General features: G+C 36.1%; 1 protein-coding gene across 1 annotated transcript; it reads left to right on the top strand.

The window, feature by feature from the left end:
• Positions 1-107,916: 107,916 nt before the first annotated feature.
• LOC143694149 (uncharacterized) lies at positions 107,917-233,671 on the top strand. The gene is made up of 10 exons (XM_077178939.1): positions 107,917-108,333; positions 108,917-109,119; positions 110,155-110,359; positions 164,053-164,178; positions 166,994-167,119; positions 187,035-187,159; positions 188,124-188,200; positions 189,720-189,806; positions 228,393-228,460; positions 229,801-233,671. Exons 6-10 carry the CDS (start codon positions 187,079-187,081, stop codon positions 229,806-229,808), a joined length of 321 nt encoding a protein of 106 aa, XP_077035054.1. The 5' UTR covers positions 107,917-108,333; positions 108,917-109,119; positions 110,155-110,359; positions 164,053-164,178; positions 166,994-167,119; positions 187,035-187,078; the 3' UTR covers positions 229,809-233,671.
• The last annotated feature ends 54,687 nt before the right edge of the window (positions 233,672-288,358 follow it).

The raw sequence follows: 288,358 nt of genomic DNA, 5'->3' as shown, positions 1-288,358 counted from the left end.
AACTGATATAACTAGAATAATTGAGAGCCTCCCTCAGGCAAAAGCTGCCTTGAAAGTGTGAAAGCAGATACTACATGGATGTTCCTATATAGTTGTAGTGTCTGTCCTATTATCTCTTGACTGTTGAGATATGAAAAAAATAATTTAAAATGCATTAAAATTCTTGTAATTTTCACACAAATTTTACAAAGGAAATGTATCCCTTCATGTTTGGTTTTGGTGGACACACTTTCTGATGTCTCAGAAGTATATTTTTGTTATTAGAGCTTCTGCAGTTTCAAAACACTGTGCCAGACAAACACTACAACTTCAGAACTCCATAAGGAGCAGGTGGGCCAACTGGAATAAGAACCATTCTGTCTGATAAATGCTTTCAAAATAAAGATAACTCTACACAGATGCAACATATATTTATAGGCATATGGGCACATGGCAGCACAGATTTTCTTTTTTTAATAGGTCTAAAAAGTGTACTGCCTTATGTTAGTTGCATGTGAGGGTCTCTCTCCTCTCTCAAAGAATTTAATCTGTTCTGTATTCCTGAATATGAGTGGGTTTGTTTGCTGTAGGTGAATCCTCTGTTCACTAAACATTAAGCACTGAGATTAAGCAATAAGTTTCACAGCATATATATCATGTGTTACCATTTCTTCATGCCAGGCTCTGGGTATGGAAGTCACAAGTCAGCATGAAATATGTGATTATCCAGAACAAATGAAGTAGTCCAGAGGGTATTTGCATCCATCCTTATGCTGAAAAAGCAATCATTGATCTAGCAGGAAATTTGACAAAACTTCAGAAACTAAAGAAGTTTTCACTTCCCGCGTACCTTATCTGTGTCTTGGAATTTGAACGATCCCACACAGATTTCTGTCCTCAGCAGTGTGGTCTTTGTAGTCACACAAGCATAGCTGGTTTCAGACTGTGCTAGCAGATTTAGGTCTAGTGTTGAATCAGACATAATACAAGTGAGGCACTCAAAAGCTGCCAAAACACCCCATGAAGTTGAACTTGAGTACACACAATAGGCAACACACTGAGTTTTCAAATAAAAATGTAGACCTATTGGAGTCTGAGTCATCTGAATAAATATGTATGCATACTAAGTAGACTTCTCATGGTCAGTGGGTGGGTGCTTCTATGGTATAATCACATCCTAATATTAATGGCTAAAATAGAACTGAAATGTACCTTTGAATTTGTGGTCGTTCATCATAATGAGCTTTGAATGACCAGCTCAGGCATAAATGTTTGCTTGAACTGTAGGTTCAAGATATGTGAGAGGAAATTCTCATGGACTCTGTAGATATCTAGGTGTCTAGGTGATTAATCCCATATGGCTACTGAACATTTAAATTGTTGTTAAGATAAACAATATTCTTACAGATTGTTATTTTGTATGTAATTACTAAATTTTGCTTAAAACGTAGTGTAGATACTGAAATTTTTTTTATAGCTTGGTTTAATATAGGGAGCTTTGTAGAGGACTAGAGAGAAATTATATTGTAATTTCTCCTAAGAAATTGTAGACTAAAAATAGAGACCTAGGACTCTGTATCCATGTTCTGATTTAAATTTCACTATCCTCATTATACTGAGAGAAGGAATTGAAATATATTCTGTTGGAGATAAAGAAAAATATATGTTACAAATCTCACTGAAAATTAAGCCTAGTTCGTAAAGTGTCTGTTTATCACGTTGCTCATATTCTTCAAAATAGGTTAAACATGAAATACGAGTACCTGCTTGAAGGTGGTGTTCCTGGTAAAATATAGCATTTTAAAAATTTGAATTTTGCCTATATTCAAGAGAAGTTTTAGGTAGCTAGATCTGATTATAAGAGATGGTTCTGCCCAAAATAAGGTGCAAACAAGAGCATATGTCAAAGTCAATAGCACAGATTTTATTTAACAGCAAATGGGAGGTAGAGAGAAAGAAGCCGGAAGGGCAGAGTTAGTGGGGGGTGGAGGGAGGAAAGAGAGAGTATGAGAGAGAGAGGAATTTAGCAAAAGATATTATCACCACATGAGCCCCTGAGGCATCCCACTGGTCCTTCTTCACCCTGGTTTTCAGTGCTGGGGGTCCCAGAGTCATTCTCCTGGAGGAACTACTTTTATAAAGTCCAGGTCATGGCTATCCACGGGGCATAGATGCTGTTGCCACAGCTTGGACTGGCATCTGTATCCTTTCACACAGTTTTGCCATTGTGCTACTTTTTGTGTTCAAATAAGTGTTATCCTTAATTCGCAGTCTGCACAGCAGAATTTTGTTTGTTGTTCTAATTCCAAATCATCACCCTCATTAGGCCTGGGATTTCTGGTTTGTCATGTGTGCTTATTCCTGTTGTGGTGACTTATTTTATAGGAACTTGTTTCTCTGATCCATGTTTTGAGACATGCAACAGCATTTTCTAAGTCCTCACAGGTGGCAAAAGATTTTTTTAATATTTCTAGAAGTCAAGTGACACCTTTATATCTATATCTTTCTCTGTCTAAAGCACTTCACTCCATTTAAGTGCTGAACTTGCCACTTTTTCTTTATGGTTTTAATCTGCCTTATTGATCTAGCGCCTTCTTCCCGTCCTTGATTTAACAATTCCAAAAGGCAACCTAAGACTACAGAACTTCCTCATTAGTATTACTTTGTTGACAGTCAGATGCACCATTGCCAAAGAAATAAGAGGAAGGTATAACACAGAAAGGAGCATACCAACCTTCTGGAGCTGTGCATTCTCTGCTCTGGTTTGCTTTCTAGTGTAAGGCTCTGTCTCCAGCTCATCATTCCATCCCAGCACAGGGGGCTGGTTGCAGTGTCTGCACACAAGATTAGTGTGACTCAGAAAAGACTACCTGAAGACTATATATAATTCATACCCATTTCATTGCATTTATGTAGGTGCCAAAAATTTAAATGATTTTTTTTTTTTCATCAAGTGACTCTGGATAACACATACAACCTTGCACTGGACCAGAATCTGAACTAATTTAGTGATGCATATGTTGGAAACTGAAGAGACAGCAGAGTTTGCTGTAAAGGAAAAGAGAGCAAGAAGTTAATTCTTATTTTTTTGTAATTCTCCAGTCATTAGAACATTCTGTGCATGATCATTTCCCAGAGTAAGTTGCTGATTTTGTTACTGTCATTATCTATATTAGCATCAGTCCTGCTCATGGGTTAGTAAGACACTGTATTAGAAAGTAATAGCAACAATAAGAAAATGTCTCTTCTGCAGACAAGCAATATTCTAAACATCAGGGATGAAACATCAGATAGACACAAGCACTGCAAAAAGACCAGACACATCAATATGACAAGTAGTAGCACTGTTACTATACCTGTTGCTTGATTTTTTCATTTTTTTCCCCTAGGAAATTTAATAAAAAAGGAGTTTACTTGAAAAGGATAAAGACCAACACAATTGTGTACAAGTAGCTCCTCTCAAGTGGCAAAGAGGAGTGTTAAGCATGCAGGTATTTGGTTGAAAATTTTTCCAAGTGGAAAGATTTTTTTTTTTCAGATGGAAAGAGAATCTTTCCAAGGTGACAGAGAATATAATTTTGGTCCTGTGAAGGAATAATTACTGCCAAGACTGGATACAAACTGGATACAGAGAAGGGAACTATATTTAACAGAGTACAGAAGGGGCAGGCAGAGGGAGAAGAGAGGATGAGATGGATAATGGCTAAAATTTGATGGTGTAGAAACAAAATCTTTGTAGCAGCATCTCTATGGTTATTACTTAGGAGGAATGTCTTCTCTAATCTGAAATTAAAAAAAAAAAATCCTTTCAGCTGTTGGGATGCAAGGTAGTGAAAGTTTTATCTGTGTGAATTGACAGGATAGGCTGTCTCTTAGATCTGCCACTCAGGCTACATGTCTTAAGAAAATCCTTTATATGGAATGAGGGAATGTTTTTAGCCAAAGATTAAATACAGGGTGAAGATGAAATACACAGTGAAGATGAAATACAGGGTGAAGATGCTGACCTGCACTTCTTGATAAAAGAGCAAGCAAGAAATGTTTTTCAATAGCAATGAAATAAGGCAATTTATCTATAATGCTTAGACATTCCTAAAATAAATTTGGAGAAATCACTAATATTTTGGATTGGATGAAAAAGCAACAGTGGAAAAATGAATAATGCCCTTAATAATGCACACCCCAAAATTCTACCTTATGGAATCACTCTTCAGACACATTCCAGAAGATGATGTCAGTATAGATGAATGTTTAAGGATTTTTATGCTGACTTTTAGCAATTAAACCACCCCTATGTTTTATATAAAAATTTTGGGTTTGTGTTGTCATACCACATTTAGAATGGAATCTTTAAGTGATCACATTGCAAAAGAATACCAAAACTCTGCACCAAGAATCCTGACAAATAAAATCTGAATAAAGAAACAAGATTTTATGCACTAATCCCTGAAGTCCTTAACAGCCATTTCCATAAATATTGGTTGATAATAAAAATTGAATTATGTCTGAAGAAAAATTTATTGAGAGACAGTACTCGTGTTCATTGTAATTTTTTGTTGAAGTTCTCACTCATACGTATTTTTCAGGAAAAAATGGATCCTGCTAGTAGAAATGTATTTTGTTCTTTGTTTAGGAAACATAGAATTTTCAAAAGAAAATCAATTAAGCTCCACTAAGATGAGTTGCTAAGTATCAGCTGCCTGTATACAGTGACCTAGAGCTTGCCATTATATGAATAATAGAGGCTGAAGTGGAAGAAATTACTGAAGTGGAAGAAAAGAGCAAATTACATTACAATTTATCTGTCCTTTGAGTAGATATGCTTGAAGAATTTTTGAGCTTAGGATAAAATGAAAATTCATTCACTTATCTGCTTTGTTCTACTTCTCTGCATGGTAGCAATCAGATGTATTGAGACTGGTTAAAACTGACAAAAAATGTATTTGACAGAGACAAATCATCTGTGCTATGTAATAACCTGCAAATAATTATGTTGTCTGAAAAAAAAAGACTTTTAAAATCCAGGTTAATTACTTAAGATGTCTGGTATTATAATAGTCAAATTAATATTTGGGTTTACTAAACACTGCAGTTTTAAATTGTGTAGCAGCATAAACAGATTTTATTTTCCAAGCTGTACTGCGTAGGACTTATGGAAAATGGAGACACTGACCTGAAAGATTAACTTTGCCTTATGTTGTTAATTTATCATAAAACAGCAAGGACTAGTAGTAGGACAGGGACAGGATTTACACAGTTAAGCCTTGATTGGGAAAATCTGTGAAAACGTGACAGATAACTGACCAAAATAAACCGATGGAAATATATTTTCACAAGAACTGTGGAGAAAAATTACTGCATCAAGTGAAATATGACAGTACCAAGGTACACAGGTACTTGTGCAAGACAGGGAACCACAGGGAGCAATATTCTGGGTATAAATGTGTGTGCTGTGCTCTTGAAGGAAGTACGTGTTAGAGCCCTGGAACCAGGGGAAACACAGGGCTTGTACCAAACTGCTGTGAAACACCCACACATAGATGAGGCTGACAGCACTGGAGTGCAGGGAGCTGGCCAAGAGGTCAGAGTGGAGATGGGAAAGAGATAAATCTACAAGCAGATGCAGGCATGGCCTGACTGCTTCTCCCCATCACTTGGCATGCACAGGTGGAGGGGGTTCTGTGACTGATTTACAGCAGCACCCCCTGAGCAGTACTAAGGCACTGCAAGACAAAAGCAAGTGAGAGAGGTATGAAGGAAGCAGAGCTGGTACAACAGACACTTGCCTATTACATCTAAGATGCTCATAAAAAGATGAGTGTTCAGAAGTATTTTTAAAATTGATGTACACGTGGCCTTTATGGTCCAGAAAAAAATTCTGAAGTTGCCATTGGAGCATAACTTGGGAAATGTTCATGGTGTGGGTGTGCGCGCACGTGCATCTCAAGACAGGTTGGTAAAAATGGCTCTGATGGGATAAACATCTCATTTTGTGCCTTTTACAGGAAACTAAATTGGTTAGATCACAAGTGTGAACTAACAAACAGCATTCAGTTCTGTGCCATAGTTAAAGTAAGAGGAATGGAATAAAAGAAATGTATTTTATTTTTAAAAGTACTGTGGAGGCTGATGTGTTGTGATGTGTTGACAGTTTTATTAATTTCAAGATGTAATTTAACAGACAACTTGAGTATGGTTTTATTTTTGTTTTGAAACAAGAAGCAGACTGTCCAAATGAGGCCATAACATGCAAGGACTGTGCCTGAGATCTCACATCCAGGTCCCAAATAAAGAATGGATGAAGAGTTGCTTGTAGAATGTTGGCCATGCACAGTCCTGGTGAGGGCAGTGCCCAGTACCCAGCACTTGAATAAATGAAATCCCACTCTGTTGCATGGACACACACACACACACACACACACACACTCACACACTCACACACTCACACACTCACACACTGCTGTAAACTGATTTCTCTGGGAGCTGGATGGATCCTCAACACTTTATCAGGACAGGGACAAGCCCTGGTGAGGACACCTTAACAAACTGTACTGCTTAAGCTTTTAGGAAAGTAAGATTTCTGTCCCTTGTATTCTGTCAATGAAAGGCTAAATTTAATAAATGCTTTTTAAATAACACTAAATTTAATAAATGCTCTGAAGCAATGAAATCCACATTAAAAGACTCTTCCAACATCTTAACATGCTACAGGGCATAAGAAGGATCTTCTATGAAGTGTTACTTTTGTAAATTAATTCCCAACAGTAAAAAAACTTGGATACACAGCTAATGAAAAAATATTGTACTTAGGCTATAAACCTCAAGGCTGTTATTTACTGAAGTCTAAAAAATAACACATTAAGGAATATATTTTCAGCAGTTATTAGAGTTGTATAGCTAAATGTCCATAAGAACCTCTGTGAAAATATAAATGCAAGACCATACACAAACAAGCATTTAATAACTTTTTAAATAAGATTAATTTAACTATAATTAATTTAACAGTCTTTTCATTTAAGTTCCAGGTTTATTTTACTGGAATCAAACTTATTTTTCTTCCCAAGAGGTCACCTGCCAATAGAAAAATGGGGCTTTTTTAAGGCAAAAAATATCTGTGTGCCTTATGAAACACTGACTATTTGGAATTTAGAAACTATCTGAATGACTCAGAGTTAACAGTTAATAAATAACATCAGACAACCACTGTGCTTGTGACCGTGATTCTACAAAATAGACTTACAAATTTTAATGATCAAAATGATCTGACAATATCATTAAACATAATATTATTCCTACATAATTACTGAAACTAGTGGAAGTATTGCCACAAGAAAACTTGTCATTTCACCATGATAAGACTATTTCTTTATGATTTCACCAGTTTTCATTTATGCTATGAATCATTTTAGTTTGCTCTGAATAATGTCTTGCATCAACCTCATGTGCTGTAAAATAATAGAAGATCTATCTACACATATATATACAATTTTTCATAGTTTAATGATTTCACATTGTTAACAAGAAACTTGTGCTGAAATTCTGACATTTCCAAGAAATACTTCCCTAGAACTGTATCATAGAAAATGTTGACATTTGGATTTTTCATTTTAATCATAATAAGAGCAGATTCCAAAATGTCAGATTTTCCTACAGAATAGTAATTCTCTTTTTGACCACCCCTAATATGTCTACCAAAAATCTGGTAGTGGTTCAGTGGGTAATGTCCTGTATTTTGACTTATTTTGCTGAGCTGCCATGCCAAATTGGTACCTTTTGCTTGTTCTCCTATATTGTACTATTTTAAACCCTCTCTTTCTCCTTGTATTGCATTATTACCATTATTACAGAAAGCTCACCAGATTTTTTTTTTAGTATAATCTTTTTTAAACATAGCCTTCCACAGTGGAGCCTTCATCTGCTGCTGTGTCTGAGTCAATTAATGGTGACGAGAGTTATGTCTTCTTTGGACACCAAATTCCCTTTTTGGCACAAGATGTCACTGCTGGTCAATGACCTCTGTTTGAAGCCATGGACATCATCTTCCCCAGACAGGGGCACCCAGTCACAATCTATTGTTGAATGTACCCTGCAGACTTCTGGCACGACCATTGTGGTACAAGTGGTAATTATTGACAGGTTTATCTCTAGAAGAACACGTGGGTGGTGAATAAAATGTCCAACAAATGACGTAAAGGGCAATATAAAAGGTAGACACAAATTTATAATGTATTTTCCTATGATCTTGTTCACCAGGAACAATATTAAAATTAAAAGTCCCTTTCAAGAACTAAGGAACAAAATCTGATATCCAAAGACATGCACTAGCAGACCCTTTGATAGTCCCCAGCTCCATAGTGCCAGTGCATGTCTGTGATGTGCAGAAGATTCCATATGATCAGGAATTTCCATGAGCAGTCCCCTTGCTGTTTTCTTCTCACTCTAATGTAGAACTGCTGAACATTTTCGGTGACTCAGAACTTACCTTGATCTTGTACAACATGAGTTAATAACACCTGAAGAGAATAAGAGCAGGAACTTAAAAAGAGGTCATAAAAGAAAAGACCTTTGAATTACCCACAGCAGTTTTAGATCTCTATTACAAAAAGATAAGCCATCCTTAATATGCAGAGCACTTCTTTACAGTATTATCTTGATAAAATCTGGATAGTTGGATACTTGCAGAAATGTTAGTCTTCAATCACTGCTCAATTTGACCTACTTCTGTGAAATATGTAATTTGGAAGGATATTGAATATCTGTAGAAAATGTTCTCTGTGATCACAGAGCTATAATGAGTCATCATATAATAATGACATTTTCTGCCCGTGATGGTAGGGTGAATGTACATGGGACCAGAATAAATCATTGGGCCTCTCTGAAGTACTTAGTACAATAGTTCATCATTTCAGGCAACAGTACCATTTGATCTCATTTTCACATTCAGTAACTTGTGTCTTTTTTCAAAGCAAAATGGTAAATTAACTAAAGCAGATTTAAAACACATATCAAAGAAAAATATCCCAGGTAATTGAACAATGAAATTATATGGTGTTGGCCATGAAGACGTGATGGTGATGGTAAACAAAATTTTATTTATATCTGATAAAATATCCCCTGGTGCAACTGGTTATATATTTTACACTGGTTGGTTGAAAGGATACATGTCTCCTGGAATGCTACCTCATACCTTTTAAAATCAGGCAAAACAACTGGTTAAATTATTATTATGCCTATAGAAATCATAGGTATAGATGCAGTACTGAAAACAATTACTAGAAAGAGAAGTGATAACAGCCTATTTTATAGCAGAAACTGTTGTAAAACAAGTAATTCCAAGACAATGTGACCAAGACCAGCAGTATGAGGTTCAACAAAGCTGTGTTGAGTCTTGCCCTTGGGTTGTTACAACCCCATTCAGCAGTACAGTCTGGGGGAGGAGTGGCTAGAAAGCTGCCCATGAAAAAAGGACCTAGGGATGCTGGTTGGCATCTGGGCTGAGCCCAGCTGGCCAAAAAGACCAATGGTATCTTCACTTGTATCAGAAATAGTGTTGCCAGCAGAACCAGGGAGTTTTTTGATTTTTTCCTCTGTACCTGGCACTGGTGAGGCCACACCTTGAGTTCTGCCAAGTTCTGGATCCCTCAATTCAGAAAGTACATTGAGGTGCTGCATGTCCAGAAAAAGGCAGTGAAGCTAGTGAAGGATCTGGAGAGTGAGTCATAAGGAGTGGCTGAGGGAGCTGGAGTTGTTCAGTCCGAAGAAAAGGAGGATCAGGGGAGATTTTATTACTCTCTGCAACTACCCGAAAGGAGGTTGTGGCCAGGCAGGGAGTTGGCCTCTTTTGCCAGGCAACTAATGACAGGGTGAGAGGATTTAACCTCAAGCTGCACCTGGCTCCACACTGGACTGCTTGGAGCTCACTGGGGCTAATTGGCATCAGTGTTGATACCAGCCCTGCCAGAGCCAGGCTTGAGGTGTCACCGTGCCCTGCAGGTTTCTCCAGTGGCTAAATTATTGCAGCAGTTTGTCTCCTTTCACCATGAAATCAGTCATTCCTAGCCCTGCACCCTCAGCTACTTGTGAAGCTAGTGCTGTAAGCTGGCCCATAGAAAAGAGAGAAACAAACAGAAATTGCTAATAACCTCAAAAGGGCATTATTAGTTTTTAATACTGATGGTTTCATTAGTCTGGCTCACAGCATGAATGCACATGCAGAGTTGAATCAGCTTAACTGAGTAGGTAGTAAAATGTGTTATAGAGGAAGTTTCAAATAGTCAGAAAAAAGGTAAGTCAGGGACCTCAATTAACCAGCTTTGCTATTGCACACAGGAAAACGAATATCTTCTCTAAGCAAGTCATCTCAGATACAAAATTTGACCTGACTCATCAGAGCTCTTCACAGAGCAGGATTACCTTTGACTTTATGAGAGCTGAGTACTTTGAAGCTGATTTTCAAGTCAAACTTCTTGAAAAGGAGACTCAGTAGTTACTATATAGCTGATAAAAGTTTAGCAAGAACTATTCAGTTGCCCTAATCATGGAGAGATCTTTCCTATTGCTACAGTACAGGTTCTTGCACAGTTATCACTTTATATACTATTTATACTGCATATAAATATCTCAAAGGTGGGTGCCAAGAGCATGGTGCCAGACTCTGTCCAGAGGTGCCCATGACAGGATGACGAGCAGTGTCCATGCACCGACCGACAAGAAGTTCCCTCTCAACACGAGGAAGAACTTTACAGTGGCAGAGCACTGGCACAGGCTGCCCAGGGAGATCGTGGATTCTCCTTTCTGGGGACATTCAAACGCACCTGGAAACGTTCCTGTGCTACCTATTCCAGGTGACCCTGCCTTGGCAGGGGGTTGGACTGGAGGATCACCAGAGGTCCTTTCCAAACCAAAGTGTTCTGTGATCCTGTGATAAACAGGATTCATCTGCAGAGATTTTTTGTTATTATTTCAGAAAAACAAGACATGCAAGTAACTGACCATAGTATTCTAAATATCTTTACATATGAGTATTTGCCTTTGTAATCTTAATAACATTATTTCAGTACCTTTCTCTGTGTAACTGTGGGGGTAGAGGGTGGGGCAATAGGTATCATATTATTGTCATCAAGATGGGGCCCAACACCTCCTTAGTTTCTGTGACCTTTTGCCATGCTATGCAAGGAACTGTTTTCTTCTTCTGTGTTATATATATATGCATATTCATTTAAAAGTCTAAAATCTAAAATCTCATAGATACATATTTTTCAGTATTTATGCTCAGTACATTCTTGTGTTGTGGGGGCAAATTACTAATGCCACTATAATAATTTCAAAAATGAATTTAAATCAATTTTTTCCTCCTGTCACAATACAGTGTATTAATAAAGACAATGAGAGGAATTATGTTGTATTAAGTAAGTAGTATAAAATGACATTACATTCTGTCTAATTAGTTGTACATTTATAAATTCGGCAAACAAAGACTTGGGGATAAAAAAATTACAATTACAAAACCCAAACCTTTTCTAGTGTTATTTCTCTATGGCATTTTTTTTGAAATTATTTATTATATGCAAAAAAGTCTTACAATTTTTCCTCCTATTCTTTACTAAGTATCCTCATTTCAGGATCACTTTACCGACTGTGTAAGTTTGGAAACATGACATAATTATATTATGCACAGGCTGGAACAACAATAGTATTTGATTCCACCCCCAAAAGAGTTGGTTCATGGGAGAAAAAAAATTCTATCAATGTCTTTTCATATAAACATACACAGCAACAAATGTACAAGCTTGGACTCAGGAAGTCCCTAAGATTTAAATTGTTGAAAATGAGGACTGTGCACTGGAACTGTCATTTGTTTACGCTCTTTTCATACTTATTTTGCAAAAGCAGCCATCATTTGTCTGTTAGTAAAAATTTGAGTTGACCAGATGAGTCTGTCCCAGGATGGCTGTTGAGTTATTTTGGTAAGTGCATTGTATTGCCATATAATGTCATCTTCTTTTTCAAGGCAAGGCAGTAAACAAAGAATTATTTGATTATTTCAAGAATAGTTTTATTCTTTTCTTTCAGTGAAATCTGTTTCTCTGAAACATGTTTTCTTAAAAGTGACTGCTATGTTAGAACATTATCTTGTTTTCTTTATCATGATATGAATGCAATTGTGTACCATACTAACAGTAGCACCAGTGGACAAATACATATTTCAGTACAAATAAAAAACTCTCAGTAGCCCCTATATTCTAATTTATCCTGAATTTTCTTTCAGCTGATGCAATAAAAGCAATAAAACATAAAACAGGATTACAAACAAGTTTACTGATGACACAAAGCTGAGAGGAGTGGATGATACCCAAATGCTGTGAGCCCTTCAGAAGGACCCAGACAGGTTGGAGAGATGAGCAGAGAAGAAATCTGAAATTCAACAAAGGCAATGCAGGGTCCTGCATCTGGGGAAGAATAACCCGCAGCAGAGGAATAACTGCACCAGCAAAAGCTGGAGGGTGACCTGCTGGAAAGCAGCTCTGTGGAGAAGAACCTGGGGCATCCTGGTGGGTAAAGGCTGTCCCTGGGCCAGCAGTGCCCTGGGGGCCAAGAGGTCAATGGTGTCCTGGGGAATGTTAGGAAGGGCATTGGCAGCAGGACAGGGGTGGGGATCCTTCCCTCTACTCAGCTCCATGAGGCCACATCTAGAACTCTGTGTCCACTTCTGGGCTCCTGGAGAAGGTTCTGGAGGGCAACAAAGAGGAGCAGGGGGCTGGAGCATCTCTCATAAGGAACGGCTGAGGGGACTGGGCATGTTCAGCCTTCAGCAGTGACAGCTGAGGGGGAATCTCATCAATCAATATCAGTATCTGAAGGGAGGTGTCAAAAGGATGGAGCCAGGCTTTTCTTGGCGGTGCCAGGCAGTGGGACAAAAGGCAACAGGCAGAAATTGATGCACAGAAAGTTCCACCTGAATATGAGGAAGATCATTACTGTGCAGGTGACTGAGCACTGGAACAGATTGTCCAGAGAGGATCCTCCCTGACTGGAGATATTCAAGAACCATCTAGGCACAATCCTTTGCCATGTGCTCAGGGATGACCCTGCTTGAGCAGGAAGGTTGGACCAGATGATCCACAGTGGGCCCTTCCAACTTTATCCATTCTGTGATTCTGTGGAGTTCAGTGCTCTACACAGTGGAGGAGTTTGAGATCCTCTGCAGACAGAAATGCATTGTGCAGTATGTGTATATATATATATATATATACAACACAACAGAGATTATATATTTTTACACGTAATTCTTTTAAATATCTGCAAATAAATGATTAGGCCACTAATTGGGCCTAATGGCTGAAATAACACAGTGGCATGGAGAAGATCACTGGAAAATATGTGAGAAACCACTGGCTGTGGCAGTGGCACAGCAAAGAACTGAAAAACATACAGGTAGTGTCATGAGGCTGTCTGTGTCAACAGGTGTTTAACCAAGTTTGCAGATAAGGGAGAGTCCAGTGGTATTTTGGGGATTAAGGTCCTCAAGGGTCAGCAATGCCTTCTGCAAAGGTACCAGTGCTAACACATAAGGCAGGGAGTGCCTGGGTAAAGGCATAGTGAAACTGGAACTGATGGTGGTAAAGTTTCAGCAGGCTGTTCCTTTGGGACTGAGGGTGGAAAAAGGGAAGTACATATGTGGTGAAAAAGAGGGTCAAAACCCAGAAAAGCAGAACACAAAATTTTCACATCACACAGTTGTTACTGCTGTCAGGGTCACATGAACATTGAACCTCTTTCTGCAGTCAGAAGGATGGGAATGGTGGCCCTGGCTTGTGAGGTTAAAACCTGGACTTGATGGATCATGGTATCTGATACCATTGCATCAGGGCTTGTTTGAGCCTGGTGGCATCAGTATCTCCCCAATAACCGCCTAATAAAAGCAAATGAAAAGTATTCTACCTCTTTGGAGCCAGTGGGAAGTGGAAAGTAGAGGCAACAATGTCTGCTTCCACTTGCTAAATAAATGACCTTGCTAGATTACCTTTTTATTTACCACTTGCTTAATGGTGCCTTCAGTTAATTTTTCTGGCATTGCTTTCCACAGAAATTCATTACAGTAAATAATGTTGTGAGTTTTTTCCAGGTTCTAAATTACAGCCCAGGTCACTTTCTAAAAGTCACATCTCATAAATTAAAGTCAGATAAAATAGTATGCTCATATACACAATTTTCATATGCACCCAGAAAACTATCATATTCAGTAGTTTTTGAAAAGGTTTTTAAAACTGGGATTTATAGTATATCTTGTGCTTACATATGGTGATGTGAATAAATATAGATTTGTCTATGTATACCAGGTTATAGCACCTTAAAATAATCTACAATCCAATCCCTGTTCTCAAAGTAAGAGACAAGCACCTGCATTTCTCCACCATTATCTGGACTCTCACTATTTTCCTGATTCATCATTCCCATGTACATGTTTGAAGTACAAAATCAGTACTTCAAACTTTCAGAGTTCAAAAGCTACATGGAAACCACCACTTGAAAGACTACTAAAACATAAGTATACCTCTACTCAATATTTGCTAGTTTATGTCAATTAACAAACAAAGATTACAGGTATTTCCCTAGGAAAATAGAGTAGGTTCACAGACGTGTGCTACTCAACAGTCAGAGTCTAAAATGCATCAGTACACGTGAATGCCTTTTCCCACAGGCTTTTGTTTGATTTAATTGAAAAGGCTTGGAGAAAGTTTGTTATGCATGTAAATTGTGATGGTAGTGGTACAATATCGGTGACATTTTTGCACTGAGCATGGCAATGATTTTTTTACTGACCAGCTGCATGGTATTTTTTTCCCCAGGCTCTGCAGAGCGCCTGTAAAGCACAGCTGATAGCCTTTTCAGCTCCATCTGGGGTCTGTTCTGATACTATGTTCTTTGTCACACTTTGGGAGCTTTTCACAGCAAAACTATGGCCCAAAATGATCTTACTGTTGTTCAATGCCTCCTAAAGTTCTGTTTCTTCTCTTCCTGCCTTCACTCTTTACCACAGAAATACTTGACATCCTTTCTGTACTTGCTCTTTTTATGCCAAGAGAGCAAATAGACTTGGCAGGTAGTTTGGCAATAATTGATCATATCCAAATGGTAATTGAATTTTGTTTGCTCTCATAATGGAAGAGCCAGCACCATGCTGTCCATTTTGTGATCTTGGGCACCAAATTGCTTTACTTATTTCTTTGCTCATGCTACAATCCACATATCTGGATACAAAACTGTACAAGTTACATAGGTTGGAAAGGGAGAGGAGAAGAAAAGACTGAAGACAGTGTGGCTTGGTGCAGTCACATTAAAGAGACTGGAGCTGTCATATCCTCTCCCAAGAAAATACATTGTGCTTTCATTTCAGATGAGGATTTTTGTTCATTTCACATTATCAACTACACAATTTTTCAAGGCAATAATTCCAGATTACTAGCTGGGGAAACTATCTGCAATATTTATTTATCAGTGGGCCAGATAATCCACTTTGGCAACTGTGTCAAACACCAGCTGGGGCTTGGGCTCAGTTTTTCTTAATTACAAACCCTGTAATTGGCTGTGTATGTAACACAAGAGATGCTTTTGTGTCTGTTACAATACAACACTTACCATCAAGATTTTGAGATTTTATTTACTGACACTTCTTTCAGATGTGAATAAGAATAAAGTAAGGAGACTGGCAGTCCTGTTCCCCCATCCCCAGTCCCTATAGTACACTAAATCTCTCCTTGTGTTTTGTAATTGCTAGTGTTCTGTTTTTGCAATTGTTTTAATAAATTAACAGGTATTATCAGAGACAAGCTAGAGGGAGGAGAACAGATTGAGGTCAGCACACACATTCATGTGCCATTAAGTGGATGTGAGCAGGCCCTATCAACATCCATGGGTGAGAACAGAGCAGCCTGAAGACAGGAGAAGTACATGGTGAGAGGAAAGGTGAAAATCTCCCAAATGATGACAGATCAAAAACTTGTCATCTTGTTGTATCTTCAAGAAATGAGACCCAGGGCCTGTGGCAGGTGTGTGCGGCCCCCAGGCCGTGTCAGTGCCAGCAGGGGCTGTGCAGCTCTGTCCCCATCCCAGTGCCCGTGGCAGCTGCGCACCCACAGGGACACCAGGACTGCCCCGGCTGCTGGGGGACCCCAGGGACCCTGTGACCCTGCCCAGGGCCACTGTCACACCAGAGAGGCTCCCTGGGAGCCAACAGCCGGGCTGGGGTGGCACACGGGTCACTGGGAGTGACGGCGTGGGTGACAGGGTGTGTGTGTGTGACAGGCTGTGTGTGTGTGACAGCATGTGCGTGTGACAGGGTGTGTGTGTGTGACAGGGTCTGTGTGTGACAGCGTGTGACAGGATGTGTGTGTGACAGGGTCTGTGTGTGTGTGACAGGGTGTGTGTGTGAGAGGGTCTGTGTGTGACAGCGTGTGACAGGATGTGTGTGTGACAGGGTCTGTGTGTGTGTGACAGGGTGTGTGTGTGTGTGACAGGGTCTGTGTGTGTGTGACAGGGTGTGTGTGTGACAGGGTGTGTGTGTGTGACAGGCTGTGTGTGTGTGACAGGCTGTGTGTGTGACAGGGTGTGTGTGTGACAGGGTGTGTGTGTGTGACAGGCTGTGTGTGTGACAGGGTCTGTGTGTGACAGGGTCTGTGTGTGACAGGCTGTGTGTGTGACAGGGTGTGTGTGTGTGACAGGGTGTGTGTGTGTGACAGGGTGTGTGTGTGACAGGCTGTGTGTGTGACAGGGTGTGTGTGTGTGTGACAGGGTCTGTGTGTGTGTGACAGGGTGTGTGTGTGTGACAGGGTGTGTGTGTGTGTGACAGGGTGTGTGTGACAGCGTGTGTGTGTGTGACAGGGTGTGTGTGTGTGACAGGCTGTGTGTGTGTGACAGGGTGTGTGTGTGTGACAGGGTGTGTGTGTGACAGGGTGTGTGTGACAGCGTGTGTGTGTGACAGCGTGTGTGTGTGACAGAGTCTGTGTGTGACAGGGTGTGTGTGTGTGTTTAATTGACTTCATCAAGATTCATTTAGGACAAGAATTGCTGGACAAGAGTACAATTGTTGGACAATTAGGACAGGAATAATGGATACCTTACCAGCTAGTTTCCATTTCCTTTATTGAAGAAGTTGTAAAAGAAATGCCATTTCAAAGTAGCCTTTTTGCATTTGGACAAAATCAAGAGGTCATCCTATGTTTTCTACTAACACATCAGCACTTGATCACTTCTGAAATCAATTGGCCTTTGTAACTGCCAGTAGTAGAACAAAAAGGGCAGTTCCTAGTGAATAAAGCAGTGGGCATGTTTTGGAAAGTACCATATGCCAAATCTCTCTCTTTTTTTTGGAAGAAAATGACTTAGTTATGTTTGAACATGAAACTGTGACTTCTCTGTGATAACACAGGATTAAAGAGTGCTGTTTTACTTGTTATTATTATCTTCAGTCTACAGGGTTCCTAAACTGTGAGTGAGAATGAAGTTGACTTGTGAGGCCAATCTATTATCTCTGTCAATTCAAGGAAACCTCTGAGAAAAACTTGAAAAATATTGGTAATCCTGATTCTCTTTGAGACACAGAAGAGACAAAGGCCTCAAAAGAACAGAAAATCCTTTTTGCTTTTTCAATCTGTAAGGGCAGTAAATTTACCAGAATCCTGGAGAAAATTGGTGCAAAATTAAAATCCATTAATTTAAGAGAACTTGCCAAAATGTTTCGGATAAATAGGATCCCCTTTTGACTTTAGAAATGTCTATATCATTTGTAAAGTTTTGTAAAATATGCAAAGCAGTTTACGAATTTATTTTGCCTTGCTTCTTTCTGTCTTTAAGTTTTCTCTTTTTTTTGGTTTTTTTTCTTAAGCCATCTGTATTTGATCTTATTCTGGAGAGAGAGTGTCAGAGGCACTCACCTATTCCCTTGAATTCTGCTGCACTGGCAGCTCCAAAGGAAAGGAAATATTCCAGAATTTTTCTGAAAAGGAAACATAAATGTCAGATGATGAAATCATCCCTAGAACTTGAAACTAACATACACAACAATTAAGAGTAAGTAGGAATACAGTACCACAAAAACCTGTAGCTCTAAGATGTTCTTACTTGAGGGTATTGGAAATTTATGGGGGAAAAACTGCAGTGGATCCTGATATTCTTTCCATTAAGATTAGTCCAGTACACAGATAGAGCTCTTATCTTCCTGTTGCCTGAGATGGGATTTTCTCTCATGGGAGTTTTTTCTCATCCTTCTCCTGAGTTCTTCCCATTTCTCTCCTCAGCAGTAGCTGCTGGCCTGACCTCCATGGTCCAGTTTTCTCTCCTGTGTCCCTGGTGCTGTGCAGCTACTCAGCTCCTGGGTAGCATTCCACCTTTGCTTGTTTTAGCTATTTTTTTTTTAATTAGGCAAAATTAGTTCATCTGATCGTGATTTCTGACACACTGCTACCAAAGTAGGGAAAATAATTTGTATTTCAACAAAACCACACCATTCTGCCTATTGGAAAATCTTGTTGTGTAAGAACTCATGGAAAAGCTGTGCTATGGCCTTGTGCATATCACTCTATCTCTCCTCTCCAGGTGTGGGAGAAGGTATTAGGAGCAGAAAACTGATACTGCAGAATGTATGAAAGCATGGCTATACTTGGACTTGGTAAATATGAATACTTTGCATAATTTAATTCAAACATATCAGTGAATCTAATCAGGAATGGAAAAATGGTACAGTGCAAAATAGCTAATATTTTCTAGTTCTCAATGCATTTCAGTTAGATAATTAAGGTGTTGCTTATTATTAAGTTGGTTTTCTGTTAAATGTGTCAAAAAAATACCTTGGACCTGGATCTACAAATGAAGCTCCATCTGATTTCAGAATGAATTATGTATCTCAGTACCTGTGAGGAGCTGGGCTTGAATGCTTGTTCAGATTAAATATAATAAAACAGAATAAAAATAAAATTAGTTATTTTTTCAACCTCTTAAAAAACATTCTAATTATGGTAGATGGAAAAGGGTTTAATTCTAATTCAGGAAAAGCAGATAGCCATTCCTTATTTACAAGTCTATCTCTACTTAGCTGTGCAATTTGTTTTGGTTTTTTTGTATTTTCATAAAATTTGGTTTTTCTTTCTTTATAAAATTATTCTCAAAGTTTCTGAGAGGTAGAGAGGCGCACTTATTTAAACATGAGGAACTGAGAAGTGTAGAAACAAAGAGGCAGATCTAAGTATTTTATCTGCAATGTTTTAACACCTGCCTTTATGATACACAGCTAGTTTTTCATCCTCAGCACTATATTCAGCACCTTTGTTGCCTGTCTGCAGTTTGCCTGGCACTGAAGAATAAATGCCTTTGACATTTGTATGTTGAATAGAAAAAACACTTTAACTGGCTAGCAGAAACACTAAAATTAGATTTTAATGCTCAGAACTCAGCTGGCTGTTGCTAAACATCCTATGGTAGTCACTGGAGGAAATGGGAACTTAAAAAGTATGTTTCACAGTAGAAGATGTCTTTTGTTTGTTTCTTGCCAGTCATTGTAAAGGGGCCTGAGAACGACCAGCTAAGATGTGGACAACTGCTTTGTAAATACCACGGTGAAGCCTGTCAAAGTGCACACCAGTTAAACTGGGATGCTCAGCTTACCAGAGTTTGAACTGATGGGTCTGCAGGGAAAGATAGACAGAGTTTGGGCACCTGTATAGTTTTATGCATTTACCCCATTGAAATGCCAAAAGCACACAGAGCATGGAGATGAGAAGGTTTTATGACTCGATTTCATCACTTTTTTGCTGAATGGCAAGTTTGAGGCAGCATATTTTCTACAGTGATTAAGGGAGACATGGTCAGTTAAGCAAAATGTAATCCATTGCAATGTTGGATTAGGTCCTCTGTGACTCCTTCGTCTCGGTTTCAGTCTCCTACAAGCAACAGGGTGGGATTTTCTTCCTTCCTCTTGGCTCTGGGCCTCTGTTCATTAAGGGTCAAAAGAAGGTTTCTTAAGTCTTTAGTGGGCTGAGTCACTGCCTCAGGAGATGCAGATCTCATCTCTGTTTTACTTGCTCATCAGCCATTACTTACTTTTCTGGGTGTCTGGAGAGATCAGCATGGTAGCTGTTCAAGCAGATCACAGCAGTCACTGACACACAACCTAAAGTAAATTTCTTGGCAGGACAAATAAAACCTGTGGCCAGTGATGCCTGCCCTGCAAACACAGACCTCACACAAATCACAGCTCAGCCCTGCTCATCCAGCCAGTTGAGATGACCCCTGGGAATGGAAAGCTCACTGTGCTCATTGCTCAGATCCTATATCCAGCAATTCCTCTCCCCAGCCTGCAGCTTCCATATGGTGTTGCAGATCAGAGCACAGTGATGTCATTATGGGGGGTGCTATTTATTGCTTTCTGAGTTAGGTGTTACCTTCTCATCCAGCTCCTAATAGATTTAGATAGCCAGGTCCAGCTGGGGACATGCAGTGAGGTCTCCTTTGTCCAGCTGGGTAGGTTTTTGGTTGCTGCTGCAGGGACTCACTCAGAGCTTGGGTGATGGTTGCAGCTTTTCAGATAAAAAAAAAAAAAAATCTGTAGGTGGGTCCATCATAAGTGAATTTTTTGAGTGTTTTACTTTAACAAAATTTAGTACAGTCTGTCCACTAGGTTTATATAGATAGAATAATTTAGAGTGATTGGCATAATAATAAAAGAGGAAGTTCTAGATTTCCTCTCTGTCTGTGCAGAATTACAAACTGCTTTTTCTAATAGAATCCTGAAAGTCTTCCCATGAATATTCCATCCAATATAAGGTATTTATTCAGGCCTTGAATAGAAAACATACATGGATCCAAAAAGAACTTCTGCAGCAAACTTCATAGCTAGAATACTAATGGAAAGCAGGGTGGAAAAGGATATGAAAGTATGTGGATTAATTTTAAAAATCAATTAATGTTAAGAGATAACATCTTGCAATACATAATGAAATTTATTCCTGACTTTGTAACAGTTCCTGTATTCCTTTTTTGCCATGCAAATTGACATAATATGGCATTATACTTATGTTTACAATAATTCTCCATATTTTGGTTTACAATTATTATTTCTCTGCTAGATACAGTGGATGGTTTGAAATATAAAAAGGCAAATTAATGAATCTCATGAAGCAGTAGGATGTCACTTTTATTGGAATTTAGGCAACCTTTTCTTGAATCCTGATTAAACTCCCCAATACCAATGTAGATCAAAAAAAAAAAAAAAAGGGATTGTATCAGATCTATATAAGTTGATACTCAGAAATAAAACTTACACAAGAGTGCAAATCTACTTCAACCAAACACATCTTTACCTCTTTTAAGCTTACAAATTAGCCTAAAGATTAGAAAAAAATTTCAGAGATCAGAAGTTGTGAACAGAAGTCCCTGCAAGGCCTGGCTTGTAATTTACCTTTGGAAACAATTACACTGTTGTGGCAAGGTCTGTACTGTAGCTGTCAGTCTGGGAGAAGTTTCTCTCTATTAAAGGAAAATGCATTTTAAGTGCAGATGGATAATAATGACATCATCTCTGTCTATGTGATAGGTATAGAGGCTGTTATCATTGTGTATGCTCCTATGCATGAGTGCACATGCTTATATATTTACATAAAAGCAATCATTAAATTGGTGGCTTGCTGGTTTTATTCCTCTCTTTTTCTTCTTACACAGAAGAGGTGATATCCTGCTTAGATGTTGACAGTATAAAAGATGCACAGAAGCATACTTCAGGAGGCGTAATTTTAATTTTTGACAGTTTGATTTAACTTCAGTTTTGCCTATCACAAATGAAGCAATATAACATTTATTTCTCGTGCCTCACTGCACACACTACATATTAACAGATTTATTTTTGTCCAGCTTCACTTCAGATAGCCTTTTTTTTAAATATAAGTTATTTCTATAGAATGGTTTAGAGTACTTTTTTAATGGAAGATTGGCTAAGTGTGAAAATTATGGTTTCTCATACAACATTGTAAAAATCTAAGTTTGGAACAGAAACTCCTGTCATATGGTATGATAAAGCCTAATTGCTCTTGTCGCGTTGAATAATACTTTTGTGTGAATTCTTGAGAGGAAACCAGTGTATATATAGATAATATATAGCATTAAAAATAGGGATGGAGCAGCCAGTAGCTCACATAGCAGCCATTCTTGTCAGTGTCTGGGGAAAGTGTAGCCATTATCTGGGTTCTCATTCTAAGCCAGTTCTTGTAGAAAAACAGCCATGCAAGTAAGGAAAAAGTGTCTGTGCCAAAGAAAAACTATGAGAAAAGCTGTGATGTGTGCTCTACCCAAGTTCTGCTTTAGGCATCTCAAGTTTCCTCTGCTTCCACCAGCAGAAGTAACCATCTTCAGCAGTGGTGACTGAGGAAACCCCAACCACACTTACAAGTATTTACGTGGAAATGCTGAAGACTGAAATACGTTAAGTCTTAAAAATACACAGAAGTACTGAAGTAAACTCAGACTAATTATTTAAAATAATTCATCAAACACCAGAAACATCTTTTTTGTCTTTTTGGAAGTCAAAAGAAAAATCTGCTCTCATTTTGAAAACAAAGCAGGGCTATGTGAAGCAAAGCTTTGTTTTCTAGATTCTTTGGAATGAAAAAACTTGAGAAGGAAAATTGTTTTCACTACCTAACATTTATAGACGGGTAGGATTTCAACCATGCCAATGCTCTCAGCACTGTGATGTGTTGATTTGGACTCCTGTATTCAAGATACAGGTCTTTTATAGCCCTGTTCTGAGATACAGTTGTTGCTCCACTGCAACACTGAGATCCTAAAATTTCAGGGCTGGCCTCTGAACATTAGAACATTGACATATATTTGGACACATATATATTTGAGATTTTCTGGACATAAACTGAATAAGTAGAAGAGAAGAATGGGACAGACTGAAAAGACATAGTTGAAGATTAACAAAGAGAATAAAGGTAAGGGAAAAGATAGAAACAAACAAATGAGGGCCCCTTTTCTTGAAAGATGAAGAAACAATCTGATGCATTCCTAATAGCTATGAAAACATGTAGGCTTGAAGGACTGAGCATGAAATTTCTCTTGTTCCCCATTACAAAATTTTTTTGTGTGTGTGTATGTGTTGTTGCTTTTTGTTTTTTGTTGGGTTGAGTTGGGTTGGGGTTCTTTTGGGTGGGCCAAGGTACACACAACCTGTGTTTGTGTTTGGTTAATTTGTCTTTCCCCTCATGACTATCTGTTCCATAAAATTTTGGCTACTGAGTAACTCCAGTATGTCTTAGAAGATTTTATGGGCTAAGACACTTGGCTGCTTTCTCCCTTTCCAGGTGAGCCTAGGCTGCATCAGCATTTCTGTCCCCTCATAATTTATGTTCAGACTGCAAGGAGAATGAAAATTGAAGGTGGGAACACCTCCACTTCATATTATCAATTTCCAATGTGCCAGGGGAAGTGGTGGCAGGAAAAGAGAGGGGAACATAAAAAAAGTAAGAAAATCTTTAAGAGAAGATGTGGTCTCTTGCCTAAAAGTAAGAATTTGGTTTCCCATAGGAGCAAAGTCTGGAATTTCAGACCTTGGGAGCTGTAAAATACAGGAAAGGGATTGGTACAGTCGCCAACACTGGCAAGATGTGGGTCCTGGCTGTGTTTTGTCTGTGTTTTGTAGATGTCTGGAAATCTGCTGCATTTCTGCTAATTGTGATGATCTGTTAAGTGGTGGAGCAGAAATATAAAGGAGTGATCCTTGCTGGAACAACTGGCAGTGCCCAAAGAATGGTCAGCATTTGGGACCCAAAAGGAGATGGAAATGCTGTACACAAAGTGTGAAAGGCTCACTTGAAATTTCCCTGATACTGACAAGTATCTATTTAGTCTGTAGTGTTTCTCCCCTGTGCAAGGTCATGGACTAACATCCTCTTCAAGCAGGGCACAGTCATGCACTGGCAGTGCAGGACAACAAATAAAACAGAGCCTCTTTCACTTGTAGAAGAAATTACTGACTCATTTTTTCTGCAGCAAAATTGCTGCAGATTTGTAGGTGTTCTTTTAGATGTTCTTTCTGTAAACTTCAGATAGGTTTTTCACCTTTAGAACAAAGTTTCAAGCTTCAGTAATTTTCTGGGTTTTTTTGAGATCTGAGACAGAGGCAAGAGACCTACATTCTTAAATAATGTGATTGGTAAAGCAGTTTTATAATTTTAGATTTCTGTTTTTTTTTCTTTAGCAAAGAAACTCAGTAATGTTCCTAATATATTTCTTGTAGTCTCACTGATGAATATCAACTTTCAGCTACTGCTGCATCTCTCAGGCAACACCTAGACTTCACATTATTTTGAGTGAAGGAGCAGGGAAAAATTGGAGTCCATAATAGCAAGGTCCAAAATTAAAGATATCACAGAATTTATGTGTACAATGTATTATATTCTTTAACAAACTAAAAACCATTTTGCTGATGTAAATATGTACAATATCCCCCATGTTGCAATTCAATTAAATACTTATTGGAAAATATTTCTTCAGTAGAAATACTTCTATTGAAATGCTTCAGCAAGTGGCAGATGGCGAGACCCAGTAAACTACAACCTGTAAAGTCTTGAAGAACTTAAATATGTTGTGTTATGAGGCAAATAGAAACTTTAAAAAGTTTTGTGTTTCATTTCTTTGTACACTATGTCATGGGCCACCCTCAATTCCCAATTGCCACTCTTATCCTAAGTGGTGTTCTCTGATTATTTCATGTCTGAATATGTTATTATATACAATTAGCTTGTTTCTTTTTTTCTACTCAAAAGAAAATAATTTACAAAAGGTTAAATTATTTACCAAACAAATTACTGTTTTCATAGTTCAGTAAAAGCACACTCTAGGGTAAATGGACCCATTAGGAGGAGAATGAAAAATACTTTTTTAGTATAATTCCACATGAATTCAACCAGAGAGAGTCAAAGATGTTTTATATCTCCCAGCTATAGGGCAAAGTCCAAAGCTGTGCAGTCCTTCCTAGCTCCTCATGCAAGATCGAGTTTAGCATTCTGTTATCCTTCTAAGAACTACAAATATTTTTTTCTGTTTTAGTTCATGCATTTTTTTGTATTTTCAGCTTCAATCTTTGCAAAAAAAAAAAAAGAATAAAGAAAAAAACCTCAAGAATGTGTTTGTATTCCACTGAATCTATTAGACTTTGGCACTGATTTGAATGATTGTAAAGAGAGGCCTCCAACTGGGAACATTTTATGCCTATTTAGAAGGCAGTTTCACACTGTTAGAACAGTGATCATTAAGGGACCTAAGCGAGACAGCACACAATGCTCCTAAGCTTGGCATGAAATAACAGGACAGCCAACATTTAATCCTAGCAAGTCCCTTACAGGCATTTACCCTTATGATCTTTGATTCCAATTGTATGATAATTATGATAAGTACTCCCTGCAGTGTAGGAACATTAAAAGCAGAAAAAGATAAGTTTCGAAACAGAATTATCAGTATAAAACAGAGAACAATAAAGGGGCAATGAGTTAAGCCTGGGAAATCTAGGCTTGTGTTGATTTAGAAGCTGGAATTGCCTCCTTCTGGAACTGAAAATCTATAACATCTGTATTCAAAAAAAAGAAAAAAGAGCATAAAAAAGATACTTTTGAATGCCTTAGATGCTTCAGTAATTTAATTTTGAAAAATTATCCATCATTTAAAAAATGTATTAATTGCATAACTTTTTATTCAATAATGCATTTAATTGACCCATATAGGGTGATACTGGTTCCCCTGTGTCTAAATGCCTAATGCTGAGAGTGATTAGTAATGGAAAATTATGGAGACAGCATAAGATATGATTTCTACAAAACAAACCTTTCCCTTGTGCTCTTCTGCTTAGCAATAACCAGAAATGTCTGTCTCCTACTTTACTGAAAATCTGGGTCTCATGTAAGCCTGATTATCCCTTAAGGCTCATCCCTCCTAGCCAGTAGAAATGTACATTTCCAGGGAGAATTTTAAAGAAAAGCAAAACCCCCCCAGTTTGCACGTGCTTCCACTTAAAAATTATTAATTGTCTGATTTGCTATATTTTCCTCTGTCTTTGTTAATTACTGTGTTAAGTCTTCTCATGAAATATATTTTTTAAGGATTTTTGCTTTTCCTTGCTATCAGAAAATGATTAATCTGCCACTGCCTGTACTAACAAGTTGTGATCGGTGATACATGGACAATAATAGACCATTAGCACTTTAAAGGTTTGTCTCTTAAAAAAAAATGTTTGTCTTCATTTGATGGAATTTTGAGTAACTGGAATTGCTTGTTGCTTCTTAAAAATGCCATAAAGCCTAAAATCTGCCAGGCAGAGATTTATTGGCTGAGCGGGGGCAGAGGTGGTGTACATGTCCATTATTACTGATTACATGCTCATCTTGCCTTACCTGATGGCTGAGCAGCTCCCCAGTGCCACCAGGACTATTTTATCCACAGCAGTGATGGTGCCAGGCAGGCTTTCTGTCTACACTGAGTGCAGCTGTTTGCATTGTGGCTTCTTCCCCTCTGCAAAACACATTTTCTTTTGGGAGAAGAGGATTAAATCAGGATTGGCAAAAGCAGTCTTCTAGTATTAGAAGCCTTTTAAAAACCTACTCATAATCTCCACCTTAAATAGGAGTAGTTTTTGGTTTTAGTTTTGGCTTGGGGTTTTTTTTTTGTTTGTTTGTTTTCTGGTTGTTTTTATTTGGTGGGGGTTGTTTGTTTGTTTTTTGTTGTTGTTTTGGTATGTGTTTTGATCCTGTTGCTCTTACCATTAGGTTGTATGAGAAGAAAATCTCTAATCTCTGAGGTCTAGACTTTTTTTGCATTGCATATGGTCATTCTGTTCCCAGCATTCTGCAGGGTTGTTTAATTTACATGGTGATTGCACTCTAATATGCATAACATACTTTATGTATTCCCATACTTGGCTAAGCTAAAAAAATCCAATGCTTTCCTTCCCTCAGGGGGAATGGGGGGCTGTTTGGCCCCTTGATCATCCTAATAACTATGCCTCTTACACTTTGGATTTCTCTTTCTAAAGAATTTTACGTACATTTCATTGAGACAGCTGATATACCTTAGCTGCTGCACAGGTGTAATCATTGGATTGCAGAACAGACATCAAAAAGGAATGCAAAAAGAGACTCCCTCCAAACACTACCTTTTCAAATCCTCTGGTAGTGCTAGAGGGAAAAAATGGACAACTATCTTCAAGATTTGATCTTTATGAATCTAACTAGCCAGTCTACTCCCTCCTCCCTACTTTAAGATCATTTGCATGTTCAAAGAAGCAAAATGGCAATATGGACTCTGTGCAATGTCCTTCCATGTAGATCAAGGAACCTATGTGGAAAAATTTTTCTGGAACACTCCTCCCTGTCATAGTGTTTGCAGTAGCAGGACCTGGTTTAAGTTCAACCCTGTAAAAAAAATAATACTACAAGCAAACGCCTCAATTTTAAACTTCATTGTGGAGTTTGATGCTGACCATCCATAAGCTTTGAAACAAAACCAAACCTTTTGTGGTTGAAACACTTCAGCCTTTCCACTCCTTTGAGAAGGACTGAAAGGAATAGCAGTAATTTCACTGTTTTCTGTTCTCTGATTACAGATTTTAGACACAGTTCAGTCCTTTTTGTTTCGAAGATTTTATTTGTTTCTTTCATTTAATATTACCATACTATTCACCAGTGTTTGCATACCAATAAATTTAACAAAAGAAGAGGTTCTAGCCTTTTATTCTTTAAAAGCTCAACATTTTCATCACATATTTGTGTTCAGCAAAAAGTGATAGAACATTTTATCTCTCTAAAATGCATCTGTAATTTAGATGCAAAATTTAAGATTCAAGGCACAAAGAACTTTAGGCCTAATCAAGAAATTACTATGATGGCATGTGAATGAAGATTGCTGGGAAGCAGTTAGTGCAAGAACTGAGAAGTTTGATCATCTTTTCCATTAAAATCATTGCATTATCTCAGTATTGTACAAACCCAACAAAGGAAGTTACTCAGCAATTCTAAGGAAGGAGAGTCATGATCCAGTGCTTTACTAAGTTGCTGCATAAAACTTGTCTGTAAAACTCTGTCAAATTGCCTACTTTTTTCTTTCACTCCTTTGGCAGAAGCGCATTAACTTAAAACCTAAGTAGGAATATTGCCAGCAAATCTTTTAAAGTGAAATGAGCTTGAGACTTAAAGCTAAAATTATTAAAGTGTGGAGCTTAATGCAAATTATACACATTAGTTTGAATGTCTGATGAACCACTAAATGTTTTACATAATAATTTTGTTACACCTGTACCATTTAATTACCACTTTCTTATCAATAGTCTGCTCAGGGTATATGTTTATCTGCTTGTCAGACAAGGTCCTTTTATACAGAAAGACTTTAAGACAAGGGTTTCCAGATGTGCCCAAGGGAACAAGACATCTGGCTTCAAATGAACATGAATCTTAAAGAACTAAAATGTTTCTGTAAAGGACTGCAGAATCCACTTTCATTTTTATTCTAGTAGTGCTTAGAAACCTCACTTTTGCTGGCTGTTAAGCACGTAAAAATGATACTAAAAAGCCTTAACTACAACTGCAATTAAATGCTTTTTTTTTTTTTAAATTAAGAAGTGTATGACAAGACTGTCCCTCTAGTTCAGATTTGGTTTAATCTCTTGAGTAAGAGTGGAGTATCTTATGAGTGCTTGGTGAACCACAACTAGCCATGCATTCAGTACAGAGCAAGACAAAGGCTATACTAAGGCAGGGAGAGACTAATGGAGGAGGTGAAGGAGAAAGTGGTAAGAAAGCAGTGAAAGGAAATTAATTTTCTCATTCAGTATCCAAGAGAAACTGCTGCTTTCATTTGTTGGTGGCAACTGTGGAGGGAGCATAGGATACTACATGAGACCTGAAGGCTCCTGCTGCTCCTGCTAGTTCCAGCTACTGTGGGAGAACTCTCCCAACCCCTAAATGCTGACTTCTCCCTCTCCATGCATGTTTCTGGGGAAATCTTAAGGGGGAATTTTTATCATTTTTTACCCTACTGTCTTCTGAAGAGGAAGCTTGTTTAACCCCTGGCAGTCAATTTACACCTGAAGAAATAACCATTTCATACAGGTCATATTAATTGTTTTAGTATAGTTTATGAATAATTAAATAAAGATCTTGCCATTTAGAAGACAGAAACCAGACACAGAAAGGATTAATGCATATTGTGAGTTCTACATCTTGGGGAAAATGCTGTCTTCTATAAATTCAATATGTATTTTCAATTAAGAAATAAATTTTAATTATTTCTGTTAAAAGTATTTGTAGTGTCAAATCTATTATGTAGAGTTAATTTTTTAGCAGTTAAAAAAGTGCCCATGAAAGACTAGTATTTTCAAACCAACTTAGATAAAATTGGGTGATGTAGAAGCAATTTACACTTCTTAATAAGTACATTGTTCTTGTAGAAAGAGATTGTCATATTCCCTGACAGCCAATTTTCTAGTGATGAATTGTCTAAAACCCATTCTTTCTGATATTTTTAGTAAGTAGATGAATAAGTAGTAAACCAATTTTTCTGCTTTTCTTTACAGATCAAAGCATTCTATTAATTATATTTCACACTAGTGTTACAGATAAGCATATGACTGCAAGAAACAATAGCCATGTTATACTGTTAGAGCAGTAAATCTGTCTCTTGTTGTTTAGAGTGATCACGCTCTATTTATTTAATTCTGTTATTTGTTCATCCAAGGCATGGACCAATGACCACAGAAATCCATGAGAAAATCCCTGCTAATTTCATAGATTTTGTAACAAAACATAATACCAAAAGTTTCTTCCCTACGTATATATACTTTGGGTTTTTTTTGTTAATTTTAAAATACTTTTTTGTTCCACTCTGCCTGAAGGATAAAGCCTTGTTACAGGGAAATGGTTTCTTTCAGGAGAAAATTTTAATCTATGGATGTCATCTCGCTGCTGATATATGCTGTTCATGCTAACTCCTTTTTCAGTCAAGTCCTGTTAAGTAAAGTACCAGCCAAATTTATACAGAAGGAGTAACAAGTATATATGAGACTGACTTCTGCCCTGAGACATTTAAATTGTTAAGGGAAAACTCATGTTGTTGTTTTTTTTTCCTATTTCTTTCTCCTGGAGGTACAACAATTACAAATGCAAGAAACCAAACACAATCCTTGCTTGTTGAAAGTATTGAATGGCCTTTCCTCAGCACCTGCATACTTGCAGATCTGCAGAGAGCTGAAGTACACACCTGCTCTATGACTCTGCTTGAAATACTTTGGTTAATTTTGCACCCATTGGTGACAGTCACCTGCTGAGGAGCACTCTATGTAATTTCTGCTGTTCTTTTTCTTCCAGGATCTTCTAGGCAACATGGAAAGCCCCTTTTTTCCTTCCTGCTTCAGGTGGTGTGATGAAAGTAACTTGTATTCCATGGGCAAAAAAGAGAGAATTGGGTGGCAAACCTGACTCCATTACCTGCTACTTTTGAAACATATTATCACTTTCTGGCAGTCTTGGACATTTCTGAACAATAGGGTCCTGGAAGGATGGAAAAAATAGCTGGTTTGGAAGGTGGAGCAGTAACTGGGAAGTGAATATGACACCTGTGTGTCCCCTCAGGATTTAATAAAACAGAATCTGGGGGCACACTGCAACTGGAAGGTTCTCATGCCCATAGCATGAATACAGTGACTTTTGTAGGAGTCCCATCTTTATTCCAAATTTTCCCTGTTGGCTCTGGCCAGTGTGACTTCAGACTGTGCAAAACATGACCATATGGGAAAAGAATAATAGAGATTCTGGCCCCCTTTTTTTTTCTCCTCTGTCAGTTAATTAAAGGACACCTGTGTTGAAAAATGAGGCAATCTACCTGATTAGAGTATGGACAGCTACATTTAGCATAGCATCATAATATAGAAAACTATAAGCATCTATTGAATGGTAACATTAGGATTTTGTTTATAGGAATTATAGAACAGCATTAAGTGCATTTCTCTAAACAGCAGACTGTCTACATGCCTAAATTTTTTTAAGGGACATGTTGAGAAAATTCAACCAACTTCATCTCACAATATGTAGATATTGTGATAACTATGTACAGGCTACTAGATCATACATTCTGATTTACAGCCAAGGCATAGACCTCAAATTTAGGTTTCATCCAAAAACTGACAACAACACATATTTTTGTCTCATTAAACCATGAAAATGCCCTCATTAAAAACATCTTATGTATCAGCATCATTCTGTGGGTAACAAGGAGCTATTTGTAGGGATTAAACATCAAAGTCTGTGTTTCACAAATAAATCTGCCCAGAATTAAATTTTATACCTGCATCAGAGCACCTCTGGGGTATTACAACCTTCTCCTGCACTGTGAAGTTTATTTATATTTCAAATATAGTGGGTTTTTTTAAGGATGCTTATTTAGAGCGATCCTGTTTATTTGGAACATTAAAATATTAATTGGCCAAAAGATCAGTATGTGGCTTTGAAACAGGTCTATCAAAAGCTTTTTTGTACAAAACACTGAATAGACAGAATTTGCTGTCTATTGAAATGCTACACTAGTAAACTACCACTATTCCAAGCAAAGAGTAATCAAGGGCACTTCCAAATTTTTCACCTATCTTAATTTTTTTACTTGAACTTATTATTCTTGACTATAGTTGAGGAGAAAAGTTGAACCTTCTTGTAATCAGCACCTACTCTTGTGCATGTTGAACATCACAGTATTTGCTCTACCAGTGCCTGGTAATTACATTTATTCTGCCTTTGACTACTGTGTGTCAGACTAAGCCAATGACTGTTGGAGTCAGCCACTCAGAAAATAATAAAGATCTCAGTCATGATGACAGATCTACATGTGAATGGAAACTGCATAACTATTTTGCCAAGTGGAGATAAAAAATATATATTTATGATCATTGCTGCCACCTAATTGCCCTGGTAAACATTGGTTTGAAGACTTCTGCATGGCTTTACATCCAGCCATCAGTCAATGTGATCCATCAGTGGAATAGTAATATATCACATTACCAGTACATTGTACACTACTGAGGAATGTAACACACCACAGTCATGTCAATTAATTAATTCCCCAAACTGCACTCTCAAGCACTATACCCTGGGAAATAACCATTATTCTCCTGGTTTAGGGTTAAATAAACTGAACAAAAGCAAACAGCATCTCATGCAAAGTCAGTGAGCTAGCTATGAACTGAAGCTTAGAATCTAGATTTTTAATCATACCTTACTAATCAAAACATAGTAATGCCAGTTATTGGTCTTAATTACCAGTGCGTTTAATTAGTTACTTACATATTCAGAAGCACAGAGTTAACAAACCATGTGTAGATGACTATCAAATACCTCTTAGAGCACAAACACTTTTCAGTTTTATTTGTTTTTACTGCTGCATAGTGTCTAGAGTACACTAGAACTTTGTTTCAATCTGTAATCACTGGGAATTTTCAGGCTTCTACTGTATTGCCCAGCATCTTGTATTTGTAGACCATATTTCAGCTAAGACCAACATAATTTAAACTATTTTAGAACATTCATGATTAGTATGAATTGATATGCAATAGTGTTTGGAGTTTATGACTGAGTCCTTAATGTGAGCAGTGATGCCATATAGTTCTTTAAATGAAAGAAATGATACACTGAAGACAATTTTTACATAGTCTCTGAAACAAAACCGAGGGAAGCAAAGTATTTAAAATTAAATAAAATCTAAAACTATAAATAAAATTAAAAATAAAATAAAATAAAATAAAAGCTACTGGAGTTATTGGCACATGTATAAACCTTTAGAGGTCTTTTATAAGTGAGAGACATTTTTATCTTTCATCATTAGATCCAAGTTTATGTTTCCTCCAACCATGTCTTACCTTATGGGCCTTATCCAAAGCCTACAGTGGTTAATGAGTGTGTAGAAGTTTGGACAATTGAAGTGAGGGATGGAAATTTGAGAAAATATCTGTTTCCTCTTTATGCAGTCCAGTTGATGTTATGAAAATGCTGAAGATGCTGAAGTCAACAGAACACCACAGTTCAGTTGACTTCAGACAGAAGTCTTGACTTCACAGACAATCTGATATAGGTAGGAAGAAGCAGGGAAAGCCATGTCCAAACCCCTCAGTTTTGTAAATACTAGGCTTTGTACTTGAGCAGTCAAAATCTGTGTTGATTGGGAAATAATCAGCTTTTTCACAGAACATTTCCTCCCTAAAGACAGGGAAAAAACATAGTCTAAGGACACTTCTTCATATTTAATACAGAGGCATAGCAAACCACCTGCTTTCATGATACATCATATCTAGACTCTTAAGTGGAGGAGATGAATTGATTAGTCTTTTCATTGTCTTCAATGGCTTTCAGATTCCAAAATAAAACCAAGTAAATGGTAAAAGAAGAATTTTTCTCTGTTTTGGTCCCAAGACTCAAACTCTGGATTCTCAAAATATTTGTATTGGTATAAAATAACATAAAACTAAATGCTTGCATGTTTCTATAAAAGAGTGTGTTATTTCTATCACACTCAGAAAACTGAAATAAGTGTTCTTTTACTGTGATTTAATCTCTGACTGAATACATGACTGTTAAAGAGATATTTAGAAATTTTCCCATTCACTTGAAGAGGATTTTGGCCGGTCATAGAAATAGGTCATGGAAACCAAAAGCTATGTTTTCATGAGCAGACAAAAAAACTTAAGACTGCCACCAAGAGGGAAGATTTTGCATCTCTTCCCTTCAAAAGGCATACCTTCCTGCACCCCAAAAAGTCCTATTCATGCTGTCCTGTCACCTTCCTGAAACTAACTTTGAGAAGTGTTACAAGCCTCAATGACATTCATCTCTCCTTCCCTTTTCCCTTTTTCAATAGATTTGCTCTAAGGGGAGACTAACAGGCACAAAATTCATAAAATAAGACCAGGACAGTGGAACAAGAAGAAGAAGAGAGAGGAGAAAAGAGAAAAATAAAATCTAGTTTAGGTAGTTGCAAACTCTTAAACCAGCTTGCTGTCCAAGTGCTGGTGCTGGTGCTGGTAACCATGGATTTCTACTTGTAGATGAAACAGCTCTGAATGTGAAAAGATAAGAGGAAGATGCTTACAGAGTACTGTGGAGACTTCTAATTTGAAAAATCAACTTTTTATATAATAAGATGAAGACAGAACTTTATTTTAAACACAATGTGAAGTATTTGTCATACTGAGTTGGGAAAAGCCCACACTTTACTTGTAAAAATGAATAAAGTTAGCAGAAGTGATATGAATTCCAGGCTAACACTTTAAAGGCACTTCTCTTTTCAGTATTATGACACTATTTGACCAGGGGCAATAACACTCAAACTGTTTTCAATCTCTGGTTGTACTTTAATATGACTGTTTCAGTCAGTGAACACTTCAAAGAGCTTTACAGGCATTAGAAGCCTAATTCTGCTCCTGTAATTGTGTTCTGTGATCACTTCCTTATGCTGGGGGTCAGGGCAGCAAAATCACTGCCTGGGTCCACTGCCATTGTTCACATTGAGCAGCCCCATTCTCCACCTTTTGACTTCTGCACTACCACTAGGAAGTGGGCACGAGGTGCAGTACAAGAGTTTTGATGTGCTTCCTTATACTGTTCTATTGTTGTGATGTTGAAGATGATTTAAAGGCACTTTCTCCACAAGAAATTATCAGAATTCAAAAATGGTTTTGATCTTTCTGGAGTGCAACTAACAAATAAGGGCAGGAGCTTTTAGCTGCTCACCTTATTGGGAGTGCGATTAAAGAAATTTATTCAATACTGTCTACAATTCAGAACAGTGTTTATAAAAAAAACCCAGTATAACCCCCCCAACAATTGTCTCTAAAGCTTATGATAGATTGCTAGATTTATACTTCAGTGCTATTTTAGCATCCAATTTATAATGTACAAAGTAAATTAAATTAAACTTATTGCTGTCACCACCTTATGCTTATAATCAGTATATTTTATTCCCAACCAAACATATGAGTCTCCCGTCTGAAGACAAACTTGTATTATCTAGCTGAGGGATTTACTCAAAAAGCAAGAGTTTGGGGGGATAGTGAGATAAGTGCATTATCTTTAGCAATCATATATTACCACCTTATAACTGAACAAAAGCATTTTTTTTGAGTTCACATATCTTTGTTCATATTTGTGAAAGGGGTTATTTATTTATTTTTAGAGGGTATTTATGTAGTCTGCTTCTGCAAATAGGATAAAGTTTGATTTCTTATCTATGATTACATTTTTGTGTGTTGAGTTAGCAAGCTGTAGGGTAATATCTGCTGCCTTATCACTACTATTTTATTTATGTTATTGAAATGAAGGTTATTATCAAATCTGTTAAAAATTTCATACACATGTAAATAGTTGGCAGAGGGAAAAGGATTCATTCAAAGGAAATATGTAACTGAAAAAGAGCATAAAAGGAAGAGAATTCCTAGTCTAATGCTATCCCATATATTTTGAATTTTAGAATGAGAAAAGAGAGACAGCAAATTCTGTGCATCAGTTTTCCTCTCTCTATTGTCTGATTTTAGAGAGAAAAAATGAAGGTATTTGTTTAAATATAGTGAGAGAAAAAGGACTTCACCATAGTAGTCTTATATGCTTATCATTAAAATTACCATGGAAAAATCTAAGTAGAAGGTAGATTTGCACAACTGACCAGAAGATTTTATGAATGCAGAACCATTAACTTGGAAAGGCAGAGGCACAAGAAAACTGTAATTTATTGTCTTGAGTGGTAGATAATACTGTAGTTATTTTTTAAAATTTTTTTTGGTAATGAAGAGGTTCTAGAAAGGATTCAAAACTTTTTATATGTGGTCTAGTCAATATTTATTTTGAAAATACCTGAGGCTTTCCCGCTAACTTAACTAAAATATGCAGACTATCACAATAATTACTACTTGCCATGAGCAGAAATTTGACTGTAAAATGCATTAGGGAGAAATAGAAAATAAATTTCTCGTTCCCATCCTCATTTTTCTCAAACCCTCAGGTATTTGAATTTCACAGGAAGAAAAGCCAGATCTCATTACATCTAGTTTTGATATTTTGTCATCCATTAGGGGAATAAACATGTACCCTGGATTAGGCAGGGGCCATCAATGTAGTGTGTAGGTGGAACTGTTAATTTCCCTGTGGCTTCCCTTACAGCAGTACCAAGCAGCGTCACATCACTTTGCTAAGCAGCTTTAGGAGGCTTGTGTACTCAGCAAAGCCAAGGCATATTACTTTGAATTGCTGAAGAAGTACTTTTAGTCAGTAAGTCTAAGTATCCCTTTGTCTTATAACTACAGCAGGAATGTGCCTTTCTTTGTAGGAGCTGACTGTTATTTCCTGATGCTCACTTGTAGCAGGTTTAGCACACAGCAGTTATACACCCATCTCTTTGAGCTCAGGGACAGCTCTGCACACAGTGGGAAAGGTTACCAGGAGCAGTTTACAATAGAGCTTTCTTGCTGTCTTTGCTGATACAAATATTGAAGATGTATTAGCACTACTTCTTCCCTAGGAAATCTAAACCCCTTCTTTTTTATTAGAGCCTCAACACCTTCAGTACTCTAGAACTATAGCAAGAAGGATATATTTTCCCCAGAATGTTAAAGATACAATTCTTGTTTTCTGTTGATGGCTCCCTGTACATTTCTCTGGGTTTCACATCAGCCTGAACATAATAGCAATACCTTTCTCCACACATTGTTCTCACTATTAGCTCTTAGGAAGAAGGGTGCAACCCCTGCTTAATCAGTTGAATAGCATACAGCTGATGCTCTGATAGAGCCCACTGCAAACAGCACTAAATTGCTAGCTTGGTACATGTTCAGTATTCAAAGGATCAAATTCTCACCTTCTCAGCAGATGCCAAAAGAAAAATAGGTCATATGGAGGTGTCTGATGAAGAGGTAAACTGTTTTGAAATACATCTAAACAACATAATTACACAAATGTACACACAGTGTTACTTGTACTATTAGTAAACAAAGAATCAGCAGAACCAAGAACTGATTATACTTTTTAATGCAGGAATGCTGAATTAAATGGCTTTATTTGGCTTGACAGTTTAAGCTTGAGGTAGGTCTGTAGTTCACACAAGTTGATTCATCAATATTTATGTTAAAAGGGGAAAGGGGTAAAATTAGAAAGTTACCTAGAGTATTTGAGAAAAATTGACTGCATCATTCAGTATGAAGCACATACATTACCTAGATGTATTATTAGAAAATGGGAAGAATTTATTTGTTGCCACAGAGACAGAAATAATCTGCTCGATATAAAAGCTCTCTTCAATCTCTTCTGAAGAGGTATCTCACTCCCATGCATCCGATTTATTAAACATATATAAATCATAGTACATCATAAGAAATTTGAGAATGAAATGAATGAGATGGGTTGACAGTTTTCTAACAGAAAGATTCAATAGAGAGGAAATCATGGAAGCAAAGATTAAAGCATTAAAGAAACCACATAAATCTCTGTTAAAGTAATCTCTATGCCTAGCTTATAGCACTAGTCAGAGAGTTTAAAAAAACACAGGGAAACAATGCATAGGGAAAAGTTATGACATAGCCTGACAAATGATTGTCTATTCTGACCAATTTTTAGAACATTTACCAGGAATTAGAATAGCAATTTTGGCATACCTTACTGCTAGAACATGATATAATTTTAGTAAGTGTGTTATACACAGCCTGCCATGTGAATACCATGCTCTACTTTGATCTGGTTCACCATCCAGCAGAAAACTAGCAGAAGACGGTTGTTTCATAACAGGTACTGAAATTGCTGGCTTCTTTGTAGGACCCCCTCAAAAATTTTAATATGCTACCTAGCATAGCTGTGCAAAGCTTGAGTCATTATCCTTCCCAGAAAGACAGTGTGCAAATTAATTTCTCAAATCTTCTGGGTCAGGGGATAGCTTTTACATCTTCAAGCGTCCCAGATGAAGCTGGAGTTTGTTTGCCTACCTATCATGTGGACTGCTGGGGTCTTTGGATTGTTTTGGGAGGGGGCTTGTTCTGATGGAAGCAAACACTGAAATAGATCACAAGTTTAAAGGTTTTTAATTCAGACACAGACTCTGTGGACAGTGAAAAATTGCTGGTGTTTTCTGGCTGAGTTTCCTAGGAAGTATTCCAAGAGTAGATGAAGCCTGCACCTACAGTTTCATCATAGCATTTAATCTTAATATATTGTGCTGGGGACAGTAACGCCCAATAAACTATAGTACAGTGAGATCATGCTAATTAAGTGGAAGTGGATTTCTTGTTTGATTAGACTGTATCTGGTTGATCTGTGATGGAGATGACAGCAACAGTAATCGAATCTCATCCACCAACCCATCTGGTATTTCTAATGTGTTTATTGTGCTGTTGTATATACATCATCAATCATGGATTTAAAATATGTAAATACTGCAAACATAAATAAGGGATGACATATTAATTGAGCAACATGCAAATTGCTACATTTACAGTGCTGGGAAGTGGGTGCTCTAGGGAACTTCTCATTACAGATCAGCTGCTGATATGCAGCTATTAACACCCAGCTGCTTGCTTCTGCCACGGAGAGCTTTGTGGTGATACCAACTGCTGCTTAGCACCACATAAGAAATGGCTTAGTACTGCACAGTGACTGCACTGAAAAAAATATTTGCTGGACACTTAAATGTGGCTCTGGAAAACAGTTTCAAGAAGAGGGATGAAACAGGGTCCAGCACTATTTCATACACATTAAGCTAATTTACTATCTTGAAACTTGCTTTTGCAGAGAACCCTCAGTTACAAAACTGGTCAATGCATCACTACCTTCTCTTGCTTTATTCTTTGTTACTGCCTGCTCTGGGGCATCTGCATACTCACTCAGTCTTTCTTTTCAGATAATTAGTCTTCCAAATAAGCGCTGTACTGTCCCTCAGGCTTTAACTATTAAAGTGTCCTTACTGCTCTTCAGTCTTATCACCATGTCTTATTTAGCTTTATGCACTTATCTCCCTGCTCCAGCCTTATCAGGCAATTCTTTTGTGACAAGAATTCAGGGACAGTTCTATTGTAGTTGCATTATTTTCAGCCTCTATATAATGTTATCAGCCTAATGAAATCAGATGTTTGCTAGAAAGGAAATCTGGATTCCTTTTTCAGGTGCTTAGCTATTTTGCATACAATCTCATTTCTTCAACTTCCTAATTAAAAGTATTTGTTTTATATCTTGCTTCAAATTACATCTTTATTTTCTGTGCATTTCACTCCCTGTCAAACACTCTGACATGACCAGAAGTTTTATTTTGTACTTCCTTTATATTTTAAAACTTAAACCAGCAGGTTAAAACTATCTGATGCATGAAAATGAGAATTGCTTTAATTTATGTTTGCTTTTTATGATTCAAGTATCTCAATAACATGAAAGAATATTTTTGACATTAAAAGATAGAATGCCCTTTAAATGAACAGAATTCTTAAAAAAATGTACATTCTAGAAGAAAAAAAAATCTCAATATGCAAAACATTATGTTTAATTGGATTATTTAAAAGCATAATATGTGTAAAAATAATTAAGAGATGTTCTGAAAGAAGTATTACTTATGTATTTTTAAAACATGTCACAAGCACATTTTACCTGCTCTGCACATCAGTAGAAACAGACTGTTTGCTTTGGTGATCTGGTAGTGATCAGGGAAAATTATTGTTCCATGGGGAGTTTGTATGAAATATTCATTCAATTAAGTTTTCAAAACCCTCTGAGCCATTCAGCTACTGATTCAAAATGAGAATATTATAGGAGCAGAGACATTTTTTTTACAATGATGCATGCAAACATATTTCTAAAACAAATGCACTTTTTGATTCAGAGATTAACCTAAAAACAATATGATGATATAGTCTTATTCCTCAGCCAGGAATTCCACAAATCTTTCTGTTGCATCTGCTGTGCTATAAATGCAATTTGCTTTTCCCTCAGTAAAGTTGTTAAGATGTTACATGGCCAGAGCTACTGCTCTGAATTAGGATGCTGTGGTTTGCTGGGTGCTCAAACTTGTGCTGGAATGCACAACCTCCCAATTTGGCGATTTCTCACTCTACTTAGCATACTTTTAATTTTTTTTTTTAAACTAAGTTTAGTACCATTGTGATGCTCTCTACTGAGGCTTTTATCTTCTTTATTTCCTTTTCTTGATTCCAATGAAGAATAGAGTTGTAGCTTTTCTTCTGGAGCAGGTTTCAAGGCTGTATTAAGACCTTTTCCCCATGTTGATATAATACAGCTCTCAGATTCAAAAACTACCATTAACCACCTAGTTAAAAGTCCACTTAGTCAGATTTTTCTGTATACAAGTAAGGACATTTACAAATACTTCAGACAAGAAAGGAAGAAATAGAGGACATAGAGATCACTTTTCTTTAATATCTCATTTTATCTCTTAATAATTTTATTATAAATGTGCATTTTATTGTAAAAGTTTATTATGTAGCCTTTTGCTTTTAGTTGCTTCTCAAAGAAATTTTGACATGCTTTAGTAATTCATTTGCACTAGTTTGCACATAAATTTTTGTTTTTCTCATTTGAATGGCAAAAGGTTTTTAAGTTGGTTTTGGATTTTCTTTTTAACCAGTAAAATCAGTTGCATATTTTACTCTATTTATTCTTGACCATGCTGGATTTTTTTTGGTGAACCTTTGTAAATCTTTGTGTAATTTAACATCTTTGTACCTGTCCTCCAACTTGAAATGTGTCCTTCCTCTTGAAATGTTTAAATAGTCCCTCTGTTGACATTTACAGTATGATTATTATAGTAGAGTATGATTACTCTATTATAGAGTGTCTATTCTGGAAGCATGAAATATGAACTACTGACAACTAAGTAGTTTGTTTTCTTTTTGGTAATCTCCACTTGCTCTGAGAATGAAAGAAAGTGAAAATATTAAAAGACAGAGAAACCAATATTAAATATTGAGACAAACACCTTAATGCTAAACTATTAATATATATCTCTATTTGAAAAATTAACAATAAATTCATTAGTACTTATACTTCACAACAGTGAAGCAAGAGGTCTCACAGTTGATTCAATGCATACATTTGATGCTAGTGATGCATCTGCCTTTGAAGAGAAAGAACTGGTGTTTGGTTTCTGTGCTCCTGTGTGATTCCAGGGCCATGGGTGTACATTGCACATTTGCCAGCAAGGAAGCTCAGCTCTCTGGCTGGCCCTAAGCGTTCACTCCCCGGTGCACTGGGGGTGACTGCAGACAGCCTGACCCAGGGGCTGTGCCTGGGGGGCACTGGGGGTGACTGCAGACAGCCTGACCCAGGGGCTGTGCCTGGGGCTGTCTCAGTCCCTCCTCAGTGTGTGATTCCCACCGTGGCCCTGCCAGGAGTTACCAATTTTTGAAAGCACCAGTGTTGGCTCTGTATGTGCACTGCTATCCCAATCTGCATGGATCAGGACAAGCCACACGCAACCTGCCAAATTCCAAAATGGCTTTAGCAAAGATAGCAGTCTTCTTTTCTTGTGCAACCATCTGTACTTCCTCCAGCAACTTCCCTCAGGTGCAAGGGTTCTTCAACGTTCATTCTGCCATTGCATTGTAACTTCTACATTTTTATAATACTTTATGCCTGACTAGTTCAATATTTTTTAATGTAAAACTATTTTTTTGAGCAAACTGTTTTACAAGGCTATTCAAGCTGTATACAGAATTTATTCTGAAGATGTTATTTTTGCCATAGTTTGACCCTTATTTAAACAAAATATCTGTTAAATGCAACAAAGGATAGTAATGAGAAATATAATGACATAAAATTCTTGTGTATCATCTAAACACTGACCATTTGACTATAAAAGTATTAACATCACTGGTACAGAAATCTTGTTTACATATGATCCTAGCTTTTTTTTTTTTTCTACTTTGACTAGGTTACAAGTTCAAAATAATACTTTAAAATGGCAAAAATTAGCAAAATACTTTGGACAGCTGAAATCACTATCTGTATTTGCTTATTATCTCTCTAAAATCTCTCTTCTTAGCCCTGGATTCATTCCACATAAGCTTACATAATCAACCATAATGACTGAATTAAGAACATATTCTCTCTAGTGTCCTTACACAGTCAACAAAATAGTCTTATCACCTTCAGCAGTGTACTGAAAGAACTTAACTTGGTAATTTCCTTAGAAGTTGGCCATTGGTAACTATTGATCACTGAGGACACTGTGACTTCCAGAGAAGGTCATACTGTAGTCAAGACAGCACAGGATAATGTCTGTTCCTAAATAGGGAGAATGGAACAATGAAGTCTAAAATAATATTGAAAGGTTTGTCACTAAACTTATTTATTTTAAATGGCTTTGAACAATTTACTTACATTTCTCCAATGCAGTATATTTCCACTCTGATTATTTCAGAGAACCAAAAGTGATTAAATCATGGTATTAGTCCCAATGTAGGGGTATTCAAACTCAAAATCCTTATAGGAGAGAACAGCCTTCACTATATCTTCAAACTGTAGAAAATGAAAATGACACAAAAATGAGGATGGTACTGAAAAGAAAACTGAAAGGGTTAGTTGAATTTCTAGCATATAAGCAGTGGAAACTGTTTAAAATAACAGTAATATTAGCAAACACAAATCGTCAAAGGAAAAAGTCACTGGAAGGGAAAAATAAACAGTCAAGATGATTAAATGCCTCAGTAGCAAAAGGTGAATAGAGGCAAAAAGATACCCTTCAACAAATGGAAATAGTGTTCAAACAAAGAAAACATGATAGACGAGGCATTCTGGAAAAGTAACCATAAAACTAGTTTAATAAAAAATATAATTACAAATATTTGCAGAAAATAATTTTAAAGGTTGAAAAAATTAAAGTATTTTATATATATCTGACTGCAGTAAATGCAGGGAGACAGGTGCCTCTGAAAAACAATCCAGAGAAGACAGATCTTCAGTGTTCTTTGAGAATGAGGGAGAAGACTAGTATCCTTCTCTGGGACTGACATGCCTGAACCATCTATTAGAAATCCTGTCTATGATGAAAAACAGCAAGGAGTCAATTGCCTTAGAGATGACAGCTGGTGCAGAGCGTTCCTCTGTCAGGAATGGAAGAAGGTTTTGCTTTTACTCTTTTCTGAGTAATCTCATGATTATTCCACCTGCTTAAAGCATGAAATTTGAACTTAAATGCTTTTCCATACCGCAGACTGAAATCCATAGAGGGTTTTCTCTCCTGGCTTGTAGTCAGGGCATTTCAATATCAGGGGGAAAAGAGTGGTTTCTGGCAACTCTCTTGGGTGTCTGCTGCCTCTCAACTTCTCCACTTGAAGAACTCCATTTGCCATCCTGGGACCCAGAGTCACCTACACCTCCCCTTGGGGCAGTGAGAAGGAAAGGAGAAGGGAAGAAGTGTGACATGGGGGAAGAACTGGAAGATCCTTTCAGAGATGAAGGCTTTCTGGTGATGCAGCTGTTAGGGTAAGATTGTAGGGGAAACAGAATTCCTTGCAGCTATATATGTCTGTGCACTGTCTGCACTAAGTGCCCAGTGGAGATCAGTTACTGCCTTTTCTTGGCTGTCAACCAAAATTTCACACATTAACAAATGTATAATTTTTTTTTATCACATATATATAGTAAATCTGAATTATTGAATTATTGAATTATTGAAGTATTTGAATTCTTGCTAGAATAGAGTTTGAAGTTTCTCAGTGACTGGATTATTCTGACAATATTTGTTCAGACTGGTATCAGTGATTCCTGTATTGAAGCTAAAAGTGGCTGCCTTAACAATGTTTCAAACACAGCTCAGCTAGCAGATTGTTGTTGCAATAGCTTTATAACTATTATAATGTAAATCTCCCAATTAATGTAATTTACATCCTTATTACAAATAGAATATTGTACTGCACCTATCTCAAAGCACTTAAATATCAAACATGGAGGTCCGTACTTCCACTGTAACGATTTGATTTTTCATTTTTTTTTCTCCTGACACTCAAATGTCTATTTTTACTTCCTTTTTTTCCCCTCACACTTGAAAGCATGACAGATTCTTCTTTGATGTTCGTGTTTCTATATTTAGGAATATTAATTTCTCAGAAGTTATTGGAAGTTACAGAAATTAATCTTTCTCATGGTATCACTGTCTCCTTGAGCCTACATCCATTCATCCATTCAAAGAAATAAGAAATAGCCTTTTTAATATAATGTGTCATTACATTTTTATTATCTCCCTTCTATTGAGCTTGAAATTTGCAGTATTTTTCTTTTTTTTGAAATTATGCTGAAAAAGCACCACTCAGCTACTACAGAAATTAAAGTCACTAGGTATACATGTGCAAGCTGACTAAAATTTACTACAGGTAATGGGTGTGCTAGTAATAAAAATAGGAGACATTCAGAAAAACAGGCTTATCACATCCATATACTCCAAGAATTAAAAGTTTACGATTTCTAGATCATATTTTTCTACTTTTGTCACTTAAGATAGTCCTAGGAAAGGCAAGGCTTTATCTGAAGAATCAATGTCTCTTCAGCTCTAAGTGTGACTCATGATATAATATCAGACTCTATCGAAACATTATTTAAATGACTTCTCTTCCCCATCCAAGCTTGATGACTGTTATCCACTGTTATGTCTGTTTGTTCCAGGATAACATTATGTATGTTAGAGATGTCATGACTTGTTGAAATGCAACAGTGCCAGAATTGCAGTGCTAGAGTTGATTTTAAGCATCCTCAAGGTGTAAAAAGATAATTTCTGTTCTCCTAGTAATTGTCACAGTTGTAAGAAAAATGTCCAGAACAATGACTGGGACAAGGCCTGAGATTAAGACAATTGACAAGGATGTGAAAAACTACTGGGGTGATTTAGAGGAGGTTATATGACAAGTAGGTGAACTTCATCGATGATTGGAAGGAAATGCTATATTTTTTTGAAAAGCTAAGTCTTGCAAATCCAACTCAGACTGGAGAACAGTATCAGTGATGTCATCTTGGGGAACGTCATTACTGGGAACAGAAATATCACAGTTTGGAACAGATGTATACCCAGGAACCAATGGTGAGGAGAAAGGAAGGGTGGAAAGCAGGGTCATATCAAAAACATGTGGCTGCTGCTCTTTGGACCATCTGCTTGACTGCCCTGAATCTGCTGATCACTGAAGTCTAAATGGGGGAAAACTGTCCAGTTGTTCTGACCATATCACATGAGATGAACTCACTTCTGTAGTCAAAAAGACAGGGGTGGTGGGATGCTGGCATTCTGGACAGACAGACTGAGCACCTGCTGTCACCAACTTGTAGGCGTGCTGGCATCAGCACTTTCTGATAGTAACCAAGTCTGACTTTGGGTTTCTCTGTAATCCTTTGTTTAATTTTATTTTCTTTTAATTTCACATTCCTACTAGCCATTTCCAATCTTTTTTTTTTCCCAATTTGTTCACATGAATCCTTTATTAATTATATGTTATCTGATTCATAGATGATAAGCTTTCTAGTATTTGCCTAATATTTCTTATTCAATCACATCTTGATTTAGATTCAGCTGTGCAACAAAGCCAGTCGATACAATCCCAGGTCAGACTGATTAATTCACATTTATTTTATGTAGGAAGGAATGAAATATTGCTATACTTGTTTTCTGATGTGTGAAACAAATTATATTTTACATATTTTGCTTTTTTTAAGGCTTTTAAGATCACTTTACTACTGTGAAGACGTATAAGAACTTTAATAATAACTATAAGTAAAGAACACTTCATTTTTTTAAGAAGAAGATAAATGGCAAATAATTAAAATAAATTTGAAATGTACAGCTATCAGCAGTTGACAACAATGCATAAATCGGTAAATCTATATTGAGATAACTGCACCTAATACTTTTAGAAAATGCTTATTATTTGTGAAATGTAAAATTGTATAAACACAAAAATTAAAACAGAATGTGTAATTTTGTTCTAATGTTTCTTTCTCCGTGAGAATTATATTAGTATCTGAATTTTTAATATATCTAGATACAATAATTTTACATTTTAAAAGAAATATATTTCAATTGAAATATTGCTGAAATTCTATATGGCCAAACAAATATCAGTATTTAATTTGCTTGTTCTCAGAGAAAAGTCTGAAGAGGTCAGCTGCTGGCCAGGTTTTCAGAATGTCTCAAACATTTTAGCTCTTTCATTTTGCAGAGTTATACAGAATCACACTGGATGAAGATGCAACAAAGTATCACATGGTTTAACTGTGCTAGTTCAGAGTGCAGAGCTCAAATTTCTACATTTCTTTAAAAGGGAAAAGTGTGAATTAGATGTACAATTACAATGAGATGAAATATCATTGCAGTGTGCCCCTGGCCGGGTAATGTGTTACATAGACTCCATGTATTACAGGAGGCTGATCAAAAATCTTTATTAAAAAACCCATTGCTCTTTTATAGACAGTTATGATACAGGTGGACTTGATTGGTCCTCCAGTCCAAACACCATCACCACTGGCTAATTAAGAAACCACACTTTGGTAAACAAATCTCCATAACACATTCAACATGTTCACAATATCAGGTGTAGCAAGTTAAGATAAGAATTGTTTCTCATTCTTTTCTCTGGTCTTCTCACAGCCTTTCCCCAGAATAATGCTTGGGAAAGTTGTGTTTCTCTCTGTGGGCAGAGAGCTGCTGCACTGGGAAATATAAATCTAATTGTAGGAAATAAGAAGATATTGAGGACAAACAGCAGTGGCAGATAGTACACATGAATGGTATGCATTGAATACTGTAAAGCATTTATCTGGCCAATTTCCATTAGGCTGCAAGCTAAAAATTTTTCATATAAAGATAGAACAGTTCTGTAGATCCACTGTACATTATGCTTCACACTGACACCGTCAGTTGTGCCTCTACACTGGCACCAAGTTAAAGGCAGAGCAAATTGTCATTTGTATTGGAAGTATGAAATTCAGCTCTTTTAAGGCAGGACTCCTGGAAGACAGATGTATCCTGTGAATAAGCAGCTATCTGATGATGAGTCTTGTGTAGCAGAATCTGAGCATTCTAGCCTAACATTTAGCCTTGTACAGGCTTTCTCTATAGTCAATGAGACAATGGCCAGGGAAATGGTCTCCCTGAGGAGGCAAACCATCTTCTCTGCAGAGATGGAGTTATCATGAGGGTCTCCCAGAGGGCACACTTTCTCTTCCTGTCTTTATGGCTACATATCCAGAAGCTGCTTGTCTATGCAACTACCTGTAGTTATGTAGTAGTAACACGTATACCTTATGTATAAGATAAGATACAGGATATATACAGCATAGCATTTGTGAATTTTTATTTGTATACCTTTTAAGACTTATAAAAACTGATAAATAATTACATTAAATTACAATCTATTTTCTTCCTCTTTCCTCCAGTTACAGCAGATGGAACTTTTTTGATTACTTAGATTAGATGCCCAGTTACGTGACTGAGGTTATGTAAAGGAACTCCAGCAAAATTTAGACCTATTATCTTGAACAGGACAAGAGTACATTAAAGAGAGGGGAAAATTCTCTTACATGTTCTATGTATTAATAATGAGCATACATATTTAGATTAAAATTATTTTCATAACCTTTATTACTAATACATAATTCAAAATAATATATTATCTCACTCTTTTCCAAATCACAAGATAAAGACATAACATATTCATGTGCTGAATAACTGCTACATAAAATCAGAGCATATAGCATACAGGAAAAGTGGTCATATGAAAGTTTATTCACAATGTGCATTTATTTACATATTTGGCTTATATCATTATTTAAATGGATGTATGGGACTCCAGAATGCACAGTGGTTGCTTTGGCAGATAAACATTGTAATAAAAAATGCGTCCTTTCCTTGTCCTTTCTCTGAACTTTTATGGGTGAGCAGGCCTCATATAGTATGGAGTAACCCTTTGGTGAGTTTAGATCAGCTGCCTTTGCTATGTCCTGCCAGGATCTTGCCCACCACCAGCCTACTGCTGTGTGTGTGGAGATGTGGAAGACAGAACATTCCCAGCTGCAAGTGCAGAACACAACACTGTGAGGGCTGCTATTGGTGAACTGAACTATCTCAGCCAGGCCCCATACATACCTTATATAGCAGAAAATTCTCTCCTATAGTTTGCCTATGAATTAAGGAAAAAAGACCATGTTTTAGTCATTAAAGCAGCATATATATCATTGAGGTGAAAAAAACACAGAGCATAATGCTGCCAAGAGCTGTCAGATTCATTAGGTCCAGTTTCCCTCTAATCACAAGCAATCAGGTTACGTAGTACCACTGGTATGTATATGAAGCTTTTCTCCATCTCCTGTATTGTACTGGGAAAAAGCTGCATTATCAATAAAAAGAAAATGTATAAACCCAGCATGTAGAAAAAATTTATTTAAACACTCAGAACACACAGAAAGTGAAAGGTAAGACAAATGGCTTGCTTGGGTACATGAATGAAAATAACCTGCTCTCTGATGCACAGTTTCATTCCAGACAAGACTAGTATGACAACTGGTGTGTGTATTGAAGTGATGAAACTGCAAGAAAACTTCTGCCATTCACTCAGTTTCAGGAAAACAGCATGTTGTCCCTTCTATTTATTGCTTATTTCATGGACAATCTCATAGCTGTTTTCTAATGGAACATAGTATCAGTAATTACTTCTCCACACAGTTTCAGGAGCAGAAAGGAAGTCTCAAGTTCCCTGCAGTTGACAGTTATGAACATAAAAGAGTGAAAAATAATATAACTCATTATACCTCTGTTAAGATGTAGTAGAACCTGATGAAATTCAGTTTCTTGAGGTAGATCTACCCGTGATTTCTTGAAATGATCACCCTAAAACCATGAAAAGCATGTTCAAACTCTAATTGTAAATTTTAGTATAACATAAAACTTGGAGCAGGGGTGGGGGAAGTGTTTTAAAGAGAAAAATTCAGATTTGGTAAGTAAGAGAGGTTAAAAGAAGAGATGTCTTTTTTTCCAATCCACAGAAAAAGAAGAGATATCTTTTTTTCCAATCCATGCTGGTCATTTTGCTTTTCTACACAGTAACTTTCAGTGACTCCTTGAGTTGTTATAGTCTCTGTAGATTAGCAATTTCACCAGACAATTTGGGCTGGAAATAGTCTCAGAAGGTCACAGATCCGACTTGCAGCTCAAAACAGGGGTAGTTACCATATCTGTCAAAGTATTATCCAGTCAGGTCTTAGCAATCTCCAAGGACATGTTCACACTCAACTGTGTGAACAGTTTAGGCAGCACACTCCATCACATAACAGTTCTCATGTGGAAACAGTTTCTCTTCCCTTTCAGTTAGAACCTCTTTAGTTTCAAAATATGTCCCTTGCCCCTCATCATCCTGCCATGCACCAATCCCCTGTCTTCTTATGGGGAAGTTGGAGAGAATTATTCTTGTCAACGTCCCCATAGGTTCTAGGAAGGCAGCTGCCAGGTCACCCTCCCAAAGTCACCCCTTTTCCAAGCCCAGCTCCCTCAGCATCTCTTCAACAGGCAGGTGTCCCACCTGCATTGGTGGCCCTCTACTGAACTCACTCCAAGTTATCAATGCATTGCATGTCCTAGAGAATAGAAAACTGCACATAGAACTCGATACATTTCAACAAGTCCAAAGTCAAAGAGTATCATCCTCTCCATCACCCCAGAAGCTGTACTCCCATTTGTGCATCCTCTCTGCTGGCTTTGCCTTCAGTTTGTTGCTCATCAGGATCCCCAGGGTCTTTTCATAAGAGCTGCTGTACAGTTATTCAGCCCATCCTTATTCTGTACTGCAGTGGGTGATTAGTCCATATTTGTTGCAGGACTTTGAAATTGTCTTTGTTGATTTTAAAATGGATCTCTTGGGTAATCCCTACAGTTTTGAATACCCGCCTTTGCCCTCAAGCATATTAATTGCACTCTGCAGTTGGTTGCCATCTCTACACCTGACGAGTGTACACACTCTTATCTCCCCCAGATCATTGACAAAGACATTAAATAGGGCAGGTTCCATATAGACTCTTGAAGTACCCTGCCTCTGGGTAGATTAGACTTCATTAATCAGTGACTTCTGAGCTCAAGCACTTACCCAGTTTTTCATCCCTGTACTCTTCTATCTACCTATACTGTAACCCTCCAACTCGAATGCAAGAATATAAGCGCATTGTGTCAAAAGCCTTGCTAAAATCAAAAGTGTCAAATATTCTCAACCTTTGTCAATCCTCAAATCCTATCAAGGCAATCAGGCTGGTTAGGTGTGATTTGCCCATTGTAAATTTGTGCTATGCCATTGCTCAGAGACTGGATGGACATCAGTCTGTTGGTGGGAGGTGTTAAGGGATTGCCTTTCAATCTCTTTGTTTTCTTTCTTTCTCTTTTACACATGAAACTGTCTTTTTCTCAACCCATGAGTTTTCTTGCTGTTGTCCTTCCAATTCTCCCCCCATCCCACAAGGGGAGAGTGAGCAAGTGATAAAGCAGAGGCTTAGCTACCAGCCAGGGTCAACCCATCACACTCCATCCATCCCACAAGACGCACAGGAAGCATTATGTTGCACTGATTACTTGTAATGGCCTGTATTGTCATCCTCATTCAGAGTGACTGAGTTTATAATCTATATGTTATTTAAATTTTGCTATTTCCTGGCAAACAACAAAATTTAAAGCACGCAACAATGTGTGCTTAGTTACTCTGCTTTAGGGATATTCATTAAAAGTGTGTATTTGAGTACATGCTGACTTTAATTTTTTAAGAGATGTCTCTCTGTGGTTTTGTGTTTAATACATTTACTGATGGATATGCAATAATGATCAAAATTTTTCCAGAATTTAATGATTTGAGAGATTATTTCAGAGTTTATGCCATTGACATTGAGAACATTTGCAGAGCAGTTGTGCATTGCTCCTTGCATCTCTGCTGTGCTAATCTGGGCATGGTATCTACTACTTAAGGTGGAGTAGGAGAGGGAGAGAATCTTAACATGCAGCAAAGTGCTGCCAGGCACTGCTGTTATTAGTAATTTCAGTGAGAGTACAGAGTTTAGCACAATTGATACCTTGTTAGAAATATGGGTCTCTAGGTGCTGAAGCAATACAGCCATAAAAGGATGTTTCTCTGTACAGATGTGCAGACAAAGAAGAAAAACAAATTGATTAAAGCATCCTGCTAAAGAACACAAAGGTGTCTCTGTGGTCTCTTCTGTCAGTCTTTGGAACTTTTGTCCCATTTTTTGTCGTATTAACATACCAAACAGACAAATATTCCCTGAATGCAACCTGTGTTTATAAATACTGTCAGCTTTATTGACATCTCACCACTTTCAACCTTTCATGAAATAATGAGTATATACACCAAATTCTATCCTAGGAACCTAATTAACAGTTTCCAGGCCACTCCAGAGCTGTACAGGCCATACATTCACCCAGAATGCCTAATCAAGGGCACAGGTGAGTTATGCAGACCTGTTGTTCAGCCTCTAGGGATCTGTTCAATAGCAGCCAGCAGCCAGTGATATTCTTAGATCACAGAGCTGTTTTCTCTAGCTGAGCCAATGCAGCAGAAGTTGGAACTCTTCTTTCTGACCACATCTCTGATTGAATTACAGGGAGGAAAAAAAAAAGGAATTGTATGCCAATAATTTCAAATAGAAGATAATTCAAAGCAAATTTTATTCAGTAGGGCAATGAATTGGAGCAAGCCTGAAGCAGCCAAACTGCAGGTACTGCATATGGCAGGCCCATCAGCAATTTTTAAACCACCAGCACAGCTGCCTGAGGAACCTGCCAAGAGGCCAGATGTCACTTTTGGAAAGCTACATAACACAGCTTGAAGTGTGAATCCTTTGATGGCAAACCATTTTCACCGTGTCACATTATGATCTCATTTACATTGTTTCAAAGCTGAGATTTCAAACAAAATAAAAGAGAACAGAATTTCTTAAATGAAAATATAAGTGGCAAATCAACTGAGTTTCTTATAAGAGAGTTAGTGAGAGAGAAAAAGTGTTTAAAATTAGATTCCAAGTTTGCACGAATACAGCTTTCCAATAAAAACAAACATCTATATGTTTAATTTAAATAATGAAAGCAATAAAAGTAATTAAAATTACTGCACATATTTTCCTAACAGGGTTTTAAAAATCTTATTGCAGATCCATGTAAATTACCTTTTATTACCATTTGATGCTAGCAAATAGGTGTGTTACTGAAAATCTAATGAGTATGAAGTGCTTAGCCCTGAATACTTCTTAAGGAATTTTTTTAATAGTCTGTTTAGGAAGAAGCTGTCAAGTTCCAACTAAAGGGGAAGTATAAAGGAATAGGCCTAGTAAAAACAAATTCAGACTCCTAGCAACAAAGTTTAACCCCAGTATGTAAGCCTAGTGATATCTCTCATATATGTGTAATAAACCATGAAGTAAATGTAAAAAATTAATGACACATCAGCATTATTACAACAAGACTCCACACTATGGAAGACTTATTGAGAGAAATCATGTTTGATTTCTAGGAAGGTAAAGTACCTGGAAAATTTTTAAAGATTATTTAAAAATTATTTTTTACAGAAATTAAGTTTCTTTTCCAGAAATAGTTCCTATTTCAAAATCTTATAGGGGAATATTTCTTTCATTTTTGTCTGGCTTTGTGTGGAAACATGAACAGCCCTGCAATGCTGCCTTAACCTCCCCGATGTGCTCTGTCATAACCAAAACACATTATCTTTGTCATTCTAAGTACCCCTTTGCCCACAGATACTGATAAGGCTTCAGAGCTTATATGAAGAGCATCACAGCCCAGCTTTGATTACACAGCACCAACAGGTTTTGCTTCTATGCCTCTCTCCACGTCTGCCAGCCAAAGGCCTCTAACAAGATGACATTATGTTTTCTGGAGTGACAAGATCCAGAGAGCATGGGAAAGAGTCTCTGGTGCTTATTAACATTATTTTCTTCAAGAGGAAAACCTGTTATGCATTGGGCTTCTTTAAGGTCAATGGGTCTATATTATTGCCAAATCTATGTTATGGGGGCTAGGACCAATTCTTTCCTGGAGAAATGAAAAATAAGAGGATTTTTGTTGCTTAGCCAGATACCTTAATATTTTAATTTTTTCTACACTTACTAAGACAAAAAAAATTGCAGTCATTACACTATTGCCAAAAGTCTGTGCAAAATTCATTAATATAATTCAATAAACATTATTTTAATGGCATATGTTAGAATTCATTATATGTATTGAGTGTAAAACCTGTAGTGTTGTATTAAAAAACATGAGGGAAGAAAAAGGGGGTCCAGTGTCATATATCCTGTTAAGTAATTAAAAATATGCAACCTCAGATAAATAACAATTGCTATTGCAAACACATACAGAGGAAATACAAGCTGAATTTGTTATTTTTCACATGTAAAATTGATAGATTGTTTCCATTCAGCTTTTGGTGGCAATTTAAAGGACTTTTAATTTGATAACAACCCTTTTTTTATTAAATAGAAGTTTATTTGAAATCCCATGGTTTTAAAGATAATTTTTAAAACAAAATATTGATGGAAAAACTAGAACAGAATCTAATTTCTGTCAAAAATACTTTTTGAAATTATTTTTGCCAACTGATTATAAATTCATATTTCAAGCAGGTTATTTTCTGTAGAACAGAAAACTAGATTATTGTCAAAAAAAATCTAATTTTCAGTTATATTTTATGGTTTTGTTTAAAATATAGGCTTTTGTGTGCCATTGACATGATTTTACTTCTCTTAACATCTTAGTTTTCTTAACCACATTCTGGTAAACAGGTTATTTATATTCTAGTTTAGACGTTGCAGTAAAGAAGACATGCCTGAAATTTGGACAATAGGAGGAATCATACAGGTCATGACTGTTTCACAATGCTTAAAAGGGTTTCAAAGCAGCTCATTCATCTACCCTAATCCTCTGCCCATGAGCAGTTCCACCCTAACTTGGGCCATTTGTCCAAAAAGACTTTTCATTTTCCAGCTAAAGATAAGAATGAGGGAAGATATTTGAGAGGCCTAAGAGTGGCAGCAGAACAGCAAATAGGAAAATGTACCTAATTTCCTTTTTCAGGAGAAGAAGCTATGGGCATTGAAAGGAGGTGCCAGACAGATGGCTTAAAACAGTCATTAGGACATGGTTCACATAAGCCTGTGAAAAGTGTTTGCACTGGACACTGTGCAAGATAAAAATGTTAAATGGGTTCACAAGAAAAATTCAGAGGAAAAAACCTGAGACTATTAAGCACAAGTAAAATGGTCCTGGTTTATTGTTCTCCCAGTCAAAAATTTCAGGAGGTTCAGTGTGTGTTATAGTGGAGGCACGTATATCCACTGCCACAAGCTAACTTACCCCCACCCCTCCAGGACTGCATGAAATATTGCCCTATTCACTGTGGAGTAACCCACTTCAGCTATTCTTACCTTCTTATATCACCTTAAAAGTCTGCTAAAACTCTCCAAGGAAGTAAATTTCCAAAATTTCCCCTGGATTGTCAATATCAGTTTTTGTCACAGTATTAGAATATTTATTTTTGTGACATCCAGAAATATCTTTTTACTGCTAATCAAATAGATTAGACTTTCGTCTTTGCTTTAGTAGACTTGCAAAACACTTGATTGCAACCTATAAAAATCCAAAAGGCAATTATCAGGTCCTCTTACACAGTCTCCTATTTAATATTTAAGAATCTGTACAAAACAAATCTTAGATCATAACTCCTAAATATCTTTTTCTGCTTTATACCTTGTCTGGTTTGTCTGCACCAGTGTCACTCCCAAAACTGGATATATTATTTCAGATGAAGCTTTCCCATTACTTAGAGCAATAATTTCTTGAGTTTTACACAGAATGCTTCTTGGAGAATCACTCTGAAATTGTATGATAGCCTTGAGTTCAATTAGCTTTATCCTGGAGAACCTTTGTGTCCATATGACAGCCTAAAGCCAGGTTGTCTCTATGCTGCATAGATGACAGATTTCTTCCTGGGAATGGTGTTTTGCTGTTTTCTTAATTGAATTGCCTCCTGCTGATTTTTTGCTATAGCTCCAATTTGCAAAGATTGTCCTGAAGTCTGGTTCTCTAGCCAAGGATATCTTTTTCCTCCTCTTTTGAGGTGCACATATTCTCTTATTTAAGTTAGTGTAAATATGGTATAAAATCACACTGAAACAGCCCCATATAAGATTCCTTTTAGATTAATCTGCTTTTAGATAAAGAATTGATAAAAGGCCCTTTTTTTATTCTCAGAAAAATAGTTTATTTTAATTTGAGGTGTATTTTCCTCACTTTCTTATAAGAATATTCTATATAACCTATTTGTAAGAAATGCAATAAATCATGAAGTATTTCCCATTGTCCACTAAAGCATCCATTCTCACAAATAAGGAAATTACATCATTATTGACATAAGGATGCTAACTGTTTTTTTCGGATCTTATTATGTCCTAAGAATTTACAAAATGTTTGCTTTAAAAAGAAAATTAGACCTTTTCTATGTACTGAAATCAGACTGATACCTATAACTTTCTGGTTCTTCTTTCACCTTCCTTTTAAGAATAAATACTGTGTTTGGCCTTCTTCAATACCCTGGGACTTTTCTCATGCTCAGTAGTTTGTCTAAGGGAATGACTAATGATTACAAGATTGTATTAGCTAGTTCCTTAAGTACCTTGGGGAGAATTTTATCTGAGCCTGTGGATTTGAATGCATCTGATCTATGTACACTTTTAAAGCTATTTTTTTACACATTCTGCCTGTGTCTGTCTCTATGTTAAAACTAATTTTCCTTAGAGTCTGGTCATAATTAATCTTGGTTTTTCTTTTTTGTTCTTTTTGGGAGGAATGAAGTGGGGCAGCATTGACTACTTCAGCTTTCCCTGCAACATCGATTATGTTTACTTTTCTCTCAAATAAATAATAGGACTAAACTGTCTTCTTAGTTCTAATGTGTATGTAGAACTAGATTTGTTGCTTTGTTTGATGTCATGGTAGTTTTAACATGTTTTCTTTCCTGGACTCTTTTCATACTGTCTTTTCAAACTGTACTCTTTTTTAATGCATTCATATTCTTTTCTAATGCATTTGCTACTTAGCTCACTTTTATACAACTACTTGTAGATTTAAAAGCCTTTCAAGACCAAGTAGGTCACCCAAAGGACACAGTTCTAGGTGGATTTCTTGGGTCTTTATATTACACATATTCACAGTGGGATATGTACATGTATTTATATTTTTTTGCCAAATATTTATTCTAAACATATTTAGCAGTTTCTACTAGATGTAGTGGAGACTTAGGTCACTGAAGAACTGTACATTGCAAATGCTTCATCCTTGATGTTCACTCATTGAACTGTGCAAGTGCTGGAGACCATTATGTAGGATAGAGACCAGCCCCTGCAGGGATATAAACAAATGTGACCCATTGTGTGGGTGGTAATGCCAGAAAGCAGAGGCAACAACCCAACATGCACAAATATGCCTTTGTGATAGGAGCTGATGCAATCCATTAAACTGATTTTCTTTGAATTCCTAATAAAAAGTTCTTTAAAGTTTCTTGGAATAAAAAATGATTTGCAGTCACCTACTGACTCACCCACTCAGCAAACCAAAATTACACTCAAACATAACTTTTGAAGGTGAAGAAGGTGAGGTGGCTAACATTTTGACTGTAGCAGTGAGAACATGCATCTGCTCTGAAGAAAAAACCTCTGAAAGAGGTACCTATAAAATGATCTTCCAGAAAGATGGTTAGAAAATGTCCTGATTTTGCTAAAAAATCACTGAGAAAAGAAGCTGAGGAAGATGACACTGCATTTGAAATGCACTTGAATGTGTATTTGGACAAGTGATTGGACTCAAAGTTTTCTTCGCCCACATTTTTGCTAAAAAAAACCATCTTAAATTCTTGAATTCAGCAGGTTTGGACAAAGGTTTCTGTCATGAAAACTCTTTCCTTCTTTTTTTTCTCTCATGAATATTAGCTGAAAGAAGGTGGTCTTACTACAGATAGATGTGTTTTACCATATTCTAATACTCATTGTTTATTTACTCAATGCATGTTAATTTATTAATTTGACAATTACCATGTAGAATTACCTGCTTGGATATGAATTAACAAATCTCTGTAAATCATATTAGCTGAAGATATTTTAATTCTGAGAAAACATTTTAAAAAGCTCCTAGAAATGCTATATATAATTGTTTTCTAGGTTTTTCTTTCCATTCTTTTTCTTAGTGACATGCACTTTATTTTCTTTTTGTCAAGTCATGCACATAATCAAATTGCAAACCACTGATGGGACCCTGTCTGTTACAGGCTTTCATGTATAATAAAACAATTGCATACTATATTGTAATAAATTGCTTAAAGGAGTGACAACTTAATTATCAAGACAGAGCAATGTGCTAGAATTGAAATACCTCATACCTATGGATAATGACACAGTTAATCTTATCAGAATAGTATCTGGAAGACAGCAGTCTGATTTTTGACACCCAAATTAATCAACCCAAAATATCTACCTGAAAATGCAAACAAATGTTGATATAGCACTAAGAATGCGGGTACATGGCCACAAGCAGGAGCAGCGATATGGCTGTAGCATAGCAGATACAGTGTAAAACTAAGAGCAAGGGAAATGATAAATGATATCTTAATATACACTTTGTGGACTCAGCTCCCTCTCTTTTTTTATCCAATGCCCTCCTACATCATATCTGAGATTCTTGGAAATAATTTTTCTATTGAATCCACTAAAATTTCCATAGAATAAAAACCATTAGGAGTGAGACATCATTGCATACATAATGCATATGAGAAAAAATAGTTGTCCTGTATCTACATTGACACATGGTTTTCCAGGGCAGTGACAGAAAAAATACTGTTAATCTCCCTATAACCAGTAATGAGGGTATCTTTGAGCTTCTCCTAACACCTGAAATTTGAACTTGAGATTTGAAATAACATTGTTTACTTGCGTGTTTTGCTTAAATGACTATGACATGTTCTGTACCTTCTCTCTTTTGTTCTTACTCTGCAGCAGCCATAAGAGATGTATTGCTCAGATCAAACCCAGACCATATAATGGATTTTATAGTGTAGGCCAATTGGTGTGAGATGATGTAAGGCAAAGACATTACTGATGCTATGAAAAATGAGTCAAAAGCATGGCAGATGGAAAATTTCTTGAGTAAGAAGTTAAAAAGCCAACAGCTACTGGGTTTATTCAGGCTACTGTTTGATAGGACATTTAAACACAGTCAATTTCATATAAAAGGTAGTCTACTCTGATTAGGTAACACCGTTGGTGGATTGAAAATGGAATACTTCACCATCTTCAAAGATTAATCTTCAGATTAACATATTTCAGGTTCAGAATTAAGTACTTTACTTTACTTTCCTAGTATATAACTGAATAAAATTTGTTCTTATGCTTTCTTGAATACCACAGGCCATATGCCCTAAAAATGCCAGGTTTTTTGTCTTTGGAGTCTCTTTGGAGGACTATTATCTAAAAGATATAAAACCATGATTTAAAAACTCAGAGAAGAGGAATACACTGAAAGTGTTAGCAGAAGTGTCAAGGTAATTGGAAATTCTGTGGGTAAGTCTACTTATCTGTAATTTAGTGATATCTGTTACACAAAGGCATCAGGAATTGTGGAAGAATGTTACTCCATTTATTTTTAGTTGTTGCTTTTTAGGCATTAACTAACTATTGGTATTAGGTGCTAAAAATTATTTTTCATGCAGATAGACAGTTTCCATAAAATGGTAAAATATTTATTGACTATATTATAGAATGACATTTTGAAAGACAAAAGCATGAGATAAAAGAACAACTTATATTTCTTAATCTAATGTTCTGCATACAATAACATAACTCTAAAGTCTTATTCTAATATATTGAAGCAGTTGCATATTATTTTCCATTAATGAAATTTCAGCCAGCCCATTTGAAAACTTTTGTTGCTAACACTACAATTAATTGCATTAAGAAATAGTCTTAGATTGTTGCAGAGTACATGTTAATATTTAATAATTATATCTTATTATTTAATTCTGACTGAACAAGTTGAAACAATCTTAGAATAGTTCCGCAATTTAGGGGAATATTTTAGGAGGATAAAATAACCTTAGAATGTTAAATTCCAATTTCACAGCATGAAAGAAAAATCCTAGATTTTTCAAGGAAAAAACAACTACAAAAGAAAATTTTTGTCACATTTTGGAAAGTCCAAAATAACATTTGACTTTTGCTGACTATGATTATTATGGAGCAAGTTGTTAAAACCTGTTTCTCAGTAGTAAGTTATAGTCACTATGTATCACATCACAAACTAAACAAAATATTATTGTGGCATAAATTTATGACAACTGCATTTCGTTAAAAAGCTCCCAGCTTATTAACAAGAGATCTGTTCTCACAGAAGTACAGTACCTGGTAGAGATGTCAACATTACAGGCTACTTGTGATTATACGCTACTACATCGATTAATTCATGTATCTCAGAGCAGAATCAGATCCAGACAATGGATTTTTCTTTTAGTTTAGCAATGAAGCCACATGTCATATGGAACTACCACTGAAGGAATATCAAAAGCTCATTTAAAATATCCCAAACCCTACGATTCCATTTCTCAGAGAAAAGCTTTTGAGTCTTGGCTAAAACTATGTAGTTCAGATATCCAGTAATTATTCTAGCTACCACAGTGATTTCTGCCAGCTGGGCAAATAATTTCCTGTGAATATTCACTGTTAAATGAATCCTTTCGCTTGTACTGACGGCTTTATGTTCGCCTTCTTGTGAATATTCTAGAAAATGGGTTGTTGGAAGGAAGATGTGACAATGAGAATAATTTTCTATAGCAATGACAGATTATTCAAATAAAATGAATAGTTAATTGAACAACTTAAATATTTATACTTTCAATTCTGGGCTTCTCAGGCCCTGGAAATTACTTGTGTTTCAGAGAATTCCTAGTGTGTCCCAATTGCTTCAGTTGTTTCGTCTTCTGCTCATTGATGCAAGATGAATTCTTTTTCCTATGAATTTGTACCCATAGAAATTAGAACAGAATTGTAATTTTATCTTTAAAATACATTCACAATCCTTATTTTGTGAACATGATATTCACCACTCACTAGAGAAAATAGTCTTTGAATAATTACTATATTTGAGAAATATGGTTGTGAATAATTCATAGAGAAGAAGGAAAATAAATTGGCCCAGGTCTAATACAAATAATTAATACCTGACTGAGTTTTCTGCCTGATTAAAAAAAAGATTGAAGACAGCGTGATAGTAACCGTTGGTCAACAAGAACCATTCAAGGAGATTCACAGCTGGTCTGAACTCTGTGGCTGTATTTGCATATGTAAATGTTAATGTTTTTATTATTATCTCAACTCTTCTAAATGAAATAATGCATTTTTTACCATTATCTTTAGGTTTTCTCCTTTTGATCATTTTTTGTTTAGAACTGAGTTTTTCTTTGTTTACAGGAACACTAATAAGAATAAACTAACAATTGTTAGGTTGAGTTTAGGGAAAATATTAATTGCTTATGAAGGTCACCTTTTTGAAAAATTTCTCGTGGTGATTAAAAGATTAAAGAAAGAAAATAAATATGAAGGGATATGTAAATTAAATTTACATTAGTTACATTTCTCTGCATGACAAGGACTAATGACATTATTTTAAAATGAGAGTTACTCTTGAACTACTGTTTCACAGCTGACTTTAATTATTGTGATAATTTCATAATGAAACTTAATAATGTTACATTCACAATATCAGCATGTCTTTCAAGTATAAGTGCAAAATAATTTCCTATTAGTCTCATGACTGTGTTACTTTTTTTATATACAGCAAACAAGAAAACAGAAAACAAAAAGCCCTTACTTTTCTCAGAAACCAGATATAAACAGAGGTTTTGTAGAAAAGAATGTTTAAAATGTTGTATCCTGTCTTTGTTAGAGTCTTGCAACTCTTCTCACTCACACTTGCAATAAGGATGCTATCACAAAACCCTACCTCAAAATAGTGCAAAATTATCTGATTTTTCCTTCATTTCTTCTGATGTGAGTAATGGCACAGCCAAAATTAGAAAAAAAAATTCACAGCACCGGACATATATAAAACCAATTTTAAAGAAATTTATCTATCAAATATAAAGTCTTCATTTAAATGCAACCTCCATTGATTGGGAGAATGTACAACTCTCCCAGCAGAAAGTCCAGTTTTGAAGCCTATGTACATAAGTGGTTTTTGTATCCCCTAAAAATGAAACAGCACTGTCTGAGCATAAGAAAGTGTATATGTTGGATGGCAAAGAAGTTCTGTGAAAAGTAAATCTTCTGCATTTTTCCCTCATTTAAACTGAGATGTTCACAGTTATTGAGCCAGCCATTAGTGACTGTACATGTAAGATTTTTTTACCTTAAATTTTAACACAAACTCTGGTATTTGCTGATTTTTGCAAGAAAAGGGTTTTTAGTTTTTGTGCTATTTACACACGAAAACACCGGTCAGCATTGGAAAACTAGTCCTTTAATTCAGGTGGGCAACTATGATGGTTCTTTAGAAAGTTAATCCTTACAATATTTGTGAAAAGAAAGGACCCATCGCAAAAGGTTAAAAAAGTTATCTATTCAAATAATTTCCCCCTTAATTAATTCATAAACATATATAAATTCAAACTGTTCAGGTAAGCCAAAGCTTCCTATAATTTTAAATGTAAAGTTGGTCTTTAAACTACTTACTTTTTTCTCTTAAACATTGTATTCTTAATTTTGCTGAATAGATGTAATTGATAGACATGCTAAATGTTGTCAAATTGATGCATTAAGGTTAAAGGCATCCACAACTCTCTCTGTTTTGATTAACCTGATCTTTAGAAATGTTCTAGAGAAAACCTCATAACATAAGATTTCATTATGATATAAATATAGGAGAATTTATCTTTTTTTTCTTTCTTTAATTTACATCTCCTACTTCTGCTTCCAGCCCTTAGGCTTAAGGAACATCTCTTTAAAAAGATGATGAAGTTATCATATTCATGTACCCTTTTCACAGAAATGTCTTGTTTAAACAAGCTGAGAACTTACTGAATAAAATGAATCTGTTCACAATAACAGATGAATTTAGACTGAACACTTGAGACTACCTTCTCTGCAAGAGACACTGCTGGCAGCAACACCCTTCTCACTTACAGCTGTGCATCCTCCTGTGATCATAGGAAATAAATAGGATTGCAAAACTAGATTAATTTTCAGAGCCAATTTAGGCAGAAAAAGATAAGCAAGCTTCAAGGATATCAAAGTTCCTCAGTCTAGTCATCTATGAAAGAATTCACTTGAAGCAAAACAAAAACATCTCTAAAATCCTTTAACATGACCAACCTACATACTCATCCAGTCACTGATGCAATTTACCACTTGTGTGGACAAAGAGAACACAAAAATTATCACTGTAGGCACACATGGGAATCAGTGTCTAGAGAGATATAATAAATCCTAAATTCTATTTCTGAGAAGGCCTTGCCCCTTAAAAACATTAGTTGATTATGGAAGATTCCTAGTTCTTCTATTTAATCCATTTTCACAGTTTTCAGGTTGATACAGATACCAAATGGCACGCAGCAGCAAGAAAAGTGTTGCTCTACCAGTGGGAACAAGCCACAAGGATGACCCCAGCCTAGTGGTAGCCTCATCAAAAAGCACAATTCCCCAGGGTCAGAACCTTGTGGCAATAAAGGAGTCCATTAAAATCCAAGGCCACTGTAATGGATGGAGTTCACTCTAGCACAGAGTTCCGATGGGGTCACAGCTTCCTTCAGGCATTCACCTGCTTGGCATGGAGGTCTCCAAGAGCTGCAGGTGGATCTCTTTTCCAGTGGGGATCTAGATGGGCTGCAGAGGGACTGCCAACTCATCACGGGCTTCAGGGGAAACTGCTCCAGCGCATGGAGCACCTCCTCTCTTTCCTTCTTCATTGACCTGGGTGTCTTTGATGTTCCTTTCACATATTCTCACTCCTCTCTGAGTTGCTATTGCTGTTGTGAAGCAAATTTTCCCCTTAAATCTGTTATGCCAGAGGCACTACTACTGTTACTGATGGGCTTGGCCTTGGCCAGTGGTGGGCCTGGCATGAAGTTGGTTGGCACTGGCTCTGTTGGACATGGGGGAACCTTTGGGCAAGCTTCTCACACAAATGACCCCTATACCTTCCCTGGACCAAAACTTTCATGTAAACTTGGCACAGAAGGCTGGGCTTCTGGTAATACTTTCTGACTTTCTTTTTGTTTTAATCTTTTGTATAACTGAAATATACTGTGTTACAGACTTAGAAATTTATTCTTTTATGTTCCTTCAGGAACTTATTTCAAAATTGTTTTCTAAACTCTTATGATACTTCATTTTTCTCAATACATTTCCTACATAGTGTACTAGGTTTATTCTGATTCCATGCATCTCTTGGGCCTGTTTCAATTTCCTCTTCTATCTGAGAGGTCTTTAGCCTTTCAAGGGTTTAATCGTGTCCAAGGAAGACATAAGACCTTTTCATTGCTTTTACGGACTAAGAAGTCAGCTTGAATTTGCTTTTGGCTGTAGCATACAAAATAAGCCTAGGCATCTCTCTACCTGCTATGTAAATATGTCTCTAGGACAAAAATTGGCAGCCATCAGCATAATATTTAAGAGCCTTAGAACTGGTAATGAGTTTACTATTAAATCCAAGTAGAAACAAAATTAAATGTGAGTTTTATAGGGAACTGCATTACTTACTCAGGGACTGTGGCCAAATTTGTATGAAGGTTCTAAAAATTGGAGTATATAAGTAAATGATTTTATAATATCCTGAAATCAAAATTGATGTAATCAAAAGATTACTAATTGAACTAAATACCATAATATATTCCCCCAAGACATCTCAGCTCAAAAAAAATGGAACTTTGATCTAGACAACAACCTCACAAAGCTCTAGAATCATCTGCAACCTCATAAGCCCAAATGCAAGTAAAAGAACACAGTTTGCAAGAGCAGAAAAAGTCTCAGGATCTATAAGGTTTTCTCTGAACTTTCTTAACTCACTTGGAGAATGACCAGATGGCCATTAGATATTTAGCTTAGCTGTAAATCATCACCTCACACCCAGTGGTGTGAGGTGATGCCTTCTGTTGCCATAGTGTTGATATATTTATGTAAGTAGTGGATTGTTGCAGTCTAACCCCAGCCAGCAGTTCAGCCTTGTGCAGCAACTTAGTTCTCTGGGGGACAGGAAAGACAACTAAAAGGGTAAAAGTGAGAAAACTCGTGGTTGAGATAAACACAGTTTAATAGGTAAAGGAAAAGCCATGCACACAAGCAAAGCAAGACAAGGGGGTTATTCACTATTTCCCATGGGCAGGCCACTGTTCAGCCATACCCAGGAAAGCAGTGCTTTATCACAGGTAAGGGTGACTTAGGAAAAAAAATGACATCACTCCCAAATGTCTTCCCCATCACTTCCTTCTTCTTCCCCTACTTTACATGCTGAGCATGACACCACATGGTCTGGGATAAACCTGTGGTCAGCTGGGGTCAGCTGTCCTGGCTGTGTCCCCTCCCAACACCTTTGTGCAGCCGCAGCCTCCTCACTGGTGGGGTGGGGTGAGAGGTGGAAAGGCCTTGACTCTGGGTGAGCTCTGCTCAGCAACAGCTAAAACACCCCTGTGTTATCAGCACTGTTTTTGTCACAAATCCTAAACACAGCTCCACACCAGCTACCGTGGAGAAAGTTAACTCTATTGCAGCCAAAACCAGAACATACCTAAAAGCAATTTGTAGCTATGGTGTGCATCAGAACAAGCCATCTATGACACTAGAAAAGGATTGTAATGTAGCTGAGTGGAGCCAGGGGTAACCACAGGGGCTTTCAAAGATCAGACCCAGATCCTCAAATGGTCAGCAGATAATAAAACCAGCTGTAGGGTATCAAAGACAATAAAGAAATATTCAACATATAATAAATAATGATTACATAATATAATTGAGGACATATCAAGAACAAGAAAGTAATCTGATGGTTTTGACAAGCATATAAAAATAGTCTCAGATAGATGCAAAAGCAAGTTGGCATCCAAACATACCTGTACCATCATACTCTTTTTGGATTTGTGATACTGATATATGGCTTTATCAACACACTGAAGGAGTGAGAATAAAATAAACTAGGATGATTAACTGTATTATTAGTGTGAATTAGCTGTAATTAATGTATAATTTGGCATATTAGTATTAGCATTAGAGTAACTGGACTAATAATAGTTTTGATTAAATTATCAATAATTTCTTCACTCTTCCTTGTAGAGTCTGTCAACTGCAAGTGGTATAGCGCAGTATAAAAAAGAAGTATCTTTAAAAAACAAAAACCCCAACCCTGTTGAAAAAGAAGGGAACATAAATTAAGTACTATACAAAAGGACTAAAAAGAAAACACAGAGGTATAGGAATAAATCTGCTTCCAAATTTATATTTGTGATATTCCGGCTCAGGATTATAGGAAGTGGATAAAATAGACTTAATAGAATTTAATAAATATAACTGCCATCAAAAGACATAAAAACTACTACATGTATAGATGAACATATGTGAAAGTTTCACACGAGAGAAATCTCAACTAAGTAACATAAAAATAATACGGTAAACCAAATTACAGCTTTGACTGAACACGGAATTAGAATTCTAGTATGATGATCCTTTATATTAAAAAAAAATAAAAAGAATGTGAATTTTAAAGAAAAAAGCATTATGGAAGTAATATTTTGGTAGATGACTTAAATATATAGATAACACTATGTTTATTAGCATTTAATAACTCCCCTAGACCTCAATGATAGTGTTTGTGCTTAAAATTTAGCTGATTGATTGGTATTTTCCCATGTCACTACACGATATTATATGTGATTTCATCAGAAAAATTCTAAGCATATAAATAAATAAAATTAATCCTGAAATAAGTGTATTGTAATCTTTGAGGAGAAAGAAGTGTCATTTAATTAGCACAATGAAAATTCTTGCTTAATGTACAAAAGAAGAAGGACAATACCTAGATTTAAAGAGAAACTAATAGAAAACAATGATGGCAATATTATATTGCCATTGTGGAACATAAAAGGCAGGTTTTGCTTTTTAATCTTCTCAGTCAGCATGTGTGCATATATCTTTTCTAGCCTTAATAAGTTTAAGAAGAGTAGATCACAATAATACTACAAGAAAAGAATATTATGTATTTTATTTGTGTGTTAGAATGGGCACTCCTTTTTAGCATCACCAGTTCTGGTATAACTGGTCTGAAAAATAAACTAAAACAATTTCTGTAATTTTTATTTCTGTAATTTCTCAAGCCTGTAACACAGCAAACCTAGTCTCCAGTCACCTATGGCATAAAAATGAAAGTGTACAGCTTTTTATATTTAAAAACTTTTAAGAAATGGTAAATGGTAGAATACATTTCCACCAAGCTGTTCACAGACTTCTGCAGTGTCTCTGCCTGTTATTGTTCTGCAGCAATATCTGAGTACAACAGGCCTGAGAAGCTGCAGCATTATCCACCTGTGTGTAATCCTGTCTACCTGGGCTGCCATATGCCAAAACCACTCTCCACGAAGAACAGAAGAAACAGGTTTCATCCTTCCTGTGAGCTGAGCCATATACTCTCATTTTCCTTAGTGAATTTCTCATTTTCATTGATGTCAGAGTAAAAGACTATTCCTTCTCAAAAGATTAATATCATATGAATTTTCCACTTGTCCAGGCTTAACACAATTTAACTTGAATTTATATAATTTGTTTAGAAAAAATCTCTTTATGTTTTTCAGTCTTTAACTTCAAGCAAGTTATTCTAAAGGATTTGATACTCCGTCCATGCTCAAGGTTGTTTCTGCCCTGCAGTTTTATTGGATTCAGATTCTACAGAGCTTGGGGTTTTTGTGCATGTTTTCTTAAGCACAGGAAAAGAAATTTCACAGCCTTGTAGCCAGAAAACATGAAAATTTTAGCTTGAAGTATTTTCTGGTATTTTAACACAAAAATGTTAATTTCCTTGATCAGATATGGCATTAGACACTATCAAGACTAGCAACAAACCTTCCCCCCAGTCAGTTCTATGAAAATGCTTTATATACTCAATTTATCTGCTTTTGCTTCCAAATATTCATAAAAATAAATCCAAGAGCCTTCCAGGACTTTTTAAGTGATACAGTAAAAGAAACTTTTAAGGTGAGACAAGCTGGTAGTTGGTGTAACTGATAAGAAAAGCATCAGCCAAATGAGGGTTGCTGTCTTATCATTCACAGTGACAGTGCATTTTACTAATAGCTCCCTTTTTATCTGTGGCAAAACAGTATTATCAGAAGAAAAATAACAGTTGTCAGAGCATGGAATAATGGAATAGCCTTTCAACCAAAAAGTTTAATTGAGGGAACTAGCTGATTTTTAAGTGGGTCTTGACAAAGAGATGCATGGACTATAAATGATATAACTTCATGTAAGGGCTGGCCAAGGAGATCTTGTCCAGTTCTTTGTTTCTTGTAGCATTTTTTGACAAGTGGAATATTGTTGCAGTCTGATGCCATTTCCTGTTTCACCTATCCCAACGCCCCAGGTGTGCCAGCCTCTCCTTTCCCCTCCCCCTTGCCCTCCTGCTGAGAGCTGTCCATCAATCTTAACATTCCAGCAGGGTCGTGGTGTGGTTGGCAGAAGTTCCAAAGATGCCCCTCAGGTCCGGGCTCATTGGCCTGTCCAAGTGTCTGTATCCCTTGAGCCTTCCCCTCCTCACACCTGGTTGGCCCTCACCTGTCCCTCCCCTCCCCCTGTCCCCAGGGCTTAAAAGGAGACGGGACCATGTGGTCTGGATTCTGTTGGGAGCTATTACAAGATTCAGAGGTCTGTCATCCTGGAATAAAACTCTATAGAGTTTTAGATATTATTTAGATAGAATCCTCTCCTTTTTCTCTTCACCGTCGCCTGAACCTTTTCCACCAGAGGTAAACTGAGTTCCTGCTATGGCTGGATTTGTTCTGAGCACCCAGCTGCAGCATCCAGCCGGCCGAAGGTATCTCTGGGGTGAAACACCACAGCTGCCGCCTTTGGTCCATCAGCAAGGGTCAGACGAAGCCAGGCACGTCCCACTCGGAAATATTGAGATTAATATTCCATAGAATATCATCAGTCATTTTAAAACATTAGGAAAACTTAATCTCATATAAGCAGTTTACTTATCAGTGTAAATGTGGTTGTATTAAGTTTTGGAGTATGAATCACAAGAATTTTTAGTGGTTTCTACATTCTTCCATCATTCAGGCATTTAGTGAAAGCCTCTACAAGGTTTCCAAGACACTTATACCTTGTCTATAAATTAACATTGATGGTCAGGCTGTAAATATCTGTCTCTTCTGCTCTGCAATGAACTGACATGGAGAACTATTTTTTCCTAAAGACTCCCTCAAACAAAACACAAGATCTTTCCCTTGCAGTGGGAACAACTGGACTGAAACATGCTCTTAGGAAAATTCAGGGTCAAGACCCTCTATAATGCATCAGTTAGGGCAGAAATTGAATTGAATTGTCTTTTGCCACAAAATCATGCAAGTCAAAGACTAATGTTCTGGGATGAGAATTACCAGAGTTGTTGAAATACTTTATTATTTGTTTACTAAATAAATATTGTGTGTGTGTGTGTGTCCCCTTGCTAAATAAACACTAAAAAAATGCTGCTATTAAGTAACTCAGAGTATTTTCATCTTTTTCAGGCTGAAAAGAGGAAAAGATAATTCTCTGATAACTAGGTAGCTATGGCAATCAGCTGATAAGTAGCATATTTTGAACTCCTTCTCTTCTCCACAATACATGAAATTATTTTAAAAAGAACAACTGTGATAGGAAAGCAAATCACCTCTGCAGACCCTGAAGCATAGGGAATTCTCTTGGGAAGTGAGATAATTGGTTATTCCCTAAGAAGATTAGATGGGAGGGAGAAGGAGGACAGGTTGGGGAAGAAAGAAAAAAGATAAATAGAAAAAGAAAAAAACAAAGTACTTACTATGGATATTTTTTTAGTTTAAGTATTTTCTGATTTTTTAAACATTTTTATGTTATTTTCCAAGAGTACAATTTCAGTGAATGCACTACTAAGTATAAATAAGGCTATTGAAGAAAAATTGCTACTTCTCATGATTACAACTTATGCATTTAAACCTGAGAGGAGCTGAGATCCACTGACGGGAACAACAAAATTACAAATTAAATATTATAAGTGAGTGTGAACTTTGCCTGAGCAGTTTTAAATTGGTTAGCATAAAGTTAAAAACATATAATAGTCATAAAACTTCTCAAATATGCACTCCTAAAACCGTAAAAAGAGTATTGTCTTGTAATAAAATATTTGTCCTATATTATTTTGATATTATTAAAAAATCAGGAATAGATTTCATTACCAGTTATGATAATCAATCCTAACTTAAGCATCAGCAGCATCAGAACAATGGACTGCATTCTGCTCTGGAGTTGCAATTCTGAACACAGCCAGTAATTTCTGGTTGTCAGAGTCTAATAACAGATACTATATTTTAATTAAGAGGCAGTATAAATTAAATATATCAATTTTCCAATACAGAAGGGAGTACACTTGAGATAGAAATGATATAAATATATTAGGAATAGCTTAATTTCCTATGACTATAATTTTTCCTCAATAGTAATCAATAATAAGAATATCACTGAAGACCATATTTTCCTCCTTTCCCCCCCTTTTTTTAATGTATAAACTCTATATCTTTCAAATCTATTAGCCTTTCCATGTATTATGTGGATATAGGATTGAGATCTTCCAGGGACTATGTATGGAATATGGCTTGGCATATGGCTATTGTCTGTATTTCCCCATTTTTTCTCTATAATATCTTAAAGAATTTTTGGAACAAAGTCTCTGATTTTTCTGTGAGCCAATGACTTGCCCCATAGGGATAAAGGTTACCTCTTCATTGCCGGCATTATCAAGAATATTTAGCATCATTTTTATACAACATATGCATCTTCTCTAATTTTAAAAATCTTTGTATCAAAGTCATTTACAAACAGTTCATCTATGTGTATTCTACAAAAGCTTCAAATTATCCTGCTTGAATTCTAAAGAGAATTAACTTTAGTCTTCTAATATATTGTTTCTCAACCGTCAGCTCTGCATCTGTGTCAATTGCTCATTTGACTTTATATGAATAACCAAGCAGTCAATTTGTACTGTAACTCAAAAGTAACTCCCTGAGAAGGCTGCAATTCTTTTTCCTGAGAGGAGGTTCTTGATAACACTGAAATCTATTGTGAGTTTATCAGCTAAGCTCTTACACAGTAAAATTAGCAAGCTTTGCAACCACCTAGATACTAGCTTACTTGTAAATATACACATACCTAAGATGGTATGGTGCTTCCTGTTACACTTCAGAACTCTGAATCATAAATCAGATGATTTATGATTCAGAAAAAACACAAACTTCAATCTTGGTTTTGGGTATTTTTGTGAAAGATTTCTGCTGGGTGAAGTTTTATGTGCAAATGCTCAAAGTACCATATTTCTTGGTACTGCCTCACACTCTGTTATGCCCTAGACTTTCAGAAAACTTGATTTACTGGTTAATAGCATATCAGATATTCTGATTTAGGGTACTTTGTTGTAAACAGGCATTAGGGTGGAATAACATGAATGAATAATTACTACAAACCTGGCCAAACTTGTATGTTTGCCATTTCAGCTGGTGTCCCTGGTTTCAGAATGGAGTACGTGATACTATATGACTATTGTAGGTCCTCTTCTTTTGCATCTATCTTTCCTTCTTCTTACGTGCTGCCATCCTAAGGTGCCTTATTCTGCTCAGTTATATACCTCATTAACCATATTTTCATATCTAATCATGATGTCAATTCTATCACTCTTGGCATATCTCATTTTCTAATATGTAGTATTACATTTGATTGTGGACATACAAGACCCTCTCTGTCAGCTGGCATCTGTTAAGCTAAGGAAAAAATAAAAGGGTGGAGGAGGTCTTGTCCTGCTACTGCAGAGCCCATATATTCAGTTGGTTATATTTATGCTCGGTAGCATTCCAAAATCCAAAGCTGTGCTTTCAGTTATACTTTATCCCTCATCACAACTATGTGGGCAGTGTGTTCTCTCCTTCCTCCTACTATATTATTCAGACTTCTGTGATTAATACATGAAAAAATAGTGTTCTATTCTCTATCGTCTTACCTTGTTTCAATGTTGAAATGACTGAGTGACTTTACTGGACTTTACAAGTGTGTAATACTGTTGCTCTATAGATACAATAAGATATAGATACAGAAATATGTAAATGTAGGACATCTAAACATGAGAATAACTATATTGAATGGATATAATTATCCGTTGCCACTTGAGAACTTTCAGGGCATCATATCTGGGCTCATATCACCCTCTATAGAAGAGAATAGACCATTTTTAGGTCATTTGTTCTATCTGACGGAAAAAAAAATATATTACATTTGAAGATGTTTTAGATAATGTAAATTACCTATATCTAGGTAACTTAACTGTGTTGTAGGTGTCAACATCTGAGTTAATGTTTAAATTTCCATAGTGATCAGTGGTTTTGTGAATATAGACCTCCAGAGATACCTGCATGAAGTTGGCAGATAGGAAACAGGACTAAAAGGTTTTCTGATGGTTTCTTGTGGTTTTCTGATGTAGCTGAAGACCAGGAAGAATCTATTATGTAATCCTAAACATCTATCTTAGGCAACTAAATTGTTTCCTTGGTCTATTCAATCAATTCAGCTAGGAAGGTTTGCCTCATCCTAAAGAAAAGATCTGGTGATCAATCAACTCAGCATTTGTCTGTGGTTCCCTAACAGAACTGACTGGTATGGGAGTCCATAGATTGTGATGTCATCTAACTTACCCCTACATACTAGAAAGGAAATGAGAGTTTACATGTCAGAGTCTGAAACAGAATCACAGCATGCATTACTGTCCTAGATACTGGAAACCAGGTTTTAAAACTATATATGCAATATTTTTATATTTGAGAATCTGTTGTGGATTTGAACATCTGTGAGTTTAATGCAGTGACAGGAAATGCACTTTATCTGTTTCAAGGCAGAATTAATATTGACTTCAGAAAGGATGACCTCTACAGGGACAGATGCAAAAAGGTACTGGACCTTTTATCATAACAATATCTAACTTGTGTTCCTTGTCATGCAGTGCATAAAACCAGAACAAAACAAAACACTTAACAAATATTCAGTTTTTTGCGACTAGAAATTTCACTTGGAACCAACTTAACACTGTTTATCCTGATACAAAGTTAATATTTTCACACTATATGAGCCTTATGCTACATTGTGCACTATAGGGCTACTAACTGCTTCAACATCTCCCTAAATTTATGCACATGAGTGATCTTAGCCTGACTCCAACTGACTGCACTTATATGCAAAATCAAGCATGTCAGTTTTAGGTTCATTTCACCTAATTTCCCCATTCCAATATCTGTAGCAGCTCCAGAAGGGCCCCAAATCAGTAAACCAGCATGACCACAACTTCTCTCAGCAGCTGGTGACATGTACTAGTTGTCTACATTTGATCTGCTTATGTTACTGAATGAGAAATATCTAATAAATAAAAAGCAACAACTTCAGTTTCTGTACTGAATAATTACATGCTCAATAATGCAACAATACTACTGCTGTTTGATAATATTCTAAAATAAAAGTCAGAATTTCTACATTAGTTAAAATATGTCATATCTCTGTAATAACTAAAATATTTCATGCCAGGATCTACACATCTAAGTGCTGGTTTCACATAAATAAACTTTAAACTGTTTTAATGTAATTCACCTTGACTTTTTTTCATAGGAGTGTTTGAACTGACAAACCTGCATTTAAGGAAAGCAAAGGAATACCTGGGTTACTTATTTCAGTGGAATGAAAACAGACTTTACCCAACACACTATTTGACTGGGAAAGTCAAATACAGAAAAAGCTTGCATATGGTGGGGGACCCAGAATAAGAATGTCACTACAGATTGTAAACTCCAAAAGAGTAAATCAGAACTAAAACAGAAGTAGCTGATTTTATCAAGCTCTTAATATAAAAAAAAAGTTGCTGTGTAACTTTTAAAAAAATTATTTTTTAAAAATTTTTATAAAATTATAAAAAACTTTTATATAATTTTATAAAAAACTTTTATAAAATTTATTATTTTATGTTTCATGTTACTATTAAGACATAGTCTGAAAGCAAAGGTGTGCTAATTTATTATGCTACAATGGATACATGCTACAATTTCATGTTCTCATGGAGGAACATGAAATGGTTTCTTAGGAAGCAGTAAGCATTCATGGAAAAGTACATAATAAAAAATAAGGACATTTGAGAATCATAGAAAATATGCTATCAATAAATAGGTATATATTAGTCTATTTCCACTATTCATATAATATATTTATGTGAAGAAACTAATACAATATACATGCCACTCCCCCCACAGACATTCTAATGACCTACACAGCATTGTAGCAGGCAGCATATTGCTGATCAAATAATTTCTGTAAATGAAAACAGCCAGTCACAATTGGTACTTGAGACCCTGCCTCTTAGAAAATAAATTCAGCAGCATCTGAATATAAGATAACAGAAAAATGATTGAATGAGACCTGTGGGGCATAAGTCTACTCAAGGTCCAATAGCATTATTGCTTCCTAGGTTGCTGTTGGATAAAGGTGCAGAATATCTCAAGGCATCTCATGATTTAGTTTTGGAGACACCAATTTATCCACATTGCTGGGCAATGAACCAGAAAATATCTTAGAGCATCCTTCTGATTCAAATTCCAGGGTATTTTGTGCTTGGAATTGACAACATTTCAACATAAAGGGCATTCTTAGAGCAACATAATATGGCATTTTAAACCAATTGATTATATTCTTTATCCTCCTCTGCTTTTCCCCAACAGACATAACAAAGTTTATGCTGGTACATTATTTCAAAGTGTGTGGCCAATTGTAACAGAAAAAAAAAAAAGCAGAAAAGAATATTTTTCTCACATTCTTCTATACATCATCTTGTTCCTACTGTATTAAATCTTGGTTTGGTTACAGACATCCATGAGAGACTTTCCAGAGATTTTGCTGAGTTTAGATAAGACTGGACATGATTAATGTCACTCTTCAGCTGGATATTCAGTGTAGGGGTATACTGTCTGCATCAGATTTTGAGCCCACACAAAGAATTCTCCTCCAGTCTTCTTTGCTGTCATCCAAGAAGATAAAGAACTACTTCTGTTAACTCCCTCCCTGATAGCTAACAAGATCTTTTGCTTGCCTAAGGAATTAAAAAATGCATCTCAAGGAGTGAAAACAGAAAACAAGACCTGAATATCTAAGTGTTTCCACTCGATCTGATCTGGGATGCATCTAACTCTGTGTTCTGACAAATTAGCAGACAAGCAATGAACCTTTTATACCTCAAGGGAAGGTATAAAAAAGCAGCCCTTTTATAGGTAAAAATTGACTAAAATTATAAGTGATTGACTAAAATTATAAGTGATATCCTGGTATCCAAAAATAGCATTGAATACTAAGGGAGTTTTGTTGGCTTTCTTTCATTATTTTAAGTTCTTTTTTTTTTAAAGATTTTATCTTGGTTACCACCTTCTGTGACCTCTGGCATATGGATCTCTGGTATTTAGTGCCATTTCTGGTATGCTGGAGACAAATATTTGCAGCAGGGATCTACAAAAGGGGGGACTCTTCCCTTTTTTTTTTAGAGTTCAGTGAATCTCCCCAGAAGTTTCTCAATTATTCATGGAAAATTTCATGTTATGTATATGCCACACAACTTTATATATTTCTTACATATAAAAGTGCCACGATTTATGTTAAAATATTGCCTCTATCTTTTTCTATCCTATTTCTTGATCACTCTACTTCACCTTCTGGCCACAGCTGTGTGGAGGATGTTTACACTGTTAACTACATAATGTTTACAATGTTAACTACATAAATGTTTCAAAGAATGTATTATTGCTATTGATCCTAGTAGTAAAAGTAAATGTTAAGATCACTACCTAAGACAAGTCCAGGTACCTGTTTCACATATTTTCCAGGAGTTCAAGTGACTGCGTTAATGAATATGTTAATTCTTTTTTCTAAGGTTATTATTTAATATTTTTAAACCATAAGACTCAATATGTTTTCTTTAATAATATTGCTGCTGGTTTTGAATGCTGCACAAAGCTCCAGAGAATAAGTAAGCATGTATGATAATATATATAATATATATATATATAATAATAATAATATATATATAATTCAAAGAAAAATAAGTACATAATTCCTTTAGTATGAGGTAAAATTATCACAGTGAAGTGTGACATTCTTTGCATGAAAATTGGTCATGCAAGTTGGTCAATGCACTAATAGCTTATTCAGTATATATTTCAAACGTAACCTGTTAGGTCAAAACGAGTATTAGATATGCAATGCAGCCTTTCGAGATTTTCAGCAATTTTTCCAGTATAATACAGAAACCTATGATACACATGATTCCAAAGTAAGTTGCATATCCCCCAAACACAATTGGAGAATCCAATGAAAATTTGCAATGACTTATGGCACTGAAAATATTTAATATACATTAATTTTTACTTCTGTTGAATACAATCACAGAAGGTGGAGATTTTAGCAAAGATGGACTTAGAACAACATAGTCAAAAAAAAAAAAAAAGATGCAGCTGTATGGTATTGTTATCACACTTGTGAGAAGGAGTTGTGGGAGGCACAGGCTCCCTACCTCTGCTCAGGAGCTGTCTCGAATCCTAGTCCTTCTATAAGGTATGACATAGCCATGTGTGTGCCTAGATGTGTACCTTTAGATCTGTGGATTCAACTTGCCAACATAACCCCAGACCTGCCAGGAAATCCCTGGGCTGGCTGTGCTCTGCTGCTCTGTGTGCTGTGTGGCTGCACCTGGCCACGCAGGCATTGCCTCTGCCGCACTTGCTCGCAGGGGAGGGCTGTAAGCAGCAGCCTTCCCTTGCTTCTCCCTGACACAATATCAACGAAACAGGATTTTTTAGTGATGATTATTTTTATTTGGGAGATGAAGAAAATTAAATTTTGAGGACACACTGACTTTTTCAAGGTGAAAGAAACCACCATAGCTAAAATAACCCTTTTAAGCATATGACTTTTAAAAGATTAAACTGATGTCTGCAAACCATGCATTTATTACTAGTATTGTTTGCTGAAGACTTCAGGTAAATTTTGTTACAAGAAAAATAAAGTTGGCTGAGAAATCTCAACGGTGAGGTTCAAAAAGTAGAATGCTAACAATGGATAACATGGATTGGAAAGAAAAGGTTTTGCTAAGTCTTTTGGGTTTGTCTTACTTGGTTATGAAGCAAGCAGAAAGGCAACACAGAATATGAGAGACAAAAATATGTTTGTTGTTTTATCTTTTTTCTTGGGGGGTTGTTTTGGTTTTGGTCTTTTTTCTTGGAACCTACACAGGAGAAAGGTAATTGTGCAATTAATTTTCATTTGTGTTATAAAGCTCTTTTGATTTTATAGACTGCAAATAAAAGGCCATAAAGATATTTATGCTCTTGGTATTTGCATGTGATGGGGCTGGCAATGACTATGTTCCTGGACAATATTTTAGCTCATAAAGTTTGCAGTATGTTGAGCTGACCAGCCACTGTATGTAATAATCAGCTAGGAGTGACCATGGCATTTGGATCTGGAATTTGAATAGCTATGCAGGTGTTCAGTCTTTCTTGATTAATTCCCTAATTAAACCTAGAGACTACTTTCCAGTTCTGAAAGTAGTTCAGGATTTCAATTTTGAATTATATGATTTCTCTTAAGGTTTGGGCTTACTTATTTTCTTATTTATACTTATCTCACCATTCACTGAGGAGTAATTCTGGTCTTCACCTATTTAAAACACAAGTTTTTGTGGTGGATCCAAAGAGCTCCTTCTGGGACATGAGGTGAACAGAGAAAACAACCATTTGGTATGCAGCAGAAGTTTGGCCTTCGTCGACTTTTCGTTTGTTTGCCTCTTACCAAGGTTATGGGGAGGGATGTAGAGAGAATACACTTGCAAGCTTCAAAAACTATGTTAATATTCAAGAGGGAAACCCTTTTGTCACTAATGCTCAGGCTAATCAACTGTGAGGTGAAGTACTGAAAGTACTAGTTGTGATATTTTTAATTTTTTTTTTCTTTACCTGTAAATTAGACTCAAGACTGAAAGAAAGAAGCCTTTTTTGCCTATCCATCTCACTTCCCTAATGGGCAAATTTCTGAATACATTGGATACAAAAGTTAAACTTCATGTACATATGTATTTGTTTCAAATCTCACAATAATCCTGATGAAAAATTCTTCCTTGTTATTCCTGATGCATGCTTCTAAAAAGACCTTTGTGGCAAAAAGAGATTAAGAGAAAGAATTTAAACAATTCTATGACTTGTATCTAGCTTGGTGCAAGGCTAAATGAGGATGATAAGTGCCTTTATGCTACTTTTTTTTCCTTTATTTAATTTGATAGAACAGTATCTGCAGCACCCTGCTACACCTTAAACAGCCTCAGAGCAAACCACAGAAAATAGACTGAATCCACTAAGCACCATATAGAAGTCTCCTGGCTAATCCACTTGCCATGAGGAAAACATTGCTTATTTCACCACATAATGTTATGTATATGGTCCCCAGGGCTCACTTATTTGGGCCAGTTCTGTTTACCTTTAACAATGATCTGCACAAGGTTACCAATGCACCCCTGGTGACTTTGCAGAAAACACCGAGTTGGGTGGGAGTGTTGATCTGCTGGAAAGTAGGAAGGCTATGCAGAAGAATTTGGACAGACCAATTGCATGAGGTTCAACAAGAAGTGCAGAGTCCTGCTTTTTGGTCGCAACCACATGCAGCATTACAGACTGAGGCAAAAGTGGCTGGAAAGATGTCTGACAGAAAAGGATCTGCTTGGCAGACAGCTGAACATGAGCCATCAGTGTGCCCCGGTGTACAAGAAGACCAATGACATCATGGTCTGTATCAGCAATAGTGTGGCCAGCAGGACCAGGGCAGTGATTGTTCCTCTGCACTTAAGGATGTACCTTGACTCCCATGTTTAGTTCTGGGCCCCTTACTACAAGCAAGACATTGAGGTGCTGGAGTGTGTCCATGGAAGGGTAACACAGCTGGGGAGGGGTCTGAAGCACAAGTGGAGGAGTGGCCAAGGGAGCTGGGGCTGTTTAGCCTGGAGAAAAGCAGGCTGAGGGGAAACCTTATTGCACTTACAAATACTCAAAAGGAGGTTGTGAAGTGGTGGAGGTTGGTCTCCTCCCTGGCATAGTTAAGACAAGAGAAAGCAGCCTCCAGATTTACTAGTGGAGGTCTAGATTGGATATTAGGAAAAATTTTCTCACCAAAACAGTTGTCAAATATTGGCACAGGCTGCCAGGGAAGTGGATGAGTCACCATCCCCAGAGGTGTTTAAAAGATGTGGCACTTGGGGACATAGTTTAGTGGTGGACTTAGCAGTGCTGGGTTAATGGCTGGACGTGATGAACTTCAGGGACTTTTCCAACCTATTCTATGATTCTACACTCAGGAATTTTATCCGGGAAGTCTTCCAAGGTCTTCTTGCCTAGGTAGCTTTGGCACTGCTAAAATTAGCCCTTATGATAAAATAGTTGCACTATCAGGAGGTGAAATTTTTTTAAAAGAGGTCTCCACAGTCCATTCTTAGTCTCATTGCTAATTCATGATATAACTCCTACAACTGTGCATCTTTCAGAAGTCCCCATTTCGATTGCATTTGGTATATGAACCAGAAATACAAATGCTAAACGCTTCTGGTATGTGCAAGTTAAATTTTAATGAGATCTCAATGCTTCCAATCTTTAAGGATAATCCTGAAATAATCAGTGAATTAGTGAATTCTTGAGGCAGGACCTACCTGTGGGGTGGGCAAGGAAGGTCCTCCTTGGCCAAACCTGGCAGATGGTAGAAAAGAGCGGATCTGCCCTGTTCACCCCTCAGCCTGGGACTGATGGCCTCAGACTGGGCTGAAATGGGGTGTTGGGCCATGGACAAGTGAGGAGGGAGGCTCCAGCAGAGCTAGGAGACAAATCTTTCAAAAATCCTGTAAATTCTAAAATAACATTAGATTTGCTCATACTTGTGACTTGTTTGTTTAGTGTTGCAGGTCACGTTGAAGAAGTGTCTTCAAGTTTTTTTAACTTCTGTATGTAATTTAATTAAGGCAATAAATGCTTTGTTCCTTTATCTTAATGGGTGATTTCTTTGTTTGGTTTGATTTTTTTTCTTTTTTTTTAACATGAGTTGCACTGCAGTGAGATGAAAACTAACATCATAAATGTCACCATAGAAATGAAGTATGGATTACAATTCTAGGATATATTAGAAAATTGGATTATCCAGATTCTTTCTTGTAAGAGACAGACAATATTTATATTTTCAGACTTAACTTAGCAGAAAAAAAGAAATTATACTGTAGCTTAAATGAACACTGGATTTGGGTCTGTTAAAAATTTGGGGGAGAACATTAAAACTACAGGATTTTTTTTCCTAGCTAAACTGATATTAGAAAGACAAACCCACCAGATTTAAGATTTTTATCTTATTTTATGTAGAGAAAGAGACACAGGCAGAATAATTTGTCAAGCTAAAGTTCAGATGGCTGTATAAAGTTGAAATCATAAATATATTTTGCTGACAAAAAGCAACCGTAATTTTCTTTCCCCGCTTTGTTTCTTAGAAAGTAAAAATATGAACCTTCACACTGCACTCTAGACTGATGCTTGTCATTGCACTGCACTCTAGACTGATGCTGTCATTGCACACTGTGCTAAAAAACAATTGCAATAATAAATCATGAAATCTATCAACCCATGGTAGGGAAAAAAGCTAATGGATGCTGGACTGTTTCAGGAAATCTAAAAGAATATTGAATGAAACTTGGAAAGAAAACTTCTAAGAAAAGTAACCTGCCACATTTTATTCAATCTATTAGGACATTGTTTCACCTCAGAAGTACTAGATTTTTAAAATATTTGCTTTTTTGTGCCCAGCAAATTTTAAAAAAACATATTAACTAACATATATTATCTGTGATGGTTCTAATTTTCCTCTGATCTTAGTTCAAGGTCACATTAGGACAGAAAGCTTTCCTAAAGTATTGTTTCCATGGTATAGAGTAGCATAAGATGAATATTAGAATACATGCCAGACAGTGTACAGTAAAATATCCTGACACTTTACTTCCAAGAGGACATACAGTTCATATATACAATTTAATAATATATACATATATAATTTACAATGTTTTACAATTGCACAGGAACTCTGAAGGATGGTTGCTATACATGTTTACTGCTGTTTGCAAAAGTTAATTCACAGTGTGCTTAAATGAAAACATATGGACCAAGGTTTCTTCTGGATAAAATTAGAACAAAGTCTTTTATTCCGTTTGACATGCAGCATAGCTCATTCCTGTTGTTCAAGGACAGTTCTGAGGAAGTTGTTACACTTTAGAATAGAAAATGCTTGAAAGATTTTGCAGGGTACTTTATTTATCTTACTTTTACTTTATATTAAAACTTCACTTTATATTAAAATTGCTCAAAATATGAGACATCCATAACTGAAAATCAAATTCCTATATTAAGAAAAGATGTTTTTTCTTCATGACAGTTTGGATTTTTCTTGGAAATATGAACTGCTGCTTTGAATCTTCAGCCAGATGACTCATTAATTCCATAAAATTTAATACTATTTTATTTTTGGTATCCTATTTTTTGGCAGATTGAAAATTCAATTTGTAGGGGTTTGGAAGCCTATTTAAATGTATGATAAAACTTAAGAGAAAGGAGATCACATTTTCCCTCTTAAAGAAATAGTTTAGCAGCAGACACTTTTGAAAGAAAATCGAAAGACTAAGATCTCTCAGATCCAATTAGTAAAACAAATTTAAATAACCCACCAGTCATTATTCACTTGCCATCAAATTAGAGGGTCCCCAACAGGGAGTCTTACAAACTGTAGGATTCTGCCTGTGTGTGAGTCAGGTATTACTGCCTTCCACACAACCACTGCCACAGGTGGTAAGGGTTGAGGTGATGGAGCACAGAGAAAATGTGCGTGAGTAGTGTCGGGTTACAGAATAACAATCTTGATGATTCTTTAGGAAACATTAACAGATGAAAGAGTGCATTTAGATCACCATAAACTGGATTGGAGACAGACAATGCCAGAAACTTCACCCTGCACCACATTTAAAGAAAATATGCTTTGGATAAACTGGACATTTTAAATTATTGAAAGATATTGTATTATTATTATTTAAAATAAAGTGTTATTGCTTCATTGTCATTTATTATATCATTAGTATTCTTCCTGAATTTTCCTGAAGGAAGAATTAAAGCTAGAAAAGATGAAGAATTAATTCCTCATCTAGAAGAATTTTAGGGTATTGGAGAAGGGAAAATGAAAGAACTGTTCAAAAAATCCACAAGGTCATTACTAAAAAGGAGGGCTCTAATAATATAGCTAAGGAGATCAAGGACAAAAAGGTAACTAGGTGCTCCAGTTGCCAGATGTTCAGTAGTTAGGCTGGCTGGATGCAGCAGAATGAAAGAGCTGAACCATTCCACTGTCTGACAGAGCTACAAATAGGATGAAGTGTGTACAGTACCACATTTTTTCCTTTACTCTGGAAATGTCGGACACTGCTAAGGTATTGGCTTAACAAAAGCACACTATATGGAGAACGTGTAATTCACAGTGTTGTAATGGGGAAGAAGCAAGTGGAGGTGCATGAAGAAGGGCAAAGCACTTTTAGATGTTCCCTCAATCACCAGATCCAGACTCTCTTCATTGGCAAGTACTTGTGGGTCTTTTCAGTTACTTAGGAGATTCAGATTTGATAAACGTGCCTGTTGTGAAAAATGTTTGTAGAGTTGGACAGGGATCTTCACACACATATTCCAAGAATGAATATGTTAGAAGACCTACTGTTAAAAAGTGTGACTGGGTGGCTTGAGGATTTGCCTGTGGGGCTGTTGTTTCCCATCAGGCACAGAAGCTGGAGCTTTTCAGGCCTGAGTGTGTTGCTGCCCACTGGCAGAAGCCATGGGACACCAGCAAGAGTGAGCAGAGAAGAGCAGCGGCTTCGAGCTCAAGAGTGGAACAGCAAGGCAAGAGTGAGCCAGAAGAGCAGCAGCTTGGAGCTGAAGAGGGGGCATGAGAGGCCCTCTGGCAAAGTGTATTGCTGGCAGGGCACCTTCTCGGTGCCACGGCTGGCTTTGTGCTGGGCGACCGCTCTGTAAGTGGGGCTGGATCTTCGCTGTCCTTGGCCTTTTGCTGTTGTGCTCTTTGGCTACCTGGAGAGAAAGGGCAACCCTGTAAGGAGGGTGAGAGCCCCTGTCTCCACACTTGAGGGGGGGAAATGGAGCTCTCCTGGCCGCTAGCCCAGCCTGTAAGCAGGCCAGGGCTTTTTTCCAGCCCAGTGGCTTTCAGCCTGCTGCTGGCTGCTGGGCAGCGTGACCCCCAGTAGCTGGAGCCTTTGTCCCTGTGCCACCCCTGGAGAGCCTCAGTCTGTTGTAGCCCCTGTGTACTCCCTGCAGTGCAGGGGCAGGTCTGAGGCTTTCCTCTCACACTCAGTAGTAGGGATGGCTCCCCACCCAGCATGTTGGCCACTCCCTCTTCTGGGACTGTGTTCCCCTCCCCTCTGCTCCCCTTTGTTGGTGTGATTGTGCGAGTGATTTTATGCATTAGGCCTCCTTTAGAAATAGAGCAGTGAATCTTAGACATCCCAGGAGGGAAAGAGGAGCTCTGTGTAGCCACAGGGAAGACTCCAAAAATGCATGGGGGGAGAACCAGTCCAGCCTTGCCCCTGCTTTCTGAGCACGTGGCAAAGCCACTTAGTTGTAGTGTGGGCACCATGACCCATCTATAGCTGGAGCCTGGGTTTCTGCCTATGTTGTATGGCTGCCAGCACTGCTGGTGACCTGGCAGCATGCAGGCCCTGTACTCAGGGCAGGTGTCATGACTTTGTGGAGCCCTTTGTTCCCAGGAGCAGGCCCAAGTCTCTTTAAACCAGGCCAGGGAGGCTTCTTTAGCCAGGTGACAGGAATGAACACTCCCTGGTCCTTCCGAGTGTGCAGGTTGAAGAAGTGCTGTGCTGCAGGGCACAGTCCCATCTTTGGCGCTGCTTTGGGCTGGTGTGACCACGCTGGTGCCATTTCTGTGGAGGCTCCCTGGGCCCAGGCTCCTGCAGATGTATGTGTTGCTGTGCTGCACTGAGCCGGGGCCAGGCTCCAGCTGGCCCGTAAGTGGGGCCACAGCCTGTGTTCCATGGCGCTTGCTAGGAATGCCGGGCTGTGGGGGCAGCCCTGTAAGTGGGGTTGTATGCATCCCCTGCCCTCGGCGGGTGGTTGGAGGGAACCCCCGTAATCAGGCAGTATCCCTGGCCTTGGCCTTTCAGAGGTGTGGGGCCAGGAGTTCGGGGGGCTGGGTGTGTGCCCTCTCTGTCCTCGGGGCTGCCCCGGCCCCACAGCCTTAGACCGTGAGCTGGACAAAGGCCAAGCTCCGAGGCTCCCTGGGCCTGTAAGCTGCTTGTGACTCCCAGACCAGGCTGTGGGCCCGGGAGCCTTTGTGCTCCCTCTGCTGGCAGCCTACATGGGTTAGCTCCGTTAGTGGGGTGTGCCCTGGAACTGGAGAGAAGGAGCCTCTGTGGGCCACCCTGTAAGTCAGGGCCAGTGCATTGGAATACCAGGCACTTCGCAGTTTAGGGAAATCAATTTTTTTTTACACTATCTTATACATTTTATGGAAAAAGGTGCCTCCATAATTATTGGTTACAGATTAGATAACGATTTCTTAATTAATACTCAAACTCATATTTTCTAGTTTTCTCTCTCATCTAATGCTAATTAGTCTGCATGAGCAGTTCTTTCTTTTGTGTCTGGGGTTCCTTCTTAAGAGTTGGTGAATGAGTTGATGATCATTATCTCCCACTGCTGATACTACCTTTCCTGAATTTTTTCTCAGTTTTTCTGACTTCAGTCCTGGTGGCTATCATCCAAAGAACTTGTATTTCTTGGCATTGTCTTCCCTTTTCTTTGTAATAAAAGATTAAGCTAAGCATTCAATGTTCACTATGCAATTGTTTAGTCATAAGTGTGTAGCTGTAGCTACCCATTTAGAATGATAAAAAAATTTTAAAGTTTGATTCTTAGAACTTCAGGTGATCAGACCTTAAGGTGGTTGATATCACTCATATATGATCAGTAATAAACCTATTTTCCCACATTTGGTCTTTTTTGCTGGTGATACAATTAGTGAGTGATCTCTCCCTGTCTGTATCCTGACCCATGAGCCTTGTATTTTATCTCTTCTGTCCAGCAAGAGAGAGGCTTTGGTGGACACCTGAGTTCTGCCAGGGTCAGCCCAGGACATCCTCTGTTCAAAGAGTTGTAGTTTGTCATTCAGTTGTATAGCAATACTCTGTTAAATTGGGTTTTTAGTCTTTTTGCTATATAATCATTCTTTTTAAAAAATAGAGACTGAGAGAGAGAGAATTGGATAGTGAACTTCTGACAATTTTTTCCCATAATAAAGTATTGAGAAAATAGTTAATAAGATCTATATTATGAAAGAAGAAGTTAAACTGTATAATGAAGTTTTAACTCTAAACTGTAAATAGTTAAACTGTATAATGAAGCCCCTTGCTTTCTTCATAGAGGTCTACCCCAGAAAATTCCCAGGAACTCTGAAGCTACAGGTAAAGGAGGTTTTAATATATTGTGGATGCACCTAGCTACTCACATGGCCATGTGTCCAACAAATGGGTTGCTGCACAACATGCAACAGAAGCAACTTTTATACTCATTAGGAGAATGAAAAGAGTAACACATTGAATGATTCTACAAATATTTTAAAAGTTTAATGGCAAACATGAGTTGAAATCAGTGTTTTTTATTTCTCTTTGGCACAAACTCCATATTGCAGATGTCTTGTATATATGTGTAGTGACACTATTTGATGGTAAATGATTTTTTATAAATTTGAAAAATCGTCTTTGATGGAAATAAAGAGTATTTTTTTTTCTATCACCTTAAGTTTCATAGTGCTGCAAGTTCCAACATTATTATTTTTTCAGATGAGTTTATGTTCTTTTAATTACAGGTTGCAGACTTCTAATTGATTTGTACTGACCAGCACTGATTAGCAGCATGGCAAAATATAGCATCCAACTCATAAAATTACCTTTTTTCCTACAACCCTTGTAGATTAATTGAATGTCTAAAAGAAGAAAAGATGATGTAGTGTATGTCAACAAATCCAAGGGTTACTTCTCAAAATATTTTGATTTAGTGGCCCATTATTAGGTTAAGTATTTATTCTTTTGTATTAAATGATTATTAGAAAAGGCATTTTGTTGATTTCATTAGCTATTAACACACTGCTATATTCATTTGATGTTATCCCAGTACTCTATATTTTTCCTGGGCATTTGTGAAACTTCTCTGTCGTTTTTCAAAAACCGATCATATTTCACCATATAGCTTTAGGCAGAGCAGTAGAAGCATCCTCCTAGAGAACAGTCACTTTTACCTCAGTTTTGTTTCAGTATGGAGGTAATGAATTACAGACCACTAATATAAAAATCCTGTCTTTTTGTAAATATGCAAGTCTAAAATATAACTTTATGATTGAATTTACATTCAAATGAAATTTTTATTAATGGAAAAACAGCAGATAAAAAATTGCTTTTTAGGATTATTGGGGATTTTTTCTTCTAATAGAGGACTGCATCACCTATAAGAGAAAGCTGTGTGAAGTCAGGAGAGACAGGAGGAATTTTGCAATCATGTGATATAAAAGGCTTTAACATTTAGAAAGGAACTTAGCAAGTTTCCTTCTCCTTGCAAAAATTACTTTGGAGTGTAATGATTGGTCTCTACTTATCTACACGTTACATGTATATCAAAGCTCATCTCACACTTTTAAAAATAAAATGTTTTACTCTTTCTGAACAAAAAGATTTTACAAACCCTTACCTTTTCAACTCTAGACATGTAGAGCTTTTGATGATATTTTGAACTAACATTCTAATATCCATATGATTTAAATATTATAATTTCTTATGTAATCACACTTCACATTTTTTTAAAAAACTGCATGGTTTTATATTTCTAATTTCCTCTTCCTCTCCTTTGCAAGAGAGTATTCTGTGATGTAAGATGCCTGAGGATAGAAAGTATAATTACAGAGAATTTAAAACCTACTTTAAACCTACTTCAAGTTTTGAGCCAAATGCAAATGAGAGATTACAAGGAAACCTGTCTTCCAATTAACCTGGTGTTCAATTAAAAAGTGGGTTACCAAGATAAATGTGTGTTCTTGTGTATCTGTGTATATGTGTATCAGCACATATATGTATATTTTAGTATTTGAAAGCCAGTAACTGACAATTAATAGGCCTGCTTTACAGTTTTGTAATACTAACTGGAGTTCAAAGCCAGAAAATATTTTAGGAGTATCTAAGCCTTGTGAAGAAGCCAAATATTTTTCTGGTACTTTGGTTGCCCTAATGAACTGGAAGTTACTGAGGCTTATTTTAATCATTTGTGACCTGCAACTGCAGTTATTAACTAGAATAAAGTGTGCATAATGCGAGTTTCAAGGGATTGAGGCTGTCTGAAATGGAAAGGAAATTTTGTTACTTAAAACTTTGGCTCAGTGATGTTTAAAATGTATTTATCTCTGCACACAGATATTAAATGGCCCATGAATGAAGTTGGATTTTTATATGGAAGGTGGAGGAGGATCTTGCTGTGCTAGTCAGGCATTCCACACTATCTTGTATTGCCTGAGGAAATAGGTGTCAGTTGCATACACAGTCTTGAATATCCAGTCTTGAATATCTTGAATATCTTGAATTGCTTAAATGATCAGAAAGATAAGCCTCAACATTTAAATGTCTAATGGCTCAAGACAAGTTTTTAAAGCCAGTAAGTGTTTAAAATACTTTCACAAAGAGGCTGGCTCATTCTTTAACAAATCCTGAAAACAGCAGGTGGACTGGTAAATGGGAAAGCAGTTTCTATTTGCCAGGATGGTAACAAAACTCAGTTTTCTAAAGGAACTGTCAGGTGTGGTCATGTGGCAGCAGTTCAAAGGGAATAAGGAGCCCAACATAGTACATTTTAAAGAGCAACATCCTCCAATCCTTGCATCTCAATGCTCAGGAAAACAAGTGACCAAAGTTTGATGCAAAGTGGCAGCATACAAGAGCTGGAAGCAAGATCGGTTTGATGCTAATTACTTGACATTGTACTTGGCATTACATCTGGGATACTGTGTCCAGTTTTGGTCTCCACAATTGAAGAAAGACTGGCGCCATTTCAGTGGAGGGCCCCAAGTTGCTTGGAAGCTGAAGCACGCACCAGAGAGGCTGAGATTCTAGTCTTGTTCAGTATGAAAAGAGGCAGCTTTAGGGATACATAACAGCAGTCTGGTAGTACATAGTGGATGTTATTAAGAAGAGGGGACCAGAAACCACACACCTACTGAAGCAGGAAAACAAGACACTGGTCATAAATTACAACAACAAAGGTACTAATGGATATTAAAAAAAAAAAAAAAAAAAAAAAAAAAAAAAAAAGAAATCACTATCATGATAATTAAACCTTGTGACAGAGTGCTCTGGGAGGTTGTTCTTGGAGTTTCCAAAAACTGATTAGAGGAAGTCCTACACAGTCTGGTCTGAATTCAAGGTTGGTTCTGAAATGGAGGTTTTAGGAGTTTGCTTAAGTTAGCAATATTGATAGTGGAGCCTTAGAAAATGTTAAAGATAGAACTCTGAAAATGTTAGGCTTTGTGTTTTCTCAGATCACTGCACCTGCATAAGCAGTGTGATAAATGATATAATTGTTAGATGTGATGATTGTTTAGTAATTAAATATAATTATTATATAATCATAAGAAGAATCATGAGAAACTATGTTGGAAATTTAAGGGGGCTATGTTTAGCTGAAATCTGTGTATACAATAGAACAATATAAGTTTAATAATTAACATGAAAGTTATATAATGATAGAGTATAAAAACATGATCATCTCGGATGTATGGTCGGAATCAGATTTGGGAGGAAAACTACCCCGATTCCCAGAGCTCTTAATAAAGGCACTGCATATAATCGCTTATGTGATTATGTGTTTTTGAACGCTAACAATATGAATTAAGCATTTAAATTTTAGCTTATAGAATTGTGTGTTGAATTTTAACCCTTTACTTAAGCAACCTCTGCCATGGCATAGGAAAATGCAAATTTCTGAAGCTTCTTGCAATAAAGAACAATACCGGGAGAAGACCAAGGAATGCAAGAAACCTAGATAAAGGAGCTCCTCTGTGTCCAAGCTGATCAAAATCGACAGATGTACTCAGATAAGCACCAAGGGACCAAAGCGTATGCACAAAGGAGAAAAGTTCAAAAGTTCAATCATGAGGAAGACCACAGCCTTCAGCCTCAGAGACCATCAAAAGACCCCTGTGCCCCACCACCATGAACAACACATGCTCAGAAGGGCGTGGATCTAATTACCATGCAAAGCGAGGACAGGCAGGGCCAGGGATTGAATATGCATAGAAAAGTTGTGCAATGTAATGTATATGGAACACCTTTGTGAATAAAGATGTGGCTCAGACCAGGGCTCAGGGCACAAGTTTTCACAAGAGCTATCTCGCTTGCACTGGGCACTGACATACATACCCACTTCATAACTACATCAGCTTGTGGAGTCTATTTATTCCACATATTGCTTCAGTTCTGCTCTGATCAGGTGGATGTACTGGAGTACCCCCATGTTGCCTTCCAAAATAATGATTGTGATTTCATTATTGAAGATCTGTTTACACATAACCTAAAGGTGTAAGAAATGGGTGACCCAAGAAATGGGTGACCGATTTCAAATGTCATTTATAAAATCAGCAGATGAAGTTCCATGTAAATCATCACCTGTTAATCCATGCCCATACTTCTGCTAATGACATTCTGCACTGCTTTTGTCTGTGTTATTTTGGTTTGTGCTTTGAAAGAAAGAATCAAGATTAGCATCCTAATGCTAACAGGCATGCACTCCAAACAGATGTGTTCATTAAATGGAGAGCATTTGGCCATCTATAGCATCAAGTTAGTAGCAGGAAACATTTTAACACTGTTCATTTTTTTTATACACTATAGTCCATATGGTGTCATACCTCAGTTTTCCTGAATTAAGAAGGCAGAAGAGTTTGTCTTTGCTCGCTTCCTGAAATTTTCTTTCTTGAGGGAAAAATAAAAAAAAATAGGGTATAAAAAGAGCCATTTACTTTTTTTCTGCCCCTACAGAATATGAGGATCTCATTCCTTTATTTGTGCAGAGATGTGAGGGTGGAGAGAGAACTGAGACCTTACTTGACTGGGATAGTGATTTTGAGGACAGTGGGAATTAGCCAGTATTTTGCACAGACATAATGTTTCTCTGTCTAGATTTGAGGAACAAAATCTAGTATCCACCAGGGCGATTTACCCCTCACCCTAACCTAAAGATGCCGGCTAGACAGAGGACCTTGAATGTTGAACCAAGAAGCAAGGCATTTCCCGATGCTCTCATGAGGATGGAATCCACAGCTCTGCCCACGGACCTGTGGACAAAGCTGAATTCTTCCTCCACCTCCGAGTCACTCCTGGGAGCAGCGGCAGCGTGAGTGCAGATCCGTCAGTTCTCCCTACCTGAGCTGATCACTTTTAAATACAGGCATTAAAAAGGAGAAAGGTCTTCTGCCCATGTTTATTTCAGCATGCTTTATGAAAAATACAATTATAGAAACTTTGCCATGTTTCAGAGGATTACTTATGACTATGTGGTCAGATGCTGCTGACGTGTTAACCAAAACTATTAACTCCTCAAATCTAAGGAACTTATCTTTAAGTAGCATGATAGGCCAAACAAAACTTGATGAATAATAAGGTGAATTCTAACACTGACACAAGATCAGTGCTGTTATCCTGTGTGGTAAATTGTCAAAATTGTAAAGTGTTGCTTCAAGATGGTGAAAAATTGATGAAACTCGTTGAGAAAAACATGAGATGTGCCTCTTCCTTATCTTGCACCTGGCTGGATTAGGGCCTAACAACTGACTGTTGTCTGGAGTGAAGTGGAAGGCAGCCTGGTGCTGTTTCAGTGAGGCACAGAATAGCACCTGGCCCCTGCACCAGCTAATAGCCACATTTACTTTGCTGAGAAAAACAAGCCTTGTTATGAATCTGCTTTATCTTCATTAAGGAGATAAGGATGAACTCAAAGAACCTCTGATGAAGGCCTAACAGCCTTTACTGCCACCTCAGTAGTGGAGGGCCAAAGTGTTTATTCTACCTTTTCTGTCAACTATAAATTCTGACCCAAAGTAACCAATATCCTCATTAAGCTTCTTTAACATGTTCACTTGCACACTCTTCAGGATGCAAATGAAGGAGAACGTGGATGTGTAATGCATGTATGACCAAAGTCACCCAATTCTACTTATAACATGTAATTGTTCCCCTCCCTTGGGAGAGGCCGAAATTTATAGTATGAAAGAGGAGTTTCAAGGTGGAAAAGGTGGGTGCAGAAAAACCCCTCTGGAGGGAGAAAACATCTCTGCCTGCTCAGTATGTATCAATAGGCTGTGTCTTTCCTGAGGGAATACCTGTTGGTGAGCTTTGCACCTTCAAGGGCATTGGAACACATGCCAGAATTCATTTATATGCCTACGGAACTATTAGAATCTCTCTTGCTATACTTTCTGTTGCGACACACATTACCATTCTGTACTTAGTGTATTTATCACCAGCACTCCTGAACCTACTTTCCTGGTGTTTCAATAAGCTGTATTAGTCATGAATCTAGATCATGCAAAGTCCTTGTTGAACATGATCATATGTATAGTACAGGACTGCTAAATTGCATTGTTTGTGCATCTGTGCTCATGCAAGTTTTTCTTTTAAACTCAACCAGATTTACAGAGCTTAAATTGGCTATAACCAGAAATTAAGCTCAGCAGCACCCAGTTCCTTTGATCTCTGAGGATCAGCTGGAATGCAAGGGGGTTTATTTTCTGCTAAATTCTTATACCCATAATGAAACACCCTGAAACTTTTAATCTTCCTTATCAGAAGCTGTTGAACACATTATTTGATAGAATTTCCCAGCATTCTTAAAAATGACAAAAGCTTTTCCAACCTTTCAAATTTCATACATCTTTTATATATGATAGTCTAAGCAGTAACTGTTCTCATTTCATTCAGACACCAGATGTGAATGTCATACTTTAAAAAGTTTTGCCTTACCTAGGTTCTTATGTGACTACTTGTTGAGTTTTAGTTTATTATCTGTTGTTGCTCATGATATTCCAATGACCAGATTGTGTAATATGTGCATTCCCCAGTTTCTGTGTTTAGCTTGAGCCTTTATTTGAGTGTACTGGTATGAAATAATGCATTCTCTGTTCATTTTTTGTGAGAAACAACTGCTCACTTTGAAAATTTAACAAGGTTTATTAAACCTTAATAAAAATACTACAACAGGATTACATAAGGAAAAAGTTGCAGCGCTGAGAACAGCTCATGTGCATACCACATGGCTGGTTCATCTTTAAGATGGATGCTCAGTCTTTTATACCCCTGGGGGTTGCATCAGCCAGCCCTGGCCCCTCCCAAAGTCTGTCAGTCAGCTCTTCTTTGCCATTTATCTGTGGAGACTGCTTTCTTGTAACTTGATTGGAGATCAGGTGTTGCCATGCCACACCCCTTATGTGCCAAGCTTTTCTATTCCCAGCTGCCCTAGGTAACAGACACCTGTGCACCTTCTTTTTTACCTGTCCTAGACAACCCCAGCTGTCTGATGGTCCCAATATTGGGGGGAAGGGAACTATGGGGAGAACAGAGGACATCTAAACTACAATAACATAACTATACATCACTAAAGCTTTTATTAATATTCACACAATAGTTATCTTTTAATTGCGAGAGCCAATCATCTCATTATCTATCTATAATATTTTTCATGTAGTAAACCAAACCTTATTCTTATGATTTCTTTTTAAAAATGTTTCTATGCTTTGAAAACATATGCACACTGTGTATTTAAAACTTAAATTTTACGTTTGTATTTATTTTCATGTCCCTTTTTTTTAACATTTTGCCATTGAGTGAAAAAAAATTCTCCAGGAAGTCTCATTCTTTTCAAATTAATCACCAAGTGCTGTTTTCTGTCACAGTGCAGTGCAAACCAAAATAAACAGCAGGAGCACATAACTCTTTTTTTTATACTTCTGTGATGTTAGCAGTTGCTCTTTGAAGTGTTTTTCCTTGTTTGTAAAATCTGTGACACTAATAAAGCATTGCACTACATATGACTGTACTGTGAGCTATGAATTCCACTGAAACAGAGGGATAAAAGCCACAAGAGTATATTTAAACAAGAACATATCTGAATATTTATAGAAATTGCTTTAAGTGTATTTGAGATAGAAACATGGTGACTCAGTTTATTCTTTAAAATAAAGGCAGACTCCCAAGCATGTTCTGCTGTAAATTCTTGCCCAGAATTGTTGAAGCCAGACATGATACTTCTTTATTTTCTTTTCTCACATTCAGGATGAAGAGAGGAAAAAAAGTAGTAAAGTTAGGTACTAAATGCTTATCTTTGTGGTGATTTAATGGGAGGGGGAGCTTTCAGAAGAGAAAGAAGAGATGTGTATTTGTGGGTTGGCAAATAGCCAAAGTGTCACAAGGAGACACTAGGCAATCATGTACCATTGATCTGGAATTTCTTTTACAGTCTGACTCCAGGGTAATTTTGCTCCCTCTGTTACCCTTACAAAGTATAGCTATACACCAGTATCTATTCTAAAATTAATGTGGTATTTTCTTTCCAGTTAGTTCAAACATTTTCTTTCCTTAATAACATAAATTTGTAACTATATTTTGAGTTTCCAGCATACAACCTAAAGACCAATTTTACTAGCCAGGTTTGCCACTCTGTCAAATCTCATTTCCAAGCATAAATAGAGGGGTTTTTTTAAACTAGGTCCCAAGATTCTCTAGTTTTAATTCAGCCTATTATAAAAGGTATTTTTAATTATGTGCTATTATACTTGTCTCATAATATCCATAATTTATACCAGCATACCTAAACAGTAATAAAGCTGAAACTATAGTTAAAATTAGTTAGCTTATAAATAGTATTTGTTTAAAAATGTTAACCATTGCTGAGAGGATTGCATTTCCATAATGTCTCAGAGGTAACATTATGTGAACACTGTACTCATATCCCAAACAGACAAAATAATCTCCAAATGACAACACATGCTTTGATGTCCCATTGATGCTATTGTCCCACTTTGACCAGGAAACATTACATAAAATCAAACCAAAGAAACAGAAGACTACTCACAAGCGACAAAATAAATACCATATGTTATTAGCCAACTCATATATAAAATGTGTGCAGATGTGTTTCTGTTGAGGTGTGTTCACCTCAATAAGTTCTGCTGGAGAGGTGGGTTCTCTTTAGCTGCAAGTTCATTTTTCCTCCAGGAGTCACTATCAGATATAGCTCTGAGAAACTGCACATATAAGGAAATTCTAAAAAAAAAGGAATTTTTTTCTTGCACTAGTTTCATACAACATACAGATTTTATGACATTTCAAATAAAAGCTTATACTTTTTTTAAAAGTTGAAAATATTTTTGCAGTGGAAAATATGTCCAAAGTAATAAAAATTTTAAATCGTTGAAGAACTGCATTTTTCATTACCATGCAAATTATTGTAAAATTAAGACATCTTTTCATGAATTTTCATAAATTTTGCTGTTAATACTTAAATGGTAGTTTAGCAGTTTTTGCAGCTGATGCTCTGAAGTGCATAATATATCTCATAAGAGACAGAAGTGCCTTAGTGGTAATTGGGAGACACAAGATGTTTAAACTGATTTGTGTTTCTTTATTCATGGGGTGATTCCAGCAGGCACAGTGTCTGATTCACTGGTGTTTCTTACTTGCATGTCAGAAATCAGTTTTCAACAGAGCTGACTTCAAATTTTCACTTTTGCAAACCACATACATAGTGAAACCTCAGTTCACTGCCTAGACAATACCAGTTTTTTTCAGAAACTGTTGCTCTAAAAAGGTGTATTGAATTCAGAGGTATTTAAGAGGCATAGAACATTTATCCTTGATCAAACCAGTAGCTTAAATTTAATTACTGTCTTCCTGCAGTAGACAGGAAACGTGTAACCTAAAAGTTAAATACCCAATTCTCCTCTTTTCTTTTCTTGTTAAATGTTCTCAGTACTGTTGAACCCATCTTCTGCACGTTTGATCTATAAACAGATGAATATAAAATCGACTTAATAAATCACTAGTGACAGGTTCAAGAGAACCCTGCAGTTCTTATGAACTGAATGCTAAATTAATATGGCTAAACATATAAAAGGAATTTGTTAATGAGGTTGTATTATTGCTCTGAACTGCTTGTAACCTTTGCCATTCTTTTGTAAATTTTAATAAAAACATAGTACTGGCTGTGTCACATTAAAATCAAAACAAACTGTAGTCAGTTTACCATTTTGGTGGTGTTTACCTGGTTTGTACATGCTTCTTTTTTCCTTAACTCAAGTAAAGCCAAACTTCAAGACTTCCATGTTTCTTTTGAGACACAGCAACCTCTGCTACTGCAAACAGGCAGAATGGGATTAGCCTCAGTTTTAAGTACCCAAAGTTGGCATACCCTACAGGGTAAAATCCCCAAGTTCCCATTTCACTAAATGGAGATGTGGGCTCAGTCACACAGGTCCAGCCTCAATCTTTCCATAAAGGTGCGGGTCTTTTGTTCATCCTGTCTTTTTTTTTTTCCCCTCCAGTTCTGGGCAAATGTCTCAGATATCATGAGGGCATTTCACAAACCTTTAGATGATAGCATTTAGGCAAACATCTCAACCTAATGTAAAGAGAGTTTGAGCACTGGGCAAATGTGCAATCATCTTCACACAAACACCTTGATTTTATGTCATTCATATGAACTGATTCTCCCTTCTTGAGGTCAAAGCTGTTTTGCCTTGGATATCTGTTCTTAAAGCCTAGGATGTATTTTATCATGAGGTCTATCAACTGAGAACAACTTATAAAAATGATACAAAATATTTTTGGGCCAAAATTTCTGCTCAAAGAAAAAAACAGTGGCAGGTAAAGATCATCCTGCCCAAAGGTCAATTCCTTTTCAAGATTTGTAGATTTTTTCATATTTCAAATGTTGGAAAAAAGAATCTGCGTTTTTTTCGGGTATCATTTAAATCCTAATTTATCCTATTTTTCTTTTCCTGTTTTGAGTATAGGCAAGTAGGATAGGAGAGAGCAAGTAATTCCTTGATTAGAAAAATAACTCTACAATCAACACATTCATCAAACAGGGACCTGCACTTCCACCTTTACAGAGTGTTCCAATAATAGGGCATCAAGTGGGAAAGTAAAATTTATGGTGATTAATGTCCAGGAAATCTTCTTAAAGGCAGAGATATTCTCACTGAACTTTCTTATCAATGCATTAACTTCCTTTCAAACTTAATTCCTTCTGCTTATTAACACACTGTGCTCCTGGGTAGTTCCAAGGCGGATTCTTTGGCTAATGTCGAAAAATGTTTCAGCATTGGACAAAATCTCTGCAAGTTGAATTCACATTCTTCTGTATTAATCTGCCTCATATTTTTCTTTATCTGACTAGAATTTCACTTTAAACAAGTCTCATACAAACATTTTTTTACTGATATTAAGTCACAACCAGTTATTTAACAAGTTATTTCAGTTATAGGATTAAACCATGTTTCACATATCCAGAAAGATGCCTCTTTTGCTAAACACTGAAAGCTGACATAAAAGCTGCTCATATGTAACCTCCCTGTATTACAGGGGGAAAATAGGCTTTGAAAACTGAACAAGAAGTTTTTCAATAGAGGCAGTAATGAAGTATGTCTTTCTCTGACTATCCATTTCATATCTGAATTGTGATGTTACATTGTCCTCTGTCAAGTTTCTTATATTATTCTGTTACAGCATTTTAAGCTATCTTCTGTATTCCTTTCTGGGATTCTGCCAGGTTTGTATGCAGTAATTTGGCCAGTTAATAAGAAGTGCTGATTGCCTGTCTGTCCTCTGCTCTTGGCCTCTGTGTAAACTCCACAAAACACTTCACCTCACAGCAGCTGATAAGTCAAACCAAGGACTGTGACCCTGTACAGGCTCTGTGGAAATTCAATATTTTACAGACATTCTTCTCTGACCAGTCTTGTAAATGTTCAGTAGCTTTCCAAATTTTGAGGGGGAGAAAAGGAATGGAGCATATTGAATATGTTGAATATTTGAGAGCAGCAGAACACATTAATATAGACTGAAACATCTTAGCTTTACATCATACCACCTTCTTCAGAGTCATTTGTTGAGTTAGGAGGCAGGGACAGTGCCCTGAGACTCACATCACTAGCCACTCCATGTAAAACATTAACAGTAAATGGCTGAAGCAAACAGTTGGCAAGCACTTATATGCTAAAAGGCAGAAATGTTCAGCTGGGGTAGACTTTTGCAGTTAGAGTACTGCAAGCAAGCAATATGACAGAAAGGAACATTATGCCAATGGATGCAATGCTAATTAACTATCTTTTGGAAGAATTTCCAAACCAAAATGGTCATACTTTCAGCATTCATTAGGTGAGGTATCTGCTCTTGCACAGAAAACTCAGCTTTAATTTCTAGCTAACTGTTGGTGTTGGGTACAATTTGAATCAATAAAAATTAACAACAAGATTATTTAGATAATCCTCAGTTCCTGGAAAAGGCGAATTATTTTCACCAGCAAGAATTATTTTCACCAGCAATAATCACTAGCAATGTATCTACAAATTTACTTTTCTCACTAGTATCTGTTGCAGACATTTAACAGTTATTTGGGTTTCACATAATGAAATAGGGTAAGTAATTCTTTAATAATTATTCAATTTACTGGAGATGACACTGCTGAAATATTCAGTCAGCACAGTGTTAAAATGGGAGACAAATTTATTGTAAGCTCCAAATCTGTCATTTTGCTACGTGACTGAAGGACTCATAGATTGAAGACACAATAGTAATAAAGACTTTGATAAATGTGGTTTGGGGAAAGGGAAAATTATTCCCTTTAAGGGAAGTTTGTTTGCTCAGAGAATATGTCAGCTATTATGAACAAAGGTGGCAATTATATATCTTAGCCTTTTATAAAGTTTTGCATTACTCTCACATTTCAGAAATTAAGTAATTAAATCAGCAGCAAAGTCACTAAAAGTCTTTAGAGAGTTTCTAATACTCTTGGTCTGAGAAAGGAGCAGGAAAACCAAGATCTTCCAATCAATTCCTAGATTACTGTCACCTCATCTCTAAAAAAATGAAAATATTTTGTTCCAATTCTTTCTCCTATCATCCCTTTTACGGTGTCCTAAATTTCAAAAATAGCAAATTAAAACTTTTGCAAATTTCAGCAAAACTGAACAGAGGAACAGAAAAGAGCAGGTGTGACTGATAGAACAGTCAAAGGAAGATTTCATATCCTCTTCTGCACAACAATCCATACAGAGGGTAAATTTTTCAGCAATAGGCAAACCTAAGCTTGTATCTATCTTAGATACAAGCCTGTGCAAGTCAATCAGAAGCCACAGCACTATTGGAAATCAAGTCAGTTTCTGAAGTGCTGCATTTTCTGGTTTATGCCTCTTACAAAACAAACTCCCTTCCCTTTCCTGAATTAGTAATTAAGTGCCTGAAATTTGAAATCCAGAAAGGGAAAAACAGTTATGAGCCTGTTCTCTTTTTCAGTTTTTCTAGAAGCTGCTTGTATTTAAGAAGCTGCAACATTTAGACTGCCCTTCAAAAAGTCCATATGCTGGTGTGTCTGTGACATCTATTCTTATATAAATTACTCTTAGTGCTTTAAAATTAATTTCCCAAGCTTGAAACTTCATCCACGTTCATCTTTCAAGTGTTGGAGATTCTTATGTCTTTGTCTGCAATTCTGAGCACTCCCACTATCAGATCTCTTTTACTTGAATAAGGATATGCACTCTGGTTAAATCACCTTTTAACCTTCTCTGCAGATCTGCTAAATTGATTGAATTATTTAAACCTCAGATAATAAGACTTTTTCTGATTCCCAGATCCCTTTTATTTCCATTCTTTGAACTATCTTCAGTATTTTCATATTTGTCTGGATGTAGACACCGGCAGCAGACACATCCTGGCAGAAGTCTGTTTCTTGCATACTAAGTCAAAATTATTTCCTTATTTAACTTGACAGTCTTCTCTCACATGGATAATGTTAGGCCTTTTGCTCCAGTATGAGACTTAAATGTCACATTAAGGATGTTTTCTGATGATTTCAAGTAACTTTCTGAATAATTACTTTCTGAGGTAGTGTCCTCTTCTGTAGGTATAGATGTAGTTACTTGTTTCCTTTGTTACTACCCATAATGAAGTGTGTTAAAATACATTTTGGGAGGTTGTGACCATTTGGTTTCAATCACACCTAAGTATGTCTAGCATACAGTTCAAAAAAAGGTCTAATACAGACACTTCATAAACATTTCTGTGTGTGGAATCCCAGTCAAAACAGCTCCACTTACTGATCCCTATACACTTAGAAATACTAGGTTTAACCAGACTTTAAGGTGGTTTTAAGCTATTTATTATGTGCTATCTTTATTTTCTACAAGTTTTTAACCAAGATATGATAGGATTCAATGACAAAGACCACTTTATTAAGGTAGATATTTCTCAGACTGAGCTGCATTCCTTATAATAAATACATAATTAATATGGGCATTGCTATGAAGACTGAATCCAATGTAATTTTTTACATGTCTGATCTATTTTCAGTTACCAGTATGAATGCATACTTCGCATCATATTTCTCTGATATCTTTGTTGATAAAAGGATAATTTAATCCAGCTGAATTTAACAGGCAAAAAAGGTTACTAGTTTTTTTTGGAAAGAATTTCCCTGATGCCTTGTAAATTGATTTGTCCAGGTAGTCAAACTTGAAGTTATCGTGGATCTAGTGCAGTGCCATTGTCATACAGGCTTGGGAAGAAAAGGCCAATAGCAGCATAACTCGAGCTCTGAGGGACTGTAAGCATAAATGCCTCCTAGAGTTTTAGAGTTTTAGGTGCCAAACTATTTGTGACTAGATGCTAAAAAATAGCCCACATCATGTCAAAACAAGATCAGCCTACTCTTCATAAAGTAATCATACACATACAAACATGCAAATATCCAAACGCCCACCACCTGCTGGAGAGTTTCTGAACAAAACAATGCACATAAGTACATGTAGATACTGTGGTCATCCCACATTTTCTCATGGATTGAGCCTTGTTTACTGTCTGAGCTAGAGGCATACGGATCAAATATGTAGGTTCCAGTTACTTGTTCTCTGTCTATTCAGGATGTGACTTTCAAGTATTATATAGCAGATAATGAAAAGGCAGAAGGATTTAACTCACTTGAGTAATCCTATTTCCTAACATTCATTATCAGTAACTTCACAGCTGCTATATGGCTTACTTATTAAAATAAAAATTAGGAGGAGAAATCTGTTGGTGTCAGATTTATTCTGAGTGGCAAGACTTACCACCTGACATATCTAGGTAATTAAAGGGGGCCTTTAACAGAAGGTTAGAACTCAAATATTATACAGAGTTTATTGCTTGTCATGCTGAAATGAGTCTTGGCCAGTGCAAGGAATTTTCTCAGTGGTATTCTGCACCGATATTATGCAGAGATGTTTGAATAGTTTCTCTCTTTGGAGTCCTTTTCTCCAGATAATTATCTTCCTTTATTCTGTCTGTCCCTGAAATGCCAGTTCAGTGATTGATCCTTAACTAAGAATAAACACAAGAATGATTAGAGAGAACCACACTTTTTTTCAGGGGAAACATGTAGGTGAGCACAAATTTCTGAAAAGGGATTATATCAGACACATATATTTTACTGATTTGGAAGTCAAACACATATATTTTACTGATTTGGAAGTAGCATCTTCAGTTATGTATTTTTTTCTTCTTTCATTATTCTGTTGTTCCTTTTTCTGAGAAAAAAATGGCTTTAAAAAAAAATATACACTCTGTAGATCTATCTAGTTGTCCTTCTGGAAAGAAGAAGAAATCTGAATTGATTCAGCATAAGTTTCTTTGCTGTGTATTACTCACTCTTCTGAGAGTGAAGAAGAATATAGGTCTTCAAGGTCTTTCAAGCTTATACAGATATAGTACCAAAATATGTGTGGTATAAACAAAGTACTTCCAGGAAGAACAATCTCCAGTCATTCTAGAGGTGATATCTTGTCCAAACACAGTCCTATGCACGCTTTGTGGAAAGGCTATTTGGCCTCAAGTGTTTGTCACTGGTATTTGCATTAGCCCAGAAAACATTAAAGTGTGTATAACAAAGCCTGCTTCATCCCCCTCAGTGGTGCCAGATTTCCATTTCAATCATATCTGACAAGCATGTGCCATTCTATCTGTTTATATTCAACTATGTCACTTACTGATGTTCACAAAATAAAGTGTATAGATGACAAGAAGAACATCTTTTTTATTTAGGTAATCAAAAAACTGCATGATAATGCTTTCACGCTGATTTCCTTCCTCCAGGATAGCAGAACATTTGTCATCAGCAGGATTGAGACAGGTTTTTGTTTTTATAAAAAAATACAAAACTTACAACTTAATCGTCTTTCTTCAGTAAGCATCTAATTCCTACTGCAAAAGAGAAGAAAATTATAAACCAGGAAAATACTTTGTTGTTTTCCTGGAGGGAACAGTATAATAGAGTGGACTGGGTATGGTAATAGACTTTTCCCCAATATATAACTCCAGCATGTCCCCTGTGGTTCTATAAAAACATTCTAAAGAATGTTTCAGTAAACAAAATAAGAGAGTGATAATGAAAACTGAATTAGCAATCATTTGGACAGCCAGCTGTTTTGGGTTAATGTGCATGCCAGTTTTTGGAGATATTCCTTCTGGTTTATTTGAACATACTTAGTTTGCCATCCTGTCAGATGTTTGCAGTCTAGCATACAACAAAAGCCAGCAGAATTCTGTGAGTGTTTTTGGGCTTCAGTTCAGCATCCTCACAGCCGACCCACAGTGTGCAATATCTAATAATGACTGATTTGTCTTAAACTGTTCATTAAAAGGAAGGAATTTATCTCTTATTAGCCTCTTCATTGACACTGCTGTTTGGCAAAAGGAAATTTAGTATTTTGGATTAGCAAGGTTTGGGGTAGTGAACTGTTGGAAGTAATGTTTTTTTTGGTATTAATCTTCTGGTTGGGTTAATTCGGGCTTGTTTTCAAACAGCATAAATAAAAGTTACATGGAAATATTTCTTAAAATGACATTTTTTCTGATCCAAACAGAAATGTTTACCATCTGTCACAGCAGAGAAAAAAGCCTGATGTTGAAGAGGCCTTGTGGTTTTTTTAACTGTTCAGGACTTTTACAGGTTCATTTAGTACTTCCCATGTAGAAAAGTGCTTTTATCTCAGAAACAGTGATATAGTTCCTTACATGAAGTAAGAGATACAAAAAATAAAAATTTGAGTGATAGGCCAATTTCCACTCCACGCATTACGTCAGAAACTACACACAACCTCAAAAAATAGACATGCAAAAATAAATATGTTAATAAACTCATCTTTTATACATTTAGACTCGTAAACATTAAGGATCAGGTTGGTTGCAAAATCTTAAAGTTGGATAGCTTCAAGTTCAGTGGTATCCTTTATTATTAGTGGCAGAGGAGTTGAGTTTTCAGGTATAATGCAAGTATATTCCAGAGCTGAACTACATAACTGCCAATAAAGAAATAAGAACTTAAAAGATCTGTGCTGAAACTTGTTCTCTGTGTTGTCCTGGTAAAGATATCCAACTCCTAGATTTGCCAAACACTGTATGTATATTCATGTTCTCTCTACAAAGACAGAAATTGGATTCTTGCTTTTGTACTTAGTGATATTCATTAAAAGAGCTCCTTCTTACTTCATGATGAGCTGTGGTTTAGAGATAATATTTGCCCCTGCAAAAGAAACAGGATATTTTTCTATAGCAACAGAGAGAATATTACACAAAATGGTCCACTATGTACCAACACAGGAGAACATAGTATAAACTGCAATATGAGGAGTATCTCTACACCTTAATTAATCAATGCATCAAAAGAGATGATGGATGGGAAGTATCATCAATTCCACATCTCTCATGTCTTTCCAGTACATATATTTTTTTTTTAAATTTAAGTAAGGCATAAACACCCTACAGCATTAAACTTACACATTAGAGCAGAGATTTAACAATGACAAAGGAGCATAAAAGGTGAAAAAAAAGATATTGAAAACATCTTCCTAATTAGGAAGGATAGACTGACTTCAGGAAAAAGCAAAATCCAACACAAAATAACCCAAATAATTAATGAGTTATGTTCTGTGAGAAAGGGAAACTTGGAAATAATTCTTATCAGTAACATTTAAATTTATATTAAATTAAGCTTTAATATTTACTGTAAAATTTTAAGTACAACAATAAAATCCACAATGCAATATTAACTTCTGTAAGTTGTTGCATTATTTTCCAGAAGAAAAGGCAATGATTCCTTTTACAATTTTGACTGGAACAGTGAGAAGCTATTTGTGGGCTTGTCATTAATAGAGAAATGAAGTGTATAAAATTTACTCCCCTGAATTACCAAATACTGGTACATGCGCCAGCAAACAGACTGCACATCCGTACTGATCCAGTGATCTATGTTGAGCAATGAGCATATACTCATTGGTCATTGGAGAGAAATCACTGCAGAGCTGCCTTTCTGGGCCATGGCCATGAAATAGGGTGTGTTGACATTCTGAGGGATAGGTCTACCCTTCCTGTTAATCCATACCCACCTGTTAGCTCACTCACTATCTACAGCAAATGGAAGACACAGCTGACAATGCCACTTTGGAATCTTGTTTCTGACAAGGAGCACATTTCAGCAGGCTCTTTATTGGCCACTGAAATTCTTAGGATGATCCCTAGCATTGCTTTGAATCAGGCCAAATCACATGTTTTCTGAGCAGTTCCTCAGCACCAATCAGGAATTACCACTGATCAGGCTATTTTGCACATGACTGCTTTCTGCTGTAGCTTGTGAAATGTTAATGATATAAACACAGGCCATGTGCTGCTACTTGTTCCAGTGTCAAAGACTGTCAAAGGCTTCAGGGTTGTTTGGGATCATTAATATATTTCAAACCAAGGTGCATATGGCCTGATATCAAGTGAGAATTTAGTAATTTCTACGTGAATCTGATGCTGCTTTCTTATATACTGTTGTATGTGGCTTCAAGTAAAGTCAGTAGGGACTGACAAGCAAGCAGGCATCTGTCTAACCTGAGACAGGAATGTCTTTAGGCAAGAAAATGAAATAGAGGAAGAATTCTTCCATAACCCCATTTATTGGGCATCATGGAGGCCCAAAACTGGTGAATTCCCAAACTGTCAGACAGACACTGATATTTTATTGCCCAGTGGCTAGCCTCATTACACTCCATTTCTGTAGGGTATTATTTCATTCCACGTGGTTCCCTGGAACACACGCTCTCACTCATATGCTCTTGCAGAGTGAAAATGGTAGCCAGATGAAAGGGGAAGCTCCTGGGGCCCTTGCCACCTGCTACCCTATCCCAAATTTAGCCTCTTTTTTCAACTGTGATAATTAGCCAGCCAGGGACATTTTAGTGCCTTTTCATCACAAAGGTGTTTATATGTACCTTATGTCACTGAGTAATTCTATACTGAGAAGCAAATAAATAAAAATTTTCTGTGATATGTTATATTACTACCCAAGGGATTTGGTTCAGAACAGATTTCATAATACAGTAATGCTCATGTGGATTTTAAGTCTGAGTGTTTTGGAGACTACAGGGTGCTGAATCTTACTGTAGACTAAGGATATAAGCATCATATAATCCAAAATAGTCTGGCCACAAATCTTATAATTTTAAGGTGTTTTACTGAAGTCTTTCAGAGAAACAAGCAACAGAAATTAGTATTTCTGGATCCCAGAGTTAGGGCAAGAGTGCCCCTTGCAGGCAGGGTGAACTAGGATGTGGGTGTGGGTGTGATCTCCAGGGAAGGCTGATTAGGATCACTGGGGCCTCTTGTTCTTAGGATTCTGACATTTCATACCTCAATGTATATATGGAATGTATGTATATAGGGAATTTCTCTCACATATGTAAATCTAAAGAGGAGACTTTCACCTCTGGTATACTGGAGCAAGACTCAATTGTTTATAGCAACACTTACTGACAAACTTTCAGTGCTATTGACATCTAAGGAAAAATTGAAGTAAATTGAAAATAGGTCTCACAAAGCAATTAATTCACCCCCAGGGTTTAAAAACAAATTTCTGCTTTCTGTATTTTCTTATGTAAAAGAACACATCAGTTGTGGTACACATTACTAAATCTCTTTACTTCTGATAGATGTGTTATAGTTGCCTCTCCTCCATCCACTACAAGCTGTCTTGTGGGATGGTGGGATTCAATCAGTGTACATACAGCTACTTGAAAATAGGTTTCAAGTTCTGGGCAGCCCACTAGGCTCTCCTTATATGGGGACTGATCATAGAACCAAAAATTAGTTTGTGTTGGAAGGGACCTTTAAAAGTCATCTCATCCAACTCTCCCTGCAATAATACAGGAATATCTTCAGCTGGATCAGTTTGCTGAAAGTTCTGTCCAGCCTTGAAAGTTTCCATGGATGGAGCATGAATTTCCTTTAAAAAAGAGTGAGACTTTCCATGTAAGCTTATTCTAAGGGAGATGTTTAAAAGAAACACAAAAATGCAGTCTAATTCTGCCTTGCCTCACTTTTGCAGCCACTCAAGGAACACACAAACTAGCCTTTTAGATCACTAAAGTTATCTGCCAAAAGCCCTTTGTCAGTAAGGGGAATGTTCTCTCTGCTCAGTAAATGTTATTGCTTGTCAACAGTTTATTTCATGAGGGAGAATCTTTCCCCTCAAACATAGTATTATACTTTCAACATGTCTCAATCTTCATTAATGCTTTAAAAGAGTTATATTTTTCTTTTGCTTTGGACTAGTCACTTTTTAAATATTTTTCCACCATAAATTTCTACTGGAAAGAATAAAAAAAAAGTTTCTTATCATTTTACTAGTGAGGATCAATCTGTAATCATCAAAATACAAATTAGAAGCAGAATAGTGCAGATATCTATATCAAAAGTATTACATGATATGGTTGTATTTGATGGGAAATAGCTGGATTGACAATCCAGGAGGGCCCAGGTCACTTCTAATTTTATGAACACATAGTATTAGGAGAGGTATTTATACTGACTATATTCATTATACTGTACCACTAGGTAGAGCATGTCTTAGCCTAGGTTTATTGTCTTACAGAGGTAACAGAATAAAGTATCTCCCAGAAGAACTTAATTTATGACTTCAGAACACTCCTTTGCAACAAGATTCCCTTTTTTAATATAAATATAAGCAAGTCAGTCCATAGTTACTGTACAATGTAAAACCTTACAATTAGGTGGTGTGGAATCCTCACTAAAAAATAATGGTTCACTACTTTTCACAGCAGCTGATAGAAAAACAAGATGCTGATAGGAGCATCATGGTTCTTGTGAGATGATAGAGCAAACAAACTTTTAAATCGACTGAGATGTCCTGTGAGAATCAGGTTCATGATACGCTGGTCTGTAGGAAATTGTGGGAATCTATAAAATCGGAGAGTTTTAAGAAGGTGGTAAAAAGACAAGCTTCAGATACAGTGGAATTGTCAACAGTGCTAAAACAGTAGAAAAAATATCTAAGCTGTAGAGAAGACAGGAGAAATAGAACAATAGAGCTGTTTAGCTTTCTAAGTTGCAAAAAGTTTATCTAGTAGATACTAAGAAAGTCAAGTTTATGAATAGCACTCTATGGGTTGTCTCTTATAAACAAGCATTGTATTCGAGAATAAGCAACCATTGTTTTAACCAAAGCTACATGTGTTTAAGATGATTCAATAGAACTACTGTCAGTATGCTTTTGCTCTATGGAATTGGCTAAGACAGCTATACTGTATGTTGTAACATTAAGTTTTTTAGCCTGCTGCCTAAACTGCGAGCTGTTAGCATCCCTCCATTGCCATAACCATGTCCTGAGACTGATGCTGAAAAATAAATAGCTCAAGATGCTTGTCACAGTAGCCCTGTCCCATTCATGTCTGTATATAAATTACTGGCACACAAAAACTAACTTAATTACTTCATTGAAGTTTAAGGAGTTTTAACAACTTCTTTTTTTTCCTGATTTTCTCTCCTGGCCTTCTCCCAGTAAACAATTTTAATATGCTATTAGACTGATGATCAAGTCAGATTTACTCATAAGATTCTTAATCCTATTTAATCCCATGGAATTGTTTTCTTATAATAAAGAAAAGACAGTGTTTTTCCAAGCATGTCATGGTTTTAAATGCAGGTGTGATTTGCCCTGTAGTGAAGATATGATAAAGAAGTGACATTTTCTGCCATTGTATTTAAGAACCTACTATGTAGTTTGACTTTAGTATTCTGTTTTTATTATTTGGACTAATCTTTTGTTAGCTTGCTTACAAATTTTTGCTTGTACAGAGAGGCTAGTAGGGCTGCAGTGTCATTTCCTTAATTACAGCACTGGATTTTTTTCATTGGATAGTTTATGAAGTCATTATCAGGCCAATGAACTCATTGTTCAAAGCAAACAGGATTAAAGTTCCACTGTGCTTCAACAATAAGAGACTTTCTAACCTCCCTTCAGAACCCAGAGTTTTGCCTATCTTCACCGGGATTTTGCAAATTAAATCCTGATTCTGACCTTGCATAAGACCAACATTTCCTCTAGGAAAGTTTCAACAAATCCATCTCAACATTTCAGCTCTGACCTTCTCTCTCAGTGGAAGAAAGAACATTTCAAAAAATGTTAAGCAAATACCATGTGAAAATATGGGTGTTTTTTTACCTTCAAATCAGGCAGAAAGTTGGAGCTTTGACTTTATGGGATGACTTTCTGTAGGACAGATAATGAAACTCAGATAAGGCTCTCCAGCTGCTTGAAATACAAAGGTAAGAATTTAAAACTTTTTTTTTCTTTTTTTTGCTTGACAACATGCCTGTAAAACAGAAAAAAACCCACATTTGCTCTTTATCCATGCTCAAAGGCACTGTTGTGAGGATCTTATTACAGGTACTAAACCACATGATTGTAGTCAAGATGAGTGTAACTCTTCGAACAGAAAAGACCAATGGACATGATAGTGTTGGAAAAAATATTCTGCCAAAGGAATTAAAGAGAGGAATAAAAACCCTAAACATTTTGCTTTTGAAAATTGGCATGATGAATCTCAGTAAAACATGCTTTTATTTCTCATGATTTTGATTTGGGGATTTAAAATTTTTTAGACTTGAAGATTTAACAACTTACTTTACCAACTCATATGACTACTGTCACATTTAAATGCCACTGATTTTCAGCATACTGTCAGAGACTACTATATCTAGAGGATCAGAATCTGTTTTACCTGTGATATCAGTCCTCGTTCATGTAGGCATGAGCTAAGAGATTTTCTTGCTACTCAACAAACAGTCCATGTTCACTGTAATTGCAAAGAAGATGAGACTGTCTGTGTTTGGGAGGAGAGTTAAAACTATTGCAGCTTTTCATGCCAAAAAAAATCTCCCTCTGTGTGAATTCAGTGTTGCTGGCAAAACCCCAGTCTGAAATGGGTTTTCTTACTCACTTAACATATTCTTCTGCTGTGAAGGAATAATTTCCAACTAAACATCTTACAGAAAGCTGCTTGCTGATTTTGCTAAGCACACTTACTGAAAATTAGTTCTTTTAATTGCCAAAAATACTTCTTTTCCAAATGTTTCTTACCTCGATTCTAGCCAGCAGGCAAGACATACACTGATGGGTAGAGGAGGTATGAATCAAGTCATGAGGTGAGTTATAACCTTTTATATTGCTTCTGAAATGAATAGATCCTCACAGGTATCAAATTAAATTAAAAATATAATTCTGTATGAATAATCTGTTAATGAGATTTCTGTTTCTGTTAATTTCCATCAGAATGGAATGTAATGATGAGGTAAAAACTACTTACATTATATATGTAGTCTTGCACTTCTGATTGCACCTCAAATTATTGTTTTAGTAATGTACAGAATACATGCTTGAAAACTAGTTTTTCCAAAGCAGAACTTACCTGAACTATGTCATGCTTGAGTGCCAAAGCTTCTGAGAGTTATGGAAAAGTGTAATACCTCATAACTATATTCTATAGTCTTCTGTTGGAACTATTTTCATAAGTGCATGATATTTTTCTCAGATTTTATTAATATCTTTATAACTACTAGAAGGGAAAAAGTAGCTGAGATTACAGTGCCTCTGACAACTTAAGTTCTCCTCCCCAGAAAAGTTTTATACCTGTTAAAATCACATTACACTTAATGTAATGTGGTTACATTAAGTAACAGGGGAAAAAAAAGAAAAAGCCTTCTCTGTTTTTACTCTTCTATCTTTCAGTGTTGTGGATACCTGGTAACACTTCAGCAGGTGAAAGATCAGTGGAAACATACACTTTGACTGTGACAGGCTGAGGATCCAGCCCTATGTACATGACTGATTTTATTATCAAATTAATCTACTCCTCCTCTTTGAAAAGGATGACATCCCAGACATAGATTTGGTTTAAAGAAATAAAAATAATGATAAAATCTCAAAACTCAGTAAGTACAATAATTTGGTAATTTTATACTTTACATTAAGGAGATCAATTTTATAATGGATATCAAATGTTAGCTAAAGTCTATGAATATATATATATAAATATAAAAATAGCTGTGAAATAAATATATATATGTGTAGGCATGTATGAATACATATATATATATATATATATATATATATACACACAAAGATTTCATTTGGATTGAATTTCATTTTGTGATGCTTTGCCTACCATTGTTAAAAGTTTGCTTTTTAATCAGCACTGCCAATACTAAAATGACTATTTTAAGTAGCACAGAGATGAATGACAGATTTTCCATGGCCAGACTGTGTATTAGTTAGCATTTAGATAAAAGCTGATGGTTGCTGGACTTTTGATTTTGAGATGTAATTGTCATGTTTCAAGAAAATCAAAATTAAAGGAAAGGGATGATTAAAGATCTCGAGCTAAATTAAGCTTGTTAAGATGTTTAAACTAAAATGTATATACAGAAAAAATAAGAATGCAGCCCTAAAAGTTGTTGTGTAAAACCTGTTCCAGTGACTGCACTCAAATTATATGTCAGAATTACTGGATTAGAACTCTATAGGTGAAGAAATCTTCTCTTTGTTTGTATGTTTGCTTGGTTGTTGTTGAATGCAACAACAAAGCAAACTTTTTATGCAAACTTTAAATTTGCATAATTTTTTCAATCCAAAACATTTGGGTAAACTACCAAATATCTTTAATTTCCCGATTTTTTCTAAACATCTTTGTTGATCCCCTGACCAGCTACATTAATGAAGTTTGAATACGTGCCTGGTTACTCTTACCAGTCATTTTGATGAATAATATGGCTACAAGCAATTAAAATTTTCATATAAAAAGGAGCTGGCTTAGAATTTGAACTTTCAAATGACTACCAACCAAGTTAAGAAGAAAATATCTTCTTCAGTACAACAGTATGGTTATCCAGGTATGTGAAATTGTGTAAAAAGCACTTAAAACAGGGAGTTAGATGACAGTTTTTCCAATTATTATCTTTTCTCTTCAGAGGTGTCTGCTGGAAAGGGAAGGTGATGATGCTCACAGACAATACTGGCAGTGACCTAAGGAAGGAGAAAATGCAACAGAAATAAATTCTTGTAAAAAACCAGCCTGACTTTAAAGTCTTTATCCAGAGAGCACATACAGACTTGTATTTTTAGCATCATCTGGCAGAGGTTAGCAGAAGAAAGATTCAGGAAGTAAAGATGAAGGTATGCTGGTTTGGGCTGAGGTAAATTTTCTTCCCAGTGGCTCGTATGGGGCTGTGTTTTAGATTTGTGCTGAACACAGGATTGATAATAAAGAGATGTTTGGGTTTTTTTTATTGCTGAGAAGGGCTTACACAGAGCCAAGACCTTTTCTGCCACACTGTGGGAGAGACTGGGGGCTCACAGGAGGCTGAGAGGAGACACAGTCTGGACAGGTTACCCAAACTGACCTAAGGGATGTTCTGTATGACATGATGCCCAGTATTTAAAGTGGGGGGAAGAAGGAGGAAGGGAGGGGGACAGCCAGAGTGAAGGCATTTGTCTTCCCCAGTAACCATTATATGTGACAGGACTCTGCTCTCCTGGGGATGGCTGAACACCTGCCTGCCCATGGGAAGTGAATTAATTCCTTATTTTGTTTTGCTTGTGTGCATGGCTGTTGTTCTCCCTATTAAACTGCCTTTATCTCAACCCACAAGTTTTCTACCTTTTACCCTTATGATTCAGTTCTCTCCTTGATGCTGCTGGTTGTGTGAGTGGCTGCATGGTACTTGGCTTCTGTCTGGCATTAAACCATAACAGAAGGTAAAAAGGAGTGTGGAACACATTGACATTTAAAGATATCAAGGATACAAGGGTGCAGAATAATACCTAGAGCACAGACTTTTGGACTTTGATATTTCCCATGCATGCACGGCAGAGGCAGAGATAGTTGCAATTCTAACTCTAGTTGCTCTAGTTCAAGAGCAAATTTGCTGGACTGCAGTGATAGAACAAGAAGGAAAAAAAAAAAAAAGACAAAAAGGAAACAAACATAGATCAAATGGCAGAATCATTTGCAGGCAGAATGAGAGAGGGATGAGAGATAATCAAGCTCCACACAGCCAGAAAACAGCAGATATTTGTGACCATGAAAGAAGAAACTCAAAAGGCAAGTTGCCAAAACATATTCAGGAAATGGAAAGGTTTTGCTATCTGTCAGGTGGTATCTGAGAATAGTTCAGTCAAAACAAAATGTCTCACAGACAATTTTTCCTCTTACAAAACTTTGGTTCAACTGCTAAATATATAGTTTACATCACTATTAATGTCTCTGGTAGATTTCTGTTGAAATAGGTGAAAAGAATAAAGTTCATGTATTCAAATGGAAAAATACAGTAGAATGGAGTATGCATAGAGGCCTACACCATAGATTTTTAGCAAATTGTTGCAGTAAATGCCAGTGAAATTGATTCTGCAAACATAGAAAAAACTTGCAGAATTTCAGATATTCATGCACTGACTTTATGGATCTCTGGAAAAAAACTGCTGAAGTCACCAAGGATTAATAGCAATTCAAAAAGCAAAAGAACTAGTCTCACATGGAGGACTTTATGATAGGAATATTCTGTGGCATCCACAGAAAATGGACTTCTCAAAAGACAAATATCATATCACCCAGCTTCAGGATTATGTGGATTATGTGTTGTTCACAGATGAGAAGAATTCTAAACTAAGTAATTATGTAAAATTGTGTGAAGTAATGTAGAATCTGATGCTGATTCCCCAGGTGCTTTTGCTTTCCTCCTACTTCTCATTACCTTTAAGTTTTGCCTCCTGCTGGAGGTAAACAGGGTAAGAGCAATCAGCCACTAGTCAAATTCAGAATGGCAAACAGCCATATTCCTACTACAGAATTTTTTGCTAACAAAGGTAACAGATTTGTTCAAGTTGCCACATAAAATATAAGAGTAGATGAAATATTTTCTTCTTTTAAATGTTCACTACAAAAGGGATCACAACAAATGTTTGTAAGCTGAATGATCTACACCTCATCTTTCATTTTAAGATTTAACAACCTTGCACAGCTGAATCCATCCAACCGACAAAAAAAACAAGGCCTCTAACAAAATCTGTTTCTTTTAAAGTGTGCTTTCAAGTTTCCTATTATCACTTGGACACTGAAATAAAACCAACAATTTTAGTGCTAGTCATTTCCCCCCCACCTAGAAAAACCCACAGCACAACTCTTTTGTGGACTATATGGAATATTGAAATATTTCTGTATTCATAATCCTACAATATGTGCTAATTGAATAATACCACAATGAACACTACAATGATTTGTCTAAATTCTTTTTTTCCTTAGACAATATTGAAGACTTCTATGAATTTGAACAGAAATATACAGACAGCAGTTTGCAAGGCTTAAGCTTAGTGCACAGAATTTTGCTTCAACAAGCCTTCTAAAATTGACAAAATATTTAACATCACATTTCTTATAGCAGTTTACACAGAGGAAGATATCAAAAAGAACGTACTTCTGATGAAGGTGACAAGTAATCTAATGAGCTTCCTTAGAAAGAAAAGAAAGTCCTTCAAGGATGACTGAACCAGCCTAACTTAGATATTTTCTAAGCTCTTTCTGAAAGAGGCTTTGTGTCTGTGTTGAGTGTAAAGAAAACGCAGTGGGAGAAACAAACCAAGAAAACCAGCCTCTGTGACTAATCTGCTTTGAGTTAAAACATATTGATTCAAAACTTTGTGGTGCAGTGTTTGTTCACTGGTCAAAGCCTGAAATGAGTACCAGAGCAATTCAGCTACAGAATACACATGACTTTGATTAACCATCAAGCTAACAGAGAGAACAATCCCATCCCCTCTAGAGAAGAGGGAAAGAAAACAATTTCTAGAACCTTTCAAATCAGGCAGTAAGTCTCTTCTGTCCTCTAGCTAATAAGCTACTCTCTGCATGAATCCTCTTTTTGACTGGAAGCCTTTTAAATCTGCCAGCTGGAAAACAGGCTTCCATGTGGCTTCTCATCTCTGGCACCTATTTGTCTTGACAAACAGGGCCAGCTGCACTTCTGGGTCTTTAAAGAACTGTGTGGCCTCATATATTTGCCCCACGTATATCGCTGCAGTTAATGAAGATGCTTTAACATCCCAGCAGAGGATTCACCTAGTGCAGAAACTACCTTGTACTTGCACAGGCCTTTCTATAGCTCTCCTTCATGCAGAGTATAACAAGGAGATTTACCTTAAACTTTCAAACCTGTAGACATTCAGCTCATTTGAAAAGATAGTTACAACATACCATCTGTTCTCAGTCAAAGCAAAATCTAAACAGAATAAAAATAACTTTAAAATCATCTTTCTGCTCCTTCTGACATCTCTTGAGGTTGAGCACAGAATTAGACCTCCATGTTATTTATACAGCATTCTGAGGCAAGCTGGATGCTTTGTAGATCAAATGCAATGACATTTTCTCAGACTTTAGAAGATAGTTTAATTTTAAACTAACTGCAAGTTATAAAAACTGAATAAGTGAGGAGCGAAGGAGGAAAAATGTTACACTAATATAAAGAAAATTTAAACAGACCCATGCTTTGTAATTATCCTGTAATAATTCTGCTCACAATTTTTGTTGTAGTTTATTTTTAACATACTCTCTTCTAGGCTGAAGGTAAAAAAAATTGCCCTCTATATTATCTCTGTCCATGATTTTGTGGCATCCTGAATTGGCATTTCTCTCCCTTTTATTTAATTTGAACATAAGAGCTCACAAGATTTAACATCACGTTTGTGTTGATCTTTATACCACATCAGCTACTCCTATTCCTCTCTTGGCTGCTAATAAGGGTTCAATCCATCAGACATTTCAAACTGTGCAACAACTGAGCAAAACAGATTGGTTATGCTGGATTGGCTGCCAATAAGAAGGACATGACCACCATGAAGCTCTGGTAGATGTTTTATGCTGGTAGATATATACCCCAGTGCTTGCTGTTCACTCGGACGTAGTGACCATCATTGTCTGCTTGATCAAATTCCCATCACGGAAGAAAGTGTAGGACTGCAGCACAATTACATTAATGTGTGTGAAAGGATGTGTGAGTCATGAACCAGTGTCTTGAGTCTTACATTATGAACAACACCTGGCACGCCTGTAGTGTTACAGTGCACGTTTATAGCAAGTTATGGAAGACTGGATCCCCAAAAGACCAACCATGCATACATGATATACCAATCCACAATATAGCGATAATTTCTAACAACCTATATTTATTAATATCTTCTGCATAATTGGAGAGCAGTTGACCACATGACAATAAAAAAGTTGTGATACTTGTAAAATGGGAACTCCTTGAAAATGTCTTTTCTAAAGCAGTTTTACAGACTGTGATGAGAAAGTACCTCTTCAATATTGTTTTCTGCATAGCTTGGTTCAAAATCTCAGTTAATAGAGTATTCTTGAGCTTCTTCAAAAATTAAGTATGTCTGAGATGTTGTAAAGATTCTGTAATAAATATACCAGCAATCCTATGGCATAGACTCCTCTTTTTCTAAAATACCTTGATATATGCCAAACAAAGAACATTAAAAGGCAAAATACAGTCTTGTTTATGCATTTTCATGCACACTTAATGTGTAAGCCAGTTGGAAAATTTCACTTCCCACATTTTAATATCTTAAAAATGGCTTTTTTTCTTCCACATAGCCCTATCCCCTTCACTGTCCCACCACCCCCCACCCTGGCCCAGGGAAGGATTTCCAAGTCTTTTACAAAGAACTGAAAGCTAAAATACTTTGATCTAGAAATTCCACAGCTGTATTCTCTGGAACTTTTATTTTGAAGTACCCCATGTTTGAATTTCCATTTTAGACCCTTAGTCAGGCTACTGTCTGTAATGCTTTTATGTGTTTTCTCTTCATTGAGTGTAACATGTGACATGACTTTAACTATATCACAGGAAAGGAAATCTGGCAGAGGAGTAGAATTTATGTACAATCACTAATATTTAAAGGTTCCCTTCTCCTCCAGCATGGCTCTAAACAGTTTTCACGACTCAGCTGCAGAAGAAAGATAGAAAAGAGAGTGAGACATTTTGCCATAGTATAAAAAAATTGACACTAAAATAAAGAAAGGAAAACACTTCCTTTAACTATGAGGTTAAGCTATAAGAAGAGAATTTATTAATTTTTTCTTTTACCTCTCAATGCATTTCAGCTAACAGAAAAGTTGAATCTTTCCAGTCTTTTTTCTAACATAGACATAATTTTTATGAATCTTGAAGGTTACAGTGGCCTTTGACCATAGAACTATGATAAAATAAGTGACTAATCAGTATTCATTCAACTTTGTTATACTTACTAATTGTTATGATACTACTTGCTGTTTCAGTAGTGATATTCATGCAATGCAATTTACAAGTTATTTATTTCACACACAGTGTTTGCAGCATTACCCAGAACACAGTGACTTTAACTGAACTGTTTCCAAATGTCACCACTTACTAAGGACATGTCAAGAGATAAAGGTGAATCCATGATAGATGAGCAGATATAAAGGTGCTTAATTTCCTGTCAAGCTGCACTAAAAAGTCCATACAACAAAAGTCCATACCCACTCACCACTTCTGTCTCAATCTGCCTCTTCATTCAAAAAATGTATCCTCTTTCTTTTCAAATTTCCTTTTGTTTCTCTTTTTGATATTCACTTTTTAACAAAAAGACAGGTATCAACCTTTTGAGGAAAGATCTTGACACAAGTCAAAGATGTTTAAAAATGGAAAACATTCTTTGGGTGAGAAAGACACTAATTTATACCAGTTTTATTGCAGTGAGACAAGACAAATCTTGTGAAATTCATATTTGCTATGAACTTAGAAATCTGACATGTAACTTAAAGCACTTTTCTCAGAACAAAGACAAGACATATTTGAACTGTAGGCAACATCCTCTTAACAGTGGATAGTAATAGAATTTTCTAAGTATTGTAGTACCAAAAGAATCAGCTTGCTCTCAAATGGAAAAAAAATACCCCTAGGAAAAGGAAACATGTCCTTATTTTTCTGTAGGATTACAGTTGTTTTTTTTTGCTGGAGAAAAAGGTTTTACTAATTGCAGTGAAATATAGCAATCAAACTGACAATATATTGCTGTCTGTGATCTTCTCACAGATAATATTACTGTTTGAACACGTTTGATATTTGAAGTTATTCACCAATCCCAAATCCCAATTTATATCTTCATTGTCATAATTTGTATTTTAGTAATCCCATAATGGAGCAAACATATTTGCTTGGAAATACCTTTTTAAAAAAATAAAACTTCCACCATAAAAAATATGGTTTTTTAACTGAACACTCCATTAGAAACCACAATCCCCAAAGTGAGGAGCAGGAGTAATTTGCTCCATGTGTTGATCTGTGACATATCAGTTCAGTTCTTCAGGAGTGAGTCAAGTTCCCCAACCTATCAAGAAAAAATTATTTATGTAGGTTTCTATTTAATCACCCAATAATTGTTAAAAAAACCCCAAGAAAATGTGCTGTGTTTTTTATTTTCCTCATGATATTGCTACAGAGTGCAAGAAGCTACATAGGCAAACAGTGAAAGTCAGTTCAAGTCCTAAAGAGCTCTCAGTCAAACACTACTCTTCTGTGACAGCAAAAGAAGGTTCTGTCTGAAACCATTTAGTTCCTCAGCTTTAGTTAGATGAGAAAGTAACCATTAATCTATTTTCTGGTGTGGTAAATTTAGACAAGAAGGAGAAATGGAGTGACTTCATGAGGCTGAGGAAAGTTGATGAAATTAAGTGGGAGCATATAGTTAATTGGGCTTAACAAAGAGGTCAGTGCTGTAAACATAATTCTGTACACCCATTGTACATAACTGAGTTATGGGAGTATTTTGTATCCAAAGTTCAAACTGCTTTATTCAGACAATGAGCTTTTTTTTGAGAGGTTTCTCTTTCTGACTAAATGAACACAAATGACATTACAAGTAATTGCCATTAAGAATTTTGAAATCACCTTCTATGTGTTTTCTTTACATTTGCAGAAAATATTATTTTTCTTTCTGTCAACATTTATAGTAGTGTATTCAGCTGAAAGAGTATCCATTGACATGAACTAATGGAGGTGAGAACACAGCTTTCAAATTCAGTTTAATCTTGAGACTTTCCCTCTCTGAGTACTTGATTTGAATGAAACTTTGATTGTAATATTTCAGATTAAATGAAAATTTTTTGCTCTTGGAAAATATTAGTGGCACACAAGGACATACCATTTTATGGGTTACAGCTTCACATATATGAGCATTGCTACAATGTGTTTGATCTGTTCACATTATTTTAGGTAAATAGTGGAGTAACATTTAATTTATTTCCAAGTGCTAAAAACAGGAACACTGATCAAATATATGCAAAAGCATGTCCATTTCTGCATGAGAATAAGGCTTGCAAGTTGCTGCTCAAAATCTGTCTTTTGCCCATGTTGTAATTTGCATTCTTAATGCAGGTCATAGGTGTCCTGTAAATTTGTCAGTATTTTCATGGGTGCACATTGTAACAAGTGTGGCAACCGAATGGTTAAATACATGTCAGATACAAATTTTTAATTGAATACAAATGAGGGAAAGAATCCCTCCCTATGTCTAGCTCTTTGGTGTAACTAGGAACATGATTCAGTGGTAAATTAAGCTACAAGAGGAATAGAAAACTTTCAGGCTTTCCAAAATTAAGTTCCTATGAACACCCATTCTTCTGCACAAGTAAGGAAGATTAGAAGTCACAAGCAAACCAAATCCAGTGATTAGATAGAAAGAAAACAGCCATTAGTAATGCCTTTTGGGAAAAGGTGTATAGCATCTTGTACAGATATTATACTGTGGAATGACACCAGGGAAAGTAATGTTTATTTCTATTCAGTTCTGTGTTTAAAAGCTGTGGTTTGATGCTTGCCAGTAATCCATACATTTATGCCCATGGTATTGTATTAACGAATAGACCCTGGGAATTTAACTTCTTTTGTTCATGTAGTCATAAACTTTAAAACAGATACTAAAGATGTTTAATATTTAAAATATTACATATTTGCCCGAGATTGTAAGCAAGGGTCGTGTTTAAACAGGATAATTATCATACAATCATAGTTTGGAAGGGAGGGGACCTTAAAAAGATTGCCTTGTTCCAATCCCCCTCTCATGGGCAGAGACACCTTCCACTAGACAGGTTGCTCAGAGCCCCATCCAAACTGGTCTTGAGCACTTCCAGGGGTGGAGCATCCACAGCTTCTCTGGGAAACTTGTTTCAGTGCCTCACCACCTTCACAGTCAGGAATTTCTTCCCTAATGCCTAATCTAAACCTACTCTCTCTTGGTTTGAAGCCATGCCCTCTTATCCTATTACTGAATGCCCTTATAAAAAGCCCCTCTCCAGCTCTCTCAAAGGCCTCCTTCAGCTACTGGAAGGCTGCTCTAAGAGCCTTTTCTCCTCCAGATTGAATATCCCAACTCTCATTCTGATTTCAGAGGAGTTGTGGTCCAGCCCTCTGACCATCTTGGTGCCACTCCTCTGGACTCACTCCAGCAGGTTCTTGTCCTTCTCATGTTGGAGGCCCCAAAGCTGGATGCAGGTGAGATCTCTCCAGAGCAGAGCAGAGGTACAGAATCACATCCCTCAATTTGCTGGTCATGGTTCTTTTGATACAGCTGAGGACACATTTGGCTTTCTGGGCTGTGAGTGCACATTGCTGGGTCACATTGAGCATCTTGTCAACCAACATCCCCAAGTCTCTTTCCTCAGAGCTTCTTTCAATCCATTCTTAATTCCCATAATTATATGGGGAACAATTTAGCCTAATACCCTTCTAAGACTATTCATTATGGATTAATTGGAAATGCTATTCCAGAGAGTCTGCTTTGAGATTTGCCAAAAGTGAATTTTAATCCAAAATGTGTGGGTGTTACTTTTCTTTGATTGTTTAAATCCCCCATCACATGCCACTGCATAACATTATTACCGCTTCTTGCTTCCCAGCAGCAACTTGATGCCATCCAATTCTCCAAGAGAATTTTAAATATTTAGAATACTGTCCAAGTATGAACTCATCTGGAACACCAAGAACTACAATTAAACTAATTAAACTCTTGCAATCTGGCATTTCAAATTATTGCAAATAGGTAGAAACCTTTAGCTGAATGACAAAGTCTGTAACACAATGCATTCCCTTTTGTTAATTGCAGTTTATATTGTCAAGATTTTAATGAGCTGATGAACTTGTTCTCCAGCACTATTCAACAAATTATGTTGTGTTTATAAGTCCATAAATTAGTATATTGAGTAAGAAAAAAGCCATTAAATTCATTGCATACTTTTCTTCTACATGTATTGCATGCAAATAAGACCAGCTAGAGGAGATTCTGTTGAACAGTCATTTCTACTGGGGCAAAATTATAATTATTTTTCTCACTTCCATATCTCCTTTAAGTCATAAATATAGGAAAAGTATTGAGATGCTAGTTTGCTATTTAGGACTTGAATAAACAGGAGCTAATTTTCTAATGGTTAGAAAGTAAAAGAATGCAAAAAACAGACAAGTCAAAACCAAAGACAAGACCAGTCATATGTAGCACCAGTACAGGATCAGGCCCTTTGTCATTCAGCTTTATACTCTGTGTCAAAGTCATCCAATATTTATAATTTTTTCCTCTTTAAAATGGTCACCAATACTATCTCACTTGCACCCAATATATTCACATCTCATAGCTGAACAGGCTTATTGCTCTCAGTTTCTGACTACTTTGAAAGTGTGAACTGTTTAGCGAGACATAAGTGGTATGCCAAGAGCCTGAAGCATCAGCTCTGAAAGCACAGGCTGCTTCACTGATCGCCTGCAGAGTCCCAGATGCTGGGTCTATGTTACCGTGTAGAGCAGCCCTCAGGGTAGCCTCAAGGCCAGAAGAGCTTGCCATCTACCTTGATTGCTTGTTCAGTCATCCCAAAGGCGAGCTCTGGGGCAAACCTGCTGATACTCCTGGATGGCACTGGGAATTGGTGATGTACCCAGCCCATCAGCAACAATATTTGCACATATCCTTTAGATAGTCTATTTGCCATTTCATTGACATCAAGTAGGGGAATATAGAAAATAGTCTGGGGATTATTCCTTGAAGATGCCCTCAGGTTCTTCCCAAAAGGACTCAAAATGTTTGCTATCTTAAGGGCAACAGGGACTTTAGGAAACCTTAATTTCTACTGCATATAAAAGATAAAATGAATGCAAAATATGTACCTCTTATTTACAGGAAATCTGAAGTTTTCACTTTAACTACAGCATGGAGGTATCCACAGAACAGATGAGTCTGAAATAATGAAATTATTCTATATAATTCAAAAATATTATCTTTCTGAAGAGCATGATGCTGTGATTCAAAGGGAGTTATGCTCAACCCATTGATGATGCATGTATTCCTGGCCTGATAAAGCATAGTGCATAAGTTAATGTCAACCTTTAACTACTGATGAGGGTGACATGGTGAAGGTACTCTAAGCTTACACATTTTATTTCATAACTTATATAAGATAGGGACAGTCATGAATAACTACTGCAGCTCATACAGTTCACTTAAGCCTAGCAACATCCTTTTATTGCCTGCTCAGATGTGAATTTACCAGAGCAAGGAACCTGCAGCAGTTGGGCTTTGGTTTTGCCTCTCTGTGCCCTGAAGTTATACCTTTGTAGTTCCTTTTCTTGCTGTCTCCCCCTGTATCTTCTTTCAGAGAAAAAAACAATGGGATTAGAGCACATTTTTTCCTCTGGAATCAGACAAGATCAGAAGTGCATATGAGCTTGAAATAAAATAAAAAAAAATAAAAAAACCCACAAAAAAATACAAAAAAAAACCCCACACATAAAACAAACAAACAAAATAAAGGGAGCTGGAAGTGCAGTCTATGTAGGTATGCCACTAAAGGCAACAACTAATTCAAAAAGACAATTGATTAAGTTGATCACTGCACTGGTTCCATTGGCTCCATTCCTTCCTTTGTCCTACCTTGTGATAAGCATCATGCTAGAAGAGGGTTCTGGATTCAATAAAAGCACAACTCCAAGAGACAGCCCTCAGGCTGGACCTTTTGAGAAAATAAAAATCCAGACCTCAAATCCAATAATTTATAACCAGAATAAGAATAAAATATTTTTCAATGAAAGATTATTTTGGAACACCCATTACCACAATAAGAATATTCTATGGTTAGTTTGCATTATGAGACAATAACATGCTGCTTTCTTTTTCTTTTTTCACTTTTACTAAATGCTATTATTGTGGTGCATAATATTTTGGCATCTCTAAGGTATCTGACTTAACACAAAATGGCACTTGATTTAAACTCAGAATATTTGAAATTAGGAAGGCGTACATAATATATCTTAAAAATTACTTACTGGAGGATCCAATGCTTTAAGTGTTGCAAGGGAGCTCTTCATAAATACTTCTGGTTAAGTGTCCTCTGCTATATTCAATAAATCCTCTTTATAAATAACCTAGGCAATGCTACTGAAATCATTGTGCTTAAATATACGGACAACAGATTGCAGGTTCAGTGGATAGTGATGTTCACCACAGCTACAAAGGTGAATGAAGCTCTTGAAGACATGGTTACTTCATTTCTGTTAGAAAGTGTCCTGTTACATTGTATCTGGTAGCTTATTAAAGTGTCTATATTTACAAAACTGAATGTTTAGACTTTTAAAGGAGTGAGTTGAATTATTTGATGGTTATGTTAGATGATCTTCTCATGTATTCTTAATGTAATGCTTGGTGAAATTTACCCCTGAAAATCTTTCAAAAGTTGAATTATCTTGCTCCATGGTTACAGTAAGCAAGTCTTGTGGTGGAATACCATTTATTCTTATGATATCCACCGTTCAACAAATCATTAGCAAAAATTCAAATTAATTCTAAAATGATCCAGAAACTGTGAGAAAGACTTCGACTGTATATCTTCATAAACTAATACAGCAATCTATAAGAAAAGAGATTAAGAAATTAACTGGATCAAAGAATGTGAGTGCTTAATTATGGAGAAAATATTTAGATGGAAGGAGAAAAGCTTTCAACCTTACTAGAAAATGAATAAAAAGTTCAGTAGTTGGAAAGGAATTTTAGAAAATTCATCTCTAAAGTGAAAAATTCCTAATAGTAATACAGTTTATTACTGAAGATTGTATCTTCAGGATTGCTTGCACTCTCTAAAGCAAAACTTGTGACAACTTGAGGGCTGTAAATATGGGCATTTCTTCTCATTCTTGTTCTTCTGCTCAGTTTATATTCTGAGTGATTTATCCAAGTACATTTAATTGATGGTGTTTCATCACCATTTGTAAGGAAAATGGCTTTAATCAAATTTCTTGCTTTATGCCTGTTCTGGTTGTGTATTTTGGCTTCTGATTTTATGAGGGTTTTTATTTGGGTGAATTTTAATATCATAGAAGGTGTCCTGTTTGTAAATGACCAGACAAGCCTCTGTTTGGCTCATTTAATTGTCTCTTTGTTGGCCTCACTAATCAGATCTGACTACTTGTATAAGCATTGTCTGTGTCCAAGAAGAAACCAATGCTATTTCGTTTACTTGTACATAATTTTTTTTGTCATCCTCACATCAGGGAAATCATATCTGCACAGCTGGTCTTAGCTGGATCTGTTCTGGTCACTTTTCTGTCTTGTTTTTCTTTGAACCAGACACCAGTTGATGTCCTGAGAATCTCATGTCCCTTTCTCCAGAAAAAGGTGTTCTATTCCCATTGTTTTATACTGCCAGAATCTCTACACAGATATTCAGATTTAAAATCCTATTTGCTTTGAACTCAAGGACAACATTTTTATTTATTTCCTCAATTGGCCTCATGCAAGTAAAATTCAGAAATATTCTACTAAGGTGTATAGCTAAAAGACATGCATCACATAAGCATAAACACATTAGATGTTCAGACATTTTAACTAGACATGTTTGCAGCTGCACTTGCATTTGCATATTTTCTGACACTTTGCTTGTATTTACCACTCAAACATGGTTTTCCTCAAGGTTTGGAGACAACCAGGACTGACTTTCAAACAAAATTGTATGTGTACCCCTGATAGACATATAGCACTAATAAAGGGATTATTTTTGCTCTAAAATAAGTTTATACAGTAGGCAAAGTCCTTAAGCCAGTCCTTAGCTTACTGTGTCATTAATATATAATGTGACAGGACCAGTATCAAATATAAAATTAATTATGCATGCAGATGAACTTTTAATTTAGTTACCCTGGATTACAGCAAGGTTAACAGAATTACAGTGAAGCTATTACAACTGAAATGAAAATAAGATGCATTTTCATGTTGCTGGTTTAGAGACCTGGCTTTAGCAGTATTCAAATCCTGCTCCAACTTGATTCATTCACAGAAAATGAGCTCAAAGTAACACCATAAAATGTTTTTGCACTCTCTCTGGGCTTTATACAGCTGCTTTATGGTTTGTTTTAATAACAAACATTTTTACTGTTGTGGTGTGTAATAAGTATGACAGACCACATCCTGCAGCCTGCAAGGTATGAGGCTGAAGAGGTTCTGTATGAACTGAGGAGATGAGGTAGTCTGTGTAGGACTAGAACTCTGAGGCCCATTTGTCTTCATATATAGCTTGTTTCTGTGTGACAATCAATAGATAATTTGCTTTAGGGGCAAATATTCCTTTATGAACAATTGCCAAGCTTTTATCATAGGATTCATCTCACCTGATTAATTTCTTTTCCAGTGCTAACAGAATTCTATTACTTTGGTAAAATCAGATACATTTGTGACCTACATTATGTCAAAAGCTGAATTTTTCTTCCTACAAGGACATTAGAGGAAGATGTAGGTTAGGATAAATATATGAGCCATACTGTGAAAATTATTATTTTCTTAACTGGGGTGTTGAAGATCCTTAATATTAAGCAGACCTCCATTTCTATATAGGGATTTAAGCAAACAGAGCATACATATTGCCTTTGCATGACAAAGTCTTGGCAGCAGGGCAGATTGCAGAGTGGCGTTTGCGAGAAGATTCCAGAAGCTGTCCCTGTGTTGGAAGAAGACCCTTCCAATAGGGTCCAAGATGAGGAGGTAGAAGAGTTAAGAATTGAGTTGAGCCCAGGAAGAAAGGAGGGCTGAGGGAAAGATGTTTTTAGTTTAATTATTATTTTTTATCCTACTCTGTTTACCAATAATTGGCAATAAATTGAATTCATCTCCCCAAGCCAAATTTGTTTTGCCTGTGACACTAATGGATATGTCAACTCACTGGCTTATCAGCTTATCATTGCATTTTCTCCCTCTGTCTTGTTGATGGAAGAGGAGTGCACCTGATGTCCGTCAAGAACAATCTACCACAGAAAGAAGAGGTCTCTCACTCTCCTTTAGAAATCTCAACTCTTTGTTACTGGTTACATATACATCCAGAGAGTGAGGCAGATTTGGCTTTAATGCCCTTTGTACCATAAAGAAAGTTCAGTTCACATTTGTCTTCCTAGAAGAACGGGTCGTGTAAAAGCATACCAAAAAATTGTTTTCCAAATTTTCAATTTTATCCCTTTCCTCTGACATCAGGATCCCAGAACAGAATTTGGAATTCACTGAGTAAGAGAAAAAAAAAAAAAAAAAAGAACATGCTATAACCCAATACGTGAAGAACTTAACTGGCTTCTGTCTAGTCCATATCTTACTTAAAGACATTTGGAGATTAGACGTCAGAATCCTTTTTGCAAGGTGAAGGTTAAATTCCTTGAAATGTTTCATTAAACACTATGTTGAGATCCCTAAATATATTTTATCTTTTCTACAGATAATTTAGAGGTTTTAGGTTCTGTTCCAAAATACAAGACTGGCATTTAACAAACCAGTTAAGCAGAGCTTAAGAGCCTAGTTCAAGACTGATTTGAGAGAATACTAGCTAACCTACCATGTAGCCTGAGATACTTTGGATGCTTGAAATAAGATTTATTTGCCTGTATATTTGTATTTAGTGCAAATTTAGATATGCGAAAGTGTCCTATTTGGTTTATGTTTGCCTTTCTAAAACTCTCTTGAGCCTTTGTGGCTGATACCATGTATCAAATTTGCCAGCCCTAAGAGAACAACTTGTACAACTGGACAGCTGAAAGTGGGAGATGAATAAACTGAATCCAGCTTTTAGGACCAAGGAGAGAAATTTCTCTGAGTACATGTAGTTGTGTTTGTAGGATCCTAAAGGTAAGTGGTGGATCATTTGGTTTATAATTATCCAAGGATCTAAGCCCAAAGAAACAGACTTTCTTAAATCATGCCTACCTTACTAACGCTTAAAAACACTTAAATTGAGTGCAAATTTTCAGCAGGTTTCTGCTAAAGTGTTTCATGTATTAGAAAGTCTAGCTTTAATATTCACCTTCAGCCAGTTTACAGATGAAAATAAAATGTCAAAGAGAAGCTCAAACTGTAGGACTGCCATTCAGAGGAATCTTAACAAGCTGAGGAAAGGGGTGAAGATGAACCTCATGAACCTGATGAAAGAAAAATTTTAGGTCCTGTATCTGAAGAGGAATAAATCCACACACCAGTAAACAGTGGAGGCTGATTGTCTGCAAAGGAGCTTTGCTAAAAAGAGTCTAGTGTTCCTGGTGGACCATGAATTGACCATGAATCACAAGTGTCCCATGAGTGGAAAAAAAGGGCTACAGCATCCTAGGCAGGAAAAGCATTTCTAGCAGATAGAAAGAGGAGATCCTTCTCCTCTGCTCAGCACTATTGAGCGTGTCCAGCTGTGGGCTCTCTGGCAGAAGAGTCCTGTACATGCTGGGGACAGCCTAGTGCAGGACCACAAAGATGTTTATGGGACTGGAGCACCTTTCATGCAAGGGGAGCTGAGACATGTAGGAGAGTTCACTTTGCAGAAGAAGGTTTGGGGCAAGAGGCTGGTGCAGGTCTTGCCAATGTTTATAAATATTTGATGGGAGTGAATGAAGAAGTGGGAGCCAGATCCTTCTCAGTGGTGCCCACTGAGAGTACAAAAGGCAAGAGATAGAAACTGAAAAGCAGTAAAATTTCATATTATCATAAGAGTAAACAAGTCCAAAGCTGGAAGAGATTGTCCAGAGAGGCTGTGCAGTTTGCATCCCTCAAGATGTTCAAAACCTGAGAGGACAGAGACCTGGGCACCGTGCTTAGTTGATAGTACACTATGCAAGGGTGTGAGACTCCATGGTGTCCAAAGGCCCATTAGGACCTCAACGATTCTGTGATCCTACTAATCAGATACTTAGATCCCACTAATCAGTGGACTTTTTGAACTGAGCCAAATGAAGCCTTAATGGAGAATGTACATTCTCTTATCACCAGCTGAACTGCACTAGATTAGCGAATATGTCCTGCTGTTTGATCAGTCATCTGTGTTTTAAAACTGTTTCTGTGGGAATGAAAGCAATATTTCAAGAACTTTCACCATTTAAATAGCACAGAGAAAAAATACTGTAGAGAACAATGTTTCATTGGCAGATGTTTGACTTTGTGATTTATGGAATATTTTTTAAGCCAAATTTATTATTATATCAACAAAAGAAAAACACAAACAACAACTTGCTCTAGTAATTTGTTATACCATGGAGTGGGTCTCTTTAATATTGAAAAACTGTATAAGTAATGACATCTTCTATTAGTATTAGATCTGTATTTATAGTACAATTGCTGTTACTGCTGTTATGTTTTATACTATACTTGTCTATGAAAGTTGGGAGGTGTTAATCAACTGAACAATGCTGGTTTAGCAGGCATGAGATAATAAAAGTACAGGTTGATAACAATCATTACTTTAGAACTAATAAAATCTGTTGTGTGTAATTTACCTATAAAAGTTAAAGCTCACTGTAATTGGTCTGTCATTTTTTATTACTGCAAAATATGCTCCTGTTCTCACTATAAGAGTTGTTGTTGTAAGGCAGTTTGTAGGTGCCATAGCCTGGCTCAGTTTGACTTCTCAGAAAAATTATAGATGTCATCTCTAGGAGAAGAAAACCAGAATGGGCCATATATGCTCTTTGTGCAATAATTTCAGGAAGTACACATTATTAGTAGAGAGGATATCAGCCCAAAGTTTCTTAGCTGTGAAAAGGGTTTAGGCAATTTCATTGCATATCATGAAGTTGAAATGTTAATATATGAAAGTTTTAAAGCTAGTTCTTGAGGAACATATGACAGATGGTTAAGGTAAGATGAGGGTAATGATGTGAAGTACGTCCTTGGACAAGTCTTCCATTGTATTTCAAGGCTGAGAGATATTACCATTATGTCCTTGTCCTTTCCATTTTTCTCAATTCTGCCTGTGATTTTTGGAAACCACTTCCTTTCTTTTAGTGCTTTACTGTATAAAAGAAGTCAGAAGAAGCTTCCAGGAGGATGAGGTGAAGGCTAATTATGTGCTGAAAAGAGAGCCACCATAACTAACAAAATAATACAAGGTCTACTGTTAATAAAATGAGGTCAATTCAACTGAGGTCAAGACTCACAGTTGAATTGGATTACAACTTCATCACACTCTGGTCAGTTTAAGATGTAGTTGTGAAATAAGAAAATAATTGTTGCAGTCAAATGAAAATACAAGGAAGGAAGTAAAAAAAATGCCTTTGGATTCAGAGAAGTTATTAAAAAATAGCAAAACAAAACACTACTTTTGTAAGTGTTGCAAATATTTTTTTCCTATCTTGTGGTTGTTAAACTCCAGCACTGACTGCTTGTGACAGTTCAGTAATCATCTGACTGGTGACAAAAATGATAAAAAGATTAAAACATTCCTGTTTTCCTACAAAAAAAGTGGCTGATAGACCAAGAAAATAAGGGAATATAATTAGCTGCATGGATCTGATGCTACATCTCTTATTTTATGAAGCAGGACACTAAGCAATTATCTAGTGTTTGTGCTTTTAATCCAGTCAGTACAAGATAAGTAAGTTTTGAAAACAAAATGGGCATATTTCATATGACTGTTATTACTGTCACAAAGAATTGATTATAGAATCCTAGGATCATTTCAGTTGGAAAAGACATTTAAGATTATTGAGTCCAACTGCCACCCAATACTGCTGTGTCCACCACTAAACCATGTATTTAAGTACTGCATTTACACATCTTTTAAATACCTCCAGGACTGGGGACTCAACCAGTTCCCTGTGCAAAAGGTTTAAATTGCAGAAAAAAAATTGCTTTCTCACAACTCAGAATTTAACTTTGAAATTTCTTCACACAGAAAAAAAAAATAGCTGGAACAAATTCATAACATTAAAAACAATTGAGTCAAATTAGAATTATCAATGTATATTTGAAGGGGTTTTTGTCCAGGTATGGCCTCCAAGCAATTCCTACAGTGGTGGCTGACAAAACCTAGAAAGTAAAATTGACTTAGGCATGATCTTTCCCTCATGTTTCTACTCCTAGCATGCAAGTATATTTTGAAGAAAAATACCAGAGGAAGCATTTTGATGAAAAGTACCAGAGGAAGCAGAGGTCCTTTTTGGTCCAGCAAGGTCTTTGCTAATTGTATAATGGTCTGAGAATGTAGGAATTTTAATCTTACCTTCAGATTACAAACTATGTTATTCTATTTTTTACAATAGTTTTTGGATTAGATGTAAATTGCATTTTAACTTTGATTTTTATTTATAGAATGCTAAATATTTACTACTTACTTAATAGAATTTTTACTTCTTTATTATAAGTTTTGACTTTTCCATATAATCACAAGACTTAATATTAAATATGAAATTTTGTTACACTATTTTGCACATCACTTTTGTTCTTCCTAAATTTTAGTTCAATTTCGTGTTACACATTTCAGCTGTACTTCATGTATTGATACCTAATAGTCTTTTTCAGTTTCCATTCTTTTGAGGCTTTAATAGCAAGTATGTATCTTTCTGCTTGAAGCCAAAGTGGCATTACTCCATTATTGTTAATTGAACATGCTGTATTGAAAACAGCAAATATAATTTTCATTTCTGTGAACTCTATAAGTGAATGTGAAAGACCCAAGGGCCTAGTAAAATTCTTACATGAATCAATGACTTGAGATTACTTTGGAGAAAAAGGTCTTTTCCAACCTAAATAATTCTATCTTTCATTGATTTACAGTAACACCAAACAGTTTTTCAGCCTTCTTGGATGCTCTCAGAAATATTTTACCCATCTTAAATGACACCAAATACCATCAAATATTTCTACATCAGTTGCAGTGAAATGAAATTCTTTTATTATGAGTGTAGAGTTAGCACCAGTGCTCTTCTCCCATCCTTTCTACTCTCTGTAGGTACAGATTTTAATTTTTGGATTTGGTACCATTTCTGTAGGGTACCTTGATGGAAAACCTTATTAAGCCTCAGTAAATATATGCACTTCTAACAATTAGATCTTCATCATTCTCAAAGTTTAGGGATGTATTAATACCAACATATTTAACGTGCTTACAACTGTTCTCTGACACTTGACCTCAGAAAAGGGTTCTCTGACACTTGACCTCAGTTTTTGTTTCATATTCTCCAAATCACGTGGCTCCATGTTGAGAATGCTCTTTGGGGATTGTGCTAGTTTTTAAATTGTAAACAGGACAGTGATAGTTGGCATGAGTCATGAGCCTTCCGTAGAGTATTCTCAGAGTTTATTGGTAAATAAAGCAATAAACATTCCACTGCCTAGGAATGTTCCCAGAGTAGCCACTGACTTTTTTGGATATTGATTTTAGATGGAAAGTATGCTCCCTATAGAATCTCCATTGATTCTTTTCCCTTTTCCATCTCCCTCTCTGTCTCTCTCTATCTCCTCTCTCTCTCTCTTCTTTCTCCCCCACTGCCCCCGCCAGTCTTAGAGTTCCAGTCTTTACAGTTGGCCTGAAGTTAAATCAGATTTGTCAGTTCATTTTCCTGGTTCTCTCCTGGAGTCTTTTAAAATTGATGTCCTATTTGATCCTTTCCATCCTTCTGATTTTAACTGGAAGTTAGAAATTTCATATTTGATTACCTTTAGTGTTCCTGGCTGAATATCATCTCTTCATGTCAATGTCTGATTAATCTTTTATTGGTATCTTAATAGTCATTTACTGACAATTTAATTTGAGACAGTTCCTAAAGTGTTCTCTGATTAAAAAAATAGAAAACCACTATGGAGACACATTAGGAGAACAAATACACTACATTTTTTAGCTGTTCTGCTATACACATTTCTTCCTTGAGTATTTCTTTAGCACTTGTATCATCTTTTGAACCTCATTAAATCTTTGACAGTCTTCCTGTGCTTAAAAATCCTCTATTAAAAGTTTTAATGGTGTTAGTAAGTCCTTCCTAAACACTTCTTCAAAATGGCTCATTTTGAAGACATTTAGCTCAGAATCATATATTCTCTTTTCTCCTGCTTTCTTTATTTAGACTCAAACTTTATCTTTTGAATAATTGCTGGGGGTTTTTCATTGGTTGTTTGATTTTGTGTATTTTTCTTCCATTATCATTGGTTTTGGATATTATTTTTTTAATATTTCTAACAATCCCCAGTACAATACATTTAGCTGTTTACTAGCACCTTTTAGCTTTTTAAATCACTATTCATAGAGTTTGCCTTGTGTAAGGTTTTTATTTTTCTATACTGTCCCTCTGAGAGAATTTGGACCTTGACTCACTTCAGTTTCTTTCTGACTTTAATTGTAGCTATTTTTTTCCAGTTGTAGCTTTTTTTCTGAAGTGAGAAATTATAGAGGTAGCTTTTTTTCCCATTTTTATCATGCAAAGCTGTTTAATTCTTATATTTTTCAAAGGGGATCTATTTAGTTCTTTGCTGGACACTTTGCACTAGTAAGGCGCTGTAACACCCCAGTTTAAGGAGCACAGCAGGGATATTACACAGGAGTTTAGACTCACAATTCAATGCTTGACTTCTTTTACAACAGCTCAAGAACTAAGCATCTCACAAAATGAATGCTAAAACTCCCATGATTAAAAAAGGTAATTAAAAATTCCAAACAAATCAAACTAAAGAAAATGGCTTACTATGCTTGCCTGGCTTAACTTCCCATTTTCTCCTTGCCTGCAGGAGGAATGCGAAAAAGATCTATCAGCCTACTGAAGTTCCTCTACATTATGTCCTAAAACCAGGGAAACACTAATATTCTTGGATAGACTTTATTAAGCATTTTGGGCTTAAAATAGCAATAAAGGAAATGGTACAGACAGTAAAGGAAATTTAGTGTCTGTAAAGCAGTTTGGCATCCAAGCAGACTTTAGCTCTTGGCCTTCTTTATCCCGTGGGATTTCAAACATGTATGAAGTCAGTTGAATATCTTCATCATGAAGCTAACATGGTACATTCTACTCTTTGTCTCAGAGAGGAGCATGTAAAACACTATTAGAGCTAGACAACCAAGAAAAAGCATGTCTATCTGTAGAGGAGAGAGGCCACTGTGAGTGAGGAGTTCTGCTTCTTGATCTGTTTATACATTTAGGTGCTGCAAGTTAGACCCATATAAGGAGTTCTTTTTATAGCTAAAAATTCTCCCTGCTTCTGACCTACTGCAGGGATTTCTGATGTCTGAAATACAGAAACAGGTAACAACAGTAGCTCCCTTTGAAGCAGCAGCATTTAAAAAGGAGGTTCTTTGAAACAGACTGTTGACAGTAAAAGAGAAAAGATTTAAAGAAGACATAATGGTGAGCTGATTCCTCTTTTTTCTGTCCTCTGCACCCCCACTCCAAGCACTGTCTTTCTGGCCTACCAGCTGAGTGACTGTCCCAGTTCCTACTTTCATGTTCATCCCTCCAGAGGAGCCTGGTTCTTTGCACGGATTCATTACAAGGCAGTTTTCTGTTTCGCACCATCTTGTTCAAAGTGTACTATAAGCTAGTATACTAATTTCTTTATCTATCTTCTTAGCCCAACCTTCCAGAAGCCATTGTGAAACCAGTGTTTGTTTGTAAGTGTAATTAAAACATTTTTTAAAAGGCAAAATCTCTTCTATTTCAGGGAATTTGATTGTACTTGTCGTTTACTTGTCATTTACTTGAGAAAACTTGTAGTTTTCTCAAGAGGGAAACAATGTAAAATGGTTGCTCTTAAACATCAAGTTTATTATGGATTACGAGCTAATATGTAAATAAGGAAAGAAATAAGCATGACTTTCAATTTTGAAACACCTATTTACTTTGGTAGGTGTCAAATTTAGACATAGTCATCATCCCATTGTTTCAAGAAGTTTTGGGGTTATGTCATAAACTCCGTGCAAGTTTGTTACTAAATCATTTCAAGACACCCAGCTGTAGGATAAAACCAAACATTGAGACTGAGCAAAAAAAAATCTGATCTGCTTCAAATCTCTTCTTCCACTATAAAATTTATCAAAACAGAACTTACCATGCTACCATGAAACATGAATCAAAACTCTGTATTAGATGAAGGATAAGAGAAGTTTGGAGCTTTAGTATATTAGCTAGTGGAATAATCCAATGAGTTTTTTATATATGAAAAATTTATATGAGTCTTGAGAAACATAAAGTTTGTGCTTGAAGTACACCAAACAACTCTAAAAATAAAGAGCAAATATACAGCAATGGAGTGTTCAGTGTGTTAAGCAATAATTTCATGATGCCATTCTGAAGCACAATTTGGTTTATTTTTTGATGCTTCCAAATGCTATTAGGACAAATACTTTTTATTGATGTTTATGAATAGTAACTGACATTTCAAACTAAACCTTAACTCTGCACATTGTTAGATTTGTACATGACTGAAGGCACACAAAAATGTCGTGTAATGAAAGCATTTTACAGTGGTTGAATATCAATGTGGAGTATACAAAGTTCATTATAGTGCTGAGCATACTAGGAAATGTGTCAATTTGTAATGTTTATGGCTGATAATGTCATCAGAATAAGTTCTGATTTGTTGCCACATACACAGCAAGAAGCAGATGACACTTAAAATTAGTGTTTTCGTATTTCTTTTTACTGTTTTGCTACATAGCAGAAACAAACACTTATCATTAAGAAGGCTGAATTAAAATTTAGTGCAATAACCATGAAAATATTGTCATTCACAGCATACCTGTAATGTAATACATCATGTGCACTATGACTCTGGGGAATTCTCCTTATCTTCTTTTGTTCATTCACTTATATTTCAGACTGCACTCTATTCCAAGATCTTTATTTAGGACAATAGCGCAGCTACCAACTCCAGCTGTGCTTTGAGAATGACTCAGAGAATCTTAGAAGTTCAAAACAGATATCTCTATTGAGCAGCTACCCAGAAAAGCATTAAGCAATTTGACAACATGTTGGAGTGCAATAAGTTATTATAATTGATACATGGGAAAGGAGATGAGAAGCAACTCTAACAACAGGTGAAGATACTCAGCTGTTAAAAGAAAATGCCAAAATCACAGGTCAATGCTACTTTGCTTTGTGGCAGATTGACATAATTTATTTATTTTCCAAAGAAGAAAGGAATGCCTTTGTTACCATTTACTCAAATCAAACTTGTAGTAGATCCAAGGTACCTCTATGCATTTTTGATAACATAAAATAACCCAAAATTTTTAAAGTTTAAGAGTTTTCCCATTACTTTCATAACCAAGCTGCATTTTCAAAACTAGCTTCAGTAGTTTTGAAATATTTTCATTCTGTACCAAAGTAAAGTTTAAAAATATGGTCTATATGTTGGGATTATGTGTAAATAATCACCATCTTAAAGCTTGGATTCCTATCCTTTCCTCCCTTTTTGTTTTCAGGTAATAAAACACAAGAATGATTTTTTGAAACTAATTGGGATATGCTTCTGCATTATAAAAAACTTTATTGATGAAAATAGCAGGGTTTGACATAATGAAAACAGCATTATTTTTGAAGAATAATCTAAGGAGGACATCCTCAAGACCATACTGAAACTACCATCTTAGGTCTGAGTCCCATGTTAAGGTTTCTGATTGTCATTATCCATTTCAGCTTAGTTTATCCTTTCACAGAAGTTTTTAAAGCTTATGTTTATGTTCAGAGATGACCTAGCCAGAACAAGAGCTTAATTCTCAGCTCTCACAATTTAGAGTTAGGTTCAGATATATTTAATAAAAGGGTCTCCTCTGAGATGCTTGACATACAGAAGTTCCCAAATACAAGGTTAAGAATTGTTCAAACCTCCAGTGTTGTAGCTGTAGGTTAAAGAGGGTTTTGCTTCTTGGTCACCACAATGGGACAGAGCTGACTTCAGCTCTGTAAAGCTGGAGAAATCACCTCTCTGTCAGTGACACTTTTCCTGTGCATTACTTTTCCTGTAATACATTACATTAGAAAGACAAGTAGAAAGGATCAGGGTAAATGCTAAAAATTTTTACTGAAAACTTTTTTCCTTTTTTTTTTTTTTTTGGAAAGGAAGACATAGCTGCAAATAGCAGGAGATTCATATTTTAGTGATTAATAACAATTACTAATTAACATCAATTCATAAAATGAAGAAAAATCTAAGGCACTTCTTTGAAAAAAACAAGATTCAATCAACACATCATGTGATACAGATTCCTCCATCATTATGGTCCTAAAGTTGAAAGAATTGATGAGTTGTTGCTGCATGAGGAGATGGTTCCTGCAGATTTGAACACCTGCCCTAGGATATACTTTGTAAGATATTGCTCATCCTTAACCCTGTTAATAGTTATGATGGGGTCAAAATATTCTGTGTCCTTGCTCTACAAAGAGATGTAGATAATCTGTCTTGACTGAGGGGTATGTTGTACACCACTCTCTTCCTTAGAGTCTGGAAATAAAGGAACAAAGGATGTAAGTACTTTTGTCTCTCTCAAGGCTGAAAGATAAAGAAGCATCCTTGACACTGAAAACCCAACTAATTGGTGGACAGTATGTACTACATGTTTTATTTACACTCCTTATCAATTTCTTAAGAACCAAAAATTAATGAGAGCTAAAGCTGGCTGCTCTCAAATCTTCTGTGGCCAGAGAGCAAGTTCACTTTTCAGGCTGCAGCAGTGGTACAGGATTGTTCATGTAAGTAACAGCTGTCCAAGGGTAGAGAAAGGAGCCTGCACGAGGATTTCTGGTCTGCTAGCTCAGGTTGCTTGCCAGCACATCTGTGTCAGTTCTTGATTACTTCTGGCATACAGTGCTCGACGGAGAGCTGATCAGGGAAATCTCATGAAATCTAAAACAACCTTGATCAAAATAAGTAGGTTGTTTTGGACTGCTTACTTTAAATGTCTAAGAAACAGTTCAGGATATATCTACAACCTCCTTCCTTCTCTGAAATTTAATCTGACTCAGGTATTCTACATGATTCTTCCTCTCAGATATCCAGAAGAGATTTATTGTTGTGTGTGCCTGGGGCAGGAAGATGCCTCTGTTTTGCTTTGGGCACAGTGAGCTCCTGTGCATGCAGCAAATAACCCTCAGTGTGTTTTTTGGCAAGGGTTAGCACTACAGGACTATGACTGCTGTCCAGGATTTTGTTTTCCTAGATGAGAAATGTTGGAGCAAGGCAATGTGATTTAACCTATCTGCTCAGAGCAAAGGCAATTATTTCTTTTTCTCCCTCTCAATCCTTCACGGCTTTGGAAAATCTATTAAAGTATACTTTACCTTTGCTGTTGCCACCTGCCCTTCTCCCGCAGGAACCCTGTCTTCTTCTATTTCCATCTTCACTATCAGGGAATTCCAAAATATTTGGCCACTTGCACTGTTTTCAAGAACACAGAAAAAAAATATCAAAGGTCAAGTGAGAAAGAGGAAGGACTGGATCAGAAAAAGTCAAACCTACCCAGAAGACCAACTGTTCCCACTCTGTGGTATTTTTGGTAATATGTAGCAGGTGCAGGTTTGCAATGTTATTTCAGCAACAGCCACGGTTTTAAAGCATTACCAACCATGTCTGCAAAACACGTGCTCTGGCAAAATTCATCCATCACAGCATCTTCAGCTGTGAACCTTTCCTAGAGAACTGTCCTGTAAACCAAAGTTATTCCTCTGAATAGGAGAAATATTTGTTGACCTGAAGGCATCTGCTTAGAGAAAAACTGTGATGGCTATTTTGGGAAGTGTGTCTAACAAATGTTAAACTCAAAACTTTGACCTTTTAGACACCTGCAGTATATGGTGTAATTTCTTCAGGCTAAAACTATCTAGATATATAAAGCTAAAATGAAGCCAGTTAAAGCAAGTTAAACTCTAGTCACCTAACTATTGTCCAAATTTCTACTTCAACCAAGATTAGCTACATTAAGATCAGACAAGTCTAGAAATGGCCAAGCAAATGCTTAGGCCTTTATATACCTCTCATGAATGAGTGTTTTAAGGTTGTTTAAAGAATCACCATCAAAGGCATCAGCAAAACCACGTTTAACATCAAAGATGCAGCATGACAAAGTTTGCTGGCAAGATTCAGTCTACTTTTTACTTGATGGTTAAAGCACACCAAGAAAAAGGAAGGAAAAAAATCTCAAATCTATCAATTAAAACCCAAAACTATGTATGCGGAGACTTGAGGGGGGTGTTGGGGGTGGTAGGATGGGACAGGAAGAAAATCATAGGAAAGGGTAATGGAAAAAAAGTATGGAAGCCCCTTCTGTTGAGTCACAAGTTTCAGAGTAGATGCCTGTGCTAACTGAGCCAAGACTTGACTCATTATGCCCTAAGGCCCAACAACACTTAACAACATTTAAACTTAACCACAGCTGGTACAAGGCTGTGGTCCATTAATAACAATGGGATCAGCACAATACAGATCTACACCACCTTGAGCCTTCTTCTGCTAAGGGAGTACATGTCTCTCATAAAGGGTTGGACTTTACAAAAAACACTTGTTGATTCCAGGATTTAATGTCTTTACTAAAAACTGTGCTAAGCATCACACACCTTCACTGTCACAACTTATTTCGAAATAAATCATATTCAGTAAATCAACTGGTAAATCATAGCAGTTTTATATAAGATAAATAATTTTAAGCATTCTAGATCAATGAATGTGTTCATTTGTGTTTTTCATAAACAAAGTCAAATAACAGGATTGTGAGGCTTAGTTAGTAAATATTTTTTACAAAACAGAAGTGTTATTTTCATGCCACTAACAGGCTTAGCTAAAGACTGTACACCATTTATAAGAACTTAACCACAAAGCTTGTGTTTTCATGAACTGTGTTAATTTAAAATAAATCCTCTGCTGAGCTGATTAGGAAGGTGTATTAATCCCAAATAATTCCATGTTGAGCTCACTTCTTCTTAGATGAAGGGCCTAAATTCCCATTGTTCTGAATCTTTTGTGCTTGTTTATATGATAATGGTGGAAATACTACTAAAAAGATTACACCAAAAGTTGCTGTGATTACTTACACGTGTCACATTACAGAGCTAGATTCTTCCTCCAAATCCTCAATATGTGATAATGTGTATGTAGTAGATGCTGTGTACACAACCCTGATTCTATACCTCAAAAGAGAGGGGTCAGGGATAGTAATGCTCCCGAACAATACCCTGAGGAAAGCCAAGTCACAGGTTAGTTTGGAAATCTTAATTTATGAAATCTTAAATAAAAAAAACCCCTTTCTATTTACAAAGAACACTGAAGAAATTCTCTCTAGGATGAAAGAAAACCAGAGCACTTCAGTAATGTAAGCCTTATTATTACAATACATTTCTCTTATATTAAAACACCTCTGTAATGCCACTAAAAAACCAAGTTAATGTCAGTGTCAAGTGTGTGTGCTACTTAGCATGGTTGTTTTACTAACAAATACTGATATTTTCTCCCAGGGATGATTGAGAAATAAGGAAGGTGGAAACTTCCAATAAATGCATAATGCCTGAAAGTCCTGTCAGGTAATGTTTGTCTAAATGTGAAATGCTCAATTATTTTCTCATACCAAAGTTTCCCATACAGCCTAAAAGATAAAAAGCAGGACATAAATGCTAAGTCATGGTCTGAAAAAAACCTATTCCTCTCCCTGAAGAGGAAACCTGATTTTCATGTCAGATCATAAATGGTTTTCCAGCCTCATAAGGCTAAAAAACCATAATCCTAACTGAATCAAGCTTTACAAAGTCACTTTCCAATGTTGTTGACATGGCCTCATTCAAAGAGGCCATTTACTATGTAGAAAGACAACTCTCCTGAAGGCTCCCCAGCTGGCTCAGGGCCCTTCTGTTTGGCCTGGGAGTAGTCTATCACACATGGCTCTGAAAAAAACCAGAGACTTCAGTCTTCACTATTCCAGGCAATAAAGTCAAATTGTACATAGGGAAAGCTGGTTGAATATCCATTTACTGTAGTTCATTCACGTGAATTTATCATCAGTTCAGATGCCAATAGCTGGTCATGGCAGTCCCTCATTTCATAAGCAGTCTCATTCCAGACACCCTCACTGCCTGACCTTCCAAGAATTTTGACTACTCAGAATTCAACTCCTAATTTAGGATTAACAAAGTATCTTGACCTATCCAACCCCAGCTGAATATTCTGAGACTAATTTTCCCCTCAGACAAACAGCGTGAAGACAATATATACCAAAAATTTACTTACAAAGAAGGCATAACAAAAAGTGTTTATGACTATATGTGCAATCATATTAGTTTGCAAATAAGATCTATAAGATTTTAATCTTATAGTACTTCTTTGAAGTATGTAGAAAATTCTTTAGAATTTTTTTTTGCTTTCCATTGCTGACATACCACTGTAATGCGTAATTGCCAGTATAGAAAGGCACAGTGCTGCACTTAGGCCATACAGTACTGCCTTAGAGGAGTTCCAAAGAAGTGTATACACCATTTGACCCAACCTACAGTGCCTACAGAATCCCAGGGAATGATTTTCTAAGTACCACTTAGAGTTCCACTTCTACAATCAATTCATATGGGCAACTGTCACAATCAAGTCTTATTGTGTCTACAGATGTGCATCCACTGACAAGAACACCTGATATAATATCAGATCTTCAGCAGTCAGGCTGCCAGATCATATTTCAAGTTGAGTTTTCAAATATGCAAAAGCAATGCTAGCAGAACCAATATGGTAAATTAGTTAAAATCTTGCTTTAGCATTGTCTTATGCATCCCTTTTCTGCATCCACGCATCTTCCATGTCACTTTTTGGTTATGTATCAAAAGTTACCTTAGGAACAAAAGCAAGCTTTAGACAGCTGTTCCAAGACCAACTGTTTAAAACTACTGTATTCTGGGCATGCTATTCTAAATTTTGCTTACAGAGGTTGAACATATTTAGGGCAAGAAATGAGCATTCATCATCTATTAATCAAAATATTGTTAAGCCGTACAGTGTCTTTACCAGTAAGGGAGGAAAACACCTATAAATATCATTTGATGTTTAATCACTATAATGAGTTTTTGGCACATTTTTCAAAACACCTGCTAGCAGTACTGCAACATCCTTTCTAAGAAATTGGATTGCTACTAGATCAGTTCTGATTTTGTACATAATATTGGATTGTCAATAGGCTTGAACTCCTTAGGGTGCAATAGTTTTGCATTATCATGTCTAGACTACTTTATAATTTGTTAGGATGGGATAGCTTCTGAAGCAATATCATCATACAGGAAGTAAACATGAAGGGTCCTGATGTACAAGTGATCCATGGGATTGTCAAGGTCAGGCCACATATAGTAGTCTTCTTGTTTCGGCATTCAAATGCTGTAACAAATTGTCATTTCTACAACATAGTTACAGCCTGGAAGTTTAACTATGATCTGATGTCCTTAAGATCATTTTCTGCCATGAAATCTAAAAATTCTGTCTCTTTGCATGTCATTGCCTCCTAGCCAAAGAAACCTTTGTTAAAGTGCAAAGAACTCGTTCTCTTCCATATCTTTTCAGTAACTTTATTCTTTGTCAATTTTTCTCCAAGTGTTCCTAGAGAAAAAAAATTAAGTAAAACAAAAATGTAAATTGTCTGTCAGGAGTTATTAGGGGAGAAATGAAGTACAAAACATAGAAAATTACTGTGCCATGGAATAAATTTATGTTTCACCCGCTACTTAAATCCTGGTTCCCTATCCCAGGGATATAAGGACAGGTTGAAAGGTTAGGTTCAAGAAGGTCTCTATATTAATCACAAAAATGGGCCTTCTTGCATCCAAGAAACAAGTAAATAAACTAGGACTATCAAGCAATCAAGGGAGATATGATACAGGTCTACAAAGTCAAGGTGGTTATAAGAGAGTGATTCAAATATACTATGAGAAATAAAGTAATGATGATAACAATAGCAGTAAAGGTCACAATTCCTCCTACAATATCCACTTCAGAAAGATGAAAGTTTAAACTAGTTGTAGGGCAGAATAGCTGCATGTAACAAAAAGAAATCTAATGATACACATAAGTGAGGCATGGCTTAGAAAGCTTCCAAAATGGTTATGGATTGACAATGCACAAAATCTACCACACATGCTAAATTTACTTTCCTATCTTTGTAGTTTTTTAGCTGCTAATATAGGCAAAGTACTTAAATTTTTCACCTAAACCAGTAGAGCTGGTTTTACATGCTCTGTGACTTTTCCTGCCATTTCTTTCAGTGCCTCTGAAGCTTTTCAAACAGGCCTACAACCTCTTTATCTATTGTCACTATTCTGGTTTTGCTACAGCTTTTCAGAGCAGATGTGTGCAACTGGGAGCTGTCACAGGTAGAAGAAGTGGAAATCATTCACCAGTGGAGGAAAATTCACTGCATTACTATAAGGTTATCATTAAGCTAAAACTAGCTTGATTATTATTTTATGAAGTTGATGCTCTGCAAATGCTGACATTGAAAATCGTTCCATAGGTTGTCAGATATTTGGTTCAAGTAAAAGAATCTGTCAATGATGAAAAAGAAACAAGTTAGTAAAACATGCTGGTTTATACTGATCAGAACATGACCTGTATTTTCACTTCAGCGCAATGGGATTTTGGCCTCAGGGTCCTGCACAGCCCATTTCTTTGTAGAGGGCTATTTCACTAAGTTCTTTTTTTTCTTATGGGCAAGTGATTATTCCATCCAATACTAGTTAATTTCACAAATAATTTATATTAAAATCGAATGTAACCTTATCACTTTGTAAATTTGATATAATTTACAAAATACTCATCAAGATAATATCAAATATTTTTGAAAGGCATTCTAGCTTCAAGAGGTTACTTTCAAGATTCTGTGTTTTCCCTATACCTGCTTTTCCTTTTCCCTAGCTTTTAACTTTCCACTGTTCTAACTGGTGCTTTTTTGTTATTACTCAGGTTAATATACATGACTGGTCAACACTGTTGCCTTAAATACTTTTAAAGCATCTACTTTTAATTTAATACTATTGCCTGAAAATTTTTATTTTTTCAGATAATCACTGTATGTGTAAATACACCATGCATGTAAATAACTGGGGTTTCTGAGCCCTGAGCAAAATTTGAGAGTGTATATTGCTATCAAACATTGTCTGTTCCATTACTGGTTGAAATGTTTTATTAATATTTTTGTGTTTATATTAAATTTTTAATGAATATATGTGCAAGTCTTATGTATTTACTTTTAAATATGGAGTAGATGAAGTAAAACAAAAAAAAATGTTCTTTAATGTTTTCACAGAATGGGTCAGGTTAGAAGGGACCACAGAGGGGATCATCTGGTCAAAGCTCCATGCTTAGGGAAGGTCATCCCTGAGCTCATGGCGCAGAATTGTGTCCAGATGGTTCTTGGATTTCTCCAGTCAGGGAGACTCTCCTCAACATCTCTGTAGAATTTGATCCAGTGCTCAGTCATCCACACAATGAAGAAGTTCTTTCTTGTACTCAGGTGGAACTTGTCTGGTCCATTGCCTCTTGTCCTATTGCTTGGGACCACTGAGAAGAGCCTGGTCCATCCTTTTGATACACTGCCTTCAGATACCTACATAAATATCTATATAATTTTTCAATGGTGTTTGGCCTGCAAGACTTAATGCTGCTTTCCTTGCCAAAATAGATAGTGTGATCATTTGTGTTTAACTCAGAAGTTTTAGGCCTCAGTGGAAATATGTGTTTTCTAGAAAGCATAGGTAGATAACAATAAATTAATGTGAAGTAAATGACCATTTAGCCAATGTCAATAACTGATCTTGTAGCAGTAACAAATATAACAGTTCCATCCAAGAAAACAATTTTGTTGTAGTAACAGGCTGCCTAAAGGCATCTACACCAACAACCCCAAAGAAATAGGATCTTCAGTGCAGAATACTGCCTTAGCACTAAGGTACTTCCAAGAAGTTAGTCACCATACTGCAGATTGAGAGGTACTTTATGTGCCTTTTATTACTGCATATAAATACTGCTAAGGACTTGAGTTTCAGACTGCATACCCACTTCAAAACGTACATTCTTTAACCTTGTTCTTTGAGAGAAACAGTCTTTTCTCATTTGTTAAACTAGGTGATCTGCAAGCTGCTACATATTCAGAATGACTGGTAGGTAACACAACATCTTCTCTATTAGCAGTAAAGCATCCCTAAGATTGCTTTTTCCGGTAATTATATTTTTAGCTTTATCCTTTCCAGGTGACTCTTGGCAAGACTCTAGAAGCAGCTATTTGGAGATTAAATGTTTCAGCTCCTTGAGAAATTATTCCTGATTTGTCTTTCAATCACAGATTTTCTACAGAAACTGCAATTTTACAAGCATTTTGGTTTAGCGATCAAGGAGTAGAAAATTATTGGAAATAACCCTTTATTTTTTTTCCTTTTCCAGAGACAGTATTTCAGTAGTCCATGAAAATGCTCATGGAATTCCAGAAGTGTCATTACCCAAAAGCCAAAGTTGCAGGAACGTAGTGACATAAATGTGATGAAACTGATGTCATCCAATACCAGTGGAAATTAATTGGACCTGCACAGCCAATTCAGTCCCCAGTGACAATAGAACACAATGACATGAGACTTCTTAGGATGAGCAAAAAAAAAAAGGCTATAAATATTCCAAGAAAAATTTGTAGAGAAATAAATGTCACTGCAAAAACCATTATCTATTTTGTACAGAAGAAAAATAGCTGCTATTGAAGGAGTTACTATACAGAAGTTCTACTTACAATTCCTGGCCTTCAGAAAAAGTTTTCTTTGATTTATTTTTGTATCTGTTTCAACTTATAATCATACCAGTTTGTACTGAACAACTCAGCCTGCTGCTCACTTACTGGAAAGAGTATTTTTGGGTTTTGAGTAGTTGTTGAAATAAAGAGAAATAATATTTTGACTAATACATCCAGATCTTATGACATTGTCAGCTGAAGGTTACTAAATTGAATGAGTGTAATAGATTCTCTGGGCTGAAAAGGCTTGTAAAATTTAGAAGCACAAAAAGTTATCAACTCTGACCAGACCTTTCTAAATTGAACAATAATAGTCTTGTATTTAACTGATTAATCAACAGCAAGAATTTTGAAGTTTAGATTAGTTATTTCATAATGCCATTGATCTTATAATACAAGATTTAATCTATAGATAAGAGCTAATTATAAAGCTCAGAACAGAAAAAGCTTACATTTCAGGTTGTCCTAAAAGTGTTTTGCATAATGTATCTGAAAAAAACGTCCATGAATGTAGATTTGTGACTGAAATTTCATCTGGTAATGTCTGATATTATACCACACCACTTGTTTTCTTCTGTAAAGCTAGATTAAAAAGTAGAATATAGTAACTATTATAATAATCTCCAACTGGAAACACACATTTTTGTGACAAATAAATGCTTGGCTTTTATGAACATTATTAAATATTATTTGAAAGACTTGTTAAATACATCTATAGAGTTGGGTTTAAATAATAGCATCTCAACAACTTCAGACACAGGGTGGGAAGGACTTACCACGGCTCTCCAGAAGTATTTATTCTGACACAAGACCTATATGGATGAGTCTTCTCACAGACTTCAATTATCATGTGCAACAGGTGCACTTTATATTCCTATGTGTTTATGAAAAGTAGGTTTGGTAGCACTGAGTTTTGCACTGCAACCTGATGAGAGTGTCAAAAGATATCTGAAATTAATAAAACTATTTTTTCCCAAACTTATCAAATCATACAGAGAAACTTCTGCATGAAAATACGTTAGCCAAGCAAAGAACTGAGACTGACTGAAAGTGCAACCGAAAATCTGTGGTGTCCTTTCTTTAATTTCCAATTTTCATTTCTTGATCAAGTCCTGCACACTCATTTTCAATAATTTTTTCCTTAAAGACATATAACTTAGATGTATATCTCTAGAATTTTGCTTACAAAAATGGTTCGTGATCATTGAAATAAACATACAATTTTGAAATATATTTCAAGAAAGCTCATCCTGTAGAATTTGAGCTAAATTCAATTTTATGATCACTTCTTTATTGTTGAGAGATTATTTTAAAAGAGGCTCATGAGAGACTAAAAGCATCCAGCAACTATAGTCTTCCAAGACAATAAAGAAATGCTGGGGAGCAGGATCCTTGATCAGGATCATAAACAATATCATTTGTGTGATTTTAGTCAGTTGATTGCAGCCCACATAGAAACCATGCCCCTGATGGAGGCTGTGACAGCAATGCTGCTGAAGGTGGAGGAACTTCCTAGAATAAGTAGAGAAATTTTTTTGCATGGCTCAGTAACATGAGAAATAGGTATAATGAGGTGTTGTTTTTGATGTAGAGGTTTCTCAGCTAGTTGTAAGAGTCAGATGTAAACCAGCATGTGAATAGGTAGAACTATTAAAATAATCTAGCATAGCTTCTGAGAACAAAATTACTAAACAATATTTTTAAAAAACCATCAAAATACAAAAAAAGAGGCAAATTTGTGGTAATGAAAGGAAGCATAGCATACTGCAATGTCACCCATAGACATTCAAGTAGATCCCTTACCTGTGAACTTGTCTAAAATCTACCTATTGCTGAAATAATACATCTTGACATGACTAGACTATCCTGTATTGCCAACAATTTATTAGCCCTTAGTTGGAATGGTCATCTTTTTAGTCTAAGGCTTGATCAAAAGACTGTAATTTTCTCTGAAGTAATTCATGCCTTAAATACCTGGAAATATCAGAATATTTAAAAGTTTCTTAATCACCAGCCACTTGCAAGAGTAATAGTCCATTCTTTTCTTGATGACTTTCAGGCCAGTAATGAAGCATCACTGGAACTCTGTCAGAACATTGATAAAATCTTATTATTGGTAAACAATAACTCTACTGCTAAGTTTGGGAGACATAATTCTATCCAAAAATAATGGGAAATGAGACTAAATACATGTTCAGCTAACAATTCCATTCATATACTGCATAATATTGAAAAGTAAGCTTTAGGTGATCCATAATTTAATTATAGCAGATATATAATTTGTCAGATGTGAATACATGGAAGTTATCAGGCAAGGCCCTATATGATAACTACCTCAATATTCTCCAGTTGCAAGGTTTTAAAAATATTAAGCTGTAGAAGTTGTAGAAGTTACTCCTTTTTTTTTACTAATAACAATTGCATAGTTGCTGTTTTTTGTGAAAAGCATGATAAAATTAGAAAGGTTGGGGTCATCCTCTTTTTCACAAAAGGCAAAGAGTTTTTTATTGTATAGTCTTTATGGTTATCTGATTTTTTATGTTATTTGTGACATGGTGCATTAGTGTGTGTTAAAACATGAAGATAGACATTACTACAATTCTTTGTCATAAATTTGCACCATGGCAAACAGAGTAAGCCAAAAGGAATTTCATTTTGTGAAATGGATCACATTTAAAATGCCTGAATCTATATTTTGATGTACTATAACTGAAGCAACTAAACTTGCTTTTAGTTAAAGTTTGTTAAACTTGCTTTTGTTGGTTAAAAAAACTTTTTTTAACCAACATAACTTAGTTATGTTGGTTAAAAAAAAAGGGAAATGGCAACCATTTCTGAGAATAGATACAGAATAGTTAGAAATTTTAACTGAAACATGTAGACTCACACAGGTCAGAAGTTATGTATTAGGTCTAAAAATACATAGTGAAATGCTATTTTTCTTAATTTCTCAAAAAGCTGTAGAACTTTTAATGCTTGCTTCCATCTCAGAAGCAGCATCAATATTAGTCACTGTGAAGAAAATTAACTCTATCCTAACCAAACCAGCACACCTCCCAGCCCCCTGCAGAAACTGTTGTGATTTTCCCCTCAGGCAATTCTCCCTGTTAGTGAGTTGGGCTACTTGGGCTCTGCAGGTTAGATTTCTACATTTCAGCAGTAATCAATTTCCTGTAAATAAGTTAGTTTCAAATGAAGGTTGGAGAGGAAGACCTAATGAGTATTTTGTATATACTGAAACATCTGAATCAACATTAAAATGAGGTCACATCTTGGTTCTGGCATAAATAGTGTGTTTTGTCTCATTTGAATCTTTCTGGCTCTCCATTGCGTTCTGCCCTTTTATGAAATGTGTGTATTTTGTGACTGCATTTTTAAACAGAATCAAGTGTATAAATCTACTCAATACATAAAATTTTACCATTTCTGACTAACAGACAGAAGTCCCTGATTAAAATGTAGTCACTTTCTAATGTTAATGGGATTGAGAATCACACATATAATAGACTTTGTCTTTAAAAAGGCTTCATATTGTAGCAGATTTTGGACACTGCTTTTTTAATTCACTGTATAATTGAATCTATAAATTACTGTCTCAAAATGCACAACAATTCCAAAAGAGCATTTCTAAAATCTTATACTCAAAAACTGTGAGGATGAAACAGGTGCTTATCACATTTTTCTAAAACTTTTTTTGGTTAATTTCTCATTTTAGTCATGGAGGAATGAGATGGATTAAACAGAAAACATTTAGTTTGTATGTAATTTCATATTCTACCACTGTACACATTTATCTGAGCTTTCATTCACTTAAGATACACTCATCCTTGCCTATTTACAAAAAAAGTTCTGATAAACCACTTTTAATTAAAAAAAATAGGGATTGTGGGAATACTAAACCATGAACTACGACTATCAAAAATATGATACTATAGCTTAAATGTGTCAACAATCTGAGAGGAATTATTGAGGGGCCAAGGGAGCTCTAGAATTCAAATACTAACCTGTTGCTTCCTTTTTTAATGAAAGGAAATATTGTATCGTATCTTTGCAGCATAAAACATTTTTCTCAGGTTTAAGGTTTAGGGAATTTTCAATGCTGTAGATGAAAAATTAATATAGGATAATTTATTTGCTAGTTCTGAATGGAAAAATTGTCTACATGAAACTCATTATGCCTTCTTCCCTTTAAGATCATATCATTCTTAGCAGATGCAAAAGACTAAACTTTAGCTTGTGACCTAGCATAGTATTATTAAAGAATATTTTTATTAAATTCTGTCCTCGAATAACCTGGTACAGTGTAACTTTTTCTGTAATTAAACTTTCATTTTCCATTGATACTCATTAGATAAAAGGAATTAATTTCTTAAGGTGGCCATCTTGAACCCCTGGATAACTGACTTAAACGACAAAACCTGTAAAACCACAAATGTTGGGCCATAATCCTACTTCTTGATGTTTAACTGTGAAACAATGGGGATCTTAGGGAAAATTTATAATAAGTATACCTGAAAACTTAAATGAAATCTTGTGCATAGAGCAAACAATTCAGAACTACAACTAAAATAATTTTTCTTTAATTCTACTGCCCTTCATAGATTAACATTGATTTATACCATTTCAAATTTCAAATATGAAATTTGATTTAAATATTTGGTGAAAGGAGAATTTGAGATGTTTAAATTAGTAATGGATTTTTGTGTGTGTTGAAAATTGCATTGTCTTAAGAAACTGAGGGATTTACTCAAACTGTGATGGTTGGCAAAGTGAATGAAATATTCAACAATATGAAGAATATCTTTATGTCCCCAAAAGAAAGATTTGAAAATGTTTCACTACAAGTATAAATAAACTGTACACAGCCATCCATGAATCTCACCTTAATGGTACTGTGTCCTTAACCAAACCATAAAAATCAGCAGTTTAGAATATGAGGAAAAAGAAAACCCAACGAATTTTATTTTACTGTACAGAATAACTAATCATCATTATTATCAATTGCTAATAGACAATTTAAATCAGAGAAATGTGAATTATTTTTATTTTAACTTAACTGTAGATATTTAAAAATTGCAATTTGATGAAAAAATATCATGACATTTTTCTCACACACAATATTGTGCTTCACATCATATCAACATGTTAAATTGTATTTTTTTGAGATCGCAGAGAAACAGGGGAAAAAAGGAAAAAGAAAAAAGGCAATGTAACTACCATAGTAATTTGTTCAAAATTTTTTATGTAGAGCTTGTTATCTGAAAAAGCAAATCAATAAGAGAGCAAGTTAACTGAGAGCATTGCAAAATGAAATGGTTTTGGGGTGCTTATTGGATAAAAGGCACCTACAACTGATTATGAATCTGTGTGTGTAACCCCAAGCATAAATGTATAAAATAAAATTTAGGGCCTGTTTTTTAGAAGTCATCAAACTTTTTCTAGACATGTTGTACAAAGGTACTTTGGCATCATGGAAAACTTTTAACCATTTGAACAGAAGTTCAGGAAAGTTTCCATATGTCAACTTTTAGCTCACTTGAGAGACAAGCAGCCACAATTCAGAAATATTTTCTGAATAATTTTAATATATGTAAAGAATGGTCTGATGTGGAGAAACACTGCCCATGGAATAACCATAGATTTAAAAGTTCATTCAAATGGATTGTCAAATATTTATATTCTGAATTAAGAGGGGAAAAGCTTGTTCTTTGTTCTTTTGTATTCTAGAGGAATATCAGAACCATCGCCTTGTCAAATTTGATCAAATTCTAGCCTGAAAACTTATTAATATGGTTATTTATCTGTATATATAATTTTACATGTATATGTAAACATACTGTCACACAAATATCCATTTTGTTCAAAAATAAAAAAATGTTCCATGAATCCTGCCTTATTTTTCAACCAAAATTGACATTAAACCTGGAAAGATTTTCTGAGGAATATATAAATCCTTCCATCCTCCTTGTTTCTGGTCCTGGGCTCTTTGTTTCTTGAAAAATAACTATGGAGTACAAGTTTGCTTCCAGGCAGTTTACAATGATTGAAGGTAGAACAATGTCAAGCAACGTCTTCTACCAGTACTCTTGATACCTAAATTGTTAATGTGCAAAAAATACAATAATGAAAGTAGTCTGAAATAAGCAGCATAATTGCATATCATATGAAATTTGATTTAAATATTTGGTGAAAGGAGAATTTGAGATATTTAAATTAGTAATGGATTTTTGTGTGTGTTGAAAATTGCATCAAATATTAAGTTGAATGGAACACCTGGGGCTAAGTCTACAGAAAAACAGCAGTGTCATGGTACTGAGCAATGCAGCCAGTGTTTAAGCTAAATACAGTGCACTTTATAAAATGTTTGGGGACAGTTGCATAAAGAAGTAACAGCAAAGATAGTATTGAATGAATAGCCACTAACACAAGTTATAAAATATGCCAGGTGGAGGAATTTGGCTCAGCATCTTGTGGATGTGAATGACTCAGTGTACAGAACAGAGAGGGAACCATCATCTTGAAGAGACAGAGAAGTTCCCAGTAAAAAGGAGATTTAGCACTAGGATGGTAGGTCAATGCTCTAGACTTACTGCAGACATGCTGCTCAGTGGCACTGCCTGCTCAGAACAGTCTCACCACGGAATTCTGTCTTCAGATGCAGAAAAGAGTTTCTCTGCAAATAACTTTGGATGGATTGAGTAGAAACAATTTTGTGTAATCAAAATGCAAAAATCCAAACTTTCTTCTTTCTTTAGCCACGTGTGTTTCAATAGGTTCAGGCTAAGGAGGGAGGAAAGGAGAGACAGGGGATCTGATGATAACCGCCTCTTCTGTCTGCACAGATTTGAAATCACATCCCTTCTGTGAATATTTTATTATTGCACTCCAAGGTATTCTGAAGACCCTCCTGGAGGTAATATAGCATGAAGTAGTTCAACACTCACTGGTCCAGAGAATATGAGTATGACTTTAGACTACATTTAAGAAAACCACTTGGGAATCAGTCTGGTTCTGCATCTGGCCCTGGCTCCATTAAACATTTCAGATAAAAGTATAAGTCTTTAGAATCAGGAATGGAATTCAGACTTACCTGTCTTAGGCAAGTGCTCTATTGACTATGCAAAACAATGAATGTGGGGTTTTGGCCTGTTGAATCAATATGCATATATTAACATAGTTTAGATAAAAAGAGTAAATCAAATTGCTTCAAGGGGAATAATGAACAGGAAAAAAAAAGGCCCTATAGCTTAAATCAATGTTCTAGCCATTGAAGTGCTGGTTGGTTAAATTTCCTCCGCCCTAAAAATGATTACCCCTTCTCTGATTTAGAATAAAAAAAATTAATTGCTTGAACCTAACAAAAAGACAATGAAAGAGGTGTGAAAACACATGGGGTTTTTTAGTATCCCTTAGTTTCTAGCTTAAGGTACTGAGCTATACCATGGCATTTTTGGCTGCCATTCCTAAGCTCTCCGTGTGTTTTATAAAGAAGCTACTGCCTAATATGGCAGTTGTACAAGTCATGTGCTGCAGAACTTAGTGCTGTGATGTCTCCATTCCCTTTATGAACCTACAGGAAAAATGTATCTACTTGTAGACAAGGACAGTATCCTAATCCATCTGGACCTAAAGAGTGGCTGAACCAGATGGGAGACATTCACATTCTCCTGCTCCTCTCTAAGAGGAAATTAATTCCAGGCTGACACAACCTAGATGAAGGCTTATTTACTCAAGCTTTGGATCATAAGGGACTTCATTGCCTTTTGCTGTTGTGTTCTGTTGAAGATCTATTTAAGTGCTTATTTGAATCTCTGCATTCTTAAAAAAAAAAAAATCAACCCACAGTTTTTTACAGTCTTGAAGATTTAATTCTAAAGTGATGGAAAAGTGAAACAGACTAAATTGCACAACATAACAATTTGTTCAGCATGAATAAATTGCTATACTTGACACCAAATAGGTAAATGTGATATAATGGCCTACCAATTCAGTTAAATAAAGAGTACAAAATGCCATCAGAATAAGCTAAGAAATAACTGTGTCACACATTTTGCAGTGTGACATTTTTAAATTGTAAAGAATTGGGGGAAAGAAAACTGAGGGAATGAGGAAGTCAGAATCAAAAATGAATCTTTAGAGACTAAAAGAATGCTTTAAACTGGGTTAAAAGTTGACAGAAGTTAAAAGAGCCTGATTCTATAAAATACTGGAGCTTCTTGTATATTTCTTTATGGAGCTGATCTGGCAGAAGTGAGATCAATTATTTCAATAGGGTTTCAATCAAGGCATGGATAATTTTAAAATAAATTATTTGAATGAATTACTCCTGAAATATTTATTTATCATTTATTCCTTTCCTGGAGTGGATAAGGGAACTTAATATGTATGGTTTCTTTAACGTTTGGGGATAATATATTCGTGAATAATTTTTCCATTATTCACATTCTTCTACCAATACAACTTGAAATTTATCATACTGACTGCATAAAGCACTTCTGCACAATTTCTCTGACTGCAAAAGTTAGTAAATGAATGACTTAAATTTATTTGGAAAAAAATAATTCTGAACTACAATGGATTTCTACTACACTTCTGAAAGGAAAAAAAAAAGAATGGGTTTTTTCTTGAGTGGCAATGACAGCATTATGAGAGAACAACAATAAAGAGAATATCCTACAGAATGCTTTTTAAAAGGAAAATTATATAAAATTGCCTTTTACAGTTGCTGAATTTCACTATTCTACTATAATAAATTGTATATGTGGTACAAAAAGTAAGAACATGTGGGCTATGGGTCAAAGTTGGCTCTGTTCAAGAGAAACTGGCTATATCCCCAAGCTAAACTGAATGGAGGTTAGAACTACATCAAAAACTTTGAAAAATTTATTGTTTCAGTAAGCAAGAGTACAGAATGAGCATCTGTTGAAATATCCAAAATAATTCCGGCTTTCTTCTTTTTTTGTCTTTTCGAACTGGGGTGTTTGATATAGAAAAATTATTAGCAAGCACAGAGCACCCTGATAAGTAAGGGTTGTGAAGATCATTCAGTCACCATAAACCAAGATACTGAGAGACTCTAGCATTTCAAGTGTGGAGAAAAAAACGTTTTATTTATTGGACTGAAATAGTTTCTGGTAGTAGCTTCAAACAAGGATTTTTGATAGTAGCTTCAAACAAGGAACAAAACAAAAATTCCACAAAATAATAGCAATAGAGAAATGCAAAGATGACACAATTAATCTTGGTTTTTGTCTGCACAAGGGTCTGTCACTCTTGATATGATACAAATTTTCAGTCACTTTATCATATAATAAGTCCTGATGTAATCAGCACTTACCTATAGCAATAAGCCCCTAACGAAGTGCCAACAGCTTTTGGAGAAGCATTTATGCTGAAACTTTTCCCCCTCCCCTTCTTGAGTCCTGCGTGGTAAGTAGGAAAATCACACATTTGTCTGTTTTCTGCCTATTTTCTATCCTCTTTAGGCAGTCCTACTGTGTCTTTCGTACTTCAGGCTACTCCTTGGCATGAATCCTTATCTATGGAGGGGTTGCAATGCTGTCCAGTGGCATTGGGCATGTCACTGAAAATTCAACCTGAAACTCTAATTCAAAGAAAAACCTACACAGCATATTCTCTGCCAGAAGACTGTGTGCCACAGGACCTAGCATACTTCAGTACACACAGATCCTGTGATCCCTGTATGCAAACACTGCACTGGACTTTTCCCCCTTCATTTGGCCTCATTAGATTAATGATGTGTGCAATATCATGCACCTTTATTCTCATGTTTTTACTGATCTGTGCATAAATTACACTCTATTGTACTATGTTTGTACTCTTGAATGCTGTTTTAAATTAAAAATGGTATTACTTCTACTAATGCCTTACATTTAGGCTTGGACCTATAAATATTTTGGCCATATTTCTGCCTGTTTTCATAAGGTATGAATCTTGTACTTTTTCTTCTTTTCAGTTTCTGTTTTGAGGCATCATACATCACTTTCCTAGCCAGTCATTTTCCATTTATGCTTTATCTCCTCACACTAAGCCAATATGATGCACTGAGTTGTCATGTTGGTGTGTGTTATTATACAAATGTAACCAAATGTGACATAACACAATGCTAAAGGGCAGCTAGAATTACTCCCATTTCCAGACCAGGAAATTATTGTCACTGTGAATATCCATTCATGGAGGATGCTTGTGACCTGCAATGAATGCTCACTCTTGGGTTTATTCTGTCTTACATAAGGATAAAGAAGACAGACAAAAATGGAATGGCATAAGTATCATCCTCAGATTATAATTCACTTCCTCATCATTCCAGATCATATCACTCTTTCTCTAATTTATATTGATAAGAATATTCCAGTTTAGAAGGAAGTGAAGCAAAATAGTGTGACTACTGGTTTGCAAATTCCCAAGTGTAAAGAATTATTAAGAACATGAAGAACAAAGAATAGGGAACCAATCCAGGAGTATAGGCCCAAATTACTTTAGCAGTGACCCACTGAAGACATCCAATGGAACCTAAGCATGGTTAAATGGGAGGGACTTAATTTCATTTTATTCTGCCCATCAACACTACTGTTAAGGGAGTAATTGCAGTAATTAAAACATTTTTGTTTCATCAAATTTAGTAAGGGCATCTTTAATTGCATGGACCCAGAGAGTACTGTGATGGATGTGGGGACAAAAAAAAAAATAATGATGGAAGAGAGACATCATTGACATTCACTACTCAGAGACAAAAGAAAGAGCAATCTGCTCCTTGAGCATGAGCAGAGAACAATCTTTTTTGCTACAACCAAAATTCCTATGACATTTTTGCACGGGGTGCCAGTAACAAAGAATATGCTTCTTGGTGGCTCTCAGCACGTGCCCTTGAACAGCTCCTCCAAGTTGTTGGATGGTGCATGGGGAGCAACTGCCAATCTGGTGAGCGCTCATGATTCCACTATAGCTTGTAAGGATAAAACAATGCAGAGAATTGATTGAAGGCATTCCTGCAATTCTTGTTTTAAGCGTAATCATATGGACCAGGAAGCATGAATGTGTGTTTCCAAATAGACCTGGGAAGCCCACACTGCTATTATCTGTGTGCTACCTAAATTGAGGATAAATGATGGAAGAGACACTTTCACAGTGCATTTTACAGTGCTTACTTATGAAGTAAGTTCATTAAAAAAGTGTGTTGTCTCATTCACTAGCAGAAAGCCAGCATTATTTCATGGCTGTCTGATGAAAAAGCCTGCCATAAAATGGTATCTTTACCAGCTTGTCAGCACATTTATTTGAATGATGTTATCATTAGAGTGAAGTGTAATTTACTGTCTGAGATATGCTCAAATGCATAATGCAATAGCTTTTGTGTCTTAACAGAGTATGTGTATACATGCTGAAAGGAAAACATATTGAGATAGTTTGATAACATTATCTTCTACCTTTCCAAGACAAATCTTTATTAAAAATCATCTTGAAGGTGTTTCTCTTTTCCTCTAACACTGAAGTGAAAGTCACACATATTCCTGGGACTATGTCAGATTGCTCCAAAGTTCTACTTTGAAACCTCAAGGCAAATAAACCCTAGCTGAAATCTTGGCATTATTCAAAGAGACATTTAGGACATTCTAACTCACAACATTAAAGCATCTGTCAGGAAAGGTGCTGTCATTTGCCACCTGATCTAATTACTTCTGACAACAGATGTGAGTTAACTGCAAAAACTCAACATCTTTAATAAGCTGATCAAATTTCATTAACAAAGCGTGAATGCTAACAAGATTATAAAATATAGTGCAGTTTATGCTCAATGTATAAGTAAGAGTGCAATTACATTTAATAGGTGAAAGGGCAGGTTAATTGGAGGTAAAAGTTACCTTGTTGCTCATCCATGAATTAAGTTGAATTACCAGGAAATTAACTGTTTATTAACAATCCATAATTTTATAGCAGCTATGGTGTAGCTGGGTGTAGCTGCTAAAATTGTAAAATTCCCTCTATCTTCTAAGGAATATCCCAGCCTATTTGCTTTAATGCAGAGTTATTTTAGTTTGAATTTTGAACACAGGTTTTACTAAAGGTTTTATGGAATGTTTCCTCAGGACATAGAATCTCAGACTTACAAAACTGAGATATTCTGGTAAACTTTTCAGACTCTAATACCAGGGTTGGCTGAGGAAAAAGAACAAATGCCCAGAAATAAAAATGTTTATTCTTTACCTACTCATACCATGTTTAGCTGTATTTCGTTACATATTTTCATTCCTACCTTCATTTCTCCAAGCATTAAAAAGCACTACAACCCCTTCAGTTTAAAAAAAATAATTATCCCTTCATAAATCCTTAAAATTATTATATTGAAAAAATATTTTTGCAGTAGGCATTTTTGATATACAGCCACTGAACTGTATTTATTGCCATCACCATTGAGTGATAAAATTTATTATAAGTTTCTGGTTCTAGGCAAAATTCTATGAGAAATCTCAATTAAAATTAATTAATTATCTCAATTAAAATTAATAATGTCTTAGTTACTGTTATTCCAAGTGTTTGACTATAGTTTACATTCTTAATTATTAAATGCTTTTTAGGAGAGGTAACAGTATGTTTGACTCAGTCCTGAAAAGGTTATTACGGGATATAAAGTGGTTCACTCTATTTTTAAAATAGTTTAATGATATATGCTTCTATATTTCTGTACCTGTAAGCTTAATTGTTATGCACCATATACAAAATTAAAGCTTTCATTGTAAACTGCATCAACTATTACCACTGTAATAAACATTTTAGATTAATTGAGAATAAGAATTGTGTCACCTTTTGGGTTATTTTCAGTTATATCAACCAGTTATGCCACAAAACTGGTCTGTACTTGGTTAATATCATTAAATTAATGTCTCCACCACAATTTGGTCTACAAAAAGTAAGTCTGTTTAAGAAAGTTAGTGGGTTTTTGTGAGAATTGCATAAATAAGACATACATCAGGCCCAAACTTAAAAAATGTACTGTGTCATCTTACAAATTGCCTTAAGGGAACTGCATCCAGAAAATTCTGAGTATCAGCCACTGAGAATCTCTTAATTTTTTAAGAGAATTATCTTAAATCAGGAATATCTTAAATTTTTCTAATGGCAATCAATTAATTGAGCCTCCTCAATATTTTAAGAAGGGCTTCTATGGTCCCCTTTGCTTTGCGCTTCTGCTCCTCAAAGATTTTTTTAAAAAAGACTGAATATTTAAAAGTGGGTATGGACAAGGACAAATTCAAAATGAGATCAGTGTTTTTGAGTGTATATGTGGTGATGAAGGCATCTTATTTGTGCTGCATAAGTTGCAGCCATAAATTAAAACCAAGCAAATATCTCTACTTGGACATGAAAGCATAACTACAGATCTGATCCAAATTCTTCTAACAGAAGAGCTGATTTCTCACCACTTCCTAGTCAGTAAATTGAAAGAACAAACATTGACACAAACATAAAGAATGATGACAGCTGCAGAAGCCTGTTCTACATCAGGATTGCCTCTGGTAGAATTAAATATTAAATATTTTATAATTCTGTTTTCATAAAATTAATTTAGAGAAGGTTTTTTTTTTTCTTTTTAATTCTGTGTTAAACTCTCTGAAGAATATAGTGACAATTTTTTCACTAAAAAACATGAATTAAAACTGATAGTTTAAATCCTATGTATTATGTGAGATTGTAGAGCATGACTAATAGATTTTCTAAATAAAGCCATTAAGGACATGGTACAAAACAGTACAGTATAAGAATAAGCAAGTAATTTTGGGGATTTCAGCTACTGTTAATCTCTATCTGAACTCTCCTCAACTTCAGCTCTATTCTTGCCTTTGTCCTCTATGCTTCATCTTGTGTTCATAGCAGCCCCATGCCACCTAACCCTCTCCTCTTTGCTATAGGTAGGAATCAGGATCGTGTGGTGAGAAAAGTAGCTGTAAGAGAAGATGGAACTCGTATTCCAATTGCTAAATTCATAATGAGGGACAGGGATAAATGAATACTTTTCCTGCATTAATTCTACTATCTGCTTATTACTTTTAAGAACCAAAGTTGAGATACAAGAACACCTACCCCTTCAGCATACTCACCTGAATTATTTTACATTTCCTAAATTATTGGGTAACAATATATACTATCTTTGAAAATTATTCTAGTTAATAAGGATTAAAAGAGTTGCTGCACATTTCTGTAGATTTCCTAGAAGCTGTATCTTAAACAGCACCTTATTTTTCAATCATGAAAACAGCAGGTCCAGCAAAAGATGAGGGTGTTTACCAAGGTGTTTAAGCAATACCATTCTTTTTATACATAGATTTTGCCACTGGTCTTCATATATGCTTGGATTTCCATCATGGCTCTTTTTTCTGCCATTCTTTTTTCTAGTATTGTTTATGAATGTGATTTAATACTATCCCTGACATCTGTAGAAGTGTACTGTGTACCATGTGCCTAAAATTGCTCAGACCTTAAACATGTCTTCAATATCCTTCCTTCTTTTGCCTAAGTACACTCAATCTGTCAGCCTCTATTTCTGGGTGTGAAGTCCAGTGTCAGGTTTTCTGGTCAGACTGGGAAAGTGTTTCAGTTCTTTCAAAGGGCAGTCTACTATTAGCTACAGGTGACAGCAGGGGAATATTAGTGGATTTTATATGCACTGTAAAATCAGAAAGTTGAAGGAGCTTTTTAAGTTTTCTACATACACTTGGCTTTGGTATTGTTTCTCTGTTTCCTACTGAACTACTGAGGTACAAAGTTAATAGCATTTTCTTAAGAGGGAAGAGCTCAGTGACTTGTGTTTCTGTTAAATGCAGACCTTTCACTGTCACTGGTCTTCACTGACAGGTACAAAAGTTCATAGTTCATACTTCTCATACAAACTGCATGCAGATGCAATTTGAGAATTTCTTATCTCTATTTGTCAGAGAGAGCCTCAGTTGACTCTCCATACAGTTCAAGATCAGGTATGTAAAAAGACTTCCTAAGGCAGTGAGGCTGGGGCTATTTTTTCCTCAAAGGATAACTTATGCTATGTCACAAATGATTAAAAGCAGACAAGTAAATGCCATGATTGTTAAAACCAGTATCCTGGCTGAGAGTGAGGGCTCTCCTCCACACAATCACAGAGGTATTTATAAAATAAATTGCCTTGCAATTCCATGTTATTCCTGATTCTCATTATATCAGTATGAAAATGGAATCAGATAAAAAGTGATCTTGTGGTTTATGCACATTTTTCTAAAGTGTCTTTTTCATTTGTTTGTTTGTTTCAGGGATCAATAGTTGATATAATAAACTTGCCAATTAGTCATAGGAACTTTCACTTCTTTTTTCAGTACAAATATTCATGCACTGTTGGTCATGGATTTCATCTGAGAAAAGCAAAATGTTTCTATATCTTTGGGAGACCTGCAATAGCCTGGAAAATTATTATGTTTTCTGTGCACCCACTCTATTCTTCTGCTGTGCATATGCAGCAGTAAGTTTCCCTCATAAAATTCTCAGCACATAGGATATGTGAAGTATAACCAGTAAAATACAGTTGCACTTGAGGCTAGCAAGACTTTTGTTTTCTTGAAGGTGCTTTTGACCTCCCTCATTTTAAAGTTTTTGTCTATTGCATATGTTGAACAATATAAGCATGTTTTGTGACTCCTTATTTCTTGTGTGCTCAATTGGTGTTTCTGTAGATATTGATATTTAAGAGATGTCTTGAAATGACAGTCTTCGACTAAAAATTACCCAGGGTTTTCTGTTTGCCTTCCATTATCAGGCCTCTTAATTTAAATTAGTCAGCTTTTCACTTATGTCAGTGATGTCACACAGTGGTAATTGGTGTGAAGGTTTGATTAGCTTCCTTCATGTTTTGCATTCTTATTATTTATGATTACTAATATTTATTATTCTTGATATTAATCATAATACCTTCAGAACACTGGCCACTTGGATCAGGCTATGGAAAATATGAATATCACATAACCAGCAACAGTGAAGTGCTTCAGTGAAGAACTTATGACTAAGTCAAATATGAAATAAAAATTATTTAATCTTCTCTGCAAATAGTTTGAGGTATGAAATACACTTTGTGTAAGTGAATATTTATATGAAAATGTGAAAATGATGCAGAGAAGAAATGAGGTTGTGATCTGGAGAAACTATGACTGCTAGGATAGCAAATCCCTCAGCTTAATAAAGCTCAGTTTCAGAGATGCTTCTTGAAATTCATTTTAAATTTTACCTCTTCTGAATTACTTCAGTTCCATTTAATTATATACCATTTTACTAAACTGAATCAATTTCTCTAGTTGTAATTATTTATTGCCCACTATTATAGGAGGGGTCTTGCAAAAAGCAGCTCAGCTCCACAGCGAGTTCCTTGCGCAGCTCCAGTGAAAATTCAGGCAGTGCAACTCTTACCTCCATCCTTTGGCTGACAGAGATATGGCTTATAGGCAGGGAATATTATACTCTCTCAGTTCTCTTGTATTGCTGTGGTCTTCAAACTTTAAAATATTTCTGTATATTACAACTAAGTGGTAGGGGGTAAGGTGGCTGATTTAAGATGCTGGTACCATTCCACACAAAGGGAAAGATCAATGTTTGTGGAGCAACAGTCAACTCAGATTCTCATTGTGTGCTCCCCTACTTCCTCTACTTTGTATTATTTCTTCCCCTAAATTTTATGTTAAGGTTCATGTTTTATTTTCTTTGTGCACTTATAAAATATGTTATCTGGATGTATAAAAAATCCAATAGCTATTCTAACAACAACAACAAAAATTTATATAATTTTTAAGCTAACAAAATGTTGATGCTACTGAAATCAAAAATTTGGTCATGCATGTACGTGAAATACCTTGCCATGAACAGGAATATTAAAAAAGAATACAAGAACTAGCCTGTAAAAGCATAATTTGTCTCATATTTCTTTCCTTATGTGTTTTTTCTTTACTGTTTTGTTTCATTTTGTTGTCATAAAACAGTGGTGTTTTGCTAGTAAATCAATTTTAATTGTCTTTTTTGAAGAGGAAAAGTGAGGGATTATGACAGATGATTTTCTCCTAGAAACATGGCTTTTCTTATTAGAGTTCTAAACAGTATACAAAACATCTAAAAGTTTTTGTGACATTCTAATATATATGTTTTTCCTGAATATCATTGGTTTCCTGAGATTTTTATCAAGAGTTTTATACTATTTTTAAATAAACAAGCTTTATGCTTCTGTTTGAGAAGGGCAGAAGTAGAAAAAATATGGGATACATCGGGTCTTTATACTCAACGCTGCCCTTGAATAAAATTATATCTACATTTCAGAAAAAAGTTCAATAAAGTAGGGCTGTAAAAAATAGGAAGTGCCTTTGCAAATAAAATGTTTGCTCTTAACCATCAAATATATTTCATTTTTAACTCAATTTTAAATAGACAAGGTTTCAAGAAAATAATAACTTTATGCATCATATTTACATGAAAAAATTACAGAGCCACAAATAATAAAAAACAATTTATTGATGTTGTTGCACTGGTTAAATATAAATATGGCCATTTTCTAACAGGAAAAATAATATGGCTACATGAAACATTTGTATGTCCCTCTAATAAAAAATATGCATTACAGCTGCAGTACTATCTTTAAGAATAAACACCAGCACATTTGCTATCTGGTTTAGTGACTTTTTATGATGGTTGAGAGCTGTCCTTCTCTGGTGACTGCAGATTTACCATTAGAAGTTGATGTTACACCTCTGATTTCATTATATATGCTGTAGAAAAAGCTGGCCAGCTTTTCAAAGTCACTACTTCAGCAGTTATCAAGACAGAGCTAGAACTAGATTGTGCCACTGGGCTTGGTGATACATTTTGTGTCTCCTTTTTCTGTCACCCATTGCTGGTATCCAGCTGTGCACTGTGATAAGAACACTGCTATGAGTATCATCCAAATAATAATAAGCACCAGGCTAAGCAGGCCTTGAAGCTAATTTCATCTCAACATGAGAAAGGTTTGCCTCACTTTTGTCACACTGGCATTCAAAGAGACTGAAAAAGAGACCTGGATCTCTGCTTGCCTGGGAGTCCTCAAATTGCCAACCTGACGTGGCACTGAAAAAGCTGGCCAAATGGCCATACTTTAAGAAATTAAACTGAAGATTTCTGAAGTTAATTCATTGTCTATCTGAAATATAGTTCACTGTTAATATTGAAGATATATGTTCAGTAAGTTCAAAGCCATTAATGTCAGAGTCCCTGCCTTTCCATTCCCTAAGTATCTTTCATATCTTCTGCTGTACTCACAGTGTGCCTTATGCTTTTATTTTAAACAGTGACTCCATTTCCAAGTACATGCTGTAGCTTCTGGGAAACCATTCATAATTAGAGCAGTTTAATAACCAGAATGAATATTTATAGTATAAATTATTTGATGCATAATCTTAGTCATAAAATTATTTTCTTCATGCATTTTTGACTAGCTTTAGTGACAGAAGCACAAAAATATTCATGAAATACAATAGGCTATAAAACAGCATGTTACACTGAGCTATATATTTCTCTGAGACATGGTCTCTCTCTTCATTGTAAGAAACAATACTTCACAGAAAAACAGGAAATTGTTATATGCCATAAATGAAATAGTTTTTATTTCTAACAGAGATATGCTATTTTCACGCATAATCAAAACTGTTCTATTAAGCAAGATTTTCCTAGAGACAAAAAGGACCACAAAGTTGTAATGCTATTTTCATGTTGGTATTGTTTCCATTATATTTATTTATTCATATACCTCAAGTTTTTAATTTATTGGATATGTCTGAAATGGTCTATCTGGCTCACCACCATCAATTTGAAATATTAATGCTTCTTGCTTCTTTCTTCTTTTAACTTCTTTTCAAAACTTTTTTTTCTTTAAATGAAATATTCCATTTTGGTGTCTAAGTCAAAATGGTCAAATTGTTATTTCTGTTCTGTTCTGTTTGCTTCCTTCTGATGAAGTACTTCATACAATGTCATTTAGCACTTCAAATATATAGTTATAGTCATTAGTTGCCTTGGTGATGAATGTGTTGTGTACCTGAGGGACAGTTGTGTGTACTTTTCTGATGTATTGATGTTGATTATAATTTGACAGGAACATTCTACATATCAGAATTTTACTGGCAAAAAAATGCCAATAATGAATTTTATGAGATTAATTAAAAATATAATTCAAAAAATTTCTTTTAAGTTTGTATTACACATTATTTTTTCCAGGACAATTCATTAAAAGGTCCACTACAGTTTTATAATGGAAGTCTGCATCTTTTGGTCATCCTAAAATTTCTTTAACAAACATTAGCAAGACGAGCTCACTGTAAAGATGAAGGCACAAACACATTAATCAGAACAAAACTAGGATTTACTGCAGAAGCCCCAGAAGATTAAAACCCAAATATTTAGCGATTCTGCTCATATCAAGCTCCTTGGCAAGGAACTATGTAAAGGTGGCTTACACATCCATCGTGCATATGTCAAAGGAAAATCCCTAAGCCATTCTCAGGTCTCTGACAGATAGCCCAGACCTCTGAGCTGCCATTTTAAAGTGGAATGGAAATAATCAGGTGGGTAAGGCAAAAGGGAAGCCTTTCAGACATACTCTTCTATGTGGCATTTCTCTCTGGATTGGCTGCTCAAAATGTGTTTTTAAGTGATTTTATGTTAAAGTCTTCCAATTTCCAAACAGTAAGAAGAGGGACCTTTCTGCTCTGCATTCTGTGTCAGGTCCAAAGTAGTTAAACACTGTATTGAAACATACTTAATTTTTATTATAATAAAATGTTTATTTTTATTATCAAAATATTTTTTTCAGCTATCTTAAGGAATTCAACAGTACCCTGTAAATACACCCAACCATTTCTTTAATGGCCATATTGGGATTTCCATGTTCTTATCAGGAAAAAGTTATCTCATGACCATGCAATACATGCTTTCAGCCTGGCCCTGAAAGAAGAGTATGATAGCAAAAACTTAGACTTTTCAATCAATCAGAATTCAGTATATCTACCTTTTAAAGAATTGCCTTGGGAAATTCTTCTGTATTGCAGATCCTTTGTTCTCAAGAAACTTTAGATTTTATGGTGGTAGCTTTGATAAAACTAATAGACATATAATAGATGAGGACAGTAATTTAGTAAGAAATAAGTATGAAGAGGAAAGCTTTGTGTAGAAATGTACTCTCATTGTGTAACTGGCAGGAGGTATCTTTCATGAGCTGAGGGAACTGTTGTGCAGAGGTTTTGCAAGAGCTCATCTCTAATGGGTCAGGTAAAGCACACTCACCACAGCATCACTCTCCATGTTTTCTGGCTCTGGTCTGGAAATTCCTTTGATGTCATGTCCAACCAATAATTATCTTAAGTAATTCACAAAGTTTCTGCTGCATTTTCATTAGGCTCTCAACTCCTGCCACTATCAGCATGCTTGACCTTTTAATTCTTCTTGTAAATTAGGTCTCAGATCAGCAGCTTGTATTCTAACCGCTTAACCGCCAGGAGTCTGAGAAATTTCTCACAATGAATTAAGACTAATCAGTATCACAGAACTGGCAACATCAGTACTGCCACTCCCTCAGCTTTGTACTTTCTTAGGCAGTGACTGTTGCAGCCATTTCTGCCAATTTGGGAAATTGTGATGGCATATTTTCCCTTTGTTTACACAAAGATATGGTTCATTACCTTCTTGTTTTCTTTGTTTTGGAACATTTTTTTCTCATACCTTATGTATAAATTAATGCTGAATATTACTTTTTCCTGGTTAGATCAGCAGCCTATGAGCAAATTGAACTATAATGCTCTTGCTTCAGAAACCCATGATAGGAGGAACTATAGCCTGCTAATGAGCACTGAGGGACCAAGAAATTCAGGGCACTGTACTGTTTAAACTTGTGAGTATTATCTTCATAAAGGGTTATGAGCTGTTGCATGTATTGTGGAAAGTTAAACCTTAAAATAATCTTTTCAAAATCAGTGGAATTATTCAGTGGATGCATGTAGTATATTGTGTATGGTTTAGGTGATTCCCCATTTAAAAGGAACATTTTACTGTAATTAATTTAAATTTCATTGAATTCACAGCACAAATATGCAAAGGGGAAGGGATCTAGGACCTTTATTCTTTCTCTCCATATCACATGGTTCAGTATACAGATCCCTCACAGCATAGAATCACAGAATGGACAAAGATTGCAGGGACCACAGTGGATCATCTTGTCCAACCTTCCTGTTCAAGCAGGGTCATCCTGGAACAAATGGCAGAAGATTTCTTCCAAATGTTTCTTGATTATCTCCAGTAAGGGAGGTTCCACAACATACCTGGGCAACCTGTTCCAGAAAATATAAACCAATTATTTACTGGCTTTCACAGAAAATATAGGTGTAAAATTTAAGATGCTATCAGCCTAAGGATTAGAATCTTCATTCTTCTGCTAAGGAACCTAAAAAAAAAAACAATTGAAACAATCAGGCCAATAGGTGAATGATTTCTAGGGGAACTTCAAGGTGTTGTGCTAGGTATGGGAGAGAAAAGCTGTAGAAAAATAAACAAGGTTAAAACTCACCCAAGAAAACTTTGCCTGAAAAAGTAAATACATTATATAACCACAGAAAAAATCTGCTGAACTTCATCAGGAAAAAATCTCACCACACATCCCTCACTGCATCATCTGAAAGCTGAAGAATAAAAATCAGAAAGAACTGCTGAAAACCCTTCTCCTTCCACAACCCAATATTTTGGTTATTTTACATTGTTTAAGACAAAATTTGATTTTGAATTTCATGAGCTGAGGCAGCCGTTGTGCAGAGGTTTTGCCAGAGCTCATCTCTGATGGGTCAGGTCAAGCATACTCACCACAGCATCACTCTCCATGTTTTGTGACCCTGGTCTGGAAATTCCTTTAATGTTATGTCCAACCAATTTTTAAATTATCTTAAATAATTCACAAAGTTGCTTGTGGAACCAGACCTCCACCAGGACTTCTTCTGTTGCTTGGTATTCATTCAGGGCCACCTCCTTACCAGTGCTGTGGTTTTGCTGCAATGCTGCTCCTACCACTGCCTGCCATGCTGAGACTCCTGACTCTTGTTCTTTTTCCATTCTGTGGGTTGAATACACAACCTGTTGGCTTGAAAACTGGAGTAGAAAATAATAAGTGAGCTGCTTTCTAATTTTCTAAATGAGAATATCTTATTTATGTGTACTTGTATGGAATAAAAGGGAAGGTAAAAAAATCAATGCAGACTTTCCCTTCAACATAATGCATAAGATAATTCCACTGATTTCTTCCTTTTCCTCTCTATTAGTTAGGAAAATCAGATGAAGAAGAATTATGGCCCTATGTGTGCTCAGGGGGAAAAAAATGAGTTTTCTGTTGCTTTCTGTTAAGATGCACTGACTCTCAGTTTTAGGAAATACAAAGTGAGACTATCATCTCACTTGAAAGGAGGTGCAGATGGAAGCCAGCCATACTAACACAGCTGTATATTCCTTCCCTGGCTGCAGAACCAAAGCAAGCAAAGCTCTTTTTAACTGCTGGCCAGTCAGGATAGTTCTGGAAGAACAGAAGGGTCAGTGCAGACCAGGCTTAGTGCTGAAAAAGATTGGCCTCTTATGAATTTTCCAAATTTACTCAGTAAAGGGAGAGAATAGGCAGTTATGTACATAATCATGCAACATGCTCCTAAAGCTGTAGCTCTTTAACAAAAATTGCATGTGGACTGCAAAACTGCTTATGGATTACGACCAACTTGAATAATTTAATTTCCTTACCAGAGCCTCAAAAGTTCTGGTAATTAACCTCATTCTTAACTGAGGCTAGCAGTGAAGCTTTAACACTCCCTTTGCCTCTCTTGTTTGCATGAGTTAAGAATATCACCCACAGCTTATGTAATTGTATCCTTCTGTTTTACTTACCATTTTGCATCCTCAATTTCTAGTAAAGAGAATTGAAATTAATTGCTTTAGGAATTTCATAATTAAAATATTCTATTTAGCTTTTGGAGTGTTAGATGATAAAGGAAATCATATTAAAATTATTTGGACAATACATATTATTTCAATATCTATTTTTGCTGCAAAATAGAGTGGTTAGCCCCAAGCACAAATAAATTCAGTAGGACCTTTTCAATTATATTGTGTGATTTCAGATCATCTGCCAAACCTGATGCTACAAATCTATCCTGAATTTCAGAGGCTCCTTCAGGTTACCTGTGTGTTCCATGATGTGAATATCAAACTGACCCAGTACTCCATTACAATACATTGGGTTTAGCTCTGTTCCAGGAACAGCAATAATTATATCAAGAAGTTTTAGAGATAAATAAAGACTGTCTTTTTTCTGACACAAATTTTGTAGCTATAACAAAAAGGAATAAAAAATTATGCAATAGTCAAAATTTCACATTTTATGTGAGAATATTTAATGATTGGTTTTGTTAAATGAAAGTAAATATGCATTTAAAATAATTCTACTCTACCTGAAAAATAGTATTTAAAATATTTTTGTCACTAAAATAAAATTTCAATTAAAAGGATTTTTTAGCTTGATGTCATGTTAATGCTTACTGAGTACCTTAGTGTCTTCTAGCTAATTTTCTTTTTAAAATATAGTGTAAGGGAGTCATAATTAGGGCTCCTACAAAAATGCTGTGATGGTTGTTTTATACCATTTGTTTTTCCCTCATTTCTATCAACTTCACTTATAGAGAAAATATACAATTCTTCAAGGTCTAGAGCAGCAAATACTGCAAAGTGAGAAAGGACTTCCTGTGGTACAAACTTCTTGAAGAGTTTAAGGGAATTGTGAGAAAGCACATCATATTTCAGCTCTGGTAAGAACATATTGAATTTTCATGTACTTAACAAAACTAAAACTCATTCATTCAGTCTTTCCTCATAACTGAGATCCCCAGCATAGCAGTGCATAGTTTAATTTATTCTGATTCCTGTAATATCTTCAAGCTCAGTCTACACTCACGTAATGCAACCCACACAAGTATGAAATTAAATCAGTGTACCTGAGAATGTATTTTATTCAAATATTTTTAATTAAATAAGGCTAAAATATTCAGCCACTTTTTTGAAATAATTTGAAGCTTACTTTTTCTGTTTTCTTTCCTAAGGTGTTATACCAAATATAAATAAAAATGTATATTACATAGATGTCCATTATATTTTTGCTTATTGTTTTAGTAGAAAGAACATATTCACTGATTAAAAATTTTCTCTTTGAGATTAGTTTTTCAGACCTTTTTTTTTCCTGCTAGTAGTTTCCCATGAAAGTACCATTTTCAACAAGAAATTTTTCACTGCAAAATAATCCAGGAAAATCTTCATAATTCTTTGCTGAAAATCAGGGATAAGCAGCTTACTGTGGTTGACTAGGGTCTATTTGCCAGTATTGCTCTTTTAACCAGCAAGAAGGAAAGTGCAGACTAAACTACACTAACTTTTTAATTCTTGCTTGTGAGGTATTTTTCAATGCCTGCAGACACATTTTTTTTCTTTATAAAATGAGTAAAATGGAAGAGTTAACCTCCACAGTACTGAGAGGCTTTGATTGCATCAGCTGTTGACAGGAGTCAATATTTTTAAGTAACACAAAATCATTTCACTGATTGACAGAACACACATGAAATAAAGTAAATCGTAAGAAAAATTCAGACTAATTGCTTGAAATGAAATAACATTCAAGCAAGCTAAAAGGATAAAAGATACAGTCCCAACTGGAAGGCTAAAAAGCAAACATATAGAAAAGTGTTATGAAACATATTTTAATGTGATTTTTTTCATCCTTTTCAGTCTTTTCATTTACAGTATCAGAGCCATCCCTAAGACTTTCTTCCTCAGGAGAAAAGAAATACAAGTATTTTAGTTTATATCAGTTTGTCTCACTTTGTCTTTGCAGGAAGTAATGGGTACTAACTACATGACCAATATATTTATAATCTTTGTTTCAGAAATATGTTTCAGAAAGAGGTTTCAATGTAGTTCTGAAATACATGTATTGTGTTCATGTGTCTGAAAGACAAATATTTGTTCAGATTCATAAAACTAGGAATCTGCTTTGAAATTATATTGTGTACAAGTAATTTTGCTTTTCTTGTTTGCTATTTGTTCAGTGTCTAAAAGTGAAATCTGAAAAAGTATTTGTAAAGAAAAGCAAAAGTAAAACATTATTATGATCACACATTTGTAGGTCATAGACAAAATGTCAGGTGTCATTACACCAATGGAAACTGCAAGAGTTGAAAGTACTGATTTAAATCAGCCAAAGGACTAAAATATTTTGTAATTTTTAATCAAGAAAATCTCCCTCTGTGAGCTGGATGCTTAAGCCTTCCTTCAGTCACTAATGTACGATAATCCAAAGGCTGTTTACATCTGTCTCTGAGCAATAAATGCTGAAGCTTCATTTTCTATTCACAGCACTGAAGTTTACATTCAGGATGATCATCTCAGTAGAGTGAGCACAGTGCAGTCTGCAACACCTTATGAAAGACTGTATCTGTGCTTTTCCTTAGTTCTTCTTGCTCTCTGTACCTACTTCAGTTCACAGACCAGGACTGAGTTCCTACTAGGGGACTTGTTCAGGTAGCTTCACAAGCGACATAGGGATCAAGGTTATTTAGGTGAACACATTTGTCTACCAAGGATAATATGATTTGTATACCTTCTTTGTTGATCTTTTCACCTCATTTACTATAACAGAGGAGTTATACATTGATGTAAAATGGAATATGCAGGTCAGATTCAAACAGTTTGGTATGGAGAAATGACACTGTACAGTACTGTGAGGAGATCCTGACTGAGGCCATGAATGCTTTGTGACTGAGGGATTACAGAGGCCCCCACCAACTCATTGCTTTAAAGTCATTTTTCAGCTTCTAGTTTTGAAGCTGGCGAAAATAAGGCTCCCAGGCCAGTGGAGACAAAACCAAAGAGTATAGCCTTAAACCAGGGAGAATATTTTCAATGTTTTTATAATAACCAACTGGACAGGACATAGTCAGTACAAGCTAGCAGCTGACTTTTTGTGTCAATGCAGATGATTCCCTGATCAAGAAAAGGGAGAATTTCTTTTCCTCTAGTGTCTGAGGGACTCTGACCCTGAGGGAGTCATGAAACTTGAAATTTCAAGAGACTGTTCCATTTATATATTTCCTACTTTTCCGAGGTAAGGACACACATTAACTCATGCCACCTATTCAGTTGCTTTTAAAGGGCAAGGATGACTAGGAACTGTAAAAAGGGGCAAACCCATTCTGGTAAATCAATATAAACAATTTGGTAAAGAGCAAGGAGAGGTAGTTGCCATTAGGTCACTGAAACTTTGCTGGTATTTTTGGAATTTTAGCAGTTTCAAGAAAACTGTCCGTTAAAAGAAAGTAGCATTATTGATATTGCTTGTGTGACACTTCATGGCCACGAATGGAAAAACGGGCTTAAGATTGTTCCCAGGTTTTGTCACCTTTAAAATAAATGGGAACATTTCAACAAATTGATTTGGGGTTGCCAATAATCCTCTGTAGTCCATTCTATTTTTGCAGCAATATGTGTTTGAGAAAGATCTTTTCAGCATAGGTTTTGTTCTGACTTTATCCTTCTTGATCCTTCCACACACTGTATTGATTTGCATGACTTCTACAGCCTCTGCTTTGCGCTGCTGTTTGTATGCATCTTCTTATCTTATCATATGTTTTCAACACTACTTCAAATTAGTTTATCTCCTGCATTTTAGCTTGTATCTAGAAAGTTATCATTTACCTTATGATTAGTTTTGGACATGCTGTTCAGGGGACTACATTGACTCCAAAAAAACCCTGACAGCTCTCTTCTTTAGATCCTGCATTTCCTTATTTACTGTGTTATTTTAAAATATTTTCAGAAGTTAATTATTTTTTTCATATTCTCTCTTAGTTCGTAGAGCATTTGGCACAACTGGATGCAAAAAGGAAATCCATTTGACTTTTGAAGTTTCCACAGGAAGTTCAACATGACTTTTTACTTTATGTAATGAGAGTGTACAGATTTTTTTGGAAACGCTTTTTATGTGTGTGCTTTTGAAATTCGTTGCTATCTCTATTGTTGCTTTTCATAAATGATCCTGATGTTTCTGCTTTCTTAACCATCTTTGACTGCCTTACTTGGCTAAAAGACACTTGACACCTTTACTTCAAGGTGTGGATATTCTTGGTGGGCCCCATTTCCAGGCATGGGAGGAGAGAGATTAATTATCAGATTATGATACCCAGGTATGTGTTGAAACATGAACACAGCATCTTATGTTGCCATGTACTATCTTGATCAATTGTGCTATGGCAAAAGAAAATACTAAAACACGTAGCCAGCAGTCACCTGGGAAGGTCTCCCAGAGTGCGTTGTTGTGCTAATTTCGCTCCATTATTTCCCATAGAATATGAAGGGTGTGATTCTTTGATATATATCTTAGCTTGAATTTGTTTTGCACTACTTGATTTTATTTTGTCTCAAGGGTTGTAATTGAATTTGCTTTTTAGCAGCTCATACAACACTAACAGAGGTTTTGAGATATTGCTTTTCATTAAGACGTCTTCCATTAGAAAAAAAACAGTCTATTCAATATTTCTGCAATTTCACCTAAAACTGCACCGTTTCTGTGAGCAAACTGGTAATAGAGTAATATCTGTGCATGGATGCTACACAAGAGTCTGTCCCCAGCATTCTCATCTGTTACTCATTTTCATTTAGGAGGTGTACACTTCGCTGCTGATAAGCGGACCACCTTCTACTCCTTTTAACTTAATTTTTCCCCTCCTTTTCACTTATGAATTGAAAATAAAACTCCTTTCTTTCCTATCTGTATTTTCATTCCTCCGATACTGATACTGGATACAATTATTTTCTTATTAAATCAAGAAAGATGTATGTGATTTTTGGGCTTTAGGGTTTTGGGTTGGATTGGGGCTATTTTGGTCAGATTTTTTAAACGAGACACAAAGAATTAAAATAAATGTTTACTGTAATAAAATTATTAAAATTTCAAATCCAGTAACCAGAGAATTTTCTTAAAAGATGTGCTACTGTAGCTGGGATTTTGATTAACTCTTCTAGTTTTAATTCCTCTACCTCCATATTTTTGAAAAATAATGTACAGTATCTTGATCAATTGTGCTATGGCAAAATAAAATACTATAACACATAGCCAGCAGTCACCTGGCGTGTGGAAGGGTCTCCCAGAGTGGGCTGTTGTGCTAGTTTCACTCTATTATTTCCCATAGGGTTCTATTGGCTCTCCCCACAGTGTCCATAAACACTCTGTCCATGAGAAAATTATTCTCAGCTTGATTTTCATCTCTTTTTTTGTTTATCCCTCAGCATCAAGCTTTATACACAACAGAATGGCAGATAGAGTACATGGCAGGCAGCTAATGACTCATAATGACAGACTCATAAACAAGCTAATGCATGATAGGGAGGGTTATTATTTTCTTTCAGAATGCCCTGCCAGTGGCATGCCCTTCCTTGTCCCTTTTGTTTTATTGGGGTTATGTGCAGAAAGTACAGGAAAGGTGCTTTCACAAGTACTTAGTTTTTGAAACATGTCCTTTAATTTGAAATGAGCATGATACCTGGTAGATTTCATCCAGAAAACAAAACTGTGCTTTTGAGGTGTGAAGCCTCCCCTCCATCTGGAGGTTTGGTTGGTGGTAGAATAAAGCAGCAGGAGAAATGGATCTCAGCCCTGCACAGGCAGAGCAGTGACAACCACAGGCTCCATTTGAGTCTCTTCCGGAAGGAAGAGCATAGCTGCCAGAGCACCTCACAGCTGTTGCACAAATATACATTATAGAATGAGCTGTGGATAACAAGTCCCAGTAATTCATGGACTTACAGATGCGCTGAACCAGCACTGTTCTGCATAGTTGATGCAAGAACTTTTGAATATGTTTGTTTTCCCTTATTGACTGTATTATTGTTAATCATGCAGCACTAATACTTAGTGGCTGAGCAACAGGAAACCTGCCTGTTTGCTTTATTCTGCCTGCTGAAATCTGAAGTCCTCAGGAAGAGGAAATCTTGCACCACCCTAGGGTGAGATCCCTTTGGTAAAATATGGTCCAGCAATTGAAGGCAGCACAGAGGAGAAATTATGGCTGAGCCAGTTAGAACCATTATCAAAAGAGTTTTTTTTTTTTAATCTCTCTCCTAAGCAGAACTGATTGTTCTGTCTTTAAAAACTTACTTTATTATTTTGTATTCATCTGCTAGTAAAACATAAATTTAGATATTGAGAACACAATTGTGGTAGTTTTACTGTGTTCACTTTAATGAAAAGCTGTGGGTATATCCACCTCAAAGCCTTGGTTCATTCAAGGTCCTCTGAAAGAAAGTTGTCGGGGTGCAAGCAGGGAAGCTTTTAATCAGTGACAGAAGGACTTGTTTTTTTTCTGATAAAGGAAGGTGTTAGACACTGATAATTGGATCATCAGGCTTTCTTGGCATGTAGTTTCCTTCAGGAGAGCTAATATCACTAGCCGTCATTCAGATGAACAGATGGAAATTTGAAGATGACTTCTGCAAATAAAACCCTCACTAAATTAATAATGCTGAGACTTAACATCAAGTAACATAAATTAATGAGATTTGAGGCGAAAACATCCATGTTCATACAAAAACATGACACAATAGAGACTTAAGTGGCACAAATGATTAATATAACTGTGCTCAAATACCTTTTTATTCCTTTGAACAGGAGCTATTATACAATACACAGCCAGGTTTCCAACGCTTTATATGTGGAGTATACAAGGGAGAGGCAGATACTACATCATGTTCTTTTGCTGAGACCCAAAGCTTTAAAAAATTAAACATTCAATGCCATGAAAATAACTTTTGAGCTACTTTTTTTCCCCTCAGAATGATGCAGTTGATTCTGCCTAAGTGTCTCTGTCTCTCTGCGAGCCTCTCAGGAACCCTGGGCCAGTCCCGAGTCGGCAGACACCGGGGGGAGGAGCTCCAACATGGCCGACAGCGGGGAGACACTGTCTGTGTGTGCCCGGAGGGTGCTGAGGGCACCTGGGCTGGCAGGGAGACACTGTCTGTGTGTGCCCCGAGGGTGCTGAGGGCACCTGGGCTGACAGCAGGGAGACACTGTCTCTGTGTGTGCCCCGAGGGTGCTGAGGGCACCTGGGCTGGCAGGGAGACACTCTCTGTGTGTGCCCCGAGGGTACTGAGGGCACCTGGGCTGGCAGGGAGACACTCTCTGTGTGTGCCCCGAGGGTGCTGAGGGCACCTGGGCTGGCAGGGAGACACTCTCTGTGTGTGCCCCGAGGGTACTGAGGGCACCTGGGCTGACAGCAGGGAGACACTGTCTGTGTGTGCCCCGAGGGTGCTGAGGGCACCTGGGCTGGCAGGGAGACACTCTCTGTGCCCCGAGGGTACTGAGGGCACCTGGGCTGACAGCAGGGAGACACTCTCTGTGCGTGCCCCGAGGGTGCTGAGGGCACCTGGGCTGACAGCGGGGAGACACTGTCTGTGTGTGCCCCGAGGGTGCTGAGGGCACCTGGGCTGGGGGGCAGACACTCTCTGTGTGTGCCCCGAGGGTGCTGAGGGCACCTGGGCTGGGGGGCAGACACTCTCTGTGTGTGCCCCGAGGGTACTGAGGGCACCTGGGCGGGCAGGGAGACACTCTCTGTGTGTGCCCCGAGGGTACTGAGGGCTCCTGGACTGGCAGGGAGACACTCTCTGTGCCCCGAGGGTGCTGAGGGCACCTGGGCTGGGGGGCAGACACTCTCTGTGTGTGCCCCGAGGGTACTGAGGGCACCTGGGCTGGGGGGAGACACTCTCTGTGCCCCGAGGGTACTGAGGGCACCTGGGCTGAGGGGAGACACTCTCTGTGTGTGCCCCGAGGGTGCTGAGGGCACCTGGGCTGGGGGGAGACACTCTCTGTGCCCTGAGGGTGCTGAGGGCACCTGGGCTGGGGGGCAGACTCTCTCTGTGCCCCGAGGGTGCTGAGGGCACCTGGGCTGGGTGCCTGTGCAGCACAAGAGACACCAGAGACATCGGTAGAAGAGAAAGGGCCGACTCTTAGCAGGGGTTAATCCAAGGTTTTATTAGGATCCCAAAGGAGCCCCTCCACCTCAGGGGGCCTCCTGCCGAGAACCCCAGGAGATTGCCAAGGTCACATTTAAAGGGAGGTGGAAACCGAAAGCAGATAACATTTTACCAACCAATAAGTAACTCTAAGGGATGGGTACTGGGGGATAGACATGTAGGACAGCGTATGGGGCAAGGCTTGGGAGTCTGACTCCCAGCCTCTGGCTAATAACTCGACGACTTGGACCGAAACTTCTGGATGGAGGGGATGGGATGCTGAGTGATTGACAGAGAGCCTGGGTGGGGGTTTGGGGATGATCTCATCCCAGGAGAGGGATAACACAGGTAAAGGGAGGGGGGTACAGTCTGGGATAAACCATTTGGGAAAAATATGGGAATACAAAACAAAACTACTTCAAAGTATTACAAAATATAAAAACGCACTACAACACCTAAGTACTGTCAGTTCTGCCTTCCTTCCTTGAAAGGAAGCTGAAAAGTTGAAAAGTTAAAAATTTGCTAAGCTAGTGAACAAACCCCCACAATTTGGAGGAATAAGGGAGATTGAATCAGGGCTACAGTCAAGGGGAAAGAAAGAATGTTGTTTCTGACTAAGCATTCAAGGAAGTCAGGTTCATTGGAAATGAATGACAAGACAGTAGAGGAAGAGGAAGGATTCCTCTTCCTATATGGAGGATAGAGCATTGTAATAGAAATGGAAGAGGAAACAATTATGCAAACTGCTATTCAGCAGAGATGGAATGTGTGGGCAGAAATGGAAAACGGAAAAACAGAAAAAATAGGAGAAAAATATCCCAGTATCTATACCTAAAATTTTAATTCAGACATATAGCATGAGAAAAAGAGCAGGTTGAGTAAACAACAGCCACTGAAGAAGCAAGCAAAAGTACACAAATATTTGGAGGCCAAAGGACAGGAGGGAGCAAGCCACAATGTGGTGGTATTAGGCATGTGATGGTCATTTCCAGACACATGAAGCAAGAAAGAGGAGAGGAAGGACACAGATATGGAAAGAGGTTCTGAGCTGTGGTGGGAGGGAGGAGGCAATATGATGTGTGTGGATGATGCACAAGATGGGGAAAGTAAAGAGTATCCCAATTGCAACAGATGTCACCAGAAGAGGTCAGATGTTTAAATTGAAGTGGAAATGTGTGTGCATGGCATGGGAAGAAACATGATAGATCTGAGAAATGAAGAAAGCAAAGCTGGAAACAGTCCAATATAAAATAGGAAAGAGTTAAGTTAGGCATTAAGAAGGTAGGAAGTATAAGGATATAATGCAGAAAAGGGTTGTGGGAAGTGGCAAGTGGTATAGGACAGAAAACCAAAGGAAATATCTGAAAAGCCCAGTGAAAATAATCTGCGCCACTTTACCACACAAGCTTGCACTATGTCAGCCTGACACAGATGGAGAAAAGATGTTAAGTTGAAGAAGACTTGCAGGAACTGCCCTGCTGCTTTCTGTTACCACTGTGTGTCCATACAACCCGGGACACAAACCCACCATCATTTTGACCAATGTTCTTCCTCCCAGAGGACATTCCATGGTCATATGGCCTGATTTGCCTTAAAAAAGCCAATATAGAAGTCAAGAAATACAGTGAGACATTTTGTGTCAGAAGATGGGCATTTTTTCTTAGTGTCACTTTGTGTTTGTAAAAGAATAGGAGACATTAAGCCTCTGTCTAGTTGCTCTTCTGTAAAGACAAAAATAATGTGCTTGAACAGGACATACTAGAACACCACACATTTGAACTCCCATCTGTGTTTTGAAGTAAGCATTTACAATCCTCAGACTTCCACCTTTTCTATCTCTGTCACTTTCTGCTCCATCATATTAGCATTTCAACAATGTACATTGGCATTTGAAAAAATGCAGCTTTCATGTTGCTCTTTCATTTACACAAAACAGACAGTGTCAGGCATTAAATTCCAGCATTCATTTCAGAGTTTTCTTTCCTATAAGACAGTCTACATTTGCATGAGAACAATATAAATCAAACCCCCAAGAAACCAGAAAGCTGTCCTTGAAGTTGGAAGTAGTATTATCTCCCATGGTTTACTTGATGAGTCCCAATGTCTGGGTATGCCTGGGTATGTCTGGACGTGCCTAATAAAAAGCCCATATATCATAGCCTCTATGTGTAGGATTTCTTTAGGTCAGAAAAATTTGACCAAATTATGTGTTTAAATATAAAATGTTAACCCTTCATTATCACCTTATTTTAAAAAGTCATTTTGCACAGTGGCTCAGGTGAAGCATAGTGTAAAATCAGACCATAAAGAGCAAATGCTCACCATGTAGACAGATCAGAGCCACCCACATTACCCTAATGAAATCCTAAATAAAAAAACCTTTGCATTATTAAGCTAAACACACATTATTAAACAAATACATAAGAAAAATATAGACATATTCAGAAACTCAAATCCTGCGTGCATTTGCACTGAAAATCTTTTTGTTATCTATTAGGAAACAGTCCCACAGTTTTCCATTTAGAATGCATAAACCTACTTTAGAAAACTGGTTGCTTATTGAGAATTTGAGGCTGCTGAGGCAGCAGGGGCTTGTGCACCTGAGGGGCACTGGTGTGGGGTTCTAGCCAAGTCTGTTAGTACCTGTGATAGTAGCACTATGTGGAGTGAGGCAGGGAGGCTGCCTTGTCAGTACTTTTGTTGTATGTGTCCATACAACTAGTAAGAAGAGACAAGAGAAGCCTGTTTTCTCCCATAATAATAGGAATTCAAAAACATACAGGACAAAAGATTCTAAAGAACAGCAAGTTCATGCACTGTAGTCCTGTTTTCCTTGTGAACACACAGCACATGCTGACATTCTCTACCTGTATGTATGGGTGAATGACCCATCCAGAGACTGATTCAGATATGGAAGCATCTGGGTTTCCTTAGTTCAATCTAATCATCTATTAGCAAGTCCTAAAGCAAATCATTTGTGAGCTAGAGCACAGTCACTTCATAAGTACCATTAAGGCCATTATCACTAAGTTATACAAGCAAAGATGAAACAAGCCACACACACATAAAAGAACAAACAGGAGACTCTCAGTGGATATAGATTATATCCTCAGAAACAATTGTAGCCTTTCAATTGAGTCTCAGGAATTGAAGCTTGATATTCCTATACCATTTGGGGCCAAACTTTGTCTAGTTCAAGGATAAGAGCTCATCAGAACACATGGAAATTTTCCACTTGCTTTAATTGGCTTTGGTTTGGGTCCAAGGAATGAATTCTGTTGTCCCATGCTATTCATGTGCAGCTGTTCACAAATGTTAAATTCAGTTAAAAAAGCTATGCATAAACAAGGTTATTATGGAATCCAGCTCAAAGCCAAGACTCATCCAATTCCTTTGTCTGTTTTTCTCTTCATAACTGTCACTGGTCATGGTGTCTTAGATGTAATTATTTTACTCTTTCACATCTTAATTACTATTTTAGCAACAGGGCTGAGGCAAAACAGGTGCAGTCCATTTTAGAAAATGAGGTTTCAGCATTTGTTTTCATTCTACACTAGACCAAAAGACTTCTGGACCATTTGAAATTTTTCATGGGAAGGGAGATCAAGTCTATCTTAGAATGGCTACTAACTTTGTAGCTGGGGAAACACTTATTTTGCTGTCTCACTTTTTCTTTTTGTTGGTAAACCACTCAATAAATGGTCATTTTCACTAGATTTTGTTTATGATCAGAAGATCAAATGTTCATGATTCTCTTTGACTTCAGAAGCCTGATGCCAATGAAAGAATCTATCAATAAAACTTAAGTTTTCCAAGAAATGTTCCCATTTGAATTAACTGCAATGTCCAGTTTCATCTAGTATGGGAAAGAAAAAAAGAGAGTTTTCCTACAGGATGCAGTATACATGCAAAGAAGGCTTTGCTAAAAGTAAAATCAAAGAAGTATTTCATTAGGTAGGTTTTATTTTCATTTTTGAAGTCCAAGATCTGACCAGTAAAACTCTCAATAATTTTAATAGTTCTCCATACTTCAAGAAAATGAGACTTTCAAAGAATATGAAAAGTTACCTTATTTTCTACTCATGCAACTCCAATGAGACCATTCTTGTTGTCTTATTGCTTTGCTTTTGGAAGCCTCCACCTCTACAATTTAGTTTCACTTTTCTGTAGTTCAGCCCTACAACTCTTGCCTACAGGTTTTCTTGTTCTTAATTATACCTCCATCACTTTTAAACTGTTTTCCCTTAAGAATAAAATTTTAGGTTCTAAATATTTCCTCTTTATGTATTAACTTTTTAGATAACTCTGATCTTTCAACAGCTTTCATCTCTAACTCTGTTCCTTCTCTTCCTGCTTCTCTATTTTATCATCATCTTTTCACTGTGAAGAGCTTTTACCCTGGATGGTGTTCCAGGGGTGCCTTAGCAGTGCTGAAAGTAGAATGTCTTCAAACACATTTAATCTCACAGTTGGTACTATTCTTTAAATATTTCTTCTTGATATTATTTTATGCTAAACCCCCAAGAACCAAATTCTTGGCTGTTGCAAAGTGCATATAGAAATGATTGTAGCTCTATGAATTACACTAACCATCTCTGTGACACTGGTATTTTCCTGAAAAGTTAAAAGTCCAGTATTCAGAACTAATAAAAACCCCCTGAATCCAAGCATATAAGCTTAGTCAAAGGATAATGATATCATCAAGAATTCTTCTCTTCTGAGAGGCTAACCCTTAGCCAACAGAAAGCGTGCGTGTAGATGATTTTGGGCTTTCACATGATTGTTCATTGAAAGTTTATAACTGTGAAGTGTCCTGAGTAAAGGTGTCACATTGATGGGACATGTCGAGATGCTGATTAGTAACTCTGCTGTATGAAGTTACTGAAGAAGCTGCAAATCTTCACAAAATCCAGAATCAAGATAGATAGAATTACAACTCAAAGGCATATTCTGCTCAGTAGGAAAATGACAAAAGCATAAAGTAAAGATTTTTTGCAGCTTTTGTGCTAGAAACAGGCTACAAAGAGACTGAACTTCCAGAAATTTAAAGCTGCTCCAGAATAAGTTATATTCTGTGCTGAGTCTTTCACTGCCTACATATTGTGGCCTTAAAAAGGGCAGAAGCTAAAAGGAATACAATTCGAGAACATCCATTTCTCTCATCACAGCTGCAGCACTACCAACAAGACATATTGTGGGTGATAGAGGCAAGAAATTAATACCATTTTTACAGCATGAATGCTCACACTCCTGCACTCAGTCTCTCTCTGACTCTCTCTCTTATGTCTGATGATAAAAATCTCTTTAATATATCACCTATTAAGCTTCATAACCATACAGAAACTGTCAGAAAAAATGTTAACATTTTCTTTTGGTATTCTAAAATTTACACAAAGGGAAAATAGAAGGAAATAGAAAGGAAAATGCTTCACATTTTCTTTGGATTGGTGTAACTGGTTGTAACTGTAATTGTTTGACATGGTGTAACAACATTCAATCACTGCAGCCATATGCATGATTCTAAGAAAAAAATTAATATTAGAAGCTTATATATTCCAAAACCTGTAATTCAATGTAAAAATAAGAAAAACCTAAATTCAGTCCCTGTGGAATTATTATCAATATTTTTTCCTCTCTAGAGGTTTTTTATCTAAAACATTTTAACTATCATGGAATGAGAAACTTCAAATTGGAAGTTTGGTTATCCTTAGGTTTTGCTTATCTATGGTCAGACCTAAAGTTACTTTTCAAACAAAATCCACAATAACACTCCCAGACCACTAGAAGTAGTTCTGTATCTTTAGAACTCACTATTCTTGTCCTCACAGGAAATGGAATATGATGGCAAAGTTTCATGTTGTAGGTGCACAGCCACTGTAACTACCATACCACTATTCTATGAAACTTCAGTCTCAGGATGCTGCAAGACTTTGAGACTTTTAGAACCTCTGGGTTTTCTTAGCCATAGTGGAGTTTGTGCCCTTCTATTTTCCATGGATTCTTTTGAGGTGTGCCTGGGTCATTAGGCATCCTGGGGAAAAGAAAGAGAACCAGAGGAAAAAAAGCTACTCCTCAAATGAAGGTGAAATGCAGGACCCCTGGCGTTATGGATCTGTAGCATGTAAATGAAGGTACACAAAGAAACGAGATGGTTCAATGTATAAAAGAACTAATGGGCTTGCAGAATAGGAATTATTTTAGAACTTTTGTAATACTTCATGCTTAAAGAAATTACAGCACTTAGAAATATCCATACAGAATCACAGAGTATTCTGAGCTGGAAGGGACCCACAAGGGTCCAGTCCATCTCAAGTGAATGGCTCATAGGGAGTTTAAACACACAACCTTGGCACTATTAGCACCATGCTCTAACCAACTGAGCTAATATATTATCTGAGAAGTTATTGGACCTGAGTAGAACTCAAGTAAAATCAAACATTCATTTTAGAAACAAGCATCTGATCATCTTTTAAATCCTTCAGGTATTCTTGGTCCCACTACTCTTTCCCCAAGGGATAGGCAACATTTCAATACTTGATTTTGGAAAATAAATGAGAGGGAGATTCTAATCAAAAACAAGCTGAACTATACCTATTTAAAATTCATTTTTAGTTTTAGACCTGACTTTCACATTCATCAAGTCAGTGTAAAGTGACTATGTTAAGAAGGTATGAATCATGCTCCACATTTAGCTATCCATCTCTTGAACTGGGGCCAGAGCCAAGATACTCTCTCTAGTTTGCATGGGATGTCTAACTTTTAGACAAGCTAAAATTAAGTGACATAAATCAAATCCATAAGTTACTCTAGGCTTTAAACAAAATCTGAAATTGAGCTCTGTCCCACAGGCATAAAAACGTTTCTTAAACATAAGACCATATTTCTTCCTAACATTGTATGTAAGAATACTGTTATCTCTGGCACTACTTGAAGTTTAAAAGCTTAGCCTGAAGTTAACATCTATCTTACCATATGTGTTGCATAGGATTTTGCAGTTTTGTTTGGTTTGGGATTTTTTAGAAGACAGAAAAAAGAAAGACCAAACATAAAAAGATGGAACTGTAATCCTCAGGATCTGAAGTTCAGCGAGTTTTATCAGCTCCTAGAGGGGAATGATCCTTACAAGGGGGTCCATTCTTTCAAGTTCCTAACAAAGTCTGATGGTAACCATCCCTAAGCCTTTGTAGAATAGAGAAATTCATGTGACTTTTTGCACTGCTAAGCTGAGAAATGCTGCACACTGTATATGATATCCTTTCCTGTGATTGCCTCAAATATGTTTTGTCTTATTTAACCATACTATTCATTATGGTTTTTCTATACCTATGGGAAAAAATTATTTAAAAACTTATCTTGTGCCAGTTTCCTTCCTCTGAATGTACTTGAGATAAATCATACACATGCAAATCCTTTATTTTCTTGAATCCAAGGAATTCTAAATTTCCAGAGGAGAGAAACTTCTCAAAAATTTACAAGGAACTTCTGTTCATTTTTGACATGTTATCTTTCTACATAAAACTGAAAAATGGAAAATCTCTGTTGTTTTTTGGGCAGTTTTAAGAATTTTTGCTCCTATCTATGTTACATGTTTTTTCTGTCCACTTCTGCATCAAAATATGGAGAAATATTTTTCATTATCTTTCTGCAAGAAATTTCTTGCATCTACCATATGCTTAAAATCAAGCATATTTTTTTCAATGAGTTTTCAATTTTTTACCTTAAATTAAATAAATTTTCAAAAGCAAATAAATAATTTTTGTCAGATAAAACATCTTCAATGATGAAACTTGGAATGTGTTATAACTGCTAAATTAATTTCAAGCAGAAAGAGATACGCTGTTTTGGCTATAGCTTTCAGTCTTTTCTGCTATACCGCAAATAACAATTGTGATAATTTTCCTGAAAAAAGTTAAATGTCTTTATTTGTATCTTAGATTCAAAGAGGAAAGTCCAAAGATGAACAGTAATTTTTGCACAGTTAGGAAAAGTACTAAAATATTACAGAGCTGTACCATTCTAATCACTGGACTATCCTAAAAAGGAAATTATTATAAGCGGTAATATTAATTCTTCCTCTGAACATAATTTGAATATTGGAAAAGAAGTCAGTTCCAGAATGTGGGTACAAAGAGGCATTATGGAAAGGACATTGTGTCACAGGTTTTTGACTCCCCTGGAGACTGTGGTTCTGTGCAGACGTAGCTGAGTGTCCATCTGACTGTGCTCCTGAGCTCAGATGGGCCAGAATTTATTTGATGTACAACCAACAAGCAGCTCTTCCCATGAATGCTGAAATTTTAAGAGAAAAATGTGCTTTCAGCATCTTCAGTTCGAACCCAAAAAGATTGTAATGAATCTTTCTCTATACTTTGCAGAAGGAAAGTGGGAAATTCAGATATTATTTAACCTCAGATGTTTGGCATGGGTCTATAATTTTCACTTAGCATTTGTACACTCATTTTTGAATTTCATTTTCTTTGGAAGTAAAAAAAAAGAATTCTAGAATATAGACTTTAGAGACCAAAAGGTCTCTATAATGCTTCTGCCTCTGCTTAGACTTCAGCTTTCTGATGAATAAGCTTACTTGCAATCTGACAGTTCAGTAAAATTTATTGAAAAAAACCAAGTCTTTATTGAAAGCTCTCATGTGATCACCCCAGTGCATTTGAGACCTAATTGGACAAATCCCTTTGGAACTAAATCTGTAAGCATTAGCTTATTGGGTTGATCCCTGTCATCACCAATACTGGTGATGAATCTCCCACAGGTAAGGTAAACCAGAAACAATTGTGTTTGCATTTTTAAAGTAATTAAATATTAGGGCATGCTAAGGGAATAAATCAGGCTTTCTTTTTTCACTAAAAACCTTTGAACTTTTAAAAAAACCCTTTTCCTTGAAAATTATTTTTTTTTCCTCATTGATTCATAGAATTTTCTTTACCTCTTATGAGCAATTCTACCACTGCAGGATACTTTGTGAATGAGCAGCAGCAGATATATTTGTCTCAAATGAGTCATCTGCCTTCTTCTGCTGAGATCAGCAGCAGGCTGCTCTACTTTGATTTGCTCTGTACTAGGACTTACTCTTTCCCTTCATTCCTCAATAAGAAAAAGTGCATGACACCAGACCTACAAAGTCATATCATCCTGTGGACTAGCAATCAGTTATAGGGAGGTTTCTTCAGCCCTGATAACTATTTATATTTGGTTTTCATTTAATATAGATATACTAGGGCAAAATACTGGTAGAATTCTCTGAATCTTTCTCATTTTTAATTCTCAGAGAGCACTTGAATGCCTAAAAAACTCCATAATATTTTAGTTCCAAGGGAAACTAAACCTCTGTCATACATTCACAGCATTCATTAGGAGACAACCATTAAATCTGCTGTACAGAGATTTTCTCTGTACTTTTCTCTGTCTCCTTTGTAAGGATCCTGGTTGTGATCTTTTATTTCCTCATTAAAATGATACCATCTTCTTTCCTATATGTGACCTGCTTCAATCTTGCAAATGTTGCTAGTATTGATCTATACCTGACTTGGAGATAATAAGGCTTTGCAACCAAACCTGTGGGATTCTGAAAGCTGCCTGCAAAGTCTGATCTTCAGCTGAAGTTAAGTAGGTTCTGCCTGTGCTTCCGTTTCCCCCAAGTGCTTTTGTCAATTGCTGCTTTAAGATATATGCAGTACTTTTAAGGAGTGCCTTTAGTTTATTGGTACTTTATTCCTAATTATATGACCAAGCTATATACCTTTGCTTTTAAAGCACATTTATTGGCATCCTGTCAGGTAGTACATTGATATTTATGCTTAAATTGTTTGGTTTAATGTATGACTTGGCCTTGACTCCTGTTATCTAGAAGAAGTATCGATTCTTTCTGAACCCAGTTGGCTCTGCAGTGTTCTGATACAAGCTTGTTAAACTGGTCCATATCTTAGATCAACAACTTTGACAGAGTTTGCCTTAGGGGGAAAAGGAGGGTGCTACAAACCCCGTGTGTTGAACATTGTGCCTTTGTGGCTTACAGAAGCCTTGCTGGTAGAATTACCTGTTTCTGAATTGCTACAAAAATAGCAACTTCACTGACTTACACTGAGCTATATTTAAACAAAAACCTACAAAGCAAATCTCTACATTTCTTTGGATAATTGCAGTATGTTTCCTTGCATTGTTGCTGCATTACTAGTTGAGGAGCATACCTATATATGCTATATAGGTATGTATACCAACAATACCAAATCAAGTAGCTCAGTACTTCTGTCTTTTATTACAGGTTTTGCATACTCACTGTATTTGAGTTCCCCCAGTGGGAGCTGACCCTGAGATTAGCTCATTTGGTTAGAGCAGGGTGGTCAAGGGTCCAATCCCCATAAGGGCCATTCACTTTAGAGATGGACCAGATCATCCTTCTGGGTCCCTTCCAACTCAGGCTATTCTGTGAATGGAAAATCTGTTTTTCCTTTGCTAAGATTATCTCATTAAGGACTTTTTCTATGCAAATGCAGATAATACGAAGGGCATAAGTAAGAAAGAAAACATAGACACGGAGACCCGACACACAAGTGCAAGACCAGGACAAAATCAAAGCCTCATCAGTCACACTAAATTACTGATGGGCTGTCAAGAACCCAGAGCCAAACTGAGGACTTCTGACCAGGAATGTTGAAAACTTGAGATCTGGGATGCTGGAGGTTGGAGAGTGGTGCTCAGTGGGACTATGAAAACTAATGAAGGACTGAAAATCATGAAGGGTCCTACACCTGGACAATGGCAATCGCAGGCATAGCTGGAGGCTGGAGCACAATGAGAGCAATCCTGCGGGAAAAGGACTTTGGGGTGTCTTGGTGATGTAAAGCTCAACACAAAATAGCAATGAACAAGGAGGAGCATGAGAAACAAGGAACAAGGGTGGACTGTTTAACTGACTGGCATTAGAACATCAAACCAGTGTTAAAGCTATACCTCTTTTACTGTTCTGTTTTAGAAAAAAAGTAGATAGTTGCCACTAGAGGACAATATGAAAAATTTACACTGAGGCATCCATATTAAAAGTAATATTCATTTCAGTGAAATTAATTTTACTTGGGAATTAAAATTTGGCCTTTTAAAGCTTTATCTTTATGCATTTGTAAAGGTTAAATACTAAGGCTGGGGACTTGGACAGTTGTGGAAAATACCCACAGAAATTTCTAGGTATAGTTAGACAATATAGACAACAGAGACAAACAATATATGTTACAAATGCATTTGTGACCGTGCATAATTGGGAAGGAATTCTTTGGGTACTTGGGAAAAGTCAGATTTATCTCTGTATGAAGCGCAAGACCCATGGAAAGAGGTTGTCATAAGAATGAAAATAGTCTTGTCCACTCTGAAAATATGTGGAAAATTCAAAAGTTCTGTCAGATTCAGAACCCTGTAGCTAGCAAAGGTAGGCACCTGCAGAGGCAAGCTGCACTTCTGGACTGCCAGGAGATTGTTTGATGGGGTTTCCAAACTTTCAGGTTAAGTAAGTATAAGATTACCTGAATCCTGTCCTACTTTCCATCACATTTATTTATAATAGAATTTCATAAATCATCTTCAGAAGTCTTGCCTGAATTCAAACATATAGATTGCAACACATACAGAATTTTGAACATATTTAAATAAAATTATACACTTGTTAAATGTCTTCAAGTGCCATGTGCCATATCAGTGTGATAACAGTCTGATACAGTATGGAAACTTGGGAATGTATGTAAGAATTTGAAGCAGATAAAGTGTCAGAACATGATAGCAAGACAGCAATTATATTGTGAAGACTGGTTGGTACGATTAAGCAGGAAAACTGGGTAAATGAAAAGGGGATAAAATAATATGCTTCTATATGTGAGAAAACACTGGTAGCAGGCTGGTATGTGAAAATACAACAGAAGGTATTTCTGAAATACCTCTGGGATTACAGACAAAGAGGGCATTAGAAATATCATAGCATTATGTTATGATGAGGTAAAATATTTAAGAGAAGACTAACTAATTAGGCTCATATAGCTAAGTTTAGAATAAAATTCCAGCTTTCCTTTTTAGCAAGAAAATATCAAGAAAATGACTGCATTATTTTACACAGTCCTGTAATACTCCAAACTCTTACTTTTATCTCAGTTCTCAAAAATAGTTCTTGTTGCAAGTAAACCTTCCCAGAGTTTGCATACACCTTTATTCAAAGCTTATCTTTGTGTTAGGGGATGATTTTATTTAGAAAATAGAATCACTGGGCTTAAAAAGTAGAGCAAAATGGCAGTATAACCTACACAATATAAGCACAAATTCACTATGTGAGCCTTCCCTCTGAACAACATGATTCTGAAACACGTGGCAAGACTGCAGCCATGTACTAAGAAAACCAAGTTGACGAGTGCATAAAATTACACTAAAGTTCACAACAAGGTTTTCATGAGTGGAAGCTATGCTTAGTGGGAGGTTTTCTCATATGGATTGGATTTTGGCTATCAGGTGGTGCAAGGACCTTGTTTTCTTATTAGCTATGTATGTAGAAGGAGAAACCTCATAGAATGAGCTTCCTCAAAACCAGCTATGTCTGTCATTGGGCCTACTAACTATGCTGTTGATGTTGGGTCTGTCACAACAAGGCTTTTTCTTCCTTTCTTTAAATCTTGATGCTGGCAGAATGGAAACTGGAAGACTAGCATCATGATTCTGAAAAGAAGAATATGAAAAAAATTCTGTTTCTACATGTCCAAGAAGTCACGGGATCTTCCTCCAATGCATTGCACAAGAAAGTTTGTGAACTGGTAAGTAGCTATTGGCACAGAAGAGACACTCCCCCACAACAGGGATTAGAAAACAGTGAAAGCAATGTCATATTATTTATGACATTTAGATGACAAGCATTATGCAGTTGAGATATATGCTTAGAATTTTTGCCTGTTTCTGCTTTGGGTTGTTCCTTTCTGCTAGCTAAAGAAAGAAAATGTTCACTGATATTTGAAAAAATATGTCAGATCCTAGAGTTTTTATTATTCATACTTATTGCTAAAATATATTTTATGGGGGTTTGAGCCTAAAATATCCCTTATTGAGAAAATAATGGTGAATTGCACATTAAAAAGATGCCTGTAAAAATGAGGAGGGAAAGGTCTTCTGAATAAATAATTGTTATTTTAAAAAAACCCAAAAAAACAACAAACCAAAAGAAACATGAAGCATTGCTTGATGCCCAGAGGAAAGATTTTAATAGTAGAGAGATTAGAAATACCAGATGATGCATTTGAAGTTTCTGTAAAGAAACAATAAGCTGACTTTCTCTACTATATAACTTGATGAAAATTTGATATGAGAAGTTGAGACTTAAACTTCATACTAAAAAGCAAGTTTATAGTTTTTAAATCTCTCTCCTATTTTGTAGCATAAACCTGTGTCTTGACCTTTGTTATTTCAGTAAAGCCAGTTTAAAATCATCTTGTTTGAAAAAGAAATTAAGGGTACTGATTTGATTTTGAATATGTTTTAATAAAATACAAAAAGAGCAGAGGTCAGACATTAGTGCTAAGGGCAAATTCTAAAAGAGTAATCACCATATTCCTATTGATTTTAGTGATGCAGAATCAACTACAGTTGACTAACATGACATTATTTTATTTTTATTTTCACCTACTTTCAGATTTAAAACAATCTTTTAGATCTGTATCTGGAAATAGAAGAACAAAATATGTCAAGAATATACTTTTTACATATTTTATGACATATTTTATACAGAATGGAGTGTTAATCTACAGAAGGAAGCTTGTCGACACTCTACAAAAGCAATGCAGGTCAAGTCACTCCCTCCCCAGGTAGGTACCTAGCACTTTTATGCAGGAAAATTGTTTTGACTCACTTTGTTTATATTGCAGATAAAGTGAGAAAATAGTAAGTAAGAACATGAGGAATTTTATTTATTTACAAAATGTAGGAAAATGTGAGCTTGAGAGGAAAAAAATAGCATCTTGTAAAGACTGAAGAGCTAAACTGCATTGAAGATTTGTTGCTAAAGGTGCAGAGTAAGTAAAACAAAAAAACAAAAAAACAAAAAACCTTTGATGGAATGGGAGAACAATTGTATCAGCAAGAATGGATCATTTCTTAAGATGATTTGAGCTGGTAACTGATTTTTTGGTCCCAATCAAAAAATTACTGATTCGGTTAAGCCCAAATTTCAGCCAGTCATATTCCACTCAAGTATTTGTAAATTTTCTGTCTCTCAAGCAAAAACAAGATCTTTACTCTCTAGACTCAGTAATTATTTTGGGATGTGGTACTGCTCTATTTATAGACTATGAAAAGGGGGAAGGATATAGCTATCTTTGGGCAATTACTGGTACAGTTGCAGACATTCTGCCACTGCAGACTCAAGGCTAGCTGTGACAGAGTTTTCAATCCTCTTGAAGTTCCTTCTCAGTCCAGCGAGTTTTCATCTACAGAGATTTTGTAGGCGTGTTGTAGAATCATATAATAAGGGACATTAGAGCTTTGTGTATGCTAACTAAAAAGAAAACTGCTATATACTAAAATTCTTTGAACACTTTTCCTCTGAAATTTAGAAGTAACTTTTTGCCACTGTGCTATCAACTACAGATGAGTAGATAAAATTGCAATGAGCTGTTCAAATACTTAAATTTAATTGACAAGACAGACTATCAGGGAGAGGAAATATCATAAATACAGCAAAATAGAATGTATTTTTATTACTTAACCTTGCACAGTCATTTAATTGAGGCATAAAAATGTTTGTGGGACAAATAGTGACAATAAAATTTTGAAACAAGGCATTTTCAAGATGAGAGAAAATAAAAGGTGTCATCAAAAAGGAGAAACAAAACAATGACATATAAAATGAGGAAAGAAAATTTTGAGAAACTGGCAATAAGAAATAAGAAATTATAAAGAGAAGATGTAAAGTATAGGATTGCTCAGTATTTCACATTTACTGATTGCTACTGTGTCTAATTTTCATATTTGAGTTCCAGGTGATACAATTTTCCCCCAACCCAGAGCTGATCTATACATCATATGTCTCATTACTTATACTCTTATTTTTTCCCACATTCTCAGCCCTTTGATCATTCCTTCCAGAGTTTGTTTAATATAATTCAGGGCAAACATTAAACAAAGTATAGCGTTACTGCCCCTAGCAGAGCATCTTTCATACAAAATGATGTTGAAGTACACTCCAAACTAGTTTACAGGTTTGAAATTACAGTACAGTTTAACCTTCTGGGGTTGGTGAAAAGCAATGGGTAAGTAATTAGGAGGAACTCTGCATTTCCCTCACAGCCAGATATCCTCATGATATGCTCGCCTTTACACTCATAGGAAAATTTGGACCTGTGCCAGCCAGCATGCAGTGGTGTGTAGGAAGACTCCCAGGAACTGGTCTCTCAAGTCCTACAGAATGAGCAGGTAGCTCTGGTAAGATACTCCAGCTTCTGTGGGCAGATGTCTTTGTTATGTCCTGACATGGTGCAGATGGTGTCCAGGCCAGCTGGATAAACAGGTGCTTATTCACACCTTGCTCAGCCATAAGGGCTTTGATTTTGAAGTTAAATAGAGGAATTACTCTGTGTTTCTGATACCATAAAACAATTCACAAGAAAAGAGGAAAAATATAGCTCCTGAAATATTAGCTACTGTGTCTCAGCACAGCCTGTGTCATGGAGAAACTGCCCAAATAGATCCTAACTCCTTTTCTTTTTTGTAAACAAGACATTTATAGCTGATCTGCAAAACAATTAAAATATGAGCTGACAATATCTGCTGACACTAAGATATTCAGCTTAGTATAAACGAAGGGTCACTGTAAAGAGTTGTGGATAGGTCACAAAAACAGTCAAATGATATCTACAACTAAATATAAATAAATGGGATAAATGTGAAAAAGCTTTACTGCTATGATGTGCACAGTAATGGGCAAGTCAAATGCTAGGAATGACTAACAAAATAAAATAAACTAGACAAATCATTAATTGAAAAGGTACAAAGAAGAGCAGGAAGGACATCTCTAACTGTAGGGATGAATGGTCTTCAGTCTCCAGAAGAGATGATGGAAAGAATCACAGGTAACAGTTTTAAGAAACAGAAGAAGTTTGAAGAAATCAGCCTTAGCTGATTATGTCTTGTGCAGTACATAATAAGGAGCTCCACTAGAGCTAGCATGTTACAGACAAAACACAAACTTCTTCCTATGTAGCCAAGTTGGAATTTCTTTACCATGGGATGCTGCAGAGGCCATATGATTTCATGACATCAAAAAGAACACAGTAAATTTGTGTCAGAAACACCCCACTGATGGTTATTAACTACCACCAATCCCTCTGTGGCCCAAAAAGCAGCAGAACATTAAATCATGGGAAGTGAAGTGGGTATCTTGGGGACTGCAGCATTGCACTGCTCATATTTGCTTTTCTAAGTGTTTTATTACTAGCACATGCTGGAATAGGTTGACCTTTGATTTGACCCATTATGGCCCCATTATGGTGTCTATTACCTTTATCAACTGGAGATCAAGGTATTTCCACAATAACAGAGAAACAATAAGGATTTGGTCAGTAAGGAGAGCTCAGGCTGTACTGTGCCAAATTGAAATCACATCAGAAGAAATTAAAGGTTGTTGTTCTATTTGTAAACAGTCCGTAAGTATAAGCCTCTCATACTCTGCAAAGCTGCAATCTAATTCAAACAAAAAAGTCTTTTATACGTACTCTTCCTGAATTTCTGTACTCATTAAAACTTGAACAGACTGGCATATTAAAAAGAATGCCCACATGTCAGTATGCTTTCAAAAAACATTTCCTTATGGATAGTTCAATGGCAAGCAGTATAGGAAGAATTAAATACATTATGATGCAAAGAACTAAACACTAAGACGGCAAAGAACAGACCCTGTCTCAGTCGAGTACAGCTCCTGAGCTGGTTTTCTGTCTCTCACCCATGCAGAGTCACTCAGGACCAGGCTCCTGGTAGCAACTGTGGCTCACAGGGGACCCTCACAGGAGCAGTCTGTTCCTGAAGGAATGGCCCCATGGGAAAGATCCATGCTGGAGCAGGGGACCAGCATGAGCTGGAACAGGAAAACCACACTTTGGGTAATTCAGTCTTTACTTCCCAGGATGAAATTACTTGGATCACATTTCTTTACTTCTAGATAAAATCTATGCAGCTATTGGAGCCACTCTAGTGTGATTTTCACTTCACTTTTCATAGGATCAGATTAAGTTGTTGCAAGAAATCCCTAGTTAAGTACTTGGAGCACTGAGAAGATGTAAGAAGGAAATATGTGTGGAAATAAGTGTGAAAATGCCAAACTTTCCATTACTTCTGTTGTGTAAGGTGGCCATGTGACTTTTAAATTTAATTCCTGCTATCCTGTGAAGACAGCTAAGAAGCATGTGAGTGTGTAGGTGTGCACTGTATCACAGCAAGGCTGATTCATCTAAAACAGTCAAAGGAGACTCATGAGCTTTTGGTCTGCATCTTTGCCAAGAGACCTAATTAAAATGAAGAATTGCATGGATGCTGAGGCAGGAGCTGGACTCGTCAAGCACACAATTCTGCATGTTCAGCAGTTAAATGTGGGTGCAAAAACTTCTCTATTACTGATTGTATATAGATGTATGAATTTTACCTTCCTGGTAAAATAATAAAATATTTATTTAAGTAACTTTAGTGCTATTAATAATTCTACAGCTAACAACTCAACAGAAAATGAAATACTGAAATTAAACATTTCTTTTTGTATTACTGATATTTTCCACATGGAAGTATTGGTTAAAAATGCAGACCAGGCAGTATTTTCATTTTAATTATTCAGACGTAGATTGCAAATAAATTTAGACATTATTAGGAAACTCTGAGACGGATTTTTAGTGATTGTATTAGTCAATGTACAGTGGATGTCAAGAAAGAAGTGATTACAAAGCATGAAAAAATTAAAATGCTATGAAATGACATACAGGGGTTTTAAAAACAGTGAGATATTATAGCATGCCCCATTTTACTTTGCACATTATTTTTCTATAGTAGGTATCTTGATTAAGTAACTGGCTGGAAATAGAAAAGAAATGCATCCAACCCTGTCTTGGAATGTTCCTTATAGACAGCTATGCAGGATGACCTATCCTTTAATATTACTCCATTCAGCAGCTATGAAAAGGTTGAGCAGAAAGTAGCAGTGCTAGAAAAATCTATAAATGTAAGGATGAGTTGAAAATTAGGCCAAGGAAAGGACTGCTCTGGGAAGTTAGAAAAGGAGGATAGATTTCCCAATACAAGTGTTTGAAAAATTAATATTTTATTGAATGGTGCCACTTGACCTAGTCAAAATAGTGCCTATTTTGGAGATAAGCAATACCAAGTCATAGAGCAGGCCCTCTGTGTATGGGGGAGGTTTTTACAGCATTGCCAAAACTGATAAATTAAATAAAGTTTTTTCCTTTTCCTAGAGCCATGAAAATATGTGTGTTGGTGAAACTTATCTCTCAGGATCATACAAAATTTTGTTCACAATCTTAAGAAAGGAATATAAGCCTGACCAGGAACAGGGCCTTTATATATCTGAAATGTGACAAGTTCTTCTGAGGATGCTTTGGCTTTCTCAGTCATTCTGTGTGTTGAAGGGAAGGAAGGGGTGTGACAGCTGGGAGTGCCTACTCCAAGTTGCTTTAACTAGAAACTGCAGCATCACAGGACAGGACAAGAGATTTCAGAGAATTCAGCAGATCAAAGCAGCAAAGGGCTATGAATACTTTCTCTGACTATTAGCATTAAGTGATGCCGCATCTCCAATGAGTTTATTATTTATGACACTCTTTAAGACTTGCCAATCTACAGGAGGAATAAGTATTAAAATATTTGAACAAAAGGAACTAGAATTTATGGAATGTTTCCCTTACTTAGAGAATGACCCAAAATTATAAAGCATTAAAATTTTATTCCAGCAACATTACTGTAAATGATTCAGTACTAAGATTTTTTTTTCTAAAATGGTATAAGCATGAAAAATTCCTCTCCTTGAAGTGACCAGTTTTTCAGTATTACAATGACATATAGAAAATCTTTTTATCAGCAAATCAATCCTCCAGTTTTTCCATACAGTGCAAATATTTGATGTTCATAGAATTTTTGTTTAAGTAACATAGGATTGCACTGCATTTCATTGACTGTTTCATGCAAAAAGAAATTAAAGAGATGTTAAATAGTCATACAAACAGAAATCTTCTAAGACGTCTCTGTAACTGACTGAAGAAATTGATCAATGTAATCTTAAGTGCATATCAAATATTGTATAGATTTTCTAGTAATATTAAATTAATGATGCACAAAACAAGTTCAAAATTAGTTTGCTGATGACTGTAATTCATTTTCATGCACATTGAGTAACATCTTCCATGTTATTTATTATACATAATGCAAATATTGCCTTATTACAGAAAGAATTTTTAACAGACTTTTTTTCTGATCTACCACTACCAGATCAATTTTTACAGAGTACAGCATCTAGTTTGTCAATCTTTTTGTTTCTAGTGATAAATTATTTAGTTCAAGCAAAACATTGACAACATTCATGCTTGAAATCAGGGCATAAACTGCAACCAGAGATCTTAGAAAACCATAATAAATCACCATATTATTTGTATAATCTCCACTAATGATCTGATATATAAAGAAGGCAGGTCATTCATACAGTTTAGAAATAAAACTGAGTTCATTCAGGGGTTTCTAAAATGAGTAATCATTATTTATAGTATCAAAGTCATTATAGTAGTATTTCATCTACATATTTTTAGAATACAGCTTCACTGTATTCTAAAATGTAAAGCAAAATAGAAGTAAATTCTTACACAGTGGGCTAATATTAGCAGTTTTTACTCTTTATTATTCAATTTGTTATTCGTTATTTCTCTGATTAGAAAGAAAGTGTTAAATGAATTATTTAACTATGTACTTATTTGGAAGCTGTTATACCTCAGGAGTGACTAAAATTGGTGCAGGTGATATCTGTAAGAACTGAAGAGAAAATGTTAAGCACTACAAAGCAGAAAACATTGACAAGGAAGTGAGAGGAAAAATCAATGGATCTGTCACTGCTCTGGTTTACATCCTTTGCAAACACACAAGAATGGATTTCAACAGTCATAAATCACTATGTCTCTTCTAGAACCAATGGAAAGATCCATGTTTAGGCCATCTGAAACTCCATCCAGTATATGGAAGTAGATGCTGCCAAGAGCTAGGGAACAAAAGATGAATTTGGCCCAGTCTGATCGACTGAGGGCCTTGGATGTTAATGGCAGTAGTGGCTAAAAAAGTCTGTGTTTATTTTTACTCCTTTTCACTGATGACTATCAGCAGATGTACATGTAAGGCCTGTCTCTTTTTTTTCCCTCTCACTCATTTAATATTACCTTATTTGTATCTCTAGAACAGTCAGTGAAAGTAGACATATCTATTAATTGCTCTATTCCATCTGCTCACAGACTATGCCATTTTTGCTCTGTCAGCACTCTCTCGCTCATTCAGTACATATCAGCCAGTGCACACCATCCTCTTCCTTAAAAACTGGAAGGACTATAAATAAGAGGAAAGAAATGTTTTTACTACGGGATGGTAATTCAAAAGTGCTCTTATCAATATTAGACATGGCCTCTTGGAGTCATTGTTATATTTACTTTCCCTTACTTTGCAACAAGAGTTGATGAAAAGACAGTAAGTAGCATTTCTGGGTGACAACAGCATTTTACGTTCTGATGTCCTCTTCTAAAGACAAGTATTTGTCTAGGGCAGATTAAAGGCGAGATAAACAAGCAGAGTTTATGGGCTGTTAATTGTTTTGGAGTATCCAGAAAAAAAAAAATCCTGAACTGCACTAAGAAGGGAACAGCAAGAGAAAATACAGGTGTAACAAATAGTAAAGGAGTAAATGTAAAAGAGTAATTGCAACTGGCCAAGCCTTACTAAACTAAGATGACAACAACATGAGAAATGGCAGAAATGAAAAACTATGTATAAAAAGAGGCATTACCTTACAGAACTGCTGACCAAGGTGGAATTTTCCAGGGCAACCGCATCATGAATAACAAGAAGGTGTAAAAAGTCTCAGCAAAACTGAGATCCCTGGGGAAAGAGTAAATAGGAATAGCTGATGGTAAAGATGAAGAAACTGGACTGTGAAAAGAGCTGTAGAAAAGGGTAGTAAATCATGTAGTTGGGGAGTGATCAGGAACATGTCACTCAGCCCAGTGCTTCATCACCAGAATTTAGAGCAGGACACTGGAACCACTCTTTCCCCTGTAATCATGTACAACTTGCCTCCAAGAGCACGAGAGGCATGAGTCAACTCTCCCTATCATCAGTGAGGGAACATCAGGACATTATTCCTAATATCAACCAGCAGATGCCTGGAGAGTACAACTTATCAAGGCCTTTTTCTCTCTTCAACATCTGAACTGAGTGTCACATTACAATGCTTTTTTACAGCTTAATTAGTAGAATTAATTTATAGAATGAAAATTTATTTATATTCTTTATTTATATTCAGCTTAATTTATAGAATATATATTATATAAATACAAATATATAAATATTTAAACAATAGCTTGTGATTTACACAATAGCTTTAAATATATAAATATTTAAACAATAGCTAGCTAAGAATCCCACCCGTTCTACCATTTTTGGGCTGCTTTTACTTTGGGGATGGTGTTCATCCCTAATGCAAGAGCAGTAATTTAAAGCTTTTAATAAGCATAAGATTTTGTTGGTTACAAGGTTTTTCTTTCAAAGGTCTCTGTATTTTGTGATGAAAAGGGCAGGGGTCAATGACCTGGGTTCCCCTTAAAGCCCTTCCCAACAATTTCTAAACAATGACAGATATTTTGAATATTTTGAATATGTTGTACTGTCTTACCCTCTAATGGAGATTATTTACATTTGGTTTTAGCTAAGGTATTATTTATACTCAGCAACAGGTGAGGACTGAACCCACTCTTTTTGCTCTTGCTGACAGAACCATAAGTTTCAAGCAGTATAGTTGAAGAAGAAATACTGGAGGAAAAATAAAGCAAACTGCATTTTAAATGGTATAATGATGTAGGATTAAGAATTTTGGTAGTTCAGTAAAACAGTTTAACTTGGAATGTGTATGGATAATAGTTGAATTTTATTTTTTTAACCTATCACTTTAAAATATGCTTGCTCGCAGTCTCACATTTGGAGCATCTAGAAGAGCTGGGCATATTTTAGATTAACAGTATGCATCTTTAATTATGTTCTCTGCAGTTAATAGTTTTGAGAACTCTGCAGTATTAAAGATCTTTAGTGTTTCAAAAAGGTTTTCCAAGCTTCTGTGACTCATAGCCGACACCAGAGTCACACCAGTCCCCAGGGGATTCTCAGATGCATACACCCTAAATTTCTTCCCACAGAGATTAAAAAAATTCCTGCCTAGTACTTACACTCAAGCTTTGTTCTCCATGTGAAATCTTCAGCTCTGTACAGCTCTTTGTGACTGTACATCAGTTGATAGCCAGCAGGACTAGGTTTTCAGATTAAATAGTCTTAGTATAGTATCATAAAAAATATATAATGGTATAATATAATACAAAAATTATATAGATGTATAATATATACAATGATAGTATAATTTAAATTATTAAAATAATGATTAAAATTAATTTAAAGAAATAGTATGCAAACACAGAAATTGCTATCCAAGTTGACCTACAAATACACAGATCTGTATAACTACCTGTTGTGCATACTATGATAATCATATTTTATTGCTGCAACTCTCTAGTATCAAGTGATAGCATGTGTATAATATACAAAAAAGAGATTATTCCTAGTTGCACATCAGACAACAGACTCATTTATATTTTCCTAACAATTCTAGTCACAAGAATCTCAGAAGTTGCATAAAACACATTGACTCAAATCTGCTGTTCTAAACATTTTTTGATATACCCACACACATTCAGAGCCTTTAAGAATAAAACTATTTTCTCACTAGGTACATACATGGAGGAATGGGCAAATCTCACAAATACCAGGTGCTATACTGAGTTTGCTAGTTGTAGTTGAACTTTAGGATCTCAGCCTTCAAGAATGTCTTTGGCAAACCAGAACAGATATGAGATAAAGGACTACATTTGTTTTATGTTCTGGAGTGGAAGGAATTTCTAAGGTACTCCAACTCTAACACAGGCTGAAAGCAGGTCAAACTCTGAAGCTAGATTAGGCAGCTCAGGATATGTTTTAATGAATTCTTTAAATCTTTAGTAATGTAGTTTCTGTAATCTTCATGGATATATTTTTTCAAGGCCTCTAGTGTTTACAATTATTAAGACTTTTTTTTTTAACTTAATACATTGCTAAAAATTCTGTTACATCCTTTTGATGTGCAGTTCCAGGTGGGGTCTCACCAGAGTGGAGAAGGGGCAGAATCCCCTCCCTTGATGTGCTGGCCACGCTGCTCTTGATGCAGCCCGGGATGCAATTGGCTTTCTGGGCTGGGAGGGCACTTTGCCTGCTCAGTGCAGCCTCTCATGCACCCCAAGTCCTTCTTAGCAAGGCTGCTCTGCATCTGTTCCTCCCCCAGCCTGTGGTGATACAGGGGTTGCCCTGACCCAGCTGCAGCACCTTACCCTTGGTCCTGTTAAAACTCATGGCATTCCCATGGGCCCACTTCTTGAGCTTGTCCAGGTCCCTCTGGATGGCATCCCATCCCTCAGGTGTGTCAACTGCACCTCTCAGCTTGGTGTCATCTGCAAATTTGCTGAGGGATCCTTTTAGCTGTGTCAGAGATGAAGGAATTAAATAGCACTTGTCCTAGTAAAAACCCCTAAGGGACACCACTTGTCTATGATGTCCACTGGGATCCCTCGCTGTTGACAACTACATTCTGCATGCAACCACCCAAAGGTGTCTCTGCCACACCAGAGGGGTTGAAACTAGATGATCTTTGAGGGTCCCTATCATATTCTAAGAGTCTATGAAATAGAAAATATAAAATTAGAATAAAAGTTTGAAAGAAAACGAAAGCTGCCATAAAACTGTCTTTTTTATTTCCACAACCCCTCATTGTCTGCCATTTATTTACAATCTTCTGACATAAACTCATTAAAGCTTTAGATTGACAAAAAGAAAAAGACAATTTTCTCTGCACTGAGTCAGTGTAATCATTGCAAAAAAGATTACTAATGCAGTTTTATACCTGTAGATATGAATTCAGATTCAGAAAATAGTTATTTTCTTGTACAGCTCTGTATTGTTAGCATGAAAATTCTTTGATTAACTATTACTTTTGGGTTTTACTTTTTCTTAATGTTTCAGTCACTAAGTGAAGTTGTCTATAAGAAATAAAGAAAAGAAACAAAGAATTAACAGAAAATAGTGAAGATTCAGGACATTAGTAAGTGCTGCAAAAAACTTTGGAAATGGTTCAAATTTCCTCTTATTTTTTTCCCAAGCAAGATACTCATCATATACATATCAGACATATAACATTCTGAGAAAGACCATTATTTATCCCATTATATAATTTCATTGTTTAGTCACAGTCTATTAACAATTCAAACATGTTTAATCTATAACGTGTCTAGGAAAAATTTAGAGCCAAAATAAAATCACTTCTAGATGTGGATGCACAGATAATTTCTGTCAATAGGGTTCTTCCTACTGTCTTCCATTCATTTGCAGTGAAAAGCTAAATAATTTCTAGAGGTTTCTCAACCTTCTTGAGTCGAATGTACTGTGACTTAACTATGACAGGATGCAGCTCTATAGTGCATTGTTAAGAAAAAAAAAAGAAGAGCATTAAGACTTAGGGGGCTTCCTAAGGAAAAATTGAATTAATGAAAATTATGGGGTTTGTTCCCAGACCTATAAAAAATTTAGGACGAATTCACCAGCTAACTTTGACAAGGGGAAAAATCAATATAATACTTAGAAGAACCATTGGCAGAAGGTGCATCTAGGGTAGCTGGAACTATGTGTGGCATCACGTCATTAAAAGAGTCTGTACTTGAAAACACAGTGCAATCTAGTAAATTCAGGAAGTAGATCAAAGTCTCTGCTGCCAGAAAAGACAGCTATGCTAATTCTTCCATTTGGGGGTGAGTGTTCTAGGCACTGTAAGACAAGAGTAGTGACCACTTATTAAGGCATAACAAAGGCCTTTTATTTAAGCCTTTGTGATCAGCTCTCACTTAGACCCTTCCCTGAATCTTCTCCTACTCCTGCCCATAGCCCAAGACCCCATTTCAGCTCAGTTTGTGGCCATCAGTCCTCACCGGCTCAGTGGACAGCTCTTGCAACTCCCAGAGCCCGGCCCATAAGGATTGAGCAGGGGTTTACCAGCCCTTCCTGTACCCTGATATACCCTGCCAGTATTTCAGACAGCTATCTCACCAGTTTTGGGATTCAAGTGAAAAAAGACTATTTAGAATCACAATAAATTAATTAAATCTTAGCCTGGCAGGTTTTTTTAAAAACTGGGAGAGAAATTATTTTATTAGTCTTTATTTAGGCTTCAACAATTAAAATAAATAGATTTTAAGGGAATATATAGACATGCCAGTTGGAAAATAGGGAGCTCAGAAAATAAGGACATTTAGTTTAACGATAATGAGTTTAGTTTAACTCATGCAGATATAGACTGCATCATTCAGAGGTATATCACTATAACTAAAGAAATAATGCTGTAGTTACCATTCATAATTTTCTAAGGTAGATAATTTCTTTCCTAGCAAGAAATGGGAATGAGTGGGATAAAGTCACATTCCCTAGTTTCATGGCTCTTGACACCAGCTTTATACCCCAAATGTTTTTAGTTTTATTCTTTACATCTTCCCGCTGTTATTTAGTATCACTTTAGAAAAGCTTGAAGTATATTGATAAAGATCAACTATTAATAAACTGGTTTATTTGTATTGTATTTGTTTCATATTATGCAAGCCAGGAGCAATAACACTGAGGTCAGATTTTTTTAGAGTAAAGAAATTACACAGAAATTAACGCAATCAGAGGAGAAAAAACTAAGTCCTGTTTCTCAGAGTTTGCTAAATAATCTTGGAACTATCTCACTGCAGTGGTTTAGACTGACATGAATCAGTAGTGACTTGATTTGCCTAACATGAAAATATTCAGGTTTTTGGAAAAATATATTCTCTTTGGTTTTCATGGGGTGCCAGGATCTATGAAATTGTGTTTTCCACTAACTTGCAGCACATAAAAATTACTACACAGTAAAATTTCAATCACTTTGTCCCATGACTTGGTAAAGTTAAATGAGGCAAGGGCAGAACTCTGACAGACCTTTATATCTCTGTTTGCATATTGTAGCAGCTGAAAGCTAATAATGAGTGTTAAATAGCCATGTGTAGACTTGATAGCTGACATGCTAAACATCAAAAGCCTGGATCTGTTTCTTCTACTAGAAATGCTTTCTGTTAATGATTCCCAGGTCTAAGAATACAACTGGCAACTCCCAGGCTGTCCAAATTATTGTCCATGCACAAAATTCACAAAGGACAAAACAAACACTGGTGCTTTCTGTGTTTGAGAGCTCAGGTCTAAATCTTATGAAAAAATTCCTGCCATTCAGATATACTTTTCTGAACACTTTTTATAAGGTACCTATTTTGCATACATCATATAAATGTCACGTGCATATTTGTGAATGAACATACATAAATGTATCAGTGCACTGCTCTAAGAAGCACAGCTGAAGAGGCTGCATAGCCCCAGTTAGGTGGTCTGGACATACACAAGACCTTTGTAAGGTTTCTGATGTTGAAATGCCTACCTACTGTCAATAACTTCAGAGCACATGAGGAACTATGCGCATGTCTTGCGATGGGATGAACTCAAACCTCTCAATTATTAAGCAGAAGGTGATTTAAATAGCTGCTCTCTTGTGGTCTAGTCTGGTAAATGGCTTTCTTTAGACCTGGAGTCTGATGTGCTCATTCACAGCAAGTTTTTCTGGGGACTTGGAAAAGCTAAAAATAGTTCAACATGGAAATATGATTGGGTTAAGCAGTACTAATTTTTCAGGAATACCATAATTGACTATTGACAGCTGTGTAGTGTAGTGAGCAAGAGATCTGAAAAGATCTTTGGAACCTAGGAGTATGAATCGAATTAGAAAAAGACAGCACTAGATGAAAAATAGAACAGTCATCATCAGGTGAAGATGAAAAACATAATGGAAATTTCCATGGGGAAAAATCCAGTGAAAATGGCTGGGGTATAGACAGCTAGACTGAGATAAAGTTATGCTGACTATACTGGCAGAAAAAATGCATAGACTAGAAAAATCAAACAAATAACTTTTTTGATTTATTTTTAAGAACTCTGCCCTACCACATTTTGGGGAACACCTTGTAAGAAATCAAATACCTATCAATCAAATATCAAAAATTACTGGAAAGGAAGCCTTAAATGTGTTTGAATAACAGATGGGTTGTCTCAGAACATCCTAAGTTTACTCAGAATTGTGAGTGTAATAGATTACAACAGCACATCAAGGAGCACAGAAGAAAATTTACCTGGCAAGTTTATATTACAACAGAGTTATTTGTTATGAAAAACAGCCCTTTCTACTGACAGTATGAATTTACACTCTCTCCTGAATCCTAGAAGAAAATATCTGTTTGGTATTATATTATCACCATTTTTTCTGATATTACCCTTTGTTTATTATTTATCATGACATCTATGGACCTTGCTCATAATCAGGTCTTGAGAGAGCACTATACAAGCACAAAACATCAAAAACTAATGTTCCACAGAACTAGTAGATTTTCTAACTTATCTGAGTGGAAAGAGAGAAGTCCTTATCCTCTTTGCACAGTAAGAGAGGACATGAAAAGGATGGCCCCACTTTTTTGCTGTTCCACAATCTTCCATCCAAAAGTGCTGAGCAGTTTTTGCTTTCTAGTCAAATCCCAGTTCATTCCAGTTGCTTCTGCACCATGTCTTCTGCACAAGTCATATAATAATCCTATTGATATAAAACATTAATGAGCTGTAGCAAGCATGGATTACTTTTTCATTGAGCCTTTCTTTTCTCCATGTCTATTACAAACATACTTACCATCTTCACATGACATGTCTATTTTCTTTGCAAAAAACCCATATATCCAGTAGCTAAAATCTTCCTGTATTTTTCAGGTACCTCTGGTAGCTATTATTCTCATCCAGAAGCACAGTTCCCTGGATGGAAGTTAACCAAAAAAGCACTTGGCCACACTGACTATCTGCCACATCTGCATCCTGCAGCTTCTAGGCCCATATTTTAAAGCCAGAAATACCTGGTTTTTAGCATTTGCCATTTTTGACAGAATATTCACAAAGTGCCTGGCTAAATAATCTGATTTGTTGCAACAGATCACTTATTGTTGATGAATAGAAGATTGATGTATTTGTGTCCCCCAAAGTCTTTATAGACCTGTGTAAGCTTAAGTCCAGTGGTTTTGGTCTGCCCTATATCTCTTCCACCCTTTCTAGCATATCTCCTCCTCCCCTCCTTGACTTTCATACATCTCCTTTCTACTCACAATATTCATACAATGAAATCCACTAAGGATATTTTGCTGAATTAAAAATCACTTCTCATTAATGTGAATAAAGCTTAAATGAATCATTTATCCTGCAGTATTTACTGACTTACAGATAATAATCTTGCATTACAACTAATAGGTAAAGGTCAGCTTGCATGATTCACTGTTAATTTGTTTTCATTTAAACTAATTTACTTAGAATTTACACAGCGTTGGCTCCCTGAGGGAATGCAGCAAAAACTATGACCTGATGACAAGTAGAACCATTAAATTATAACAGAATTATTAATAAAAGAGTCTTTTTGTAATTTGTTAAAAATCTTGGGAGAGATTAGCAACTTATTTATGTAAGATATGGAAAGTACGTCTGTAATATAATTGCATATAAATTAAAAATTTGCCCGGGGAGACTGTACAGTGGTCATAGTTTTAAAATGATTGGCAGATACATTAACACTGAGTGCCCCAGGAGAAAGATAATGAATTCTGGGTTTTGATATTTTTTTCTGATTTCCAAGGAGAATATCAATGTGTTCTTTTGTTTGTGATGCTTGACATTGTCATAACTAGTTGACTTAAAAATGAAGTCACTTACAATGCTGGTCTTGTTAATAGCTAACTGGATTATTTTGACTTCCATTTAGCTTAGAAGACAGAGCTAGAAAAAAGAATTAATAACAGTCTCAAGAAATATAAAGAAACTTATTTCAAGTACATGTAGATAAGATATTTTGGGTGTCATTGAATCTTTTATTAAGATATAGCTTCTTCACTTGTTGACAGGAAAACCAAAGATATGCTTTATTATGCTTTCTAAATGAGATGCCCTAGCTCTTTGATTTATTTATTGTGACATGAGAAGTAATGTATTAATTAAAAAATCTTGCCAGCCTAGATCTGACCTAGGTGATCTGACTTAGATCAGGCTGTAATCAACTGAAGTCTATAATTGATTTATAGACTTCTGCATGACTGTAGGATGGCAACTCCAGATGCCTAAAAATAGGCAGAAGTGGTAGCTCAAAACACTCTTTTATTTCCCATTAACAAGACACTGACATGTTTGCACTCTGCTCACTCATCAAACTTCTTCACTTTGTTAAAATACTTTTTCATTGTTAAAAAAGTAATATTTGGACATATTCTTAGATGTCACATCTTATGACAGCAACAGTTTATGCTCATCTCTAGTTAAAAATATAGTTACTGATTAACACAGTTCTTAGTAATACACAACAGGATGCACTGCAATGTAGTGGGAAGAGCAGAAAAAGAACATTTAGAAGACCTGACATCCAATTTCTTGGAACTGGCACATGCTGAATGTGCCCTTAATACCTTTTCAAACATGATATACCTGATATTCTATTTTATCACATGCTTATAGAAATCAGTTTAAATTTTATTTCGAAAGCTCTCCTCCAAATTGTACTGTAAGAAATGAGAAGCCTTATTAATCTCTAAATGCTTATCTTGTCCATTTTGTCATGTAAACCCATTAGTGATAGATCCTAAATTTTATTCTAAAATATCATAATACCCAAAGTAATCTACCAACCCTTTGAAAGATATTGTAAAGTCTAAATATTTGGAAGATTCCATAAAAAATTGCTTATTTAATAAACAGTTAATTAAACATAATTAAACACCTACTCTCTGTTTAACTCAATATCTCATCTCCTTTGAGGAGCAATAGAAAATGGTCAGAGACAAATCCTTAGCCATCTGCACCCAAAATCAGTAGGGGCACTCTGGCAAAATAAGTCCCCCTGAATTTTTGTCTTAATGAAATTTATATTTAATTTGATATCTGAAGTAGGTATGGTATTAGGTGATATGACTCTGGAAAGTCTCAATATAATTATAAGCTTTTAATATCCTTATAATCTTTTCCATCTCATGTCTCCCACCTTTTTCCTGAACAATGAATTTCAGTCTTAATATATTCACTGGAAAAATCAATACCTTAATTTTATGTTATTAGGTATACAGAAATATCTACTTTATTATTTTTAATGTCCTTAAGGACTGAATTTTCCAGAGAGGGAACATTTTAAAGATTGCAAACAGTAAAATTATACAAATAGGTTTTATGGAATTACAATTGAAGCTACTAATTTTCTGTCAACTCTGCACAGCCATCTACAGCAGGCAGTTTTATGTCTACTGGAAAGACCTACAACAAATATTATTTATGCAATAAAGAATTCAGTACTGTAAATATTGCTTCCTTTGCTATCTTTCAAATAATTCTGGTTTGATTTTTATCACTTAACTAGTATTCACATTTAATCAACAATAAAAAGTTTCTATTTCTCTAAAATTGTTTTAAAATTAGAGACTATATAAGAAAATTAATTTTATAGGATGAGTTTAGAGTTCACATTGCTTTCTTTTTATCATTTTGGGTATAAAACTATGGCAATTTTTATTACATTGCACTTTTCAAATCCATCACTAATGAAGAGTAAATCTTGTTGATCAAAGCAAAAAGAGGGATTTTACCCTGTTTAACAAAGTAAAACCAGGAGAACTTCTGTCACAATTTTGTGGATACCTTTAACAATCTGTATATCTCCATTGCCTTGGATTTGGGTACAGATCACCAGTTTTCATAAATAAAACCATATCATGGAAAATTTAATTATCTAATTCTGAAATAAATGAAGTAAATGACAAGAAACTTCTAGTGAACTAACTCTAAAGAAGTCAGGCTGGTTCAGTAAATTGCAGTACATCCCCAGAGACTCAGGTATCAACCCAAAGAGCAGTACAAGGAGAGAATTAAACACCCAACTGGATAATGTTTCTAAATGAAGTGCATATTTCAGTCAATGAAAACGAAAAAGTGTCTATTTATACAATGCTTTTTCAACAGGTTTCTTTGTTAAATTAAGGAATTCACAAGGGTATTCTGTAGCTCTGTAGTAGTAATGGGCTTCAGAAAAAACATTGTGTTCAATATGTTCTGTGTTCTTTTTAACGGCTATATAAAAATAAAATTTTAGGAGTTGATGTTTAGGAATGTACTATCATTAGTTGCTATATTTAGGTGAGAGGGTACTGAAAAACACATATCCTTTAGCACACACCAATGCCAAGAATTCTCCCTCAATCTGTCAGTTCACGAGAAAGGTTGGAGGCTAATTCAGGGCTAAGGAAGACTATGATACCTTGATTCGAATTGGAGATGACACTTAAAACCTTCTGAATTGTTTGTTGTCTCTTACACAGTATTGTGACTGTCATTACTGCATTTTCCTGAAGCAAGGAGCTTATGTGTCAGCTCTGAAAAACTGAGGTGCCTTCCTGAGTGGTACTGAAGATGAAACAGGGAAGGGTGAGCAGCAGCTCTGCAGAGCAAGAACAGATCAACAGATTACCATGCCACTGGTTAGAGGGAAAGATCTATCACCAAAATAAAAAGGATTGATGGACTTTGCAGAGAATTATTTGCATTGAAGTATTTACTCTTCTGGATGTTCACTAATGATTATTTTGCCTCATTGCACAGCAAACAGCCTTAAAAATATAAAGCATTTTACATATTCTATTAATGGATTTTCAAGAACTTGATTTTCTTGTTTTCTGTGACTAGTAATGGAGTCATCTTGAAATAATTTTTAAAATTAAAAACGAAAAAACATCAGTAAGTATCAGCTAAAGTAAAGTTAAGACTGCACAAAATTGGTCCTGAAAGCTGAGAAATACGTTGATACTATTGAATTGTGTTTGAAAGATGACCCAAGAGTTAGGAACACATGCCAGTATTGAAAAAGTACCCTGGCATAACTGTTTAGAACTTTATTACAGCATTTTTACAGGACTCATAAATGCCTTTCCAAATACCTTACACCATATGTTTGCTTCATATTGCCTATAAAGCTCAAGTAATTTATAAGTCTGCCACTTCTCCGTAAATTGATGTTATGAGTGGCTTAAATTTGTCTGATGCTGTGGGAAAAAGCCATTGAATTTTATGTTCTCTATTTTCTGGATGAGCACATCTGCCAAAATAGGTTGGTCCAATGAGTTAATAGAGCTTAATGTAGTTTATAGGTTGCCATTGAACACTTCTAATTCTGAGATGGGCTTCACTCAAAAATCAAGGCTACTGAAGAGGAAATGGTTTAAGTAATTTAAATGCTCCTGCAACCTTCAACATTCTCTGATAAGTATTTCTGAGGTAGTCTATTACGGAGAAAAATTGAATACAGCCAAATGTGTACAATAAATACAGAGAAAAAATATGTAATTCCACTGAAATCAGGTGGCTCCTGGGCTGTGAACTACTCACCAATGCTCAATTAACCAATCACAAAAAGTGCAGCACCAGGAGCTGAGTAAAACCAATTCTGGATGTAACAGAGAATGAAGAACAAATATACAAGTGCAAAACATTACATATGGTGATTATGGATGTGAATTTTGAGGTACTGTGCACTTGCAGGCCAGTAAGTAAAGCATGACAATAAATGTAATGCAGGGCAGATCCTGGAGGGATTAGAAAGAAACCTCAACTCATCACACATCATCCGCACAATATCATCCTCATCCCTATGTCCACAAAAAACTTGGAATGCCAAACATGGCCATAACCCTCCCTCCCTCACGGCCTGAAACCATTGATGAATTCTGAAATTTCTGAAATTCAGAAATTTTGATTAGATATATCAACTTGCCTGTATAAAATATGTGTTAATATAATGACAACTAGTCTAAAAATAATTCTTTTATTAGATTATTAAGAATTAGACCAAAACTAAATTCTTCCTTGGCATTCATAGTCTGGTACTTTGGCTCATAACAAGAGTCTCACTTGTAGGAATTCAGGCAACTCTTTCTGTAACTTGGGTTCAGCAAACTCAACATGTATTATTACAACACTTTGGACTAGAGAAACCTCACAATAACAGTTATTTTGTGTGTGTGTGTGTGCACAAAATAACTATTATTTTATGTGTCCAGAGAGCCACAGAGCACCACCTGGAAGCTAGGAAAGATTTGAGACAGGTGCCTTGTATTTCTAATGCGTGCTCCACTTCAATGCAGAGCGGGCCCAGTCCGTGCTGCATTGCTTGGCCTGGGGACCAGGGCCCAATCTCTGGGTGAGCACAGGGAGAGCATACAGTGAGACACAATGATGGAATCCAAGCTGCCAGTACTGGCAGGATAACAGAACCCACCTATGCCCAGATTCAGATCTTTGTGAATGAATCCACTATCTCTCCTGTCTTCTGACTATTCCAATTTTAAGTTCACCAGAGAATAGCCTGTACTGCAAGATCCTTGGCACTGAGGGATTTTGATAGGGATTGAAACCTCTGAACGCTACTGACACATAACCAAAAATAACAATGGAAAATGACACTCATGAAATCAAAAAAAGCAGGTAACATGGGAAATACCACAGCCACATATAAAAATACAAAAATTGTGGTTCAAATCTATTTTTCAACACAGTATTTTCATTGTAAAACATTACATTTGTAAGGAATTGGTATGGAATCTGGAAAAAAAAACCAACAAACCAACCCAGAAATAAAAATCAGACTTCTGTGTTGTGATTCAGCTTCTCGGTATCCTTTTGGGTTTTGTCATAGGAGTGGAATAGATTCCTTTTTTAAAAAAACCAAACTGACTGCTCCAAGGCTTTAAAGAGTGAATTCTATAAAACCCAGGGACTTTGTCAGTGTTACTGAATATTTTTTTTCATATATTTGCATACCTTTTTTATTTCCCATTTGAGAAGTCTTGTAAATCCAAAACTATTGCTTTGTTCCATGTTCATTCCGTATTTTATGCATTTTAATTTTACCAACTGGTTCTTGCTATTTCATGTATCTGAATAATTTTCTATGCATATAAAGAATTGTTGTATATGTGTAATGTAGAGTGACTCATTTTTCCATTAAAAAAATTGTCCATTCCATTGACAAATATATTATGCCCAATAATTTATAGATAAAAGTGTAAATTTTTTGTAAGTAACATTTTTAGGGAATATTTTTTAAAACAACCCTGCTGTCGAGCTTGTTATACAGGGCAACTAACAATTTTCATCTTCTTTCAGCTTTCCAAGCATTTTTGGTTTTGACAATTGGTTGAAACACAGAGAATTAGATTGCCATTAAAATGCTAGTGTAATTGGTCCAAGTCATTCTCTCTTGTGATGAAAACTTGAAAGGAGGCAATCTTTGTAAATTCTTCTTTGGTTAATATCTCCATCATCATTGTTTCACAGGGAGCTGCATTTAGCTCATTCAAGACACATGAGCTGCAGGCTTTTAAGTCTATATGGAGGTCTACACCATGTACTTACTGGAGCTGCACTGCAAAACCCCCCTTTTACATAATTTCTATAAGGATCCCAGGGAAAAGAGAAGGGAAAAAAGAAGATAATACAATTGATTGTAGTAATCCATATTTACTCAAATATCTGGGATATTTGCAAATATCTGTCAAGGAAGAAACCCTTCTTGATTAACTGCTAAAAAGTTAGGAAGATAATAGATCATTAATGAATATTATTTGTGCTTAAGGTAGGAGTCCAAAATGGAGAGACAATAATGGAAGCAGGGAAGATCATGAGGGGAGAAAGGGGTAAATTTGCTAAAGTATACCAAAGATCATCTTATTGTATTGTAGGAATGAATTGATGAAAAACTTCAGAAGAACTAAGATGAAATACTGATATAGATGATAGATGATATACCAAGTACTCAAAACAATAAAAATTTTCCAGGAATTGTATAAAAAAAATCAAACATATAATTAGATTCTAAAGACAGCTAATCATGATACCTTTTGCTGTCAGAAGGCAAAAAATAGAAGCAAATTTTGACAGCACATCAGTGTTTAGTGCTGAGGGCTGCTTCTTCCAGTAATTCTGGGGTCGGGTTTTTCTCCTTCTTGGCCACTGAAGCCCTTCTGAAGGCACCTGGGGTCTCTATGCCAGACTGATCAGCCCTTTTCTGTTTAAAGGTTCAACCAGTTTGCTGAGAGCGTTTCTCAGACACACACACACAGAGATGCACAGACACAAGGAAGACAAGGACAGCACATGCAACACAGCCAGGCACAGAAAGGGTGCTACATTTAAGTGCATCCACATGCAGGACTGATAAAACATCAGTACAGACAGCAACTCCTCCTCTTCAGCTGCTCTGGACTGAAGGTCACTAGTGAAGGCACCCTTGCAACATTTTCTAGATTCACAAACACAGTCATGGATCCTCCAAGTATGGCATGTCCCTTCTACCTGTCCACCTTGCCTGCCCAGATCCTGTGTCTCTTACCTGCTGCATGGGCTCCCTACTCACTGGCCAGCTAACACACAGACTTCCATAATCACAGATCTCCCCCAAGTGCCAGCCTGCCTGGTACCCCTGCAAACCCAGAGCATCCTACTTGTCCTTGGTCCAGCTTGAGGTTTTTGAGTCAACCAAACACACACAGGCTCACATCAGGTTTGGAGAAGATACAGAAACTTACACAACCAGCACCTGGCCCATGGGCTGACACCAATGGTCTGTCTCCAGCTGCCAGTGCAGAGCCCCTCACTCACCTCACTCTACCCCAGTTCCTCCAGCAGATGACACTGGGAACAAATCCCATTCCAAACCCAGTGACTGGGTCAGGACCCCCATCTACTGCTGTCTTTAGCACTGAGACTTTGCTGCCTCCACTTGATGACAGGGAGCTAGCACCTTGAATATCCTAATTCTTCATCTTCTTCTTGTTTCCCCCTTCTTATCAATTACAAAGTCCAGTTGATCACCTCCAGAGCTGTATCTGGACTCTTTTGATGGCGCCTCAACTTGTAACTGCAAGCCAATCTGTCTTTGGCTTAACCTCTATTATCCCTCATCTATTAGGGATGTTTCTATCTAAAAGTTTTTTTTTTTTCGCTTCCCCCTTTAATGTCCCCTTTGCAGTGAAAAGGCCTTTCCTTGGATAACCTTAATGAAGCATCTTCCTCTGAGCTTCTGAACCATACCACTTCATACCATGAGCTTCATATCATTATTTTTAAAAAGTGACTGGAAATATATAGATTATCAAAATTACATATCAAATATCATGTATAGAGTTTGCTTTTTTATTTGGTAATGGAAAAAAATCATATGTAAAGAAGCATGTCAACTCTTGTAATAAATTCCTTCCATGTATTGGAGAAATCCTCTGAGAAATCATCCAGAAAGGGAAGGAAAAGATGGAACTTGCATATTTTTTAAATATTTCTGACTGTTAAGCCCTGTCCCTTTATCACAAATGATCTTCACAAGAGAAAACACTGTTCACAATTTCCTTTTTCTTTGTGCTGTAAAGCATGTGGAAAGAAAGGAGTTAACAGCTCAAATAGTTATATGCATAAAAGGTATGTGAGACTCTTGCTTCCACAAATGTCATCTGAAATGGAAAGAAAATGACACACAACTTCAGTAACATGCTAAGGGTGAAATATCTTTTATTAAGCTGTCTACAGAATGAAGCATCAGTGAAATGTTTGACAGGGAAGAATATGTGCTAAGCAATGTTGTCTGACTGATTTTTAAGACAAAATGAAAATCCTTTTTTCCAGAGAAAGCTGATGGGAAAATGTTCTCATAAACAAAGATCAGGCCGTGACATTTTATTTGTCCTCTTTTTTCTCCTTCACTTCTTTCCATACAGTACAATCATCTTTCTAGAGAAGAATTTTTGAGATTCAGCTTTCCTCTAATTCAAAATAAATTCTTGCAAAGTGATATATACTGGCAGGACATCTACAGTAAGAGTAGTACAAAGACAGCTACTTAAGAGAAAGGAGAACATAATTAGACCATGAGATAATAAAATGGAACTAGTTTGTGAAGATGTCTAAAATTGCACCTCACATTAAAAAATCTCTTTCTTCTGATGGTGCATCTACTTTTAGCCTCTTATCTAAAAAGCACATTTTTCAATGCTCAGAAGTTGTGATGATGCTTTAATTAAGTTATAGTCATATAGAGTTATAGTTAAGTTATAGTTAAGTTTAGAATTTGTCATGGTGTAAGGACTTCACTACCATCTTCTTTTAATAATTTTTGTCCCTCATTCAATACTGGTTCATTTTTTATTTTTAATCTCTTGGGGTTTTTGGTCTGAAGCCCTCCTGTCAATTATGAAGTTCAGTAGGAGTAGTAAACTTTCTGGAAAATTTTCAAGGACTACTGCATCCTAGATTTGATATTTCTTTACAATACCGAAGTGTGATTTTTGGAGATATGACTTCTGAGTGAACCAGCTTGTGTTAGGATATGCTTGGAGATTTGCTCCACAACAACATCCATGCAGCTGGATGGGCAGTATGAGCAAAGGGACATGAAAAGGTCAGACTACATAAAAGTCTGAAACGATGCAGTGGGTATTGTGCCTTAGATAAAACACTATATAGATGCAGCTGCACTGACCCTGTTTTTCTGCCCCCTGATTATGCAGCCATACCCACAACTAATATATGAAGTTTTCCTTTTTTCTACTTTAGCTTCCCACCTTGATGTTATATTAAACTGTGTTCATTTTCACTGAAGTTTTTTTGAAGGTAGGTGTCTCTAAAATCAATATTCAGCCATAGTGAATGATTGCATGAAGATCAGTAGCTGTGAGCACTAAGCCCTGATACAGTCAAAGCAATTTTAGCAGGATTCCATTTAACAATGAAATCCATTTACTTATTTCAAACTTACTGTTATGTAGTCCATAGGCAATTTTACTTATGCATTCCCACAGGGTTGTTATCCCAAAGACACTGCATGGTAACACAAACTATGTGAAAACAAATGCTGATGAAAGTCAAGAGAAAATCAAGATAAATTACCTGTGACCCACTCGTATTTCTGATTCTTATTAGACATAGCACACAAAACTCACCAACACTCCAGATGCAAGTATGGCATTACTCAGGGTTTTTGCTATACAAGAAAGAATCTATTCTCAAATTGCAAAACCATCAGAAATATATTTATTTTGTTGTTCACATCAGTATGTTTTACTCTTTCATAAATTTTTAAATGTCACTTTTTGTAATAAATTTAGTATTTTGAATATCAAGGAAAAGTTTCATGTATGTTCTTTAGTGTCTAAAGCTACTTCCAGTGTCAATAATGTGTTATAGAAATACTGGTAAAGAGATGGAGATAAGTGGGTGGCAGCTAGGAGAAATAAATACAAGTCATTCATGCTTTTGAGATTCCTCAAGAGTCTGTTCCATGGGCCTCCTATTCCTATTTCTCCATTCTCACCAGGACAACAAAGTGGTTCAGATATTAATAGGAGCCGTGGGTAGGTATGTGCCACAAAAATTGTGAATAATGCAAGTAGAAAGATGTTGTCATTCTCAAGCTTTCACTGTTCATTGGGGTTTTTTTCCCCCCACCTGTTTTCTCACATAGTGAAATCCTTAGATGAGTGAAATTAAATATAAAAGTATAAGATGTGCTAAATGAGGCTTTTGGTGGCTAATATTTTTTCACCTAATCTATTCTTCTAGAATGCAAGTATCTAATCTAAACTATACATTCTGAAGTTACTGGAAGAACATCAGAAGAAAGCTTTCATTAGCTAATTTAAATTATACTGTCCATTTTAATCTGGGAAGTGTAAATTCATGACTTTTGTTTGTGTTAATGAGATCAACACTACTCAAGTAGTGTCTGGGCATGTATTTTCTTTACAGTGAAAACCACAAAAAGTACAACATCTAAGCATAGTACAATCACACACAATAGCTTTATTGATTGCCCTGTTTTGTCTAGATTTTTAATGGGAATGACAGTCATAGACATACAATAATAGCAATCAAAATATTTTTTATGTCATATACAAAAAATCAGGGCAATTCGACTTGAAATTTTGTGGTTTTGTTGTTTGTTTTATTAATTTTGTCTTCTTTTCATTTTTATCAGTTATCTGCTTTTCAATATCCACTGGCAGCTTACGTGTTTATGTGTTTTGTGTTTATTATTGTCATTTTAACATGTGCAAGGACACAAAAAATACAAAAAAACTTTCAAGCACAAATTATATTGCATTTTTTTTAAGAAAGAACACAGAATTTAAATAGTTATTTTAATAGAGTTTTTCTGTATTTTGATAAAGTGCAGGTGTAGTTACAACCTTTAAAGCTCTGTTCCATCTTCAAAAACATAGTACCTTGCTATCATACATTAAAGAAATATAGAGCATAACAGTAATAGTAGGAGTCATGTTATTTGTATGCGTGCCAATGATCAATACAATATTGATGTTCAAGGTGTCTTTTGTTCAAATTTTCCAGGAGCTTGTTCTACCAATACTTTCTCTGATTAAAATTAAATACAAGGAAGCCAAATCTGAACCTTTCCTGTTTTCTAGCATTTATCAAGTTGGAAGATGTAAAGACAAGCGAGCAGTTCATAACAGACTGCAATATTGCTACAATATTACTAAAATTAAATACTCTGTCATTACTGTAACATGAAAGGAATTCTGAGATTCATGCATAGTGTCTGGGATTTTTTTCTCAAACCCTATATCTACTAATCCCTCTACTCCATATTTTGTTCATTCAATAAGACATTTTAATTTTTTTCTAACATTTTTATAAAAACTTCAAAGATATTTTCACCATTGGTGCACCTATTTGTCTGTTCTCTCAAATTACTTAGTCACTTATTCACAAGACCAGACTGGAAAAGAGAGGAAAAAAAAATATTTTAAAAAGTCTGGAAAAGGACCTGAGAAAGAAAGGCTTGTAACCAAATACACATGAAATTCTCCACATTATATTTATATCTATTCTATGATATTAAATTAATGAAGTTCAGGGTGAACAGTACTTTTCATTCTTATGCTTAATGCTGAAAAGTAGAATTCTAAGTAGAATTTTATCGAGCTGGAAAATAAACATTGAACCTGCAGATTACTCAAACTTTTTGTATTGGAAAGATGCCTTTCCTGCTGTCTGTCCATCTGATTTACCAGCTGTGCAGTTACCATTCATGGTCTATGAGCCTTAGTGCAGCAATTCCAGGAGTGCAGAAAAGTTCTTGTGATTTTAGATTGTGTCAGGTCAGGACAGCCCACTGCTCACTTATGTGTGTGCAACCATCCTTCCCACTCTGTCATCTTTCCAGTTGTCATCTCTGCTTGTATTCCAAGAAATTCCAATTATATTCTTTCAAAATAGAATCACTAATAGAACAAAAGTTCACACAATAAGAAATGGGGTTTGATTTAGGGGTTTGTTTGCTTCTTTTAGCTCATTGCTTGGAGACAGAAAGGGGCATGTTTTCATCTGTAATATATGTTCAGCATCAGTCTTTCATGTTTATTCTTTTGGCCATCCTTTTGAAGTCAGTCTGTTGGGGATTCTTTAGCTAGGTACTTTGTTTTAATATTACCATCCTGAAAATAACATGAAGACCAAAATGAAGGCAGTATTTTTCCAAGAGCAAGTAAACAGGATCAATTGCATTCTATCCACATTCACAATAAAGAAGAAAACCAGTATTTTTACCAGGACAATATAGAAAAAGGGAAAGGTGACTTCTTTGATGCAATAGCTGATAGAAAGTAGGCCAGAAGAGGACAGTAAAAGATATTGCTTGATTAAAAATAAAATTAAGGGAAACCTAGATAAAATGTCAATGTACTTGGACTATATATGGGCATTTAGCCAAGGACTTGAAGGATGTTATCAAAGGAGAAAAATATAGCTCCAAATCACAATTAATTTTTGTTCCCAAATTATGTGGGCAGAAAAATACCAATCAAGTTAAAAAACAAGCAATTTTCTCATGGCACCCTACATTCAGTGTAGTATGTTTCCACCTGAGGCCATAAAAGAAACACCAGTGTCCAATATGAGGAACAAAGAAAGGGAAAACTTTGTCTCTGATCTGTTCATCTTGCTGACAACATGAAAAGTAATTACAGTAACACTGTGTAACCTGTGCAGAGGGCTGTGTGCAAGCATTTCAAATAAATGTAAGAAAGAGGGTGCAGAAATTGAATTTACATAGCATATACATTGTTACATAATGTAACATCATTCCATCAGGGATTATAACTGAGAAACTTTAGAAAGATGGCTCTGTAACTGTATTTACACATGCAGTAGTAGATGTCCTCTTTCCAGGCATAGATACCACTGCTACCTCATCCCCTGATTATGGAAAAGAACATCACCAAAAGCACATCAGCTTTTATTAATATACTTTATTCCTAATTCACAACAATGCCACCATTTAGAAAAAGTCACAGCCATCTAACATTTCTAAGAACTAACTTTCCTAATGGTAAAAATGATCTGAGGTTTGAGGATATGTATTTTAATTTCCCTCACGTCACATTACTTGATTCATTCACAAACAAATGTCATGGGCAGGTGCATTTGCGAGCCTTTGGGGGCTGATATGAAGCAAGACTACTTCACTGGACTCAAAGTGGCTTTGAACACACTTGCTCTAAAATTGGAGCTCCATATCACTTACTGAATTCGTAAACAAGTGGGATGAATAAGTCAAGGCAGAACATTGCCAAAAGTGTTTTTGCTACTTTATTCAATTAGCACTTTTACTTCATCCAGAACTCTTCACAACTCTGTGTTTTGCTTTTTGGAAATATTTCGCTTCCTCTCGTGTTGTTGGAAAACCTTTTTTTTTCTTTTCCCCTCCTGTGTTGGGTACCATTCTGGACTCCCACCCAGGATATATAAACAAAACATTGGTTGAGAGCATGACAGACTCCACATAACATCAACATTGTCACAGTTCAACCCCAGCTTGCAGCTTAGCACACAGCTGTTTGCTCACTTTCCCCTGATTGGATGGGAGACAGGATCAGAAGGGTAAAAAGGAAAGGGCTCATGGCTTGAGATAAAGACAGTTTAACAGGTAAAGCAGAAGCTGTGCCTGAAAGCAAAGCAACACAAGGGATTCATTCACCACTTCCCGTGGGCAGGCAGGTGCTCAGCCATCCCCAGGAAAGCAGAGCTCCATCACAGGTAATGGTGACTGGAGCAGACAAACACCATCCCTCCAAACATTCTCCTCTCCCTTCTCCTTCCCTTGGCTCTATGTGCTGAGCACAGCACACATGGTCTGGGACATCCCTGTGGGCAGCTGGGGTCAGCTGTCCTGGCTGTGTCCCCTCAGATCTCCTTGGGCACCCCCAGCCTCCTCACTGGTGGGGTGGGGTGAGAGGTGGAAAAGGCCTTGACTCTGGGTGAGCTCTGCTCAGCAACAGCTGAAACACCCCTCTGTTATCAGCACTGTTTTGGTCACAAATCCTGAACACAGATCCATACCAGCTACTGTGAAGAAAATTACCTCATAGAAGTGATTTTATATGGCTACACGGAGATTGGCATATTTCTAGAATTACTGTCCAGAGGCTTTCCTAGCTGTGATAGGATATCAGTATTTTGTTTCAAATCTCAAATACTGTCAGCAAGAACATAGTAAAAAAGGGGCTAGATCCTCAGCCTGTGTAAACTGGAATAGTACCACAAAAATCCATTACAATTTTACTGGCTTTAATAAGCAGATAGTGCAAACATTAACTAACACACTTTATTCTGGACAAAAATTGTGAAAGAAACAAAAAAATTAATTTTGGACCATGACAATATTCTAGAAAACAAAAGAAACAAAAATCAGGTGATATTAAGTAATGTAAATAATTCTATTACATGTACAAGAGATTTTTTTAATGAAAGCAAAATATGCAAACAATAAACAATACAAAGGAAAAAATTCAAACACAAAATCACCTTAATACAAGAAAATACATACGAAAAATCCTGATTTGCAGCTTGTACACTATATTTGTGAAGTAAGATCCAAGTTAATAAAAAGAATATCACAGTTCTGAGGAAAACTTTCAGGTCTTACACTTCCTCAGTGTATCTGAATAAAATATCTACTGTTGGGAGAATTCTCTCTCTAGCAATGTTACTTACCCTAGAAGGACCTCTGCAGGTCCCAGGGCTGATATCTCCACTGAAGGCTCCCTATTTCTCTTGAGTGTTTAGTTCTGAGAGAGACATAATTCCTTAAGGAATTCATCCTTGCCTCAGAGATTGTATCCCTAAGGAAACGAAGACAATTTGAAATAATTTTTTGTTCCAAGAAAAACTCCACCATAAAATCAAAATGATCCTTTTATTCTCAAATTAGAAGTTAAAGAAACAGAGATTTAAAATAAATAAATAATTATGCACCTTATAGCTGCACCTACTCTCACTTGAATTGAAGGTAATCAAGTTATTTCTTGACCAAAGCCATTCTTTACCTATTTCTCCATAAAGAGGTCATTCCTTACCTGCCCTTCTCTCAAATTCTGCCATGGCAAAATACTCTCTTAGCAGCTTTCTGCTACTTGCTCACCTGAGAAATGATTCTGTGCATTCCATTCAATATGCACTGCTGTCTTTGGCACAGCCCTGGCTGCTGGGCAGGCTCAGCTAGAACCAACATCCACCTGGGTGCAGGAAATCACTCACTGGATAGAATTGAAACCAACTCAGTACTTGACTGAATGGCAAAGAAACCATTTACCTATGATGAGCAAAGTTCTCTTTTCTTACCAAGAAGAGAGTATCTGTTTTCTGGAATGACTGAAATGATATTTTATACACTGAAATTCATATCATATGCAATCACAACACTGTATGTTCCTTCATACAAAGATAGCAGTAATGAAAATTGGGTAGAACTAACCTTCAGTAGAAACTAGGTGTTACAACAGTTTGGAGTAAGAGTATTCCAAGTCCCAGCTGCTTCCCTCCTAGTTTCATGTATAGCATTAGAATATTTCACTATGTTTAGTGCCTTCCACCTTGCTATTTTGAATTCCAAGGCGTGCTGCCTTCTGATGTCCCAAGGAGAGGGAAGAGGAGGAAAAAAAAAGAAATTAACAAGCAAACAAAACCCCTACAAAAACAAACAAGCAAAGTACAGTGAGATAGCTGGAAGAGGAGGAGTCAAAGGCTCAGGAGCCTACTGTTCCTGACTACATTACATAGATATTAATGTAGGTGGCATAAATGACCTCTTGAGCAGAACCTACCTCCTGTGCCAGCTCTACGAACAAAAATTTATCATGCAAAAGGTGCTTACCACCCTTCACTGATGTCCTCACCCACAAGAGTTAGTTTAGCATCAGTCAGAGAATAAACTGTAGGTTGTGAAACCGTCTCACACAGGTTTTAGGTAAGGGAAGTGACTGTAGGGATAAAAAAGGCAAGATTTGAGATAATCCCATTTGTGAGTTTGGCTCAGATATCCTCCTACCTCTATTCTCCTAAAACATGGATATCATCTCCTTCATCACTCTATAGAGAACTCTCTTAAAGAAAATGACTACGTCTATTCAGAGACTCTGTGTTAAATGCTTCTTTTTTTGTTTATTTTGATAATTGTCTTAGAAGGCCAATGTCAGATTAATCTGCATCACTCCTGGGATAAATGTACATTGCATGTTAATCCTATGCCACTTTGACTATGTGGTGAAACTTTCTTCAAGTGTGAAACTTGCATCCACTGTACCATAGCTCCATAAAATATTCTGTGGAGGAGAAGCCCAGCTGGTCTTACTGAGTTCCCAAAAAGACATTATCCCCTGCAATGAAACAATGATGTAACCAAGAGAGCTGTTTACCATTCAGTGTAAAAACATGAATAAACAGCCTTCAGTGCCTCCTTCATGTTGCCCAAAATGTGTGTTTTGTGACACTTGCAATTAAACTGTCTCCAGTGTACCTTTTAGAGTAGGAAAATATCATAGAAATGACACATCATGTCACAATATCATTATACCTAAAAGCTGCAGAGAAAGGACAGTCTTTTTCTAACACAGATACAGGAACAGTAATTATCAAGTCAAGTCTTTTATTAGCTATCCAGGGCTTCTTCACTGTAATTATTGTATCTTTTCTTTTTTGAAGACCACGATAATGTAGCCCTCTGGCAGTCAGCTCATTAAACTTGTGCCTATTATTTCTCAGAATACAGTGTTTCACTGCACTAATTTTGTTATTTACATGAAAGAAAATTATATATATGACAATGTATATTGACAATATATATGACAGTGGAATAAGAAATAGAAGTTAAGAATTCCTGAGTCCCTCACTTTTTATTCCAAAAGCAATATTTTTTTACAGTACAAGCAATAAACAATTTCCAAAATGCATTGTGTTTTTCCCCAGCAGCATCTAAGAGCTGTGCTGTGGTTTTTGTCACAGATCTGCATATATGTGTATTGCTATCCAAATAACACAAACCAAACTAAATCAAACAAACAAGCAAAATCCCAAGACAAAAAAATGTCAACAAAACCCAAACGAAAATAAACAAATAAAAAACCCCTGAACCTAAAACTACAAAAGGATAATTGCAATTCTGTAGTTTCATATGTTCCATGTGAGCCTAACACAGCAAGGCAGTGAATTTTCAGGAATTCACAGCACATCATGAAAAAGAACTGAGTCCCTAATAACTTTTAAAGATCTTCATCTGCTATGCAAGAAGCAGTCTGAAAGTGCAATCCAGGTCTCTGAAATAAGGCTCCTGATGGGAGGATTATTGCTGAATAAGTTTCAAAGTGATATTTTTCTGTAAACTATACTGTATTACTTACAGCCCCTCCAGAAGAAGGAGGTCTTGACAGAAACAACAAGGAAGCAAATGAGATTTCTAAAACTAACCCCACTCCTACCTAATTGATTAATTTCTACAGGGGAGGGTTATCACAAGTGCTGATCTATATTCTCTCAGGCCTGAAACTTGTAAAATTTTGACCAGTGTAACTTAAAGACTTTATGACAGCTTTTGCACTGAGATAATTCCCACTACCTCAAATGAGGAGCACTGTGAGCAATATGTGGCATCTTTTAAGTTTTACAGACTCCAGAAAGAAAGCAATAGATCACACTCTTCTGATCCCAGCCCCAGAAGTGGCTATTGTTGGTCCATAATGAAAAATGCCACTTTTCTCCTTTATTTGACCCAGTGCATCACTAGTTTCATTCACATCTCAATGAATCAGTCCAGATAACAGTATAAGAATGCAAGGGTGAATGTTGAAGAGCAATATTTTTAGGGCACCTTGTAGAGATAAAATGTCCCAAAGAACAACCATTATGAGTCTGCTTGTTCAGAGGCAGAGAGCAAAGGATAAGGAGCAATCCCATTGTGTGAATTTCTCATATTCAGGGTCATAAATATATAATGTCAAACTCTGGTTTTAGCCATATTAATAGCAAATCTTAATCACTAAATAGGGAATTGGGAGAAAGGTTTTTCCTTGCACAGAAAAACCGTGCTTGTCATAGAATAATAGTAATGTTAATGTGAGTTCATCCAAATTTGAATAGATATCACATCTCAAAAAATTGAGGGAATTTTTACCACTAACTGAGCACACAGATATTTGAGAAGCAAGATTGATAACACAGTGAATATTAGCATCAAAAAATGACAACAGCTTTACTATGTGAATCATTTTTAGAGCTACAAAGCTAAAACTGGGAAAAATACTATGTGTGGTGTTGGTCTTTTGATTTTTTTCCTCCATGTTAAGGGTGGCATACAATCAACTTCTTCAGCTGTTTAAGATGAAAATTACATTTCACATGTTTCTCAGATAAATGCATGCAAATTTCGCAGCTCATCCTAGACCAATAATTAATAGATATTCTAAATATTTAATTTTATTATTTACAGAACTCAGAAATAAAGCATATTGTCTCATTTCCTCCATGCTGGAATTCTTAGGTAAAACATGATTATTGAGAAAGTGTTGGGTTTCTCCTTTTTCCTATTCTTACATCAAAGCTGTGCTTTTAGCTTCAAAAACCTTTGGAATTTTGTTATAGAAGGAAAACCACATGCCTCCTAATGTGTTTTGTTGTTTTAATGTTTTAATTCAATGTTTAATTCAACTCAATGTTTTAATTCAACTTCAATAGAAAGTGAATAATATGTATTCATTAAAAAAAACACAAATAAAAATAGTTTATTCAAAATTTTATATTTATGTACATTTGAATCTGTAGGAAAAAAGGATATGAAGGAAAAAAGTGACTTTTTAAGGATGTGTGATCCATCAAAGGTTAACATTTACTGGGTATAATATTCAAGTTGGCCACTGAGGAAATGGGCTTCTAGATAAGGACAATGCAATTCTTTGTGACTGCAAAAAAGCCCTGTTCTGAAGGAAATTAATTTTTTTTTCTTGAATTTAAATATTCATTAAATAAATATTTCAATACACTGTAAAATTATTTCAAGTTATTTGAATTTAGCACTAAGGTGTTGATAAATGGCCTTTTTAAATTTCCATTATAAACCCCCATTTTTTGTTTCCTTCATTCTTTTGAACAAATTATTAAATTTAATATGATTTAAAACATATTAAAACCTTAGCATAATATCAAACGTACCTTTAGTGCAATAACAATATTACAAGAAAACCTCTAATTTATAACCTTGTCATAAATTATAACTCCAATTATAACCTTGAAAACACCTAATAGCTAAAATTTTGCTTTCATCTCATTTATATAGTAGAGCTTGAATGGAATGTGTAAATGGTCTACAATGAAATTACCATTACTCCAAGATATTAAATGCCTTGGTGAAGAAAAGCTGAAATGGTAAAAAGTACTTGCTTGTGGGACCCGTTCTGGCAGCAGGCAGGACTGCATGGACAGCACTGAGATTTGTATGACAGCCTTGTCTCTCAGTTACCTTTTAAGGCTTAGAAAGACCCTTATTAAGTGATTAAACCAAGCCCATGGATGTCTTAATATTATTCCTATAATAGATGCAAATATTCTGTAGCCTGCATTAATGCAGAGGAGAAAGAGGTAGGAGAAGAAAGGAGATCACATTAGAGAAATTGCCAGAGAATTGTGAAACATGTACAGAACAAGTAAGGGAGATAGGCTGATCAAGTTTACATACAAATTGCAGGAGCTATTGCACAAACAATGCATAGCTTACCCACTGTGCTCCAAAATCTCAGTCCAGGCTCACTTTCTTCTGATAGAATGGAAATGGAATTTTTAAGCCTGCATGACAGTAAAAGTATTTCTATTTTCTAAAAATCTTTTCCTTTGATCCTTTGTTATACAAGTTTGGAACATTCTTCATTTTTTATACCCCTTTAAAAACTTCTCCCTCCTTCTTTTGAAATGTCTCATTTTGAAAGTTCCATGATTTTCAGAATATTTTTAGTATACTATGTATATGTTTGTGTGTTAATATTGAGATCTTGGTAGGAAAGATGGACCCTCTTGCCCTGGCTCTAGTTTTCCTTACCACTTTCAAGATTATGAAGCTCAGAAAGATGTGCTGCTAAAACAGCATCTGATGGTTTTCCTACCTGGCCAACATCAGGTCAAATCCTGCTACTCAAAATCAACCTGGCTGGAACTTTTAACCATCAGAGGTTCATTCAGTGGGCTTCTCATGGAGATGATTTTTATGGTGGTCCTGGGATCCCAGCCTGTGTATGGAAAATACAGAACTCATACAAAATTCAGGAATGTGTTCCCAAATGTTCCAGTACACAAGGAATTAAATAATGCATTTATTTTTTGTAAATAGCTTCATACTCATATACACATATCAATAATAAAAGCAATAAAAATGATAATTATGGATTACTGTGGTTTTCTATATTATTAGTAGCTTGAGCAACATGAGAAACTAAGCATATTGGTAGTTTCAATTTTAGTGATGTCTTTACAGTTAAAGTCTGATCAATATCTGAAGATAAATATCAAAACACACCAAGAGTAAAAGTAATCTTGCTGAAAGCTGTGTGCTGGACCTGTATAACCTTTTGTTCTGCATCTGTTTCTGATATTGATAACTCTTTATGTATGAAGTCTGAGTATATATTTTTTGATGACTTCAAAAACAACAACAACAAAAAATCTAAGACAATCCAATATTTCCAGAGAAACTATGTGTGTGGGAATTATAGATAGTAAAGAAGCACACAATAAGTTGTGTGTATGTAAAATTAAGGATTTTAACTTCTGTTTTTGCTATAACATTACTCATATTTAAATACCTTGATATTTTTTTAAGTCATTTAGCCCTTTGCCATTCCTTTTTCACTACAGATTTGTTAAAACTATTGTTATAGTTCACATTATTTTTCATTTTTTCCCTCTAATTCATTTTTTTAGTATATGTCAATAAAACTAGAAACTGAAGTCATAAATCTGAATTTTAGGGCACCAAATTTCATACTTGCAAATGGCTAATTTCAGCTGCCAAGCAACTTTTCAGGAGCATTATAGCAAGGAAGAAATTAAAGAAATTGGTCTGAAATAAAAATCAGCCACAAAATAAATAAGGTTCAAGTAATAGTAAATAAATAAGTTTCAAGTAATAGTGTATTTGGCAGGAGATTTATTGATTAAAGATAAGAGCTACATCTACACAAAACATTCAAGGTCTGCAGCTCTACTGGCCATCTTGCTATTGTGTCGATTAAGTATTTTAGCCCCCAAAACTGAGGCATCATCCAGAACTTAACCTGAGCTAGTGACTATTCCTCAAAAGACTAGCCTCTTCTGGGGAATAAGGGAATTTTATAGGATAAACCTACACAAGACTATGCCAGTTGGCTTCAGGATAAAAAAACTATCATAGCACTATTTAGCTTATAGGCATAAAATAAGTCACAGAGTTACAGTGGTCTTTGGACATCATTTGCTTCTCTTCTGGTGTCACAAACCTTCCCTAGACTTGGGAGGAGAAAGTTGATTGACTAAAAATCAATCAAATGTATCTGAAACCTCTGCATATATCTTGATGTTTTTCATCTACTGCTTCCTATGTGTCTCTTGTTGATGTAATCTTCTTTATATTTATTTGTCCAAAGCAATCATTCATTACTTTTTCATAATCTGCTAATTTAAATTTCTTATCTATTTTCCTTTTTTTTCTTTTTCCTTTTCCTGTATTAATTTCACAATATATTTTATAATTTTATTGGAGGATACTAGCGGATCATTGAAGCATATACAAACACTTAAAAGACAGGCTAACATATTGGAAAATTGAAGCTATCACAGTGCAAAACCCACAATGTGCTCCACATACCTGTCATTCCTTAGATATTTTTTTAAATTTTAGGGACTGAAATGTCAGTTGACTTTTGTTCACCAAGTTCTCAAGAATATTCTCCATTCCTTACATTTACACGCTTTTCTTACTTTTAGAAGGAAAAGTACCCAGCTTCAACAAGAACCCATCATTCAGAATTCCTGTCAGGATATCACTAATAGCTTTATAATGCTGGAATTTCAATTAAAATATGCAGCACTTACATTAATTCCAGTAGTTCCTTTCCTATATGTAGAAATCTATGGGGTTTTGAGTAAAAATGCTAGATATGCCAATTGGATATATCTCGTTCAAGAAATAACTGAAGATTCAGAACAGAATGGCTTTGATATTTAATACACAGAAAAGATGGAATTACAGGTTTGCCAAGGAAAACAATTAACACACTGCTGGATATCTTTGAAGTAATATTTCAGAAGAAATATAACTGCTAATACTGTCTGTGACTTTCCCCCCACACGTTTTAGCTTTTTGAGCATTTTGATTTTACAGGCTCTGGGGCCTGGAATAGGGATCCAGATGTCTTTCCTAGACACAGTGATTGTTATTCCATTATCTTCAGCAGAGATAGTTTTAATTTACATTAGGACTGGAAGTGACTGGCTAGAAGAAGAACAAAGTAAAATGAAATAACAGAGCATGAACAAAATTTGGTGGAAAAAAGTCAATGCTGTAAATATTTTAATTTCAGATTTATGTTTGAATGTAAACTTGTGATATCCCTTTTAAGGTGTTGAATAATTTTTAATTATTGCTCTCCAGGTTTATTTTTTTCACTAATTTTAAAGAAGTTATTTAGTAAGAAGTTGCCAAGCAACTGTCTCTGACCTTAGAATCATAAATCAGCTCTTATTAGTCATAGCATTCAGTCTATTTACAGTAATTCTATAGCAAGAATTTGGCTTTTGTCCTGTAACATATAAAAGTTTAGTAAAACCTATATAATTTTTTTTCAATATATAATACAATAGACAAAGATTAGACTGTACCAGACTATTGGGAGCCTTGTAGACGACCTTGGATTCAAGGAGTAAGGGAATTTAAATAGGCCAGGTATAATCTATTGAATCATGTCCATTCGAGCTTGAAAATTCCCTGTGACTTATATAACCTGCATTGATAATATCTTTGGAAAGGTAAACTGTGTGCTGATGAAGGGTGTGGGATGTAGTGATTCTGACAGGTTGACAACTGCACATTTCACAGTGTTGTGCCGTGTCCAGCCTGGCCCTCAGGCTCCCTTGTGCTGCACAAATCCTTGGCCTCAGAACAAGATCAGGAAGCTCAGTTGAACAGTGGGGCCCAAAACCATCACCCACTTGGAAGCTGCATTATGCTGCCTCTGTGGCCTTGTCTGTGTGACAGTGCAGCAGGAAGTTCTTATGTATAACTTTGTCAGTAAAAATTATTGATAAACTTGTTTTATTGTAAGAAAATCATGTAATAGATAAATAACCAGGAAGGAGGAACTTTGCTCCCCATGCAGGTCTACCATGGGAAGGTCTGTCCAGGGCCTATCTGATGATGCATGAAAGCAGAGTTCTTTTCATCTGAAGGGATGTAAAATTTACTTGTTATCTGTCTTACTCTTTGCTCTAGCTTTTTACGACAAATATTTAATTTGGCCATTTGTTGGGTTTTTCTTATTCAGATCCAGAAAGAAGTCTGTACCTCCCATTCTTGTTCAAAACAACCTCCAAATAAATTAAATCATGTATGAAAAAAAAAGTTTGACCTATAGGAAGTGATCTAAACACAATATTGTAAAAATATTACTGTTACTGCTTTCTTGATAACAAGGAAAGAGAGAAATAAAGTATTAATCAACTTCATGGCAATGTTTTGGTTTTTTTTATTTTCACTCAGGTACTCCTATACAGGGATAAATATGTCTGTGAAATTTTCCTATTCAAATATTTTCATTATGTGAGTTTTTCCCCACCTGCACTAATTTTTCTAGCGCTTCTCCTAAAATTATTTTTTCTATATATCTTTGTCTTAATTTTCCAGACAGTAATAAAAATATATGTATTAAATAAAGCAATAGCTCATTACAACAGAGCAGTACACTTCAAGTAGAAATTGAAGTGACAGGTGGTGAAAAAAAATACAATGCTAAATATGTTTTCTTGAATTGGCCAAAAAATTTAGGAAAAAGCAGCTTCCTCTTCAAAATCATAAAAATATTTCCTAATTCCTTTATGTAATTACACTGTAGAAACTGTAAGAGCAAAACAGTTACATGACAAGATCAAATAGCTCTGAGAATCATGGGAAATCAGTTTACATCCTGAGAAAGGGCAGTTTTGTCTCAAACTTACTAAATATTTTCTCAGTTTGACAGTCAGCCAAGCTGGAGACAACTTGCCTCTGTAGGACTCAAACATATAGGAAGATTCACAGTTTGAAAGCCCTGTCTCCAGTGAGATAAATTACTAACATTCAAAAAAAACCTTCAAGCCTTGAAAATCAGATAAGAACTCAGCTGGCAAGGTTCAGGCCTGAGCACTTCAATAGTGGAAACAAACTGGGATAGTGATAGTCTTGCCAATGACATAGAATATCAGATAAGAAAATAGAAATCAAGTAAATCCTGACATCATGCTCCCTTAAAGATATTTGTGACATTATTGGATATTTGTCTAGAAGAAGAAAGCTCTGAATATAATGACAGAATATATTTAACAAAATAATATATATTTTTAAAAAAAGCTGTCCTAGCGTATACCTAATGATACAGGGAACATAGCACAGTAAAAGTATGTTGTCATTTTTTTTCCGGTGAAATGCTGACAGACTTGTCTATAGCGTTTCCAGAATAAAAAAAATTAGTCTGATCTACATGGCTGCATTAGTAAGGCTTAGACCTGGAACTCAGTTCTTTCTGACCTTCAGGGTTTTTCATTTACCACAGTATTTACTGCATGATATAGAAATATGGGAGTCCTTGAATAAATGGGAGACAAAGGAGCCCCTGTGGGCATTTCTGAGCTCTGAAATGTTGGCAGTGTGGAATGAATTTGTTTGACTTGTCAAGGCTTGCCTTTGTGTTATTGAATCTCCTATCTTGTTACCAAGCTTTAAATAACTAAGAAATACAGCATGTCAATGTATGAATCCAATAAAATAATTTTTCTCTGTTTTTTTATTCAAACATACTGAGTTATGGCTTTTTAAACAAGAATGTTCTTTATACAATGGGTAGAGACAGAAAAACAAGTTTTCCCTGTGTAAAACATTATGCATTTATTGACAAAATTTTATCACTACAGGCTCAATATTTTACCTGTCAAAAGCACTCACAGAGAAAGAAAGAAAACTGGTTACAGGCTAGAAGTTGGTAAGTACTCTCTTTGCTGTGTCTCAAGACAAACATTCTATCATTGTAAAATTCAATGGATTCAATTTATGGATCGCCACACTTTTTCAATAAATTGCAGTTCTTGAATGTAGCTATAAAATTTCAAAATAGATGAAGGACATGTTGTTCCAAATGAAGCGCATGTAAGCACAGAGTTGAACTTGCCTGAGGAAAGAGTTCTTAAATATTACCCTAGTCTTGATTTTCATGAGTTCAAAATCATGAATATACTGTTGGTTTTGCATGACTTCGCAAAATAGAGGACCATTAATACCAGTGTGACCAGTGGCCTTTGGGTGCTTGCTGCTCAGAGACACTGCACTGCCATTGCTGTGACTGCAGCTACTCAATCACTGCTGCACCAGCAGGAAAGGGATGAAGATAAGATATCTAAGGCTAGTCTATATACTAGAAATAGGACCCAAAATTTTCAGCTGAATTGAATGTTATCTGTTTTGTTTCTATTCAACTGACGCTTCTTGCCAGGCTCTAACAAGCCCAAGTAAAGGAATCCTTGAACATGCACAGTCCAAATCCCAGCTCCAGTGCCACTGTGATCCACAGTGTGATCCACAGTGGGATCCACAGTGTGATCCACAGTGGGATCCACAGTGGGATCCACAGTGGGATCCACAGTGGGAGCACTCTAGCAAGGTGCACAGTGGGTGCACAGGGGCTTTTGCAAACCAACCTCTCTTATGTAATGTCACTGTTACAGGTGATGCAGCAATTTGGCCCTAGCAAAAATAGACCTGATAAACCAGAAACCAGAGCAACTGGAAAAGACTTTTACATTTTCTCCCTGGACCATCAGCAAACCACTGATGGTCTTCTATTTTGCGAAGTACAGATGCAATTGAAGAGAAAGTGGGAAATCAGTCCTTGGTAGTGGTTACAAAAATAGTAACTATTTACACATTTAATGTTTAAGCTGTCATCTTCAGGACCCAAATTGTTTTATGGATGCTGATAAATTAAGTTTCAATATACCCTTATGAGATATTTTATTCCCATTTTGCTCTGATCATTAATGTGTGAATAAATGCACAGGGACATGAGGTGATGTGGCACTAAGGTCACTGAAGTTTTATGGGATATAGTATAAAAATTAGGCCTCATGGTTCCAGTTGTCCACACCACAGCCATTAGATACTTCAGTTTCCAAGGGCATCAATTAATATAATAATATTAATAAACTCAGGAAGATAGCACAGCCGTGAAGCTCTGAAGATACCACAAAATAACCTTTGAGCTATATTTAAGTAGGTTTTGAGGTTTTTTCCCCTCAAAAGACTTTCAGATTTCTTTTATTTACACAGGTCTTTGATATAAACAGAAGTTATGCTGGTTGTGCAAATGCCTGTGGTTACATGCAGAATATTAATTTTAATTAAAACAATGGCAATGCAAATAAATAACTATTGTAGCTAGTTGAGAGGTGACATTTCTTTGTTTACATAATAATTACTGCTTAGAACAATATATCTGTTTAGCACACTATTGTTTAATCAAAGCTGGAAATTAATTCATTACTTTTTTATGAATGGCTAAAGGTAAAAAGGAATTTATACATATTCATAATTTACATCAAATCTCAAAATCCTGAAAAGTAGAGAACGAGACATTGTTTTAGAAATCTTCAGTTTGTACATCTCAGGTTTTTCTGTAAGTATATATCATTATTTGTAAAACTATAAATGTATTATTTTTCAAAACACAGATATCTAAAAAATTCATGTTGCATCTATATTTTTCAGCTTTTTGAAGGTCACATTTTCTCCTGTTTAAAGTCAGTATTTTCTATAAACTAATTGACAAATTCAAAATTATAAAGCTTTTCTTACAGTAATTTTGGTGAGTAGTACATAAAAATCCAGTTTAAAGAGTTTTTTCAACTAATGGAGAATATGGGTTACTCTTTGAGTTTCAGAACTACTTAAACCATGCCATTCCTTGTATGAATATGTTCATTGGTAAATTGTGATATAGAGGTCTTCTGGCTACAGAGATAAGGAATGGGTAAATAGAGAACTTATTTTAAGATTAAGTCATATTCTTAATATTTGAATTTCACAGGTTCCAGAGATTAATATTTGTTTAAAGTTTTAGTTTATTGAAAAATTTCTTTAGAGAAGCAAACCATGGAACTTTCTGTACAGCCTATAACAAACTCTGTGTATTTAAGAATGTATTTATTATCACTGAAAACCAGAGCTCAGATGTCTTGTTCCAGCATAGCTGTTTTGTGAACTTGATGGCAGGCCTAAAAGATGACAATTCCAGACTTAGACACTGCCTGTCCTAGGACACCTGTCAAACTTGAAAATTAAAATATAGCTTTATTGAAGCAGGAAGTGTGCTTTATTTTGAAGGTCATGTAAATTTAATGTTTACAAACATAAAAGGTATACAACAATAATTGAACATGTAGGAGATTAATGAAAGGATTATTTGCTTTCCTGCCTGATTCCATTTGTGAATACACATACTTGGTATCTTCGTACTCCCACCTAGGCCTGTATTTCATCACTTTCTATGCTACAGCCAAAGTCAGCAATTACAATAACCTGCTACTACAAAAATTTCCATGTGTAAAGGAAACTTTCAAATTTCTAGGAGCAAAGTGGTACAGAAATGTGATCTATATGCATAAAATTTGCTTGGTATATGAAAATAAACCAAGATTCCTTTTTTAAAAAGGTATTGCACATTTATTCTAGTGGTATCTCCACTTGGAAATCTTGCTAATTACAATTTAATGTTGAAAACACTTATTTTTTTTATCCTTGTAGAAGGTTATTGATTAGTTATTATATGTCAGCCAAACTAGAGCTACCAAACCAAAGGCTTGGGTTTCCTGGATCCTGCCTTTCAGATTAATTGTTTCATGACTTTCTCATCACTTCATTAAGTCATCCTGCAGCTGACTTGGGGAAGACTACTACTCTACTACTTCTACTACTAATGCAACTACTTCAGGAAGACTTCAATAAAAATAGTTGGAAGAATATTCCTATGCCTATTAGGATCATGAATGTCAAGTGATCACAAGTATGATTACATTAAATATAGATTAAAAATATCCTGTGATCATTTTACTTAGTGTTGTTGGGGTTTTTTTTTCCGTTTTTTTTCTGAGTTCCTTAAAATGGCTTTTCAGTTGAATTGAACATAGAGCTCATCTCTCTTGTCTGTGAAATTTTTTGCCCTGGTGATGTTTCTTCTCTTGCTCTATGGTTACATCAGATATACAATCAAGATTGTAGGTTTTACTGAATTGAGAACATCAGCAGTTTGTCTAAACGTTAAAGTTGCATCTCTACAGAGATGGTTCTATCAATTACGAAGTCTAGTTCTGCAAAGACAGAAAATAATGGCTTGAAAGAAAATGAGTATAGATAAGGTTATGGTGGCCATCTACTTTCCTAAGGACTTTTGGAAGAGTTGATGGGTACATTTCCTTTTTTAATCTTCCCTATATTATGCACATTGTACACTTTTTTCTGTTTACCAAAGTGGTACCCTGAGGGAACAGCCATGAAGAGTAAGAAATCAAGATATTAAAGAGAAACAGCTTAGGCAATGTTTTCACCTGCATATCTATTAGAGTAGATATATTGCTATTCAATTTCTCAGTACTCAGCAACAGTCCCTGTGAAGTCATAAATGTAATTTTCCCTGTAAGACCAATACAGATTCCTCAGATAATTGAGTAGCAATATGCAATGTAATCCAGGTTATTAAAAAAAATGTCAGGAATTGACAGCTTTCCTAACCTTTTAGCTTTATTTTTATTAGCAACCAAATAGAAATTTTGAAAATTTGAGACTTACACTAGGAAAATGCAACTATCTTTCCAAAGGCCAAAAGTAGGATTTAAGAGGAAATGAAACATCCTTATATACCTCCAGAATCTGAGGAAGCTGTCACTTCTCTTGGTAGACAAGCTGACCTCTTGCAGATCATCTACTAGAAGAATTCAAAGCCTAAGCTCGCAATGCATAAGAAAAAGAGTAAAATGCTAATCTGTAATAGACTTCAGAAACAGTACTCTGTATTTAACTGCCCTTTGTATTGCAGTGCCTATAAAAATCCAAGAGAGTTAATGGCTGACTCATATCTCTAAGTCCGATTTTGAATCTTTTAAAGGTATCACAGGCACAGGACTGTCTGACCCACATTTCTAGGACCATTTCAGAACACATATCTGAAATACCTGTGTCTATATGTTTGTATCTATATGTTTGTGAGAGGCAGAACAGATGGGGGAGCCCTGGCTGTGGAAAAGTGTGTGTAATTGGATGTAAGCTAAAGCCTAGAAAACAGGAGAGGCAAAATACACCAGCATCATAGATAATTTAAGGAGCAAGCCACTACTGTATGTATGGATTATTGATGTACACTCAATATAACTGCATTAATAAAATTGCAGATATAGTAGACCACTAGCAAGACACAAATAATAGAAGGTAATCTTTTGGTTAACTTTTCAAAATATGACATATGTTAATTAATTAATCTAGGGAAATACATATTTCTCTTTACAGTTGAAAGTTCAACAATATCACTCAATCTCCTGTCTGTTAAAGTATCAGTTGGTCATGCTAAGGCCCCTTCTACTGGTTCAGTTAATGCTTGTGAGCTTGTATTTAGGACAACATTAGGATAAAACTTCAGGCAGTAGAGACACTTGCACTTCTTTGTATTGCCACGTAACTATTCTGTCTGGTGTAAGATATTTTTTTACCAGGTAAATATGAGCAACTGACAACACCATTTAATCCCTCTATGAATGCATGACTTGTAACTTTCTCTACACAGCAAAAACAAGAAAGGAAGAATGACAGTTGTCTGTGTGTCGGAGTTTGTACTCTGAAATGCAAACTGACTCACACTCTACAGAACTATTCCGTATTCTCCGCTGTGTAGAACCACTAAAGTCAAAAGAAAATGCATGCGCATGTGTGTATGTGTCCTGCTTCTGGGCTGTGTAACTGTTTTAAAAATAAATCTTTTGCAATTTTGTGAAGATTCTCAGAAACCATGAAAATGTTTGTATTTATGAAGAACTGCTCCAAGGCTGCTAGGAATATTATTATGAGTCCAAACTTTATTCTCCATGCTCATTATCATTTGAAATAAAGATACTTGTTAAATTTTCATAAATTCCATCTTCTGCCGGTTGTTTTCCTGATTCTGGCTTTTTTATCCCATCAGCTTTGAAGGCTGCATTTGATTTCTTCTTCAGAAGATGGAGATTTTTCAAGCATTTTCACAGTGTATTCCCTGATCAGAGAGTAGCTCTAGCTGAAATGTATGGCTTTATTTATCCCATCAGGTTCTTATTTTATCTGCCTGAAAAACTGACAGAGCCACTTAACAGAGACTGAAGCTGCCACAATATCAAATGTGAAGAATGAACAAAAGTTGCATCTTTAGATTTGTTTGTCAATGAAAAAAAATACAGAGGTGATCCAAACACAGCAATCACTATGGCATTAGATAACAATTAGGTAACAAGAAGAATGAACTATTAAAAGTGCATATCAGCTTTATGTACAGACAAAGATATACTGATAGACCCAAAAATAATGTAGACACAATTCAAAATCTGCCACTCAGTAAAAATCTCAAATATGTGCATGGTACAATGGTGAGTTCCAGAAAACATCATTAATTTTAGTAAGTTTGAACTAATTTAGCACACCTTAATATATATAACATGCCTTTCTAATCATCTTAATATTTAACAGAGATTATTCACAAAGGTCTGGTTTGTACTTCATGGACACATGGGTGATAAGAACAAAGTACCTCATAAAACAGAACTGTTTACCTGTTTATGTGAAGAGGAACTGACCACAGGCTTTGTTTTGGACCTATGTAGTCATGCAAGTCAGTACATCTGACTGCATGGCAGTTTAACAGCAAATGAATAAAAAAACTAGATTTTTCTTGGACTCTTTGACCTTTCTCTTATTTTGGCAGTTAACTCAACCAGTACAAACAGATGTGTAAGTCTTTGGCAAAACAACATCTTTTTCCCTACTGACAGCCAGAAAAACACTCCTGTTTAGTCATTGAGCTGCATTCATCATATAAACTGCCTTGGATCAGTTGGGCAGAGCAGTGTGCTTGTAACACCAAGGCTGTGAGCTCAATCCCTGTATGGGCCTTACAGCTCAGAGCTGGGCTTGACAATCCTCGGAGGCCCCTTCCAGCTCAGAATATTCTGTGATTGGTTTTGGGTTTATTTTTGTGCTCTGATAATATATGTGATATATATCTCTGACAACAATGTTACATAACTGTGATATTTCCACCCCTTTTGATAATTTTATTTTATTCAGATTAGAAAGGATGGCTAATGGAATTACATGGCCCTACTGTGGCCTATTCTGCCATAAAAACAGAGGTCACGAGGAGGTGGAGATTAAACCACTTCAAAGACATTTCCGTGCTGCCCTACTAGTGAACCTCATCTCTGCTTTTTATGTTAGAAAAAAAGATAGAAACTGCAACTTAACCAGAAAAATAGTAGCTACTGAACATTAGTTTTCAGTCTCTGTAAACAGCACAGTACTATTATAAAAATACTGCTTGTATTTAATTGCCTTGCTGCCTGAAGTTGTCTCATCTCTCCACAGAGTTTCATACGGATCTTCAAAGGCCTATTTTTCATGGATTAGGAAATATATTGGCTTGCATTTTGACTGACAATAAAGTTGAAGCTTTCACATTGGCTGGATCCATTACAACAATAAAAGAAAATTTGAGAAGTCTCATGTCTTTTCATGGAAACTCTCATTCACAGTCATTGAAAGAAACCCTTCCATTTGTATCTTGGTTAATCAGAATGATTGCAAATGAATACTCAGATGTAGTTATTAAGGGCATTCATCTCTTTGGTCATCAGTTCTACTTTAACTCTTAAGCTTGTGAACAGGAGGGATCATAGAATCAAAAGGTTACCTCTCACTGGAGACCAGTTTAATGGAACCTGAAGCCAGAACTCTCTGAGGAAAACCTAATTTTGCCTAGCTACATTTTTTTCATGGAGGAATCGAATTTTTATCCTCACTTTTCTTGGAATCCCTATGTTTGCTTCAACCATATTATCACACTTTCTTTAATTTCTTTAAAATTACACTGCTAATTTTAATTTGAGATTCTGGTTTTCCTTTTGATTTTTTTCATTTTTTTTCAGAAAACGGAGATGATAACTTAGTCCTGCCTTTTTTCTCCCTAGAGAAATTCAGAAAAATATCTAGGTTTTTCCTTCTTAATCTAAAAATTTTAGACAATCATTTGGTACCACAGAAACTGTCAAGAAAAACTTGCTGACTTTAATTTCTTTATTATTATAGAACCTGAGATATGGATAATTTTCCATACTACAGCACACATCTTCAGCTATCTTTATATACATAACTGTATAAAATTGATGGGCTTGGTATCCTTTCCATTTATGACTGACATGTAATTTGTCCCTTCCTTTCTGTTGCAGATCTACATCTGCTCTTCATCAAAACTTGTTTTTTGAGAAAAAGGAAGGGAAATAGCACATAAAAAAAAATCTTTAAATTGTCAGTCCATGTAGTCAGAGAAATATTCACTCTCCACAATTATCTTGTATGAGACTTAATGCGGGGTCACAGTTCTGTATTCAAGTGTTTTCTTAAAATATTTCAACACTTTAATCTTTTCCAGGCACAAATAAATAACTTTTTTCTCTGTTTTTTTTTTTTAACAATGCTGATCTAGAGATGCAGAAACATGGGCGTTTTCTTTGTAACCATGAAGGAAAAAGGCAAACCAGAGGATTAAAAACCTGCTCATCATTTCTTCTAAGATAATTGATGTTATGCTAGCCGCTGTTACACACTTAAATCAATGATACTATAAAAAAGGTAGAATGAAGAGGGATCAAAAGCACTAAAAAATAAGGGAGATTTTTCAGCTCCCATTTTTGTTTTGCAGCAAAACCCACCCACAATAAGTGAGGACACCTTCAACTAGACCTGGTTGTTTAGAGTCCCATCCAACATAACCTATTTCCAGGGACTGGGTACCTACACCCTATCTGGACAACCTGGGCCAGTGTTTCACCACCCTGATCATTAAAATTTCTTCGTCGTATCTAGTCTAAATCTACTCTCTTTTAATTTAAAATTGTTACCCCTTGTCTTATCAGCAGAGGTCCTGATACAGAAAAAAGAAGCATGGAGTGCACCCCTACTCTGATCAGTGGCAACCTGTGGTTGTGCATATACATGTACCTCTGTGACTGTGAATTGACACCTGCAGGGTGCTCATGGTTTTTTGTGCTCTTTCCCATCTATTCCCTCACCACTTCCCAAGAAGAGTTTTTTCTAAGTTTCCTTACCAGCACCAAATCAAAAACTAACACCAGCAGCAGGAGAGAGGATATGGCTGGGTCCAATGCATCTGTTTACCTGTAAACATTCCCTAAGCCTGTCTTGCTGAAGGAGTTGACTTAGTTCTTTGCAATCAGCTAAGAAATTATGAAGTCACTGGTGGGATTACTTATACATGTGGATTCTAATAGTACATAGTAATAGAGAGCAACTCTTCAAAGGATCCATCTGTGTTTATGGGCTAGGTGGTACTCATCTCTTGGTTACAAAACTAAATCACTGTCCAGAGATTCATCTCCCAAAAAATAATTTTATATTGGTCAAGGTACATAGTACTTTTCTCAAAAGAATTTTATATTAGGATTAGTTAAACATGCTAGGCAGAAGATTATCACCCAGATAACAGGTAGCTATATTTCCACTCTTCTAGGAAATTCCTCAGATAAATCTTGGACTGGGAGTATCAGTATTAGTCCAAGTATGTCATACTTCACTGGAAATGCCCAGGAGAAAAGAGAAAATCACTGGAACCATTATAAAGATTCAATTTTCTGTATACACTGAAAGTGTGGTAATTATGATGTCTCCTTAACAGTTAGTCTTTTGAAATCAGTCTACTTAGAAACACTTTTTCCCCTATCTAAGCTTTTGCAACCTGATTAAATGTAGAATGGCCTTCTCGGTAGTAAATACTGGTTGTCAAGGTCAGAGTCATTCTCAAGGTTGCTACCACTGGCTAGTAGCTGTAAATAGCTGTCTGTTCCAGATGCTGCAGGAAGATGTCTCCTGATTCTCCTACACTTCTTATATGGATGTGAAAGTAGGTCTCATGAAGCAAGTGCAGTATACCACAGCAAACCATCCCATGCTGAAGAGCTGGTTTGCAAAATTTCAACAGGTACATAAAGTTGATTTTCTTCTTTTGCTTCTTTTATTTCTACTCTTTATCTCTTTATTTGAACCATTCTGAATTGACCTTCATATTACATATTCCTTTTTTATCAGTTTGGAACTAGGCTTTGGTATAAATGAATAGCTCAGGAATCCTAGTTCAGAAGATATTTGAAAGACATCCTTATGATGTAACTATTTTCACAAGAAGAAACATTTGATATGTTTCATGTTTGCATATAGCTCTCCTGATAAGTAATTCTATAATTTTAGAGCTGGAAAAGAGCTGCTGATAATTGCTGAGCTGAAAAATAACAGCTGCTATTTTCTTTAATATATACTATAAAAATCAGAAAAATCTTGCCAAGAAATATTCCAAGGTAACTTCAGTCACCTGCCTTTATCAGTTGCAGTTAATTCAGTTTAGCAAATTTGTTGCTTTTCTAGGCATCACATTTGAGTTTCATTGCCAACTTAGCTCTGATAAACATCCTTAACCCATTTTTCTGTCCTTCACACCTACTTGATTTGAATGACCTTGTTTTAGCTGAGGAAGAGGATGACAATGCAGAGAGAGGCTTTTAGAGCAGGCAAGCTAAAATTTATATGAATTCATATGAAGTGTTCTGTTTCTATAGATAAAGCAGCAGGGATCTTTCTAACATTGAAAAAGCCAAGTGTCAGAAGGCCAATATCTCCTTTGTCTGATGATCCTAATAGTCCTGTTCATTCCTCCATGTTTTTAAACCATAAAAATTGTGCTTGTGTATTTAGATTATGTGTGTCTCAACAAAAAAATCCCACTTTACCTGCCATCTTCCTTGATCCTCATTATGTTTCTTACAGAAAAAATTGCTTTGCTGGTGTCACATTTGTCGTGAATGTGATGAATAGCTGAGTATGGCCACACTAAAAATTAATCTGTTGTCATATACTGAAAGAGTTAAATAAACCATATTTGACCAATAGGTCATTAAGGACATAAACAGATACTTTTTTTAATTTTACATTTTGTTCTAGTGCATTTTGTACTGTGATACTTTATGGATAAATAAATGAATGCTCTAGCCCTCATAAAGTGTCCAGTCAAGTTTTATTCATCTGCTTTCCACTGCAGCAATCTAGTTGTAGCCCATTCATTTTCATTTCTGGTGCTGCTGTGACACCAGGATGACTAAGGATTTGCTTTTCCTTTAGCTACTTTTCAGCATGTATAAATGTACTTAGAGACCAACTAAAATCCTCTGCCACGAAACACAGAAGGAATTTGTTTCTGTATTGTAATAATACTAAAGAAAAATGGTATAGAATGAATACCAAATGCATCTTGGATGATTATTGATTGAATTTTGTATGAGAAAAGCATTAGGTGCTAAGAAATCAAACCAAACACACTGATCTCCAAAAAATATTTTTTCCTGTGGAAATCTGAAAAAAATACTGTAGAATATTTGCTTTATAATATATCTTCAATGAAAAAAATTCAGCCAGTCTTTGCAATAGACCTGCATAAGCAAATTACTGACTAGTATTTTAAAGTGAGCAAAAGGAAATCATCTTCACTCTGGTAGTGGATTAAGGTTATTTGCCCATCTCTCTCCCCTACATTTTTCTTTTTAAACAAATAATAGGAAGCAATAAACTACAAAAAAAAACCAAAACAAAACAAAAAGAAAAAAGTGGAAAGGAGAACAAAAAACCCTCTGCAATATAGATCTCTGTATTTTCATTATCCCATTTTAAAGCCCTTTCCCATAACCATTCCAAAGCCATTTCCCATAGCATATACCAGCCACATCACACAGTCAAGCACATCTAAGTTTTTCTTTTACCAGAATCCTCTGCAAACTGTGGTGGATCCCACAGTACTTTAAACTGACTAGACCAGACAGGAGTACTAGGGTCCAGGGTACAAAAGCTGGGTTGACATTCTAATTAGGAAGGCTCAGAGATCACTTGTAATTGCCATCTGAGGCAATTTTTTTATGTCATAAAAAAACCCACAAAAGACAGGTTCTTTAGAAGTAAATTAACTCAGTACAAACTACACACCAGGAATCTGCTTAAATCTGGCTTTCTTAAAAAATCTTGTATGCCTAGGAGTCACTAAAATCTACATAATATCAGTGTATATCAGTCTGCTTTTAAAAAGATATTTCAAATACGAAATTGTTAAACCACCAATATTTTGGTTTGTAAAGATATTGTGTGGACTGAAAATGAATGTAAAATGATCTACCAACACTGATGTTAAATGCAGTTATATAACAAGATCCTCAAGCATCCTCAATTATTTGGTTCAGATCTCATAGCTATTTCCTTTTCCCCTGACAGGCAAGAAAAAATCACAGGCTGGAGAAGAAACAAATACAAGCTGAATAACACTCATCAAAGAAAAGTTTGACAAATGTTGGTTTTTCATTAATTTGAGAAACATTTATGAGGCATGCAGATTGGCTGTTAGCATACTTAGAATTCATAAGTATTTTCTGAATGCTCTGAATGTGTTATACAGAGATGACAGATTGCTTACATTGGCTGTGCAGTTCAACTGATCTTATGCTGTTTCTGTTCTTTTACTGCCTGACAAATTTATTAGCAAGAGAATAGCGAGTGAAAAAATAGCCAATAATATACTAACAAAATATATGGATCCAAAAAAACCTCTATTAAAAGCCTAATGGACAATAACAATACTCAGTTACCCAGAAGTCATAGGAACAATATCTAGTCTGTTGAATTAAAAAAAAAATAAAGGAAGAAAAGAGTAAAGAATTCAAACAGTATCCTCTTAGCACTGAATCACCTTGTCATTCAAGAAGAGCCTATGACCTGGCAAAATGCAGAGCTTAAGGTCCTATATGTAAAATCTAGATGTGTATTTGCATTGTGAGGGCAATTGCATGTATCCTAATGTATTTTTGCATTAGCCATGCTAGCTTCTTGAATGTTTTGGTTCTTCAGAAAAGCACACTTTGGGTAAATATTTTTCTCAAGAACATTCCATATTGTACCAAACAAATTGGTGCAAACATAAATTAGCTTGGAGGAGGTTTTTCTCAGAATTGAATAAAAAGACTGCACAGAGAGAGAGTAACAGCATTTCTGGAATAAAATGGGTGTTCAGACACTTCAGTACCAGGCAAGCTATTTATCCTCAATTCTCTTCTGCAGCATGTCACCAATGCCTGAATATAAAGGCGAACATGAAACTTGAAAAGCTGAAAGTGATGCAAACAAATTAGAAAATCTCTCAAAAGAAAAATAATAGAAGCAAGTCTAACACATAAGTTTTCACAGTTAAGAGAGATACAGAAAGTACAAAATATCAAAGGTTCTGCCCAAGAGAGTGATTTAATCAATGTCAGTCTAACCAAGTATCTATATTGCCAACTGGCGTAAGTACAAGGAAATACTGCCTGTGTGGCAGTTTTCTTTTTCTTTGTTTCTTCTTATTCTGGAAACACCTGCTGTGCTGTTTGAATTTTATACATCTGAATGACAGTTAAAAATAGAAGTAGACACGTTGGGATTTTGTCCTTAAAGTTTCTTTAGTGAAGACAAGGTTAAGTGCATATCAGACACTGCACCAATTTCCTAACTGGCAAACCTGCTCCTGCAGTCTAATTTGCACACAAACATACAGAATGATACAATTTTCCTTGAAGAATTCTACTGGCAAGACAGATACACTGAATATCTCGTAGGAAATTTTAGGACTTAATGAAATGCATGAGGCTACATGAGCATTGCATTACATTTATCAGCTATATTACTCAAAGTTTCTTCCACAGAATTATCAACTTCTTTGCTTCAAGTATCAATTTTTATTAGAATATTTTGCCACCTTTCATGTCTAGGTATAAATATTAAATTGTAAAACCCAGCCTTTGGTGATATCATAATTGTCATTCTGTCTGCTCCAAGAAAGAGGGCAGGCTTGCTGCACTTGTCTTCCAGTTCCAGAGGTCACTGTTTCTACAACCACTATTTTCCTCACTCCGTTATTGCTCTGTTCCTGAACAGAGTGAACTGCTAGTCTGCTGACTAAGACTCTATTGATTGCTCTATTTCAGCAAATCAGGCTTAAGTCACAAACAAAAGAAGACTGACTAAATGGGAGACACGAGAGTGCCTTTCTGTCTCTTGCCCTGTTGGCCACATGGACGTTCTTGTTCTTGTGTTATCATTTTCCTTTATCTTTACATTCTGTGAAACCAAACCAGTTCAGAATAAGTGCAGAGTAAAACCAGTGGTGACACCAGGGTGGAAAGGACTGCATATTAGGATCCAGAGGAGGGGCACAAGCAAGGTTGGTTTAGGGTGACTCAGACTGCCATGGCCCAGCACTGACACAGCTGATTCTGACTGAAATGAATCACAAGAAAAGCTCCTTCAGCAGATCTGTAGTGACCACCTGAGCTGGGAGTAACAAACTGCTAAAGAAGCTGGGGCCTGGAAGGGGCAGCCATATATTGAGAGAAAAAACAGCAGCAGGAGTTAAACTGTTTTAGAAGACCACATCTGTTGACAGACTTCTGCTTCAGTATTTATTCCCCAGCTCATTCTCTGCTTCTTTTGTTCTCTGCTTTGAATGAAATATGCTAAAACTTCTGATATGCTCTAGACCACAGAACAAGTTGGGGAGTTCTGTCATTTTTAAATCTTCATGAATGCCACAAACTTTTATAGATCCATGCACATTCTGAATTTGATTCTGTCTGAATGTATGATTTGGTACCTTGATTACACACAGAAGTGTGAAGTTCACTCTGTGTCACTAGAGTGCACTCTTTATGTGGCTGTGCAATATATCAAAAAGCCCTAAAACATAAGCCCTCTGCAAAAAATTCTCTTTCGGAAAACAAAATCTTTTTTGTTTGGTTAGGTTTTGCATTGTATCTTTAGGGCCAAGTATGGTTTGTCTTCTAAACAAATGGACTTGATAAGGGTTGGGAATATGTTCACAAATGTCACAAACACAACATGGAGAACTGATGGCAAAGGCAGTTGTCTGTGAAACAAAGTAGAATTGATGCTCTTGAAATGAGAAAATCCATCCAACCATAATCTCTGCTATCAGTTAGATAGATATTTTGTCAGACCTAACTCTGAAAGCTTAAAATAAAAAAAAAATTAAAAAATTTAAAAAGCCCAAGGGATTAAAAAAACCACCAAAAACCCTCACAACTTTGCTTTATGACCACATTAGCTAGTTTTATCTGTTACCCAAAATTCCCATTATCAATAATGTGATCATAAGGCTGTGTCTTGAATATCAGGAACTACTGTAAAGAGCAGTAAAAATTCCTGAACTTTCTCAAGAAGGCAGTGGTCAGATTAATATGAAGCTTTAGTTTGTTTACAATGGAGTTTATCACTTGTATAAGCAGATGCTCCTGTGCTAACTCCCACTCAGCAAGCAGCTCTTTGGGCCTACATCTAGGATAATAAATACTCCTTTTGAAGAGGATTATCTCCTCCTTCCCCTCTTCTACTTTGCCCAAACAAAGCAGAAGGTGGAGAGAAGGAGGGGGAGATAATCCGTTCAGCATGCAATGCTTCACACCTGCCAGATAAGTAATAAATGCTGCATTCCAGGGGGATTAGCACAGTAGTTCTTGTTTGGACTGAAATAAAATATTTTCAGACACTGGACTGAGCCCTTGGGACTGAAGTCCAGATAGGGCTCTGTTATTTGATTATTTCTTATATATCTGCTGCATTTGTATGTTTTCTGAGTAAGACAATACAAAGGTAGAATGGAAAATCAAAAGCTGAGCTTCTGAGGAATTTTTTGTGTATGTGATGTAAGAAAGGCTAAATATGCTGATAAGAACCAGTAATAATGAAATAACATATTATTTAGAGCTATGCATTCTACAAGAGGAAAAGAAGAGGCAAAGGAATCTTCACAAAGCTTGCATGCCATACAATAAATGGTCCCTGAACTCAAGATATCATAAAAAATTCATGCTGGTCATAGTGATAGTTGCTTCACATTACAACTCAGCAACCTGTAACTTACTTATCTGGTTATGCTTACTTCTTTCTGATGTTCCCCCTGGATTTCACTCCATAGACTATAATACTTTTCATATTTCACATAGTATAACAGCAGATATATATATATATTGATAACATATCTAGTAATATAACAGATCTAGTTGAAGTTTTCACTGCTCAGTACAGAGGAGTTGGACTAGATGACCATTAAAAGGACTCTTCCAACTCAAACTATTTATACTGGGCCTAATATGAGCAAAAGCAGGGGAGAAGAGATCCTGGAATTACCAAACAATGGGAGAAACATGGTTTTTTATGCCCTACTGTCTTTTCAGATTTTCTGTTGCCTTGTTTCATGTTACTTGAAGATGGCATTAGAGTTTGATTATGTTACTCATGCCTTTCTCCATATCTGTTAGTGCTACTTAAACACAGACATCAGATAGAGGACAGGCAGGAAACCACGCAGCATCTCAAGAGGCAGCAGATGCCTGAGTTTATCTGTATGAATCATACTCTACACTGGTTATATATAATAAGATTCAGATTGAATATCTAGTTCAGCTCTGGCTTCTAATATGGGGAAATAAATAAGAAATCCCTTCTTCTCAAGACATCAGTGATATCACAGCCGAAACAGCAATCTATTGCTTTCTTCAACCCATGGTGAATAGAATTTCTCCTTCCTTAGTCAGAGGTGTAGTGAGGAATACTCTCAGTAGGCTTGGTGGCAGTCTCTGATACAGGACAGCTGAGAGACTCCCCTCACTGGTGAGGTCTCAGGAAGCTTTTTTATGACTCACTTCAGCAGAAAGCTATCTCAGAAGCAGACAGATTTGAAGTAACCAGGTTTTACTCTTAGAACTGTAGAATCTTAAAACTATTTGAGTTGCAAGGTACCATTAGAAGTCTTTTAGTTTCAACCGCCTGCAATGAGCAGAGATGTCTTTAACTGCACCAGGTTGCTCAAAGCCATATTCAATTTGACCCTGATTGTTTCCAAGTTTGGGCCATTTGCAACCTCTTTTGGTAACTTCTGCTGGTGTTTTATTACAGCCATTGTAAAAAATTTTTAGCTTAAAACTCATGCCTCTTTTCTTCTCACTACAGTTCCTATTAAAAACTCTATCCCCATCTTTCTTATAAGCCCTCTTTAAGTACTGAAATCCTGCAATAAGATCTCCCTGGATACTTCATGCTAGGTCTCTCAGAAAGACCCAACTCTCTCAACAGTCACTATTTGGAGATAGCTAAACAGTTTTTTCTGTCCAGACACAACAAAATGTCATGACCACTTAAGCATAAATTGAGTTTATTATTACTGATGGATGATAGAATAAAAGTCCAGTCAAGGTGTCATATAAAGAGCTGGAAGGCATTTTGCAATCCAATTCCTCCAAGTCAAAAGGTCTGACAGAAGTTCACCATAAGTACAAGGCTCAACTAATAGATTTTTTTTTTTAAATGAAACTAAACATTTCCCAGTGGCAGTCATCAGACTCACATACTTAGAAATACAGGAGCATGTGGGTGGAATTTAAAATGTACTAAGTGCCTAGTGCACAAGCCACTGCTGCACACAGTGATAAATGCTAGTTAAAAATCCACAACAATACCAAAATAAACACCTCACCCTTCCAAAGAAACAACAATGGAAGAAAATAAATTTTAATATATAGATGATAAAATTAATATGAAGAAATTGCAAAGAGCAAGAAATTTGGCATAGTAATTGCTTTCATTTATTTGCAGAACTTTTAACTAGGTAATTTTCATTAGTACCTCTCAGCTTGTTGTCATATATTTATGACATTTATTTATTTCTTCTGTTTCTCTGAAAGATTCTATGATAAAACTCCCCCATGACTAAAATACACAAATCCCAAAGCTTTGATAATCTTCTGCCATTGAGATTACGTTAAAATATATTACATTTTACCATCTCTCTCAAAAAAAAAATAAAGTTATCTATTTTTGATGAGCTAGAAATAGCACAGAAATAAGTGGAAAAAATTATACATACATGCTCACATTCATGCATTAATACATTCATACAGACAAATACACATTAGCACACTTTTATTAACTTGCTAATTTTCCTGACAGTGTTTACCATGAATTTGTCCAATCTGTGTTTAAACAGATCAAGTAAAATGTCTTGTGCTTTTTACCCAGGCACTCAAGAGTCCATGTAAGTGAAAATTTTCAAAAATCTTGTCCATAGCTTTAGATTAGTAATTCTATATATAGAAAGGGCAATGTATTTGGAAATGCTACACTTAGTGTGTATTTATGAAGTAGTTGCTATTGCATAAGGTATATTTACCTTGACAAGTGATTATCTTTTATGGTAGAAGGTGATGGAGATTTCTGTCTTTCATGTCAAACACTTTTTGGCATGTTTATTAAGTGATCCCCTGCCCCAGTGCAAAGATTCACTTATTTGGTGAAAGAGAGCTTGCAAAGTTTTCTTGCAAAGAGCACAATGAAACAAATCCTTAATAGGCCACTTACAATTAATTTTATCCCATGAATTTCTAGTTTTATCCTCACCATCTTCAGAAACACATCCTTTCACTTGATTATCTTTTTTTTCTCTTTATTTAATCAAAGTTTAAAGTGACATGATGTTAAATTATATCTCCTTGCATCTCCTTCACATGCTGTTAATTCTCCATAAGAAAAAATTTTTAAAAAATTTTTAAAAACTCTTAGAAACTTGTATTGTTTCATCACAAAGTCGATTTTATTACTCTTATGTATTGACTTCAATTATTATAGTGCACCTGTGTAGAGAAATATTGGGTCACACACAAAAGCTTGGTCTTCCAAACTAGAAGTCCAGCATAACCAGCAACATAACTAAGAGTATTTTTTGCAAAAACCACTGCTGTCTCAAAGCATTTTGGACCCAGTTTAAGGTCTGAGCATAAGATAGATAAAAATACTTAAATGGAATTTAACCTGTTTTTTGAGGCTGTTAATACAGACCAGAGAAATTCAGACCCAATTAGGAAAAATACATTGGCATTTGGACTATAATATCTGTGGGGAGGAGGAAAGAATATTTACATAAAAGAGGAGAATATATTGCATTAAAATTAAATCAGCCTAGCTGCTAGAAAAATTGTAAACTCTTATGGAATAAAAAACTCCCCAGGACTAGAGCAAGAGAAATAACAAGTAAAGGATCATGGAAATATAGCAAAGTTTGAGTTGGAAGAAACCTTAAAGATCATCTAGTTCCAACCTTCCATACTGTGGGCAGGGACACCTTCTGCTAGACCGAGTTCTCCCAGCCCCATCCAACCTGGCCTTGAACACTTGTAGGGATGGGGCATCCACAAGTTCTCTTGGGCAGCCTGTGCCAGTGCCTCACCAGTTCACAGTAAAGTAGTTCCTTCATCATGTCTAATATAAACCCACTCTCTTTCAATTTGAAGCCATTCCCCCTTTTCCTATCACTACATGCTCTTGTAAACAGTCTCTCTCTCCCATCTCTCCTGTAAAGGAAAGGTGATTGATCTGATCTACTGTACTAGAAAATTAGAGCTAGCACCATTTAAATATATGTGATCTGTAAAAGAACAATTTTCTACTTTATTTTCTAGTGAGCACATCCTTGTCATGTGATCTTGCTATTAAATACTGATATAAATATGCAGCACTGCTTCTTGGAATATTTATGTGATGATACAAAACCATTGTAATCACACTTTTCACCTCCTCAAATAATTACTATCTTAGCAGGAGGGGATGGCACTTAAAGTAACATTAAAACAAAAAAAAATCTAAATTTCCTCTTCACATGTAAGGCAAAGTAATCATTCAAAGCATAAAATTTGAAATAGACGGTAAAACATTTCAGGCAAAGGGAGTCTAATAAACTCATAGATTGGTTGTGTTTACATTAAAACTCAAATTACTTTCTCCGGTTCTTGAAATACAGTAATATAAAAAACAAGTTTAGGCTGAATGGAAACAATCTATGTCAACATTTGAATATTTCTTATATTGTAGCAATGTTGTCATGCACATTCATTTTCATTTCTATGACAGTGAATACAGAGGAAATGAATGTTAGGCCAAAGCTCCATCTTTCTGAACACTTCCAATGTCTTTGATGCATTTAAGAATATTTACTAGTTACAAAGCTCTCAAGACACAGGCACTAAAGATTAATTGTTTCACAAATTCATGCAAAACTAAGTTGTTTATTATTCTTTAAGTAAAACCAAGGATTTTGAAAATAATTCAAACTCAGCTTCATCCATTTTAAGGATTGTTTTTCAAATTTTGGCAGGGACAAAAACCACAGTTTTCAATTCTGTATGTAAACAATGAAATCTTGCTGCTATGCAACTAAACCTTCATTTCCATGTTTCTTTGTAGGTGAAATTAAACACTGTAACTGAAATAATAACTTTCATGGTGCAAAATAAACTTATGAAATTATATTTTCCCTTACTCAGTGTAAGTCTATATTATTTGGGATATTTTGTGGGGGCCAATAATTTTGTTTATATGTCAGTGCACTCAGTGTCACTTTTGTTGACCCTGTGTGATTCCATTTGCGTGAAATAACAGTCCTGAGTACCATGTTACTACATGCATACTACATTTTTTTCAGCTCTGCATAGGATTGCCAACTCATCCTTGGAGTTCAACTAGATACACTATTCCTCCATATAACCAAGAGCTGTGTGAAATTGTATCACAAGATGTCAGAACAAAAGAAGCAGAATCCTTCAGTTAATTACAAGTATTTCATTCCTTTTCTATTCAGCTGGAATGAAATGAATGAATGCATAAATAAATAAATAACTTCTGAGCATCATTCAGCTTTTTCTCTGCATAGCAAAAATCACCACCTGTGACTAGAATAGCTTGAAGCCCTAAGGTAATAAAGATTAAAAATTAGGCAGCAGCTTAAATACTTTCTGTGACATGACATTCAGTGAACGTCACTCACTATCAAATTAAATTAACTCCATTGTTGAATCCCTTGGACTTCTATAATGTTTTCGAGTAAAAAAAAAAAAAAAAAAAAAGCCTGACAAAAGATTTCCCTCCAACTGAAAGTGAGCAGAAGACTGCAGCTGAAGTTCTTGCTGTGGCAAACTAACATTTTATGGCATCTTATTTTAATAGCTACAAATTATTTCATTCTGCATAAAAGCTAAAGTAATTTCTTGCTTAATGTGATTAATCTAATTCAAAAGGTGCTGGTGGAAACCTTCTATCCCTATACTTCAGACAGATGTGTTAGGTATTTCTTCACCTTTAAGTATCATCATAGGTGGTTATGTGTGGAGACCCTGGGGGGCATTCCCTGGTTTAGGGAGACACAAGAAATTACCCTCAAAAAGCTCTTATGACCCCATTGGCTCCTTCCCTTGTTCCTACATCCCTGAGCCACTCCCTCCCTATTCCCTGATTGGCCCTTATCTTTGTACTGCCTTGAGACCAGGATTAACCCCGGGGCCCCTCAGCAGAGAGTGTGCCTGGGACCTGAACATCTTACCAGGCAGCTGAATAAAACATCTGGGAATACCATGCAAAGGCCCTTTTTGCTTCCTTACCCTGGACTTGACTAGTAGCAATTCTGCCTGCAACAGTTATGCTTCTTCCCTTAGGCTGATCCCTATTTATCTGCATTTTTTGGTCTTGATATTTTAAGTCCATTATGGGACTAGCCCCCCTACCAGATCAGTCACTCTCCTTTCATGTTATTTTTCCATTATAGAGATATACCCATGTCATTGGAACAATGAAATTTTCAGTATTAGAAGGATTCTCGCAGACAGAATTTAAATTACTGTGCTTGAACTGCTGGATTTGCTTTTATAAGAGATAACCACAGACTCTAGTGTCCAGGAGAAAAAAAAAAAAAGGTCAGAACCCATCTTCACAGTTATTTTCCTTTCTGAGTAATGTTTTGTGAAGCAATCAAATATCTCCCTATGTTTAAAGTACAAATAATGATTTAAAAACCTCTATTACTGTTGTACAGAATCTTGTCCCTTTGAGTGCCATACACTGCTTGTGGTGGAATGATAAGAGCTTCATCACTGACAGCCCACATCCATACTCTGATTAAAAGTCTGCCTTTTGTCTCCATTTTCAGGGCCTTTTCTTTACAATAAACTGCTATTCTAAGAAATAGCCCTTTACTGGAATTCCCTTTAGAATTGTAAGAGCTGTATTATGTCATCCATTAGCCAATTGTTGGAATTAAGTAAAATTCACAACACTAGTACATGCTAATGTACTAATGAGTGATGAGAGTCTCATCACTCTTCTGAAACTCGAATTCCTTTGAAAGCAATGGTTTACTGTACTTTTTGTCAGGACTAGGGGAATGTGTTCAGATAGATTCCTGCAAATCACTGTTTTCAGTGGCATGTGAAACCAAAGCACACTCTTCTGATGATACACAGTGTTGATGTCTACTCTCCTTTCTCTTCATTCAGCTTCACAGCATTCACCCTGTGTCAACTGCAGGTGCAACAAGCTCAGTCTACGTGCCAAATGTAAAAGTTTAATGAGAGGTTCTGTGTTAAGTAATGGAGTGGCTCAATGGGCATAAATACAGTGTGGGGATGTCCTAGAAGGATCTTGCCAAGGATGTGGTGAGGACATTTAAGAATACTCTGTCTTGCATAGTGTAAATATCAGTGGGGCAACCTGCAGATGGCAAGTTATTGCACTGAAAATTAAAGCCTAGGCTACCTGTTTTCCCCATGAATTGCTGAATCTATACTTGAACAGCTATTCCACAGGAACTGGCTCCAGATCAATACAGTAAACAGTTCAGCTGGATTACAGAAACAGGCCTTAATGTAAAGCCAGGAATATATGGTTAGTCCAGTTATGGACATGGGGTTTTAATCAATGAATTATTATTAGCATAGTTTCACTAATAATAATACTCATAAGCTAAATTATCCAATTATTACAACTCATTCCCTACAAAAACTGAGACATGCAAATCTCACTATTTCACTGCTCCTTTAAGTACTGAAGTTGTCCACCCAAGGTTGTGATTCCTACTGTATGGAAAGGTGAGGCCTGAGCAATAGAGTCTGAATATCTTTGTTGGGGGAGCACACTGTTGGAAGGGGTGTGTTGCTGGGAGCGGTCAGGGAGAAACAAGAACTGGAGCTGTGCCAAGATATCTAGGAGAGGGAAAGAACTGGTTCATGTCAGACAAAAAACGTGCTTAGTACTGACCAAATTTTTCCAGCTCCTCATTCTGCAAGAAATGCCTGCTTGGGCAAGTGTTGTTTATCAAAAAAACCACATATTTGTCATGCTTAGATGCTTGTCAGCTTCATCTGCTAAGGAAGGGCTGGATGATTAGGTCAAAAGGAAGGACAGACTTAGGTATTTAGAAGATGGCATTTTGCACCCCCTGCTTTCCCTTTATGGCATCCAGGAGCTCAAGTATCTATTTGAGACTGCTTGATTTTGATGTATGCAGCAGTCTTGTGCTGCAGACAGCATCTGGACAGTAAGCCTCAGTGGTGGCTCACAGGGAGACAGGCAAATCAGTGACTGTGTGCTCTGGGCAGTCATTTGGATCCAAGGCCAGCAAGGAAATACCCCCAACTATTTTCATTTTCATCAGTGCTAGTCCACTGTTAGAATGACACCTCTTATGAATATTGCAGGTACAGTGAATGCACAGAAAGTTTCCTGAATACTTAGTAACAATTTTTATGTTCTTTGCCAATGTTAAAAAGGAGTTGAGTCATCTCATATTGGCTATACATATATGAGCATCTAAAAAACCTGGTAGGGCAGATGTGTGCTTATCCAGGGAAGGAGAAGACTGTTTCAAAGGTCACAAGCTGTGGCCTTTCACAGTAACCTGCCAGTGCTGAGCAAGGTATGACCACTGAGTAAGTGAATAGATGGCTGTATAGCTTTGAAAGACTGCAGACAGATTGAATAGAATAAATCTGTAAGAGTTATAGCTGCATTACCAATATTTATACAAGTTATACTATGCCTACTAATTATCCATGCAGGTGTAGAATTGTGTAATGAATCTATTCCCTACATGTTGAGGGAATAGACAGAATAAGCAGAATCCCTTCTGCCTTATTCAAGAAGACATCTGGTAAGTACCAACTCAAAATCCAAAAGTATCCAAACATGTAGAGAGTGTTGATGTTGTGGTAGGGGCAAAGGGACAAGATGCAAATACAAAATTAGTAGTAGAATAAATTACAATGTAAATATAGTCTGCATGATTACTGTCTCCTTCCAACTGACTATGAAGAAATATGTTTCATTGTATCAAAAATAATCTAATTTCATTGTGATATGTGACCACAGGAATTTTTCAATGGCTTCTGATCCTGTTCAGGCCTTTTAATTTCAGCATCTGTTTGCTGGTGAGATCAGAAGACTGATTTTTTGATGTACAGGCCACTCAGAAAAGAGTGCACAAAGCACTTCTCACATCTAAGTTTTTCTTTCTTCACACTCTGTTGGAAGGGCTATGACTACAAATTGCATCAGTTAAAGTGTTGACTAGACTAAGCTCATGTTGTTCCTCCTTAGAGCAACTGTTCCAAATAATTAATCTAAAGGTAAAATGCCTTGGTAAGATGTCTCCATGTTTAAAGCCAATTTTGATATTTATTACATAACTTTTTCAGGGGCTCTCACACTCCTCTGTTGCCCCAGGAGCCACTGGTTGAAGAGGGGCTGGATTCATCCCCATACAATTTTTAGTTACAGAAATCAGGGCAAAGAAATATTGCTGTAAGCAACAGCCCAAGTTGTGTTCTACTCGAGTTGAGCTTCACTTCCTTCAGAAAAGCATGCAAAGAAAAACTGGAAAAAAAGCTGAGATCTAAGGACATGATAGCCTGGCTGAAGAAAGCACTAATTAAAGTGCTTGACATTTCTTCTTAAAGACTGTTTTAAGTGCCCAAAAAGCCAGTGATGAGAATTAAACCATGTTCCCAAGGAAGAACAGTGACTAAGTTCTGCCTTTTGCATGTGACCCGCATCTGTGGTCTTTATCTGCATTTGCATGGAAGGCAGCTTATCACAGGGTTCCTCCCCCTGCTCCCTGAGGACGGTCAGACCAGAACTCACTGAGGCTCTCTTGGATATTTTGGTAGTAAAATGTAGTCTGTTTACAGCTGTGTAGGCAAAAAACACCTTACAAACCTCTTGCTCTAAAAAGTCTAAAATAATGGAGAACCAGCTGATAGTTTTGTAGACTTTTAACCTACTGCAGCCTCCCTGAAGCCTCTCTGAATCCTCCCTGAATCCTGTAAAGATGTAACAAAACAAGAATCTAACTTGCCTGGGAAGGAGAAAAAGAAAATAAGGGATAATATTTGATTTTCATCAGGAGAAAAGGTTAAAAGAAGTATGTTAGTAAGTTCTTTCATAAAGAACTTGGGTTTTGTATTTATTAAATACCTTTTAAATGAAGTGATTAGAGAAACAGACACTCTTGCAGAGTAATGAATCTACTTGGATTGGTCTGGAACTAGAGACAACTGGGGAATCTGAGACATCTACATAAGATTTGTGCAAAGGCACAGGATAACAATGATGTTTAGTATCAATGGACTCCAAGTATCTCTCACCACAGGGAAATAAAAATAAAATAGATAAAAATATAAAAGGCTTGCATGCTTTAAAAAATGATATTACCTGTCACTTTTCAGAGAGGATCTGGGAAAATGCAAAAAAAATCTCCCTTCTGCTCAGTGTGCAACTGGTAGGAAAAATGCAAACAAAGTCATGTTCAGAGTGAAGTATTATTGTGTATCAGAAACCAACAGCACTGCCTCATTTGCATTGCAATTGTGCATTAGGCATTCATCAGAAGTATGTCAGCACAAAAGAAATGTTTCTGAGAAGGGTGACAAAGCCATGAAAAAACTTACCTGTAGTGGGTATAGCAGTCCTGATTTTGTTTTTCTCTAGAAAAGAGATATCTATAAGAATGCATGAAAAGTGTTTTAAACACTGTAAAAAATACTCTAATAACATATGGGCTAGCTAGCTCAGGAGTATTAGTCATCACATTTCCTGAAGAGAGCTCTATTTTCTCTTAGTTCCCATGGCTATGTTCTTGTCCTGTTGTGTTCTAGAGTTTATTCCAGGCAGAGCTTCATGATTCACATATCTCAGGAGTGCTTCATGGGTCAACTCAAGGAAATTTCCATTTTTCTCATCACAATTTCATTGAATAAATGAAACACATTGCTGCATTTAACTGAACAGTGAAATGTATGATTATAGAGAGTGTATGATTATATGAGATCAAGACTTCAAAGAACATCAGATAAGATCAGTATTAAAATTTGCCATTAATTATGATAAACCTCATGGAAGAGGTATATAGAGGTATATTAAAATTCATGTTTAAGGTATAAATCATTATCTATGCAGTACCTGTGGGGAGGTGTTTGCTTGATGCATCAGACTTTCTTCTTATCTGAGCACTTATGCTAGTGTTGATCTGCCAGATACAGGTTTATGCTGCTGTCTTACTGCTGACAGGTTACAGGACTAACATTTATCCAAATCTGATTTCAACTGACACTGATATATTTTTCTCTTTTGTGTTACCTCTCTTCATTCTTCTCTAACAGTGATATTTTTCAGGGAGATGAAAATAATGACTAAAACCCACTCAGTTTCCTATGTTCAAACTGATTTTTCACAACTGAACAGTCAAAGTGTACAGTCATACATATGAGCAAAAATTATTATAGATATTATTTGAAAACTTTCAAAAATTACCAGACTTTCTCATCACAATTTTTTTTTGCAAGAAATTTGGAAGAAAAAAATATTTTCCAAAGGATGATAACTCCTTTTGATTTGAAAGCTGGACATTACCTTCACAACAAAGACTGATAAGAGTTTCTCCATTGAGAAATAGGACAGGCTGTGTCTCTCAGGTTTCCATCAGAGACTGATTCAATATTCCATATTGCTGAGTATCTCAAAGGTAACCTGGCTTAGTGTAGATACACAGGACACAGCTGAAGGGACAGAAAGGAAGGAGTCCCCTTGCCAGGGGCACATTTTGCTTAGAGTGTTACAGCAGCAGAAAATTTCTGGTACCCACCCTCCCCCAGCCAGGCTGATGATGCTGATGTGCAAATAGACACAGAGATCACCACAGGGCAGCATAAAGTTCACTTTGAGTTTGAAACACCCACCATACCCTGGCTGTCTATTTATAGGCTTCTCACCTAAAACTTCAGAAACTGAAAATCTGAAATTCAGGTTAAAAATACTTACTATATAGAAAATTTTATTTTCTTTTCAATGAAAGGGTAAACAAATGATGGCTCTTCAAGAACATTCTTAGAGTTAAAAAAATTATATTTTGGTTGGTAGTTCTCAGTGACTTTTTTATACAATAACTGTTTCTTATTTCCTGAGACATTTTAGCTTTTTTCAAAGGTATGAAATTGGCTGTATTTCTGTTTTGCTAGTGCAAAAGCAAAGAAGCTTTCTCATTAACGTTATCTTTTGCTTCAGCTTCTCATTTTATTTTACATCCCAGAGTAACTAAGCCTGTTAGGGAGTTTCAGCCAAACCAGCCAGATGCTCCTAACTCCCATAATATTTTGTGAAGTCCTCATGTGGAGCCTTGAACAATGTGCAGTGTTCCAATAAAACCAGACTGAACCTGAAACACCAAACAGATGATAAACAAAAGAAAGAGGAAGGGAGGGAATATTTGGCACCTGAGTCATGACAATCCACATACATTATTGTTCACATTTTTGTTTCTACTACTGGCATCCAAATGTCAGTTTGATTACATGAGTTTTTATGCAATGTTTAATTCTGTGAAATTGTATGCTTAAGGCAAAATTTGTAGTCTATAGTTAATAATATTCAAATGCTTTTTAAATAAAATATATCTTCAACAGGAGTTTCAAACAAGAATTTTTACTTAAGAAGGTGAGATAGGAATAGCTCTTAGTATAGGAGAGCTATCTATCCACCAGTGGACACAGATATATCCCAGCCCATCTGCAACAAATTCAGGAAACCATCTTCCTCCAACCATGTTCAGGAAAAAGGAACAATTTAGAGATGGAGTGCATTGAAAAAGTCAAGAAGCACTGCTACAGACCTAGGAGAGTCATATCTCTCTCTGGTGAGCCAGGTCCACCCATGAGTCTGATGGGAACTTTGCAGAAGTATTTTGTATGAGATACATTTTCGTGACCACCTATTGATCAGATTAAGGAAATGCAGCGGAAAATTTTAAAGGCAATATTCTAAATAGGCAGCCAGTAGGTCTGGGTGCCAAATTAATTTTTTCTATTTCACTTCCATTCACTAAGGTACATGGAAAGTGCTGCTGTCTGTCAATGTGATTAAATTATTTTTTAATACTTCAACTGGCTTCTGCCAGCGTGACAGGATTTGCATCTAATATGATTTTATGTTGATTTAAATTTTTTCATAATCAAACAGAGGAAAATGCCCATACACAGGTTGAACTTGATGAGGCTGTTAAAAACAAGTTACTAAGTGCAATCAATGAATACTGAAACGTGATGTGATTGTGAAGCCTCAAAAGCTGTATTTTCATTGCTAGTAGCAGGCCCTAGGTGCTGTGCTAAGATGGAGAGCCCCCGAGACTGAAGTTTGTTAGGGTTGCTCTGTCTGAAGTTTTCTGTAACTTGGTTTATCTGTGACAGTACATTCTCTGATTGGGCAGGTGTCTGTGTTAATTTGTTTTATTTTTGCCTACTTGTGCATGGTACAATGTTTTCTACACCTAACCGGAACCAGCAGTTATTTTAGGCAGCGTGTGATATTTATGATTCTTATTACAATGGCCATATAGAGAAAAACAGTCCTTGTAGGACAGCAGAGGCATAGGATGTGGTGCAGAGATGTACACACGGGATGGCAGGTGAGAGGTCCCAGTTTGCACTGCAGACCCCATAAACAGCTCACCTGCTGTCTGTAGAGGAAATACTGACCTGCAGCTGGACAAAAGTACTTTTAGGGGTAGTAGTAAAGAAATACTATTTCACACAAGTAAAATATAATATATACAGCAAATTAAGATGTCCCCTCTATGTTAGAGACAAATGAAGATTAAGCAAAGGTGTAAACGGTTCTAGCTAGCAAGAGGATTGACACCAAGTGGATTATAGCGTGAGGAACAATCAACATCATCATCACATTCCTCCCAGTGAGGAAGGCCAGGTGTTGACCACCATGCCACCACAGCCACAGCCATGAGGACAGAAACCTTAGAGTGAAAGTGGCCTAGAAAGGTTGAATATGACACTGGGAAAAGGGATAGGAACCACACCTCTGTAAAACAACTTAAACTTCATCGCTCTTTTTTTTTCTCCAGCAAGTACTTTCTTTTTCTTTAGATCTTTTGATCTAAACTCTGAATGATTAAATATTAACATTTCAGTTATCTTAATAAATTATTTTGTTTAATTATATACAAGATGTGTTTTTTCCTTTGAGCTTAAATAAGGTTGCAATGTAACTGTGTTAAAACATTATTTTATAACACAAATTCTGAAAAACAAAAAATAAAACTCAAGCATTACATAGGTAAAAACATATATCACTTCTGAATCTAAAACTGGAAAACCAAACAAGATTATGAGAAGAACACCAAAAATATGCAACTGTTCTGTACTTATCAACCAAAACAGTATGTATAAAGGATTTACTTGAAAAAAATCACATAGGAACTGCTTCTTATCCATTCCAAGTTTGTCTGTTCACACATTTCTTTTCCCCAGAACTCTCTATCTGTTAAAGATTTGTTCAACTCCTAAAGGACCAGACTATTTAAGAGACTGGCAGATGTGGAAATGCTAAAACATTTGTTCACACTTACACTCCAATTTTCAGGAAAAGTCATTTTAATATTTAATATTTGGCTCTTTCTGCAAAACTGTCTATGCTTTCCTCTAATGTTTGTTACATTCAAATGTTTAAATATGAGGGTGTTTTTGCACAAAATAAATACTGAAAATAAATATTAAACATTTCAGATTTGTTTCTCTAAAAATTATCTCAAGCAAAGAGAAATCAGGCTACATGGAAGTAAGAAACCTTCTCAGTCTTTTTCAACCAATTTTATATTGCACAACATGAGAACAAGGCTATATTTGGCTTTGTATTTTGTGCCTTTATAGGAAGCATGTGATGGTAACTAGAAGTCTAAAATGTCAGCACTGTGAAAAAACATCTGAAACACAAATCAGGAATTACTGAGGGCTAAAAATTTAATGAAATTTAGATGATGTTGTTTAAATAGTTCATAGCTCTATTAAAAGCGTTTAAGTTGCTGTGTTTAGATATAATTGAATTACCTTACATGCAACAACGTAACCCTAAATAAAATGTTGCAATTAAAGACTGCAGATTGAAAGAAAAGTTGCAAATTGCCCTTTCTCTTTTAAGTCCTTCGGAAGAAAATTAAAAGCAAAGGGACTACAGATTTAAGACTACAGATTTTTACCTCAAATAGATTTTATTATGGGGATTTAGAATGCCACATCACCGTAGTCTGGCCAATTTTATCTGAATTGTGCTCATTTATTCTCACAATACAACCAGGGGCATCAGTTGAGGGGGAGGGAGAAGGAGTATCAAACAGAAGGTAAATGACCAGCTCTGAGAAATGCAGATTGTCTCAAAGATATGCATTAATCTGGGTTCATTCCCTAGGCTTTCCTGGATTCATCTGGAATCATTAGATAGCTTTAAATATTTAAACTGAGAAGTGAGGAGTTAAGTGAGGAGTTCCAGTTATAGTTTTTACACTCTAGTTAATTACAGTTCTTATCATAAACATAACAAATTTTGTAGCCCTGGCTAGTAACAGGCCACAGTCTAAATACTGTGTTGCAAGGAGTTTTGCCAAGTTTGCGCCTTCTGAACTCGTCCCAACCTGTTTAGAGATTGACTTTACTTGGTTTAGCTCTAGTTGGAGGGGAGCTATGGCTGTTGTTTTCTGTGACAGTGTTCACAGGGGTTCTTGGATTGGGGAAGAGACAAGGATCTGACTCCATGTTTCAGAAGGCTTGATTTATTATTTTATGATATATATTACATTAAAACTCTACTAAAAGAATAGAAGAAAAAGTTTCATCAGAAGGCCAGCTAAGAATAGAATAGCAAAGAATGATAATAAAGGTTTGTGGCTTGGCTCTCTGTCCAAGCCATCTGGGCTGTGATTGGCCGTTAATTACGGCCAATCAAAGATCCACCTGTTGCATTCCACAGCAGCAGATAATCAATGTTTACATTTTGTTCCTGAGACCTCTCAGCTTCTCAGGAGGAAAAAATCCTAAGGATAAAAAAATCCTAAGGAAAGGATTTTTCATAAAAGACATCTGCGACAGTTTCCTATTTTCCTAGGGATGTATGGTAGCACCACAGTTTCAAGTCTTTAAATCTTGTGACCTTAAGAACCCTGTGACCATAGGGTGCACACAACATCAGAATAAGGGGTGGAAAATGATTGGGAGTAATAATTGTAATAATATTGTTATTTTGTTATTCTATTTTATCATTAAACCTCTTCTGCATATAAACATTCATTATTTTTTTCTATAATAAAAACTCTTTATTCAGACCATTAGGATTTCAATAATACTAAAAATAATACCTGTTTCTTCATTGTCCATAAAAAGAGTTTAGCAGCAACAATGCTAAATAGTAAAATAGTTATCCAGATTAATTTAACACATCTACTTTGAAAACAAAATGTGATGGATAAAGTACCTCACAAACTTCTGATGCCTGAAAGATTTCATGCTATTTTCCATGTTATATTTGGTAAAATTTATGGTTCATGCAAGTTATGGTTATTCAAATTTACATCAAACTATTATGGTTTAACATAGAAATAGAAGAAAAAACTCAAAAACCTGTTCTAAAAGTAAAAACTTGTGTCTCAAACTTGGAAACATTAGGGAACCTAGTTACTCAAGTCAGCTGGATTTAAAAGCCCATGTGGAGACTTATTTTCTGTCTTTTTTTGTATGTGAAAGCATAGAAGACAACAAAAAATAAGTGCCAACAAGAAAAATTGCTAAAATTAGTAAAAATAAATGAAAATATCAGACTAAAGAAAGAGCAGTAGCAGAATTTCTCAAGGTCTCTTCTAGCAGACCTTTAATATTTACATTAATGAATTTGGCACAAAAACAAAGCCTTGATGAAAAATGTTTATCATACAGAATTAAGAGGCAAGTAAATATGACGAACAATTTGCATATAATGCAGGAAGTGTATTATGATCTTGACAACTACAATAATAGGAACAGGTTGGAATTTAACTGAAACATGAAACCTTATGAAGAGGAACTTAAAATTTTTCACCATTATCTGGAAACTTATCAATTGGCAATTACTTAGAAATAGAAAAATCTGACATCATAGCAGCTTCCTTTGATATTAAAAACTGATATTATGATGGTCTTAGAAAAAAATAGATGTGATTTTAGGTGCTTTATGTGGGAAACTGGACAAAACACCACTTAGAGAATTTTGGCTACAATATCCTTTACCAAATTATCACCTGTAATATACAAAAATGTACTGAAATAGAGAGAGTTGTGAAGTAAAATGGGCAGATAATCCAGGAAATGAAGACTCATTGAGAGAAGGCTTACAAAGTTTTTCTGTACTAATCAACTCAAAGTCCTAAGGATACAACTAGAAAAGAAGGGAGGAATCACAAAGCATTTGAATAAAATGGATGTCTGCAGGCCAGCAACAGAAAGTTTCTCTGTGTTGGAAAGTTTTCAAGCATCAGAGAAGTGAGGCCATGGACTAGATTCCTATAACGAGTAGTTTTCTTGAAGATCTGACTAGTTTAAGGTACACCAGAGTATTTTATTGTTGTCATCTTATTGCAGGGGTTCCATACTGTTGTCTCCTTATCACAAAAGTTTCATACCTTCCTGATGTTTCTCGTGGGCAGTTCCTCAGAGCACTGACTCTTTCACCTTCACAAAGTAGCCAACCAACTCCAGTTCCCTTCTCAACCACCCACCCCACTCTTTTATAGCACTCTTCTTCTCATTGGTCACAGTTGTGGCCTGTTAAAGTCAGGCCTGTTCCTAATCTTTGATAATTAGCTCAGCTGCAACTCTGTAGGGGTAAGATTACTTTCTACACTATTATTATTTTCTTATATTCTATCCCCCCACATTTTATTAAAGTGGTTTTCTGATACTGCTTCCTTCGATCGTATGTTGAATGATCTTTGTTTCAGGTTTCCCTGTTTGTGGCATTAAAAGGATGATATTTGTTTCAGGTTTGTTTCAGGTTTCCCTGTTTGTGGCATTAAAAGGAAATTTGATCTAACAGAAGAAATATGTCACTCATGCACATCCCTCCCCTGCCAATAGTATGGCATATATCAGTAGTGTTAGGTACATAGGCATTATTAAAAATGATAAGGGCTTTTCTCCATATTTTCCACATCCATTGCAAGTTCAAACCTGAAATCTTTGCACCACGGTTGAACTCAGACTAGGATCAATTCCTTCTAAGCATTTTATGTGGAAATTTTTGCTCCTTTAAACGATGCCTCCAGAACATATTTGGAGTATCTCTTAGTACCATTGTCCTCCTTGCATGTGCAATTAGTCACCTCAGTATTTCCTTATTACAGTGAAGAAGGATAATGTGAAAATTAATGGATGACTAAGAAATATTCTTAGATCTAGTAACCTTTATTTAATGTGTCCTTGGGAGCTGCAATTTGCATTTTCTTACAAGTTTTAGCTCATCTTTTAACTGTATCTTCTTTCTGATGCTTATGGGGACCCCATTACTTTATCAACAGACTTTGAGGGTTAATGCTAATAAAATCATTTAAGGACCCATGCACTTTTCACAGGTATAGAAGAGATTCACTACCAGATATCATATAAAGCTTGGTATAAACTTTTTTTTTCAGCACTTCTCTAGCTCTTAAGTCAACATACATGCCATCTCGTGAGTTTGCTCATTTAAAAATATTTGTCTTGCTGTCAGGACAACTGCTGCTGTCACAGAAACTCATCTTACCCTGTCTGGAAGTGATCTCACAGTTCTCTGTCAGAAAAGGCAGACACTTCTATGAATACTAAAATTTATTAATGATCCAATTAAAACTGAAGTAAGGTATGCAAGTATGAAAGTGTGGTAAGTAAAGACCTATGCAGAGAAATAGGTGTTGCACTCAAATTTAATTTTCAGATCACCAGGACAGTAATATCTTAAAAATTTTTTACTTCATTGCATTTATAATTTTTTTTCAATTTATGTCAAATAGGGACCTTCTTTAGGTTGGTTGTTGTTAATATTAGTAATAATTACTTTAAGACATTATTGGTAATAATTTATTTAGATATTTTGGACACTGCAAAAGTATTTAACATAATTTTCATTCATTAAAGGCATTTTTTAATTCCATTATTTTTCACTGTCACTTTATAAAAATTTAAATGGAGTAATTTTTTGATCAGCCAATGCTGCTTGTTTTCTCTTGGAAAATTTACTGATAAAAATCTGTTTTGTAGCTGTGCTCTGGAAAAAAAATCCAAAGGCCTTTCTAAAATCAGGCAAATTAAAGAGTTAGGATATGACTCAGATTTGGTTCTGCTGGTCAGCAAGGGAAACTAAAGGCACAAAATACATACAAACTTCAGGATTCCTTTCCTCTGTCATACCTAGCTATTGACTGCAGCTATTAAGATTGTGTTTTCTATCTGTGTTAGTGACCCGAAGCTTCACCCTTCTCCAAGAACTGCAAAAGCATAGAAGTCCTTTCCCAGAAGCATCTTAACTTGGTTTTTGTACCTAAAATCTGCTGCTGCTTTATCTGCTTTTTGCAGAAATCAATCTTGTGCCTTTTAGACTCAACTCTAACTGTAGGACTACATAAAAACTGGCTGTAGAAGGCCAAGAAGCCAAAATACTGTGTGATCTGCTGTTACCTTCTTATCTTTAACACCTGTATATTGCATGGTTGAATGATTTAAAGTCAAGCTTGAGAGATGTGAATGCAAACATGCCTAGATCCCAATCTACTCTCCATATATAGTTCCCACCATTTCCTACAGTCTTCCAGCTACAGAGTGAATTTTGTGGTTTTGGGAGAGACATGAAGGCAATGAAATTCAAAGCCTGAAGTTTTAAATTTAGAACAGGTTGGCTCAGCTAGCTTAAGGGCTTAAGGGAAAAGCACTAATTTTATAATCTAATTTTTTTTATTGTTGCATTTTAAAGAAACAGGAGGCATGTAGCTGGGAAAAGTACGGTAAATTTTTCCTTTTTTTCATCCTTTTCTTAAGATGATCATTCTCTAATCCATTTTTTGCTGAACCTTACAACCTGCCTTACATTTTTGTCTTGTTCTTATTGATTTTGTCCTGTATTATCTAAGCTGCTGAGTTACTGCATTTGGAATGGATTATGGTTTGGCTCTATCTGATTTATTTCACATAAAATATGTTGGATAACAGACAGATCAATTTTCAATTTGCTGTGTAAGATTCAGATCATGTCTTCAAAGCACTTTCTCTTACATACATCTACAAATGCATTCACTGCCTCAAAGCAGAGAAACTTAAACTGATATACACTGAAATTTTAAAAATTTCTCTTACAACTTGATGGTAAGTAGGGTTGGGTAAACTAACACAAATAAGAAGGAAACTAAGTCTTTATGCAATATACAGCAGCAAAAGTGCATCTCCAAGAGGAATAGTTATTTTAAGTATACCCAATAATTATTCCTCATCTCTTTTTATAGAAAACATAAACAAGCATAAAATTCTGAGTCTAGACATGTTAATGGAAGTTCAAATCTCTTTCAAAGAGCAGGATTTCATCTAGAGGGTCACAAGGTCTTCCTCCAGATAGGCAGATCCATGTAAACCTATTTAAGCCAATGTAAAGCACAGAGCTATGCAGTCTGGCTCTCCATTGACTTTGATCATAAGAACATATATCAACTAAAATGTAGATTAAGAAGGTAGTCACACTATGATGTTTCTGTAATCAGTAAGGTGAGAAAGGGAAAGAGAGACTTATCTTCAGAGAATAATTCTTATTTTCCCTATAGAGTACCTATTTCTTTCCATTGACTACAGCAGAAACTGAAAGCAATTATTTTATTAATATGTAATGTGCACTTCAGTAGCTAAAGACAGATAAATCAACACTTCTGACCATAGATCACATGTTCTATTTTGCTTTGTCTGCTAGGATAAAGTAAAGCTCTCTCTAATAAGTTTTCTAAGTTTAGGCACACTAGCCTAGGCAACATGACACCATTTTAAATGACTAAAAAGCCTAAATGTTTCAAAGGACCCCTGCTTGAATTTGGAAAGGCATTCAAAAATGTTTACAATTTTGATGGAGATCTGTATTCATGGATAATATAATGGAAAGATCCTGAACATATTATTTCATTTTATATCCACTGGCTCAAGTTATAATAGTAATTGGGCTTTCATTTTGGAATTTTGGTACGACTGCTGCCTGGAATAAATGTGAAATTAGTTGCAGCAGATGGTCTCTGCCTATTCCTGGTGGGTGGATTTCTCTCTCATATATTTTCCAGAAAAATAACTCTAGGAAAGAAGCATGTCATAATAACCAACAGTCATCAAGTGGGAGCAAAATAGCTGCTGCACTCCACTCTGGGATGACTGTGCTTCAGAATTATAGTACTGGGAAAGCTTGGTTATATTTATAAAGCACAGTAAGAGCCTAGAATGAGAGACTCTAATAAATGTTAGATTTCTGCATACTCAGTCATAGTAGTAAAATACTCATTGTGGGCTGGCAGGTACCATTGCATTTCATTCTGGTCTCTGGTTTTAAAAATAATGCTCCTTTATAGGGCACACTAACAATAGCACTGTTACATACTCCCAGAAAGAAGAAAAGGATTATGTAAGGAACTCAATTCATAGTAACAACACTGACTGGACAAGAAAAATATCTGATTTCTAAACAGAATGGGTAGCATACATCTTCAGCCACCAGTGTGCATTCATAATCTCAATTTAATTATTATTTTTTTCAGAAATGCCCCCATCCCACAAAAGATGTTGCTTTTGAGTTCAAAATGCATGATTGCTCATTTCAAAATTAAAATGTGTCAATAATAGCTGATACTGTTTGGTAATGTGCTTATAAAACATGCTTGGACTTCACGTAGTATATTCCCACAGTCCAGATATTTGCTACAAATAATTGTTTACAGTTTGGGTTGGGAAGAACATGCTACCTTGGATAAACTTCTACCACTGAGATTTTAAAAAATTCCCTATAAAAATGTGCTTGATTGGTATTTATGAATTAGTCATGCAGGTTCTGTTAAAAAGGCACCATTGACCTTTAAATATATAAACAGATGGAAAATTGCCATAACGATTGAAGAATGTGACAAATGGCTTATTCACAATAAGGATGGAGCATCTCATCTACAAGGAAAGTCTGAGGGAACTTTAATTGTTGAGCCTGGATTTAGGGTGACCTGATTGCAGCCCACCAGAAGCTGAAGGGAGCCCTCAAGAAAGATAGAGAGGGACTATTTGCAAGGCCATGTAGGGACATGGCAAGGGAGAATGGCTTCATACTGAAAAAGAATAAGTTTAGATCAGATATGAGGAAGAAAATCATTACTTTGAGGATGATCTGACAGCAAAACAAGTTGCTCAGAGAAGTTGTGGGTGCTCCATCCATGCCTGGGAGTGTTCAAGGCCAGGTTGGATGGGACTTGCAGCAACCTGGTCTAATGGTAGGTGTCCCTGCCCATGGCACAGGGTTGAAACCAGATGACCTTTAAGGATTCTTCCAACCCAAACCATCCTATGATTCTATGATACAGGTAGGACATGTATATATATAGCTGTTTACATGTCCATAAGAAGTTTAATCCTTTCCTCTGCGATTGGCAAATTAATATCTGACAATATGTAACACTGATTCACATCTCTATTTTTATACTTTATTAAAATGGGCCTAATACAATGGGTCTTTACTTTCACTGTGATTCAAAGACCCCAATTTAGCTATTTTATTAGCTTATTGCAGCGGTTGCATGAATGCATAAATGTGGTTTGAATATTTAACATACCTGGTGATTTAAAGATTTTGAATAGATCAAAAACTATTTAACAAGATCTGAACAGAAGTCTAATCTTGCATCACTTGACTCAATGAGACAAATGACTGAAAGTTTTCATTGATCTAAAACTGCATCCTGGGTAATGTTTAGGTTTTATATCCAGCTCATTTTGGCACACATGTGTACACATGTGAACCAGTGGTTCAGTTGGAGTCTGGCCATCAGTTGTATCGGGTATGAACAACCTCTTTTTTCAAAGTAGTAAATGCACTGTTTATAATTCACAGAAATCTTCCACATACCATTCAACCTCCTGTCCATATATATGTAAAATTACTTCTAGAGGCTATTTGACTCATCTACATAGTTTCTCTTCACAAAGATATAGAATTTATTGAGCTTTCCATTGCAAATTTTCAGTTCGATTGAACATACTTTTAAATTACAAATTAGCTATTTCTGTCCACAACACTGAATAATCCTTATGGTAATATTTTATTCATAGTAAAGATGAACAAGCAATTAAGGCTTTGGAGTTTGAGACTCAAAGCTAATATTTTCTAATGTTCAAGTAGAGTCAAATAAGACAGTGGGTATAAAATGATAGTGTAGGCAAGGGTATAGATGACTTGAAATGGATAACCCTGAAGACTTTAAGTAATTCTGTGGCAGTTTCTCTGTGCTGCACAGCTGTCTGAAAATAACAAAGGTAATCATATTAGTGTATGGGAAATAAACACAGACAGCACATGACAGACAGTATAACTCACTCCTTTGCATAAGGGGGAAGCAAATCATTGTGAATTATACAGTCATCACAAACCTTGACATATTTCAAAACAACTGTCAGTCATTCTGGAGAACATTATATGACTCCAGGGAGAGGGTAAATTCAGGCTAGGGCAACAGTTCATAAACAAATAATCACAGTCATCTAGATAAGATTTCTACTTATTCTTTAACATCTTGATTTTTTCCACATCATTAGACTAGTTATAAGGATTTTTTTTTTGAGATAAAAATTCTCAGGTTTTACCTGCAATACTACAGTAATAACAAGGGAATCAAAGTGATATTTATTTTCTGTAATTCCTACATTATTTTGGCTTTTCATATGAGAGTACATTGTCCAGAAATACCATTCAGCATTCTAGACTAATATTTTTGTCTTCTTTCCTGCAGTCATTTGCACTTTTAGTTTTATAAATTATCCTTGCAGAATACTAAACTTTTGGGGTTGACAGGGATCAAAGGTGAAGCAAAACCTACTTAAAAACTTAAGTTTTGAGTATTATCATACTGTATACACAGTTCTAAAGGCACAGTTATAATTAACAGTAGTGCAGAAAAATGTCAGAAGTATAATTCTTTGAATTAATTTTTAATTGCTGTCATTCTAACCTAGTTAAGGCTTACACAGTCATACACAGTAATAAACTCAAATTCTGTTGCTCTTTTCTGTGCTTCCTGAATTAAGTTTTTTACAATATGAAGACCTTTAAGATTAAGTTAAGATTCGCTTTGTAGTTCACTACAAATATCACTTTTTCCTCAGCTTATTGCAGTTTGCTACATTTCTCATCATCTTTGCCCCAAGAAACTTAGGTAAAAGTTTACACAGCTATTCTGGAATAGCTGGTTTCTTAGCTTTTTACATTGACCTAATAATGGCCTTTCCCACTTTTTCTGTGCACCAATTTCAGAGTTTTCAGGGTTCTCAGAATCATGCTCTTTTTTTCTCTTGTCCCTATTTTACTCTTATGTGGATGATATCTATGTTTTTTAAGATGGACTGACCAGGGTTTTACCAGTCACTGTCTAGAAACCAGTCATTCATGAGGTCTTTGATCCAACACTCAAGTGCAAGCTCATTATTAACTGAGAATACTGTTGTATTTATGAAGTCTATCCCAGAATCCAAATGCTGCTGTCTGTAGTATTACTCTTTTGAAATTCTGATTTTTATCCATGTCTTTTACAAGCCAGGGGAAAAAACTCAGATTTCGTATGACCTGCTATTATTCTGGAGGAAAGACTTTACAAGCATTTAGTTGATCTAAAGTGTTCCCATTTATTATAGGAAAAAGTTTCCTGGTTTTTATTTTGCTTTGTGATATAAGGTGCTACAATTTCTTGACAGGCTGAATGAGCAAGAGGAGCTAATAAGTGCTCCTGCCCTTCTGTCCTGACCAAGACACACTTTGACTGGTATAGCAGCTGGGTGAGTTCAGGAAGAAAAACAACATTTTTTTTTTCTTTTTGTTTTACTTAACTGTTTTTAGTTAATTCCAAAAAGCAAAAAAAGAAAACAACACTCACAACTCCAATCTATAAAGAAAAAATATATTAGGAACTTTATTGCCATGATTCTTTAACCATTATTCAAGTAGAAAGGGCTTACAGCCTTAGTGGAACTTGGTACAGGTGAAGTCCAAAGGACCCTGGTTGTTGAGCCCCAACTGTTCACACTTTTTATGCTTTGTACTATACCTGTTTCTTTCTTCAGATCAGTTTCTACTTACTCTGATCAATCAAATCAACACAAAATATCAGCATTCTGCGCTCCAGCTGGCTCACTCCCATCCCTGTTCAAAGCTAAGTAAATGGCCTGTCTTTAAGCACTTAATCAGTTCAATTCAAATCAAAACTTTTTTCATAAATTTGAAGCCTCAGATAGCAGATGAACAATCAAACTCACTTTTTTTCCCATTCTGGGCATGTTTTAGTTTTTCTTTTCTCTCACCTGTAAGAAGGGAAGAAACCCAAACAGTAATATAGCAAAATATACTAATTTTCCATGTGGTCACATTTTGCTGGAACTTACCAATTAAAAAAAAAAAAAGTTCAGCTTTTTCATGTGACAGCTTCCATTCAGTGCTCCCAAGTTCATTGCCAACTTCATTATCTCTGTGCTGTATGCCCTTTAGTAACCAGAAAGTAGAATATATTATGGCATGCTATGATTCAAAGAGATAAAAACATCAATTATCAGAACCCTTAAAACAGATTCAGCTACCCACCCTCCCCTGCTTGTTTAAGTGCATATACAATCGCTCTTGTTTTAACTTCAGTTTAGGCATCAGCCAGATATTTAGGTATTCAAATAACCAGGTAATTTCCCTCAAAAAAGTGCTGAAACAAAACTGCACCCCAAAGAGTCTGCGGTTACAATGTTTTTATCATAAAAAATCAAGGGAAAAGAAGGTTTTAGAAGACCTGTCTGGTGCCACACATTCATGAATATTCAGAACCAAGGACAGCGCATCCTTTATCCCTTGTCTATGATTACAGCTTGTAAGCAGAACTTTCATCTACAGCACAAATATTCTGCTAACACCTTTCATTTGAATTTAAACTGCAATGATAATTTTTCTTAAATCAGGTTCAGTTGGGAGCAGTTGTCTGTCAGAAGAAAATGTTTCATTGGTTAAATTGCTTGAAATAAAGAGCTGAAGCAGCTGAGTTGTTAGCACCACCAATCTTTTGAAGCTGTTTCAATTTCTTTGCCTTTTATTTACTTTTTTACATGTTTTCTTTCATTTACGAGAGACATTGTACAGATATTTGATTACACCCCAGAATATTGAAAGGAACTGTGTTGATTTTGAATATTTTTCAAGTGAAAGGTTCCATGCAAGCAAGTGCAATGTAAAGAGGAATAGACACTGTAAACATGCATTGAAATAAATCTGTTAATAAGATAACAATTTAAAATTAACACAATTTTCACTGAAGCAAGATTCCCAAGGGTGATGATGGATATGTGTGTTTTGCTGTGCTTGTTTTACTCCCTTGACACCAAATGGAACTTTCAGATAAGGATATGTTTGGGTGCATTTAATTCAATAAATGTGTGTGTTGTACAGAGAGAAAGCAAGGATATAACACAATTTTTAAAGTTGTTACAGGTGAACTTCAAATAGCAAGAATATGGAGAACAAGCAGTGGAAACTTCAGCACACCACTGGGGTTTTTTTAGAAGTCTGGCCTGATGTCCTCAGCAGTTTTGTTTTCCCTTACAGATAGTACAGCATATTGGTCTAGACTGTCCTGATGCAGTACATTTCAGGCTGGCTGCACACAGGATACATCTGTTTTGCTGTCTGCTCCTACTCCAAGCCAGTATTGCAGCACAGAAAAACAGAAAACCTTTCTTTCCTGATCAAACAAACAAAAAACATCTCTTTCATCATTTCTCTGTGATGTGTACACACATAACAGATATCTCAGTAGGAAGGAAAAACATTCTGAACTAAAATAAAGGAAAAGAAAATTAGGAGTAGATTATGCAAGAGCTTATGCAACTAGATCAAATTGGTTTGCTTTTGTCTTCCTTTTTTTGTTGGGTTTTTTTTTGCTTACAATCATAGTTTTTCATCAAACTCTGTATATCAATGTCTCTATGATGTTATTTTTGTGTAGATTGCAAACACTGTTATACCTGAATTACTTGCTGCAAAACGCACCAAAGTAATTGTTTGTATTTCTAGAATGATGATTCTTCTTGTACAATTCCTTTTCAGAGTAATGATTTGACAGCATTGACCAGAGCTGTCTCCTGATATCTTTTGAAAATGAAACATCCCCAAACAAATGCTTTGTTGTGTGCATGTACAGTGCACCATTTTCCAGTAGAACTGCATCCTGGGGGAGAGAGCCTGCCTCTGGAGGCTGCTCTAGCCAAATTGGATCCTGCTTGAGGGATTCTTTTACTTTGCTGTTAAGTGTAATGGGAAGTAATTTCTTTTTAAGAGATATTTTTGGAAAGGCTGCATATCTTGCCACAGCTCTCTGTTGTTCCTCAGAGAGCATTGGTCTGCAGAGGCAAAGGGAGGCTTCTTTGGCTCCCAGGAGTTGAATAAAGGCTGAAAGGTCTGCAGAGGTGCTTGACATTCCCTCATAGACTAGAGCTGCAAGGTGGCATCCTAGAATTGCTGTGGGGTAGAGTTTATGATGATCTGTTTGTCAGATACTCACAGTGACACACAAATCCCTCTCATCTTTTTAAGACTTTGAAAGATCCTAGACACATCCTTTCAAATAGGTGTTCTACAGACAATATTTTTTTGTGCTTCATTTTGGAGCAACTCATCAGACTAGGGACAGCAAACCTTGTCAGAAAATTTATTCTGCTTCTTATCTTTATTTGATAAAACCTGCATGCCAATGCAATTAAAGATTTATTCAGACACAAAAACATATCATATCAGTGTCTGGACCAAGAGTAATCCGTGGGCATAAAAATGTTATTCATAAAGTTTTTTAAGTGTTTTTTCAGTTTAAGTTTGCTGAATCCCATTTTAAAATTAGCAGAATGATTCCATGAACATAGAATATTGTCTTCTTTCAAGGTCTTTTCTCATTATTCCACTGTTTCTAGATGAAAAATATTCAGCAAAAAAGATTTCCAGACTGCTATCAGAACCTAATTAAAATATTTTTCAGTATGTTCAGGTGTGTCTTTATTATAATTCCTTTATTTTTATTACTGTAGTCTAAGAATATATTCATATTTTTCCAGTTTTCCCTGGTACATATGAATGTATACAAATGGACACATATATATGCCTATACATATATATATTTATATGTATATCTTTTTTCCCCCTGTGTATTTATAGCCTAATTCATCTGTCAACTGAAGTTCTGACAGTGATCACAAATAGATCAGAACAGCATCTGTATTTTCAGCTTCTGGTGCTCCTTTTGTGCAATTCTTGCTTTTCTATAATCCTGTAATGACAGGACATCGTCTGCTTTCTGCCCCTAGCTTGCTTATTCTTTGCTTGTCTGCAGTTCCGCTGTACAATATCTCAATCTACTCTTTTGTTCATGTCCTACATTTCCTTCACCTTTTTTTTTTTTTTTGTCCTTGCCTTTATCTATTTTTATCTTCTGTTTTTAATCCCACTTCATGTTTCCTTCAGAGATTTTCAAAATGTTACACTGTCTTACCAGAAAATCCCTGCAGGGTTCCATTTTCTCACAACTTGGGAAACTCTTCATGCTGAATTCATGTCACTTGAGAATATCTGGATAAATAGACAAGATGTTGAAGGACTGAATGTAGAAAAATTGCAGGTGATGACTAATTGTAGTCTGACTCTGTCAGATATTGTCTAATTATACACTAATGGTTAAGAACAGAACCCCCAGCATGAAATCCCCAACATCTTTCAGATAAATGAGGAAGCTCTTGTTGCAGTTAATTCACATACCTACACTACCAAAACTGACAAGAAGAGATCTTTTATTTTTCTTCAAGGAATTTCTTTGGGACTTTCATCTCCCTATGCTATTTCCCACAGGAAATTCAAAAGTCTGACATTGTAACAGCCATCCTCTCTGACAGGGTAGTTGTGCATTGGTCCATCAGGAATACAAGGAACATCACCTTGAATTACACACACAGAGTGGCTAGGTAGAAGTTCTTCACTTCTATAACCACAATCTCTTGTGTTTCTTCAGAGCTCTAGGTTTTCCTGTGAGTGTTTGGTTTGGTTGCTTTTTAGAAAATATCTAGAAAGATCCATATGTATAAAAACACCTATCTATATGTGTAAGAAATTAAGAGTTTAATTTTCTTTTGGAGCCACCTTATGACTGTGTGTACAAATACAGCTGAAAATAGCCTAAGGGACAAAAGAGAGGTATATCAGAGATGAAGGATGTCATGTTTGTACATGGTCATGAAAAATAAAACAGCCATTTTATTTGCTCTCTCAAAAATACATACTTACATAGTTTCTTCAAATGTTTGCAATCTCAAAATAACAAGTTGACTATATTAATGGAGTCTTAGGAGTTCTGGAGAGAAACTTCTTTCTCACTTGGACGTGAAATCTGCAAAATCTTAGAATATGAGCTTCAGCATTAGGCTGAATATTCTGGATGAGACTTTTACACAAGAAATGATCAATAACTACCATTCATGAGTTATTCATAAACATCATTCAATAACAGTGATTTATTTCACTGACAAGTAATATGGCAAGCAACATTTTGTGCATGTATTTTTCATTGTAATTATAGGGTATTTTCTTACCGTTAACAATATAGTTAAAATTTTCCTTATAACTTCTGGTTATGTATTTTATTAAGCTTATGAAACAAAGGGTTTGAAACTTACTTCTTTACTTCAGTCTACAGTCTAGTGGTGTATTTTTGAAAAACTCTCAGACAGTTAATTCAGACCTTCCTGAGTAATAGAATGAAAACATGGAATGATGACCATCTCAAAATACTAATGAGCAGTAATAACAGAGCAGAAAACCAACTGAGGTGAAAAGGGTATTAAACATTTTGCATACAAAAAGTTATTACTTTTACTCAACTGACCTGAGCTAAGTTGTAGATTTGGTCTCATATAACAATATGTGAGGATTTGAAGAAAAATTGAATCCATCTGAAAGCTATGAAAAAGACTGTTAAGTAGATTCTTTGAAATAGAGATTTTCTAAAGGCTATATGCTATGCAAGAATAGCAGCAGTTAAAAGGACAAAAATTGGAAGGGTTTTGCCAATTCTTTTGACTAAATCAAATCATAGAATCACAGAATAAGCTGAGTTGGTATGGACCCATCAGTATCATTGAGTCCAACTCCTAGGCCTGTACAGGACCATCTCCAAGAGTCACACCATATGCCTGACAGCATTGTCCAAACACTTCAACTCTCTTAGGCTTAGTCCTGTGACCACTTCTCTGGGGAGTCTGTTCCAGTGCTCAATCACCCTCTGGGTGAAGAACCTTTTCCTGATATCCAATCTAAGCCTCCCCTGACACAACTTCAGGCCATTCCCTCAGGTCCTGTCACTGGTCACCACAGAGATCAGTGTCTGCCCTTCCTCTTCCCATAACAAGGAAGTTGTAACTGCAATGAGGTCTCCCCTCAGTCTCCTCTACTCCAGGCTGAACAGACCAAGTGACCTCAGCCCCTCCTCAAAAGGCTTCCCCTCAAGGCCCTTCACCATCCTCACTGCCCTCCTTTGGACACTCTCATAGCTTTATATCTTTCTTATACTGTGGCACACAAAACTCCCCCCAGCACTGGAGGTGAGGCTGCCCCAGTGCAGAGCAGAGCAGGACAATCTTCTCCCTTGCCCAGCTGGTGATGCTGTGCTTGATGCCCCCCAGGACTGAGTTGGCCCTCTGGGCTGCCAGGGCACTGCTGACTCAAATTAAATTTGCCATTCATCAGGATTCTCAGATCCCTTTCTGTGTTGCAACTCTCTAGCCTCTCATTCCCCAGTCTGTACATCCAGGGTTGCCTTATCTCAGGTGCAGAATCTGGCACTTGCCTTTTTAAACTTCATAGAATTGGTGATTGTCCAGCCCTCTAGCTTGTTAAGGTCTCTCTGCAGGGCCTCCCTGCCCTCACAGGAGTCAACAGCTCCTCTCAGCTTTGTATCATTTGTGAACTTGCTCTGTATCCCTTCCTGTACAACATCCAAGTTATTTACGAGGATGTTGAAGAGCACAGGGCCAAGGATGGAGCCCTGTGGAACCCCACTAGTGACAGGTCACCAGTCTGATGTCACCCCATTCATGGTAACCCTTTTTGCCCAACTTGTGAGCCAGTTACCCACTGCACAAACTGTTTATCCAGCTGAGTGCTGGACATTTTATCCAGAAGGATCCTGTGAGAGACAGTACCAGAAGCTTCACTGAATTCCAAAAAGATTTCATCAGCTGGGTTCCCTTGGTCAACTGCGGGAGTTATCTTGTCATAAAAAGAAATCAGGTCTGAATAAAAAACTAGATCAAAACCACCATCATTCTGATGGCAAATATGGATATATACATTGTAAGTACTTGGTTTGCATGCACACTGTGTGGATGTAAGTCAACTGAGATGATGTTTAGAGAACTGAGTACGGGGTATTCTCAGCTGTTAGGGGCTCACCATTCCTGGCACAGTGATCTTGTGGGATTTGCTGCCTTTGCTGCAATGTGATGTGATTATCCCACCTGCCCTGATAATTACATTTTTACATTGCTAAGATAATTTGAATTGTAGGTAACCCAATTTCATCTGGCTGCCTAAAGACTGCTTGACATCTGTAGTCAGCGATTAAAATATTGTGATGTGCACAGTTCCTTGGTAGTAAGCTACTGTGCACTTGGACATTAGCCAAAGTCTTTAATCAAATGGATGTATGGGATCTCATACATTCATATATGGGATTCATCAGAGAAAGGCAGGCACCTGCTGCTGGTAGTCATCTACACTGAAAGAGTCGTCCTCCTTTCCCGTTAGAGCTAGAGAGAAATAGCCACTACCAGGGCACAGTGATTCACCTTAAAGTGAATGTCTAAAAGAGACCTGATAAATCACAATTCAAAAATGCTCAGTCCTCTCCCAGCTGTGAGAAGAGCTCAGTTTGGTCATAAAACTTCTAAAGTTAGGTAAAATGTATCCTACCTCTGGCATCCAATTTATTACAGTCCTTTTTTTATGGGATATGGTAATATTACAGATTTACCGAATACTTCCTAAGGGATTTTTTTTTATTACTTTACATATTTTATTTATACCTCCTAGCAGAGAACAAGCCTAATGTTACTTACAGAAGACCATGACAGGTCTTTTCCCATCATCAGCAAAGAGCAGAAGCATTTAAAAGCACTTAGTAGACGCTAGCGAGTATTTTCTAACACATAAGAACTTGTAGATAAATGCCAGAGCCATGAGTTATAGTAAGTTTCAGTTCTATAAAGTAGTATAACACAAACTTTTACATTATTCTTCATATTGTCTTTTCCCCAGCTGAATGCATTCCAAGTTTTCTGCTTACGCACAGAAGCCAAAAAGAAACTGAGGATAAGAGCAAACAAACACAAACAAACACATTATGCACGACTTAAATGGTCACAAAATTATTCTGAGCTTTTTTGTCTACAGAAAACTTAAATTCACTAATATTTATACTTTGACTCTTGACATCTGAGAAATTTTCTGGCAAGCAATGCTGCTTGCATTGAGACAGGACTATTATCACAGGAATCAGAAGAGAAGGTTTGAATTAGTTTTCTGCATAAACTCTCCTTCAAAAATTAAAAGTTTGAGTTTTATTTTAAATCTGTGGCAACAGAGAGGTTAGTGATTCAGATGCCAAAAAGAGAAAGCCTCAAGAGTAGACCTAGGATTTATTTATCTCAACATTTTAATTAACTCTTCTCAGAAAGAACAAACCACAAAGCAAAACAGGTAACAACTCTGGCTTATTCTGCAAGGATAAAATCTTTTTTTATAAAACCAGAAATTTGTTTATTGTATTCAAAGCTTGTACCAATGACCTGAACCTGAGACAACTTTCTGCCCCTACATCAAGTGCAAAGTTAGATCCAATGATGGTACCTGTGTCTTTGAAGAGAAAAACAAACACTGGGGGGTTTGGGAAAAGATCCAAACCACAGAGGGGTTTCCATCTTAGCAGATGACTTTTTAGATGGCACACTTACAGAACAGGAGTGGAATATACAAAAATTGTACCTCTCATACTAGTGTGGCAAAGGTTTATCCTCTACCTTTCACTTTCTAGAAAGCTAGACTATTTTTTAAAGAAAGGAATGTCAATAACCTACATTACATTAAAAGTTTTGTTACATTTTTTTTCTTTACATTTTGCAAACTTTTAAAAACATTTTTGTAGTTACCTCTAAAGACTGATGTCTCAGTAACAGAGAATCAAGCTGATCTTTCCTGACTTCCAGTGACTGCATCAGAGTTTCTCCAGCTAAGCAATGCCTTTAGGTGTTATTGGTTTTACATATTTTATGTTTCTGTTTTCTAAGCAGTCCTGCTCGTAAAAAAAGAAGTCAAACATTTTCTCTTTGTCTCTAATAAAAATGACATTAAGTGGTGAAATACACTAAAATACATCCAGTCTCTGAATCTGAAATGTAACTCACAATATCTGTCAGTTGCTGCAGTTACTGTCCATACAGGTTACTTTGAAATAACTCTATAAACACATTCAGAGCTATAATGACATACACAACAAAGGAAAACTGTTTACAAATTCACACAAATTCAATATGCTTTGCTTCTAAGGGTTTGAAGTACTATTCATGTTCCTTTTACAGAAAATAATTTCTCCATTTATTCTTGATATCTTTAAAAAACTGTATTCCAGATTCATATATTTTCAAATATTAAGAAATACAGTTAAACCCACAACAAAATGTTCAATATTTTCCACTAATATACTTCCAGGTACTGCTCAACGCTGCTAAAACCTGTTCTAAGGTTTTTCCAAGATCATGACTTGTAGGTCTTTAGACATTGACACCCTTCTGAATATGGGTCTCATTGTCTTTGTGGAGACAGTAGAATGCATTTATAGAAGTCTCTGGGAAGTGCAGGGTCTGCACTGTTTGAAATAGGAGAGATTGGTAAAATAGGGATGAGAAAATTGATTCCAAGATATCCTTACTTTAAGGAGCTGTCAAGAACAGCTTGTGTACTTCCTAGGTATCTCTGTGTTTTGTGGGAGAAGGTTTTTTCTTTATAAAGTGTTGTGGTGAACTGGGAAAATTTATTTTGTATCTTCTCTCTCAGAAGATGCACAAGACTTTTCCCAGCCTAACTCTTCAGGGCCTTTTCTCCTAAAATATTTTAAGGCTTTTAAAACAAGACAAGCAGAAAAAACCCACAGCTGGTTGGGGCTGAAATGTATAAATTATAGGATAGGGATTTTGATAAATCAGTAATCAGCAGAGATTCTCTTACTGGTCCAGACACAGGCAAGAAATATTTGGAAAGTTAGAAAATATGTGTTTAATGAGATCTTTCATTACCACATAGGGGAAAATATAGGCAAGCTTTAGGCACACATTTTTTAAACTGGACAATTATCAATTGCTCCTACTGCTCTTTAATAGCACAAACAGAAGTGTGTTCATTGAAAGACACCACTATTTGCATGTTAAAAGGACTACTGGAATAAAATGAGCTGTTCTCTACACTTCATTAATTTCTCAATAAAATGGGAAGTACAGTCTTTGAATGGCTGGCTGATTCAAAAGAGCATGCAATTATTTTAAAAAATAAGAGTCCATAGAGAGAGTGTAGTAGCACAATCTAACCAAACAGGACAATGTGCTGTTGATTTTTGACCTTCTAATGTTCCAGGTTGTCAGAAATTTTTGAAGTGACCTTTTGCGCTGCAATATATTTGCCATTTTTTGAGTCAGCCTCTGATTTTCCTTACCATGTGAGTCACACAACTGCTGCTAATGTAAACTTTTCACCTGAGCAATTGATTTATGTATGTGCCTGCATACACACACACAGAGTAGCAATGCTTTGCCAATATTGAGAGAATGAGAAGTGTATTGTGTTGCAGATTACAAGTCTCTGCTCCTCCTCATCATTCAAACCCACATTTTAAAAATATTTTGCATTTTAGACGAAAATAGAAAACATTCTATAAAGTTCAAAAACAAGACACTAATATTTCCCTACTATATTTTTAATGTACTTAGAATGCATGCATTTCCTTTTCAAATTGAATAAAATCTCATGGTAAATGTATAGTTGTCTCTAGAAACATGTATTATTTACTTTGATTTCTTCACTATACAAATAAAAATTTTAGCCTTTCAATTTCTGGCTTCTAGAGATTTTTCAATCATTAATAAATTGTTTTCTGAGGCCTGTCACATTAATTCTTTAAGGTGAAAGAGGTTGGAAGGGTGTGGGATAAAGAATTTAAATTAAACCTTTGGCAGATTTGCAGAGGCAATTTAAAACCAAATTGTGAGGCTCCAGCTTCACATGTCCACTCCTGTGAGAGGTATTCAATCCTACTGAACTAGGCTGAAAGTATTCCAGACTCTAGAAGATCTTATTTTGCTATGTAAGAGCCTAGAATCTTCCCCTAACCCCTTCTCTATGTAAACTTCCCCTCACCACAGAGGTTTAGCTGCTTGAGTACTTGGGTTCAAAGCCCAAGCTGATATGGTTCAGTTGAATAACTTTGGCTTGGACCGATGAGGAATTTGCAAAGTTGTGAGATGTTCCAGAAAGATCACTGGAGTCATGCAAGGTCAGAACTGTACAATTTTAAAAAAAAGTCACATCACAGATAAGTTTTTTTTCATTCCTTGTGCCCATGTTTTACTGGCACTATGCAGGAAAAAATAAGACCTTTTCAGAGGTGGTTGCCAAGTAAAAAGGCCATGTTAATTCTAAATTTAGATTGCAAAGTTGTGATGAATTGCTATCCATGAACATGTAAAGTGCTGCACAACCTCTCCTTGCCTGCTGGGCTGCATGCACCAAGATCTTGGTCATTTTATTCTGCAAATATGGTCCTTTTTGGAAAATAACACCTATTCCTCATACTGTATTTATACTTCATGAAAATATGTTTACTGAGGAAGAAGTTTGTTGCAAAGGAGAAGAGTGGAACTGGTGGACTGCTCAGTGCTCCCCAAGACTCAAGACAGAACACACAGTGGAATCACAAAGGACTTCTGGATTTCTGAGTCCACAGTGATAGAGGGTGAGAGACAGAAGAGCTGAGGAAAACAAAACTGTCCCCATCCTAGATGGCAAAACTGGGAAAACACATCTCTTCTGTCAGCTAATCTGGCTGTGGCAGAAATCAGAGCCTTGGGGCAGGGGTGGGGAAGGGGGAAGGTGGGAAGGGTGGGAGAGGGGTGTGCCACGACCTGAATAGATACAACTGAAAGGATTGGGGAAAAATGAGGCAAAAGGTCAGAAAAAATGAAGGAAGATTTTACATTTGATTGAAGAAATACTGAATTCTGGTTAGAGAGATCATGGATGTGCTAACAAGCCATGCTGGGCTTCCATACATGGGTCAAAATATATGATTCCTTAATCCTTTAAAAAGGTTTTTTTTATACATCTGAGACAAAATGGGAAGGTCTATCCAAACAGTGTTTGTTCCTGCTATAGTTGTCTCAATGATGGAGGCCAAGAGCCTGAGAGAATCTTTGTTTCACACACACACAAGAATTCACCAAATACAACACCAAAAAGCCAGGTAACCCAAGCACTACAAATTAACTATTTTCTACTAAAAGTTTTATATTCAAATTTTTTAGCTCAAAAAAATCTTCAGATATGGCAATCAGAAATTCTACAGAAAGAGAATAGCAACATGAAAGGCTCATAATGACAGCACCTGTACTTCTTGAAGAGGGTTCATAAGTCAAGGGTGGTGTCAGAGGACTGTGTATATTATATGACACTGGAACTGAAGAGAGAAAAAGGTCATGAATTACAGTTGTATGCAAAGGCCAGAGGATTTGATTTTAATTATGCATTATTGCTAGCTGTGCTGACAGACATGTTTGTGCATTTGCCACTGTACAAAGTGAAAAATCAGAAGTCCCAATGGGTGGTTTAAATATATGTCCACTTCCACAGAAAAGTTACAGGAAGACTTCAGTCAGTTAGTTATTTAGTTAGTTAGTTCTAGACAAAGGCTGGATCAGTGCTCTGTAAGCCATTTCTGATGGGAGTTTATTCAAGTTGGTCCTAAAAATATCAGTTTCTACATTTTCTAGCATTTATCATATTCTATTCTAGAAAGTTTTCCAGATGTCTGCTGTAAATCTCACTTGCTACAGATGAAGCCCTTTACTTTCACAGCTGGATTTTCACTTTTACCACCCAGCTCTTTTCTACAAGTTGAAACTGGAGTCACCAGTGTCTTCTCTCTTAATTACAACTTCTTCTGTCTGTCAAGTAGGGTAGACCAATGTTGCTTCTTGTCATCTTTTCCATGCTCTCTCAATTGGCTCATTTCTTGCTTAGAGCACAGCACCAAAACCTGTACAAAATGTTCTTAGTGAAGCCTTATCTGTCAGTAGTGCCTCGAGCAGAAAGGCTGCTTGACACATTGACAGTACCTCTGTGCCTGTTTACCACACTGCAACGCTATTCAGTCATGATCAGTTTGGATCCAATTTAATCTCCAGACCTGCTTTTACAGTTTCTTTTGCCCAGATGTATAATTCTTCTATTTCACTATCGGAGTTGGTTGTTCCTACGTGTGTGTAAATCCTGGGGTTTCTCCTTGATGAAATACTTTTTTCTTTCTCATGCAGATTTGAAGTTCCTCCCAGTAAGATGCCAGCTTAGATTTAAGAAGTAATGTTTTCTTCCTTGTGTATATATATATTTTTTTTATTTTCTTATATATATGTAATATTGTGTATCAGTTAAGCTCATTTATCTTAATTATGTATAGAATTACAATGTTTAATGTATTACCTAGGAATGTAATCAAGCATTTTGACTGTCACAACAAAAAATACAGCTGAAAAGTGATAACATGTACATCATGCATTGCTGCCTAATCCAGAAAAATTTAAATGAGCTATTTGTATGAGTAAGGACTACCTAAACAAGGATTCTGCCTAATCAGGACTTTGATTTGGGTATCTTTAATTTCAAATTCCTCAAAATGTTTCATCCCTATTTTAGAGAGCAAAGGCAAGGTACTACATTACTGATTTACATACATTACTGATTTACAATACTACTTTCCCAAGATTATTTCATTTTATTTGGGATTCATCCACCCATGCATTTCAAACCACAAGAGTTTACGAAGTATCAGAATGTTTCAGCTGTAATGAAGGTAAGAAAAATTATATGTGTTTATGGATTAGCATTAGTTTTTAAATTATCCAGGAGCAGGCACTGAACATGCATATTGAAAGAATAGAATAATTTGTTATCATGGATCTGATGTACCTATAAGGAATTTTTTCTCCTCAGCTACAGGACTAGTAGGCATTTCCAGATAAGAACTCCTTGCAATATTTACAAATTAGAACATGAATAATTTAAAGTGTTTGGACGTGACTATTCATTGGAGAAATGGCATAGAACTTATTCAATCATCAGCAGTGAAATATAAGTATATTTCCTTCATGTGTTGCATAAATATTTGATTAACCACTGTGCAAAACATTAGTAAAGCATCTGCTCAGCATGAGACTGAAACCTGCTTGACACCAGTAAACAGAAGGAATAAACTCTGCCTGGTGGGAAATGCTCAAAAATTTCCGTCTTTGATATTCTGATCTATTGAGTTGAAAAGAATAATGAAATAAGTATTTAGGATGATGGAACTGAAAAAAAAAGGTGTAGGCACCAGCATTCACATGTTAAGGCGATGTGTGAAGTCTGGTGTTTGGTCATGGTATTGTTAATCTGGAATTCATATTTCTTTGTCAAGTTTCTGAATCACCAGTTTACATGAAAAACTCAACTTAAACAACTCAACAAAACAAATCAAAACTAAACCCCACAACAAAAGAAATAAATAAACAAAATCAGCCCTGTATTGTTTGTAGAGGAGATGTGGGTAGTCCTTATTAACATGTATTTTTCATAAAGGCCTTTAAGTGGCAAGGCTACTTCTTAAAGTATGGGTTACTTCTTCTCTTACTTACCCATACTTTAAGTATGGCAAATTTTATAGGTACATAGGGGAAAAAATTGTAAAACTTTTGACCATTTCTAATACTGAAGTAAAACATTCATTTTTTGGGTAAAAAGTTCAAAGTGATTCCTGCTTTTCCAGTTTAATTTCCAGAAATAAGAAACATTAAGGTTAGTTTGGAAAAATATGCTTCCCTGTTATCTGTGAAAAAAACCTGAAATGGAAAAAAACAGCAAAGTTATCTCTGAGATACTTTCACCCCAGTATTTCAGACTAAAGTTTCTGAGAGTTGGTGTGGCTCCAGAAAATCATGAAGGTCTGAAAAAACAAATAATGTGAGTACATTGACATTTCCTGCTGATCATTGCCACAGCCTTGAGTCCTTTTATCTCCATGCTGTTCTACTATAAACCTAGAAGACTAACTTAAAATATTTGTCAAAATGGAGCTCCCGAACTTGGAATCTCAGGAAAACAGAGAGAAGCAATTTTTCTGCTAAAAGCAATTCTTTAAGAAGCACAAAGCATTCAAACTAGTATTATTAGGATTTTGGTGATTAACAGATAAGGCAAGATTATGGCACTACATATGTGCCAGTGGACATCACGTTATTGAGACATTCTTTCTTGTTTCACTCTAACTCAAATCGATGTGCAAAGCTCATATAAAATACATCTTTAAATCTTCCTCTTCCCTATATTAAGTGGAAAATTAAAAAAAAGCCAATTTTGCCTAGTACTATCTAGGTTCTTTGTCATATGAAATTTCACCTCTTCATGAAACTGGCAAAGTAAAAGCTCATCATTTTTCAGTATTTGTCCTTATTCTGACATTATTATTGAGCTATATTCACTTAATTATTTAATGGAGCACAATCCAATTGAATGCAGTGTTTAATATATTTTGTTATATTGCCAAAAATATCAAATTTATGGAATAAATTAAACCAGTTGAATCACCTCATTTTTTTTAAGTGGTTATATGTTTGAATATGGTATTCTGTTTAATTTATTACACTGGATTCTTCACTCATCAATTAAATTACAGTAAAATCAGAAATGAGAATCAAAGGGTGGAACAAGACAAAATTATCTTCCCAAGGTTTTTTCTCCAGTGTTTACATAGTGCCAAAAGAGCTGAGAATGAAGAATTGGGGCTGAAGCAAGGATGCACTCCTTTCTGATTTTTGCTCATCCAAAGCATGGTTATTTGGTAAGCCTATTCGAATTGTATTTTGTGTTTATTATCCCAAGTAGTCCTAATGTTTTTGTATAATGTAGGATTGCACCTCCAACTTGATGTCATATTGATAAATATTAAAATACCTAGGATGGTAAAAATTTAAAGACTTTTAGACTATGTTCATCTATGAAATCTCTCTTGATCTTTATGGCATGTATTGAATAAGAAATGGTTTTCTGCAGCTTCTAGCCCATTAAAAGTTCATGATAGCAATGTATGATATAATTAAAGACCCAAAAATGTTTTGAAAATCTCTGTTTCACAGTCAGCACCTAAGAAACACTGTAATAGAGATGCTGCACCATAGACTTCTTGACTGGATGTCTCAGTTTCCACCAAACATGTTACCAAGTGTGACATATTCAAACACTTGCAGACAGACACGCCCCAGAGGTGAATCTGCACACACCTGCTCTAAGCAAGGTGAATCTGAGAATATTCTATTTGGCATAATAAAATTGATGGCCTTGCACTGTTTGCCCATTAATATCTCCACTTCTCAGCCACATTAAGTTTGTCTCAAGCATCGTGTCATATCTTGACATGCTCCCCCAGGGAACAGTAAACTGAAGAAAACAAGTAATAAAAGAGAAATCTAAGTTTCCTGTCTCACTTTATTTAATATTTTACAAGTAATGTAAGCTTTACTACTCATAAGGATCCTGAGCACTTACCTAATTGTCTTCTCCAGTGTATTATATTGTGATATCAAACAAAGGAAATCTTCAAAAAGGAAGTAAAGCAAGCATACTAGCAATGTTAAAAAATCTTATATCCAGAATAAAAGCTAACTTTAACTACTGCAAAATGAAACATAAATTAGAAACTATGCAGATAGAACTTAGTAGAAAAAACATAAACATGAAATGTGAACAAAACTGAACTAAGATGAGGGTATATTAAAAGCAATATTTTGAAGAAATTAAGAGAAGTTGTAGTGTTTTTAAATGCAGTAATTTCCTAATCTATTTTGAAATCCTATTTTCTACTAAAATGTTTAGATTTCATCCCCCAAAATACTTTTTAAATACCTCTCATATATATTGTTTGAACATTCTGCCCTTTGTTTCAAAATGAAAAGAAAAACGTACCCTATAATTTTAATTGAAGAAAAATTCTGAATTCGAAGTAGCTTATCTGGTACATAAATCCATGTGGTCTTTTGGGTAGTATTTTGGCAGCATAATTGAATTTGCTGGGTTTTTCAATCACTTTTATACTCTCTTGTTTTTATTTCTACTTGTGCATTTTATTTGTTTTTCTTTCAGTACATGATTTTCTGTGTCTTCTCTTCCATTCATTTCAGATCTCCCTGACCGTGTTCTCACTTATGACAGTCTTTTTCCCCTTCCCGTACAATAGCAATAAAATACTGAAATTTAGGTTTCTAAAGCTGACAAATTTGGGTTCCATATCAGAGAGTACAAGTGCCAATGGAGCACAGGCACCAATGTTGCAAGTCGGGGTAATGTGAGTTGGCATGCAAAGGAGGCTGCAACCAAAAATGTGGCAACATGCTTATGGGCACCTGAATAGTTGATCAAAGCATGAATGGGTTTTATGGAAGCAGGTAAGCATTGCTGGAAAACTGCCAGTGTTTTTCCATGTGTTTCCCTGCCTTCATCATCCCTCCCTCCCCTTCCCAGGTTCTCACTGCTTCTGTGGCTGAGGATTTGTGGTCCTCTGCTCAATAGGCTCTGGCTACTCTCTTTTCTCTTCCGCTGTTATCTATTGCTCCACCTAAGACTGTGCAATGCACCCAGCAGAGTTTCTGCAATTGCTTTCCTGAGAAAGCTTCTCTTTGCTTTTTGCCTTTGAAATTCTCATTTCACTAATTTTCATTCCTAGCACCTCAGGTGGTCTGGATGTAACATTCCCACCTGCTTGCACATCATTCCCCACACTCTTTAATATCACCTCACTTTGCCATGTTATCTTACCTATATGGCAGAATTGCAGCGGACCTCAGTGCATGCCATTTCTCCTTCCTTTGCTACTTGCTCTGATCCATATAATAACAATAATTACTAATAATAATGATTATGATAATTCAAAAAACTTTACAGATGTATTGGAAAGAACATAAACAAATAAATAACATTCACTCTACCTCAAATACATTCCTCAACAGACAAAAGAATAAATTCTCTTATTATGAAACTCCTTAATGTATATGAATATCCTTAATATAATGCATATTTAGCATTATATTTTACAATTGCAGGTCTTTATAATACTTACAGAAGCAGATTAACAATCAACCCTCAATTAAAATCTGGAAAGTACAGCACTTGTAAAAATATTACCAGGAAATGCAACGTTTTACAGATGCACAAAACAGAGCTCAAAGTCAATATTTTTTATGTGTGCACTAAAATAAGTACTGTATTTAATGATTCAGTCCTCTGCTGTGTGGAGTGCCTCCTGCAGGGTGCCAAGTGCTTCAACCCTTAAGTCTGTCTCCTTCCAGAAGCATTGGAAAATTGAGCTATAAAGCAGTAAGGTACTTCTTGATAAAATAATGCTCTCCATTTGACTTGAAAAGAAATCTTTCACAGAAGGAATGAAAGCTACCGCTGAGACATTCTTGACAGAAAAGCAAGTTGATTCAAGTGGCCGGTTCTTATGTTTTTGTGATAACAATTCATCAAATCTTGGTGATCAAAAATGATGGAAAAGGAAATAAAAGGGAAAAATACATGGCAGCTGAATGGAGCTTTAAGCCAACCCCAGACTTTGTGAAGTTTGACAAGATGCAAAAGTTTGAGTTTAAAAGTTCTTAAAAAAATATATTTCTTTATATAGAGAGACACTGCTTCCATAAAGTCAATTTTATGGAAGACCATTTCTTTTCTTGGTTCTTCAGGTAAAATTCCATGTTGATCTATCACTCCCAATCTGATCTTTTATGTCATGTTATGTTATCTTTCAAATTATATAATAGAAAGAGTTGAGCAGGAAATAACAGGGAGAACTTCAAACAAAAGCCTCCAGGCACGTTAGGGACTGGGTCTCTGACACAGTGAAGGCACATGCCACTCACCTCCTGGTAGCCCCTACTCTGTCATGCCATTGACTCTCCAAAGAATTGGAAAACAAGGTCTGGTCCAAGACAAAAGCTATAGCAATGTGGTGTCCACCACCACCACATCAGTTCTGTGTGTAGGAGACTGAAACGGAGGGGAAAGGGGATTAGCAGGAAGAATGCACTGCTTAGGACAGGCCAATGTGTCCAAAGTCCTACACTACAACACAGTGCCCTTTAGGGCATTTTATATATACACATTTCCTCACAGACATCAAAATCCTACCTGCAAAGCCTTACTCCTGAAAGTTGAGCCATTCATTTTTTCTTCTTACATGACATCACCACCCAAGCACTTGTAATCCAGAGAGCAGAGAAGGAGCAGCATTTCATCAAGAAACTTGAAAAAAAAAATCCCAGAATCCAAATAAAGAAGAAACTTCCCAGTGTGCTTTGAAAATGACAGTCCCTTGCTGAAAACACCTAACTTTGAAAAGTATGGAAACTGAAAATCTCAACCAATGCATAAACACTGCTTTGTTCTGGGATAATTTGTTTTGCTGAGTCTAGCTGTGTTTGACCTCTGGAAATTCTTATCTTATTTCGTTACTTTCTGACCTGTAAAATATTGCTTTCTTTGTCAAGCAGAGTATTTTTTCCATTCTTTTTTTTCCTCTCTTTTTATTTTTTGGTGTGTATGGCTTAATCCTAGCATAATTTTAATATGAATAAACACCAGAATATTTCTGTGTGATTCCCATCACCTTCCTACTCAGGTCTGGGGGTAGGTTCCAGATAATATTGTATCTTCAGCATCACAGGCATTTGGAAAATTAAGATAGGTGAAAATTTTCCACTATTCCAAAGGATATTTACCATAATTTATATAAAAATTATTTATATCTATAGTAAATGCATTGCATATAAGAAGTAAGTTACAGATTTTGGCTGCTTTGAGGTAGAACATCCATAATTGTCCACTGTGATTTTTAATGCAATCATTTTCTTCTTATCTAGGATATAGTTTAAATCTCTAGCATAATCCAGAGAGGAGACCTTACAAGATGATTTTGATGGATGGTAGGATTTAATTCTCTCATTGTACAGACACTGTACAATGAGAGAATTTAGTCAGGAACAGCTATATTCCAATTATATTTTAAAAAAAGAAAAAAAATCACTATAACTGTCAGGGACCTAATTCTGCAAAAAAATAAGATCTACAGGATGTTTTTTTCCTAATTTCTATTTTCATCTTCTTCCTATTCATATCAGCATTAGAAAAACTTTATTGAATATGACGTCTCACTTATAAATATTCTCTTTTTCCAGATACTTTTGGCCAACAGATTATATTCTGTGCTAAACTTCAGTCAGCTCTCTTGATCTGCTTTTCTTGTATATATCCTTTTCTAAATGGTCACCACCACATTTTTAGTCTCAGCAAGAGCCTGAATATTTTGAAAAACTAATGAGGTGTTAAGCAGTTGACCAAAATTTCTGTGTGAGAAAGGTGACTCATATTTTAACAAATTATATTTAAAATATATGTATAGTTTTGGAAAAGAAGAAGAGTATGATGCTGAAGGTTTTTAATTTTCACTGAGAGGAAGGCACAAGGGGGTCCCTTGGCAGTTTACATTAGGTTTCAGGCTATAATTCCATATCTGGAGTGGATAGTGGATGTGGGCATTAGTTTAAATGGAAACTTCCTATTGGCATACCAAATTCGCAACCACTTTCTTAGAAAGTACACATAATGGAGATTA

The sequence above is a fragment of the Agelaius phoeniceus genome, chromosome 5 (genome assembly GCF_051311805.1).
Source record: "Agelaius phoeniceus isolate bAgePho1 chromosome 5, bAgePho1.hap1, whole genome shotgun sequence".
NCBI classification, from domain to species: domain Eukaryota; kingdom Metazoa; phylum Chordata; class Aves; order Passeriformes; family Icteridae; genus Agelaius; species Agelaius phoeniceus.
This window is presented reverse-complemented; position numbering and strand designations above follow the sequence as displayed.

Bases quoted from the DNA above. Each gene is read 5' to 3' on its own strand.
- LOC143694149 (XM_077178939.1), top strand. From the start codon at position 187,079: ATGAAAAAAATTCTGTTTCTACATGTCCAAGAAGTCACGGGATCTTCC. The intron at 187,160-188,123 runs GTAAGTAGCTAT...TATTTTATACAG, and splicing joins ACAAGAAAGTTTGTGAACTG to AATGGAGTGTTAATCTACAG. The intron at 188,201-189,719 runs GTAGGTACCTAG...TTACACTCATAG, and splicing joins TCAAGTCACTCCCTCCCCAG to GAAAATTTGGACCTGTGCCA.